The sequence below is a fragment of the Sciurus vulgaris genome (genome assembly GCF_902686455.1).
Source record: "Sciurus vulgaris genome assembly, chromosome: 11".
NCBI lineage: Eukaryota > Metazoa > Chordata > Mammalia > Rodentia > Sciuridae > Sciurus > Sciurus vulgaris.
The window spans coordinates 64500969-64744761 of record NC_136472.1 but is presented as its reverse complement, the minus strand read 5'-3'; the positions used below and the strand labels follow the sequence as shown (position 1 = coordinate 64744761).

Sequence of the window (243793 nt, the reverse complement as noted above, 5' to 3'; positions counted from 1 at the left end):
GCAAGTTTGTGATGTCTATTCCATATCCAAATGCAAAAGTCCAGCAGGCAAGTGGAAAGAGGGTTTGGACCTCAAGACCTGTGTAGGTCTGGAATTGTAAATCATCAGCATATCACCCAGGAATTCCCTTATCAACTTACATCTGACCAAGAACACCCTACACACCCCAGTGGAACTTCCGGATTTTGTCCCTACAGGCCTTCTTTAGCTTATATCAGTTGATTCTGTGTTCCAAAACAAAGTTCCAAAGTGACTTAAACAAGAGACATTTATTTTCTCGCAATTGTAAAGGTTGCAAGTCCAAGATCAAAGTGTCAACAGATGTGGTTTCCTTTGAGGCCTCTTTCCTTAGCTTGTCAATGGCTGCTTCCTCACTGTGTCCTCTTGTGGTCTTTTCTATGTGCATGTACCTCCCCTGTGTGTCCAAATTTCCTCTTTTGTTACAGAGATATCCGTCAGATTGGTTTAGGATCTACCCTAAGGGCCTCATTTTTACTTAATGACCTCTTTAAAGGCTCTGCCTCAAAATACAGTCAGATTCTAGATTATGGGGATTAGGGCTCCACCATAGGAATTTGGCAGGGGGACACAGTTCAGTCCATAACAGTGTTGTTTCTTCTCTTTCTCTTTTCACACCCAAAGGCTGCAAGCCCATACCTCTCCACTGGAGTGCCAATGTCCAGATTGTCCTTCCCTCAAATTGCCACAATTCCAATTTCAACATGTATGGAAACAGACAAGAGAGGGGGTATTCTGCCTGGGGTGGGGTTAGAGGAAGATCTGAGGGGTGAGTAAGAATTCACTGGTTACAAAGGGAGAGGTGTTCTAGGTTGTAGGACCTTCGAAAGCAAAAATATCAAAAGGTTAAAAAAGCTCATGAAAGTTTGGGGACAATTAGATGTAGCTCTTGGTGAGGAGGAATGTGGGCAATGGTAAGAGTTGTAGGAAGGTTAGCAGAGGTCACATTGTATAGAGTTTTCATCAAAACCAGTCAGTGCTTTATCTAGAGATGAACACAGGGAATTCGAGGCTCCTACAACCACTCATGCAGGAAATAATGCCATGACTTGTAAAAGGTTGAAAGATTTGAGGATGACATTAAGGACAATAACTATGAGGAGGGGCAGGAGTGGCAAATAAAAGATACAGGGACAAAGGTGGGGAGAAAGTAAGAAGAGAACAGGTGAGAAGAAAAGGAGGAGACAGTCTATTCACATATAAATGATGAATCGTGTTATTCCAGGTGGGATTCTGTTGGACTGGACTCTGACTCCTTGACAAGGAAGAATCTCCTCCTCACAGATTTTCTCAAACCTGATCAGCATCTCCTAGTCAAGTGGAGGATAAATCAGGTGGTCAGTTAATATGGGGATGCAGTAGCAGAAGAAGCCACCAGCAAAGAGAGTGGCAAAGAATCCCAGGATGAACTTAAGATCTGGATGAGATCAACCTCAGGGGATGGTTCCAAGGGGAAGACAGTAAGCTTGCAGATCTAGAGCTAGTGAATCCAGCGAGGCACAGTGGTGCATGCCTATAATTCCTGAGGCTCAGGAGGCTGAGGCTGGAGGATCGCAAGTTCAAATCCAGCCTCAGCAATTTAGCAAGGCCCTAAGCAACTTAGTGAGACCCTGTATCAAAATAAAAAATGAAAAAGGGCTGGGGATGTGGCTCAGTTGTTAAATACCCCTGGGTTTAATCCTTGGAGCAAAAAAAAACAAAACAAACAACAACAACAACAACAAAAAAAATAGTGATGGGTACCACCAGGCTAAAGTTTCCCCTCTCAGGATACTGGGGCAGAAGAACAGAAGGATCAGACACTTGCAGAGAAGAAAAGTTTGGGGGGAGAATCACTTGTTGACCACTGTCCTCACTAGTGATCTTAGAGTACTGATCAAGGTCAAATTTGTTGGGCTGTTAAGGAAAACAAGAGAGCAAAGTGATTGATTTTACCCCAACTTCAGGCTAAAAGGCAGCAACCATCTTTTTCATGCCTTCCAACATAGCACCCAATGAGTAGGGCTACTCAGAATAAGATGGCCATGGCTGGCCAGTTTGCGTCAGTCAAAGCTGGAAAAGTCTCACTAAATTGAAACTCTGTCTCTAAATAAAATATAAAAAAAGGATTGGGGGTGTGGCTTAGTGGTTAAGTGCCCCTGGGTTCAACCCCTGGTACCAAAAATAAATACATACATACATATAGAAAGTAAAACTCTCCAATTAAGACCAGGTGTGGTCAGTCAAAGGCCTGGCTTATTCCTGTGAAGCTTATGACCATAGAGAGCATGGGGGGGAGGCGCTAAATCACAGCAGGGAGAGAGAGGAGTCCCTGCCAGAACTGGACCAACCTCTTTAGAGCTCATCCCTGAGACACAGGGGCAGCAGCAGCCCTGGAAGCAGCCTGAAGACTTGTGCTGTGACTACAACCCCTAAGGCATTCCTTCCTCATGGACTGTCCAGTAATTCTTTAGGTTTCATTAGTATTGGATATGTATTTCATTATAGAAATAATGTAAGCATACTATGGAGAGCCAAGGAATGGATTAGCCACAATGAGAGTATCCAAATATTAATTTCCATCTTAGTTTACAGTCTCAATGTTAGGTCTTGAAGCATTCATGGTAGAAAATCACCAAAGCACCTTTTGTATAAGACTATTCAAAATACCAAGGATGAGAAGTTTTGCAGAGAGCATTCTCACTTGGAGAAGGAGCCTGAGTCAGTCAGGATTTTTAAAATAAAGATTCAGCTTAAGAGATCAGCTAAAGTTCAACTAGTTTCAGGAACAGTTCAAGTTCAAATAAGGTTCTCAGAAATAGGAGATATTGTTTTTAAGAATGAGGAGCTATTGTTTGGGACTTTATAAAAAGGATAGGGCAGAAATAGGAGCAAAGGTCATATGAAAGAAGGATGGGGAGGAACATATCCTGGGGACAAGGACATTCAAGGGCCACCAGTAGAAATTTCTCAGATTTCCCAGTGTCTGTTGCAGGGAAAAACGTGAAGGTCTTCTGATTATTGGCCAGAGGTCTTTCCATATCTCATGGATGCCCAACCTTCCCCACCTTGGCAGGTGATTGATAAAGAACCCTGGGAAGTCCTGAACACACTCATGAAGGAGTGGTTGAGATAGGTAGAAGCCTGAAAAGCAAATGTAAAGTTAGAATATTTTACCACTTGGCTCCAGGGATGTGATTTATCTTCAACTCTACTGGAAACTGTGGGAATTGAGTACTATATATTTCTAGCCTGTAGTTATCTAAAAGGAATTCTGACATTTGTGGCTGAGAAAACTCTAGAACTTCCTTACAAAGGAATTGCACTTTGGCTTGGCTCTGGAAGCATCATTATATTAATAATTGTTGTTCATCTTAAGAAAATTCTTTTCGGCTCAACCCAGGGAAGCCAGGCCTGTAGCTCATTGTGCTTCTCTGCTCACTGAGAAATGCAGCCCTGTGCACTAGTTTTTTAGAGATAGTGGTCGTTCTGTGATCGTTTCTCCTTGCTGTGCCTTTAAGAGCTGCAGGAATGTGAAGTAAGTTTGGAAGAGAGGTGGTTCTCCCAACAAAACTTCTGGGAAAAGGATCCTGGGAATGTATGCCAGAAACTCAACTGAGATTCCAACTCCAGAAGTCGGGGGTGGTTTGTGTTGGGTCAGGCCTCTGATTGGACTACAGAGTCTATTAGGGAGGAGGAAAGCAAAGTAAAAAGGAAACAGCTGGGGGAGGGGAGCAGGGGAAAGGCCTCCTCACCCCCATACACACATCGTAGGCCTGAAAGCAGTGCACAGCCACTTGTCTGGGGAGGGTCTGTGCATGCCAAGGGTGAGGGCAGCAGATGCTAAACCCAGGAAGCTCTCTGCACCAAGTGAGCCCTCTGCACCAAGTGAGCCTGCAAGGACTCCAGGGACTGACTTGCCAACAGCTGGACTTGATCACCAGCTCACAAACTGAGATCATGCATTGGGTGGAATAATAAGCGGACTTTGCTCTCCGGCTGTGCAAAACATTGTTTTTCAAAGCTTTCCTCCACAGCAGCCGGTAGACAACAGGAGACCACCACCTGGACCCTTGAGTCTTCTCTAAGAACCACTTTAAGATTCCACTCTCAGCGGAGTTTGCAGGACCATGGTGGCCCTTTGGGGAGCTTCTGCTCTGCTGGTTCTGTTCCTTGCAGCATTTCTGCCCCCACCACAGTATGCCCAGGATCCAGCCATGGTGCATTATATCTACCAGCGCTTTCAAGTCTTAGAGGTAGGTGCACAGGGAACATGCCTCCTGGAAGTCACCTTGCTCTACTATCTATTGGAATGTATGTTTTCCAGAAAGGAAGTGATAAATCCATTGCTAAAATGACACTGACAAATGTGTATAGTCTAGCAGTTTAGGGCACCAATTCTAGAGTCCATTCTGCTGCATTCCCAGACCTTGAACGTGACCTCACTCTGTTCTCTGATCTGGCAGTTTTTCTCATCTATAAAATGGAAATAATAATATAAATTACTTTTTAAGGTTATTCTGAAGATTTGACAAAAAGATTCCAGCCCTGAGGAGTTGGGGATGGTTTGTGTTGGGTCATTAACCCATACTTAGAACATTGCCTAGCATGTTAGGTAAATGTCCAAAATGTTGGATATTTAGAATTTAATAATTAATTTTTTAAAATATAAAAATTAGATTTTGGTCAGCTTTTTCTTCATGTTTTACTATATCAGGATGATAACAGATTTTAGTTTTTTGTCTTTTTGTGATAAACCAGTAGGTCCCTGTAAAAAGTCACAGAGTGTACTGACAGTCTGTCTTAGTCTTTTTTTTTTTTAATTGTCAAACAGGACTTGGATTAATAAATAAGCAGATATCAGCTATGTTAGAAAACATTTAGGTATCACTTCATTGAAATGTACAAAACCCAACATTTTTGTAAATCAAACAGGTTCTCATGAACAAATGTAATCCTCCGCCCTTGTCTTTACCACACCCCAGCATCCATATCCACTATTTTATACTTAGTTTTGCTTTTGTAATTTAAATAAATGGTGTATTATTTATCTTTCAAATACATTCTGATCTCCAACATTTATTTTCTGTATTTTTCTGAAAAACCTTCAAGTCCAAATGATTTGGATCATCTAGCTATAGTCAGTAAAATGACTCAAGGCAGCCAGAATGCATTTCTTAACATTGTCCAGTCACCAGGCAAGGCCTGAAGACTGTGGGTGCAATGTTCCAGGTCAGTGGCCTCTTGTTGCTGCTTCACTTGTTCCCGCCCCACAAACCTCACTACTTAAAAATTCCAGAGTTATGCTCAGCCTTTAGCACCAACTTGCCCCGGGATTAGAGCTACTAATAACCTGCAAGCTGTCCTTCAATACTTTAAGAGATTGTGTGCAGACGAAGGTATAATGTACAGATGGATACTTTCATAGCTCTGAATGTGGATTTTAAAAACAAGGATGTGACTTGTATAATCTTCCCACCTGGTCCTGACCTGGAGGTGAAGCCAAGTTCCAGGTGGCAGGCACTGTTGGTCAATACAGACACTTAACAGCCAAATAATACAGTTTCCACCATGAGAGGGACATCTCAGAGGGATAAGAAAAAAGAGGATATTGATTTAGGGAATTGCTTTCAAACTTCCTGTCTCTCATTCCTGTCTCTTTGTCTCTGTCTCTATTTCTTTACCTTCAAAATGAAGTGTCTTACATATTGATGTTTAGAATATACATTTTTACATTTGTGAAGAGATTTTCATTAAACTGTGCCAAATGAACTTTAAGTACACATACTCTTTGGCCAAATATTTGTTGAATACTACTCTATGGTAGGCCCAGCGTCAGGTGTTAGAGATGGAGCTTACTTCTGGAACTTTATCCTAAGAAAATCAGTTAAGCACATGAAAATGTAAACATGGGTTTTTCTTCTCAGCATTGTTTGACAAAAAATGGAAAGCTACATAAATATCCACTTAAGAAAGAATAAATTAAAAAAAATTTTAATGGGGGATTTTCATAGCAAGACTCAGTGACTCTCACATGTAATTCCAGTGACAAAGGTAGCCGAGGCAGGAGGATCACAGGTTTGAGATCAATCTCAGCAACTTAGCAAGACCCTGTCTCAAAATAATAATAATAAAAAAGGCTGGGGATGAAGCTCACAGGTAAAGTGGGGTGGGGTGAGAGTTTCATGAAAATAAAAGGGAGACCAGTAGCATAGAGGATAGGGATCAGGGGGAGGAGGAAGAGAGGGAAAGCAGGACCAATGAAATTGACCAGATTGTGGGCACATGTGAATAAATCACAAAGAATTCCATTATTTGGAATAATTATAATGCACCAATAAGGAAAAAAAATGCTTTGACAAAAGGAATACAATTAAAGTATATAGAAAGGTATTAAGGGAAAAACAAGATTACCTCCTTCGTTGTATTTTCTCTACTCAAAGGTAAAATTACAGTTTCTTGAGTATTTTTGAAAAAGAAGGCAGGTGTACATATAAAAAAATCAGGCATCATATTTATGAGAATGCAGAATTTTATTTTCCAAGTATAAGTAATTGTGATTTTGTTTTCAAATGATTCCTTATACATACTAATATTTGAGTATGATATGTTTTTGAAGATTGGTGCTGCTTAAAATATATGGGGGAAAGTTTTTGTCTTGGCTTTCTGTGGAGATTTTGGGGAAAAAAATTATAAAAGTAAAGACGATATGCTATTTTAAAAAAGAGAGAGAGAGATAGAGTATGACAGTTGGGTGTGGTGGTGCATGCCTGTAATCTCAGTGACTTGGGAGGCTGAGGCAGGAAGCTCGCCAGTTAGAGACCAACCTTGGCAACTTAGAAGACCCTGTCTCAAAATAACAAATAAAAAGGACCGAGGATGTAGCTAAGTGGTAAAGCACCCTGGGTTCAATCCCTGGTACCAATAAATAAATGAACAAATAAATATTACAGAATAAATAATGGGATACCAATCAATGAAATGGTATATCTCATTGATTAGGTTATAGGTGGATAAAGAAAATGTATATACACCAAATGGAATAATACAATTTTTCCTTCAAAGGAAGTCATTTGCAACACCATAAATGAACTTGGAGGACATTATGCCAAGTGACATAAGCCAACCACAGAAAGACAAACCGTGAATGAGTTCATTGATATGAGGAATCTAAAAAAAGCTGAACTCATAGAAACAGAGTAGAGTGGTAGTCATAAGAGGCTGAGAGGCAGGAGCCATGGGGAGATCTTGGTCAAAGGATGCAAAATTTCAATTAGAAGGAACAGGTTTAAGAGATCTATCCTACACCATGGTGACTATAGTTAAAAACTATATTGCATACCTGAAAATCGCCAAGCAAGCAGGTTTTTTAAAAAAATATTTGTACATGTAGATGGACACAATACCTTCATTTTATTTATTCATTTTTATGTAATGCTGAGGATTGAACCCAGTGCCTCACAGGTGCTAGGCAAATGCTCTACCACTGAGCTACATCCTCAGCTCCAGATGAGCAGGTTTTTAATGTTCTCATCACAAAAAAAGAGTGTGGGGTTAATGCATATATAATTGGTCTTATTTAGCCCTTTCACAATGTATACATGTATTAAAACATCATTGTAATACCATAAACACATAGAACTTTTATTTGTTAATTTAAAAAGGCACAAAAGTATTTGGTAAAGATATATATTAATTGATATTAAAATGTTAAGCAAGTTAAAAATGTTACAAAACATACACAAAGTCATTGTACTCATAAATATGAGTACAATGGTGCACACCTATAATACCATCTATTCAAGAAGCTGAGGCAGGAGGATCATAAGTTTGAGGCTGGCCTGAAAAATTTAGTAAGATCCTGTCTCAAAATAAAAATCTTTTTTAAAAGGACTGGGGATATGGCTCAGTGGTAGAGAACTTGCCTAGCATGTGCAAGGCCCTGAGTTCAATCCCTTGTATCACACACACACACACACACACACACACACACACACATTATACACACAAACACACAGCATAAATATGTGTATCACCAAAAACATAAGATCTTTTAAAATTGATATATTAATTATCAATAATACCTTTGAATTTAGGATTATGGGTGATATTTCTTCCTCAGATTTTTGTATTTTTCTAATAATCCTTTTCTATGAATGATAGCTATTTTTATTACTTGGGTAATTTGAATAACTAGCAATAATTTGGTAATTTATTTTCTGACTGAAGCAAGGGCTGGAAAAATGTACCCAAGCAACAAGGGCATATATTCAAGACTTCCGAGAATTCTCAAAAAACATATCAGTTATGCTGGGAAGATGTCAGACCTACACCAGTGAGTATAAGAGTGCAGTGAATAACCTGGCACTCAGAGTGGAACGTGCTCAGCGGGAGATTGACTACCTGGAATACCTTCGAGAAGCTGACATATGTGTAGAATCAGAGGACAAGTCACTGGCAGAAAAGTTACTTCAAGAAGCTGAAGAGGTGAAAAAGATCCAAACTCTGCTGAATGCAAGTAAGAACTGAATCTTTTACTACCCTTCCTAGGAACTATCATACTCAGAAAGGTGCAGACCTGGTATAGTTAGGGAGTGTGATCAAGTAATACACAAGAAGTAGATGTGTACATCTGCTGGCAGAGCAATCTGTGCAGGGAACAGGTGTCCAAAGGAAAAATACCTTCTGGGGAAGTAGCTTTTCCTTTCACAGGGAGTTCCTAAATTCCCCATGGAAGGTCAGGGCTGTAGTGTCAGAGGTTAACCTAGGAGTTTGCTTCCTGATAGACCTTGGTTTGGTGGTGGCATGTGGTTCCAGATCTTTCCAGGGAGAGTGGCAGTTTAGTGGATACTACATCCAGTGTCCTGGAAATAGGGAGCAGCTGTCAACATGCCAAACTGACACTCTGAAACTGGAAATGCAACAGCCAACCATCAGGGCTGGAAATTGCAGTGGATTATTACTATGCCTGCTGTCTGGGATGTGATATCCAGGGAATTTGCCTCCAATTTTGTGATCCATCAAAACCACTTAGAGACCATTAAGAATAATGTCTAGTAGCCCAAACTATTATCAAAAATATCATGTAATAAACACACAAATTAGAAGGAAAAGTTTCTGTGCATGAGTCCATTTCATTGTAACAACAAGGGAGACAAGTCTCCCACCTCAGAGTCTGCATTTGGAAATAGGAAAACTTTATTTACATTGCTAATTATGCCTGCCCCCAGTTCAAGAAACTCCATCAGGGAAATAAGACAGAAGCTGAGTGCCATCTCTGGTCCTAAAGATTTCACATATCTTCTCACTGTAGTCTTTTATAAGAACTCCACAGGTTGTTGTAAGAAGAAGGATCTTCCTAAATGAAGTAACACTTGATCTGAGTTTTGAAAGAATTCAGAGAATATTGATCAGAGGGCATTTCAAGTGAGGACAGGACATATAAAGGCATGGACAAGGGTATGTGGTACCTCGATATGCAGATCTGTAAATAGGGCTGAGTGAAAGCTGTGTAGGGCAGGTGGGTGTAGGAAAACTAAGTTGAGGAGCTCAGGAGGCCCCAGATGATGAAAGACCTTGCACACTATGCTGAGGAAGTTGAACTTTACTGGAGGAACTATAGAGAACCATTGAATTACTCTAAGAGGGGCATGATGTGAAGGAAGATGGCAAGACCAGAGAGATGAGAACTGTCAGGGGAATACTATGGTGATTTGGGCAACTAACAGGGTTGGCATTAGGACAGAGAAGAGCAGGTGGAATTGAGAGCATTTGAGAGTTGAATTCCACTTAGTTTCATAACTTGTAATTGAAAGTAAAGAACAAATGATAGGGATGAGTCCAGGATGCTTCCTGGAGTTTGGGTTTAGGTCATTGAATGGTATGAAATATACTGGGCTAGAAAACCCAAGAGGAGTTTGGAAGTACTTATTATTCAACTATCTTTTCACTATGTCTTAGTCCATTTTCATCTGGTCTAACTGAGTGCCACAGACTAAATAATTTTTAAGGAATAGAGATTTATTTAGTTCATAGTTCTAGAGGCTGGAAAGTTCAAGAGGATGATGTTGGGCAACTACTTGGCGTCTGGCAAGGGCCATCTTGTTGCATTATAACATGATAAAAGGCACCAAATAATGTGACAGAACAAGTGTGCTAGCTTTTTTCTTCTTATAAAGTCACTAATGCAATCATGGAGGATCTCCTCTCATGATCTCTCTAATCCTAATTACATCCCAAAGGACCTGCTTCCAAATACTATTAACATAGGACTTTGAGGATTTAGTTTTCAACACATGAACTTTTGAGAGAGACAGTCAAACCATAGTGCTTAGAACTCTGAAATTATAGTTCATTTATTTGCTCACTTCTTATTTTCCAATTCTCCAGCTATAATGTTCATTCTTTGAGAGTTTGGACACTGTTTCATGTCCAATATTGTCTCCAGTATCTAGAACAGTATCTATGTTCAAATAAATAATTGTCAGGGAGTAACTAAGTGAACAGAAAAAAGAATGAATGAAGGGTAGTCAACATAGGCAGAAGGATCAGTTAGGATTTGATTAAAAAAAAAAAGAACATTTTAACCCTGAGTCAGAATAAAAAGAAGAGGGTGCTTTATCTATAATAAGAAGCAGTTGATCAAATTGGTCAAGGCAGTGATCCCTTTTGGCCCTGCCATTGTCCTGATATGAACTATCTTCTGAGAGAGAGCAGGGAGGAGATAAGGATGGAGCACAGGAAGGGAAGGAAGAAAGGACAAAGAGAGGTCATCCAAGGATGAACAGAAGCTGCCTAGAAAGCTGGTGTGTGTGTGTGTGTGTGTGTTTCTCAGCAGTAGAGTGCTTGCTTAGCATGCTAGAGGCCATGAGTCTGACTTGCCAGTACCATTAAAAAAAAAAAAAAAAAAAAGATGATGAGATAGATTAGGTGCCCATGTGGCCCAAGTCTGAAGGGTGGTGCTAAACCAGATTCTTGAGCTGCTCCTATTCCCTGGACACCTCAGTTCCTCAGGCTTTGAGGTTACCCTTTTCCACTTCCAGCTGGAGCTCAGCAGTGGTCCTGACACTGGACTTGATACTTTTTAAATTCTCACTCCATCCCTCACACATTGGAGCTCAGATATTTTCTCTCCCAACTCTCTGGTAAATGAAAACTTCTTTCTCAACCTCTCAGAGACTGTTGCTTCTGTGTCTGTTGGCTCTGGAACTCTGGTTTGAGGATGTGTCTGTTTAAGACTCAGCCAACATTTCTTGCCATCCTCTATTGGATGAGACGCGCTGCACGGCAGGGACCGAGGAGTGAGAGGGACTCGTCTGCATCCTGTGCTACTTCCGTATGGCTTCTCTTGCCTCCTACAATCCATCTGCTATGGGTAGACCGCTCCACAACACAACGTGGATCATATCACTCCTCTGTGTAGGTTTTTTTGTTTGGTTGTTTCACCACTAATTGTCAATAACAAAAAAATCCTTTCTGTTCTCTGAGCCTTTTATATAATGGCCCAAGCTGATCTCAGCTGCTGCTTCTGTATGTGTGTGTAACATACTCATACATGTGTGTACACACACACACACACACACACACACACACACACAAAGCATTTAGCATCCTCAATTTGTGTATATTTGATTCCTCAACCCAAGCCATGAGCATGTTGATATCTTCCTTTCTGTATTCACAGAGTCTAGGGCAGAGCCTCACATGAAGGAGGCCACAGGAATTGTTTCTAGAAGAGATACTGATGGTGGAGGCCAAGCAGAGATTGGTCTAAAGAAAGGCAAAGAATTACAACCTTGTGATTAGTGCTCCTCTGACCTATTATTTTCAAAGTTTCTCTGTCCAAGTTTAGACTTCAGAATGCCAATTTATTCCCCCACTCTGTGTTGTTCTGTATTTTATGTACTGGCCCTCCTCTGCTTGTTTTTTCTCCTTTGCCAGTTTTGTTAGTAACTACACCGGTATCCATCTTCTAATATTATACAACACATTACCATAGATTTAGCAGCTTAAAACCATACGGACTTTTTATCGCAGTTTCCAGGAGTCAGGAGTCCAGGCACAGCTTAACTGAGTCTGCTGCCTGTAGTTACAGGACTGAGGCTTCTGGCTTCCAGACTCTTCCCTCTCCATAGGTTGTTTACAGCATGTCTGTTGCTCCTTCAAGGCCAAAAAACAGACGGCTTCCCTTCAGGAAGTACACAGTGCCTCTTTTAAGTGTTTTTATCTGTTTATGGCAGGACTTCTCTTTGGTTTTTTTGTTTGTTTGTTTTTGTTTTGTTGTTGTTTGGTACCAGGGATTGAACCCAGGGATGCTTAACTACTGAGCCATATCCCCAGCCCTTTTTATTTTTTATTTTGAGATAGGGTCTCAACTAATTTGCTGAAACTGGCTTTGAACTTATAATCCTTCTGCCTGTCTCCTGTGCCATCATCTTTGTTTATTGATTAATTTAAAATCAAATAATTTGGAGCCTTATTTCTATCTGTAAAATCCCATCACCTTTGTTCTATAATGTAACACAATCACAGAGCACTGTCCTTTCATATGCCCCAGGAGGGGATTATTAGGTCATGCACTGGTTGTGGTGGGGATCTTGGGGGCTATTTAGCATTCTCCTACCACAGTGCCTCAAATACCTGAATTCACCTTCTTCCTGGAAGATTCTAACTTTCTTAGCTTCTATCCTTGGCTTATCAGAACTGTGCTAGTTATAGAACTTGTATTAAAACCCTAGACTCAAAACAGCTTCCTTGCATAGACAAACATCTTGGGGGTGTGGGCAGGGAAGGTTTCCCAGAAGCCAGATCATAGGGTTTCATTCACATATACTTGATGTGTTAGAACATTTCTTAGAAAAACCTCCAGGGAGTGGATGAGGCAGATTCTTTGGAAAATTCAACCTTTTTATCTTAAGAGACTTCCAGGAAATTCTAATACATATTAGTCTAAGTGGTTCTCACTTCTGCTAAGACTATTTCTATGGCAATTACTAAGGGCCAGATATTGGGGATATTAAACAAGAGAAGATGGCACTATAATGAGGCCATTCCCTATACAGCTATTAAGACTTCAGAATTTATCTTGAGATGATCCCCCAAATGATGTCCACAAGAGAACCTTAATCCTCTGGGATTTTTAGGGTTAAATAAAATTATTAGAATCTTAAATTTCTCCTTCTCTCCTCCTCTCCCTCCCTCCATCCCCACCTATTTCACACACATACTTAATTTAGAATGCAAGTGAGTGAATGTTACTTGAATGTAATCTAACTTATATTTTAAAAACATTCCAAGTCCTTAGTACAAAAATTGTTACTGCTAAAATAAGATTTTGTAATGTACTTGAGCCAATTTATGGCAAGGCACTGTGGCCTCAGACAGATAGGCTGAGAATTATCCAACTAAAGTCTTTGGAAGATTCCACAGGCTGCATTCTTGACTAGATAAAGGTATTATTAACCTCTTTGTAACTTGTAAATAGCTTTTGAAGAAAACAAGAAAGTTTTTTTTTAAAAAAGCCATTATAGTGAATTTTATTTTACTTTCTGTTTTAGTCCAGCTCCTTTTATTGCAAAGGGTGCACACAAGTCACCTCAAGTACCCCTCACCCTGCTGGATTAAATAACTCACATCTTTTGTTAGATCATGTTTCAAAGAAGAAACTCTATTGCTGCATATCTAAATACCTCTGGGATCCATGCAGGTAGATAAATTGTTCATGCCCCATATTTGAATTCTGTTTAAGGAAAAAAAAAAAAAAAAGAAAATAAAAAACAAAACAACTAAACAAATAGTCCTCTAGAAGTCAAATAAAACATTTTCTGTGAGCTAGCTTGCAAAGTCAGTTAGTTTGTGGAATAAAACATTTTAAAGAAGTATACGTAATTTGCAATAGATATATTTACCACAAAGGAGGGGACTAAAGGTATATAAGCAGGTGTAAGTACAGAAGAGCACGAAGGTGCTCATGTGTGCGTTGCACATAGAAGTTGCTGAATTCACAAGGCCAGCAACACTGGCAGTGTGTGTACAGTTCAGCTTATCCTGGGCATCCTCCTGGAGAGCTCAGGCCCAAGGATCCGGAAAGGACTATATACATAACATTTCTTTTGTTTATCCATCTGGAAGCCCTATTATCTATAAGGATACCTCTAGAAATTAATGAAAGAAACCATATCACATCAGCTGGTAACATTCAGCTTCAGATAGTATGAACATCCATTCATTCTCTCTCACTCATTTGTTCATTGATTCAACAAATGTCTAACTGAATTTTAGATATATGCTGGCATTGTGCCAGGCATTAGAGATGGAATGTTGGAGAGGATAACATCCTTTTCCTCAAAAAACTTGCAGCCAAGTGGAGAAGCCACCTACACAAACCACAATAACAGCCCAGAGTGGTAACTGCTCTGATGGAGGGGTATACAGCGTGTCACAGAAGCGCAGGGAGAGACATTAAATAGATAGGGTCAGGGTTGCCATGGAGATGGGGTACTGTAGAATCTGGAAAGTAATCCTCAGACTGAATTCCAATCATGGAAAAGATCCAACAGCCTATGGCAGCACAAAGGTACATAGGGTTCAGTGTGTTTATGCAGCAGGTTGTTCAATAGAGCTTAGGTAGAGGAGAATGTTGTGCAGAGGAGACGAAAGAGCCAGAGAAGGGCTGAGTTCCTTTGTGCTAAACTAGCTCACACTTGTAAACTATGGGGAATGAGAATAATAGCAGCCAATATTTGTTGAGTGCTTATTACATACTGGGTGATCTTTAAGCATTTTATGTATCTTATTGATTATTATAATGTAATGCTGACAACAACTGTATAAGATAGGTATCATTATTTGCCATTTTATAGACAAGGAAACTAAGACACTAAGAGGATAAGTAATTTCTCTGAAATGCACAGCTAAGAGATGGCAGAACTGAGATTCAGACCAAGGTGGGCTCCTACACATGCCAGCCTCACCCATTGTGCTGTTCTGCTGAACAGCAGGAGGGTGTCAGGGTCAGATGGAGGTTTTAGAAATTCATTCTAGCCAAAGGGTACTGAATGAACTGGCAGTAGGGAAGGTTGAGTGGACACAGGAGGGGAGACTGAAGCCAGCAAAGCCATCTCCAGGGCTGCCACAGAGGCATGGAAAATGGAAGCCCTCTGTTCTGAGGTAGATGCCTGATCTTATTATTTGTGGCAGTATGAAGACCATGACAATTCTCTTGGTTTCAATTTGAGGATGATTCCTTCTCATAAAAAGACTGACTTAAATCATTCTTTAAAGCCCTGCCCAAAAAGGATCAATTTTCTTCCCCTACCCTTGTTTTTAGTTCCCTGCCTTTTCTTCATTGACTTTTATTAAACAATGAAATCCTTCTGCTTCCCCCATCCCATTCACTACCTCTGGTTCTCATCTGACTAGCCACCCTATCCAATAGATTCTTCTGAATATCTTGTAAATGTGTTCTTTTCAACCGCGTTGATATCTGATCAGATCCAGTCTTTTTTTTTTTTTTTTGGGGGGGGGTGACTACCAGGGATTGAACTCAGGGCATTCAACCACTGAGCCACATCCCCAGCCCTCTTTTGTATTTTACTTAGAGACGGGGTCTCACTGAGTCACTTAGTGCCTCACTTTTGCTGAGGCTGACTTTTTGTGATCCTCTTGTCTTAGTCTCCCCAGTTGCTGGTATTACAGGTGTGTGCCACCACACCTGGCTCATATTCAGTCTTGATTACTGTGAGAGGTTCCTCACTGACTTTGTTGCTTCCCATCTGTCCCTGTTTTCCGTGCTTCCTCCTCTGTGGCCACCAGGGTTATCTTGCTAGTCAACACCTCATGACCTTAGTCCCTTTGATGGAAATCACTACCTACAAGGTCAAGCGAACTCCATAAAACATATCAAGTAAGACTTTACAACCTGAAACCAGTTTATATTTCTTTCAATAATTTATTTATAACAGGAGTATCTGATAATTAAATAAAACTGTGAATACTGTATTCACTGTATTTATTGTATTTATTTTATTATAAAAGTAGGTAAGAAGCCAACAAGCAAACACAACAACTTTAAAATTTCTCAGCTTCAGCTGTGCTATTCCTTCTTATCCCTGACGCTCTATGCTATTTGACCTGCTAGCCTGAAAACATAAATATACTACATGCATGCCTCAAATATTCATGCTGTTTCCCAGGGCTATCACAGTGCCTGGAACAGGGTAGGATATCCATGTGTTCTAATCCAAAGTAGTTTGTTAGAGAATGGAGGCAACTATTGGCCTGGTATTCAACAAAGCTCTTTTATCTGCCATCTTGTCTAATGTCCATGAAAACTGTATTAGACAACCCGGACTTTCAGATGTAGAAGCTGCAGCTCAGAAAGTTTCACACAGCCCATCTCCCTGACCCTGCATTCCTGCTACATCCAGGAGTACACACTGCCCTGGACAAGCTAGCTACACCTCTGCATCTCTGCATCCTTGTCTGTTCACTAGTCTTCATTTCTACCCACCCCATATAAGTTGTCTGTTGCTACAATGATGTCACATAACAAACCACTTCAAAACTTGGTTAAAACAGCAGCCATTAATTATTTCCCATAGGTTCATAGGGGTGGCTGGGGCAGTTCTGTTGACCTGGGCCAGGCATGGCTTGCTTGTGTATCTGCAACCACAGCACATTTCCTGGGGATGGCTAGTTGGGGAGAGGCTCATCTGGGATGACTTGTTTCTCCTTCATTTGGTCTCTGATCCTCCAGGAGGCTGACCTGAACTCATTCTTATGATGGAGGCAGATGTCTGAGAGAGAGGACAGAAGCACCCAAGGCTCTTAGGTAACTTAGCCTGGCCATTTTTACTATATTCATTTGACTAAAGCAAATTCCCACCCCAGCTCCAGAGCCCATCCTTCTACTATAACTTCTAATTGCATCCACATCAGGCTTTTGGTTTCAAAGATCATGGAAACGGGTAGCAATCAAGAACAGTTTTTAATATGCAAATGTCTGTATGAAAATAGGGAACCAGGCATGTGTGTGATTGGTGGTTTTGAGAAAAAACACAAGAACCTATGAGCAGGTTACTGCAAAGTGCAAGTTCAGGCAAACAGGCCCTAGACCATCACATTTTGAGAAAGAATGGAGAGGACAGGATGAAGTGAGATTTAGTTCATAGAAAGAATCCTCTGGAAAATATCAAAATGACCCTGTTTTCTAGCCAGGAAAAAAGGAGAAATTGAGAACATTTCCATATTTTTTTTAAATTGGTAAGAATCTTATTTAAAAACAATAACAACAAAACATTATGCAAAAAAAAAGCAGCTCAGTCTTTAAATGAGAAATAGATGAAAACAAGAAGTTCATAATTATAACCTTGGAATCCTTAGATATGTTGCAACAGTCAGATAATTGATGCAAAGTTCATGCTATTTGATCAGAAATTCCCTAGAGGACTGGCCATTTCCATGTTTTATTTCACATGAGTATTGACCAGTTTGGATGTTCTGGGAAAGCAGTGCTCAAATTTTCAGTCTCAGGAACTTCTTACAGTCTTAATAGTTATTCAGGACCCCACTGAGGTTTGGTTGAGGTTGGTTATAAATATTGATATTTGCTACATTTGTAATTAAAATAGAGAAATTATACTATGTACCAGATACTATTCCAGGACAGAACATGCAGCAGTGAATAAGATGGATAAGACAAAGCCCTGGATCTCACGGAGCTTACATTCTATTGGGGGGAGTCAAACAATGAATATGTTAACAGATAAGTGTATAGTGTCAGAAATAATATAATAGGCACTATAGAAAAAAAAAGAATTATAGTAAGTAGGTTATAGGAAGCTGGCCCAAGGGAGGCATTGGAAGAGTTGTCCATGCTGGGCTCCAGCTATCAGGACCCCTTGGTGGAAGCAGGCCAGACCCACACTCCAAGATAGTACATATCCTCGCAGCTTTCAGACATTCCCCTGATGTACTCAGATTGATGGCATTGGCAACCCACAGCCATACAAAGGAAAGGGCATGGATTAAGTCTGTTATCTTTCTCATAATCTGTTGTTAATCACCAATAAAGCTGACAGAACTTGGTATTAGAAAATTTGGGACCTAGGAAAACCTATAATATGGATTTACTGAAACCAAGACCAACATATAGAACACGTTTATTATACACCAGACTGTTTCAGCCCTACCCTGAATTCATAACTCTCCAGTAATGCCAAATCATACTATGGCTCACTGAGTACATTTCATACAAGACTTCCTGTTTCTCTGAAGCATGCAGACAGTGAAATAGCACCGGCTGATCTATTTGATTTCAAAATTCATATAGTACAAGCTGAAATAGCAAGTTTGAACAGACAAATACTATATTATTTGAACCTACCTTGAGTATAGAGTGTTAGCAGTAAGAGTTTGAATAGCGGGGGTGATTTGTATTGTACCCCAGATCAGGCACTAAACAACTCCTGTCTAAAGTTCTTGCAAGGAAACAAAATGAATACACAGTTCTAATTCTGCAATTGGAGCTGTCCTGGAAGAGAGCTACATAGAAAACTTTGGGCACTTAAGGAGCAGCTAACTGCTCTGCAAGAGTCAGAAAATTTTGTTTTGAAAGATGAGTAGATGTGTCCCAATTTAGCAAAAGTAAACTAAGGAAAAGTATGGGCAAAGTCTAAAACTTGTGGAGGGCCAGGGCAGATTTGGTGTCTAGAGACCAATCCAGTTTGGTAGGGAAATGAGAAGAGACAAAGAACTAAGGACCTCGTGTGCTATGCTGAGATATCTGAAATGTGTTCTATGGAGAAAAAAGCAAATGGCCCAAATCTCTAGAATAATTAAGTCTGCACAATTTATAATAGCATGAAATTTTATAATTGACCACTAGTCTAACACTGGGATCTTTATCATCCCAGTGCCTAATATTCTTCCTATCACTTGATAAGTACTGAGAAATGTCCATGAATATAGTTTAGGTAGTTGAAAAAGTCGTTTATAATAGAATTTCAAAAAGTAGTACAAATGATCATCATTTTAGAGGAATTCTTTCTCTTCCTCCTCCTCCTCCTCCAACTCCTCCTCCTCCAACTCCTCTTTTTTCTATGAATTCATCACTTTCCATGAAAACCTGTTTTTCCTTCTCTGTTGCTGCCTCAGCATCCTGTTATCTGGCTCTCTCAATCTAATCAGTTAAGGAAGACTTAACCTCTCTCTTTCTGTTTCTTGAATCCATGCCAATTTTCCATGTCCCTCACTATCTGGATATCTCTCATCTGGAATAAACTTACAAACTCTTAGCCTGTTTCCTTGTATCTATCCCCCCGTACCCATCCCCCAAATTATTGTCAGCCAGACCATTATTTCTAATACTCAGGCTGAGTCTCTCTTTTAAAGAGGGATAAGAATCTCCAGGTCTGGAGACTATTATTATTAAAAAAAGGGGAAAATATTTTAAAAGATTCAAATAAGTGATATTTGCGTATGAATTCATTGTGAAGCCTTGGGCCAAATTTGACTCTAATTGCTTGTCTGCGATTCTGCCTAAGGGGAGAAACAGATTTTCTTTCTCTGGTGAGCAGGTGAAACCTTGAATGCCATTGTCTCTGTTAAATAATTTGCATCTTGACTGGACTCAAAGATTTTAAATTTATTATTTCCAATCCTTCCTCAACTTTTTCCTTCTGATAATTAGCTCCTCTCAAGATAAGCACAACAGGAAATTTTAACTTACTCTTTTACTGAAACACTGAAAATGTACTCTCCTTACATTTTAAAAGAAGAATTACTTATAATATTTATAGATGATCACCACTGAAGAAAATATGGAGAGCATTTAGCCTAAAACCTTTCATGGTAGACCCAAGACTGGATTGACAAAGGGACATTTAGGGGATACAGTGCTCCGGACTCAGGTCTCTGACTCCTGGTCCTGGCTTCCATCTACAAAAGAAGATGCAGGAAAAGCAGAGGGAGGACATGGGAGAAGTTCTTTTTCTTTTTCCCTAGAACTGCGTTTCTCTGATCAAAACCATATATCAGCACTGTCTTGTTATTTCTCCAAGGGTTTTGCATTAAATGAAAGGAGGCACAGAAGGAAAAGGAAGAGAGTGTGTGTTTGTTTCTTCTGTATTTTAAGTGAATGTTTTCTTTGGGCGAGACATTCATGTGCCTTTTTCTTAGACACAGTCCTTCCATTGCTAGGCTGTAAGCCTGCTGGCCTTCTTCCCAGATAGGAGGATGGGTAGGCTGGGGGCCACCTAGTCAAGACAGATATCCTGACATCCTCAGAAGTCATTGCCCTCACACCAGGACACACCAGGACTTACCACTCTCCTTCTCTTCCCACCACACACATACATACTCACCAACATGCCCCTGAGGCTGGATGCAGGCATCCTAGCTCCTGCCTCTCAGCTCAGACTGAGCTTAGAGGACTCCTTCCCCATAGCTGAGTGACCTTTCCAAGTAACTTGTACAAGCCTTAATTTTTCTTCATTTGGAAAATGGAGATTAAAATATCTACCACTGAAATTCATAAGAATTACATAATTGATATAAAGAGCCCAGATCATTACCAAATGTATTTTATATATTTGTCAGACGTTTATTAACTTCTCCAGCCCTTGTGCTCATTCCTTAATAAGGAATAGCTTTTAGGCTTCTCTAATAATCCATGGACCCCCACAGCCCCCATAAAAATCCTTACAGACTTACAGCCTCATTCATTCATCCTCTATGATCAGCATAGGATTTGGGAAGGGCAGAGGCTTCCCATTAGACAAGCTGAGCTTGTGGAACTGGAAAAGGTCTCCTGGGCTCAAGCAGAGAAGTGGTCCTTAAACAGCACAGCTCATTTCCTCTTTCACAAAAATTCTATAGCAACTAGTAGTTAAGTGTACTAGAGAGTCTGTCTGCTAGCTGCTCCTGCAGTGCATAAGGTTCCTATGTGCCTTCCCAGGGCTCTGGCTTCCTATAGGCCAGGCCACCTAGGACAGTGTTGACCTAGAGGCTATAGGAAAGCAATCCCTCAGGTTAGTGAAGCCTGTGAGCAAGGGGACATGGTGACTGCTGATGGCTGAGAGATTTCTGCAGTTTACTCCCAAGACTTGTCCTGCCATAGCGTGGGCCAGACAAGTCTCTGTGTCTCTTGGAGTAGCCAGTAGTGACATGACCATGGAAAGGATTGACTGGGACTCAGTTCTTCCCAGCTAAGCTTGCTCCCACCCCTATGCCTACCATGTGTTCCCTTCACGAGTACCTTAGGTCAGGCATTTTTTAATGAAATAATGGATTTGAAAGTATCTTAAAAGCTTCGAAGTACTTTGCAAATGATTGTTTACTTAAGAGGGGCCTGTGGTCAGAACTCAGGATATGCAGTGCTATTTAGATCCTAGGAAAAATATCTGCTTAAATGAAGCTATTTTCTGTATTAATTCATTAGACACTTACAGAACCTTCAAACACTGAGTTAGTCATGAGGGCACAATACTAAACATAAAGACAAAGGCCTTGTTCTTGTGGGGTCTAGTTGGGGAAATGGACAATGAGTTTGTAAATAAAACAGATAAAATAATTATTAGTGTAATAAATGATCTCAAAGAAATAACAAAGGTGCTCTAGGAGATAATTTTAAGATGGACATATTTAGAATGGTCACAAGCCTCTTAAGAAACTGATATTAAAAGAGTTTTATCTAGAAGGGAGTCCAATAGAATAGAGGAAGGGAATTGAGAGGGAGGGAGAAGGGGAGGGCATGGGGAAATACTGGGGAGTGAAATCTATAGGGAACTAATTAAAATACTGATACTACTAATAATAGAAGGGAGATCAGCAGACAAGAGGATCAGGGGAGGGAGGAGGGGAAGGTACAGGGAAATAAGAATGATCAAATATGTATATGTATGAATATGGCATAATGAATCCCACTATTATACATAATTATAATGCACCAAGAAAAACTGTGTTCCATGAGAAAATGAATAAAAGATATTTATCAATCCCCAGCACTTCAAATAAACAAGGAGTGAGAAATGGAAAGGGTAAGATACTGTCGGAAAGGTGGGATATTACAGTTGGGATATTACAGTTCTCATATACAACAGTTCTGGAGGTTGAGGGATTCAAAACATGCCTATTGTAGGGGTTTGCTAAAGTAGTTTAAAAGGAAGTTTCCATGGAGTTGGAGAAGTACTCCATGCATAGGGCATAATGTCCTGGAGAATAGTCAGTGATTAGGTTAAGAGGACTTGACAGGATGAAACACAAAGTATGAGATACAAAGAAGAGGCCAGACATGGTGACTCAAACCTGAAATCTCAGTAACTCAGGAAGCTGAGGCAGGAGGATCACAAGTTCAAGGACAGCCTCAGCAACTTAGAGAGGCCCTGTTTCTAAGTGCCCCTGAGTTTAACCCTTAGTAAGAAACACTCACAAGAAAGAAAAAAAAAAGAAAGAAAGAGAAGAAAAGAATACAAAGAAGGAAGAGTTTATGCATGAAGGTGGAAGAATAATAGTCTGAAATGGCAGTAAAGAGCTAGAAAATTATAAACCCTTCTTTTTACTTCATCTTCTTCCACCTAGTTTAGACCCTTTATCATCCTATTTGTACTACAGAAATAACCTCCTAATTGGTCTCCCTGATTTTGTCTCTCTCTCATGAGTCTATCATACATAGGCTGCCAGCTTAACCTCAGGACAGCCTTGACAGCCTTTTCCTTCCCAAAATCCTCAGTGGTTCCATCCCTGCCTATAGAATAAAGCCCAAATTATTTAGCTTCACCTTCAAGGTTCCAGGCAATAGAGCTGGCTCCAATCTACTCATTGGTATTTACATCTAGTTGAGGCAATTTCAGGTATTTAGGTTGTAATGGTTTAAACTTATTAGATATTGCTTTACCTACTCTCTCCACCCCCCCCCCCCCACCTTTCTCAGTGCTGAGGATTGAACCAAGGACTTCACACATGCTTGGCAAGCACCCTATCACTGAGTTATACCCCCAGTCCACTTCCTAATCTTGGAGGACTTTCCTGAAAGTGGTTTTGTTAACTCTCTGGAATGTTTATGTATTTTTCCACTTCTCTATAGTGTTCTATTCAATTCATCCTTCAAGAGCCAACTCAAATGCAGATTCTTCCCTGTCTCAAATGTTATCTCCCTTATGTTCTTTCGCCAACAAAACAAAACAAAAACAAAAGAATAACAAAATAATCCAAACAAAAAAACTTCAAGTCCTGTGTTCTAGCTAATCATGTACATAATAAGAAAGAACCATGCCTAATTTATTTTTGCATCCCTACCTCACCTCACCTCATAACATCTAGCCCAGTATCATACTTTTTGTAGATTTTCAATGTCTACTGACTAAATACATTCATAAATTCACAAATGAATGAATTGAATTCTTACAATAATGTAGCAATGTTAAGAATTTTTCAGAATTCTAGAATCTTTCATTAAAAGATATCTCCTCGTGGTTTAGGATATATATATATATATATATATATATATATAAATAGATTTATTTTATTTATTTATGTGCTGCTGAGGATCGAACCCAGTGCCTCACACATGCAAGGCAAGTGCTCTACCACTGATCCACAACCCCAGCCCTCAATATATATATATTTTTAATCCTCAATTCTTAGCACTCTCTTGGGAAATTTGTAAGCTAAGTATGCAGTAGATATCCAGTAAAATCTTGGTAAATAGAATGGAATTATGTGTCTTCACACCTATGTCAGTCTCACTGTGCCAATTTTATGTGATCTTGAAGTGATCAGGGTCTCTAACACTGCATGTGGCTGCTTATATCCTGAAGTGAATAAAATGCTAACTCTTGAAAATAGACAGCAACTCTCTTACCAAACACCCATTCTTCATCTTGTCTTTGATTCATTGAATCATATCATAACTTGTGATTGATCTATGTATAATAATTTTATTCTGAACAGTATGGGGAAAATCTGTGAAAATAAGGAGATGAAAGAATGAGCTGGGCTTATTGCTGGGATTTAAATGACCTTTATCTGAAAAACATGAAACGCATCAGTGTTCCATTTTTGCCCTAGGATTTTCTGAGGGGAACTTTTCTTTTAAGGACCATAATTTCATAGGAGAATTGAGAATATTCCCTATCACTGTTAGAACTGAAAGAAAGGAAACAGGATATTCCAGGGATGGTAAGTCTTCCAGAAAGTAGACATCTCATGTTAAATAATCTCTCCTTTTTCTACTGTTTGGCCAGGCTGTGACAACATGCTGATGGGTATAAAGTCTCTAAAAATAGTGAAGAAGACTATTGACACAGATGGCTCTTGGATGAAAGATGCTGGCAGTGACTCTCCAAAAGTATATTTCTTAATTGGATCCAGAAACAACACTGTTTGGGAATTTGCAAACATGCGGGCATTCATGGAGGATAGCACCAAACCCGCTCCCCGGAAGCTAAACCTACCACTTTCCTGGCAGGGATCAGGCCAGGTGATCTACAGAGGTTTTCTATTTTTTCACAACCAAGGGACTTCAAATGAGATAATCAAATATAATCTGCAGAAGAGGACTGTGGAAGATCGAATGCTGCTCCCAGGAGGGGCAGGCCGGGCACTGGTCTACCAACACTCCCCTTTCACTTACATTGACCTGGCTGTGGATGAGCATGGGCTGTGGGCCATTCACTCAGGGCCAGGCATCCAAGGCCATTTGGTACTCACAAAAATTGAGCCTGGCACACTGGGAGTGGAGCACTCATGGGATACTCCCTGCAGAAGCCAGGATGCTGAAGCCTCGTTCCTTGTGTGTGGGGTTCTTTATGTAGTCTATAGTTCTGGTGGCCAGGGCCCTCATCGCATCACCTGCGTTTATGATCCACTGGACACTATCAGGGAGGAGAATCTGCCCAACTTGTTCTTCCCCAGGCGGCCAAGAAGTCATTCCATGATCCATTATAACCCCAGAGATAAGCAGCTTTATGCTTGGAATGAAGGAAACCAGATCATTTACAAACTCCAGATAAAGAGAAAGCTGCCTCTATAGTAACACGCTGCAGGTGGGAGGGAGGGAGAGTAACATGGCTTTGGCAGCTACTCTCTGGGACCCTGAGACTACAACCCCTTTGCAATGTAGTATCCCTCTGGTCATAAACAGGAGTAGATTGTAGAAATGGTGATACATATGCACCTTTTCCCAGGTGGCACTGCATTAGGAATCTTCTAAGAGCTTAGATGAGAGTCCATCATTGGAGAATTTTCAACAAAGTCCATTACTCATCCAAAAGTCCTGGCCCTCATGACCTCCCATATTCTGATCATGCTGACTTCTAGCTTTTTCTTTTTTGCTCTCCAGCATTTGCTCTAACTCTATCTTTCTCCCTTAATGGTTAGAATCACATGTCCCCACAGATACTCAGGCTCCTCTTCCACCTTTCTCAAATGCCCATAAATATTTTTTCATTTTTCTTTTTCCAACTAAAGTACTATTTCTTATTGATGTTTAATCTTTATTTCCCCTAGCCTTGTCCTTCTACCAAGTGAGGTAGATTATTATAATAGAGTAAGAATATTAACATTTGAATACCACTTTTTAGTTACAAAGTATTTGCATGTTTTTTTAATTCTCTTGTGAGATATGTACAAGTTTTTATGATTGCCATTCTAGAGATAAGAAAGTGTCTAGGTGAGCTATTCAAAGTAGCACAACCACAAGATGAAAGAGCCAGAAACTGCTAAAAATCTCATAGTCTTTCCATTGCTCAAGGAAGCATCAAATATTTATTTTTGTTCACCCAGCCATTTATAATCAATGTGTTCCTAGTTCAGTCAAAAAGTAATAATTCTCCCTCTTTAGTCACTTTTCATGTCTGCACAAGACCTTCCCATAGGTATTTCAAAAGTTACTTCCTTCAGAAAACCAGCTTAAGGGTGAAGACCCCACCTCTACCCCCATCTTGCCTTACTGCCATTTGCTTCTCTCTTTTTGCTTTAAATGCAATAAAAGTGAAACTAAGCAAATAACCTCATCAGGTTATATTTACCTACATACCCTCAGCATAAAAGCTTTTAGGGAGTGCTGCCTGTGTTGAGTTTACTATGAACAATCCCCAACACACAGAGGATCTTGGTAAATATTCTGGAATCTGGATAGAAGCCAGGTAACAGGCAAGCAAACTATCTGCCACAGCCGGCATGCCGTGTGGCGCAGAGGGCAGCATGCCTCTTGGGAGAGGCTTCAAAGTGTTTCCCATGCATATGTCTAATTCAGCTGAGTTTGGGTCACAAGTGAAGGCTGTGGTGCCAGTTTGTGTCATGTGCTGAGGCTCCTGTTTTTCCAGGTTGGTCACATGAGAGGAGTTGCTTTGTGTGCTTGCAGCTGTTCCCTGGTCTTTGCCAAGTCCAGGCCGGGACCAGGGGCAGTGAAAAGAGGTTTTTTTCCCCTGTAGGATTTGAGTAGATCTGTAGCAGAATAGAAGGACCCAACCTCTGGATACAGTGTAATTACCCACAGTTCTAACAGAACTGTGTACAGAGAGCCCAAATCCATTGTGAAATGAGGCAGGTATGAATAAATAAATGTGGTGTTATTACCCACTCCATGGGCCTGGGGCCATTACCTGCCTATGGGTAAGTAACATTACCTATCTCACAGATATAATGCCTTGCATTGGAGAATGGAGTGGAATTATCAACAGGAGGGAATCCTTGCATGAAAACAGACCTAGAAACATCTTCCTGGGTTTCTCTCAGGTGACCTTTTCATCTCTGAGGTTTCTTGTTGGATTTATGTGAGAACGGATATCCTGGTGACCTACACCAATGATTATTAAACTTTGTTGCCTGTAAGAATCACTTGGGGAGCTTTAAGATTCTTAATATCCAGGCTGCAGACCCAGATCATCTAGGGGTGGGATACAGACATCATTATTTTTTAAGCCCCTTCCCTGCAAGGTGGTTCTGAAGTGCAAGTTAGCCAGCCAGTTACTCATGACATTTCTAAAAGCGATTGTTGGGCTGGGAGTGTAGCATAGAGATAGACTGCTTGCCTTGTGGGTATGAGGTTCTGGGTTCCACCCCAGAACCAAAAAAAAAAAAAAAAAAAAAAAAAAAAGAAAAAGAAAAAAGAGGAAAAAAAAAAAAAAAACTAACAAAGTAATTGTATAGTTCTAAGAACAGGCTAGCATTTTCTGGGGGCTGGGGCAGGGGCAGTGGGTTCCCTGGGGCAATATATGTGGGGTTTGGAAACACCCATGAACTTGAGTGAACTGTGGCAGGCACCATTTATCAAAGTCTCTGCTGCTATTTTAAGGAAGTAAAATAGAACTGAAGTGTGTCTTGCTGTAACACAACTCTTGTGGGCCCCAGCCTTCCTCTGCTGGCTTTGCCCTTGGTCTGCTGCTGGCTAGGTTCCTGCAGTGACCACACGTCTCCTATTTGCCAGTGTGGCTTATGGTCTATTCACGTGTACAAGTCTCTGAGCACACTGTTAATATCAGACCACAAGGGTAAATTTGATTTGAAAAAAGATGTGTCCCATGGAGTCTGCCAACTCTCCAGCCTGTAAAGAACTGAAGGCCAGGGCTGTAAGTGACTCCTGCCAAAGCTGGGGACTATGCCAGAGTTCCTGGTGTCGCTGCCATCTGAGGCTCACGGGGGATTGTAATCGGCTGAATTGAGCAGCCTGTCCGTGTAAACCCAGGCAGGGCAACCAACTAGTGGTGCGACTTCAGGCCGCACACTGGGGGTCGGTGCTGGAATCGGTCTCCAGGGCTCAGAACTCTCGATTCAAGAAATCATTTTTTTGTGGTTAGGCATCGCCAAAGCTTTTCTTGGACTTATGGTACCTGACCTTGGTGCTGGGCACAGGAAGTTTTCCTTGTCCTCAGCTATTCGCAAGATCTGGCACAGAGCTATCGTTCGCCACCAACCACTAGAGGGACCTCCATCCCAGGTCGCGGGGTTCGAGCACGGCCGGACGTGAGCTTACCAATGTGGGGATGGGATGGGATGGGGGCGGATCATAAACAAGTAAAGAGGTTCCCCTCAGGTCAACCTCAATTTCCATGGCATCCCTCACAGGGTGAGGAACTCCAGACGTCCCAAGGGTTGCTGTGCAGGGTGTGCTCCTAATAAGGGTTTTCAGTGTTTCCCTCCCTGCAATTCTCGGCACAAGTGTCTTCCTGCTTCTTGGGTTTTATTCGCTGCGTGCTGAGGGGATGCAGAAACCCAGGGGGCCAGGAGCACCAATGCTGAGATCTACCCGGAGGCTTCCCGGCAGCTGGAAGGGTCCGGGAGGAGGGGGTGGAGCGAACTGGGCGGGGCTCGGGAGGGGCGTGGCCCTCAGGGAGAGGCGGGGCTTGGAGCCGGCACGCGGAGCGCGGCCCAGGGGGCGGGGCCGGTGAGGCAAGTCCCTGGGGAACAGGAACAGCGGCCGGTCGGGTCCCAGAGACTGGCTGTGGTGCCCGAGAGGGAGGCTGAGCGACACAGTGGCGGAGTGACAGAGTGGCGGCCCCAGGAGGAGGTTCCAGGGGTGGGAGAGGGACGCTCAGGGACGAGCCTCCGGCGGGGCCCCCGCCTCCGTCACGTGGGTGCGGGACCCAGCGGCTGCCGGTCGGGCTGCTGGTTGGTCGAACACTTGGTCGGTGGGACGGTGGCCTGTGACTGGGTCCTACGCTCTCATGTTCGGAGGTGGGAGGGGCACAGGAGCGGCCAGCACACCTGATCCTCCCGGAGAGAAGCGGCGGCCCCGCATCCAGGTTAGTGGGCTTCCCCCATGCCCCGGGGTTCGCCGCTATCCGAACAGGGATCCCCCACGGGCGCATTGCGGGGGGAACCAGATCCCCTAGGTCCAAAAACCTCACGGGGCGTGGGGTCAGTGCCTCTTTGGTCCGGGGAGGTGTCCCAAGTGAGAGGACGGGAACCCTCCCCCCTTCTCTGGCCGGGAGACGGGGAGGAGGGTATAACTCCTGTGCATTTGCTTGGGATCTCCACCCTACTTTGCTCCAATCCGCAGACAGCCCGCGCTCCCACAGGTGCCAGGATAGCCCTGGAGATGCCGGAGTTGGCGGTTACCTCAGCATGCAGTGTAAACTAGCGCCCAAGTTGGTATGACGGCTTTAATACTGTTCACCCAGGCAAATCTTTGTTTGAAAGAGTGTGTGTTTAGATGCAATGCTCAGACTAAGACCAATGCTATATTGTAATTTCAAAAAGGCAGCATGCTTTTCAAAAGACCAAGCTGCTGATTCCCGATAGACTGCGAGATGGGGATGGTCCTACTTAAAAGTGTACCCTCCTCCCTCCTTGACAGGCCAACTCCAGACTGGTAGTTTTCCCTCAGAAGAAAATAAGATTATATATTTAAAGACCAGAGCTTCCAAGATTTGGGAAGGATCAAAACAGGCATTCTAGTCAGTGAAAATCTGATTATATTTTATCTTTTATGGCAGCTGGATATTTGGTAGAGATCTGTCTCCATTTCCATATTTTGGTTTGTTGGTCCACTTCCTCTCTTTATATTAATCTAGCCTACCTCTACCCTTGTTTATAAAACAAAACCGTCATGCTTAAAAATTTTATGGTGTTTTGTGAAGTCCAGTGCACAACTACAGAAAGGTAGTTGACCGCAGGCATAATTCATCTTCACTCTTTTTATTAGTGGTATAGTCATATATTCACATATTAGTATATTCGTATGAATACATTTATATCAGTATAGTCATAGACAATTTGTTTTAAATGTCATCTGATGTAGAAATTATTTCTCTCTTCGGTTTAAAAGAGGCAGCCCATTTGTATTTTGCTTAAGTTTATATATAAGTGATTTTGAAGTGAGAGACAAGGGCAATTGATGAGTCTGTCATTATTTCATTATTGTATTCATTCTGTATTTTTTTTTTTTTTTTTTTTTTTTTGTTGGTGTTGCTAGGGCTCAACCTAGGGCCTTGCACATATTAGGCAAGTGTGCTTTACCACTGAACTAAACCCCCATCCCTCATATAACATTACTTTGAGATTTGGTGATGTGCCAGTTATTAGCTTGTTGCTACTAGGAAAACAAGCTGAGTATCATGGTCTCTTTACTGAAGCAGCTAACATGGATGGGTTCTGTCTGTAAGACTAAGTGGAATAAGATAAATTACATGAAGGAGGTAGGAACAAAGTTGTGGAAATTCCCATCTTTCATCTGAGCATGAAGAATCTGGGATAGTTTTAGGAAGGGATGGTATAAGTGATGAACCTCAAGGGATTTCTCTGGGGTTTCTGCAGGCAGAGGTGAGTGAGTAGGAGTGACTTGGGCTGTGAAAGTGGTACAGGCAGGCAAGCTCAGACTAGTGATAAGTGGCCAGCAGTCCAGCCTGGCCCTATGGTGGGTGGTAGACAATAAAGCTGATAACAAGATGGAACATGGTCCCAGCTGGCCAGAAACACCAGGTGCAGAAGTTCAGACTTTGTCTGAAAGCATGGGAGTCAATACATGATTTTAAGCAGCGGATTGACTTATGGTTCTGTGAGCATTTCAAAGTCGAGACTTTGACCCTTGACCCTACTTCCACCTGATACTGAAGATCCAGTCAGCGTTTTGTGTAGTGAATGGTCAGACAACACTTTAGAGCAGTGTTTCTCAAACTTTAACAAGCCTAAGAATCACTGAAAATCTCCTTCAAATGCAGATTTTGATTGAGTAGTCAGGGGTAGGTCCTGGTATTCTCCATTTCTAACTTGTTCAGGGGAGGGTGCCTATCACTTCATTATCTGTAGCAAGAATTTATAGTCGTAGTTTGCAAACTGACTATGCCTCTGAATTGCCTGGGGAGCTTTACAAACCATTCAGATTAAGTAGGTTTGGGATATTGTTACAAAGTTCCCCCAGGTGATTCTGACAAATGCCTGGTAGGAATGGCTGTAGTGGACTCTGGCAGTGTTTGGGAAGCAATGACAGGAGACTGGCAGACTAATTCAGGGTAGAAGTAATGAACCCTTATTTGGGGCTTGAGAGAGTGATGAAGTTGGGACAGAAGAGACCCTGTAAATATAGAACCTGTAGGACAGGAGACTAAGGAGTGGGAGGTGTCTGTCAGTACACGAAGAGGGAGGAACAATTCTGGGAGAGTTCAACTTTGGACTTGAGGAATGGTGTGCCCTTTTTACTATTTGGAAGTTGTGTTTCACTTGACCATAAGATATTTTTTCCTGAAATACAAATCTGTTCATGATGCCCTTCTGCTTAAAATCCTCTGGTGGATCCGCTAGTGCAAAATATGAGAAGGTAGAGTTATACGAGCACAAGAGACAAGGTATATAAAAATGTTTTAAGTTGTGTAGATTGTACATCTCCATTCAAGATGTGACACTCAGTCACCATTTGGTGTGGGTACAACTAGGCCAAAACACTTGGTAGCTTTGTTTTTTTCCTGAGTCACTATTTTTTCTGCTTCCTCTTTCCTCAGGGGAGTTCCATTTCCCTTGGACTTTTGTTTTCTAGCATCATGTTTTCATTTTAGTGCTTGATGGCACCTATGTGTTCCTATTTTCAAGAATATAGGAAAGGTGAACTGTAGCCGGTATAGTCTTTTTTTGGTGGGGGGTGGCAGGTACTGGGGATTGAACTCAGAGGTGTTTTATTTCTGAGCCACATCCCCAATCCTTTATAATTTTTATTTTGAGACAGGGTCTCACTAAGTTGTTAGGGACTTGCTAAGTTACTGAGGCTAGCTTTCAACTCGTGATCCTCCTGCGTCAGCCTCCGAGTTGCTGGAATTATAGACTCCTGCCACCCACCTGCCTATATGATCTCTTAAAGCCAGCTCTATTGGACCTTGTGGATCTCCTCAAGGCCTTTTCTTATCTCCCACATATCTGGTAAATAGTCTTCTAAGAAGTGATACCCTAGAGCTATCTGCTGAGCTTTAGGCCCAGACCTCCTTATTCTCTCAAAATTCCGGAGGGCTGCTCACTCTTCAAATTTATGATTTTTTTTTTTTTTGGCCTTAAGGTCATGGGTTTAATACTCTTTGGTAATCCTTGCTTTCATTTCCTGTGTCTCTGTCACATTCATACATACACATGTATGTACACTGAGAGCTGAGCATTCATTGTGCACAGGCTTTTAATCACCCCATTCCATGTTGTGTAGTAATCTTGGCCTCTGAAACACATCTGTAGACACAGATGGGGTGAGATTGCCTCTCTGATAGGATAAAGTATAACATTCTTGTATGACATTCAAGGCAGTGTAGAGGCTGGTCCTAATTTAACTCTCCAACTGTATCTTCAGTGTTCCCCAAACCCAAGAGCTCAATTATTTCTGTTTTCATGTGTCTCTCTGCCTTTGCACATAGTTTCCTCTCCCTGTAAATACCTGTTGTCTCTGCTCTGCAAGGTGGATGAACTGTTCAGGATGCTGATCAAACTTCTTTTTTAAAAAAAAATTTTTTTAGTTGTAATGGACACAATACCTTTATTTTATTTATTTTTATGTGGTGTTGAGGATCAAACTCAGTGCCTCACACATTTAAGACAAGCTCCCTACTACTGAACCACAGCCCCAGCCCCTGAATCAAACTCTTGAAACCTCTTTACCCTCTTCATTTTTACTCTTTGCTTCTAATATATATATATTGCAACAAATTCATATCTCTGCTATGCTACTTAAGTCACTTGTGTGCAGGTCTTTCTGTGCTCTGAGTTGCTTCAGCTCTTGTGCATGGCTCAGCACCTGGTAGATGTTCAGGAAGAGTTTGCAGTAGATGTGGACCCTGAACTGGCTGGCTTTGCAGTGTTTTCTTCAATAAAGAAGCAAAGGAGCTATTCATTTTGTGCGAAAGATTAGGGAAAAGGAGCAGAAGATGAATGATTGGAAGGAAGGACAGGCCCAAGGAGTAGGGGGCCCATATGAGTCTTGGGGTGGGATAAGGACATTAACAAAGGGAAAGCCTGGGATCTCAGGCTGGGGAGAGATCATGAAAAACCTTGAAAACTGGTGCTAAATAATTCAAATTTTATGATATTGGTGACAGGAATTTTGAGAATGGAGAAGACCTGGTGAAAGCTGTGTTTTCAGAGAATTCTGAGCTACAAAGTACAGATTAGAGAGATAGGGAGGAACTTCTTGTGAGGACCAACTATTGGATAACCCATGGAGGTAGCTTAGGTCTTGAGTCAAGGCAATGGTAGTAGCAATAGAGAGGAGGGAATGGAAGCAAGTGAGCTTGCCAACAAATCCAGTAGGATTTGGTGAGTACTTGGATTTGAGGGAGAGAGAAAGGAGTCAAATTGGACACTGACATTTTGTTGTAGTTTGTTGGGAGAAGAATAAGGCAATTGTTAGCAGCATGAGAGCATGGAAGAACTTCTTGGAAGGGGGAAGGGAAATGATGGTGATTGGTTTCTTTTGGAATCAGAAGGGAATCTTGAGTGTATTCTTGCTTTCCCTTTATATTTTTTACCAATGAGGATGTTGAAGCCCAAAACAACCTACCCAAGGACACCCAACCCTTGGTGGCAGAACCCAGGCCTCCTAGCCCTCAGGTTGGGACTTTATCATCTGTAGCACAGTGTTTGGTCAGAGGAATGCTGCCAGAAGGTCCAGATGGAGATTCTATTAGGCAGTGAAAAATGGGAATGAGACCAGATTGGGGTGAAATCAGTCTGCAGAAGAGCTAAGGCTGGAGGCATATAGGTTTTTGACCTGTATGTCTGTTGACAGCCAATGCCAATGGGGGCCAAAAGGCTCATGAGGGCTCCTGTTTGTCCTGTGGCCTCCCTGCATGTGGGTCTAATGTGGTAGGGAGTGCTTTTATGGTGTCAGAACTCTTCTACTTGTTATGCTCATTGTGGGTACATATAAACTAATTGTGTTTTTCTGTGAATGCAGCCACTCATCAGTTTATGATTTCCATGAAAAGACGTAGTCTAAGAATAAAATATCCTTAATCCCATATAGACTTTAGGGACACATTTGGCTAGTTCATGAGAACTTGCCTGTACAGTGATAGAATGGGTGTAGGAACAGGAGGTAAGAGTGACAGCTAGCTGGGGGAGGCAACCAGTCGTGAGGACTTCCTCCAACTAGGGGTCTATGTAGGTCAGGGGTCAGAAAACCAGCTGATTGAGTTAAGGCCACACCTGTCAGATGATGAGAGAGAACCTTATCTAGAATCTTCACTGCTGCCAAGAGACTTGGTGGAATTTCCCTCTCCTTCTCACCCCTCCCTTCCACACCTCCCTGCCCAGCCAGGCTCTTCAGCCTTCAGCCTCCTAGTACAGTGTCTTGCCTTTACCATGTGCCCTGGCACAGTGGTCACTTCAGTTTACTAAGGCAGAACAGGGTTAATGCATGTGAAACATTTGTCATCTGACATGTGGTTGCCAAACAAAAACAAAAGATACAAGAAATACTGGAGTCCACTTTGAGGGAAAACTTACAAGCCTTCTTGGCTTTTTCAAGCTATATAGCTGGGCCATTCCTTTTGCTACTTTATCTTGTTCTGAGGTTGTTATATGTGTGTAGAAATAAACACACACACACACACATACACCTCTTACCCCAGTCTGTCCCCACTGCCACCACATTGAAACCAAAGCGTGTGCATGAGTCTGCTCACCCATTGTAAAGTAACAGGGACAGCCATAGATTGCAAACTTGGGTTGCCCAAGGCTTAGGAATAATTTATCATGGTAGGTAAGTGGAAGACCCATTAACAAATCTCTAGTAAGAGATGCTTAGATCCTGCTATAGGGAATAGATCCTACATGGCCTCTCCCTTGGCCTGCAGCTACTGAGGCATTCCCAGGGAGCTCTGCTTTACATATAGCTATTTCTTCCTGGGAGTGAGGATAGTATAGCAGGCAATCCTAATCCGAGGGTTTCTCTGCCTGCTTAGGGATAGCCAAAGCTTGGTGAATGTGGAGGGGTTTTCAGTGGGGTCAGTCAGAACTGCTGCCTCAACTCTCCAGGGTAAAGATGTGATTCTACAGCAACTTTTGTACATGGTTGGAATGTACCCATCACATACAGCTGAGCCTTTCAGGCTGGACAGGGACTGCTGTGAGCCAGAGGGCCACTCCTGTGATGGCACTAGGTGTCCCAAGAAGTCCTAGAAAATTTCTGCAACTTTTCCCTTGCAGAAAGACCTAGAAGCTCTGACAGAAGGAACTCAATATATGACAGGTGTGTGTGAGAGTGTGTGTGTGTGTGAGAGAGCGAGAGAGAGAGAGAGATAGACAGAGACAGAGACAGTTCTATAGAACTGTCTCTACTGTTGTAGAGACTAAAAGAACAGAAAAGGTCAGAGCCACAACTCAAACTAAGAAGACCTTGCTTATGTACAGGACAGCTCTCAGGGACAATAAGTTTTTTCTTCCAACACAAGTCCTTGTTGCCCCTGAATCAAAGAGTTTTTTGTATGAATGGCTAGCTCCTGCTGAACTACTTCATGAAGGTATCAGAGGTAAAGGAGGGACTCACAGAAGGGAGGAGAGAGTAGAACTTCTAGCTGTGGTAACTTTGACAAAGGGCTTGTCTCATGAGGTAGGAGTAGTGTTATTACCATTTTATGGGAATGAAACAGATTGTGTGTGTGTGTGTGTGTGTGTGTGTGTGTGTGTGTGTGCACGCGTGTGCACTGGGAATCAAACCTAGGGCCTTGTGCATGCTAGGCACTTTACTACTGAACTCTACCCCCAATTTTGGGAAACAGATTTCTGAAGGTTCCGGAATATTTGACTTAATTTTATTTATTGGTCCATATGGGTGTGCTTGGGTGGGGGGAGGGCGAAAGGAGGTACATAAATGCTAAACTATATGGACTTGGAATGACAGGACTATTTTCACACTGGGATGTGTGGCATCAAGCTTAGTGTTCAAAACTTCAAATTTTTTTGAGAAACAGACAGGCAAGGAAGGGAGGGTAAGGGAGAGTGGATTGGCATGGAAAGAGAAGTTAGAATGCGATTTTGGGTGGGACTTGCAAGTTCCTATCATTCAACATTTTGCCAGAGTCAAGGAATAGTTCTTGGCTCTGATACCTGACCTTGACTGGATGTCATGAAAAAGTTTTATTACATAAGCTCTTCCTGCAACCAGCCAAGACATCTGGTTCTTCAATGAATACTGCTCACCTGGTAATAGCAACAACAGCCCTGTGTATCTGTCTAGGGTTTCACTGCTCAGGCTCACTAGTGCTGCATAATGCCCCAGGCAGGGATTATTGTCCTGCTACTGGAAATAAGGAAACTGACTCCTGCCCACCCCGCCCCCCTCATTCCTTCATGATAGGCAGCAAGTTCTCTCCATCATGGGGTCTTGGCCTCCCTGACCCTTAGGACCCTGGTAACTCTAGAATGGGTGCTTTGAATCAGACAGTTCTCATTCAAACTCCAACTCTACACAGGTTTGCTGTTGCTAATTTGAGCAAGTCTCTACCTCTCTGAGTCTTAAGTTCCTCCTCTGTTTAATGGGTTAAGATAATAGGCCTACCTTTGTTGTGAAGATTTAATGAGATGATGCAATCAGTGTTGACTATAGTTCTTGGCACATTACAGACATTCAAATGGTATTATTGTCATTATTTTTCTCTTTTCAGGAAGCCGAAGAAAAATACTTTGTCAAAAGGAGTGGTTTGCATCATCCAGAGGGCTTATGCTGATATTTCAGGGGACTAGTATTCTCTAGGTCTCTAGGTGTGACACAGAAAGGGCAGTCCTGGTGGGAGTGAACAGAAAGTCCAGGAGGCATAAGTGCATGGCAAGGTAGGTAGGTCTGGTTTCAGATAGCTGGTAACCAATCTACAGGACAAGGACAGCACACACAGTTTAGATCCCAAACCAGCTCAATGAGATGTGGCAGGGTAAGTGCAAAGTCCTGCCCTTAGGCTCCCAAAATCAATTTGTGTGTCTTACTTGTTTATGTGGAAAAGCTCACATGAATTGGCTTAGCCTGGCTACATTAGTAGAAATCCTGAGTTCAGAGCTGGGTAATGGACCTTCATCCCTGCATTGGCCAAGACTGGCCACACCTGGAGACATGTGGATGGGGTCCCCAAAAGCTGCAAAGCCAGGGTCCTTGTCCTGCAAGCTTTGGGAGAACCTCAGTTAGATAGGAAGACACAGGGATGTGATTACTCTTTTTGGATGGGTAAGGGAGCTACTACTATGTTCCACAATTCTCAGAATGCAGACTTGAGGGGCCGTGGTAGTGATGGTAGAGGGAGGTAAAGAGGAGGCAGATAACCAGGACTGGTGTGCACATTCATAATCCCAGCTATTCTGGAGGCTGAGGCAGAAGGATTGCAAGTTCAAGACCAGCCTGGGCAACTTAATGAGACCCTGTCTTAAAATAAAATAAAATGAGCTGAGGATGCAGCTCAGTGGTAGTGTGCCCCTGGGTTCAATCTCCAGTACCATACACACACACACACACACACACACACACACACAGAGGAGGCAGATATTTGATTGAAATTGTGTAAGAAACTCAAACTTATCTCTAAGACCAAGCATCTCTCTTAGAGCATGTATTGGAGTCCATCTGAAAAAGGGTATTTATTGTCCAAGTGGTATTGAATAGAGAGGAGTTCATGAAATGAAATAAAAGAGAGGCAGGTTGTGCTGAAAGGTCACAGGACTAACTAAAAGGACTGCAATATTTGATAGTAGGTTTTGTGGATCAACTAACTGGGACTGAGTCCTAAGGAGTTAGAACCAGAGAACCGAAGATATACCTGTTAGGGCAGGTAGGGGTTTTTGTGTGAAGGAAGATGAGAATATGTAAGGATCCCTCCCTGGTCAATGAAATATTTTGAGTTAAGGACATAGAAGCCTCTTATATAAATGAACAAATGGATAAAGATATAATGGATATCAGCTTAGCTAGATTTTTCCCAGTTGTTAAAAGTTGAACAAAGAAGTTGGAACTGAGGCAACAGGATGGCAGGGGGGTCTTTAATGCTAAACTAAGAAGCTGGACTTTATGCTGTTGATGGTGGGGAGTAGTTGGTGGCTTCTGAGCAGAGATGACTTTCAGCACATGTAGGAGTGAGGGTGAGAGGCTAGGGAAGGGCAACCTTAAAGCTGTGCAGAAGCTTCTCTATCCCAGCTTGTAGGAGGAACATCCCACTTAATAACAGGGGTAGGGGAAGAGGAAAGGCTTCAAGGACCTGCCTTTGTGAACTGAAATTCTGAGGCTGTAATCCACAGGAAGTGATGTACAACATATATTCTCTATTGGTGCCTCTCTTGTCATAACTACCTGACTAGAAGATGAAGGCTTTTTCTTTCTCATGGGTCATTCTGTGATGACTGTGAGAACACAGCATCCTGGGACCCAGAGAACCAGGGCATGTGGTCTCAGGTACTGAGCTTCCAGCATCCAAGAGGGTATGCCAGGTGTAGAAGGGAAAGGAGTCTGTGTGATTTGAGGCACTGGGCTCCCAGCATCTAATAGTAAACGGTGGGTATAGAAAAGAGTGATCCAGGAGGACATTGACCACAATACTGGGAAGTTTGTCTACAACATGGACCACAGAATAAGTTCCAGCCCTAAGAGAAGGCAGGGGAGTCTGTGGGCACCAGGGCTTTATTCTAGTGGGATGAGGTTTTGGGTGGGGTTTGGTAGATGGGAAGGTGGAGAATGCTGTGGTTAAGTAACATGGGTGCCTGAGTGCCATGATATCCTGGTTTGGGTGCATATCATGGCTGGACAAAATGGTAGGGAGGAGATGGCAGCCCCAGAGTCAGAACTAACCCCCTGGGTTTGGGAAAACTACACCCTGTTAGAAACATAGGCAGAGCATAATTCCTAAGTACTTTGGAATCAGTAGGCTCATGTCCTCACTATTTCAGTCACTAAATAATTTTCAAACCCTCCTCTGAGAACTGTGGTAGTGGCAACATGAGATGAGTAAAAGATGACCCCTGCCTGAATGGAACCTAAGGACTGTATCCCTCACTCAATCAAGCCATAATAAACACTAAGAATAAAAAGAGTATTTAGAAAAAAGAGGTTGGTGAACAGGTGGTGGTTGAGATGTATCTTGAAAGACAGACAGGAACTCTGTGGAGGTGAAGGGAATTCTTGGCAGAGGGAACAGAAATGTGCAAAGGCTTGGGGACTGGAAATTAAGGGGCATGTGTGAAAAACAGTCAGTGGTTAGGTTGGCTAGAACTAGGAGTGAGTGAGGTTTAGTAGGGCACCAGAGATTGACCATTATCATTTATTATAGAATCCTCACCATGCCTCAGACTTTGAGTAGAGTCTGTGCTTCCATCTCCTAGCAGCCTTTCAGGACTTAGCACAGGAGGCTCCATGAGGATGCGGGAGTTTCCCAAGCTTTCCTAGCTGGTAAGTGACTTAGTCTACTTGACCTCAAACCTGTGTTCTTTCTGCCTGTAGTTTCATCACATTCAGAGTCCAGATTATACACAGTCTGTTACATGAAAAACTTATTTTTATCATGATGAGAAAGGAGATGGTCAGTGAACATGCATTAGACTACATTAACCTTTGAGAAACACTTAGTGGATGTGACCAGATTGTCACAGAGCACATCCTATCCCCAGTTAATATATATGTGGACATATAGATTTTTTAGGTAAATCTCTAAAACAGTAGGAAGTTGCATAGATTTTCATGGGATCTAGAAACTATTAATACCTGACTGCTATAGGCAATTTCTGAATTCTGAGCTAAATTCCTCTGTTTTTTTTTTTTTCCCACTCTAAAAGTATATTAAAATGGGACAAGACAACCCCAGTTTTCTCTAATTTATACAAAAATTTCCTCAGCTTTAGCTACTTTATCTTTAGTAACAAATCATAACCAATCTCACCTGTTCATAACCCCAAGCTGTCATCCCTAAAGGATGTTTGGCAAAAGTGGTACTCGAGAATGGGTTGGAAGGGTTGGGTGAAGGATGAGAATCAAAGAAATCTGGGCAGTAAATAACCCAGGTGGGGATGTGGGGGTGGAGAGGAGGGATTGATATGGTTCAGTAAGCATTTGCTGTGAGCCTGCCCATGCAGGGGTGTGGAGTAGGTGCTGGGACATCTGTATGAAAGGACAGCATTGTTTCCATGGTAGGCATGTTCAGACTTTGAGCAGGTGGGTGTTGGTGGGGCCTGTCTGCTTAAGGCATCCTGTATCCTGTAGGGCCAGCCAATCCTTATTGCTTGATCAGGTACCCTGGACCTTGTCCTCTGTACAGCTTGTCTCTCCTCCTGGAACTCAAAACCCAGACCTGGCCCTGGTAGCTTCACCTATCTTCTGTCCTCAGAGTGGTCCTAAATCCTTTAGGCTTTCTAATGGGAAGTTTTTCCTTGGCTCAGAAAGTTTGAGAGATTCGCCTGGGGAGGCAGTAATAACCATGGAGAAAATACAGTGATGATTGAGAGAGAAGATTAGGTGATTTCTGGGCTCTTATGACTTGAGATCTCATGTTAATAGGGGACATCAGAGGACAGAAAGCTGTACTCTGTGATTAGCTGCTAATAAAGAACACTTTAAAAACTGTTAAGGGCTTCCCTGGTGTCACAAATCCTGTCCTCAAATGTCATGATTACTTATATTTAAAAGAGAATTTTAACTCAAGTGACAATTGAATAAGGAATGGTATTCATGAGAAGTACATGAGAACTGCATATCATTACATCACTGTTACACACTGTGTATGGAAACTTTCCCTAAGTAACTCCTAGAGAGATTGATTGGTTATAGGTGTCCCTCTAAGAGTATGGTGTACACTAAGTGCAATGGGAGGCCTCTCTGTGACACTGGTGCAACTCAGCCATCCTCTTAAGGCCTGGACTTGCTACTACTAGGCTGAAACCAGCCATGAATGTGGTCAAGACTTGGCAATTTGCCTTCCTGAACTCATAAAGACCAGCTTTGGTTTTAATTTCCATGTTGGGGGCCTCCCAGATCTATTTCCCCAGCAATGACTTCTCTGTCAGGTGCCTGCCTCCAGATGGCCCCAAGCATCATCATCTTGGCCTACTCACTGTCCCTAAGCAGTGCCACCTGGTAAGACTCTGGAGAAATGGCTGAGGAAGGTGCCAAGAGGTTGTTAAGAGTGGCATGTGATCTGTAGGAAACTTGCAGCTCTTGAAGGCCCTGACCTGTCTTTCTGTCAGGTACTGCTAGAGAGACCTGCGACTGCTGGAGAAAACCTGGAACATGTGTACCATGTTTGAGCTTCTGTACCAAAAGGTCTGCCTATGTTCAGCCCTGGGTATGGGAGGTATAATCTCCATTATATAAGAATTCAAGAAATCAATGTATATTACCCAAAGAAAAAAACTATCTCATAAATAGTACAGGTTTTAAATCCATGCTGTCCATCTTAGCTATGATCTGAGTGTTTATGTCTTCCCCCATTCATATGTTGAAATCCTAACACCCGAAGTGGTGGTGTTATGATGTGGGGCTTTAGAGAAGTGATTAGGTCATGAGAGTAGAGCTATCATGAATGGATTAGTCCTTTCATTAGCCTGAAGATCTAACTAGTCTCTTCTACCATGGGAGGACACAGGTAGAAGGTGCCATCTATGTATCAGGAATTAGGCCCTTACCAGACACTGATTCTGCCAGAACTATTATCTTGGACTTTCCAACCTCCAGAACTGTGAGAAATAAATTTTGGTTGTTAAGCTACCTAACAGTTTATGGTAATTTAGTTTAGCAGCCTGAATGTACCAAGACATTTTTGCTGCATCCCACTCCTGTCCTTCTTCAGGGGAAGAAGTCCCCACCCAGTTTGACAAAAAAGGAGCCTCAGAAGGTTTGGGACAGGACAGGGCTGGAATGTAGAAGTCACATAGACTTCTACACCTTTCACTTCTTACTTTGAGTCTGAGGAACTATTTGGATATCTTCTATGGGAGAATAACAGTCCTGATTGATGGAAAAGAAGAGGTAAACAATGGAGAGACCCATAGGAGACTTAGATTTTTCTACTCCTGTAGGTTCTAGCTGTCAGACTTCCAGGAGCAAGACCGCTTGGTCCTCCAAGGAGGAGATACCTAGTGTGGTGTGCTTCTGCAGGCTTGTCTTTGGTCTGTAGCACCATTTATGGAAATGGGGGATTCCTGCATCACTTTTCTTGGGAAAGTCCCTAAACTATCTTTGAACTCCTCTCAGGGAGGGAAGCGATCTAAGTGACAAGTGTCTTGTGACTTGCAAGTAAGGTTAGGGAACTGGCTCTGTCCTGCTCCTCCCTGCCCACATCTTACGCTGGAGCTATTGAATTAGGTTGAAGAAAAAGAGCTGGGCCCAGTGCTTTTGGCTGTTTCTGGTGCTCTTTTTTTTTTTTTTTTTTTTTTTTTTAATTGCTGGGTTCAAACTAGGGTCTCATGCACACTAAGTCAAGTCTTCTACCACCAAGCTATTCCCCCACTCTGCTTTTGGTTCTCTGAATGTAACAGGACAACTGGTCTATCCATGAGGTCCTAGGTTTCCTCCTCATAGCATCCTGGGCTTGGTCCTCAGGCATGATTCAATTGAGAGCTGACTTACAAAGACTATAGATGTTGTTTGAGAATTAATCAAAGTCTTCCCTGTAAGGGAGGGTGACACCAGTGGATCAGGACAAGATCAAATAGCTCTGGAAAGAAGGCTGTCTTCTGTCTGTAGGTTTGCTCAGCTGTGTCCAAGATCAAATGAGGGTCAGATGAGGGCCAAAACAATGTACTGCGACTAGTGGACTCAAATGGCAGACATTTATTTTCTCACAGTTAAGGAGGCCAGAAGTTTGAGATCAGAGTGTCGACAGCATTTGTTTCTTCTGAGGCCTCTCTCCATGACTTGCAGATGGCCATCTCCCTGTGTCTTCACATGTTCTTCCCTCTGTATCCACCTGTGTCCTAATAACCTCATCTTAGAAGAACACCAGTTATATTGGATTACTGCCCACCCTAATTTAATTATCTCTTTAAAGACCTGTTTCCAAATATGGTCACATACTAAGGTACTGGACGTTAGGACTTCAACATACAAATTTTAAGGGGACACAATTGTGCCCATAAGAAGGTGTTGTTAAAATCCTCAGTGAACAAGGCTCGGTTTCATGGTGAAATACAGAGAGGCGCTCACTGCTGGTCCTGCCAAACAGGATCATCAAAGGACAGTAGACATAGTCTAGCCAGTAGAGGAAGATTGACTGATTTTATGCAAAGACAGCCCAGAAAAGCTTGGACCTGAGCTGTTTACTTGCAGTCTGGGTTCTCTGACCTCAGTGGGTTCTGTACACTGTCTTCATCTGCTTCCATTATGGCTCTTTGTTCTCCATTGAAGGCAGAATTGATAATATTTTCCAGCACAGACCTTTAAGGGAAGCCTCTCCTCATCTGGCAGAGGCAGAAGCCAGGGTGTTGACAGTGCACACAGGATGGTCTTTAAGGAAATTCTTTGGTCCCTTTCTGGCATTTTAAAAATTCTTTTAGATGAGGTCTTGCTATGTTGCCCAGGCTCGTCTTGAACTCCTGGGCTCAAGTGAGCCTCTCATCTCAACCTCCAGAGTAGCTAGGATTATAGGCATGTACCACTGTGCCCAGCTTTGGTTTTTTTGTTTTCTTTTATCAATGCAAAAGCAAAAACATTGCAGTGAATCAAAATTAAACTATTCAACCAATGTTGAAATGAAGGTTCAAAATACAGATTAAATTTATATTAATTCAATTAGTACTTATCTAGAGCCTGCCAAATCCTGGGTCCTGATCCTCTGCGGGCAGCTAGAGAAGCTCAGAGAAGGTAGCTGGCTGTGGACTAAATTTATGCATGAGATCTCAAACACTCTAATAGCAAAAACTTGCCAATTCAGACTTTTTTTTTTTCTTGTTGCTTAGCATTCTAAATTAATGGAATGAGGAGAAAGGCCTGGTTTTATCATGTGTCAGGGGAAGTTACAGTCTCTGCTATCATTGGTCCTTTACAAGTATAATTGAGTTCATCATTTGTCTCTTGCTCATGCCAGGCCCAGTCATGGCCTAGTTCCCCTTATGGTAGGGCTTCCTTTGCCTCTGAATATCAGGCTGCAAAAGAGAGGGACCTCAAAGTTATATGGGGAGGCTGTCATAGGCAACCTCCAGCCCTTATCAGAATGCTGGTCAAGGTCATGTGCCCCTTCTCTCTTCACTCTTCACTAAGAAACACAAACATTTACTAAGTGTCTATGTCTGTCAGATTCTTTGTTGACCTCTGAGAACAAAGAGGCAAATAGGATATATTTCTTGCTCTCTAGTCACTCAATTTAGAAGGAGGGATAGACACACTGAGAAATAATATAAATTACTATCCTTATAAATGATACAAATAGTTCTGATGATCAAGGTGGGTATCAGGTAAGATAGGAACCGAGAATGGAGAGATCTAGCATCTTTGGGAATTTGAGGTAGCAGTGTCAGGAAAGTTCTCCTAGATATGGAACATTTGGACAAGGCCTCAGAATGGGTGGGATTTGAAAGTATAGATGGAAAAAAGCATCCCAAGTAAAGAAAATGAAAAACAAAAAACAAAAACAAAACCAAAACCAAAACCAAAGAAAACAGAAAACCTTTCTATATTGGGGGTGGAAGGTAGTCTGGTGTAGCTGGGACTCAACTTGGTAAGAAGGTGGGTGGTATTAGAAGACTTGAGCCAAACTTCAAAATATGTCAGTCATGGAAGGTTTGGGAGCAGCGGAGTGATGTCATGAGCTATGGAATATGTCCTGCCACACTGGGAAGGATGGATTGAAGAAGAGTCAAAGGAAGCAGCTTTTTTTAATGATGAGGGCCCAACCTGTGGGGAGATAAGACATGAAGAGAGCTTAATTGGATGTTAGAAAATATTCAGGGAATCTGGATGGCATTGTAGAAATAGCACCATATTAGTCATCAGGGATTTAAGGTCAGATTTCAGTTCTGTTAGAATGGAAGGTGGTATCCTGCATCCCCCTAACCCCCCCCCCCCCCCCAAAAAAAGGATTAGGTCCCTAGGTGGTAGGTTTTTCTATTTAACCTTTAGTTATTTTAAAAAGTCCAATACACAGAAGTAGAAGGAATAGTATAATGAATCCTCTTAACCTGTCATCCAGCTTCAACAATAACATCTTGCTGGTATTGATTTTTGGGATGAGGCTTTTGTTAAGTATTCAATTTGATGTTGCTTTTGAAGCATTTCTCTGAATCTGCCTGTGTTCAGTTTGAGGCAGTGAAATGACGTAGGTTCCATTTGTTCCTCCCTGGAGGTAAATTGAATGTGTATGTGCACACGTAGTGTGTGTTCATTGCTGGGAGAATGAAAATGAGGGTTGCTGCCTTCGAAGGCTGAATTCTGGGACTAAAGAGACACACTGCCAGCAGGGGCCTTGTCAGTGGGATAAGGGCCTGTTTATTATGGAGGCAGGTGTGGAGAGGGGAGAGAATGAAAGGAAGAACTGCTGAGAGGGAGGTTTGTAGGGTCAGAGACATTCATTGGAATGTGTGTCTTGCTCAGGGCCTGATTCACACTGACCAATGACCAACCTGATGGCTTGTCTATGAGCCAGATGCCGGTGAACTAATTCACTTTGGCAGGCATTGTCCAGTGGCCACAACATAAACGCCTATCTTCCCAAACCACCTTCTTGGCATTGCCCTATGTGGAAAAATGAATTACAGCATCATCTCAGGTTGCTGGGGAGCTGAGCTCCCAGACAGAGGACACCATATGGAAAACAGGCATGTGAACCCTGGCCGTGCTGGTGCCTCCTAGCTAGCGATTATGTTCCTACCATCAGAGATGGTCTTTTAGTCACCGTATGCTATGCATACCAACAGTTTTATGGGCATTGTTGCTTTGTCCTTCACTTAGAGTAGACTGGCTTGGTTTGGGGCACAGTAGTTGTTCATACTACTTCAATGACTTCCAAGTTTTGAATTTTGCAATTATTGAAAAATAGGACCGGGAGTCAGAGGAAGATCAAGATATAGGTTTATATCTAATAAAGTTGTTTAGAGAATATGACTCATTGAGTCCCCAGTGCAGTCCCCACCTGCAGTAGGGACCTAGGTGAATGCAAGTGTCCTCCTGGGGCAGGCCATCTCCCTTATCGAGGAGGCTTAGGGAGAGAAGGAAGGATGGGGCTGAGTTGCACGTGCTTGGTTGTTTCTCTCATTCTCACCAATCAGATACTTGTTTGGTCCTAGGGAAGTTCTGGAAAGAGAGGGTTACAGTGTCCTCTCACTGGACATCTTATTGGAATATGACGCAGAACAGAATAAAGGTGTGAGCACGTGGTTCAGCAGAGGTTCATTTGGATAGGCAGAGGTGGGGATGCTGTTATAGAGGACAGAATTGTCTGGGCATTGAAAAATAAGTGTTGATGGACAGAGACTAGAGAGGGGTCTTTTGGCTGAGGGACAGCATGAGAAAGGTACAGTGACATAATGCTCTCCTATGACCGGAATATCAGGGACTCAGACTGTGGCAGGAGGTAGCTGGACTTGGTGAGGAAGTGCTACATAACCTTAGAGTCAGACTGCCTGAGTTCAGATCCTATCTCTGCTGCTGGATATGTGATTTGGCCAAGTTGACCTACTCTCCAAGCTTCAATTTTCTCATCTGTGAAGTTTGGATATAACAGTTATGAATATTGAGATATGAGTTACATATAAACATTTAGCTCAGTGTAGAGAAAATGCTTCATAAGTGTCAGCCACTATTAATACTCTCACAAGTCCAGAACAGTGAGAGGTTGGCTCTGATTTGGATGCACCTTATGAGTTTGGACTGCTCTAGGGGAGGCCAGATATGGTCAGGGGAGAGAGACCCTGCAATGCCCAGGTTCTGAATATCTGAATATAGGCTGAGCAGAGGAGTAGAAAGAATTCAGTGGAGAAGACCATCTCTGCAGAGAGACCCATGGAGACTGGATGCTGTTTGAGGGTGAAGAAGGGGCAGAGGAAGGGTCACACATAACTGCAGGCTGTATAATTCAAGGAGGAACTCAGAGAGTGCTTTGTTCCAGTTGGCAAATGAGGAACTGTCTCACTGATGAGATGCCAAGAAAAGCAATCCAGTCAACATGGATACACTGCTACCTAAATGATTTACTTTCTTAACTTATCTAACTGTCTCAACCATCTTTTTGGATAGGTACTATTCCCATCTCATACAGAAGAAGCTTGAGATACAAGGTTATGCATCTTGCCCAGGACACACAGTGTTAGAATCAGGATCCTCACCCAGGCAGTCTAACTCCAGTTTGTACTTTTAACTCCAACTAGACTGCCTGTCTAGGAAATAAGAACAGGAACAGCTCCATAGATGACAGGGCAGCTTTAGTCAGTGAAAATCTCGCGACAGTAGGAGTTAGAAGGAATGGAAGGTGAACAGCTGGGTCCTGAAGCCAAGGAGAAACGTGGCAGAGTAGCTGGGGGTTTAGGATGATAGGGAGCAGAGGCTTTAATATTAGTATGGATTGAGAGAAAGGAGTGGAACAGGGCAAGAAATGCAGATTTAACTTAGAGGGCATAATCGAGGTGGACTCATTGATGATAGATCAGTGGGTCAAAGGGAGGAGCTTTTTCACAGGATGGAGGAGAGGATTGAAGTGGAGAAAAGGGGAACTAAGGGGTTCCATTTATCATCAAAGAAAGATACATGCCAGTATGCGGAGAGGGAGTCCAACAGGAAGGAGATGAAAGGTCTTGGCATGTAAATGTCTGAGAGCAGAAGAAGAGATGTGGGAATCTGGCTCCCCAGGCAGAGGGACAGTGAGAGTAAGTTGTGACCAGAGAAGCAGAATGCACCAAGGAACATGTTCAGTGTAATCTGGTAGTAGCTAGAGAGAGGCTAGTAGTAGAGTTTGGGGCGAGCATGCTGACTGCTGACATGCTGTTGGGGATAGGGCTACAGGGGCCTCCTTATGATCCAGAATAAGGGAATGGAGGAAGGGAAAGTGGAGTCAGAGAGAAGCATGGGGAAGTGTAGGCAGGGACCTGAGGTGGGCAGCAGGGAAAGTGGCTGCCATAGCCTGTTTCTGTTTGGGAGGGGGCATCAAGAGAGCTCTGTGCACTCTGCTGGGAAGGGTCCTTCCCTGACTCCTTGCATCCTTCCATGATATTTCTGGGAAGAGTAGGTGGCTTCTGGGTGCTCCCTTCAGTGTGTCATTGTCTGGTGGACACAAGCCAAGTTCTCTGGGTGAGTGGAGGTGAATGACTGCCCAAGCTGGTCCCAAATTTACCTGCTGTCACTTTCCCTGTTCCCTGGCCAGAGGGCTATATCTTTGAAAGACAGAACTGATAATTATACTATATCCCTCAAATGAGATAATAAGGATGAAGTCTTTTCATAGGGACTGCTACTGCCTATTTTTTTTTTTTTTTTTTTTTTTGGTACTGGGGATTGAATCTAGGGGTGCTTCACCACTGAGCCACAATCCCAGCCCTTTTTCTTTTTCTTTTTTATTTTGAGACAGGGTCTTGCTAAGTTGCTTAGGGCCTCACTAAATTGTGGTGATTGGCCTGGAACTTGTGATCCTTCTGCCTCAGGCTCTTGAGTCACTGGGATTATAGGTGGGCACCACCATGCCTGGCAGGACTGTTGCCTCTTGTAGGAGGCAGGAAACCTGCTGTGAACTTCAGAGCAAGCAGTGTTTACAGGCAAGTAGAAATTGCCCCATCATGAGGTAATTTGCCATCATTTTGATGCATTGTGAACAGCCATGAAGCTAGGAACAGGCAGCTAGTGGAGCAGGTAACTTGTTAGTTCTGTCCTGATCCTTCACATCTCGGCCTCAGAGTCACAATCTCATTTACATTGACTGCCCAGATGCACTCCTTCTAAGGCCCACAGAAGGAAGGAAAAGAACCTTCCATCCCAAATTCTCTAAGTGGCTATGGTGGGCCCCGCCCTGGTGAGGACACATGCAGATAAATTTGTCTTACAGTATGAAGGGCAGACTGATGGGGGCCTTGGTGATATTCTGCTCCCTGGACACTGCCTGGCTCCCCATCTTACTTGTTCCAAAGACACCCATCCTGGCCTTGCCACCTCCCCACCTCCCCCCATACACACACACCAAATCCCTCTCCTTTTGGAGTGCTTATATTATCTATCTGTCCTCTGATATCTACCCAAACCATCCTGGGAGAAGATCTACAGGCCCTGGGGTAAGGCTCATGGCCTTGGCCACAGGGATAGTTGTGTCCTCTTTTCCACAATTAGCCCTTGAGTTGGGGAAAAGAATCAGGTTGGGGAATGGGGGCAGGGTAGAATATCAAAAGCAGAAATAGGTTCGAACAGTCAGAGGTGAAGCAGACATTTCAAAGTGTGAAGCAGAGACAGTAGAAGAAATAATGTCAGCTTCTCACTGCTCCTCTAGCCCAGAGGTCTGATGTTTATGGGTGTGAGCCATCAGAGCCTCACACTTGCCGGCTTCCTGGCCGGACCCTGCTCCTCCTGTTGGGCTGAGCTTGGCTCGGGTGTCTCATGCTCGTGGCTTTGGGGTGGTGTTTTTCTTAAGCAGCTTGCTATTTCAGGTAGGAGGGAGACACTTTTCCTGTTTCTAGGACTATGGAATTATGAGACTGGAAGTTTGGCCTCGTGGCACCTGGAGGTGAGGTCCCAGAGTCCTGGGTGGTTCTTTGTGGTCTTTAGAGGAGGCTGTTCAGCTTTGTGTCTGAGTGCCCTGCTGTTGCTATGTGTTGTTGAAAAAGCTGTTCAGGACCGTGGAGCCTTGTTTAAAGGGCTGTGGTTTGGTGAGAAGGGCTTGAGCATTTTGGCTAAATGTTTAAGTGGAAGCATCTGGGTTGGGCTGGGCCAATGGAGGTTGGTGGTGGGGCAGGATCATGTGATGAGAGTTGGGCTGGGTTTTAAATGGAAGATCCAGAAAGCCAAAGGAATCCTTCCAGAGTGTTTGGTAGAGCTGGACTGCAGCACAAATGTTCTTAGGGATCTTTTGGAACTCCCCCAGCAGGGAGTGGCTGGGAATGCCTAGTTCATACAACTCACTAACCTGGTACAGCGGGAAAAAGATGCTAAGCAAGAAATACTGCTTTAGACCCTGACACTACCTAGCCCTGCCATCCTGCGTTCAGGTTTATGGCCCTTTCAGCAATTCTGACAGATCTTGGCCTCCCCCAGTCAGTTAACTGACTCACTAATCAGACTAGCCTGATGTGGGATATTTAGGTAGGAATATGAAGTTGTTTATGTGAAAAATGTATTTTGATACTGTAAAGCCTTAAACAATATTTGTTTTTAGGTGTCACTGATATTGTGATTAGGTGGGGACAAGTGAAACAAGCTTGTTCACCTTCAATGGCATTCTTTAATTTTCTCCTGTTAGCTTTTCTTAGACTAATTAAGCTGCTGCTATTCACTGACAAAAGAAATCAAAACTTCACCTCTTAATTTTGATTGTACTTGGATATTCACTGAAAGCATTCAGCAGTTCTGAGAGTAACTTTCTCAGCATCTCTTTGTCCTGCCTTGACTCTTCTGTCATGACAGGATATCTTGCTATGCCTGGCTCCCTCTGTCCTGAAGGAAAGGTAAATCTGTGGCCTTGTCTTTGGGTCATGATACAAAGTCAATGGCTCTGCCTTGTTCTGAGTGGCTCTCAGGCCCAGTGTGTGTGCTCCTCCTTTCTGTAAGGCCATATCCGGGCTGGCTGGACATGACTTCTGGATTGTGCCAAATTTTGCCCAGGCCTCAGGGCCCCTGTTTTAGACCGTAGTCCTTGGCAAAACGTGGATGACTTGGCCTGATACCCTTGGGATTCTCTCCAGTGCAGCCCAGGGCTTTTCTTCCTTTTATTCCTCCCTTTTGGAATGGGGAAGTCTATCCTACACCCATTTCATAACTGAATTTGGGAAGCAAATGACTTATTTCACAGGGTCGTAGATGGAGAGAATTTTGTCCCTGATGAGCTTCCAGTTGTCCCCGCTGCCTCAGGCAGTGTTACTTCTGTTCACTCCTTTAGCATAGGTGAGCTGAACTCTGGGGTCAGAGACATGACCTTGCCCTTGAGAATCTCACCACTGAGACAAAGGAGTCTCACACATGATATGGTCAGTGCTGTGGAGTAGTCTGTTGTGGGAATGGGAGAGAGTTCCTGGAGAGGATGATATTGGAATTGAGCCTCAAAAGAGGAATACGAGCTGAGCAGGGGAAAGGAGGGTCTTGGCTAGAACATTACCTACCAAGGAATCCTGAGAGCAGGGACAGGGTAACAGTCGCTTGGCTATTGCTCAGGGTGGAGCCAGGTACAGCCAGGAGAATCATAACTGCTGTGACTGTGATCCACCACAAACCCACAATGTGTATGCCCTCCCTTGCACCTTACAAGTAGGAAAATGAGGCTCACTGATGTTAAGGAACTTGTCAAGGGCACAACTAGTCAAAGGCAGAATGTGATTCAAATGTGGTCTGACTACAGAGCCACACTCATCACCAGCCCATGGCTCTTAACTTCCTCTGTGGATACCTAGACACCTCTCCCCTCCCTCCCTCCCTTCCTTCCCTCCTTCTTCCTTCTCCCCCAAGTCCTGGGTGAAAGGAAGCTGGTGAAGTGTTGTGAAAGCCTTGGTGAGATTCATGAAATAGACCCATTCTCCTGGCAGCGGGGACCACCATGAGGGGGCTGCTCGTGAAATGCTGGAGGCAGAAAGTCCAGTTAGGAAGTCAGTGAAGTCATTCTGATGAGAAATGACTGCAGGGCAGGTGAGAAAAAGGGGACACATCTGAGAGGGAGTGAGGAAAGAGACTTTACTAGCCTTGGTGACCCACTGGATATGGGTAAGAGAAGGGGAGACCTAGGGCTCCCAGGTTTCTGACTTGGTGACCATGTTCATCACTAAGATGGATTGGAGAGTATTTGGGGGAGATGATCTGTTGGTAAGGGAAGGATGTGTGAGGGGTACCTGTTGCCACCTCCCTCCAGCCCCCACTGTCTATCTTCTAGGATTTAGTTCACACTGACAATAAATCAGTTTATCTTTAAATCTATAAACATTTCTCCAGGACTTACAGGATGGGGGGGATCCTCAGAGATCCTGGCATCTGGCAGGGCTGCAGGGGAGGTGGCTGTGCACAGTTGCTATCATCTCTTTCCTGCAGGATGAAAGAGATGGGGAGATCACATTTAGGTGGGAAGAATAGAACTTGTTTTCCTGGAATTGGCTTAATGGAAAGATGGGAGTTTAGCAGGGAAAGCTGCTGGCATGGACATAAAAGCAGGAAAGTCAATTAACTAACAATTAGGGTCAGTTCATTAATGACAAGACATTTGATTGGGATGAGGAGAATTTTGCCAAGAGATATAATAGAAGCTAAATTTGCAACCAAATGATGAAAATCCATAAATTCAACTCTGGTGGCCAGCCTGGACACTTTCTAAGCAGAAGAGTGCCTGGTGCAGGGTTCAACTTTTGTTGGTATCAGAGTTACCTGAATTATCAGTGAACTACAAAGGCCAGGCCCTCTCCTAACTTATTCTGTGCTTCATTAGGTCTCCTGGTGATTCTGATAAACAACCTAAGTTTTTTTTTCCCAGTTTATTTTTTTCTGTTTTTTATTAGTGCATTATAATTGTACATAATGGTGGGATTTGTTTTTGACATATTCATACATGCACATAATATAACAATAAAATTTGGCCATTATCATTTCCCAGTATTTTCCTCTTTCCTACCCCAAACAACCTAAGTTTGAGGATCACTGAAATGTGTGAGTCTTAGTGCAAGTTGAGTGGAGAAGGCTACTTGGAGGGAGGCCACCAATCAGGTGGCTATTGCAGTCCTCTGGATTGAGGTAATGCAGGGACAGGTGAGGTTGTGGGAACCAGTGAGATCCCACTAGCAATGGTCTGGAGAGCTGTTCTCCAGTCTTACCCAGCAGCACCTCATCAGGCACCCCTAACTACATCCTCTGTCTGGAACCCTTCATTTGGTTCGGGCACCTTTCACTTTTCTGTGCTGTTCCTCCTCAGTGTCCTTGGTAAGTAAGATCCTATTCTTTCTGATAGCTGCATACTGGAGTGTTCCTGAGAGTCCTGGGAATTCCTCTCTTTTTCAATCTGTACACTTCTTAAGTCACTTCATGAAATTGCTTTAAATACCATCTTTATTCAGTTGGCTCCCAAATTGATATCTCCAACACAGACTTCTCTTTGAGTCTCAGAATAATATATTTCCAAATGGCACTCAGTGTATCTTTTCCAGGTGTCCTTAAGCATCTTAAGTTGGGCACTTTGAAACCAATGTGCTACTTTGCCCTGACATGCTCCACCTTGTCACTCTTGATCTCTCAGGTACGCAGAGCAAAAACTTTGTAATCGTGCTCAACTTCTCTCTCACATGCCTGTATTCAGTCTATCAGTGAATCTGATTTCTTTGCCTACCAATAGATCAGGTATTAGAACATCTATTATGATCATTTTGGCCTAAGCTACTTTCTTCTCTTGCTTGGCTTTCTTGTGTTCACAGCTGTGTCCCTGCAGTCTGTTTCCCAAAGCAACCCTTTAAAAAGGTAAGTTAGATCATGTCACAGTGTGCTTAAAACCCTTCAATGGGTTCCTGTCTCAGCAAAGTGGAAGAAAGGGAAGAAGGGTATGTGTTCTTCAGTAAGTTGCCTAATTAGTTTTCTCATCTGTAATGGAGAATAATCTTATCTTTACAATGATATGTAACTGGCATGTGAGAATTAAGTGAGAGAATGTTGAATAAGCCCTTAGCAAGTAGCTAGCAAAAACCTGCCCGATGTAAGGTAAAGAGGAGGAATGAGTACACCTTAATTAAATATTGGTACTATGCCACACCACGCATGTTATCTCCTGATGTTTTTAATTCTTTTGTTTGATTTTATTTTATTTTAGTATTAGAGATAAAATACAGGGCCTTGAGCAGGTTAGACAAGTATTCTACCACTGAGCTATATCACTAGCCCTGATAGTTTTAATTTTGACCACTGGCACATAGCCACACGATTTAAGGAGTTGATGATTATAAATTATTTGATAACACAGCTATCTCTCCACCTATGCACCCCACTGTCTTCCTCAGTTGTAGCACTGAAAATTCAATATTTTTATATGTATCTCTTAAAATGTTTGTTCTGCTTCTTTCTTTCGTTTGTTTGTTTTTGGTTGTCATTATCCAAAGACTTATGAGTTCCCTGTAAGTCCAGAAGGTGAGAATTCAACTCAGAAGAGCTCGGAAATCCAGTTTTTCCCTCTCACCCACAGGCACTTTTCCATCTATTCCATCTGCCAGTGCAATTTCAGTGAGATCAGTATGTGGTATTTATCATAAGGATATGATTACTCTTGGTTTCTGTGGAGTTCTTTTGTTGTTTGTGTGGTTTGTTTTCTTATCATTGAATCAAACAATTCTTCACCAATTATACAGACCTTGCAGATATTCAGATACACCAGAAGTTCTGCCAGTTTCATTTATTGAAGAAACCTCTTTCTGAGCTTCAGGACTGGCTGTCCTTTTATGCTTATTGTATCACAGTTACCCTGGCATCTCCCTTGTGTCTCCTTTCTTATGCTCTGTGTCCTTGTGGTTTAGGGTTTTCAAAATAAACTCTTCTATAGTTGTTTGAGTGGGTAGCTAAATTAGATGTTTGGGTTCTATCTGCTATATTTACATGAGGTCTTCTTGACTTTTGCCTATAACAGTAAGATTTGTTTTAACTGATTTTATAGATGACATGTTGACATTCAGAGAAGTTAAATAAGTTGTGTAAGGACTCACAGCATTATGTGGCAGAGCCCAGATTTTAACTAAATTCTGGCTATACAACCTATGTTCTTGGTTGTTATAAGTCAGTATGGAATGTGATTAAGAATTCAGACATTGCCAGCAATTTCCTTCATTTTTCTCCTCTTCCTTAACACTCAAATGGCTTCTTGTTCTTATTATCTAAAAGAGAGACATCTCATATTCTTTTTATTTTTGGTACCAGGAATTGAACCCAAGGGTGCTTAACCACTGAGCCCCATCCCCAGTCCTCCCTTTTTAAATTTTATTTTGAGAGAGGGTCTCACTCTGTTGCATAGGACCTTGCTAAGTTGTTGAGGCTGGCCTCAAACTTGAGATCCTCCTGTTTCAGCCTCCTGAGTCACTGAGATTACAGGGGTGAGCCACCATGCCCGGCTCTTGTATACTTTTTAGAGGTTATCTCCTAAGCTTAGGGATAACAAAAGATGTTTCTTAAAATAACCATTGAAAAGTAGCTGTGGTTTATGGGAGGCTTTTAAATTATGGAGGACTTTAGTTTCTTGTGATATGCTGCCACTTCTTTATCATCTATTGGCCATTTGGGGGAGGGAGAGGTATGAGATGAAGCTAAGTTCTGTGGCGGTGGTGGTGGGCCCTTGATTGAGGGTCTTTCCCTACACCTTGCCTTCAGTGCAGGGTTGCTGGATGCAGCTGCTCAGGAGTGAGGTTCAAGCTCTGTTTCCATGTATGGGATCTTCAGGGACTCCCAGCTCTATTCCACACAGGATGTGTGAACCTAACCCAAACAACAATTCTAATTCCAATCACTTTATTGAGAGAAAAAAATTAGAAAATAGAATGGAAGTTTGTGACTCAGTGTGGTGGGATAAGTAAGGTTTACTTGACCCAGGCATATGTTGCCCAGTTATTCCTATTTCTGGTTCCTTTTGCTAAATGTGAAAGCAGTTAATATAGTATATGAATCACTGTTTGCATCAGAGCATGTCAGATGATGGATGGCAAATTGTGACTCTCTGAATTTTAGGACGTACATTGATCCTGCACCCCAATCATCTTAAGGTGCTAAATTGGCCTTTGTGAGGTGCAATTCATGTGGCCATGAGATCCATCATCACATATTGCAGTTCTAAAACATGACTGTTCAGTTGGCTGGTTTTACAGCCAGAGAGGCATTTTCTCCCTGTCTGGCAGTAAAGAGGAGGGTAGTTTTGTCTTACTGGAGCTGTAGCCTTAGTCACTCACAGGCAGGAAGATGACAGCATCCATAGAGGCCTGAGAATGAAGGGAGGGATGCATGATGAATGGACCACACTTTTGCTTTAACGGCATACCTTTCCTTATCTTTGTGGCCAGGGATGAGCCCATTTCTTGGTATCAGCACACCCGCTCATTAGGGACAAATGCTGGGCTGTGTTAAGTGTTCAGAGAGGTGATAACTGCTTTCTTATAACATAACAGATTTCACTGTACAAGCATGTTAAGAGCAACGTGCTTCTCTATCCTGCTCCTCTCCTTCCTGGGCTGATTGGTATCCCTCTTTAAGTCCCTATGACATACTGTCAATTATTTTGTTATCTGTGCTATGTCAGGCCTTGGATGGCTGCTAAAACTGTCCTTTCATTGGTAGGAAAAATGAGTTAAGTTCCACTTACCACTGTCAACTTTGACATCACCTTGAATTTCACTTGTCTCTAGATTTTGATGTGAATTCTGGCTCTTTCTTAGCCCCTTTGGATTGGTGGCTCTTTTGGATGCTGTCTCTGACTTCTTCACCTTCCTCCCTCTAGGAGACCTCCTGGCATATGATACATTTGCCTCTGAGACTTATAATAGTGTGTTCTAATAAGAAATAAAATATTTGATCTTTTTCCTGGCTCCTAACATAGAGCTCCTAAAACCCGTGAATGGGGTTGAGAGAGCAACTTTTGTTATTCATATAAGCCCCTTTCAACCATACCTGAGTTTATGGTAATGAGGTGACACCTAAAGGATAAGGACTGAGTCTCAAAGGACCTATCCATGTGATTAGAGGGTTAGAACTTTCAGCCCTAGCTCTAACCCTTCACTCTCCACCTTGGCATTGAGGGGCGTAGTTGGAAATTGAGTTCAATCACCAGTGATTGAATGAACAGTGATTTAATCAATCATGCCTGTGTAATGAACCTTCCATAAAAAATCCTGAAACGGTTTGGAGAACCTGGAGGGTGGTGAACCCTTGAAAGTGCTGTGAGGCGCCTCTAGAGAAGGCACATAAGCTTTGCCTGTCCTCTATTCCCCTATACCTTGCCCAGTGTATCTCTTCCTTTCGAGTAGCGTTCCTTACAATAAACATAAATAAAATGTTTCCCTGAGTTCTGTGAGCCATTCTAACAAATTATCCAATCTGAGGAAGGGGTTTAGGAATCCCTGATTTATAGCTAGTCAGTCAGAAGGGAAGCCTGGAGTTTTGATTGGCATCTCTAGTAGGGACAGTCTTGTGGGATTGAGCCCTCAACTTGTGGGATTTATACTAACTCCAGGTAGTGTCAGAATTGAATTGAATTGTAGGACCCAGTTGGAGTCCTTCAGACAATTTAAAAATTGCTTGGTGTAGAACAAAAACCCACACACGTTTGGTGTCAGTAGTATTGTAAGAATACAACACTATTATTGTGTTGTTTTTCAATTTTTTCTTAAACTCTTTTCTTGAGGGAAGGGATTGACCCACCACGTGTTTTTTGCTGATGGGAACTCTAACCTAGACAGCAGGGAAGAAAACTACTGTTAGCTGCCAGTGTGGGAAGGGCTCGTGAGATCATGGCTTCCCTGATCCAGTAAGATTGTGTTCACAGATGAGAGCAGGAGGCCTTACCACCCATGGTACATTCAGCTCTTCCATATCTGATACCACTGATGCCTACAACAGGGCTGGCAGAGACACCTTCTTACCCAGGTTTCCTACTGTCACCTCAGACCCAGCAGGTTGAGAACTGAGCTCATCAGCTCTGCCCTGAGCAGGTTCCCCACTCTCACTGGCCCAGCTCCTGAGTTGTGACTAGGATATACCTTTGACTCATGCTTCACTTCAGGCCAGCTCCCACGAGTCCACCCAGTTTTGTTTGCCAGGTATAAATTCATCACTGGGCAGAGGGCCCATGTTCTTTTGAGGCTCCTCTGTTGCAGGGCTCATGTTGTGGGCCCTTAGGGATTGGCACCTCCTAACTGCCCTCTCAACTTTCACCCTGGTACTGAGGCCCTAAGTGGGCCAGCCATAGTTCATCAGTGGGCCCAGTCTGCTGAAATAGGAGATCTCTCTTTAAAAATCTTTGTAGAACTTCCATCTGAGATTGCTTGATTTGTTACGCACTGGTATTCAGACCCCTGAAGTAGTGGGCGTGATTCCCAAGCTCCTTTTATTATTGCCCTTGTCCTGCTTATGTGAAACCTGTGGAAGGTTTTGACTCATCTTGAGCAGCTGCATGGTCCTGTGTAATCTCAACCATTTTGACCTTAGCCAGCTCCATCCTGCCCTTACATGCTTCCCTGTCTTTCATGCACCACCCTACCTAGAATAACATTCTCCTTATCTTCTGAGAAAACTCCTACTTACCCTTCAAGATTCAGGGAAACTGCATAGCTACCTCTAAAAGCACACCTAAAAGTGTGTCGTAATTATTTGTTCATATTTCTGTCTTGTCTGTTAGACTGTGTGGTCCATGGTCTATGGAAGCAGGCACAAGATCTGATTTATCAACATTCCCCCAGTGACCAGTACACCAAGAGTTCAGGGGATGTTGGCTGCATGGATTCATCCATTTATTCACAAGTATTCATAAACTTCCTTGTGCCGGTCACCTTGCTAGATACTGAGAACAGTGAAAATAAGGCAGACAGGGTCCCCCTACCTCCAAGTGGAAGCAAAAAAAGATAAGATAATTTGGAATTATTGTGCTTCAAAAGGGCTGCTTTAGATTAGGAGCCTCTGGGAGGCCTCTCAGAAAATACTTTGGAGTGAGACCTGAAGGATAAGATTTGTCAGCCCTAGCCCTACAGAGAGCAGGGCAGTGAGTTCAGGGCAGAGGGGCTGGCAGACATCCAGTAACAGGAAAGGAAATTATCTTGGTGTATTTGTGAGCAGTCAGGAGACAATGCTGCCGGAGTGTGAGGATCCTGGGAACATGTGAGGTTGGCCTGCCAGACTCTGTAGTGAATTTTTGGTAGATCACAGTAAGAATTTTGGATTTTTTTTTTTTTTTTTCCCACAAGAGCAGTGGGGAATTTTTGGAGGGAAGTATTTCAAACTTTTAATGTTATGGCTGAACAAGGGGGAATCCGTTGTTTTTGCCATTTCTGCTACCCCTCCTTTCCCTTCAGCCTCTTCTTATATCCCAACTCAAGCTTGCTCCCTTCTCATCCCAGATTTCTATACTGTGTTTACTCTGTAGCAGTCAGAGCTGCTCTTCTCACTTCACAGCAGTTCTGGTCTTTCTTTCAGTCTTATCTGGCTCCTTCCAGGAACCTGAGGTGCCCTTGGAGCTCCCAACCCCTGTGGGAGCTCCCATTATCATTCCCTTAAACTAACTGTGTACTAGTTCTGTCCCTAGGCTGAATGCCTGTTATTTTTGATCCTTCCTTGGCCTTTATCCTGTGAATCACTGCCCTGCTCCTCCACATACAGAATGGCTGTCTTCATTGCCATGCTCAAGCAAACCAGACTCTTGAGCTTATCAGGGTTCAAGATGACACATATATGAGCTTCACAGGTTCCAATGGGTTCTCTCTCCCTGGGCCCACCCCACTTTAGTTAAAGTCTCATCTTGTGAGCTGTGTTGCCAAAAATATGCCCTGAATTTCTCTCCTTGCTTAAAAAAACAAAGAATAAAAATAGGTAACTTATATTGTGTGCAAAGGAATGTGCTTAGTGCTCACTATGAAGACTTAATGATTAATTAATTCATGACATCAATCCTGTAAATCAGGTATTGTTATCCCCATTTTACAGATGAGGAAATTGAGGCTCAGAGACTACACAGTAAATGACAGAGCAGGGTCTGGACTTGGACCATAATTCTAGTGCCTGTGAACTTAACTGCTACTGTCTGGTACAGTCCAGCATGGTTATATGTGGTCCAGAAATCCTTATCTATACCATCTCCAGAGCCACTCCTATGGAGTACCCACTTTCTTCTCTTCACTCCAAAGGTCCAACTTTATAGGGAAAACCAGCAGAGATGCTCAGAACCATCCATTTCCTGGCCTCTGTTCTCCAAAGCACTGATGCCATTAGGCATACTCATGGGTTTTGCTGAATGAGCAAAGACTCCAGCTCCCAGTTTACAGACATGAGTTAAGGCTCTTAGAATTACAAATACTGTTATAAGACCTTCCCCGATACTCAGGAAGCAAGAAAAATGAGACAAGGCTTCAAGAAGACATTTGAACTTTAAGAGGCGGAGTTGTCCAGAGATGGAAGCAGGTGCCTCTGGGTGGGATGGGCAGTTCCCAGTCATTACTTACTGGACCTTTAGAGGGGAAATTCAGCATCCAAAAGTGACTGTTCTGTGTATCCTGGGAGAGTTCCTTAGCCCCAACAGGGTGAGATTCTGAACCTTGAGTGGTGCTGGGTAGAGTGCATCTAAGGTGGTCAGACACTGTTCCTGGGACAGTATTCTCTTATATCATTGTGCCTGTGGCCTTCCTAGGCAGGACATGCTGGCCCATTTGGAGAAGGGAAAGTGGTAGTTGAGACCTCTCACCAGAATCACACCTATCCAAGGAAAGCATTGCAGGTGTGAGGCAAATGCATTTGTAAGACAGTGGAGCCTTCCCCAAAGGTGGTTAGAGCTTCTGCAGCTTGGAACTCTCAGGGGGGAGATAACAACTGTGTCTTGCTGCTTCAAGTGACTTTGGAGAGCCCTAGTGACTTTTCATTATAGAAGTAAATGGGATCATGGACTGAAGATTCGTGGAAAAAGAGCACTTGTGCCAGGAGGGGAAGACCATAGAGATGTCAGAAACTATACTTCAGCTACTGGAATTCTTAATGGAAACACATGGTGTGATGATGGATTTAAAGCATTTTGTGCTCTTCTGTGCAAAATGTGGAACTTCTGTAACTTTTTCTTTGTTCTATATTTGAACTCTCAGTAACAGGAAGAAGAGACTAAGCAGACAGAAAGAGTCATGGCGTCTGATGCTAGTCACGCCTTGGAAGCTGCCTTGGAGCAGATGGATGGGATCATTGCAGGTACATTCAGGGGATCCCAGTGACGAATCTTTAGTCTTCTACATCTCAGAAAAGGTTTTCTTATATTTGTTTCTTTTCCTTCCTTCTTCCCTTCCTCTTCCCTCTTTCCCTCCCTCCCTCTTGCATAGAGAGAAACCCTTTGTTAGATTTATTTTTAAATAGGTTTATGTATATGCCATCTCTCTCCTTTTTAATGTATAAACTTGGAGAACTCTTGCATATCTCATAGGAGTCTGTGATACATTGTGAATGTACCACATGCACATATATAACTCTGTCACTGTTGGGATCATGACTGCAAGACAGTTTTGGTGCAATGAGATTGATTCTATTTAAAAATTTTCAGAGCACACCATGACTTATTACAGTTGAGCTGAAATTCAAAACCGAGCAGACTTTGCCACCTAGTCAGTACTCACTTCCCCAGCTGTTCTCCAGTGTGTTTAGAAGATGGAGGCAGTTTTGTACTGATTCATCTAATAATGAATGTTCTATATGCCATATTGATTTTTATACATCTCAAGTATTCGGTTTTAATGTTTTAATTAGCCAGTAGGGGACTTCCTCTAGAAGGGATTCAGCAAAATTGTGGGTAATTTGAAAATATTACCCATGGGGTGTGCTGACTGGTTAATTCCTTGAAGGGAGCAACCAGAAAGTTATATTGGTTATAACAAAATCTTTCCAAAAGGCTCCAGATCATCTTTCTGACCTTACATGGTATAATTTAATAGTCTTTTTTGCAGAAAGGTTATGCTTCTTTGGGACTTAACTCCATTCTGTGAGCAGTGGTTGGAGGAAATGAGGAAAGAAGGTATGGGGCTGAGTGTAGCTTGACCCCAGGAAGTGCTCAGGATACCTGACACTTCCCCTTTTCAGGCATTTGCTTTCTTCATATTGCAGAAATACATCTGACTCACAGAGGGCTCTGGGTGCTGGAGCCTGGGGTGAGGGAGGTTGTCTGCGTCTCACAGCTTCATAATGTTATGGGTGGCTCTGCAACATGGTCTGCCTGTCTTCTGTCAGGCTCTTAATTTCTCTGTGAACAAATGGGCCCTTGGGAGGCCATGAATAAATGTCCTGATTTTCAGTCTCCATAGATTATGATGTCTTGTTCTAGGTTAGGATATCTGATGATTTACTGAGAAGAAACCACCAAGAGAATGAATTTCCTAGCCACACTTTTAGAAAGCCTGATTTGGAAGCTTCCAGAGGCCTACATGCATTGAGATAAGAACCATAGGATCAGACTCTCAGACTGGCTGAAGTGGTCAGAACTTCTAATCCCCTTGCTGAGGAGTAAGCCCTTGGCAGAGCTTTTGGATGGTATGAGGGATGAATGAGAAGACTTGTCCTTTTCCCATTGTATTGCCTTTCTTCCTCTGGCAAAAATCAGTTGACTGTGCTTATATGGAACTATTTCTGAGCTATCTATTCCATTCCACTGATCTATTTGTCTTTATTTATTTATGCTACTGTCACACTATCACAGTGTGTTGATTACTGTAGGTTTATAGTTTGTCTTAAAATCAGATCATGTCAGTCCTCCAACTTGGTTGTTCTTCAATATTGTGTTGGCCAGTCTGGGTCTTTCCCCCTTCTCCTCCATAAAAGCTTTAGAATCAATTTGTCGATAGCCATAACATAACTTGACAGAATTTGATTGGAATCACACTGAATCTATAGATCATGTTGGGAAGAACTGATATCTTGACAGTATTGAATTTTGTAGGAATTAATGAGACACTTCCTAAAGAATGTAGCCTTTCATGGCATTGGTGCCTTTTCCTGTCTCTTAATTTCTCCATGCAGGCATTCCTAAAGTAAGGTAGCCTGTGGAAAACCCCTTTATTTCTCTGAGAGAAGATTATGTGACTGGATCATAGAGGCCTGGCCTTGGCCCAGGATCTTCAACTGAGAATCTGAGAAGGGTGTGGAGGGAAGGGCCTTAGGTATAGGTTGTATGGAACCTAGGAGACTTAACCTACTGACCTTTTAGAACAAAGTGCTCCTTCATCTTCCCATTTCCTTACTCCTCCATTCTGAATTCCCTTTGGACGGGCTCTCTGGACTTCTCTATCTAGAACAGGGCATTCTTTGGAGATTGGTACTTTGCAAATTGGTAGGGAGGAATACTGGTAAGTAGACAACAGGTGTTGGTTCCAATACTAGCTCTACAACAAGTTGTTCCCGTGGTTTCTGCCTCAGTTTCCTCATATTTAAATGGGAATAATAATAGTACCCAAATTAGTGGGTTATTGTGTTGATCCATGCAAGGTTCTTGGTGAGCACCATAAAGTGTTAGTTCTTGATACACTAATGAAGGACAGGACTTCTTTATCATGTTAAGTCTTCCTTCTCTACAACATGGTAGACGTCTCACATATTGAAGCACTTATGTCACCCATCTGCATTTTGTGGTTTTCATTGTATGAGGCTTGCATGTTCATCAGTGGACTTGCTCAGGGCCTACAAGATTGATATATAGTTTTCTGAACTATAAATTAAACATTTCTGAAAATATAAATTAAATCACATCTCTCCAAAACTCTTTAATGGCTAAAGTCCTTACCATGGCCAGCAAGGTCATAATGTGATTTGGCCTTTGCTGGTTTTATGGCTACATCTCTTCGACTTCGCCCTGGCTTGTCTCACTTTTGCCACTTGTACTGTCTGCCTTGGGGCCCTGGTGCTTGCTGTCCTCTTTCCTAGAAAACTGCCCTCCAAATCCACTCAGATTTCTGCTGAAATGTCACCATATGAGAAGGCCTTCCCTGACTCTACCTAATATAGCATCCCTGCATTACTCTGTGACCTCATAACCTGTTTATATGTTTCTATAGCATTTATCATCACCTTATCTATTATATTCATGTTAATCTCTTTGTTTATTGTCTGCTTCCTATGACAGAATTTAAATTCTATGAGGATAGAGGATCTCCCACTATCTCTGCAGTGCTTAGATTGTCCAAAGCACACAATAGGTATCTAATAAATATTTATCACCTGTATATTTTATCTACTTTTGTGAATAGGATGTCCTTTTCATTGGGCAGGAGACCGATATTAGTTTCTGTGCCTGTCTTCTATTGGCTGTATAGTGAACTTTGTTGTTCAGAGTTAGACTATTGGGGTTTGAATCCCAGCTTAGCCACTTATTGCTGGCTGTGAGATCTTTGTACAAATTATTTAATTCTTCAGAGCCTCAGTTTCCTTATAGATAAAATAATAGTAATATATAATTGTGAGAATTAAAATAGTGCACACTTAGAATAGTGTGTCTGACAGTAAGTGCTCATTTGGTCTAAGTTATTACTTGTTTAATTGATATTGTATTAAATTATTTTTATCACCCTATGAAATGATGTGATATACTGTGTTTTTATATAGTGCTGGTAAATAGCAATACTAAAATTTTCCTTTCATTCCTGGGTTGGTCTTATGTTGATGTGTGGGGCTGTTTATAGGAGAAAAGAGTTAAGAAGGAGTTGGATGATGTTTTGCTTTTGGTCATAATCCCTTTAGCTGCTGGTTTTTATTCTTATTACACATTGTCCTTTCTAAGTAACAGTCCCTTTGCTCAAAGATAGCACAGCTAAAATAAAGTTTGAAACCCTGCCACATATTATGAGATCACACATTCTGCAGAAATTATATTTTTGTGTGAAGATTTAATCTTCCTTATATTAATTTGAGATTGAATGACATCAGGCAGTGCCACCACCACTACCAAAACACAATTGCTTTTGCATCTGTCAAAGTACTCAAGTACCTATGGACTGTATTTTCTCCTATTTTGAAAAAGCAATTTTCACTTATTTCAATGGAAGAAATGTTTATGGGCTCCTGTACCACCCCCCCCCCCATTAGTAGCCATTTAAAGAGAAAAAACAACAAAAATTCCCACTAAAATGGATATGATTTCCTCAATAGTGATTATTAATAATCATAACACTAGATAACAAGGAATTTCCCTTATTAATTTATATTATACTAGGTTGCTGTTCATTTTCTAAAACTCTTTCCAAGAAAACTGCATTTTGAGTATGTGAGATCAATATTTATGTAGTTAACTTTTAATCCAAAAAGTCTATTCCCCTCCCCCAATTCATGGGAACAATGCAGATGATTATCACTCCTATGAATAATTAGGCCATGCATACTCTGAGAGTATGTCTTAATGACAAATATGCCCCTCCAGAGCTACAGTGTGATGACTCTTCTCTCAAGGTGGCCAGTGACTTGGGATGTGGTGAGGGATAGAAATCAATTCTTTTAAATTCCAGAAGAAATGTCTTATAAGCATAAGTAGGAATATTAAATGACACTCCTTGTAAATTTGAATTCTTGAATTCTGAGTGGGTGTATGTTAGGCATGAATACTTGATTGGAACCCCAGGGTTTCATATCTGAATGTTGGGAAGAGATGATTATTAAAACCCCAAGGACCAGTGTCAATAATGATTTATTTCTAATATAAAAGACCATTGTTGATAGCTTCCCATAGAATGTTAACCTTTGATCTAATCTTTCTCCTCATTAGTCCTGTGATTCTGTCTGCAAATAACATGATAATTGAATTACACTGTTGACAGTTGATGCTGAACTATATATTGCCTAATTACATCCCTCTGGATGGCACAGAGCAACAACCACAAACATTAATTTTACATAGGCCTTAATTTGTGGACTAATAGATTCAATGGCTACTCCATCATACTACTCCTGGCATAGATCCAGAGAGCCACGTAGTCAGGACAGAGGGCCACTTATTTCTCTTTGCTGTGGCAGGAGGTTACTCATGCAGTTATCTAAAACCTGTGCTTACTGAAGAGGAATAGTTAAAAGGAATCTGTTTTATGACAGTTAAAGAGGTTGCCCTGTGTAACCTTTCTGCCAACTCTGAGTGGTGTCTGGATTATAAAAAAGAAAGGGGAAAAAAGATTTTGTGGATTTAGAAAAACGTTCTGGTGTGAAGATTGAGAGTGATCACCTTGGCCCATAAATGATGTCAACTGTGTTGTTGATGGCCAGTGGTGAGTCCCTGCTCTGAACAGTCCATCATCTTGTTCACCACTTCTCTCAGGAGGATCAACATAGAGCAGTTTTTAGAAACAGTTGTGGAATGTACACTTGCCCGTTTCCATTCAGAATTTAGTTGAGAGAGCCCTGCCATGACTGTTCAGAAGAGTGTTGAAGTGGAGGATACAGGTGTGTAGGGGACTGAGAGGTCAAAGACTGCCATTTGTATAAATAGGGGAGAATGGCACACCGTTTGGCACCCAAAATTCCATTTTCTCCTTTGTTGGCAGAGCCTGCCTGCCCACTCTCACTCTTGGATATAACTGTGGCCTCATTTTCTATTGTCTGAGAGAGTTTGGATAACACTGGAATTATTTATTCCTTAAATACTTGTTATAGTTACAGGTATAGGAATTGACATGCAAAATCATATGGACCTACTGTTTCTCATTGGAGAGTTGTCTTTTTTCATGGTTTTTTTAATTGGTGCATTAGTACATACTGATGGGATTTGTTATTACATATTTGTGTCTGCACATAGTACATAATATTTGTCCAGTATTACTCCCAGCACTTCCCCCTTCTCTACCAATCTTCCACCCCTTGGACCTTTTCCTCTACTGATCTCCCATGGCAATAGGAAGACATGAAAAGCTTATTTCATTTTGTGCTACTAAACAGAACACCTGAGAGTGGGTGACGTACAAAGAAAAGAAATTCTCACAGTTTTGAGAATTCCAATATTAAGGTGCTGGCATCTGACAAGGCCTTCTTGCTGTCATTCCATGGCAGAAGGCAGGAAGGCAAGAGAGCATGCATGAAGAGAGAAGGGATGGGGGCACAACTAGAAATGCACTTCCATGATAAAGGCATTAATCCATGATGGCACAGCCCTTAGGACCTAGTTACTCCTTAAAAGTGTCATCTCTCAATACTGTTATATGGGGATTAAGTTTCCAACACACAAACTTTGGAGGGCACATTAAAATCATAGCAACCACCTAATTGCTCTTGATTTTTGTTGGGACTTCTTTTAAGGACTGATATGTGGTCAGTTTTGGGAAAATGCTTTATATGCGCTTTAACAAAATGTGCTCTTTAGTATTTTATGGAGGGGAGCATTATTCTCATATATTATCGCTTCATTTTTATCTTCTGTTTAGGTCTGCTGGATCTATTATTTCCCAAGAGAGATGATTATGATATTCTGCCTTTTTTTACACTTTGTGGGATTTGGCTTTGTTAATATTTGTTTAGGATTAAAGTTCATCAGTGAGACAGCCTGCACTTTTCTTTTGTGGTACTCAGGATAGTTAAATTGTACAGTTTGGGGGAGGGACCGACCATTCTGATCTGAAAGTTGTTCTGACAGACTTTCCTCATAAAGTGAGCTGGGAAGCCAGCCCTCTTTTTCTATACTAAACAACGGAGTTTGTTGCATTAGAATTATTCAGGTTTTGAATTTTTGATAGAATTAACTTGTAAAAGCATTTTACCTAATATTTTCTCTGTTAAAACAATTTAAAACTATTCAATTTCTTGCTTTCTTACTGGGGATTGAAACCAGGGGTGCGTTACCAGTGAGCTACAGCCTCAGTCGTTTTTATTTTTTATTTTGAGATAGAGTCTCAAAAAGTTGCTGAGGATCTCAGCAAGTTGCCCAGGCTGGCCACAGACTTGTAGTCTTTAAAGAATAATATTTTCTTCCTTTTTAATAATATCTGACTCCTAAAGAATGTTTTAATTCCTATCATTGACATATCTTTACATAATTTTTGATAGGATTCTAGTATAATCATAATTTATATTCCTTAAATTATTGGATTTTTTAAAAACTAACAACATCCATTTTGTTTAACCGACAATTTTAATAAGTTCTCTGATCATAGTTGATTCTTCATCCCATTCCTTTTGCTTTATGGCATTTCCTCTTTCCCTTAAAATTCTTTCAGTATGCTTGTCAGTAATAAATTATTAATCATTCTCTGAGATATGTCTCTAAATGTTTTTAATCTTGAATTGTAGATTAACTTGTATAGGCTAGTGGGTTGGTAGCCACTTGTAGTTATTATTTTATGGTCATTGGGATTTATTGCTAGTGAAAAGTCTGTTGACTGTCTGACTAGGTCTTTCCTCTGCTTCTGGTTCCTGTGAAGTTTCTTCTTTATCTCTGGTATTCTTCCATTTCACTGTGTTGTTTCTAGGGTGAATTCATTTTGATGTATCTTTTTGGGGACTCATTGTGTATCTTTAAACTGAGAGGACTCAGATTTTCCATTCTGAAAAATCCATAGCCATTTTCTCCAACTCTGTTGGCTCTGTGTCATCCTGTGAATTCTTCTGGAATTCCTAAAGAATTGTGTTGGATAACATCATACTGTCTCTCACGTCTCCTAACCCTGCTTCCTACTTTCCACTTGCATCTCTCTCTGCAGAACTCTGGGTGAATTCTTCAGGTCTACCATCTTCTCCAGTAACTCTCTCTGCTATTTAACCTATCCACTTAATACTTAATTTAAATGGCTGCATTTTTTATTTTGGTTTGTGTTTGGTTCTTTTCAAATTTCCACATTCTTTTCTCACACTTCCCTTTTCTTTCATTAAGGTTTCTGTTCCTTTTCTTTCCCCTTTAATTATGTAAAAAAAATCCCATAGGTCCCAATATATTCCCAAATAGACAAATACATACTCAGAATATTAATGTGTTGACTTAGTTACATGTATACACTTTATCTCTAACAAACTATTTGTCATTATGAGAGTTATTTTAAAAATAACAGCAACATTTTAAATGGCAAGGCTTAAGAGAACATTGTCCTCATTTTTAAGTTGTTTTAAATGCAGCACTTTTAAAATTCACATGTGATACCATCAGCAGATATTTCCTTTGAGACCAAGATCCCCATTTACATGATTGTTTAAAAGTTTATGTTATATGGGGCTGGGGATGTAGCTCAGTTGGTAGAGTGCTTGCCTCACAAGCACAAGGCCCTGGGTTCAATCCCCTGTACTGCAAAAAAAAAAAAAAAAAAAAAAAAAGTTTCTATGTCTGTATTTCTGAGTTGTACAAGATATATGCCTTCCATAAGTGAAGTAGACAAAGTTATGCTACAAAAATAAATAGTCCTAAAATGTCAGTACTTTGAAACTACTTCTTGCACACACTACAAGTTCCCTCCAGATCTGTGGAAAGTTCTGGTCCATGTCATATCTACTCTGAGACATGGGCTGACTCAATCTTCACCATTGCTAGCAGCCAGGATATTGGGAATTGCAGAGTGGCTCTTAGGCTTTCTCCCAGAAGTGACACGTTTCTTCTGTTTATTGGCCAAAGTAATCATATGGCTCTGAATAACTTCAAGGGGCAGAACTATGAGCTCAAGTGGAGGAAAACCAAAATATTTCTGTATAATCCTATGGTCTACCACATATATACTTCTTTGCTTTTGAAAGTGATAATTAAAAGACTTTCAATAAAATTCTATACTTGTATTTTATGTGGTCCTATCCTCAAAATAATTACTAAATCTATTTTAAATTTTGGCTTTTGTGCTTTAAAATAAAAATTCTCAGGTGACTCTATGCACATCAAAAACTAGCATTGATTGAGGTGATCTTCTAGTGCAATGGTTTCAACTTAGGCTTCATTTTAGAATCATCTGGGAAATGATGATCAAGGTCACTGTTTTTAGACCAAATAAATTAATATCACTGGAGGTAGTAGGACCCAGACATCTGTAGTTTGTAAAACTAACTCCCTAGGTGATTTCAATATGCATCCAATGTTAAAAATCTTTGTGTTAATCTGTCTTAAATAGACTCCAATGTCATGTATAACTTTAAAAGAATAAAAATTTAAGCAAAAGAAAATATAATGATCAATGTTGTTCAAAATAATAAAATACCTCAGAAGCATTTTTGGGATTTGAATGAAGGTTGAACCACCATTTTCTGAGAAATAATTTTGGGGAAAAATAACCTTGTCTGATAAACAGACATAACCAATATTAATCTATTGTCTTGTTTATATTGTTCTGTTAATCCCAGGATTAGGGCCCATGTTTTCTTATTTGTTGTATATGGTTACCTTGTTTTGACTTATCTCCCCCTGTGGTTGTAAACTTTCATAGGAGCCAGTTGTCTACAGGGAATGTGTGTGGAGAGTGGAATTGACACCTTCTGGGAGATTCTACCTTTGTTAATTCTGAGCCTTAGGAGTCCCACCATTCTGGACCATTGTGTGTCTGGGCCTTACTCTCAGATTACTGCTCTCAGGTGGGCCACGGAAGCCTCACACTTCAACATTATCTGGGTCTTTGGCCCTGGGCTACTCCAAAGTCAGCTTGACCTTATTTCACCATTGAGTTTGTTCTTTGTTTTTAGAAACCAAGGTTTTCATTTTTTTCTTAAACTTGGCTCTACAGTAGAAAAAAAAAAAAAAATGTTATCTTTTTCTTTTTCAGTTTGTCTATTTGTTTATTGTGTGTGAAGGAGACTTCTGGTGGCTGGGTATGCTCTGTTGCCAGAAGTTTCCCCTTCAGCAGTGCCTGCTTTCTTCCAGTAAATCATGTGGCCTGCCTGGCCTGAGATTTTCTAAAATGATTGTTTAAACAGAAGTTATTTAAACATTCACCTATTCAGAGATATTTCTCCCCAACTTTTTCACAATTAAGACACTGCTTAGATTGTTCTTTTATATTAATCTTTGACAACATGTTTGATTGTGTTTCCTTAGGTTAGGTTTCTAAAATTGGAATTACTAGGTCAAAAGGTATGAATATTTTTACTGTCTCTTGCCAAATTGCTTTTTAGAAAGAGTAGGCCAATTTTTTGTGTCTACTGATAGGATATAGGGATATCCTTCTTACTGCATGCTTACCAACATTGATCATTATATTTTCTTTTTCTTAAATTTTTATTCTTTTTAGTTATACATGACATTAGAGTCTATTTTGACATATTTGTACAAACATGGAGTATATCTTATTCTAGTTAGGATGATCACTATATTTTCAACTTTAATAATTTCATAAGAGTAAAACAATGTAATTTTATATGTTCTATTTACTAGCTAGAAAACATTTTCTTTGTGTATTATAATTTTCTCTTTGTTATTTTTCCAGAGTTGCTTATATAAAAACCTTATAACTATTTTGTATGTGAGAGGTAGATTGGACATTTTCTTATTGATATATAAGGTCTCTTTTTACATGAAGGATATATTGATCTTTTGTTATGATTGTTAAAAGTAGAATTTTCAGGTTATAATTGTCTTAACTTTTACTTGTTTTTAATGTTCTAGTAGTTAATTCTATGTAGTCAAATGTAATGTTCTGTTTTGCTTAATTACTGTTTTTTCTGTAAAAATCTTTCTCTAATCCCATTTTGATCTATATTCTTTTTTGAATTTTAATTTTTATATATAATCCTTATTTCAATTTTATTTTTGTATGTGTTATACAATAAAGATCTTATTTGGGGGACTGGGGATGTAGCTCAGCCATGGAGTGCTTGCCTAACATGTGCAAAGCCCTGGGTTTGATCCTCAGCACCTCAAAAAACAAACAAACAAAAAAAAACTTACTTTTCTGTAAGAATTTTAGCAACATATTTTAGTAGTACATGGGCAAGTTCCCCTTGATTTTGCTCCTAGGAATGTTTTTAACTATTTGTATTGGTTATTTTACTATGTAACGAATTGCCTGAAAACATAGCATCTTAAAATGACAAAACATTTATTATCTCTCAGTTTCTGTGGACCAGGAATGCAGGAGTGGCTTAGTGGGTATTTCTGGCTTAAGGTCTTTCATGAAGTTATAGTTAAGACATTGGACAGAGCCACAGTCATCTGGAGGCTTGAAGGAAGCTGGAGGCCTGGCATTCAGGACTGTTTACTCACATGGCTATTGGTACAAGGGCTCAGTTCCAAGGGGTTGTTAGTAGGTGGTAGTAGTTCCTCAACTCATGGACTTTTTCTTAGGAATGAGTGTCCTTAGAACTGCTAGTAGGCTTCTCCCAGAGCAAGTGAACCTAGAGAGAGAAGAAGGCAGACGACACTGTGTCTTTTAGAACTTATCATTTGAAGTGGTATTTCTTCTCTTCTTCAGGTCTTTACTGATCACACAGAGCACCATATAATGTGGAGGGAACTACATGAAGTGTATGAGTAGATCACTTGGTCCTTTTGGAAACCTGTTATCATACTTTTCTTCTAGTAAGGAAATTTAGAATCATTATATCTCCTGTTGAATAGATTCCTTCTCATTCAGTATCATCTTCTCATTTACATCCTCATTCCCTTAGAATGAGGGAATTCTATTCTTTCCTTAGTTTTCTATCCAATGACTATATCTGATTCTTAGATTTAAAATCAAGTGGATCTTATTATCTGAGGCTTTGCTGTTAATTATCATTACAACTAGCTAAGGGACAAATTATCTCTTAAATATTGTTATCTTTTCATTTTTCCCATCTAGCATTTATTGGCTGTTGATTTTGATAAAATATTAAAAGAAATATAAATTGCAAAAAAATCAAACTTTTATGCATATATCTATAAAAATAGACAACACATATGTACTCATACACATGCACACATACTATCTAAATAATAGAAAGGAATTCCAAAGCTTTAGGGCACAAGAGTCTTAGAAAAAGGAAAGAACTTATTCAAGGCCACACAGCGATAGAAAGTTAATGAAAACCTCTGTCTTTCCACCTACCTTCTTCCTGACCATCTAACATAGGTGTTTGAAATTAGAGTATGTTCAGAATGGAGACATGTTGTTCAGATTTGTAGATTGGAGGTCTTCTGTCCATTTTTTCCCCTGAGGTTTGGCTGTGGTAATTCCAGTCAACTCTAAATTGGATTTGTAGGAGCCAAAAAGTGCTGAGCACACACCAGAGTGTGGATAATTGGGCAATTTCTTAGCTCCCCAGTGCCACTGACTTGTTTGTGGATTGTGATCCATGATTCCCTCTACCAGACATTTTCAGAAGGCAAACTTGCAATCAAATACTGTAGTAATTGTTTCCTTCTGTGTGGCTTTCTCATTTCCAAACTGCCTGGCAAGTGGGAAGTTGGCTTCTAGAGGAGTAAAGGGACTGAGAATTAGATATCAGGCCTGTAGAATACCCGTGGATGTGGCTGTAAGCAGTTCACATTTTCCAGCAGAGTCCTTATTTCAAATATTTTATCCGTTGGCCTAATCAACAATCTAAAAGCCCTAGAAATTCCGCCATCTACGTTGCATTTTCTACGGGGTTTCTTATTGATGAAAGAAGTAGAGAAATTCTCTGTTAGACCATGTCACCCTAGTTTTGATTTGAAAAATATATCGTGGTACTTAGTGAAAGAAGACTTTTTGGTTTTGTTCTTGTTAAATAACGGGGTTTAGAAAGGCAGAAGCAGTCCTATTTGGGAACTATCAAATTAGAAAGTGCCAACCTCATATCCCAGATCTCTGAGGAAAACTAAGCATTCTTGTTTTCTAGCTATTTTCTCAAGGATTTGTATATGTATTTGCTCAGATTCCACTTCAACATCCAGTGGGAAGAGCATGATGTTGGGAGCTCAGCAAAGTGGGCTTGGATTCTGTTCTCAGAGACATCATAGTTCATATAGGAAATGAGGTATGGACATACATAATAATTAATACAAGTTGGGAAATGTAATGATCTACCAAATGGAGAACAACAGGAAGGATTTCAATTCACTAAGCCATCTCCAAATGAGTACGCTAATTCTTGTCTATTTCTGTGAAATAAAATAACCCAAGTATAGTGACTTAAATCAACTACCACCATTTGTTTCTTTCTAATTCTGTGATTTTGGTAGTACTTGGCAGGTTTGGCTCATATGGTGTTCAGCTGGGGTGGCTTATCTGGAACTGAAGGATCCAAAATGACTTACTCACATGTCTGTCACTATGACTGGAATGACTGGGACAGTTGGGACTGTCTTTCTAGAAGGGTAACTGGTCTTTGCTACATAGTGGTTTAGGGTCAGAGAAGAAGAGTAGACAATGTCAGACCTCTTAAGGCCCAGGCTTAGTGCTGGCATGGTCATTTCCACTGCATTCTAGTGATAAGGACAAATCACTAGACCAGCCCAGGGTACAGATCTCTCTCTCTCTTATTTGATGCATATAAATCATACAGAATAATGGGTTTCATTGTAGCATATTCATACACGCACATAATATAATTTTATCAGTTTCATTCCCTAATACCTCCCCTTGTCCTTTACTCCACCCTCCCTCAATACCCTTCCTGTATGGTCTCCCTTTTTCATGGGATCTCTTTTTCTCCTCTTACTTTCACTTGTTTTCACATATGAGGGAAAACATACAACACTTGTCTTTCTGATTCTGGTTTATTTTGCTTAACATAATTTCTGAGGAGTGGAATGCATGTACAGGAATGGGAGGAGTTTTCAGTGGCCATCTGTGCAATATGCATATTGACGTATAACTTACGTATTAATCTAAAAGCTGAAGAGTGAGATCTCATTGTCTTAACTAGCATGTTTTTGGACTCTGGCGAGGGCTGACTGTTTTTTCCAGTTGCCTAAGTACATAAGCTTCATAGGTCAGTCTCAGTGGGCCTTTACCACCTCTGATATGCTTCTTCCTACCATACCCAGTCCAGATTACACCAGGATGTTTTTGCAAAATTTATATTGTAAGTCATTTTGCTGAGGCAAAAGTTATCTTCCAGGCTCTTTATTCAGCCCTTTCCCCTCTCCTTTTACTGCCTTTGCTCTTGACCAGTTCACTGACCGTGGCTTCCACACTTCTTACCCAGGCTTCTGCCTTTTTCTCTTGTTTCAGGCACTAAAACAGGGGCAGATATTAGTGATGGTACCTGTGAGCCTGGACTGTCTTCCCCAGCCTCTTACATGAACCCCCTCCATCTCATCGAGGACTTGAGACTGGCCCTGGAGATGTTGGAACTTCCTCAGGAGAGAGAAGCCCTTCTGAGCCAGATCCCTGGCCCAACCGCTACCTATATAAAAGAGTGGTTTGAGGAGAGTTTGGTGAGTAGGTCCATTTCTCGATTGGGGAAACACTACTGAGAAACATCATACAGCCTATGGAATGCCACCACTGACCAGTTTGACTCACCTGTACATCCTCTAGCCTCTTCTTGCTTCCCATCCAGCTTTGACCAGTCCCTGCTGTGTGATCCTTCCCAGAAGGAGTTTAGAACCTAGTCAAGTAGCTTAAGCTATACATTCTGCCATCCTGTGGTCTATATCAGTCTCTTCTGAGAAGAGGAAACCCAGGGCCAGAGAAGGGCAAACATGGAAGTTTTCCTACTCCTAGGATTATTCATACTAATTACTGAGTTATAATCCTAGTGTGGGGTTTCTGCCCTCAACTGGATCCCATTACTCCTTGTTTCTTTCCATAATCTAGTACTTGCTTCCTTCATTCATTTCTTTACTTCTGCCCCTACGCCTTACCCTGTAACTACTTCCTGTTCTGAGAATGTAATGTAGATTTGTTAACTATCTCCTATTCACTCTACATCAGGTTCACAGACCTGCTCAGTCTAGGGGAAGGAGATGGGTAACCAAAGTTATAACAGATTTATACCTTTGTTACCCATCTGCTTCCCCAAGGAGACCAGCAGGTTAACCTTAAGAGATTAGTAATATCTAGGAATGAGTAATGTGAGGAACTAGCCCCTTGAGAAGGTAATCTAGAATGCAACCATTGGAGGCCTAGAATAAGGACTGAATGATGGGAAACCAGAGGAAGAAAGTGTGTGATTACCTAAACTGAGTTTAAGAATGAAGGCTGAAAGAGGAGACAAGATGGTGGATTAGTGAGAAGTGACTTTTCTCACAGCTCCATGACTCAGGACTGTGGAATGGAATGAAACTAGAATTCAACAATAAAATAGAAAATAGAAGCTAACCTAACACCTGGAGACTAAATAATACACTGTTGAATGACCAGTGGATATCTGAAGAAATCAGGGATGAAATAAAAAAATACTTAGAAGTAAAGAAGAATAGCAACACAGCATATCAAAACTGGGACACTATGAAGGCAGTTCTAAGAGGAAAGTTCATTGCATTGAACTCATTCATTAAAAGAATAGAAAGTCACCAAATAAATAACCTAACTTTATATCTCAAAGTCCTAGAAAGAGAAGAAATAATCAACAACAAAACCAGTAGAAGACAGGAAATAATTAAAAGTAGAGCTGAAATTAATGAAATTGAAAGAAAAAAATTTTAAAAATTGATGAAACAAAAATTTGGTTTTTTGAAAAAAAAATTGATAAACCCTTAAGCAAGATAAAAAGAAAAAGAGAAAACTCAAATTTATACAATTCACACTGAAAAGGAATATCACAATGAACACTACTGAAATGTAGATAGTTATCAGAAAACTATTTTGAAAATTTACTGTAATATAAAAATCTTAAAGACATCAACAAATTTCTAGAGACACATGACCTACGCAAATTGAATCAGGAGGACATAGAAAATTTAAATAGGTCAATTTCAAGCAATGAAATTAAAGACACTATCGAAAGCCTACCAAGAAAGATGGGCCTAAGACTAGATGGATTCTCAACCAGCCCTTCAAAGAAGAACTAACACCAATCCTCCTAAAAGTATTCCATGAAATAGAAAAGGAGGGAATCCTTCCAAACTCATTCTAAGAAGCTAGTATCACCTGATACCAAAACCAGACAAAGACACATCAAGGAAAGAAAACTTCAGACCAATATCCCTGATGAACATAGATGCAAAAATTCTTAATAAAATCCTGGCAAATTGCATACAAAAACATATTAAAAAGAGTGCACCATGATCAAGTGGGGTTCATCCCAGGGATGCAAGGTTGGTTCAATATATGGAAATTCATAAATGTAATTTATCCCATCAATAGATTTAAAGACAAGAATTACATGATTATATCAATAGGTGCAGAAAAAAGCATTTAACAAAATTCAGCATCCATTCATGCTCAAAACACTAGAAAAAACGTCGTAAAAGCTATTTATGCTAAGCCCAAGGCCAACATTCTGAATGGAGAAAAATTAAAGCATTCCCTCTAAATGTGGAATAAGACAGGGGTGCCCTCTTTCATCACTCCTTTACAACATAGTCCTTGAAACCCTAGCCAGAGCAATTAGAGAAAAGAAATAAATTAATTATGAATAAAAAAGGAGAGCTCAAATCACCCCTGTTTGCCAACAACATGATTCTATATTTAGAAGATAAAAAAAAAAAAAAAACTGAAGCAGAAAGCTTCTAGAACTCACAGATGAATTAAGCAAAGTAGCAGGATAATTAAAACGCATAAATCAATTGCATTCCTATACACCAATGGTGAATCAGCTGAAAGAGAAATCAGGAAGACTGTCCCACTCACAGTGACCTCACAAAACAAAACAAAACAAAACAAAAAAACTTGGGTATCAGTCTAACAAAAGAGGTGAAAGACCTCTATAATGAAACTACAGAAAACTAAAGAAAGAAATTGTAGAAGACCTCAGAGAATGGAAAGTGGAAAGATCTCCTATGTTCTTGTATAGACAGAATTAATATCGTCAAAATGGCCGTAGTACCAGAAGTGCTATAGATATTTAATGCAATTCTTTTTAAAATTCCAATGACATTCTTCATAGAAATAGAAAAAGCAGTCATGAAATTCATTTGGGAAAATAAGAGGCCCAGAATAGCCAAAACAATCCTTGTGAGAAAATTGATGCAGGAGGCATCAGGATACTAGACCTTTAATTTTGCTACAGAGCTATGGTAACAAAAACAGCATGAGATTTGCTACAGAGCTATGGTAACAAAAACAGCATGAGATTAGTATTCAGACATGAATACTAATGGAACACAAGACACAGAGACAAAACCATATAAATACAGTTATCTCATACTAGACAAGCTGACCATAAATATACTTGGTGGAAAGATAGCCTCTTCCAACAAATGGTGCTGAGAAAAATAGAAATCTATATGTAGCAGAATGAAATTGAACTCCTTCCTCTCATCCTGCACAAAAATCAATTCAGAGTCCATCAAGGACCAAGGCATTAGACAAGAGACCCTACACCTACTAGAAGTAAATGTAAGCCCAACTCTCCATCATTTCAGCCTAGAACTGACTTCCCCAATAAGATTCCTAAAGCAAAAGAAGCAAAATCAAGAATCAACAAATTGGATGGTAATTAAAAAGCCTCTTCATATCATAAAAAACAATCAAGAATGTGAAGAGAGCCTATATAGTGGGAGAAAATCTTTACCACCTGTACCTCAGAGCATTGATCTCTAGGATATACAAAGAACTCAAAAAACTTGACACCAAGAAACCAAATAATCCAATCAATAAATGGGCAAAGGAACTGAACAGACACCTCACAGAAGAAATATAATCCATCAACAAATGAAAAAATGTGCAACATCTCTAGCAATTAGAGAAATGCAAATCAAAACTACACTAAGATTTCATTTTACTCCAGTTAAAATGGCAACAATCAAGAATACAAGCAACAATAAGTGTTGGCCAGGTTGTGGGAAAAAAGGCACACTCATACATTGCTTGTGGAGCTGAAAATTTGTATAACCACTATGGAAAACAGTATGGAAATTCCTCAGAAAACAGAATGGAACCACCATTTGACCCACTTATCCAACTCCTTGGTTTATACCCAAAGGACTTAAAATAAGCATACTACAGTGGTACAGCCACTTCAATGTTTATAGCAGCTCAATTCACAGTAGCCAAGCTATGGAACCAAACTAGGTTCCCTTCAAAAGATGAATATGTAAAGAAACTGTGGTGTGTATATATATATATATATATATATATATATATATATACAATGGAATATTACTTAGCCATAAAGAAGAATGAAATTATGGTGTTTGCCAGTAAATGGATGGAACTAGAGACTATCATGCTAAGTGAAATAAGTCAATCAAAACAAACCAAAGGCTGGATACTAACACACAATAAGGGGAGAAGAATGAAATTCATTGGATTAGACAGGGGAATGAAGGGAAGGGAGGGAGGAATGGGATTAGGAAAGACAGTAGAATAAATCAAACATAACTTTCCTATGTTCGTATGTGAATGCACGACCAGTGAAACTCCACATCATGTACAGCCACAAAAATGGGATCCTAATTAGAATAAGTTATAACATGTATGTATAATATGTCAAAGTAACACTCTATTGTCATGTATATCTAAAACCAAAATTTTTAAAAGTAAAAAAAAATAGACACACACACACACAAGAATGAAGGCTGAGATGCAGTCTTCTAATGCTAGTGTCAGCACACCTGATTCAAAATTGGAAAGTATGCATAGAGGTGGAAGGGCAGGAGCAGGAGCATTAAATTGGGAGGTAGTGGTTGATATTAGAGAGCACAAGATAAGGAAGTTGAGATACCCTTATCCAGAGGCCATGTCATTTGTGATTAAATACACTATATTCCAGATGCCATGCCAACTTTTTGTTCTAGAGGTCTCTGTCAGTATGGTCTCATTTCCATGCCTTCCTCTGAACATCGAACAGTTCTTTATTATATTCATTATATGTGTTATTCAATATTTTCATTACATAAACTATCTGCCTGTGTTCGGTGTAATATCCCTATACTAATGTGGTAGACAGAATAATGGCCCCCCAAATGCGCCTGTATACTAATGACCAGAACCTGTGATCATATTATCTTTCACAGTGAAGGGGAAGTTTGTAGATGGAAACAAGGTTTCAAATTAGCTGACCTTAAAATAGGGATAGGAGCCTGGATTATACAGGCGGACCCAGTGTAATCATAAGAGTCCTCATAAGAGACTTCTCTTCTATTTCATTAGACTCCAGAAATTTATTTTATTTTCTACCACTCAGCTCTACCCAGAACTTTACCAACTTATAACCAAGAGGTTAACTGAAGTGTCCTTCTGACCAAAAGCCCAGGCTACCCATAGTATAGCAATATTCCTCACTGTACAGCTTAAAATGAGTATGGATGTTTCTCAGTCATCTTGTATGGGTATATCTTAATTTATGTGACAGTTTCTCTAATACTCATATTTAGATTATTTTTAATCTTTCACTAATATGTGGTATTGTTTCAGTGAATATCTTTGTCCAGAAATATTTGTACTTATCTCTAGATATTTCCTAGAAGTATAATTGCAAAGTTCAAGTAGGTTACCAGATAAAATATGGGATAGTTTAAGTCTGATTAAAATTAAAATTTGATTTTAGATAATCAATGAATAATTTTTTACTAAGTATGCCCTGTATGGTTTGCTAAATCTGGCAACTTTAAACCAAAAGTATTAGTATCTTTAAATCTTTTGGCACATTTTTCCCAAATCAATTTTCAGAAGAATATAATCATTTATATTTTCATTGGCAGGGTTTGAGGTGAGTCTATCACACAGCATCCTGATCAGCAATAATCACTAAGATTAAAAGGAGCTTTTCAAAGGGGAATATATTTCCCTGTTATTTTTGCATTTTGCATTTATCTGTTTAATGAGCAGGCTAAACATTTTAAAATTATTTTATTAGTATTTATTCTTTTGCATGTTCTCTAAGTTTTTAATCTTACACCCCCCAAAGTTATTCTCCATATATGCATGTTCATATACTCAGTATTTTAATATTATATTTAAATTATTAAAGTATCCCCAAATGAGAATTTTTTAGAGGTAGGTCAAAAAATAGTTCTAATATTTTCTTCCTTCATATCTAGAGATTGCCCTTGAGCCGTCTGGGTGAGCCTGTCCCACTCTATTCTGTTCATATTCTCTGCTCTTGCTTTCTTTTGAGATTTTAGTGCTTATGTATATATTTGAACAATTTCTTTTTACTTGTCCTTTGTTTTATTTGTGGCGTGTATTCTGTTTATTTTTAAATGCTGTTTATGGTGCTGTTTGAGACATAGAATTTTAAAAGGTTATAATTAGCTCCATCATTCTTCTAGTTTGGATTTCTTCTTTCCTTTTAGTCCTAAAAAGGCCTTTTGTAACCTTAGATCTAATAAGCATTTGCCTGTATCTTCAGTAGGTTTATGATTTGATTTTTATCTTCTGGTTAACTCTAATTTACCAGTATTTTTTAGTGTGTGGAATGAAAACTGGATTTTAATTTTTAAAATTTTTCCTTGGAAATTTATAAAAAATATTTTTGATCCAAAGGCAGTGAATGTGGTTGTTATTTTTGCAGATTCACTGCACAAAACAGCTTGTATTCATGTTTGCAGATTTGTTTGGGAGTTATTTACAATGGTTTGGTGAATGTTTCTTTTGGTGAGAAGATTTCCCTAAAATTTATTGCATTCATAAATCTTTTAGAATAATTAAGGCCATCAGCAACCTATGAATGGTATACTTTTAGGAGGTCAGAAGTTCATATAAACATTCCAAGAAATCAGAGCTGGATGTTAAGATTTTGACTCTGAACAGAGTTAGCCTGTCAGTATTTCAGGTCTTGCAGACCTCAAGTCAGTTTACACTCTGAGCATATACACAATCTGCACTAGTTCTTATCTGTATGGAAGTAGAATTCAGAGCAATGAATGAATTCACTGGGCATTTTAGATTTGTCCTTTTGGTTAGAAGACTTTGCTACACACATTTTGATCTAAGGCCCAGCAGCTTGTGGGTACCCACAGATATCTTGTGAAAAAATACAGAATATGTATCTAGGTGATACATAGGCAAATTAAAGTGTAAGAAGCATTGTTTTAATCATAGAGACTCACAGATATCCATAAGAATCACCTGTGGATTAGGATTGGAACCTGAACTAGTGAGAAAGTTTGGGGGATTAGGAAGAATTGACCAATGCCTTCTCATTCATGATGTCTATGCATCCCTTGCGTGCTTTCTCCATTCTCCTTCATAGACACACATATCTCAGAGTTACTGATTTGTCATAATATTGGCCTGACATGGTCCACCTCTGTCTCCTGGTATCTCTATCATTACTCCCTCCTGTAATGGGGTGCAAGTAAAAAGGAGGCTTATATATCTCTAACAAGATGTCTAGATGATAGGTAACCGCAGGTTAAATCAGTGGTTCTGGATGACCTTAAAGTCTCTGGCTCTTCCCATCTTTCTGCCCCTCTATCTTTAGGGGTTGGTTTTCTTCAGGCATGTCCCCTAATGGTTGCAAGATGGCTGATGGAATTGTAGGCAACATGTCCTCACACAGATGGAACTACACAGCCATGTCCAGCAGTAGGGAACAGTTCCTTTACTATGTCTTTTTTGTTTGTTTCTTTTTCTTTTTTAACCAAGTGGGAAAGTTTCTCTGAAGCTTTCCAACAGATTCACTATTGGTCCCAGGATTTATTCGCATTTGCATACACTAGCTGGAAGGGTGACTGGGGAAGCAAGTACAGGTTGAGCATCCCTAATCTAAAAGTTTGGGATTTTGAGGCATTTTGGACTTCAGATTTTGGGATTAGGGATGCTTATCTGGTAAAGTCTACAAATATTCCAAACTTTTAAAAAATTCAAAATTTAAAACACTGCTGATCCCAAGCATTTCATACAAGGTTCTTAACCTGTATTTGCATTTCCATTTCCCACAGTAGGAGGTAGCTTCTGTAAGAAAAGAATTATGGAGTTAGGGAACATGAGTGTCCCTTAGGAAGACAGCTTAGAGTGACTGCCACATCTTTTAAGTTTGAGTTTATTCTTCTACTTGGCTGACAAATTCTTTTCACATTTCCTCCATTTTTAAAACTCAAATTCCTGAGGAAAAGAATCTTATTGACCTAGCTAATAATTTGGGAGCTAAATTCTCCAGACCCATAAAAATATATTAAGTTCAAATGAAATAGAAATTTTAAAACTTTTAATTAAAGCACTAACCAAGGACCAGTCAACTGGCCAGAAGGAAAAGTAGTGGTAGGAAATGTGGTTTCTTACTGTTGCTGTTCATGGGGGACTGTTCATGGATCTCCAGGCCCATGGTATCTGAGGTCCATTTAAAAAAAAAAAAAAAAAAAAAAAAATACAGCTCCTGGAGAGTCAATAGAGGAAGTCAGGAAGTTGTTGGTGGTTAGAATAGGACAAATAGCAGACTAATCCTGGGCCTGCCTTTTGTGTCTTAAATGAAGAGAGAGCTCCTGATCCTGGTGCATCATACTAGGCAGCAGTGTTTCTTTGGAGTGGAGCTAGTTTCTTTTCTGCTTGGTCTTGGCAGGGCTGAGACACAGCTGGACCAATGTGGTCAACAGGAGCCCTGTTGGCCAGGACTTTCTACCTGTAGATGGGTATAAACTGGTCAGACAATCTTAAAGTCCATTTAGTGCAGACCCACCCATGTTCAGTAATGCAAGGTTGTGAGTTTCCAGGGCTCTGGGGCCTGAACCCATGTCCTGCTCCTTGTGGAATCCTCCCAGTGGGAACCTAGGCTTTCCTTGGTAAGGTTACAGGTGTCCTGGTCAGTATGCCTGCGCAGGTAGAAGCAAGCTGAACCAAAATCAGGGAGTAGGGAAGGAAGCAAGGAGTTCAAAGGCCAGAGTTCTAACCTGGCTCTGCCACTCCTTTGTGACTTTGGCCAATCCTCTCTTCTCTCCTCAGTAAGTATGTTGAGAAGATGTGGGTTCCAGGCCTAAAAGGACGTATGTGGGACTCATTGAGGGAAAGACAAAAAGGTTTGTGTTCCCTTGGCATAGGAACAGAATCTGTGTCTGAATTCTGAGCCTGTCTCTGCAAAGTTAGTGGATGAGACTCTTGTATTGGGAATTACTTGGAGTTAGGCAAGCTGGGGTCTGGCCTGCAGAGAGGCATCAGTGACGCTGTAGTTCAGCAGAAGTATGACTCAGGAGATGGGCAAGTGGTCTTTATGTTTGACAGACAGGGCCAAGCTTAGGGTCAGTGCTTACAGAGGATAAAGTAAAGGCCTTGCTGACTGATGCATCTCTGTTGTGATGGGAAGGGAGCCAAGTTCCAGACAGGGACATCCTATTCTTCTCTGTTTGCTATGGTGAAGCATGGGATGGTACCCTCAGGAGCAATTGGCTATTTCAGGTCAAGGTTCCTGAACCTCACTGGTACTCCTGAAGTCCAGGAAGAGGAAAGTGCTCCTCAGTGGCCCTGATACGTGCCACAGGCAAGAAGCCATTGTGACTACTTCCAGGATTAGGGTTGGACCTTGAGTGTACTTTCTTATGACCTGGAAGGGGTGCAGTGGTTGAGCCCCACAAAGAGGTTAGCCAGCCAGATCCAAATGGTCTCTACAGCCTTGGGACAACCAATCTACTGAATCAGTAGACACAGTACTGGGGTACAGAGTGCAGATTAGTGTCCCAGGATTTGGGGTGATGCCCCAAAAATACCAGAGCCAGCAGTGTCCAGAAGCCAGGTGCTTCTCTAACATTCTGATACACACACCCCTATCTCCAACCATCAGCCATTCCACCTGCCATTTAAGACTGTGGACATGAGCCAAGGAGGTCCTTGGTAAAGGTTCAAGATAAAGTTAGAGAATGGGCAGGCAAATTCAGCAGCAGCAGAGTGAGGGCAAGTCAGGGCCATGTTTAGGTTCCAGGGAGGGGGCAGTGATTGGCAAAGAGCCTGTAGGGGACTGTCCTCTGGGCTCTCTTTGAAACTGGAGTACAATTAGCAGGTTTGCCTACCCATTTTTGGCCAACCTTTACAGGGTTGCAGTTCTTGGGCAGTGTGCTTAGGTAGGTAGAAGCAAGCTGAACACAAAGTGAAGGAGTAGGGGAGCCAGGAAGAATTTAAAAGGCCAGTGTTCAACTCTGGTTCTATCTCTCACTTGTGTTTGACTTTAGCTAAACCTCTTCTTCTCCCCTCTGGGACTCAGTTTCTATACTGGAAATTATCGCAGATTTGGTCTGTGTCTGCAAGATCTGGTCAAGCATCTATTCTGTGGTTTGTTCTAAGGGCTTATAAGCTGTACAAGCTCTTTGTAAGCACTAGTCTTGGCCTAGCAGAGACAAGTGGGTAGCCTCAAGATGTGACCGCCCCTATGTCAGGATTCAGCAGAGGCCCACATCTCAAGAGCAGTGAAGAGGGCTGTCCTGCATGGGTGACCTCTGCTGGGCCCACTGGGCTGGGGAAGAAGGCCCCATCTAGGGTATATGCTCACCTTTGACATCCCACCAGTCAGGGAAGGCAACAACCTCAGTTATCTTTTCAACTAGTTTCTCTTGGAACAAAGACCCAGGCTCAGGAGAGGGCAGAGCCATCTCCCCACCCCTGCACTTGTCAGCTCCCAATCACCTTGTCACATATGGCAGCTTCTTCAGCTCCCAGCTTCTCAAACAAAGCCAATGCATTCCTGCCAGATTCAGCTGGTGATCTTTCATTCTGGCCAAAGAGGCAAATCTGTTTACCATATTGAAATATTGAAAAGGCAGAGGAGTTGTAAAAATGATGGGCAGAAAAAGCTGTTTTATGAATCATAAAATGTGAGCCTGAGTTTCTCTTCCTATGCGATTCACTTCTGCATTCCCATTCTCCAGTAAGGGCAGGGAACAAAGACAGGTCTGGACATATTTGCCTTGAAATTTTAATTTTGAAAAGTTCAAGACAGGAGTTTTGTGGGAAAATTTTTCCTCTGAACTTTAAAAGAGAGAAGGGGAGATTTGGTGTTTATTTTTCAAGGGGAAAAAAGTAAACCCTGTGCCAGTCAATTTCTAATGTTTGTTTTTTACTGCCCCTATGACAGGTGTGAAGTCAAGTGAGAGCTTGAGAAAGGGCTGAGTGTCTAGTGCTTGCTTTCCTGTGCTTATTCCCAAGGGACTCCTGTCCTAGGCAGGGTACCTACCATGCTGTTGGTGGTTCTTTGTCCTTGTGCAGTACTTAAAGAGGCCACTAGGTGGGAGTCGGGGACAAATACTGGGAAGTTAAATCCCAAGGAATAGGAATAGGAAAACAATAGGAGCATTTTATGAGTGGAATTGATACAAATATATATATGTGTATATATATACACACATGTACATATATATACACACATGTACATATATATGCATACATTATAGTATATATGTATGTTATCTTTGGATTAGAAAGATGACATAAGCACCTCTTGTTGATGAAGCTGCTTGACAGTATACCTTGGACATCTGGAAAAGAGTTTGTTCTCCTTTTCCTTTGAAATCAGTAGGCAAAGAGTAGGTAGGAGAGGCCTCCACTGTGGAAGTGTGGGGAAGAGACAGGGAGGCTAAGAGTCCTGGGAGCATAGACTTGACCTTCCATTGCTGATGGTAAGAAAGCCTCTCTGAACTCCTTGACTCAAGTGCCTTTTGATGGGGTGCTGGTAGTTTAACTCTCCACATTCCAGGACGCATTTCCTGGCTCATGTGTCTGCCAGCCTGCCCTAGAGAAGCTTCCTGTGCCCTCAAGGATTTTCAATGCATTTTTCCTGGCAGAGCACCCCACAGTGGGGGGCTTTCCGCTACTGCAAATTAGCAGTTTTACCTTTCCTAGATTTTTAATACTCTGTCCCCAAGTAAATTGTATTCTACTAAATTCTAGTAATCTGGATCCTTTCAGACCTGACCAAAAGAGACTATTTCAGTCCTCAAAAACCAATGTTTATAAATGACCAAGAATGTGCAAACACTGGGGAAAGAGCAAATAAATCTTTCCTTACTAAATTTCCTGCTTCAGGCCCAGGGGACGTGGTGGGTGATGTTGCCAGGTTAGCATAACTTGAGGTCTGAGCATGTAGACACCCACTCACCCTCCACCCTCAAAGAAGGCCTGTCAGAGCCACACCACAGAGTGCCTTCTGCTCCTTTAGGACCTGCTAGTGGGCAGGCTCACTGGAATTCATGCTTCTATTGCCCTACATTTCAAGAAACTTCTGGAAGTTAATTTCAACCTCTGCTCCTCCAGGTGTGGTCCTGGGGCAGCTGTTTGAGCCTCTCCTGGGAGCTTGTTAGCAATGTACAGTTTCAGACTCCATTCCCAACCTGCTGGATCAGAAGCTCCACTTGTGCTAGAGCCCCCTTCAGCCCTGTCAATTCATTATAGATGGGGGAGCTTTGTTCTAAACCAGGGGTTAGTGAACTATGGGCTACATTTGTTCCACACCCCACCAGCTGAGGATGATTTTCACATTTTTCAATGATTGAAGAAAACTCACAAGAATATTCTGTGGTGTGAAAATGATATAAAATTCGAATTTCAGTGTACATAAAAAAAGTTTTGCTAGAGCACAGCCACACTCATTTGTCTACATATTGGCTGTGGCTATTTTCACTCTACTAGTAGTAGAAATTGTGTATCATCTGGCCCTAATACTGACCCATTTTGGAGTTGTGTTCTCAATACTTGTGCACTGGTTGTGACGAGGATGCAACTTTGTGCTCAGGACCTCCTGGGCTGAGCTCCTCCCTCTCAGGAATGGCAAGCCACTATGCAGCATATCTGCTAAAGGACACAGCCTGTATCCTAGTAATGAGGGGGTGTCCTGGAAGCTAGCCCCATGGTCCAGAGGCCAAGGCTCAGGAGTGAGCAGAACCCAGGACACAGGTGATGGGTCAACAGAATGGCATGTGACTCATATGTCCACAATTCTTCCCCATAGGATGCTGCTGACTCCTGGTAGTTGGTAGGAGGAAGACCTCAGGGATCTTCCTCAGCCATTTGCTGGGGTCTCTAATCTAGACCCCCAGATGAGGATGGAGGGCAAGCTGCAGTGTGTTCCTCTGTCCAAACCTGACCACTCTGGCCTCAGTAGGGCTCACAGATCTGTCAGTCCCATATTCTCCTGTTCTTTGTCCCCAGCTGGTTGCCTCATGTTCCAGACAGTCATGAGTTGAGTCTGGTTGTAGGTGAGTGGAATGCTTCTGGGAATCCCTGAGGGCTCTCAGGGTCAGTGTAATGACCCCAGTTTTGTGGTTTACAAGATTCCACCTCACAAGAACAGTATAATGGAAGCAGGAACCCCAGTCCCCCCACTCCCATCCCAATAATACGGGCAGCCTAAACCCTTGGGAGTAATTGCTTACTTAGACTTAAACCCAGGTTTCCAACATGATGGGCATCAGACCATTTTTATAACCTCATGAAAACTGTGTTTTCAGAGAATAGAGATTTATATATATGAATAGTACTTTGTATTTATCTTATGATTATATATGGGGACTTACCTGATACCCTGAAGCCCATCTGAGGCCCACCATGGACCCCTCGCCAGGATGGCCTTCTGGGTGAGTGTGGCATTGTCATGGTTCACCTTGCTGGCAAGGTGTGATAAGGGAGCCCTGAAAGGGCTCACCACCAGGAATTAGTAAGCACGTGCCTATAACTCCTGCATTCTCTGTGTCTTGCTCATCCCCATCCCTTTCTCTCCTTCCAGCCACATACAAGTGCCCTGCTCCTAGATCTTTTGGAGTGTTTCTTTGTGGGTTTTTGAATTGAATGATAATATAACTAAAATGTACTTTGGTGGTTTTTTTTTTGTTTGTTTGTTTGTTTTTTTTAAACAAGGTAAAAATTGCTACTTGAGGCTACATAAAAATATGTTAAGAATTTGGCTCAGCCTGTCTGGATTTCTCCCTCCAACCCCCTTCTCTTTACCCTTTCTCCTCCCCTACTCTTCCTTTCCTCCCCAACCCCTGACTTCCCTGCTTTGTTTATCACAGGTGTGAAATGAGCTAAGGTGAAATTGGCACTGCCTTTTCCTGAGTCAAGCAACATTACACTAAGGAAACAGACTTTAAAATCTCTTTTCTCCAAGTCAATTTTTTGTCTTCCTTTGCTGCTCTCACCATTTGAGCCTCACTCTTTCACTCTTTCTACTGTGTACCAGGAATTGTGGGAGGCATGGAAGTGAGAGGAGTGAGTCAGAAATCAGGTGTACTTCCTGTGGCTGCTGTAGTAGAGAGGCCTGTCAACTGTCAGCTGTGGTTCAGAGAACTAGAGAAGAGAATGGGTGTTCCGGACAGAGTAGGGGAGGGGAAGCTTCCTGCAGGGCTGCATCTGAACACCTCTGCAAGGAGGTTAGCAGGGCTGATGAGAAGCAGCCATGCTGCCACTTTGTCACCTGTCTCCTCTGCTACACTATAACTTGTAGAAGGGGATTGGATTATTCCAAAGAGAGTGAGCCACTCTGTCCCACCTTTCTTTCTCCAGCTCCCAAATCAATTTCCTAGCCTCCTCCCTGGAGCCCCAGTTTCACCTTTATTACATATCATCTAGCGAATTCTTTATCTAGGGTAGAAAATCAGTGTCATTTGCTTTGGGTGTTGGGCAAGTGTGTGTAGACCTATTGAATTTATTCATTTGACTTTCTCAGGCTTTTAGACAGGAAAAAGAAAAGAAAAACACCGCCCCTGTACTCTTAAAGACGTTCTTCATTAGTACATTCTATCATAGTCTGGGCCATACTCTGGAACTGGGCCAGAGGCCCAAAAAGGGGTCTAGAGCTCAGAGCAGGGCAGTACAACCTGCTTTTCCTTCTGGTCTCTGATCTGGGTGTGTCTCCAGGAATGTATTCCTCCCCCATGCCAGCTGCTGGCTAGTGCTGTTCTCCCTGCACCCCCAGGCCAGGCCAGCCTGCCTAAGCTGTGCAACCAGACCTGGTCTTTTGGGCCATACTTCTGGGCCTTGGTGAACACTGATGCCATGCTGAGGGACCTGCTGACACCCAGTAAGGCCTTCTCTTTAGGTTTGGACTTCCAGGGAACCCCCTGGTGCCCACCACAGGCATGGGAAGGTCCCCTGCAGTCACAAGAATTGAGCCTGCAAGTCATTTATGCCAGTAGAGTGCACAGTCCTTGCATGTAACCGCTGTTCCCACTACACCACATCAAAGATCACTTGCATAATCAGTCATAGCCAAAGGCCACACATTAAGGGCTGGGCAAGGGAGAAAAGCAGTTTTTAGGGGGAGCTCTCAAAGGAGCTGGAGTGAGCAGGAGGTAGGGGTGGCATCTGGGGAGTTCTGAGTAGGCCACCCTGGACAGCCAGCATGTGACTGGCCCATAGGAAAGCACACTGCTCCCTGTCTCCTCTAGCCTCTCTAAGGCTTCTGCCTCCCAGAGCTGTTCCCGGGTCTCATGGAAACACATGAAGTGGTCTCACCCTTACCACCTCCCCAGTTTGTAAAGCAGGTCCTAGAGTGTGGGGGATAGTCAGGGAGGAGTCTGGGACTTGATAGAAGCCATACCTCCTGATTTGGAATGTGGCCTCCAGGAGCCTGGTGTGGTGGCTGTCAGCCCAGAGCCATAGTCCCCAGAGAGAGTGAGTGGCAAAGGTCTCCAGTTTGTAGCAGTTGGTCTCTGGTGAATAGTGGCAGCAGCGCCAAAGACAGAAAACTCCCTGCCCAGAGCCTGGCACGCCACAGGCCCAGCACCAGAACTGGAGCTGGTTCTGAATCTGTTCTTTTTTGGAAACAGATTTTCCTCAGGGTTCTGCCCGTGGTCCGACTGTAAAAGGGGTAGGCGTGAGCTTTGGGGGCGGGGGTCAGACTGTGTGTGGGAACCAGCAACCTCCTCCAAGAGCAGCACTTATTTTTAGTCGTCTCCCCAGTCCCAAATAAACTGAGAGCAGCTGGGAGCCCGTGGGTAAATGCAGAGTGAAGCACAGACAGGAAATCGGGGGCTCTCCGTAATGAGTTCCAGCCACTCCAGAAGGGGGAAGCCAGACAAGGAATTTTCTTCAGGACTGTTTCTCTCTGGCAGGCTCTGGTATTATCACTGAAGAGAATGTTCCTATGCGGGCGGGCGTGCGTGTGCGTGTGTGTGTGTGTGTGTGTGTGTGTGTTTATAACCCTGTTGAAGTCTTTGTTTTTCCTCCTTACCTGATTGTGAGGTTTGCTCTACAGGGCTGAGTCCCAGCTCCCGTGTGTGTGTGTGTGTGTGTGTGTGTGTGTGTGTGTGTGTACACGCCTGACTGTGGGGGAGGACACTGGAGCAGCACTGTCTGGTCTAAGTTGTGTATCTAAAACTGTTTAGGGAAAGGCTGAAGGACACAGGCCAGGGAAGTGGGGAAATTTGAACACAGCTTGGCGTTCCTGAATGGGAGGGGGCAGAGGCAAGGAAGAGGAGAGGACTTGATCTCCAGCCAGAAAAAGGGCTTTTTCAACCCAGGACTCTAACTGCTGACATGGGTGCCCAGCATGGATGGGGACATTGATGTTTACAAGCATTTCTCGTGGCTGAAGAGGGTAAGTGACTGGTGCTTTGTCTGGGTCTCCGTGGAGATGAGTGAGGACAGACACTTTGGGTATTTGAACTGTGTGTGCGTGTGTGTCAAAGGGGGAGGTATTTGTCCGGCAGAGCCTGTTGTGGCCAAGTTCTTCATGAGAATCTAATTATAGGCACCAGGGTACAAACAGTCAGCTGTCTTTGTTTCTGGCTCTGACATTCTGGTGAATGAGCCTCTGTACAGAAAGGCAAGAATGAAGTGAGAAAGTTAGTTATTTTAACTTTGACTCTTATTAAACAGTCAGAGGCCCTAAACACCATGACCAGAAAAAAATGTGTCTACTGCTTTTGGTTTGAGGACACAGAGAAAGCTGTTGCCTTTTTAAATGCTCTGAATTTGGAACTCATTTAACTCATTCTCAGCTTGGATGTTATCTGGCTGCATGAAGGGTACATCTGCCAGCAGAATGAGCTTCTGCATTTCTGGAGGGAGGCTCTAGGGGAGGTGTCTTTTGAAAGCTCTGAAGTCTGCAGTCCAGGGTTTGAGTTACAAGTTGTCCGTGCCCTCTCTTTAGGGGTTAAATGTTTGTGTGTGTTGAGTGAGGAATGAATGAACGCTGGGGGCTGGAGTTCCTTATACTTACAGAACTGAGGTGCTCTTTGCTTTCGTGGCTAACTTTAATGGCTAAAGATACATATGCCTTTATCTTCATATTGAGAATTTTAGACTGGATATTTTTCAGAGGCAGGAAGGGCAAGAACAGCTGCAGATAAGAGATTTGACATTGTAACTGCAGTAGACAGGAGGGTCAGAAGTGTCCAGCTGGAAGGCACAGACAGGTCCCTGCTGCTCAAATCTCAAACACTTGATTGGTTGACTTTTTTGTGTGCCTGTGCAGCACCCCTCAGAAAATAATGAGTTCCTGGTACTGGGTGTATAGTGGTGAGCAAGATCCAATCTCCTGTAGACCTTCCACCTGATGTGGGAGATGGAGGTTACACACCACCGGGAAGTAAACCTCAGATTACAGACTGATAAGTGCAGTGAAGAAGAGTAACAGAAGGTTTAGGACAGCTATTGATGATTGAGAAGGAGAGTCAGGAAGCCCTCTTTGAGGAAATAACACTTCACTGAAACCTGAAAGAGCAGTAGGAATGAGCCAGGTGATAAATGGGACTGGGGAAAACATTCCAGGCAAAGCAAATGGTATGTGTAAAGGTCCTAAGGCAAGAGGGAGTCAGACAAGTTTCAAGACTGAGAGAAAGTCAGTGTGGCTGAGCTCCGTGATGGTGGGTAGAGGCAGGTGGATGCCAGGTACACAGGACAGTGAAGGTGGCAGTAAGGGTGGTGGGTGATGGTGGTTTGAATGATGGGGACTTGTAAAAAGGAAGTGACATGGGATTCACTGTGGGGTCCAATTTTATATTTTAAGAAAATTATGCTAGCTGTGATGTGGTCTGTGAAAAGCTGTGCTGGGAAAACTCAGGCAGCTGAACACAATTATGAAGCTGAACTGCTTGTAGGAATCAACTAGTACAACCCTATCATTTAGCAAAACCCAAGAAAAGGTCTAAGAATTCTATGGTTATTAGTGTCTTAGCTGTCTGTGGTTCAACTTGGTCTTGAACCCTGTTCTGTCTCCCAGTCCAATATTTTCATCATCCCTTTTGCCACCAAATATGTAGGAAATTATTGGTTTAGAAGCCAGTAGAAATCCCAGTTGTGCTCAGTCCTTGATTAGCTAGGGAAGGGAACATCACAACCATCAGAGAGCTATGCTGAGATGACTGGATATTTTGTTAAAATCATCCTAAGATTAAAAAAAAAAAAAATCTCACTGGGGGAATAGGTAAGAAACACTCTTCCCATTACTTAGTGTTTATTTCCTTGTTTCCAATTTAATGAAACTTTTAACTGAGAGGTCCTTCCAGCTAAGGTGTGCCTGGGTTGCAGGAGCCATGTCCCAGTCCTGGGCAGATGCTGTAACTCTGTACCTTGTGCAGGAGTTCTGCCTGTGGAGGAACTAATTCTGCACGTGATGCAATGGAAGATGGCTTAGTCTGTTCTGACTCCTAGCATGTGAACTCTGGCTCCAGTGCACAGTTGGAAGTTTGCTTAGGGAAACTCTAAGCCAGGAGACTTCTGAACCCCCAGATGGCTCATAGCAAAACATATTTTTCTTCTACTTGTGGAATTTTAAGGATCACTTAAAAAAAGTAAAAAAGTAAAACACAAAATTTTAGATGTGTAATAAACAGTGTTATCACAATATGTTCTTTGTTTTTTACCCTAAAGACTACAATGGAATTTTAAAATCTCCCTTTAAAATTTTCCCCTTTCATCCTGTGATCCTGATCAGGACTCACCCTTAGTCTGAAGAAGAAAGCTCAAGCTCCTCAGCTTGCTTGGACTTTGAGAGTTTTTCCAACCTAGCCTCAACTTACTTTTTTAGCTTTATCTTTTATGTCTACCTTGATGAACTCCCAAGTATACTCCCTGTATCTTCTGAACTTTTTCCTCAATTTTTATCCTCCTCCCCTCTAATTCCCACCCTTTTTATCTGACCCCATCAGGCGCCTTCTTTCCCACAATTCTTTTGTTAATCCCATTGCTGCAGCACTTCCCATCTGCCTGGATCACCTACCCCTTTCCATTGGCCTCCTTATGGAGAGCAGGTTTCTCTAAACCCATGTTTTTGAAGGTAGAAACACTTTCCCCTTCTTACTTTCACACAGAGGAGGTGGGTTCTAGAAGAAGAGCTGTCTGGATATGTGTGACCTGGTGCCCTTTGACTAGTACAAGAGAGAATGTCTCAGGGAAAGGGGGGTAACACTTTTGGGGGCACTTGAGGGATTTGATAGGGTATAATATAATAGCAAAAAACCTAAGTTTGGAGTGAGGCCTGGATTAGAATCCCATTGTACTAGGTATGTGATCTTAGGTAGACTATCTCAAAAGCCTGGATTTCTTAACTTAAAAAAAGAAGGAAGATAATAGTACCTTTCACATATAGGTTTTATAAGGATCAAGTAGGAGTATTGCATGTAAAATTCTTCGAACAGTTCCATGCATGTAGGAAACTCAATAACATGTTTGCTGTTAACTGCTATTGGCTATTACCATGAAGAGGAAATTGAAAGAGGAACATATGAGAACGATTAGGTCTTTCCTAGCAGGGCATCTGTCTCTCAGCTCTAGGCTCTTTCCCATGTTCCAGGTCAGGATCTCAAACCAAGCAAACTAAGGACCTAGAAGAGGTAACTGCAACCTGGCATACTGTAGGTAACCAGAGGCCCCATTGGTTGCTGGTTCTGGCCAGTTTGGCTCTGGTTGCTGAATGAATGCTGACCAGGGCTGATCCTACAATTCCTTCTCTTAACAGACAAAGCCTACACACAAGGTAATTCCTGCCACAAATACCCAGAGGACCTCAGCCCCCTTGGCTATTTGAATTCTGACTCACCTATAGCTCACACCTGTCCTGTGTTGAGGTTAGTGGATCCAACCCACACAGCCAAGAAATATAGCTCCCAGCAGGGTCTGCAAGGTCTACCCACTGCTTTCTGAGCAGGAGTTCATTTTCCCAGGGAAAAAAAAATCTCAGCACTGTCAGCATTTTCACACCAGTCCCTGACTTCCAGCACTTCCAGTATTTAAGCCAAATTCCAAGCCAGTGTCACAAAGAAAATGGAATCACTGTTAGTGTGCCATACATTTGGCTTGGGTTCTGCAGTAGGCTGTGGAATGAACTAAAGCTGCTGATGTGAGACTTTATTCCATGTCCTCTGATACTCTGACCCAGTTGGGCCAGAAGAGCTACAAAGACAAATAGAGGATTCTGACTTGCCTCACACTCATGTGGGGCTGCAGTGGGCCCAACATGATTTTACCCAATTAAGAGCACAGATCAGATCATGAATCCATCCTTGCAGATTCCAATTTCATCTCTTTGTGACCTTGAATGATTTGTTTAACCTTTCTGGGATTCAGTTACTTTTACTGTAAAACATGGATAAATAATTCAACATATATAAAGTACTTATACATTGTAAGTGTCAGTTATGGGGATGGTGATCACAACTGACAGTCTGTGGTTACTCCAGAACCATTTTTCCAACCTTGATTCTGAACAGACAAGTTTTCCAACCCCATAGGGAAAGTAAAAATGAGTATGGTTCCTCAAGAGCTCCAGTGGTCCACAATTTCCTACAAGTACCCCCCCCAGTCCCTAGCCAGCACACCCAACGTGCTTGTCCATCATGTTCCTTAGTACAATTTAGGAGCTAGAATTCTACCATCTCTAACTATCCCACCTCTGTACATGTGACTCATGTCTGCCAGCTCCTTGAAGAGAGGCTCGACTTCTTTTACCTGGTGGGATTTAATGAAGTGGCATCATACCAGAGTCATTTCCTGCATAGCTCGGGGGTGTTCCAGAGCAGCACAGCCATAGGTAGTTTTGTAGGCTGGCAACAGTGCTTGGAGATCCTTTGACTCATCCCCTGCATTCCTCTCTCCTACCCTTTGTAGCATTCTTTCATCCTTTCCCATGCCTCCAAGCTTATGTACACCCTTACCTGATGTCATTACCTCCATGAAACAAAAAAAATATAAATAGCCAAATTCAGATAAATTTTCATCCTCCCTCCCCTTCATCACAAAATGCAACTATGTTCACAGCTATCATTTTTCAACTTCCTTCTATTTCGTGGGGGCTAGATTCCCCTCTCTTGGTGAATGTTATCCCATTGTCCTGTTCTCTTGAACCAGTCTGGTTACAAATCCTCCTGTTCCTCTAATTGTTTCTTCTCTCAGCTGCTCCCTGCCTACTTGTCCCTTGTTCTTAGAGAAAAATATTCCTCCTCAGTTTTTAGGGGAGAAAACTAAAACTACATTTGGCCTTGGGCTTATCTCATGATGCTGCCTTATAACTCACCTTCCTTTCACCATTAGGAACGAGCAGCTAGAACCTCACCATTTCTATTCCTTTCCCGCCACTCCCAAACCCACCCCACACTGGCTTTGTCCCTGCAGTCATCTTTCAGACTTCTTCATATAATGCTAGCTCCCAAATAACCTTCCCCATCTTTCCCCCCAGAATTAACTCCCATTTGGGAATCCTATAAGATTACTGGGATTCTTGTGACCCAAGAATAGCTCCTCACTTTGTCCTTCCCTTAATTCCATATTCTCCAGCTATGGATCTTTCTGCCTGTTTGATTGTTGCCTCATGTGGAAGGTCTAGGCAGTCTCAGAGGCACAAACAAATTAGCTCAAACGGCCCTCAGTGACTTAAAACAGTCACAATGCCCACTCCGTCCCCAGCTCCAACACTGTTTTGTCTCTGATTTAAATGCTATCCCTTTACAGGACATCCTCACACATACAGACACCACTTATATAACCTGGTGCTATAAATTCCTTATGTATCCAGCCACTTGATAAAAAGCAGGAATCAAACTTAGCCAAAGCTATTATTTTGGGAAAAAAAAAAATCTTAGTAAATCAAATGATTCCTCTCATTCCAAATTTCCCAGGAGGATCAGTTAGGAGCCTCACACCAACCCCTTGGTTGGACCAGAATATCTGAAAGGTGGTAATTTTCATAGTTTAATGGATAACCCATTCATATTGGGAAGACTTGTGTTCAAAGGGCTGTTCTCTCTCATTCTCCTAGGAAAATTCTTTTATAGTCTTCAGATTCAACCACTATAAAGCCTCTTCTCTCTTTCAAAGGTAGTATTTATTCATCTTTGCCCTATGCCCCTGTGGTTGGTATACATACAACTCTCCCTCTCATGGTACTTAATTACATCTAGTAGGTGCTCAGTAATAGTCAAGTCATTGAATACATGCACAATGAAGCATGATGACATGGACATTGGTTGACCAAGAAGCTATTTAATTCACTACTTATGAACTAAAGGTGGACATTTAGATCACTGGGGTAATGATGACCCCACCAGCAATACATAGCCTCTCCTTATATATAATTGAAACCATGAGGAAGACAGAAGGGTCAAGGTCAGGATAGAATCTCTCTTGTTGGACTCCTGGTAGGTAAACAGGTGATTGTACTCTACTCGCACTGCATTTGGAGGAAGCTTCTTTAACTCTGTGCCAAAGATTAGTAGATTGGTTTGACTATATCCTCTGTGATCTACTTTCTTTTACTTATTTATTTAAGTCCCCTTATTTTAAAGTCTTTATTTCCAAGTTTCTAAAAGGCTTGCATGTGAGTGGTGCTTTTGAGCTTGAGATCTAGCCTTGGTGACTCTGACATTACCCCCCAAAACCTTGTGCCTGTTAGGCATGGCTTACTTTCATTTGGTTTTCTGGATTTGATAAGAACCCTGGACTATGGAATTACTACACATTTCCTTTTGTTTTCTTATTCCCTGAAAACCACATAGGCTAAAGAAAACAAAACAAAACAAAACAAAAAACCAAAAAAACAAAAAAAAACAAAAAAACTTTCCAAGACTTATCTAGAGCCAAGGCTTACCTAGTGTGTTGTAATAAAAATTTAAGCATAGTTACAGACAAAGAGCTATCATATAGTTGAGTGTGCTCTGACCAGTTGGAACAGTGTGTTTACCATGGCAAAGATCCTGAAGGGATCATTCATAGATTAAAGGAGGCACTGAAGGAAATGTGAATCTCTACCTGGCCAAGACTACAGACTGGATATCTAAAAAGGTGGACCTTCGATGCAGGAGCTCTGAAAAGCAACTGTTGGCTCTGAAAACCAACATGATGGCTACAGCTGTTACTCTGGGGATTTTTACTATCTTCAGATTTTTTTCACACTCTTTACTTGCATATCAGTGGCACCCTCTTTGTGATCTTCTTCTCCCTTGCCCTATCTGACTGCTCTGGAACCAATCTGGGCTAAGTTCAGTCAAGTGCATGTACTGACAGAAGTTTTTCTGGGGTGTGTCAGCCAGAAAAGGAAGTAGACATGCCCTCACCCAGCATCCCTGAGGTTTCTACCAGAGCATATGTGAAGGATGGGTTCTCCTTGTAGATGCCAGACAAGGTATAAAGAAGTCATGCTCCTGGGCTTCTACACAGCCTCAGTCATGGCTTCAAGTACTCATACCCAATTCCAGAATTCCGTGGAGAGCCTAACATGCCTATCACTTGGCCAGACTATCAGTCATGGGATCAGAGCAGAGCAAGCAACATCATGGAATCTGATCAGCTGCTAGGGTGATGACTTTGAGGAGGACAATGGGGTTAACTTAGCTGGAAAGCTGAACTTAAATTTGACCTAACTTCTAAATTGGAACAAAAGTAAAAATTCAAGTTTTTTGTTTGTGATTGTTCACTACTCCTATTGAAATTCTTAATGTATTAATTATAAACATGTATGTAGCACATAGAGCTTATAGTGCATAATAAAATGCTTATAAAGAGGAAAAAAATTATGGCCAAAGAAGATATGACTCAAAACACAGACACCTTTTCAGAAACAATGGAAAAGAACACATCATTAGCTTTGTGTGCCAAAGGCATTATTCCAGAGCTATTGGCTAACAGTGGGTTCTGTGTTGTCACTCAGGCTTTTAAAATTTTCCTTTCCAACCTGAAAGTATTTTGGCTATTGTTCCCATAGGTTGTTTGTACATATTTCATAGCTATTTCTTAGATATTCTGATCAGAAATATTACCTCTCTTGTTCTGTTGCACAAAATGAATGCGTTAATTAAAACACTCACTAGAAGGAATGAACTGCTTCTAATTGAACCTTAGTCTTTGAGCTTAGACAAAACCACTTAAATGATTTCCATTTTTACCATAATTCAAAAAATGGTTTATAACACAGAGAAATTATTAGAACATCCTGCTATAAAAAACGTTCTGTGCTTTTATTATGTGGGCATAAAAAGTACATTTGCACATATGTAGACCTAACCGACCCTCTCTGTTGCTCTCTGAGGTATAATTGTTTCTGTTGCAAGAGTTGGAAGCCTGAGATGAGGTGACCTACCTGAAATTACACATTGTGAGGTACAGCCCTGGCCTCCTAAGCCAGGCCTCTGATTGCCGAGACCATACCTTGTGGAGAAGGGTGCCCTAAGAATTTTCTAAGTGAATGTGGAAGCACCTAACAGTGACCCACAGGACACCTACAGCTTTCAGTCTCCCAGCTCCATTACAGTTTATATGACATGTAATTCTTTCAGTGTAGCTTCTTAAATAGTTGTTAGGTGTGTTTATATTCTTATGTGCTCTTCATTTATTCACTTTCCCTTTCACCTTTGTATCTTTTAGACTTTAGCTCCTGTTTTACTTCGTTTACCGTATCTGTTTATTTTCTTTACCTTATTTTCCTTATTATACATCTTTTCCCACCCCACCCTAGTTGATGCCCATAGGCCTGGACCTCTTGCATCTTGTATTCATTCCCTGTCTTAAACTTCATGTTCTATGTGGGAAATAAGAATGGAGGCAAACAGGTGGTGGATAGAAAGCCATCCATCGCACACACAAAGAGACTGGGTGCCCTTTTTATCCCAGTACATTCCACAAAGACACACTCTGAACCATAAGGTAGATTGCTATTAGCCCCTTGATGATGATCCTATTTCTAACTATAGTTAGCTTAGAATTCACAACCCTGTATTAAAAATTGCCAGCTCAAGCAAATCAAGTGAAGATAGGTAGTACTCCTTTGTAATATAGTACTGTGTCCAAATAGCAAGAATTCTTTTCTGCAAGTCTCTTTTCAAAGTAGTAAATTTCAGCCAGGTGATCACCCTTTTAGATAAATGCATTATCCAGCACTTTTGGTTACAAATAACAGAAACTAAGTTTGAACTAGTCCAAGCCCAGAGGGGACCAACAGGAAGAGTCAGTATTTATCTCTGCCTTAAGACAGACAGCATAAACCAGGGATGAGAATGCCACCTATTTTTTTTTTTTTTTTTTTTTAGCTTTATTTGCTTTTCTGTGAAAGTTGGCTTCTTAGTCACTTCTGCTGCAAACCAGATTCTTCTATGTGGAGGAGGACATAGCCACTGGCAACCTCAGAACCTCCTAGCACAACTGTTACCATGCTCTGTTCTCAAGATTAAAGTTCAGAGAGGGGTAGGAGATGTAACTCACTTGCCTAGCTTGTGCTGTGCCCTGGGCTCAAGCCCCAGCACTGAAGAATGAATGAATGAATAAATATTCAGAGGAAGAATTCCTGTAACCAAACCTGGATCAGGACAGGGACATGAAGCCATCTCTGAGAAGATGGCTGCCCTCGCTCATGCCACATAATTATAATAGCAGTGATTATCCTGGACTACTCTATACAAACAATATATTCCATTAAAGAAGAGTCCAGAAGAATTACCTGCCCAGAGTAATGCACGTTTTCATCATTCCTTTTTCTTAGCAGAAGAACAAAAGGAACTCAACTAGTCTGGGGTTTTCCACAACTTATAGGATTTCTTTTTGGGTCCTTAAATATTCCTTGATTTTATCCCTAATTAAAATGCAGTGTGCCCCAAGTTGTGGAAACCTACTTTATTTCTTGAGCCTAACAGCATCCAGCTCTCTGTGCATAAGGAACTTATCAAAGTGAACTCCTTATTCATGACCCAGTGGAGAGATGGGAGAGGTGGGAATGGTACTCTATTTAGGTTGGTGTCCTTACACAGACTGAACTGCACTTTATGTAGAAACTGCCCTTGCTGGGATCTCATTAGTCACCCTTTCCCTGCTGGCTGCACACAGCCCTGTCTCTATTTTCTGACTGCTCTGCTAATTACTAAGACCGAATATCATGATCAATTCCATAATGCCCAACTATGGAGCAACCTGCATTACTGCTACACTTACCTGAAGCCTTTTTCACTTAGGGATGGCTTAGAAAACCATCAGTTAAGAGGCAAAATGTATGCCATAGAATTCATATCATATGCTCGAAATGTATCAAAAATCTAGATTCACTCCTTAGACCTTTCATTGCTCGAGCTATGTGTTAGGCCTGCACAGCCCCAGCAGAGATAGTAATTAAGGCCTAAAAAGACCTGTAAGATGGCCTGTAAGAGTTAAGGAACTGTATTGTCATTGTTCCTGTGGACACTGGGGAACATCATCCTCAAGGTTTAGACCTTGATATGACAATTCTAGTCTCTGTTTCATGTTTGCCTGCAGGAGATCTGGGTTTTAGAGGATGGGTTCCTTGTGTCCCAGGCTCTTGAGAGTCAAGCTTTGAAAGAGACAGAAGTTATATTTGGTTTCAATAATCTTAGTTAAAGTTTCTAAATTCATGTTAGTGTACATTCAAGAACTTCTTGTCCTGATTCAGTTTTGTGATACAAGAGTGTTTCCCTGTGGCATTCTTCAATCAAAAGTCAAGAGAATATGGAAACATCTGCTAAGGAAGTTTCACCTCCATAGGGCACACAGATCACATGGCTTCACAATATTTTTAAGGAACTAACCTGAATTATAGTATCAGAAATACTTCTCACCATGAACAGTCTTGTGAGAAGATTGAATTTTCCCTCTGTTGCTTTTGTAGTAATAGCAGTATGCACAAAATAGAAAATTTGATCAAATGCATGTGTAACACAGTTTCATACATCAGTCATCCATTGCACAGGTATAGCCTGGGTACTAAAATCATTGAGTAAAAATTACCTTTTTCTTGTGTGTATTCATCTGTGGTGTGAACATCTTAACAGGGTAGGAGAGGTAAAATTCTAATTCACTTGCCATCCCATAGTGGGGAGAAATAGAATTGGCTTATAGCATTCTTCAGAATTCTATTTGACTTTCTTCTTCTAAGGGGAATGTGGGCAGTGGTTCTCTCAATCTGACTTCATGCATGAGGAACTAGGTTATTGCTCTATTACTGAGTTACCTAATAGTTACAAGACTTTTCTGAAACTCCCCAAACCTGGAATCACTCAGGAACCTAGATATGTGATCTCAGTGTTGATCCAAGACTTCCACTGTAATTCCACTATTTGAATTACGAGAGCAGATGTACCTTCTGACAAAGTAGAGCAAAACAGAGCTGTGTCTGAACTCTGTCTCTTAAAATGTCTCCCAATAAATTGGAATCACATTTTGATAACTACGTGGCTTTATGCTCTGATAATGCAGCTATTTTATAATGCGAGATGACATCAGAAAGCGATCGAACGTGTTGACTATTTAGGCTAAGGAGTATAAATGTGTTTACCCAAACTCAAATTCTCACCTTTAGCTAAAGAATATTGGCATTCAAGAATATCATTCTTAAAATTCTCTTCTTGGCCCTGTTCTCAAGTGCTTTCCAAGTTCTTCTCCAGGTGTAGAAGGCATTTTATCCTGACCTGTTCTCTTCTGAAAGTCTGAAGTTTTCTTAAGATGTTAAGTCCTATCTGGACAGTGAAAACATGGCTCTGCACCTCACCAAAACCCAAGGATGGTGAATGACACTGTAGACTTCTGTCTAAAATACCATCTCCATTTCACTGCTGTTTATTTAATACCTAATAGAAGCTTGATGGATAACAAGTTTTGTGAGAGTAGGGTGCTGTTTCCCTAGGACAGTGAATTAGGAGAGAAGGATCCTCTGCCATGAGTACCACTACCCAATGGACCAGTGTGATCAACCCCTGAGTCTGTTGGGAGAGGAAAATACAGGAATCACTGTTCTAAGTCCTTAAACAGTGCTTCTAGATTTTAAAATGTATCTTAAATACTCAAGAAAAAATACTTTTGTAAGAAACTCAAATACTATGGTTAAGGTAATGTTCCCCTTAACCATACTCCCAATTCCACATTCTATAGCCCAGACTCTTCCCCAGAAGATGGCACTATTAAAAGACCACCAGGTAACATTTTGGACATTTTTTCTATTTATTTTCATAGATATGCAAATAACTGTGAAGTTAATATTTTCTGGTATGATGCCATATGATTCTTTTACATCTTTTATATTACTCATTATCTTATATTTCTATGATGTCTTTAAGTACCTATCTCATGTTTTAAAATACTATATATTGTTCATATTATAAATGAAACATTGTTTAGCCACTCCCCCATTAAAGACATTTCCCACCTTAAGTGAGTAATCCTATAGTTCCAATATGTAAAACAAAATTTATACTTTATCTGCCCCTCAATTAAACTGTAACAAAAGAAAGAATACTAATTTGCTGTATAGCTACCTGGGCAAATTATCCACTTGTGTCTTATTAAAATACTTTGTGTCTTAGTTCCTTTATTCATAAAATAGGAATAAAAATGGCATCTACCTCATGAAGTCATGAGAAGGATTAAGTGAGTTAATGCATATAAAGTGTTCTCAAAATTGCCTGACAAGTGTTGAGTGCTTTGTAAGTTCTTGCTGTGAATTGACAGCACTGTGCTTGGATGATATCATATGGGTTTCTTAGAATTACTTTGGCCCCTTTTATCCATTAGCCTTTGACATATATCGTAAGCATCACACAAAAGTAATGCTTTTACTAGGCTCTGTTACTTTAAAGGTGTTCTTATGGGTTTTGTCAATCCAGTTTGTTTGAAAGCAAAAGCAGGTTCTCTCTTGCCCAGGAATAGTTGTCTCTCCTAGGTAGTCAGATCTATTTTCCCTTAATGATCCAGGCATCTTTTTTTTATACATTGTATTTTTTTTATTGTAAACAAATGGGATACATGTTGTTTCTCTGTTTCTACATGGAGTAAAGGCATACCATTTGTGTAATCATAAATTTACATAGGGTAATGTGGTTTGATTCATTCTGTTATTTTTTCCCTTCCCCCCACCCTCACACCCCTCTTTTCCCTTTATACAGTCCTTCCTTCCTCCATTATTGCCCCCCTTCCAAACCCTAACCCTAAACCTAACCCTAACCCTAACACCTCCCACCCCGCATTATGTGTCATCATCTGCTTATCAGTGAGATCATATGTCCTTTGGTTTTTTGAGATTGACTTATCTCACTTAGCATGATATTCTCCAGTTTCATTCATTTGCGTGCAAATGCCATAATTTTATCATTCTTTATGGCTGAGTAATATTCCATTGTATATATACACCACAGTTTCTTTATCCATTCATCAATTGAAGGACATCTAGGTTGGTTCCACAATCTGGCTATAGTGAATTGAGCAGCTATGAACATTGATGTGGCTATATCTCTGTAGGATGCTGATTTTAAGTCCTTTGGGTATAGGCCAAGGAGTGGGATAGCTGGGTCAAATGGTGGTTCCATTCCAAGCTCTCTGAGGAATCTCCATACTGCTTTCCAGAGTGGCTGCACTAATTTGCAACCCCACCAGCAAAGTATGATTGTACCTTTTCCCCCACCTCCTCACCAACACCTGTTGTTGCTTGTGTTCTTGATAATCACCATTCTAATTGGGGTGAGATGGAATCTTAGGGTAATTTTGATTTGCATTTCTCTTATTATTAGAGATGTGGAACATTTTTTCTTATATCTGTTGATTGCTTTTAGAACTTCTTCTGTGAAGTGTCTATTCATTTCCTTAGCCCATTTGTCGACTGGATTATTTGTATTCTTGGTGTAGAGTTTTTTGAGTTCTTTATAGATTCTGGAAATTAGTGCTCTATCTGAAGTATGAGTGGCAAAGATTTTCTCCCACTCTGTAGGCTCTCTCTTCACATTACTGATAGTATCCTTTGCTGAGAGAAAGCTTTTGAGTTTGAATCTATCCAAGTCGTTGATTCTTGCTTTTATTTCTTGTGCTATGGGAGTCCTGTGAAGGAAGTCTGATCCTAAGCCGACATGTTGAAGATTTGGACCTACTTTTTCTTCTATAAGATGCAGGGTCTCTGGTCTGATTCCGAGGCCCTCGATCCATTGTGAGTTGAGTTTTGTGCAGGGTGAGAGATAGGGGTTTAATTTCATTCTGTTGCATATGGATTTCCAGTTTTTCCAGCATCATTTGTTGAAGAGGCTATCTTTTCTCCATTGCATATTTTTGGCCCCTTTGTCTAGTATGAGAAAATTGTATTTATTTGGGTTTTTGTCCATATCCTCTATTCTGTACCATTGATCTACCTTTCTATTTTGGTACCAATACCATGCCATTTTTGTTACTGTTGCTTTGTAGTAGAGTTGAAGATCTGGTATTGCGATACCCCCTGCTTCACTCTTTCTGCTAAGGATTGCTTCAGCTATTCTGGGTTTCTTATTCTTCCAGATGAATTTCATAATTGCTTGCTCTATTTCTGTAAGGTACGTCATTGGGATTTTAATTGGAATTGCATTGAATCTGTATAGCTCTTTGGGTACTATGGCCATCTTGACAATATTAATTCTGCCTATCCAAGAACATGGGAGATCTTTCCATCTTCTAAGATTTTCTTTAATTTCTTTCCTTAGTGTTCTGTAGTTCTCATTGTAGAGGTCTTTCACCTCTTTTGTTAGATTGATTCCCAAGTATTTTATTTTTTTCGAGGCTATTGTGAATGGGGTAGTTTTCCTAATTATTCTTTCCAAAGATTCATCAGTTATGTATAAAAATGCATTGGATTTATGAGCATTGATCTTGTAACCTGCTACTGTCCTGAATTCACATATGAGTTCTAAAAGTTTTCTGGTGGAATTTCCAGGTTCCTCTAAATATATAATCATGTCATCAGTGAATAGGGATAGTTTGAGTTCTTTTCCTATTCGTATCCCTTTAATTTCTTTGGTTTGTCTAATTGCTCTGGCTAGCGTTTCAAGGACGATGTTGAATAGAAGTGGTGAAAGAGGGCATCCCTGCCTTGTTCCAGTTTTTAGGGGGAATGCTTTCAGTTTTTCACCATTTAGAATGATATTTGCCATGGGCTTAGCGTAGATGGCCTTTACAAGGTTAAGGGATGTTCCCACTGTCCCAATTTTTTCTAGTGTTTTGAGCATGAAGGGATGCTGTACTTTATCGAATGCTTTTTCTGCATCTATGAAATAATCATGTAATTCTTAACTTTAAGTCTGTTGATGTGGCGGATGACATTTATTGATTTCTGGATGTTGAACTAATCTTGCATCCCTGGGATAAAACCCATTTGATGGTGCTACACTATCTTTTTAATGTATTTTTATATGCGATTTGCTAAAATTTCGTTCAGAATTTTTGCGTCGATATTCATTAAGGAAATTGGTCTGAAATTTTCTTTCCTCAATGTGTCTCTGTCTGGCTTAGGTATCAGGGTGATATTGGCTTCACAGAATGAGTTTGGGAGGGTTCCCTCCTCTTCTATTTCATGGTATACTTTGAGGAGTATTGGAATGAGCTCTTCTTTAAAGGTTTTGTAGAACTCGGCTGAGAACCCCTCTGGCCCCGGACTTTTCTTTGTTGGTAGGCTTTTGATGACCTCTTCTATTTCACTGCTTGAAATTGATTTATTTAAGTTGTGGATGTCCTCCTCCTTCAGTTTAGGTAATTCATATGTTTCTAGAAACTTGTTGATGTCTTCGAGGTTTTCTGTTTTGTTGGAGTATAGATTTTCAAAATAGCTTCTAATTATGTTTTGTATTTCACTCGTGTCTGTTGTGATATTTCCTTGTTCATTCTGAATTTTAGTAATTTGAGTTTTCTCCCTCTTTCTCTTTGTTAGTGTGGCTAAGGGTTTATCAATTTTGTTCATTTTTTCAAAGAACGAACTCTTTATTTCGTTAGTTTTTCCAATTGTTTCTTTTGTTTCAATTTTGTTGATTTCAGCTCTGATTTTAACTATTTCCTGTCTTCTACTACTTTTGGTGTTAGTCTGCTCTTCTTTTTCTAGGGTTTTGAGCTGTAGTGTTTTTGTTTATTTGTTGATTTCTACTTCTTTTGTTGAATGCGCCCCATGAAATAAATCTTCCTCTAAGTACTGCTTTCATAGTGTCCCAGAGATTTTGATATGATGTGTCTTTGTTCTCGTTTACTTCTAAGAATTTTTTTATTTCCCTCCTGATGGCTTCTGTTATCCATTCATCATATAATAGTGTATTATTTAATCTCCAGGTATTGGAGAAGTTTCTGTTTTTTATTGTCATTTATTTCTAATTTTAATCCATTATGATCTGATACAGTACAAGGTAGTATCTCTATCTTCTTGTGTTTGCTAACAGTAGCTTTGTGGCATAAAATATGGTCTATTTTAGAGAATGATCCATGTGCTGCTGAGAAGAAAGTGTATTCGTTGTTTGTTGGATGGTATATTCTATATATGTCGGTTAAGTCTAAATTGTTGATTGTGTTATTGAGATCTATGGTTTCTTTATTCAATTTTTGTTTGGAAGATCTATCCAGTGGTGAGAGAGGTGTGTTAAAATCGCCTGGTATTATTGTGTTGTGGTTTATTTGATTTCTGGAATTGAGAAGGATTTGTTTGACGTACATGGATGAGCCAATGTTCGGGGCATAGATATTTATGATTGTTATGTCTTGCTGATTTATGCTTCCCTTAAGCAGTATGTAATGTCCTTCTTCATCCCTTCTGACTAGTTTTGGCTTGAAGTCCACCTTATCTGAAATGAGGATGGATACTCCAGCTTTTTTGCTGTGTCCATGTGCATGGTATGTTTTTTCCCATCCTTTTACCTTTAGTCTGTGGGTATCTCTTTCTATGAGATGAGTCTCTTGCAGGCAGCATATTGTTGGATTTTTCTTTTTAATCCAATCTGCCATTCTATGTCTTTTGATTGATGAGTTCAGGCCATTAACATTCAGGGTTATTATTGTGATATGATTTGTATTCCTAGTCATTTGACTCATTTTTGTTTTTTGACATGATTTGGTTTGTCCTTTATTTGGCTATTCTTTTAGGCTAGTTCTTCCCGTTGCTGATTTGCATTGTTTTTTTTCTCTCTTCCTCATGGACTATTTTGGTGAGAATGTTCTGTAATGCTGGCTTCCTTTTTGTAAAGCCTTTTAGCTTTTGTTTATCATGGAAGGATTTTATTTCGTCGTCAAATCTGAAAGTATGTTTTGCTGGGTATAAGATTTTGGTTGGCATCCGTTTTCTTTCAGGGCTTGGTAAATGTTGTTCCAGGCCCTTTTAGCTTGTAGGGTGTGTATTGAAAAATCTGCTGATGTTCTTATTGGTTTCCCCCTGAATGTAATTTGGTTCTTTTCTCTCACAGCCTTTAAAATTCTGTCTTTATTTTGTATGTTAGGTATTTTCATTATAATGTGCCTTGGTGTGGGTCTGTTGTAATTTTGTGTATTTGGAGTCCTGTAAGCCTCTTGAACTTGATTTTCCATTTCATTCTTCAGATTTGGGAAATTTTCTGATATTATTTCATTGAATAGATTGTTCATTCCTCTGGTTTGTTTCTCTAAGCCATCCTCAATCTCAATAATTCTTAAATTTGGCCTTTTCATGATATCCCATAATTCTTGTAGATTCTGTTCATGATTTCTTACCATCTTTTCTGTTTGGTCAACTTTGTTTTCAAGATTAAATATTTTGTCTTCAATGTCTGAGGTTCTGTCTTCTAGGTGTTCTATTCTATTCGTTATGCTTTCTATGGAGTTTTTAACTTGGTTTATTGTTTCCTTCATTTAAAGGATTTCTGTTTGTTTGTTTGTTTTTTTCAGTTTCTCTAACTCTTTATTGAAATGAAGTGATCTCTTGTTTCCCGTAGTTGCTCTTTTAACTGTTGATTGTTGCGATCATTTAATGTCTGCATTTGCTCTTTCATCTCCTTGTTTGCTTCCCTGATTGTTTTAATTATGTACATCTGAACTCCCTTTCTGACATTTCTTCTGCTGTGCTGTCATTGGGTTTTATTGATATAGTATCTTGGTTTGTTTGGACATTTTCTTCCCTTGTTTTTTCATATTAGTCAAATATCAGTGAGACTCTGAGATATTGCAGATTTCCTCTATTTCCTTATAGTGTCCCTGTAGATTTCCAGTATATCGCCTCCCAGCCTTCAGTAGCCTGAAGTCTTGGAGGAACTTGATAATGCAGTGCTTCTGAAGAAAGCTGCCCCTAGCCCGCTACTGGGTCCAGTGCTGGAGGCTGGTTCTGAGTGGAAATCCTCTCACTGAATGGGCCTGCTCCTAGAAGCGGGCTATAGACAGGGCCTGCCCCGCCTGAGGGAGACAGGCTGCTCGGGGAAATCCTCTCCGTGTCCTGCCTTGGTCCCCGAAGCCGCCGGCGGGCCAGGGCCACCACTGGGTTCTGGGCTTGGGGTTGGTTCTGTGCGGAAAAGCTCTTACTGGGCGGGCCTGCTCCAAGAAGCTGGCTGTGGACCCTGCCTGCCGCTGGAGAGAGCAGGGCTGCTTGGGGAAGACTCTCGCTGCGCTGCCCTGCTCTGAGAAGTTACCCCCTGTCTGGGCCTGCTGCCCGGGCCGAGCTTCACCCGGTAGGAGAGACTCACCCCATGGCTCTATGTTGGTCCGATTCTCTCAGTACCTCCCCTTCTTTAATCCTGAGTTCTGGAGCAAAGGGAGATGTGGTCACCCTCTAGTCCACCATCTTGGATCTCCATCCATGCATCATTTAATTGATCATATTCTCTTCCATTGGCACTAGAATGAATCTAGATTTTTGACCAATTTCTAGCATGATAGAATTCTTTGGCATACATTTTGCCTCTTTACTGATAACTCTGACTTACTTGCTTAACCTTATTTGGGAGTTGATTATTAAAAATGACTGACCTTCTGGGAACTTGTATGGGTCGACCTGTTATTATAATGAGGGACTGTTTTAAATGAGTTTTATTATGAATTCCAGTAGTAGCTACTGTCCCCAGCAGCCTCTACACACATGGAGGTCGAGGCAGCAAAGGCAGGGAAAGAGGGGGACTTGTGACCCCCTACTTTTATTGACCCCAGAGTGTTATCCAAACTGGTTTTGGGGAACTTTAACTGGTGGGTTTAAAGAAAACAGGCAATAGGTTCAAGAGGTGACTGAGAGGTGGTTACTTTAAGTTTACAGGCATATGTATGAATGGTCGGTTCCTTTAAAAGAAGGGACCATTCCTTCCAGCTTGCTAGGAAGAAGAACTGTTTCTGAGTTATCTCTGATCTCCAGCTGGAGCCATTCTTTTGAAATATAGTACTGGAAACTGGGTCAAGGGTGACTGAACTCTGCTTCTAGTATGAAATAGTTAAACATATATTTAAAAATAGATGCCAAGGCAATATAAAATTATAAACACTCACAACAGGGGCATATTGCAGGTCACTTGAATACAGGGCAGTGGTATAGTGGCTCGCTGGAGTTGTCTGGAGTCTACCCTTTTGCCTTCTCCCCACTTCCTGCTGGACAAGTTGCACCACCGGTGCTGAGTGGTCCCATGCACATGCTGACTTGGGCCCTAGGGTCTGATGTGCAGAATGTCAGTTAGAGGCCTTGGTCTTTTCTTTCTGCCCACTAAAAATCATCACTGTGAATTCTTTGACCTGCTGTTAAGAATTGTTTTCCTATTTTTCCTTGTCAGGTTCTGAGAAAATATAGGTTATGCTGTATCCTTGGATGCTAGTCAGAAAATTAGACCATGTTAGAGTTCCTGGAATATTAGTTAATGTCAAAACAATAAACTGCCCTCAGCAAAAAAGAAGTCATTTGTGATTGTTAAGGGCCTTTGTCTGGGGCATGAAAGAGCTTTTATAACAATGGACAAAACTCTGGCTTGAGCAAGGCTGGAGTAAAAGGCAGTGATGTGGCAGTAGGCGCCATGCACCATCTAGTCAGTGCCTGGCACAGCTGCCCTGGGAAGCACTCCTGGGCTCAGCCTCCCACAGTTTCTTCAACAGCCAGTGCTTCTCTCATTAGTGAGAGCCAGGACCTCAATGGGAAATGGATGGTCCTTCTTTCTGTTCTAGAACTGAGAATGACTCTGCCACCTTCTCTCACCTGGGTAGTACCTTGGGGAGGGGTGGGATGAGAGGAGGGAAGAGGGGCCTTTTCTCACGGAGAGAGGTTGGAGAGCCTACTTGCAATGTTGAAATGCAGAGAAATGAGCCAGAACAAGGTGGACCAACCCTGGGCCTCTCTAACCTGCTTATTTGCACAATAATGACTTTCCTTTGGGGTAGTAATCACCTGCTTCATAAATATTGGAGCATTGATATCACCAGGACCAGCCCAGGTTATCAGGATAATAACTTTCCCATTTAGCAATGACATCTACTTTTTCAGACTCCCAACCCATTAAATGACCTATTGTGGGCCACTGCTTTCATCCTGTCATTTGATATGGAGGAAGTGAGCATTGGTGGTATTGGGGCCAGCTCAATGCCATTAGCAGCTCCTTCTCTCTTCCCTGCCTATAACCAGGTCAGACACACCCTAGAAAGTGACAGCTCCTGTCTCTGCTCAGAACATTTTATAAGATTCTGTCTATATACTCTGCTGTTTTACATCCTCTCCCTTTCCTCTGTTTTCTGTAGTTGCTGGCTATTTGTATTCTCTATGTTTTCCCTCAGCTTAACTCTTTGAGATCCTCTATCTGTTTTTTAGGTTCTACTCAAGATGTTCTATGTAGCTTGCTTCTCTGAGCTGTAGCACTATAGAAATATGGTATGTCAACCTGGCTGCCAGAGTCTTCATCAGGGTAGAATTGTGGTGGGAAGGGATGTGTGTGTAGAATGATGTTCAGGATGGACTTCCATGCTGCAAGATGTGCCTTGGCTCTGGAGAACCCTGGCATGAAAGTTCTCAAGATCCATGCAGTAGTTGTTCCCACATAATTCCTTAATGAATAGTACCAGCTCCCTGGTTTCAAAGAACAGACCCTTACTGGATGCAGTGGTGACTCCTGTAATCCCAGCCACTCTGAAGACTGAGGCAGAAGGATCACAAGTCTAAGGCCAACCTTGGCAAATTAGCAAAAACCTTAAGCAACTTAGTGGAAACCCTGTATCAAAAAATAAGAGGGATGGGATGTAGCTCAGTGGTTAAAGCACTCCTGGGTTCAATCGACAGTGCCAAACTGAAAAAGTGTAGACCCTCACTGTTGCTCTGACTCTGGCAGGCTGTGCCTCTAGCTGAACCAGACCCAGCACGTCCAGTCAAGTCAAGCACTGCTGGCCTGGAGCTTCGTGGAGGCCTCCAGGCCAAGGGGTGAGGTCATCAGGGTGGTTGCACCACTTCCAAGGAACACACCTTTCAGTGGCATGTGGTCTGATCCTCCTTGTAGTAGTTTTGTAATCTGTGGCTTCCTGTTTTGGTAGATGGTTTTGCTCATATAATCAATGAAACTGTCCTCACAAATTGCATACATTGCACACTCCATTTGGAAGCAGGTAATGATTTTCTAACTTTGTAATTGTATTCTTCTCCCATCTTTAGTCCCAGGCAAATCACCACGGTGCTGCTAGCAATGAAACCTACCAGGAACGCCTGGCACGTCTAGAAGGAGATAAGGAGTCCCTCATATTACAGGTGGGTGCTTTTGGATGGAAACAGTATACCTGTTATCTGTAGCTCTTTATCTTCCCCAAGTGATAGGGGCTTTCTCTGTTGGAGTACTCCTGCTCTCAGAGTATGTTTTTCAACACTTTTCTTTAAAAGTAGAAAGTAACTGTGGGCATAATTTAGCTGACTTGTGGGGGACTGTGAATTCATTCATTTATATCATTCATCACTGAGCACCTGCCTCTACACACTCGAAGCCCTGTGGCCAGGTTGATTACCTGGTGCTAAGAATGAACAAAACGGGTCCTGTCCTCAGGATCACAGTCTTGTAAGGGAGATGAGTTACATCCTCATGTCACTAATAAAATGTCTGAGAGTGATGCAGGCCTCAGGGTAATCAAGTCTTAAGTGTCTGAAGCTAAATCTAGACTGATCACATTGATGCCAAATGCCCTGGAGCTGGTAACATGGGCTAAGCCTTTGATGGCTCTCTTGTTCCTCAAACAGAGGAACTCCTAAACTTCTCACAGAGAAAGCAAGCCAAAGAAACTTTCTTACTTCTGAAAGCCTGTGTTCCTTGGTACTATATGAAGTTAGGCATTCTTACAGGAAGGCTACTACTGAAGGAGGAGCTCTGCTGTGTTAGCCTCAAATACATAAATCAATTTAGCAAGCTTTGAGGTCTGTTATGTATCAGACATTAATTGACAGTTTGAGAAAATAAAGATTAATATCTTAATCGCAGCTCCTTAAAAAACTTCAAGGGTAATGAATAAGACTGGGGTGGAATGGAGGGGATTTGCACCTTAGTTTTGTTCTTTTCATTTCAGTGATTTTAAAATAACTCATTCATTATAAAATAATTGAGTATCTACAACTTATCTTGTCAGACAAGTTTTAGGTGCTGGATATACAAGTGAACAAAACAGATCAAGTCCCTGTTCTTGTAGAGAGAGAAAGAGAGGCAGAGGGTGGGATGGGGTAGGGAGAGGATAACAATAAACAAACCAATACATAAAATATTTATGGTGGTGTTAGGTATTTGGGAGAGAAGTAAAGCCAGATAAGGAAGTCAGGGAAGACCTCCCTGGCAGGAGAACACTAAGAGGCAAGTTGTGCTGATACCTGGAGAAATACATTCCTGTGGAGGCAAGGGTCAGTCCAGCCCACACACTGAGACAGGAGCACACTTAGTGTGCAGGAAGAACAGCAAGGGCCATCGTGTATACAGTCCCCACTATGAAGAAAGGGGGTTGGGAGCCACCTTCAGAGAGCAGGGCTGGATTTTACAGCCCAGATGTTTTGAAGCATGTGTAATTTGAAACTCCATCCTAATGACATGATTAATGAAAAAGTATCCAATTTAGAATTTTGTAGTAAACAGTATGAAATTGCAAACTTTTGAACTGGGACCCTTTGTGATTGAAATAACACATTTCTATTTAGAAAGGATTATAATTTAATAAAGAAGTCCTGTGTAATAATGCTATTACATCCATTTTTAAAATTTCTTGAATAATCTCTATTAAAATAATCTTAACACAGTTGGGAAGCTACTTACCAGGAAGCAGAAGATAACCCCCATGGTTTCTGGGCAAACTTGTGGACAGACTCTGAAAGAAGCTCTTATGTGTTACTCCTGTTCTGCTTCCTGGTAGCCTACTGGAGTTGGTTAGACAGATCCTCAGTTGGGTACAGCCTCTTGCTTAATTCCCACAGCAGTTTAGCCAGACTGAATTGATTGGAGTCCTTGGTCCAGGATGTGTTCCTGTTTACTTTTCTATTTGTAGAACACAGGACAAACACACATAACAAAATATTTTGCTTCTAGGATTAATTAAAAGCAAAATAAAAATCTTTATCTAAATTATAGTGTAATTCCTTTAAGGCAAAGATTTCATTCCTTTCCCCCCTACTTTTATATCTCCCTTACCTAATATTATGCGTAGTATGTAGAAGAGGCTCAAAATATATTTCTCTGTATTGAATGAAGGTCACATTCTAGGATTGTTATGTTTTGTGCCAATTTTCTACACTTCACCATTCCATTACTTAGTGTAGTGGTCTCAAGATCCCTTTAGTCTATGTGCAGCTGCGCTATGAGCTATAGAATTCTGGAGACTATATATTATTCCTCAGGGTACCACAGCACATGGCCCCGAGGCTTGGAGTAGCCTCATAATGGGATTAACCATAAAATATACTTTCCAAACAGGACTCTGATTCCAGAGAGCAGAACCTATCCCTCAGAATCCTACTCTTTTGAAAGTGGAGTTAGTAGTTGAAATGTCAAACAAGAATAAAAAACAGACAAGCAACAAAAACACAAAAAGGCTTATTGTTTTTAAGATGGGCCTGTTGACAGAGGAGCCCAATTTTTTAATTAAAGTTGAAATGTTAGCATGCTATGCATCACATCAGAACTATGTTTCAATTAATTCATTCATTATTGGGAGCATAGAAATGGAAGGATTAAGACCTATTAATTTAGATTCATTTCTTTTAAATGAAACTTTCTAATTCATAAAGTTTATTTAAACACTCATAAATGAACTCACATTATCTCTTTCATGCGCCATCTATCATTCGATTATAGATTGAGAAATAATTTAGAATAATCTATTTGTGAACAACAATGACTCCACCCCAAAAGTATTACCTACTATTGATTGCTTTGCTTTTGGGAGGCCACTCATTCTCTCTCTTCCTCTTCCTGATTTGAGCTATCTCTTAATGAAAGAAAAGAAAAAAGAGAAGAAAGGGGGAGAAGCAGAAAAGAAAAGAAAGACAGGGAGTACTCTGGGATAGTCCTGCAAATAGAGAAGGCTATGAAACCTCACAGTATGTATTTAGGGCATAATTAATTTAAGTGACTTATTATAAGTGGGTTTTTATTATGTTTCCAACAAAGAATCTCAGGGTCCTCAGAAAAATGACTCTTTTCTGCTGTGTATGTGCAATGTGGCTTCTGTATATGTATGACTTAGAGTCATGTTTTGGCCTGTGAAGCACAAAAACCTTTCTGGAGCCAAGTTTTGTCAGTGCTAATACATGCCCTTTGTGTCCCACATTCCTTAATTACTTCAAAACAGTTGCCTGATAGGTGAGCAGTCCTCACACCCTTAAGAGAGAGCTTAGGTCATTGGTTGGTTTCCACAGAGGTTTGGATTGCTCTTCCACATGAGGTGGCAGAAGCCCTGGCAAGCCAGCTGAGATATGCCTTGAGGTCGCACTGCCCTATTAGAGGAATCAGGAGCAGGAGTCCAGCCCAGAGGCAGCTCTGCTGGCTGTTGGGTGCTTTTCTCTGAAGTCTGTCAAGAGCAGGAATGTGATCAACATCATATAGTCATTGACTGAGACTCCCTGGTAAGGTAAGAATCCAGCTAGTGTTGCCTTCCCCCAGCTTCCACTCATCTAAAAGAAAACTCTCCCTCCCTTGCTCATGAGTCAGTGTTGCACTTTCACTGCGCACACACAGTGGGGAAACTTTGCTTCCATACAATCCCTGCTACTCTACTGTTGCTTTATTTCCTGGAACAGGTGAGTGTTCTCACAGACCAAGTGGAAGCTCAAGGAGAGAAGATTCGGGACCTAGAAGTGTGTCTGGAAGGACACCAGGTGAAACTCAATGCTGCTGAAGAAATGCTTCAACAGGTAAGGTCAGGTGGGATGAAAGGGCCCTGGGCTTGAATCAGCTCATGGGTTAAAGCCCAGAAGTCCTCTGCTTATTTTCCCATCCTGCCTGGAGGTGGGTCTGGCTGCTCAGTGTGCAGTGTTTAGACAGCAGGTGAAACCAGCCTGAGAGTGAGGGTGGGGAAGGGCTGGCCTGGGTGGAATAACCTGCTGAGCTGGTTAGACGGATTCCCAGGCCACACTTTCTCCAGGCCTGGTACTGTGAGCTTCACTGGCTCCGCCACCCTCATCTTATCACAGGAACCACAGTTCGACTGCTAGTGGCATCTGGGGTTTTAGAATGTCAATTTGTCAGCTTATTTTCTGCTCTTTTGCCACTCTTATTTTACTCTCTCATTCTGTAGTTTTCTTTGATACAAATTATTACATAAATAGCATCTTAATATAACTTAATAGGCATCAAACTGAAAAAAATTAGCTGCTTCCCTAATGTTCACATAATGTCCTCTTCTTTCCTTTTGGTTGTGTTTATATGTGCTCACAATCATTTACAAAACTGTGGTCACACACAGATACAATGTGCTTTCAGGTTTTGTGGGATTAATAGCACATAGTGATTTATTTCCATTTTAAAAATTTTGCTGTATAGTCATCCTTACTGTCATTTACAGTAGTTTTTTTTTTCAGTCAATTGACTTAACCATTCTTTTCCTGAATAGTTTTACTGTATTGTAAAATGAGCTGAAGTCATTACAAAAGGATGCTGAATTTTTATCGTCTTTTCAGATTCTATTGAGATGCTTATTAGATTTTTAAATTAAATCTATTAAGTTTTATTTAAATTAAATCATTCTTTGAATTTTCAGTTATTTTTAAAATTAAACCATTCCTGAAGTTTATGTGTATATGCTTTGTAACTCCCAATATGGTACTTGGCATATTAAAGGCATTCACCATTTCTTTAAAAAACAAAAATCATTTCTTTAGAGTGGGTGGATTCAATTGGATAACTGCTTATAAACTTTTCCCTCAAGCGCCAGCTTTTAAGATCAGCCTAAAATTAAAATGTTTCTTGACAATATAGTAATAAACACGGTTGGATTTTACCTTTTGTCTTAAAATAAAACATCTTAGTTCTAGTGTTTCATTTGAAGAACTTAAAGGGGAAAAAAAAAAAACAAGGGAAGTCAGTATTTGTATGCATATGTCTTCATAAAAGCTAGTTTCAACAATTGCTAGCTTATCTTTTCATAACCAATTAATAAGTTAACCTATTCTTGGCTCCATTTGGTTTTCTTTTTAGATTCATATTCCATTTCTTTTGCTTACAATATTCCCTGAAAATCTGAGTAGCAAAAGGAGTCAATTCTTTTGTTGTTGTCATTGCTGAATATTTCTTTTGAAGACTCAGGAAAGAAAATAATGGGAAAAATAGATGTTAAAAAATCTCAAATGAGAGGGGAGCATTTTCATGAAGAATGCATAAAATATCTCTCTAGATTGTATTTTCAAGTCTGCACAAGTGTGGTTTTGAGGTGGGGAGGATAAGGGAGGAAGATGAGGGAGTGTTGTGAACAATCCAAAAAGAAACCACAAAAATTTGAATGCAGAAAGGAACACGTGAGAAAAATGTCAGAAGGTTGATATTTCAGGAACGTGGTGTCTGGTGAGTAACCACATAATCAGAGGTCAGAGAATGACTGCATTGTAGTGCCTGAGTTATCTGCCTGGCTGCCCTGGATTCTCTTCTGGACTGCTGTGCATCTCTCTTTGGCAGTGTTTCTACTCCATCCTCAGAGTCTCTGTGTTAGTAGTCTCATGTAGGTGCCCAGCACCACATGGAGAGTGGTTGGAATTACCCCATGGATGGCATTTTAGACTTTTTAAAACATCTTAAGATCAATTACCCTTTGTATCTGTTTTTTTTCTAGATTTTCTTTCTTGTGTGCAATGAGTGAGGTATCAGCATTTATTTGACTGTGCCTTAGAAGTGAATGTTGTGACCTGATATATTTGGGAATATGATACCTCTTTATTTACTACTTTTGGGTTGTAAAGATTTTCCTGAGCTCGACTGAGTTACTTTTGTGCTCATAAGCTTTCATTGTGTTCTCTCAATCTTTCAAAGGTAAAATTTGTTGACACATTGTGAGTTTAAGTCATGGGACACATTTGAGTGTCTCAAGTTTTTTGCACATGCTATTGTCTTCTTGAAATCTGTTTGATGCTGTTTGTAAAGATTCTTGATTCTTGCACCACAATGTTAATGCAATGCCATCTGTAGCCTAGAGTATGTACATGTACTCTGAACTGGGGGCAGGCAGAGACCTGTCCAAATTGGCTGAGATATACTGAGCTGTAGGGCTCTTGGCTTCTGGTGGTAGGAGCAAGAATGACTCTTAGCCTAGGGGCAGAGAATGGAGGCAAATAATTGCCTCATTCTGCGAGCCTCAGATCATTTCTGTCCTGAGCCAAGCCTGGCCTATCACTCTGAATGAGGTCCTTTTCCTGTCTCCAATGGGTCCTTCTGACTGCCTGCAGACATAGTGCATCCCTAGGGATGCTGCTTCTGATATCCTGCACATTGAATGCATCCTAATGGTGGCAGCTACTATTCAACTCTAGTTAACTGCCTGTATAGGCCATATAATCCTTGGTAGTCCTATTTTCCACAAAAAGCTCAGAGTCCGGAATTAAAGATTTAAAGGTGTCTATTTTTATATATTGACAACTAAAAATGCTATGCGAATCAGAGTACACATCTGTGGGTCAAGACTAGCATGCAAGCCTCCAATCTGAAATCTACTCTAGACTTTACTGCCTTTGCTGACTGAAATATCATTGGGGGACTTAAGGAACCTCAAATGAGCATAGCCTAAACCCTGTACTCATACAGGTTCCAGCAGGCCCATCACATAGCTGCTCTCATCCCCAGTGTCAACCTCTTCAGGAGCCCAAAAGGAAGAGTTAGTCTCCCACCCAACTCATGAGCCTAGTCCCTGCTCATTGCTTATCTCCCAGCTTCCAGCCATTTTCATCTTCATTTGAACTCATTCACCCTCCAGAAGGAGAGAGCATGAAATCCCCTTTTGAGGTTAGACAGGCATACCAGAAACAAAGAGTCAGCACAAGGGCAGATACACACGAGCAGCGCATAGACTGGGGACACAGTTGAGGGTGAAATGTCTTGTCTGCAATCCTTCTCTGGGTTCAGTGTGGGAAGCTCTGAGTATGCCTGAGAACTGTCTGCAGAAGTATCTTCTTAGATTATGGTCTCAGACTCATTGAGCATGTCTGGCTTTCCCAGGAAACCTTCCCCATTAAGAGAAGACATTTCTCAGGAAATGTATACATGGGTCTTTAAGTGGGGGACAACCTGAGTCAGCTTCATTGGTCTAGGACTATCTGGGCCTGGATATAGAGCTCTTGGGGTGGGGGCATTGATGGGGACTGTCTCTGGTCCTTGAGAGTGTCTGCACATTGCCCAGCTACACAATGAAGCCAGGGCCCAGAATTGCACCCCAGGAATATAAGCCGATTCAGTGACTTTCTCATGATTTGCTCAGACTGTGCTAGTGACAAAATCTCTGTATCTGGAAAGGCTCACCTGGATCTGTTGGTATATTTCAGGTCCCTGGTGGCTTTTTCTAAAGTGGCCTTTGTGAGTTTTCTGAGGTCCAGTTTGTTCCTGCAGTGAGTTCCTCTGCCTTGATCACTGACCCTTCTCCAGAGGAGATGATCTCAGGGAAGAATCTCATGGCACCTGGTGGATCAGAGGTTTTACAAAGGGCTGTCAGCAACATGGAACATTTTCCCCAGTAACTGGCTATTTACAGATATAGTTAACATCAAGAACAGAAATGATATTCAGTGCCAAAAGGAAAACCTCCCTTTCTTTGTGAGGATACTACCCAATTGCTGTGGGAAACTTTGGGTGACACCAGCCTCTGTTTTCAGGTCTCCCATTGACCTAGAGTGTCTGGTTTTAGTCAGCTTCATTGCTCTGGATGCCTTTAGGTGAAGTGCGCAGAATGACAAGTGTAGGAGATTGGGTCAGTGGACATGAGCTTCCAAAACTGATTACTCGCAGTTGATCTGGAAAGGTCAATGGACATGTTTTTCTTAATTGTAGATACAAGGGTACAATGTGGACTTTACATCACCCAACTCGATTACCACCTAGAATTGTAGAATTATTCTTGTATTTTAAAAATACACTATCATGCAAATGACGTGTACAAATCAAGACATTGAGCAGGGGATTATGGGACCTAGGACACTTGCTCAGTGCCTGGCTAGTAAAGAGGTGTTTCTCAGAGAGAATATTAAACAGATCCATGTACATGATCTAGAAGAAGCACAGATCTGTCCAAGGAGGTAAGACACTGAGTCATGTGTGAAGAAAATAGGCATTTCCCAAATATTCCCTAAAACTCCCTCTGGGAGATTTATGAGGCACAAATAACAAGTTTTATTTTTTTTTTCATGTTTATCTTATTTGATATTGGGTCTCTAAACCACAGCAAGACAAATAAGTTTTTTTCATGTTTATCTTATTTGATATTGGGTCTCTAAACCACAGCAAGGTGGTTTACAGGTGAGACTGAGGTTCAGAAAGATGGTTTAGTTAGTGGAGATTGAATCTGAACTCAAACTTTCGTTAACTGTAAGCACTGCTTCTCTGCACAGTGTTACTCATGATTCAGACTTCCCGGCAAGACTCAGGCCTTTTGCATCAAAGGGCAAAGGAACATATTTTTTCTTTCATGTCTTTCCATGGCCCATTATTTCATTCTAGTTTCAGATTGCCAGTCTGGTCACAGTGCTCTGTCATTGGTCAGTAATTCCCTGGGTCATATTCCACACTTAAAGATGGAGGTAATTGCTTCAACATGTGGCCTTTTAAAGAGAGAATAAGTTGAAAGGCAAATTCTTTTTATCAGCTCTAGTCAGAACCTGAGCTTGGGCAAAAGGAAATGATGAGTTGCTCTAAGATGTAAACTAACTTTCATCTCTGAGAAAGGAGATGTATTTGTCCTTCTGGAACAGATTAGTAGTAGTGGGGAAGTGAGAGAAGTGAGTGATAATTTTGTCCACTGTTTTTCCTGAGGCATCATTAGCCAGTTTCATGATCCTTCATAGTAAGTGAAACAAACCTACCATACCCCTCCCTCCTCATCCCTACAGGAAACCTTGAAACAATTAGGAGCAAGCAGAATGCTGTTTATGAAACCTTTGCCCCTTATCCTCAGCCCCCTGCCACCCCACACCTCCCCTCCCCACACATCATGGTAGCTGCAGGACTCCTGGAGATTCCCAGCAGGATTACACCCTGAAAATCAGGATGCTGACTGTGGGGCAAACCTTGCTTGGGGAGGATGTCAGTGCTCCAGAAAAGTAGACTGGATCCAGATCTGAGCCAGTCCTGAGGATGAGAACTAGAGAGTCATGAATGTTTTCTTTAAAGTATAGCAGAAGAGACGGAGAGGAAAAAAGAAAGGCCAGGAAAACCTGGAAGAGGGAAGATGGGATGGCAAGGAGTATCTTATACCAGTTGATGAAGTGGAATCTGTTAAGAGCCAAAAAGCATAAGTCAGTTTGCCTGCACTTTACCACTACCACTAACCTCTTCCGGAAGGACAAATACATCGCCTTTCTCAGAAAGGAAAGAGAATTTAATGTCAGAGCAACCTGTCATTTTCATTGTTGCTTCTGATAATTTAGATATTGGTTCCCAGAACCAGAACTATTTCTTGTACCCTGCTTGTGAAGGCAGAAACCAGATTTCAGGCAGGCTATCTTGTTGAGAAGATGAGGCAGCAGAGGTAGATTATTTTAAGAACTTGGTTATGAAGAGGGGTTGGAAAGGGTAGAAAAACATAGCACTTACACACACAGCATGTACTTACCCAGGGAGAGGACATGGGAGTTGATGGTGGTAACTTGAGGGGCATTCAGGGTCAAGAAGGGAGTTTCTTAAGAATGTCAGAAATTTGATCATGTTTATAGCCTGAGGAATGGGAGCTGATGGTGAGGAGAGATTAGATGCCTGTCAGAGTGGATGATTGATGGTCCTACCCTAGACTAGTACAGAGCTTACTGAGCACTCCTCAAAGGCAGCACAGAGGTGAAGGAGGCTGGGGCTATGTGAATGGGAGTCATTCTTAGTGACCAGCTAGAGAGAGAAGCAGTTCCATAAGCCAGGAGACAAAGTCAAAGATAACTTTAAGTTCTGTCAGGTCGTGTGATGATGCCTGAAGAATCTGGAGACTGAGAAATGGCAAGAGACAGGAAGGTCAGTGAGAGGGGACAATTCAGGAGGAAATTCTGGAGGCATTGTATTCTTTGATATATACTTTTTCTGTGCAATCTGGAAACTTTTTGGGCTAGGGAACAGTTCTAAAAAGTGAAAGAACCTGACATACAGAATGGTCATGTGCTGTTGTGCTACACTAACCTTGGAAAGGAGCTGTGTGCTTGCTACCTCTAAGACAGGGATTTAGAAGATAAGAATGAGATGATTCTGGAAAAAATTCAATGAATGATCTGTTGGTTTTCATCTTTTCAGTAAACATGAGGAGAAATCATTTGAAGAGAAGAGGGGTAATCTTGTGGGTTTAGGACTTGAGAATGGAAAATATTTGAAAGGAATCAACTAGAGATGAACATAATATTTTCCAGGTAGTATTGAAAGATAGACTGTAATTAGCATGAATATTGAAACCATTTGGCATCATTAAATGACTTTCACTAGCAATTATCAGGCCATGGAGAATGGAAACAAGCAAAAGAGTCTGAGACTTGGTTGAACTGGGCTCTAATGAACCAATGCACATCAGGTCTGGGGGCAGGGTAAGCTGGGTGAAGGAATTTTTGGTGTAAATATGAGTACAATTGAAATGACTAACCTTACGGTATTTTGTGGATAGGGAGACAAATACTGCTTAAAGGAAGTTGATAAACCAGGAAAACAGTGAGTTACTGAGTAACTAGTGGTCACAGAAGAAGAAAGTAGAGGTTGAGTGAGCAAGTAGGGCAGTTGAAAGGTCAGAAGATTGTAGCCAGTGGAGAGAATTTCAGGTTAAGGATTTGAGAAGTAGAGCAAACACATTCCGGGTAAAAATGAGAAGCAGGCTCTGCCCATGCTGCTGAGAAGCCGAGAACTAGAAACAAAGCCTGTGGGAGCAGAAATTCATTGTGAAGCTGAACAGAAGGTCAAGGTGTGGATACTGAGCAGAAAAGTCATTAACGACAATGTTGAAGCTACTGAGGAGACACAAAGTACCCAAAGTAGGTAGAAAAGCTATTGATATTAAGCTCTCATGGGAAATAAGAGAATGTCTTGGTTCTGGATATTTGTGGAGAATGCGATATAACTGAATGGTGCTGCCTGAGTAGAGGAGGGTTGATGTAGATGATCGGTGGAGACAAAGAGTGGTCTGGAAGCAGTCTCGGAACCAGAGAAGAAGGTATTCAACAAGTTGGGTTGGTGGGAGCACAGTGTTCTCCACTTGAAATGAGTGGGAAGAGCATGGCCACACTGTGCAAAAATGCACTGTTTTGTTTATTTTTGAAGTAGAAGGCGTAATTGAGAATGTAGGTTAGTCCATATTAAGTTATACATTTTAGAGATTCCAGTACATGGTAGTGGTAAGGGGCCTTGCTGGATCTGGAGATGGGGAAGTAGAACTGGTTTGTGACAAACTGTTTTGAATTCATGTACTAGAACAGTACATGACAAGGACAAGGGGAAGATGATCATGAAAGGTAGACTTATATGCTGACAGTTATAAGCTAGGAGACAGCATTTCAAAGCTTTATTATTAGTGAATCATAATAAATAAATAAATTAATTAGCAACCCCAGGTTTCTAATTAGCAGTAGTATGTCCAACTGGAATGTCCACTTGCAATGTGAGCATGACCAATTCAAAAACTGGCATGGCTAATTGGAATGGATATTGGTACCAATTACAATGTTATTCTCATCAACTAGAACATTGATATGACCAATTACAACCTGGTAGTTAAAACAGCTAGAGAGATTTTGTCAGTAGCGGAAGTAGACTCTTAACTTTCATGGGAGACACATTCTGAAGCTTTTTTGAATTCCTCCAGGCAGTATCTCAAATGCTTATCAGTAGAAAAATTGCATGAATATCATCTTACAGCACTTAAGTAGTCAACAGGGGTTGTGTTTTTAACATGATGTACCTAGGTGTTGGCTTCTGGTAAGTATTTAAAAACATGAATGAATGAAGTCTCCTAGAGAGCATTTCTTCTTAGATATCTGAAGTAATTGTTCTTGTAAACCTTAATTTGTGTAGTTATTCCTTTTCTCTTTTGCATTTGCAGTGAGAAAGCTTGCATATGCATTTTAGTCCATTCCTAGTTGTTCACAGGACTTTATAGCATGAGTTTTCTACAAACTGTAATTCTGAGTTCAACTTGTATTTCTATCTGCTTTAATTTTAGGATTTATTTTTTTACCTGGAAATATCTATTTTGTAAACTGCCTCAAATCATTTTTTAAATAAGGCAGGTAGATGAAAGAATGGAAAGACGTAGAGAATGAGATGGTAGAAAGCAGGGTCAGGGGGAGATAAAAGAAGGGTAGTGGGTTAAGAGAATAAGTGGTATGGGTGATATTTATTACTTCTTAAGAAATTCTCATACTCAAGACCAAGAAAACTCATAATTTCTGTGTGCTGTCCATCCAGGGAAGAACTGCTTTAGGCCCTTTTCGGCCTGCCTTATCTCAGCTCAGACCCTGGTAGATAGTTTGTGCTCAATGAAATCTTGTCAATCTGGGAGAATATTTCCTAGGCTCAGTGAATATTTGCTTATTACTTTTTTTTAATATATATATTATTTTCCTCAAAATTATTGTACTTTTTCTCTGTTTGGGAAATGGTGTGATACCTCAGACAGAAATGAATTCTGGAATCAAACAGATCTGGGTTTGAAAACTAATGTTGCTACTGATTAGCTTGTGTCCTTGGCCAAAAGATTTACTTACCCTTTGTGGGCCTGTTTCCTCATTGATAGAACTGGGATACTAATATTTACTGCCAGATTTCTAGGAGGATTTATTAAGAAGACGTATGTGAAAGCACCCAGCAGCATCTGGCACAGAGGAGGCACTGAACAAATCCAAATTCTCCATTGTGTTGGACACACTCATCTGCCTGACTCCTTGTGGCCAAGTAACCCAGTTCTGACTCTGCAGAGCTGCTGCCTCTGCCCTGTCAGTGAGCTTCCAGTATGACCAGCCCAGGAACTAACGTGCTGAGTTGCCAGACTTCTAGATTTTCATCCCTTTAGATTAGCAGATGGGCAGTTTGTTCCAGGCACTGGCAGTCTTTGGCCTGTGGAATTATGTAATGCAAGTCAAACTGTGTCCTCTGTGGTTTGATTCACGATCTGAGGACAGTTTTAAATCTATGAAATCAAAGCTGTTGGGTCAAAATGTTGAGATCGCCATTGTTGTACTAGGGTTGAGATGCCCAAGATGATACAAAATGTGTAGTCCAATGCAGGATATTATGTCCTTTGTGGGGTTGGGGAGGATACCGGGTATTGAATTCAGGGACACTCAACCACTAAGCCACATTCCCACCCCTACTTTGTATTTTATTTAGAGACAACATCTCACTGAGTTGCTTAGCACCTTGCTTTTGCTGAGGCTGGCTTTGAACTCTCAATCCTCCTGCCTCAACCTCCTGAGCTGCTTGGATTACAGGCGTGAACCACTGCACCCAGCAGGATATTGTGTCTTTGCTGTCTAATCCTTTGATCTATTGCTCTCCTGGTTGCCAGGTACATTCTCCTTGCCAGGAACTACAGTGTGCCAGGATTTTGACCATGACAGGACATTGCCATTTGTCAATGGAAATATCTATTTTCCTGAACTTTGGGAAATGCTTCTGGTTTTTGAGGTCCTTTATAATTTCTAGTAACCCTCAGCAGGCTTCTTGCCTATCTCCTTTGTTTTATAGTAAGTGTTTTTAATAAGTGTATGTACTATGACAGATTTGTTTTTAAGGATCTGAGGTGTCTGGTGGTAATCAGTTACCGTTCTAGCACTGGCAGGACTAGTAATAACTTTCTTGGTCTCTCCTCACAATCAGGAAAGAACAGTCTTCTTGTTTATATCCCACAGTGTCCAAATTGTAATTATGATACTTCTCAGAAAAGATCCATCTCATATAATAACATTCCTATATAATCATCCAATAAATACTCATTGAACATCCACTTTCTATTCTAACTCCCATCTGGGTTCATTGGTTGGAGACTGTGCTGAGTATTGATTGTGCCCAGGAGGTGATTTTAAAACTTTGGTTTTAAAAAAATACATTGTTAACATGAGTTTTTGTCTGGTACAGAAGAACTACTGATTTGCCTTAAAAATAGAGATGGAGAAAGTTGGTTCTTTGAGAGCACCCATTTAGTTTTCTGTTTGAAAATAATTAACACAAATTTTCTGGGAGAAAAACATGTGTTTTAATAAATGTCATTTAAATTGCCTTTCAAAAATCACAGTGGGTGATATCAGGGGCTGTGCTATCCCTGAGTGACCCAGTGTCAGCCCTGGCCCATCTCTAATAGACCTGCAGGTCATATGCAGCAGTCTCAATTCTATAGTGTGCAGTATACAGCTTATATATTGCCTTACATGCTATAAATGGAGCTAGAGCTGTCCTTATTGCAATGTGGGTTTATGATTTTGAGATCTGACTTTCTTGCAGGAGTTGCTAAGTCGCACATCTCTTGAGACCCAGAAGCTTGATCTGCTGACTGAAGTGTCTGAGCTGAAGCTCAAGCTGGTTGGCATGGAGAAGGAGCAAAGAGAGCAAGAGGAAAAACAGAGAAAAGCAGAGGTGGGTATGATACACCAAATTCTGGAAGGTCCTACAACTGTCCCAAGTTCAGACCTGGGGGAGAGGGGAGTGGGGAGGGACTATCCTAATAGGGACTCAGGCCATCTATTCAACCTCATTTGTGGCAGCCACTGGGTGCCAGAAATATCTATGCACTAGAGACACAATGATTTGTTAATATCAAGTTATCAGGTTTTGCTGTGGCTGCAAATTTCAGTAATACCCAAACCACCCAGTTTTGGCTTGAGGGCTTTGTCCTCCCTCAGACTGCTGACAAGGATGGAAAAGCATGCAGTAGTGAGGGAAGGATCAGACGAATGTGGAGGGACACAAAATGTCTTCTGTAAAGAACCAAGATAGTGATGATGTACTGGGATGAAGTCAGCTTCCCAAAAGGCCACTGTTACTATATCCAAGGAGTCTGGAGACATTTTTTGACATGCATTTCACTGACCCAGATGGAGCCTCAGTTTGTGTGATTTTTTTCCTCCTGATGGGTCATATGGTTGTGCCCATGTACATGCCTTCTGTAAAGGAATGTTTTCTTACTTTTGTTTTATTTTTGAGGCCCCTTTTGCAATTAGTTAGAGCATACCAGACTCCTTTTTGGATACATGTTTAGAGAATTTTAGGCTCCATAGATCCTTTACTTGAGAGAAGGCAGCCTGATTGAACCTTGGATAACCACCTTCATGTGCCTTTACCTTCAAGTATTTATAGTCACACCCAGCATTGTGAGATATGAAAGAAGATAGATTTTAGTTTCAGAAAAACCTAAGCAGATTTACTGACCTATCTATTCAGTAGCTCTATGAACTTCAACAAGTTACTTAATCTCTCTAAACTTCAATTTCTTTATCTATAAAATGAATAACTGTGTGACAAATAAACTCACAAAAGTTAAGTGCCATCATAGTATTTGGCAATTTATATGTACTTGGTTTACCTTTGTCTCCTTCTAATTCGGCTTCTTGAAACTCTAAAGATGCTTTATTGTTCCTTTCTGATAGGCATCAACATTATTTGCACTGACCCCGGTCATATCTCTGTTGACTGGGTACATCCTGGCAGTTGGGGCACTTCCAATGTGTAGGCAAAACCTTTACATTGCTTTTGAAAACACATTCCTTATCCTTAGTAAGAAGTATAATTTCTAAAGGAGGATATCTCCAGTAAGCTGAGGATAGTAGTTTCTAGTGATTAAGAGTGCAGGCTATGGGGCTGGGGAGATAGCTCAGCTGGTAGGGTGCTTGCCTCACAAGCACAAGACCCTGAGTTCGATCCCCAGTACTGCAAAAAAAAAAAGAAGAGTGCAGGCTGTGGAATCAGAGCTCCTGCTTTGACCCATGCTCAGCTACTCAGAAGTTTTATGATCTTGGCCAAGTACTTTCACCCCCAAATCCCTGTTTCTTCTCCTTTAAGATGATGGAGATAGTAATATTTGCTGTATCTTTGGTTGTTCTGAGCAGTGAGTGAGATCATGTACAGGCAGTCCTAAACTCGGTGCAGGACACATAGTAATAACCAGATTTTATTGATCACTGACTAATAGTATTGTTAGAATGTTAGAAATGAAAATGTAGACTTGGATGCATACTTACATGCTACAAAGATCTCAGATACAGAAAACCAATCTGTAGGAAGTATTTATTAATCAAATGGACTGTGTATTAAATGTTCATAGAAAAGCAATTGGGTTTTCTCCTGGTTTCATCATTTTACCAATGCTTCAATATACGTGATTACATGTGAATATATGTTAGGGCTTTGGAGCCAGAATTCAGTAAGCTTAGTGAGAAGGCTTAGCAGAGAGGCAACTCAAAGACACTTAAGAAAAAAGGGAGAAGAAAGATTGTTAGGTCACAGAGCTTGAAAAGTCTGGAATTTGAAAAGTCTGATATGATTAGATCAGGGTATTCTCACAGTGTCACTAAAAATCACATTTACTGTATCACTTGGTTCTGTTTTAGTCTTACTCTAACGAAGACTCTCCGATCTGGTAACAAAGATAGCTAGCGGCCCTGGTGGACATTCTGGTTTTTTAAGATTCCAGCAAAAGTCCCAGGATTGCATCTCCTTGGGCCAATTTAGGTCATGTGCCTGGTTGTACACCAGTCAGTATAGGATCACGTGCGTGGGATGTATAAGTGGGAGTCAGTCCACCTGTGGAAGAATGCAGTTAATGTGGAGGCTGCTCAGTCCCTTTGTAGGAAAGTCAGAAAGGAAGGTAAGCTCCCACTTCTGGGGTATGTGTTGCTAAAGCAGTCATTTTACTGTTTGCTTTCTTTCTTTCTTTCTTTTCTAAAGCATTGTTTTAAAATCTGAAGGGTTTTCTTGTTGTTGTTTTCCATCAGGCAGTTTTAGCATGAGGCAACATAGACTCTGAACTTTGAGCCCCTCTTCTACAAGATCACAGTCCTTCCCCATTGCTAGTACAAATCTTAGGTTTCCATGTGGAGGAATTCTGTAGACTGTTCAAACCTGTGATAAACAGTGAGCAGACACATGCCCTGAAATAAATTCCTTTCTTGTAACAGAGCATGTTCTTTGCTGGTACACTCAGGACCTCTGCCTCTCTGTAGCTATCTGCAGCATAAGGGACTTAAAATCATGAGCGTTGCTGAAGCTGCACCATGTTCATGTGATGGGGATGTTTATTTTCAGTGAGACATTTTTCTAGCTCAGGTCACCAGAGGTTGTAATTGTGTGAATAAAGGGAATGCTGCTTCCCTTCCTATATTGCTGCTGTTTTTTTCCAGTGAATGTATTTAGCCTAAGGGCTGATTGCCTGTGGTTTGGAAAACACAGGACTTTTTTTTTTTTTTAAAGTAGCCAGAACTGAAATAAACTTCCTCAGGATAACTCAGGCTTTATCCTCAAATTCCATTTTATGTTTCAATAAAAAAAAAGAAGCTGCCGTTAACAAGAGTATTTGCAGACTGTTCCTTCTGCTCTGGTTCTGATCAAACCCTTAAGCCAGGGTTCATAAGTCTGCTCTGAGTTGTGGAAATGATTTCTGGTGGCTATTCAGTAAGACCTGAGGACTTGGAGGCCCGGGTTTCTTGATAGCCAGTCTTGCTTAGGAGTAGCTAGGTCACTCACAGGAGTTAAGGGTGAATATTGGGTTTCCTGTTTATTTTACCTTTTCTCTCCAGCCTTTTGCAGTGGTTCTGAGCTATATCAGGGTATCCAAGATTGAATTAATTAGATTTACTCCTGAAAAGCAAGACTGCAGAAGATGGAAAGTACCAGAATTAGGATGTAGAACATGAAAGAACCAGAGGCAAATGAAACCTCTGTATGGTACCCCGGATCAAAGGCATTTCAGAAGCATGTTAATCAGAAGGGTATTGGAGAAGGGGTTTGGGGGGACCTGCAGTTGAATCCCACTGTGGGACCCAGTGAGTTCTGAGCATATTTGCCAGAACTGCCTGTAAGAGGGGAGCAGTGATCCAGGATGTGCTGACTAATGGAGTTGTCCCAATTGATCAGATGTGAACAAGAAGAGAACTGGAAAGAATCTTCAGGCTTTCCTGACTGAACATGGAATGTCCTATAACCCAGGTGGTGGTGCTGTTATCGCTCCTTCTTCCTATGGTCAGGACCTTAGAAGGGAGGGATTACACTTTCTCAGTAGGAACAACCAGAATGATGGATTTTGACCACACAGCGAGAACTGGGAACATTGTGTATACTCAGACATGGACTGACCTGAGAAGAAGAGTTTTCTTATTCTTGCTTTATTAATGTACTTTTTAAATTAGTATAAGAAACACTCTCCAATCATTCAAAATTCAAGAGTTCAAAAGAATATATTGCAAAAGGTTTCCTTCTACACCTGTCCAATAGCCAGCAGTCAGGTCAATGTTATCAGTTTGTTGTTTAGTATCTTTGCAGAATTATTCTGAGCATGGAATACACACACACAGTATAAATGTTCACACTAATATAAACCTTTCTTTTCAAAATGTAACCAGTCTTGGAGTTCTTTTCATACTAAGTATAATAAACAACAACAAAAACTTCCTCATATATACTTATGTCTGCATATTTTCTACTATCTGACTATGCCCTAATGTATTTAACCAGTTCTCATTGGTACATATTTATTTCCAAGTTTTTGTGGTTAAACATAATGCTTTTTTTTTTTAATTTAAACAAATGGGATACATGTTGTTTCTCTATTTTTACATGGAGTCAAGGCATACCATTTGTGTAATCATAAATTTACATAGGGCAATGTTGTTTGATTCATTCTGTTATTTTTTCCCTTCCCCCCCACCCCTCCCACCCCTCTTTTCCCTCTATACAGTCCTTCCTTCCTCCATTATTACCACCCTCCCAATCCCTAACCCTAACCCTAACAGTAACCCCTCCTACCCCCCATTATATGTCCTCATCCGCTTATCAGTGAGATCATTCGTCCATTACTTAGCATGATATTCTCCAATTTCATCCATTTGCCTGCAAATGCCATAATTTTATCATTCTTCATGGCGGAGTAATATTCCATTGTATATATATGCCACAGTTTCTTTATCCATTCATCAACTGAAGGGCATTTAGGTTGGTTCCACAATCTGGCTATGGTGAATTGAACAGCTATGAACATTGATGTGGCTGTATCTCTGTAGTATGCTGATTTTAAGTAGTTTGGGTATAGGCCAAGGAGTGGGGTAGCTGGGTCAAATGGTGGTTCCATTCCAAGCTCTCTGAGGAATCTCCATACTGCTTTCCAGAGTGGCTGCACTAATTTGCAACCCCACCAGCAATGTATCAGTGTACCTTTTTCCCCACATCCTCGCCAACACCTATTGTTGCTTGTGTTCTTGATAATCACCGTTCTAATTGGGGTGAGATGGAATCTTGGGGTAGTTTTGATTTGCATTTCTCTTATTACTAGAGATGTGGAACATTTTTTCATATATCTGTTGATTGCTTGTACATCTTCAGTGAAGTGTCTGTTCATTTCCTTAGCCCATTTTTTGATTGGATTATTTGTATTTTTGGTATAGAGGTTTTTGAGTTCTTTATAGATTCTGGAAATTAGCCCTCTATCTGAAGTATGAGTGGCAATGATTTTCTCCCACTCTGTAGGCTCTCTCTTCACATTACTGATAGTTTCCTTTGCTGAGAAAGCTTTTTAGTTTGAATCTATCCCAGTTGTTGATTCTTGCTTTTATTTCTTGTGCTATGGGAGTCCTGTGAAGGAAGTCTGATCCTAAGCCAACAAGTTGAAGGTTTGGACCTACTTTTTCTTCTATAAGATGCAGGGTCTCTGGTCTGATTCCGAGGTCCTTGATCCATTGTGATTTGAGTTTTGTGCAGGGTGAGAGATAGGGGTTTAATTTCATTCTGTTGCATATGGATTTCCAGTTTTCCCAGCACCATTTGTTGAAGAGGCTATCTTTTCTCCATTGCATATTTTTGGCCCCTTTGTTTAATATGAGAAAATTGTATTTATTTGGGTTTGTGTCCATATTCTCTATTCTGTACCATTGAGCTACCTTTCTATTTTGGTACCAATACCATGCCGTTTTTGTTACTATTGCTTTGTAATAGAGTTGAAGATCTGGAATTGCGATACCCCCTGCTTCGCTCTTTCTACTGAGGATTGCTTTAGCTATTCTGGGTTTCTTATTCTTCTAAATGAATTTCATAATTGCTTGCTCTATTTCTGTAAGGTACATCATTGGGATTTTAATTGGAATTGCGTTGAATCTGTATAGCACTTTAGGTAGTATGGCCATCTTGACAATATTAATTCTGCCTATCTAAGAACATGGGAGATCTTTCCACCTTCTAAGGTTTTCTTTAATTTCTTTCTTTAGTGTTCTATAGTTCTCATTGTAGAGGTCTTTCACCTCTATTGTGAGATTGATTCCCAAGTATTTTATTTTTTTCGAGGCTATTGTGAATGGGGTAGTTTTCCTAATTTCTCTTTCTGAAGATTCATCAGTTATGTATAAAAATGCATTGGATTTATGAGCATTGATCTTGTAACCTGCTACTGTCCTGAATTCACATATGAGTTCTAAAAGTTTTCTGGTGGAATTTCCAGGTTCCTCTAACTATATAATCATGTCATCAGCGAACAGGGATAGTTTGAGTTCTTCTTTTCCAATTCGTATCCCTTTAATTTCTTTGGTTTGTCTAATTGCTCTGGCTAGAGTTTCAAGGACGATGTTGAATAGAAGTGGTAAAAGAGTTCATCCCTGCCTCGTTCCAGTTTTTAAGGGGAATGCTTTCAGTTTTTCACCATTTACAATGATATTGGCCATGGGCTTCGTGTAGATGGCCTTTACAATATTAAGGAACGTTCCCACTACCCCGATTTTTTCGGGGTAGTTTTTGAGCATGAATGGATGCTGTATTTTATCAAATGCTTTTTCTGCATCTATTGAAATAATCATGACTTAACTTTAAGTCTGTTGATATGGCGAATGACATTTATTGATTTCTGGATGTTGAACCAACCTTGCATCCCTGGGATAAAACCCATTTGATGGTGGTGCACTATTTTTTAATATATTTTTGCATGCGATTTGCTATAATTTTGTTGAGACTTTTTGTGTTGATGTTCATTAAGAATATTGGTCTGAAATTTTCTTTCCTCAATGTGTCTCTGTCTGGTTTAGGTATCAGGGTGATATTGGCTTCATAGAATGAGTTTGGGAGGGTTCCCACCTCTTCTATTTCATGGAATACTTTGAGGAGTATTGGAATGAGCTCTTCTTTAAAGGTTTTGTAGAATTCAGCTGAGAACCCATCTGGTCCCGGACTTTTCTTTGTTGGTAGGCTTTTGATGACCTCTTCTATTTCACTGCTTGAAATTGATTTATTTAAGTTGTGTATGTCCTCCTCCTTCAGTTTAGGTAATTCATACGTCTCTAGAAACTTGTTGATGTCTTCGAGGTTTTCTGTTCTGTTGGAGTATAGATTTTCAAAATAGCTTCTAATTATGTTTTGTATTTCACTCGTGTCTGTTGTGATATTTCCTTGTTCATTCCGAATTTTAGTAATTTGAGTTTTCTCCCTCTTTCTCTTTGTTAGTGTGGCTAAGGGTTTATCAATTTTGTTTATTTTTTCAAAGAACCAACTCTTTATTTTGTTAATTTTTCCAATTGTTTCTTTTGTTTCAATTTCATTGATTTCGGCTCTGAGTTTAACTATTTCCTGTCTTCTACTACTTTTGGTGCTGTTCTGTTCTTCTTTTTCTAGGGCTTTGAGCTGTAGTGTTAAGTCGTTTATTTGTTGATTTCTACTTCTTTTGTTGAATGCGCCCCATGAAATAAATCTTCCTCTAAGTACTGCTTTCATAGTGTCCCAGAGATTTTGATATGATGTGTCTTTGTTCTCGTTTACTTCTAAGAATTTTTTTATTTCCCTCCTGATGTCTTCTGTTATCCATTCATCATATAATAGTGTATTATTTAATCTCCAGGTATTGGAGAAGTTTCTGTTTTTTATTGTCGTTTATTTCTAATTTTAATCCATTATGATCTGATACAGTACAAGGTAGTATCTCTATCTTCTTGTGTTTGCTAACAGTAGCTTTGTGGCATAAAATATGGTCTATTTTAGAGAATGATCCATGTGCTGCTGAGAAGAAAGTGTATTCGTTGTTTGTTGGATGGTATATTCTATATATGTCGGTTAAGTCTAAATTGTTGATTGTGTTATTGAGATCTATGGTTTCTTTATTCAATTTTTGTTTGGAAGATCTATCCAGTGGTGAGAGAGGTGTGTTAAAATCGCCTGGTATTATTGTGTTGTGGTTTATTTGATTTCTGGAATTGAGAAGGATTTGTTTGACGTACATGGATGAGCCAATGTTCGGGGCATAGATGTTTATGATTGTTATATAATGCTCATTTATGCTTCCCTTAAGCAGTATGAAATGACCTTCTTTATCCCTTCTGACTAACTTTGGCTTGAAGTCCACCTTATCTGAAATGAGGATGGATACTCCAGCTTTTTTGCTGAGTCCATGTGCATGGTATGTTTTTCCCCATCCTTTCACCTTTAGTCTATGGGTATCTTTTTCTATGAGGTGAGTCTCTTGTAGGCAACATATTGTTGGATCTTTCTTTTTAACCCAATCTGCCAGTCTATGTCTTTTGATTGATGAGTTCAGGCCATTAACATTCAGGGTTATTATTGTGATATGATTTGTATTCCCATTCATTTTACTTATTTTTGTTTTTTGACGTGATTTGGTTTCTCCTTTATTTGGCTATTCCTTTAGGCTAGTTCCTCCTGTTGCTGATTTGCATCGGTGTGTTTCATCTCTTCCTTATGGAATATTTTCCTGAGAATGTTCTGTAATGCCAGCTTCCTTTTTGTAAAGCCTTTTAGCTTTTGTTTATCATGGAAGGATTTTATTTCGTCATCAAATCTGAAAGTATGTTTTGCTGGGTATAAGATTTTGGTTGGCATCCGTTTTCTTTCAGGGCTTGGTAAATGTTGTTCCAGGCCCTTTTAGCTTGTTGGGTGTGTATTGAAAAATCTGCTGATGTTCTTATTGGTTTCCCCCTGAATGTAATATGATTCTTTTCTCTCGCGGCCTTTAAAATTCTGTCTTTATTTTGTATGTTAGGTATTTTCATAATAATGTGCCTTGGTGTGTGTCTGTTGTAATTTTGTATATTTGGAGTCCAATAAGCCTCTTGTACTTGGTTTTCCATTTAATTTTTCAGATTTGGGATATTTTCTGATATTATTTCATTGAATAAATTGTTCATTCCTTTGGTTTTTTTTCCTCTAAGCCTTCCTCAATCCCAATAACTCTTAAATTTGGCCTTTTCACGATATCCCATAATTCTTGTAGATTCTGTTCATGATTTCTTACCATCTTCTATGGTCAATTTTGTTTTCAAGATTAAATATTTTGTCTTCAATTTCTGAGGTTCTGTCTTCCAGGTGTTCTATCCTATTGGTTATGCTTTCTATGGAGTTTTTAACTTGGTTTATTGTTTCCTTCATTTCAAGGATTTCTGTTTGTTTTTTTTCAGTGTCTCTAACTCTTTATTGAAATCATCTCTTGCTTCCCGTATTTGCTCTTTTAACTCTTGATTGGTGTGATCATTTAATGCCTGCATTTGCTCTTTCATCTCCTCGTTTGTGTCCCTGATTGTCTTAATTATGTACATTCTGAACTCCCTTTCTGCCATTTCTTCTGCTATGCTATCATTGGGTTTTATCTAGGTTTGTTTGGGACATATTCTTCCTTCCCTTGTTTTCTCATATTGGTCAGATGTCAGTGGGACTCTGAGATATTGCAGATTTCCTCTATTGGCTTATAGTGTCCCTGTAGATTTCCAGTATATCACCTCCCAGCCTTCAGTAGCCTGAAGTCTTGGAGTAACTTGGTAAAGTAGTGCTTCTGAAGAAGCTGCCCCTAGCCCACTGCTGGTTCCTGGGCTTGGGGCTGGCTCTGTGTGGAAAGGTTCACACTGGGGGCCCTGCTCCGAGAAGCTGGCAGTGTGGGAGGAGCCACCGCGCAGGGGTGCCTGGGGAAGACTCTTGCTGCCCTGCCGTACTCTGATAAGCCGCCCCTATCCGGGCCTGTCGCCCAGGCTGAGCTTCACCCGGTGGGGGAGACTCACCCCGTTTCTCTATTTTAGTCTGAGTCTCTCAATGCCTCCCCTTCTTGAATCCTGGGTTCTGGAGGGACTGGAAATGCAGTTACCCTCTAGTCCACCATCTTGGATCGCCCTGTGGAAAAGCCACACATAATGTTTTAGTGAATGTTCTCAAACATGTGTGAGCTCTTGAAGTGAAAATGATGGGTCAAGGGTACATGCACTTGGAATTTTGATGTATTTCCAAATTGCTGTCTTGTAGAGGTTAGGAGTTATTATTACTAAATGTAATAGTGCTACAAAAGAGCCTGCACTTTGGGAGGGAAGCAGATCTGGTAAGGGAGGAGGTGGGCCAGTCCTGAAGGTAAAGAATTAGAAAGCTAAATTTAAATGTCACATGTGACAATACACACATGCCAGGAATCAATAACAACATGTGGTTAGGGAGAACTAAGGGATGTGGCTAGGCAGTGTTGGGTGCACCACCTGGTCACACAGAGCAGAGAAAGAAAAATAGATACATTTCTGTTATACATCCCCAAACTGATCAGATACAGACAGACAAGGGGCAATAATTGAGGGAGAGGGGCAACAATTATTTGGATACTTCCTAAAATCTCCAGTTGAATACTGAAGTATTTGAAAGGTTTTTCACTTACCAGAGTCTACCTAGAAGGTAGAATACAAAACTGGGAAAGCTGCCCTTCTAGCTACAACATGGAAGCAAAGGGAGAAAGTAAAATGAAGTAAAATTGGTAGGTGTGTTGAGAGTGAGTAGTCATTATTATCTGAAAATTCATGAAATTGAGCAAGGCATAGACAGACATATACTTTGAAAGTTTAGAAATAAAGTCTGGGGAACTCGAGAAGATGACAAAGTAATATTGAGCCTCTGAAAAAATAATATAGTTCTTACTGTGCCATCTCACAAATAATACCAATACAAAGGAAGGACTTAGTAGTACCTCAAGAGAAACTAGGTTTCAAAGGGACCTATACAAAAGATAGAAAGGAAATTTGCTAGACAAATAAAAGTGCACCTGCACGACCAGTATCAGAAAGTGAAAACTCCAAACAAAGGACGGTGCTGAAGACAACAGAAGCCTTTTTAAAGGTGTGTTTTAATAAGATCAAAGGAAGAATGGGCTTGATCCTTTTTGTTTTGTTTTGTTTTGTTTTGGTACCAGGGATTGAACTCAGGGACACTAGACCACTGAACCACATCCCCAGCCCTACTTTATATCTTATTCAGAGACAGGGTCTCACTGAGTTGCTTAGTACCTCGCTTTGGCTGAGGCTGGCTTTGAACTCATGATCCCAGCCGCTGGGATTGCAGGCATGTGCCACTGTGCCTGGCAGGCTTGGTCCTTCTAATGTCTCTGACAGGTGCAAAGAACTTAGGACAGCAGTCCCAAAGCTGCTTTCTGCAAGTGACTTTTGAAGGAGTTTAGGAAAATCCAGTGAGTTGTTGGGAAACTGGAAGTGAACCCTTTTTGATTTTCAAAATGGTAAAAATAAAAAGTTAGATAGGTTCTATAAAACTTGCTTTATTGAATTTAGAGTCAACCCTCTGATGGTTTATGGGAAGCTATAAGAAAAAGTAAGAATCCATGTCCACTAAGAGTGAGTCGCTTCAAACTGACCTCATTGGTTTGGCTGGGAATATGTCTTATAGTGGTAGATCAGGTAGTTCCATACTTCAGTGAGGCATTGCAAAAACACTGCTTGGGATGGTCTTTGGGACAAGACAGAGGAATATAGGGTAGCTGTTAAAATAGGTCTCTTGGCACCTGAATGAGTGTAGGGCTGGGGACACATCATGTATGGGTCATGTGTGCTATGTAGGTCACTTGTACATGGCTGTTGACATGTTTGGGTGTGTGCATGGGGGAGTTAGCATGTGTAGCCTGGACACGTGTGTGAAAGGGATGTGTCTTTGTGTGCTTCTATTTTGTGCCCGTCTTTGCTGTTGCTTCTGCTTAGATAAAGCAATCTCTGAAACCGTTTGTCTCAGATGTTGACATAGAAGGATGGCCATCCAGTATGGCACAAAGGAGCTGTCAAGGGTTTGCTTAAACTTGAAGAAAGGCCATGGATGGAGCAAGTCTTAGGAAAAATGCCACATCTTTTAGTTCCTGAGAAAAGAGTGGTGGGCCATGAACAGTGACTGTTGGGAGCACCTGCTACTTACCTTCTGGGTACTTCCTTCCTTCCATGTTGCTCACCAGAGGAACTCTGCCTCTGTTCAGAGACTGACCTTGAGTGCTTTTCTGTCCTTTCTCTTCCTTCCCACAGTCGGTTCTGAATGTGATCAGTGAGCTGCAGGAGCAAATGTGTAGGCTGCAGATGGACATCCACAGGCAGATCCAAGAGCGCCTCTTACTCAGTAGGGACCACCCTGAGGAGGTGGCGGCCAGCAGCTGTGTGGCTGAGCCCCAGCCTTGCAGCCAGAACTGTGCCCCTTGGGAGGGTTCACCTGTAGGAACTACACTTAAGTATATCAGTGCATGCATGCGTGGGGCATTTCACTACTGGAGGGCGGGGGTTTCTCTCCTAACCAGCACAGAGTGCAGTGGCTTAGCATGGATCTGGTATTAACCTCAGAGCAGAGCTTGGACTGCTCAGTACTCTTGTAATATGAGGTGAGCTCTTAGAACCTTACTGAGCATGGTCTGAGCAAGTGAGTCCAGCCCTCCAACAGGAATGAAGTGTGTCAGATGCTCTGAGTAATTGGACATCAATGCCAAGAGAAATCTCAGGAGACTCCTCCTTGGATATATGATTCAATCACCCATTCTTCCTCCCGCACTGGAAGATTAAATGGAACTGTATTTCATATGATTTTTTAAGGAAAAACATTAGTATCATGAAAAAGAATCAAGTTTATGTTTAAAGAGGTTTATCCCCAGTGGGAAAATACAACACAAATTGCTATTTATCAATTAAATTGTCATCTGAATTTCCAGGAGAAAAGATCCCTCACATAATCCCATTAGAGTGATTTCATGACCTCTGGGCACATGCCAAAGAAGTCACAAGAGCCTAGAGAGCATAACCTCTGCATCCCTATGGTGGCAGCTCCCAGGCAGCAATAACCTCAACTTTTCCTATTCTGCTCTCTGTGACACCCACTCAGGACAAAATGAGTAGCCCAGTTAAGTAAGCAGCAGAATAACCCCCAGCTTCTAGGTATTGGAACTCCACAGACAGGACCAACAGTGTTCCTAGAAAATTATTCTGAATCTGCTGCAAGTTGAAACAGGTAACTGAGGCCTTGTGTCTAATGATGTGGATCATGGACAAAATAACATTAGTTTACAAGACTTTCTTTTTTTAAACAGGTGTTAACAATGTTTACCTCAGCTATAAGGCAATCTTAAAAAGTTCCCCTACAAAATTCAAGTGTAAGCAATGTCACTTTGCAGCAGATTGTTTCAGAATGCAAAGAACTCAAGTGTTCATTCATTGCCTACTATGGACCGGGACCTGATGAATGATCAGAGGTTACCAAACACCTTTACAGTATAGGAGAACTAGCTAGTAATAATCACGTGGAGAAAGAGGTCAGGAAGGGAACGGTGGGCAGGCCAGGCTGACCTAGTCACGCATTAGTTTATGAGCTTTGAGAAGCAGGGGAGTGCTATGAACAGATTTTTGTTGTAATCATATTGTTCCCTTGGATGCTACAGAGGTCAATGAATTTGAGAGGAGCAAGGCATCAGAGGAGCTATCAATGAAGAGACTGTCAGACAACCAACATTCATTGCTAGACCAGAGTCATGGAGGAAGAGTAGGAGAGAAATGAGACATTCCAGTTATTTTCTTGGAGGTGGAACTGATAAAGGCCTGGAAATAAATTACATACATAAGGGAAGAGGGAGAAAGAGATGCCAATTGCTCAGGCAAGTAGATGGATGGATATTTTATTTAGTGAGACAGAAATGACTAAGATGGGGAATTAAGAATTCCATTTGGGACATGATGGTTCTGAGATGCCTGTGTGACATCTGCATTATCTTAGTTTAAGACTACAATGCTTAGTGGTTTCTTCTTAAGCAAGGGTGCTAAAGTCAGAAGATAAGGGCTTGAATTCCAGCTCCACCACTTGCTAGCTGTACAAACACAGCAGGTTGTTTATATATCCTTCCCCCACTCAGCAACCTTCAGGAGCTCCCTAACATTTAAAGAATGACATCAGAATTCCTTATAGTTCCTCTGAAAGCCTTTACAATAAAGCCACACCTTAGCTTCCCAACCTCATCTCCCTCTGTATGCTGGCACCCATCCTCTCTCCAGCCCAACACAACAGTTATCTCCCTTTCTGCCTTCTGCCTTTACCCCAAACCCCCACATATCTTCCCACTTTCTCCTTTTTTCAAACTAACCTCCTCCTCTGAATTAAAGCTTCATACTGGGTGTCTACATTTGGCACCTAGCATTTGTTCTCTTGATGTGTCATTTCTGTCCTGCTTTCACTTCCTCTGTGAAACCTGCAAGGATCACTGACCCCTGTACCACACCACTGTTCCTCCAACTTCAGCACAGAGAGATGCTCTCATTTAGCCTGCTTCCTGCTCCTTTGCCTAAATTGCAAGGGGAGAAAACCCACCTCTGTTCAGCATCTCTGGTCTTCTCATGCTAATTCTTACTTTCCAGGCTTCCTACACACCTGTATATGAATTAGGCGTACCCCACAGAGGACACAAATGTCAGAGAAAAGGGCAGGCAGAGCAGGTTCAAAAAATAAGAGGACAGTTTTCTTTCTTGTACCTGGAACTCCCTGGCTTTCCTTTTAACACAGCCACAAAGCTTTGCCTGAAACATGAACTGTGTTTAAAAATTGAAACTGCAGTGTGGAGCTTGATGTGGTTACTGCTGCCCCTGGCCTTGTCTTCGCATGAGCTTAACCAGGTTTTGAGACCTAGGGTCTGCCTTTAACCATTTTGTCTTTCCCCCCATTTCCCTCTAGGAATTACTACAAGAGCTCAAGCACCTCAAAATCAAGGTGGAAGAGTTGGAAAATGAACGGAATCAATATGAGTGGAAGCTGAAGGCCACTAAGGTAAAAGGCAGATGCGATGCTCACAGGGAGGGCCCAGAGGTTCTTGGTGAGGATCTAGGTTCACACCCACAGTTTCAGGCTGGGTTAAGTACTTGCCTAACATGACTGATGCCCTGGGTTCAATCCCTAATATCTCAAAACCTCAGGGTTTCCAGCAGCCTAAGTTTGAAAATGCAAATCAACCCCCCTAGCTTGTGCAGCAGACAGATTGGATCTAGGGTGGCTGGTTGTGGAAAGCCTGGGAGATGATGAGCTGCTAAAATGTAGTAATGACTTTACTTCCTCTTACCCCTTCCAATAGTCCCTAGCTGACATTTATCAAGAAGGGACTGTGGGGGAGTGAGAAGCTGAGTGAGCCAGTGAGCTAACAAGTGAGGGTCACCAGAGAATGATTAGTCATAAAGTACATGAGCATCAAAGTTATGTTGTGTGCAGTGTTGTTTTAAATTTAGCAGCCCCCTTTTATAATTAAATTTTCAAAAAGTCGCATGCATTATTCTTAGGAATGAATTTATTCCTGAAATGATATAAACTTTGAATTATTTTTTCCATGAAATCATTTCTGTTTGCTATGTAGAGGACACCAAGAATAAGTTCTTTTGTGAAATAAATATATTCCCTCCTTTTATTTCTTTCTGTTTGCAGTGTGGAGATTAAAACTAGTTGAATTTAGCCCACAATTTTTTTGCCTTGTATATTGTATTTTAAAATGCCAAAATAGTTGTCATTTAAACATCAGGAAATTTCATGTTAAAATACAGCAAGGCTGTTTTTAGTTCTTAAAGGAAGTTATTATGTACTACCATCTGTAATATATTTCAAAAAACTAGAGGAGTACAAAGTTTCCCAGCACAAAATGATTAACATTTGAGATGAAAGTTCTTATTACCTTGATTTAATCATTACACATTCTGTACACATATCAGAGTACCATACTTAATCAGGCTATACCCTATCAAGATGTACAAATATGAGGTTTCAGTTAAAAAAAAAATTAAGTTGGGCTTTTTGAGGGGCTGAGGAGGTAGAGGAAGCTCTTAACAATCCTGGAAAACTTTCCTGCTGGGCGGAGCCTGGCAGTCTTCCCTCTTGGGTAGATGACACACCTGCCTTTCCGTAAGGTTCCTGCAGTGCCACCCATAGGTGTGACAAGATGAGATGGTCCCTATAGGCATTTTAATTTTCACTTATTAGAGTTTTAAAAGTATTTCTTAGTGTTTTCTTAAATTCTAGTTTGTATTTTTATTTTTCTACAAGTTAATTGCTGATAATACTCTCACAGAGAGTTTTCACACCAAAAAATTTTAAAGGAATAGGCCTGTCATGGTGGCACATGCCTGTAATCCCAGAGGGTTAGGGGGCTGAGGTAAGAGGATTACATGTTCAAAACCAGCCTCAGCAAATTAGTGAGGCCCTAAGCAATTTAGTGAGACCCTGTCTCAAAATAAAAAAATAAGAAAGGGCTGGGGATGTGCTCAGTGTAAGCTCCCCTAGGTTTAATACTCAATACCAAAAAATATAAAATAAAGAAATAAAAAGTATTCAGACACCCCGCCTCCAACAAGAGCTACCCTTGTTAATATTCCCTTCCAGATATTTTTTTCTTTCTTTTGGGTCTTCCTTCCCTGTCTGTTTTTCTCTCTCAGTTTCTGGTGTTGATAATTGGTATATACATCTTGTTTTTCATTTAAAATTTTGTGATTCCCTATATATTGAAAGAAAATGCTGAACATGATGTTACTATCTCCATACTATTCTAACATATAAATGTAAAACAGTTTGCTTAACCATTTTACAGATGATAAAACGGAGGCACAGAGAGATAAGTAACTCTCCCAAGATCTTCTAGTTAGTCAGGACCAGCCTGGGTGATGTGGTCTCTCTGCCCACTGGCCTATTGGTATCTGACCTTGGCTGAGCTGTGCTTCACAGTTGCCAGTCCTAGGAGCATTGTTTGTCCAGTAGCTCAAAACCTTCCAGCACAGTGCTCCACTCAAGCAAGTCCTGTCTTGGTGAAACCTTTGAAGTTGTACATACCACCTTGTTGTAATCCAAGTGGCTCTTTTCTTCTTAAATTACCCAAGCTCTTTGCCTTGACTTGAAGACCTTTAAGATGCTCAAGGCTATTTCATAACTGCCAGGTGTGGAGTTCCAACTGTGTGCCAGAGTGCACTGATCCCTTTTAACACTTTTTCTCATTTAATTAAAAAAATAACCCAGTGGGGGTATATTTTGTTATTCTGATTTGGCTGGTAAGGAAAGAATGGCTCAGCTTGGCCAAGGTGAGGTTCCCTACTCTCTTTTCCTGCATCAGTCTGAATCCCCACAGTGAAATCCTGACTGGTTTTGGAAGATTCTCAGTTTTCTGCTTAAACTTTCTCAGTTCCTAAAAGCAGATTATATTAGTTCTCTTTAGGGACTGCCTTTAAAGTAGAATATGGCCCCTAAGTTTAGTGAGGCCTGGCACTTCAGGGGCCCAGAATACCCATCCCTCCCTGCCTTCCGGTCTGCCTGGCTATCTCAGGCCTCTTGCCACACAGTTCTGGCTTCTGTGGTTGAGGCTGCATACTTTGTCCTCAGGGAGAGAGCTTCTGGGCTGTTGTTGACCTTCCCACCTGTGGGCATAGGTACCACTCTCAGGGTAACAGAGTGCCTGTGATTTCTGGTCTGTTCTGTGGACATTGACCCAAGGGAAGTTTGGCTAAGACTCTTGTCTATAGGGCTCATAGTATATACATAAGTATGTACTTATATATATAAGTACATACATAAATATATACCCAGAAGCAGGCCTCAGAAGGAAGACATCTCAGAGTACCAGGTGGTGGGTTCTGTCTCAATAGGCCCACATCTCTGAAATCCACTTGTAGGCCTAGCAGATAAGCATCAGGGATACAGATTCCTAACAGAGACCAACAACTACTCTGTTCACAAAGGAAGGGAAAAAATGGCAAGGAGCTGTTCAAGAAAGGGCAAGAGACTGTCTTCTAAGAATAGGCTGCCTTTGTAGAAATGAGAGGCATTTGGGTTGAGAGTCCCAAGGCTAAAGTTTTCAGAAGCCACTGTCACCATTATCTATAAACCCATGGGCACCTAGGCCCTGAGTGAGCTAAGAAAACCTACTTCGTGGCTGTTCATTTCAGCAAGCAGCTTGGTGTAGCCATACTTGGCTTTCTGCCTCTGTGGGAAAAGAAGATCAGAGCAGAGAGATGAAGCTCCATAGTGAATTTTGTAACAAGTAAACCCTACCATTCATGATCTCTTCATCCTCTACATGGTCATACTGTCCCATTTGGGGGAGGTGAGGGAAAATTTATTCAGAAACCCTCAAGATGAGCTCAAAGGCCCCAAACCTCATAAGAGTGACCCTCATCTACCCTTTGAACTAAGAAGAAGGCAGTCTGGGGGTTGCATCCTGGTCTGTTCTCTGAGTGACTCTGACTTCTCCACTGAATCCTGACTGTGTTTCTCCTAGTGAAATGGGATATTGAATATTGTGGGGTTGTTGATATAAGAAGGTAGCAGGAACTAATGCAGGGTGTGTGCTCAATCAGTGTGCCTGAACACAAGGCAGAGGAGCCACCCAAAAGACTGGTGCTCATTTGGTTACTTGGGGTTGTTCAAAGATTAGCTTGTGGCTGTGGGAAAGGACAGCCAATACTAGGCCTTGAGTACATGGGACATAATTAGGCTGCCACATGAGGAGAAGTATAAGTCTAATGGGTCAGTGTAGTCCTCCGGGTGTTCCATTGTCCAATGAAGTCCTCCAGGTGTTCCATTGTTCAAGGGTCAGTTCTAACTCTTTTTAAATGTGTTTTGATATTCATAGAACTGAGCTGATTATCTATAAGGGAAAGAATAGGATGAGAGAAGGAACAGTGGTCACATGTTTTGAACACTTAACATGCACAAAGCATTGGACTGAATTGTTCATAACCATTATATTAGTTAATCCTCACTGGAGTCCCATAAGGTATGTGCTATTTTTCCTATTTTATAGATGAGCTTCAGCTCAGAAAGATTGAATTACTTGTCCTATGTTATCCAACTAGGACATGAGAGAATCCAAATCTGTTGGACTCCAAAGTGAAGGTGCCTCTCGTGATGGGACAAACAACTTTAATCGTATAATGAGTATGAGAAAGTATGGACAACCACATCTAGTGTATGAAATTTAACCTACTATGGACCATCCAGTGCAGCTGTCTATTAGTGACCCTGTGTTCATACATATGAATGCACACACTGTGTGCTGTGCTTACATGATTTTGTTTTTGCAAAGGTTTATGCTAAACGCACCAAAATGCTTGTATGTGTGTATATTTGGGCAAGTGTGCAGATGTACCTACAGGTTGGGCAGGGCATTAACTGTGCACAAGAGGGTAAAAGTGTCCAGGGAGTGAGCCCTTGGCTCAAGCTTTCTCCACCAGTGGTATGTTGATTTCCACTCTATTTCCTGCATGGGGAGTGGGGAAATGAAGCTGCATGCACTTGTTTCAACAGCATATCTAAATGCTGTGGCTTGAGTATCTAGGGAGAAGACTACATTCAAAATGAGAATATAAAACTCTGCTTCAAGGACTGAGCCCTCACATTCACACAATTGCAGCTCATTTGGTCTCAGTGGTACCTGGGCCTCAGAGCAGAGGAGAGAAAGAGCTTGGTCAAGCAGTAGAATGCAGGAAAGAAACAGATTGATTACCAGGAATAGTTAGTTCCTTCAGCAGAGTTCTGCCCTGTGGGGAGGGCAGTGAGCCTTCTCACTTCTATTGCCTTGCTCCCTAACTCATATCCTAGGGCCCATTGGGCTCTGGACTCAACATGAGACACTTCATCATGGTTTGGAAGTTGTTCTGACTTGCTGGGTATTCTCTGTTGCTTTTCCAGGCTGAGGTAGCCCAGCTGCAAGAGCAAGTGGCTCTGAAAGATGCAGAAATTGAGCGTCTACATAGCCAACTCTCGAGGACCACAGCTCTTCACAGTGACCATGCAGAAAGAGGTGACTGGATTGACTGTGACAGAATGCAGTTGTCCTGGACCCATTCTTATAAATGGGCATATGTATCTGTGAAGGAGTGTGCATATGCTTGTGTATGTAGGCACGCCCTTGTTCACATTCATGCATGTATGTGTTGAGCATGCCCAAGTGAATGGATGCATGTACATGTGCATGTGTGGGAGCCTGGAAGGCATAGCTCTGTTATGGAAGCATATCGTGGACTCTTCCCGTATCAGCTCTGAATGTTTTTCTCAGGTACACAGTGTTAACTGAAGCTCTGCGCAGCCCTCTGAAGCTTTTACTGAGAATGTAGCAAATAGCTATCTCTTCCTTTGATTTAAAGGCCTTGTTTCTGTGTAATCACCAAAGAGGAGGCTTAGAAATTCATCCTGCCTGACAGTTATACAAGGCCCTGAGGTTACAGGAGCAAATCAATTCTTTCTTATCCTTTAGCTCTCAAATGTCATTTCTCAAAAAGATCTTTCCTGGCTGCCCAACTGCAAGAAGATGCCCTAGTCCTTCTTATTCTCTGAGCGTTCTTCATGTTTACTTCACAGTACTTATGTTTGAGGAGGTTTTGTGGTGATCCTCACTCTGAGATGACAAGGACTGTATCTTTCTTGTTTGGGAACATATCCACAGAGCCCAGCACAGTATTCAGTCCATGGTAACCTCTGAAGTAAAGTTATTAAATAAGGATGTTGATGGTTCCTGAGGGATTTAAGTCTTCCTGATTGAAAATAGAGGATAAATCCTCAAATACTCCTATTAACATATTTTACCTTTATTGTTATTTGCTAGTTATACAGAATGATCACACACCTTTTAACTTCTCCAGTTTCTGCCAGGCTGTAGAGCAATGCTGGAGGAGATCATATTGTCCTGTGGATTGGTGCCAGTGTAGAGTCTCAGCTTGGCCTCAACACTGCTTAACTTGAATTCCCAACTAATAGGGAAGCCATGCAGCCATGCAACAATTGTTTAGGCTTAAAAAAGAAATTAGTGATCAATATGTTCATCCTTACTCCTGCTTTTCGTCAGTGTCCTCCCATTGGGTGTCACCTACCTGCCAAGGCATACCTGTGGAGACTGGGATATCATGAACTCTGATATGGCAAACCTGAGCAGAGAGTTCCTGGTGCCATGACTTCTAGGCCAGGCAGGCAACCTTCCCTCTCTACCCCATGCTTCCCTGCAGTCCAGGCCTTCTAGGACCTTCCCCAGTCAATTATCAGGTACCTCCTGGAGATGGTCCTTTGGTCATTTGCTGCTCAGGTTAGGTTCTGGCCAACAAATCCAAGTTTGACAATCTTTATCTGTAATTTACCTCTCACCCCTACCTCCTACTCCTGGAAAATTAAGCTATAGATTTGATATCAGCAGCCAGAAGCCTAAGATAATGAGTAAGTACTTTCCACTTCACTCTGAATATGAACCCCCACAACTATTCACAAAAAGTCCATACATCTATTGTTGCTACTCTCATTGAATATAAAGCATCCCAAAGAAAATAGGATGTCTATACTTCTGTTCCCTTGTCTCCCTGCTTTTCTTATACAGACATCCCTAATTCCTTTTTAGTACCCAACTTACAAATAGGTATAGGTTCTTGTTCAGAAAATCCAGGTATATATCAATTCCTAGACTTCTAAGTATTTGGCAAATGACCTCCAGCTTCTTCAAACATTGGCCTTGAACATGGCTACTTAGACAAGTTTGGGAAGAATTCAAGTGAGTCCCTCTTGGGTCTAAAGTGAGGGGGAAAAAAATGGGTTTTCTACCACAGACCAACACAGAGTCCTCAGCCCATAGGGAAATTCTGTAGGTTTATAATGAAACAAGATTATTTTCCCTTAATGGTAGAGTTTGTTTAATATATTTATTTATATATCTACACATTTAAAAATTCTGACTGTACCATTTTAAACTAAATCAACTACCACAAACTCTTACATAATCATTTTTCCTTAGTATCCATTTAGTTGTAGATTTTTCTTTTTCTTATTTTAAATTCTCCTCTGCTTATAGTCCATTTCCTAAAATAAGAAAAAGAAAAACCAGCAACTTAGGCACATGCTTACTAGAGCAAGAATGTATGCCTTCTTGGGAGAGGTTGATTTGAAAGAGTTTTGGTTCTTCTGTGTCACCTTTGAGTAAATGGCATTTTTATTTTTCCCATGAATGTCTATAAAGAGAAGACAAATACCAAGTTCATTCACTTAGTAGTCCAACAAATATTTAATGAGACTAACTCTGTACCAGATACCACCCCAGGCTCTTTAAAGAAATCCAAGTTCATATAGCAAGTATGAACTTGAATGGCACCTTAACATATTTTGATAGTTTGTATTTATACAAATAATTCTTTCTTTGCCTAAATTCTTTAAGATCAAGAAATTCAACGTCTGAAAATGGGGATGGAAACATTGCTTGTTGCCAATGAAGATAAGGTAAGATAGCCTTTGGGCAGCCCTGTCCTTTCCCTGATAACCCCTGTAGCTCTATTTGGTTCCTTTTGGTCTCTGGTATTGGACAGAGTCAGCTCCATTGGGCCATTAACACAGGAAGAGGCCAGGAAGACAGCTTCTGCCCTCTAAAGACTCAGCCTCAGCACCTGTTTTGGAACTTTGCCTAAATGGAATCTTCCAAAGGCAGATTAGAGCCCTGCCTATTCATGCTAGTCTGGGGAAAAAATACTACTATGGTTACTCCCAATATCATAGCTCCTGCTTTGATGCCTAGAAAAACTCAGGAACAGTCCACCAATCTCCCATGTACACAATTTATCTCTATACAAGTATCATAGAGACATTAGGCAGCATGCAACACCTTAGTTTACCCTGCCATCTTATATTCTTCACATCTAATTCTTGCATAATCATAAAAACACACCTATAAATAAAAAGCACCTAGCTAATGTAAACTCCATCTCTAAGAATCCCTTCCCTGCATTTTTACAGGTGAAGAAACAATCAAAGGGCATAAATAGTTTCACCCAGGGTCAGGTAACTAGTAGATAGCAGAACCAGGGTTCACACCCAGTGGTGTCTGACTCCCAAGATCTTTGTGGCCTCCCAAGTCCTTAGACCCTTGCTTGAAAGAACCTATCCCCTCTGAGAATTTCATCTATTATGTGAGTATCTTAGACTCCTAAGGAAGAGGTAAGAAAATCAGGATAAATAAGACAACTTTTTTTTTTTTAGTCTTTTTTTTTTGTATGTGCAACTTCAGAGGGCAATACTGGAACAGGAGACAGACTTCATGGGTGGTTTCTTTAGAGATGGTAGGGAGCAGAGAGTTTCATACTTCTGAAATGTTTAAGCCCCTTGAAGGGTATGTCAGTGATTGTTGGCTCACAACCTTCAGGTAGAGTCATAAGTGTCAGACCTCTGGGACCCTGCTCCATGGGATGGACCCCAACTCTTTCCCTTTGGGATGCTCCAGAAGTTCCATGAGGGCTTTCTTCTTGATGTGCACAGAATATAACTGGGCCCCCAAATGAAATCACCTGAGGTACCAGTGGTGGTTCTAATCTAAATCTTTTGCCTGATGGCAGGACCGTCGGATAGAGGAGCTCACGGGGCTCTTGAATCAGTACCGAAGGGTGAAGGAGATCGTGATGGCAACTCAAGGTAAGAACAAGAGCAAGTCTTCCATTTTCCCTGAACGATATTTTATCTGCTATGTCAAATTCAGGGGTAAATCTGCCAGATGATTCTTTACCTCCAATTGGAGAAGATCTACTGGAGAACAAAGCTTTTTGGACTTTCTTGGATGGTGGGAAAGTGGCAGATGTTGATTTCCAAAAAATGTTATTAAATAATGGTCAGCTCATAATTTCCAGGGACTATGCAGATCATCAAGAAAATAAAGCCTTCAACTTTTTTACTTGGGAATTTACCCTTAGACTATGTTCCATGCATCATGTCAGAATACCCCTTAGAAGGGAGAAAAACCTGGATCAGAAATCAGTATTCCCATTGGAGATTAGAGTTTGTCTTCCTGTTAGAGAACCTAGAGCTAGTTCCTCAGAGGGCAGCTTGGAGTCTTCCATGCATCACCAGGTGCCTGGGTGCCACAGAAAATTACTGGAGAGCTGTGTGTTTCATATTTGCCACCAAGACTGCTATGATGTGCAGACATATTTGTGTTCTTACAGGTACAGTGTAGCATACACTAGGCTGACTGCCTTGTCACTCATGCCATTGACCTGGGCCCCCATCACAGATCCTGCAAAAGCAACTGTTTCACAAGAAAGGGTTGTTTTGAAAGACATTCAGGAATTTCTGCTTCTGTCTCTTCTTGAGAAGAAACCACACCTCTGCCAGGATTGTGGCTAACTAGTAACTGTAAGGGCATCTTCCAGCCCCCACACAAATGTTACAGACTTCTCTTCTCTAATCCTTTGGGATCTTAGTCCAACTCACCCTCAGGACCTGATTGCCCCAGGTGAAAAATAAGAAAGCTAGAGACAGGGATGTTTTACCTTTGTTCTGGGAGTGAACTTTGACCTTGAAATGACCCTCACAACAGCCTTTGCTCAGATACTCTGAAAAATCTTCCAAATAACACTCATAATGTCCCTTTTATTTTATTACTTTTACTTAACGAAGGCAAAATGATGTTGGGGTTTTGTGGTACAATTATAAGCTTCTGAACAATTCATACAGTAGTAGTCTACCTTAATACTTCCTGCCTTAATGCTTCCAGGGCCTTCAGAGAGAACTCTCTCCATCAATGAAGAAGAACTGGAGGGAAGTTTCAGAAAGTGGAACACTGCAAATAAAAGCCCTGAAGAAATATTTAAACAAGAGGTACCATGTTTCCATCTGTGATGTGGGGTTTTAGCAGCCCTAGGAGCTTGCCCTTAGCTTGGAGGAGGATCTGGTCAGGTACCTGTCCAGTGTACATCTTAACCGGTGACTAACTAAATCAATGGAATAGGCCTCAGGCCTTAGGGAGAGGTTGAAGGGGAGCAAGGGCCAAGGCTCTGGCCCGTGTTCTCATTGTGGGTAGCATAGTGGGTGCTGGAATTTTTAAGGATGAGAATTTTCCTTTTTAATTGGGTTCCTTGTTTGCTTTTGTCTTTCCTCTCTAGAATGTAAGCATAGACCAAAAGTGATGTTTTATTTACTACTGTTTCTCTAGGATCTGCGATAATGTCTGATACCTAGTAGAATTCAACGAATATGTTGAATGAATGAATGCATCTTGCTCATTTAGAGAGATAACTGCAACTTGTAAAGTGGAAAATTCCTGCTGCACAGATAGCCCCTTCAGTACCTATAACATCCACACAGATTTTTCTTCTCTTTGGTTTGAAATTTGGCTCTATTGTATGAATCCCCCTGAACCTAGGCTAAATATATATAAACAAATAAACTCATGCATATTCATCTCAGGTGGAGAAAGGACTTCAGCTTAAGGGCCACAAGTTTCATGAACTTCCAGAATGGTCAAACTGAAAAAAGATTTTAGCAGTCCAGATCAATCTTTTTAATTAAGGGAAGATCAAATTGTGATCCAATAACCCCATCATTGAGCCAAGGAAGCACCCCCACATTGGCAGTAATTAAAAACAGCAGTAATCAAGCCTTGATTAATATCTCTGTGTAGTCACTGTATATTTCTCACTTTATTTCCTCCTCATGATACTCCAGTGGTATCCTTATTTTATTGTGATAAAGCTGTGGATCAGAGAGGTCAATAATATACTCCAGGGCATGCTGCAAGTATATGGCAGAACCTGGACTTGAACCCAGGTCTATCTGACTACAAAACTCAGACTTTTAACAACTATGCTATAATATCAGGGTTCTTCCTGTAGTAGACTAAAATGACCCTGTGCTCTAGGGAAGAGGTGGTCTTTATGGTTAGCTCAATACTGAAGACACAGGAATGTGTTCTTGTACCACCATTAGTTCACATTGATCCCCCCGAGATGCCTTTTCTGGGTACATGCATCCTTCTGTTGTCAGGGGACTCCAACCAGACTTACCTCTCTTGATCACAGAGGGGCTTCCCTTCCCATGGCTGAGAGAACCCATTCTCACATCTCAAGATCTGCCTCAAGTGTTCTCCTTTCTGAAGCCCTCTCAACATTTCTACCAGCCAGAGGGAGCCCCACCATGTCCTCTGTTCCCCATTGTATGTTTTCAGGGTCAGTGCCATAAGGATGGGTGGCATTGCTTTTATCCTCGTTTATTTACTACGTAGCTCTCAGATCTGGAACATGCTTACCCCATACATAGGGCCATCAGTGTTGCCAGTGTTTGCAGTGTGACCGTATCATTAGGGTTCTCTCATTGGGGGCAGAATTTGACTCTGGCTAACCTCAGCTGAAATGGAATGTTTTTGAAAGTATGTGTAGTGACTTACCAAATGAAAAGAGAGCTGAAGAGCCAACCTTAGAAAGGACTGGAGTAGCATAGCCCAGGGACTCAGGTCCAAGGACTCTACTGCTAGAATGTGAACTTTATCTAAGACCTGGGGTTTAGAGTGGAAAAGCACTGACCAGGATGGATTGACATGCCTGCCTTCATGGTATATTGAAAGAACAAGGCATCCATCTTGCTATATCCACCATGGCTATACCCAGTGATGGAAATGTCACTCCCCAAAGGTATCCTCAAATAAGGAGAAAAGATAATCCTCAAATAGTAACTCAGCTCTATGGTAACCCTGTTTTGATGCAGATGCCTCCAAGATGCAGCTCTCCCACAGTGGGGCCACCTCCTTTGCCACAGAAATCACTGGAAACCAGGTAGGAAGCTTGAACATCTTTCTGGAGCCCTGCTCTCAGCCCTTCTTGGCAGTCCTCAAGTGGAGGATAACTGGCCATGTGTGGTGATCATAGCCACAATTCTGGGCACATGCATCCTTCAGTTGTCAGGGGGCACCAACCAGGGCTGCCTCTCCTGGTCACAGAGGGGCTTCCCTTCCCATGGCTGAGAGTCTAGATCATTGCCACTGAGAGAAGAGCAGGCCAGGGGTTGGATCCTCAGTGGAGAGGTGACTACTACTCACCCATGCTCTCCAGTGGCTCCTTGGAGCTGAGTGTGTCCCATGATATGTGTCTGTCATTTCCATCATCCCCTTTGACATGTCCTTAGCATTCGTGGGGTGAATCTAGTCCTTTGACCACCAGGCACTATGAGGGGGTACATTTCTCCCCACAGGCAAGTTGGTCCAATTACTTTGGTGATAAAGTACTTATAAACTACACTATAGGGTCATTGGCTACCACCTGACTGGCTTCTTCTGAAATTAACCCATTTCTGTATCCCCATTTCAGTTCTTTAGAACATGTTTCTGAGCTTAGTCTCTGTGAGGTATGGAGGTTTCACCACCATGAATAGGCTCTTTCAGCCAACATGTCTGGGGAAAACCATAAGCATCAAAGGATTTCCCAGAATAGTGCTGAGCCTCCAGATTCCAGTCTTTATTCTCAGAGTCCAACTTGTAGAGAATCTGAAGCATTAGCCCCAGAGCAAAATAGCAATATCAGAGAGTGTGATTGGCCCAGTCCTAAGTTTTATAGAATTAGAGATTTAGTTTATGAGAGTTCACTCATAACAATGAGGAACTCACACTGACTGGACTTACAAGACACAATGTATAAAGAAAAATTGACATATCTATTAACTGAGAAATATAACTGCCAAGAAGACTTGGCACATGGTTACCTTTGTGATCACTGGTGGCATTGACTCTTTTTCTAACCATTTGGTGCCCTTCTCTGCAGAGTAGCCTCTATGAAAACAACATTCCTCTGAACAGACTGCTTAGGATATAGAGGGCCAGAGCAGAGTGTTGGAGGATCTTAGCAGGTAGTGGTTTGGAGCAATTGTCTCTATTCTAAGGAGGAACCAACTTCTTCCTCCCTGGATTACTCTTAGACTCACAAACAAGTCAGCATTAGTACTTTTCCTGTGTGTTGACTCTGCAGACATTAGTCTTCTTTATGAACACAGAATAGTTACACAGATAACACAGTAGTTACTTCCCATGGATGCAGTAGAGTTAAGTGTCTTCTAACTGAGCAACATGAAGGACTTTTTATTGGGACTTAGTGGTGCTGTCATGTCCCTCACCAACAGGCTGTCTCCCAAGGTGGCCAGTCTCATCTTACATGTTGGCTGTTGTGAAAGGCGGTTCTTCTTCCTGCCCTTTACTTTGAGCCCAAGAGAGAATACTAGTTAAGCATTTAGAATGCCTTCTGTATGAATGACACCATGTTTCTCTTTCTCTTGTAACTATTTTGTTCATTTTGTGTTTTTCCAAGGGCTCAGAAAAAGCTCTCCTGTAGTCTGGAAGATTTGAGAAGTGAATCTGTGGATAAGGTCAGCTCATCAATCTATTCATAAAGATTACCAAGTTACTTTGGGCCTAGCACAGAGCTGGGATATGCAGGCGGGTCCTGGTCCCTACCTTGGAGAGGCTTTTGCTGGGGAAGCAGAATTACAAGAACATTTGAGAAAATCTGTCAGGTGTAGCCCAAGCCATCCTAGAGATAAGTCAGGGAAGGCTAGCTAGAGTGGGTAAAAGAACAGTGGGCAAAGGCTGGGTTAGAGGCTGATGGGTGCACAGGCAGGCTTTGGGGAATGGTGGGGAATAGGAGGAAGTAAGGTCAGAGCCAAGAATCAGATCAAGCCAGAGAAGATCTTGAATACAGGTTCTATCTCCCAGGACTCGGGATCATTGCATAAATTTTGAATCAAGTAATATGGATAAAGGAAATGATCCTCAGAGTAAAGTTTGGGATTATTAAAAGATTCAAGAAGCAACTTTTTAAAAAAATCTAGAAAAATAAGGAGGGCTTTATGGCCCCCTACTTGAGGGTAGCTTTTGACCTTGTGGGTGACACCTGTGCTGGAAGATCACAGCCTCTTTCACTTAGTCATTACAGAACAAGGAATCATGCCCTGATTGAGCCTCCAGCGAGCCCATGCTGCACGTTCTCTCCTGGCTCCAGCAGTGTCAGCCTCCCGGGTGACACAATGGAGACCCATAAAAGCTGGAGTTGGCAGGAGCTATGGGCTCTTCTAGTGGCTTTGCTCCCATGGCCATATGCCTCTCAATTCCCTGATCAGATTGCTAGCAGTGTCCCAGGTGTCTGTCCACAGGGTTGGACAGGGACCTCATTTCCTGGCAGAGATGGTGATTACCTGGCATGAAGATGGGGGAGGGGAAGAGCCTTCCAGATATAAGCAGGTGGATAGGCCTCACTTTTTTGTGACTAACACAGATTTGTTTTTCTCCATATAATTGAAATCCATTTTGTTACTCCATAGTGTGTCAATGGGAAGCAGCTCTCCCTGGCAGTAGAACCCAAGGTACATTAACTTCATGTTACTATCACCTTTTTGTTGTTGAACTGTTTGCAGAGTGTTGTAACAAGTTATGGTTTTTGTAACCTTAAAATATGTTACCATAGGGGTAAGAGGACTACAAGAAAGACAAAACTTCCTCCTCCCAATTTACTTTTATGTGCACCCAGGTGTATGATGAGATTTCACCAGTATTATCTGTGAATAGAAGTTATTATCACCTCCATTTTATAGACTCTATTTTATAGAAACTAGTCTTTTATAGAAAGATAGAAAACTAACCATTTTATAGAAACTAATGTTCATTGGCATTCTAGACTTAGTCACTGGGCAGGGAATGCTGTGATCTTAATACACAGAAGAGCATGACAACTCTCGTCCTTTATGTGCTGATATGTCATGGTTGAAAAACTCAAGAGTAGAGCTGGGCATCAGCTCAGTGGTGAGCATTTGGCTAGTACATTGAGGCCCTGGGTTTGTTTCCAGTGCAGCAAAACAAAACAAAACAAAAAACAATGAAGTACACTTAGCTTCCCTTTAATGAATGCATCACATTTAAAAATTTCATTGGAATTTATTTCCTCCTAAGAAACCTGTTTTGAAAGATGATTATGTTTCCAGGTTGGTACACACAAGTATTGGGCCCTTGATGAAGTGAAGCTTCATATAATTAGCATGATTTCATCCACCCCCACCCATTATTTATAACATCATATGGGAGAATGTATTGTACATTACTCTCCTTTGCCTTTCATATGAGACATGGGGCCTTACTGCACATGTACTTCAACCTGAAAGGGTCATTTTATATTTTCCTACCAGTGTGATAGAATGGAATATCTCTGTTCTCTTAACTCAGTGTAAGAGGAAGATCTTTCTACACTTCTTTTTGTCTAGATGAGAGGCTTCTCTCTACTTTCGTATTTCTATCAGTCAGTGCTACAATTTGGCAGCCATTTCTTGGGCCATCTGAACCATAGAGCAGAAGTTTTCTACCTGCTTCCTTGTCTCAGCCTTGTGCCCAGGCTTTGTATAGTCCCTTGACAAATTGAAAGCCTTCCTTTAGAGACTACTGTATGGTACTTTTCACCCAGCAGTCCCCCTTGCCTCTTCAGCTTCATGGAGGTCATTCACAGATGTTTCTAAAGGACATGTGTAAGTAATCACCTGCACCTTTGGAAATAGAGCTGGGTTGCCAGCTCAAACTTTAAGACACTGATTTAATAACTGAGAAATATGTGTGATGGGGGATTGCTTATGAAGAGAGCATACTCCAGATTAAAAGTTTGATTCTTATATGACTTTGACCATAACTGCAATCTTGTGTTGTCTCAATTAGTTCAACATGGACACCTTTTTACACACACACACACACACACACACACCCCATATCCTCCCCAGGACTGTTCCACAGGTGCAGTAATCTTTCTACAGCATCCCCTACCCTTGGTGCCAGACCCTTGCTTTCTGTGACTGAGAGGTCATTAAATCATGACACTTCTTATATTCTTTTCAAGCTCTGTTAGATATGCCTGCTGAGCTTCACCAGAATGTGCATCCCCTGATCTGACTCTCCAGTGGGATGATTCAGTCTCTGCTACTACTCATAGTTCTAAAATTAAGTCCCTCAGTCCCCTTATGTTCTGTTCTCAGGGCTGAACGTCCTCTTCCCATGTGTATGGATCACCAGCCTTAAAGCGTTAGTTTCTCAGTGGATTCTTTAAATTGTGTCCTGGGTCAGACTTGAGCTTGATATTCTAGATGTCGTCTGACCTGTGCCTTCCTTGATCTAGGGTCTGCTCTTCTCAACTGCTGTCCCCCTAGGACTCAGTATGTATATTTCAGCACTTCTGCTTATGTTGTGCTCTGTGCACTAAACACTGTGCATGTGTCATTTCACAGCAGACTAGAGGAAGGAATTGGTGTTCCCTATTTAGAAATGACAGAACAGAGGTTCTGAGAGGTTAAAGAGAAAGAACTTTGCCTGAGTCAGCCTGACTCAATACTGTGGGCTCTCTCACCTCTGGCAGGCTGCTTTTCTGTTCTAATCAAAGCAGCTGGGTAATAGGTTCTGTGCTGCTCTTCTTCTGGGGTTTCCATTTCATGGTAGCCAGGGTTATTCTTCTTGGAGACAGGAGAACAGAACTGGGCTCAAGCAGTCCTGTCTTCTCTGCGTCCTATGTTGACATTGCATGGCTTTTCCCAGCAACTAATGGTTCTTGGCAGTTTTTCTTCTTAGCCTGAACAGAGCTCAGAGAGCCCTTTCCATTGTCCTTGGTTCCTTGTACTGTCTTTCTTACAGGTCTGGAGCCCTATCCTAGGATCAGGTGCATGTTCTCTTTGCATCTCAGCTCCTCAGGAAATTCTACTGGTGGCCCACATCAGAGTTCTTGTGCTTGGCCATCTCTGCCCTGTCTTGGGGGAGCTTGTGTGATGAGACTGACAAAAATCTGTTAGAGAACCCTTCCCCCTCCTTTACTCCCTGTGTAATATGGAACTTGGAGTCAGGTCCTTCAGTTTTCTGAACTCTGAAAACGACCTTCCCACGGTCAGAAGTTCTAGTATCTGACTGTGTAGCAGAATGATCTGAGACGCTTGTTAAAAATACAGACTCCTGGGGTGTGCTCCAAAGGGTCTGATTCACATGGGCAGAGAGGAACCTGGAAATTCTTGTTGTTTTTGCAAGAGTGAAGTAGCCTGTGCTTGAACTAGCACTGGGAAACTGTTGCTCTTGTCCACATGTCTGATCATGTCAAACTTCCACCTCCTGGGTCATGAGGAGTTTGAAAACCTCATGGTCTTCATCTCTTGAAGTTCTAATTACTTCTACTCACTAACCAGTTCTTTCAGAATTCTTTAACAATTTAGTCTCCACCTCTCCCTTTCTGAACTTAATTATAGGAAGTTATTTTCTATATTCAATAAATGAACTGCATTTCTAGGATATGCATTTATAAACAAACTGAATTCAGAAATATATCGAACACTTGACTTGTAGCTGAATGAAATCGCAAAGAGGTCTCAGTCACAGTGGTCTCCCATTATTGTCCTGACTTGCCAGTTTCACAATCCGTCTTGTCTTTCCTGTAACTTTTCTTCTTGGTCCAATCAAGTGATCTACTGTTGTTTCTCTCAACAACATTGCTGTTATTTCTCTTCTCTTTTATTCTTGCTCTTGAAATGCATTTACTGTTTCCTCCAAGTTTGCAGATTTAAGGGCCATTATATATTTCTTGGTCAAATTAATGCTATTCTTCCTCTTTAATCAACTTGCTTCTTTGGGTCTTTTTATATGGCCAGGGTTCAAGCACAGGGTCCATTGCACCAAAGCCATGCCTCAGACAATGTACCTTAGACAATAATCCTAAATTTCCAAGGGAACTCTGTGTTGGCATATAGTCGTCTGGCCCATTTCCTGTTGTCATCTCCCTGAGTATGTGCATACCTCCTTAATTTGCCTTAGCATGATGTTTTCCAAAAGAACTATTATTGCAAAACAGACATTTTTCTTCTGCTTCAAATTTAAATTCTAAAATTCCTGCTACAGCATAGCTTTCTTTAAGCCATGATCCACATAACTTAAGCACTTGGCTAAACCCCTGAAGAAATTTGCCCTGACCTGGTCTGAATGAGGGTCCTACTCAGGAAAAGCACATCTTTACTGCCTGCAGGAAAGCAGGTCTGGGGAGAATAGGTAAACCCAGACCATATATATATACATATATACATATCAAATATATATGTGTGTATGTATATATATAGAGAGAAAGATTTTTATGTGTACACATAACACACACATACATATTTGTGTGTGTGTATGAGATAAGTATATATGATATATACCTCATATCTATGTATGAGATAACATACTAGGTAGAGAATTCTGGCTTGTGTATTTGAAGAACTCAAAGACTAATTCATGGCTATTAATTCATTAAACTTAGAAACACTAGGCCAAGTGGCAAAGTCTCCCTTCATAAGACATGTCTACTTTTTGCTCGTAGGCAATAGTAGTCATTCCTGAATTGGACTTGACTCTAGTCCTGTCTCACTGTGTGGGCAGATTTTTCCCTTTCTCAGAACTCTAGTCCCCTTTCCTACCTAGGCTAACTAGGCTAAATGATCTTTGAGGGTTTTTTGTTTTGTTTTGTTTTGTTTTGTTTTTAAATCAAGTTCAATGAACTCTTGGAGAACAGAATTGTTTGGGTATCCAAGGATTTCCTAACTGGGTTTTAGTTTGAGTCTCAGGACTAATTAAACATCTCTCCTTCTCTCTTTCCCTCCAATAGGACAGCTCTTTCCTGGTGGAACAGAAATACCCTACGTTACCTGGGAAACTTTCAGGATCCACGCCCAATGGTGAAGTAGCTAAATCTACTCCTGCCACCTCCCAGCCTGACACTGCAGGAAGCAACCTGCTAAGGCTGAGTGAGTGTCCAGCCCTTGGTCTAGTAGATGCTAGAGCAATGTCTTTGGCACTTCCAATAATTGTACAAGATCCCTGTGTCTGCCATTGCAGCCCATGGTTGAGAATGTTGGGGGTGGGTGCTGGTGCACATTGTACCTCACAATAATCCCATTTTTGTAGCTCCCTGCTTGGGCAAGCTTTTTCTTCAGGTAAAAACCAGCATCCAAGGAAACCCAACCAGTATATGTACTCTGTTCTTTCTAATTATAATTACCCCATTTTCCTGTATTCTTCTGTTCCTCCTCTCTTTATTCCCTGCCTGTCCTTCCCATGATTCCTCCTTTCCCATCCTCTTAGATACCCTTTCACCCTTCCTGCCCGTCAACCCTTCCTTCCTCTGATCTCCTGGTCTTTCTCTCCTTTCTCTGCCTTATCTGTAGCCTCCCAGCAGGATTATAGTATACACTCTTCCAAGTGAGAGCATTTCTTTAGGCAAATGAAGTCAGGGGTCACTGGGCAAAGATGTCATCCCACAGGTATCCTTTTGGAGGTTAGGTTCTTACATCATGAGGTCTTCACTACTTTTTATCCAAAATAGGTCATCTTCCCCCAATAGCACCAGCAGATTTCATGGAACCAGGAGGGAATATTCTAGTCCTAATAGAGTTTTCCCTTCCTCTGACTCCTCTGCTCAACTGTTCTCTAAGCCAGCCTGTGTGCTGGGTCATGAAGGCCAGTTCTGCTGTGGGCAACAGGAGCTCTAGATAAACCTTTAAATGAGTGTGTCCAGTGACATTCAGACTGGACTCACAGTAGCTTCAGAACATTCTAGTCTGACTGAGTGACCTTTGACACCTGTGTAAGAGCTTCATGTGACCCAGGTTATTTAGTCACTACTGTTCTCTCTCCCTTTCTCCACATGTAGATAAACACCTCAGACTGCTAAGAAATGGTACCTGGCATTTGGCCCCTCATTTGACGCCTTCTTTCAGTGTACTGACCCTGTAGGCTAAGCTCAGTCACCACTGACCCCATTCTTCTTCATGGGATTATTTTTCTTTTTGAGTTTTTCTCTCTTGCTTGATTACACTCGTTTATTTCTTTGCTTCCCTATAACTCTGTTGGGTTGGACTTTGGCCTCTCTTTGTTTCTTCATGTGGCTTCTCTGCTTCTTGGTTGGCTGGAGATCGTGGCCGGAGTGTCAGTGCCCCTGTATTAGGTACTGTACCTGTACCAGGTGAGATGAAGAGTGAGAATGCTTTTGCTTCCCATTTACCAATCCTACTACCACCACCCCAAATGTTTAGCCATGGCCCCTCCTGCCTGCATGCCTGCATTTCCCTCTGAAAAGAAAACATGGTCCTTGTTGAATAATCCACAAAAACTTGGGCCCAACCTTTAAAATTTGATGACATTAGCTCACTCAGATTTGAAACATTGAGCTCACTAATCCTTAATGGGAAAGTCTGGAGTGTGCCTGAGCCCTACTGGCCTCTGGGATGCTGGTGCAGAGCTCTGCAGAGCTGGGTAGCCTTATGGACTCCAAATAGGATGCCCAGGCTTGGGGAAGAGGGATCCAAAGATCATTCCTCTATCTGATTCACATATCATTCCATCTTTTCAACCTCAGGAGACACAGAAAGCAGTTGGGAAAATCCTGCCATAGCCAACGAACTCTCCTCCACCTCATCGGGTACTGAGTCAAGCCCCCAGTCCCCCCTGACACCAGATGGTAAACGGAGCCCCAAAGGAATCAAGAAATTCTGGGGAAAGTAAGTTGGTGTTGATGATTATAATCATATTGCTTGAAATTAATTTTCTTCTTGACTCAATAAACAGTCTACCTAAGTACCTGGTCCATCAGACACTGAAACAGCAGTTAAAATGGAGCAGTCATGTACAGAGAGGATTGGAGTTATTTTTTCAGGGCCCAGAGAAGGGGAGATATACATGAAAGGTATCCATTAAATATAGCCAGTGTCCTTACACATGTCATTCATTCTGGGCATCTGTCCATCACACACATCCTAATGATATTCTTTTCAACTTATCCTGCATGGACTTTGGGAGAGGCACAGATGGGACTGGGGTCTTCCTTCTTTGGGAAGAATCTTTGAAGACAGAAAGCTGAGTTCTTGCTGGCCCAAGTGACATAGTCTATGAAATGAGACTGAAGTCTCCTACCAGGCAGCAACCTATAATTTGACACCCATGGGAAGTGGCCCATCCCAGGCTTAGAAGTGAGATGCAAGCCCAGTGAAGGAACTGTCATAGGTCATTATCTTTGATTTCTGGGGAGGCAGGAGGAGATAGCACTGCCCTGAGTCTGGACTACATGGCCCTACCTGCAAAGGAGCAGTTATACTGCCTTTATGTGCTCAGGTTATCCCTAACAATCTCCATGGATTCCTCTCCATGTAGAATCCGAAGAACTCAGTCGGGAAATTTCAACACTGATGCACCAAGTATGGCAGAGTTTCGACGAGGTGGGCTCCGGGCAACTGCAGGGCCAAGACTCTCTAGAACCAGAGATTCTAAGGGACAGAAAAGGTAAGGATCCTTCTAGTCTATCTATAAAGAGCTACATGAAATTCTTCCCAGGTTGGAGTGGGACAAGGGACTGGATGTCCCAGAGCCTCCAGAGATGGATGGCAAGAACCCTTCATGCAGAGCTTCTCAGCTTGCCCCTTTGACACTTGTCAACATTGCTCATGCTGATAGATACCTTAAGAAACTGAGGAAAAGTCAAGAGCCTCTCTGTGATTGGTAGTGGCTGGGGTAGGAGGGCCCTCAACAGCTCGGCATATCTATAACCCATTACCAGCAATGCCTTTGCACACTGAATTGAGAAGCTTAGTTGCAGCCATTAAGAGCACAGATTCTAGAATCCCAGACATGAGTTGGAATCTCTGCTCAACCACTTCCTAAGTTGTATAAACTCTCTATTCTTCCATTTTCTGGTTTGGAAAATGGGGATTAAATTTGAGTATTTTATTAAGAAATTCTTATGAGGACTACATGAGCTACTGCACATCTAACCCAAGCACCAGTTGTCTACCACTCAAAAGTCAACGTCCTCTAATCTATTTGGAAAAGAGAACATCCTCTTATTGCCTCTGGGCCAGCCCTCTCCTTCCTTCATAGGAGGGTGTTAGTGGAGCAGATTGCATGATCTCAGTGTGCCACGTTTTACTGAGGGATGGTAACTGCTAAAGCATGAGTGGCACTGGAATCAAAATGGTAAGTTTTACATCATGCCATAATTTTTTTAAAAAAGTATAAAGAAACCTTAAGCTTTTCCAGAGGCGTCCTTTGTGGACACTTTCCAGTTACTATCTTTACCCCGTTTCCTTAGCTTTCCTGCTCTGAGAAAGTGTCTCCCTTTAAACCTAAACAGGTTAATCTTTACTCTTGCTTTGGGGAAGCTCCTTTTTCTATCAGGCAGTTCTCATACCTCACACCAGCAGAATATCTCCTTAGGTCTGCATTGCAGAGTCTAGGTCAGTTCTTCTGGGGCCTTCTGCAGGATTGTATTGTACCATTTAAAATCTAACCAAAAGGTGAAAAGTTGGGCTAACTCTCTTAAGTTTAGTGACCTTGAGATTGCCATCTACTGGTGTGAACTCCAGGTAATTACTGGATAAAGTGCACATAACTCAAATATTAGTTCTTTGAAATAATGCAGTCTGGATTCCAACTTCAGGGAAGAACATTTCCCTAAATACATCCTATTATTCACAGTCCTGCATCCCCTGTGGAAGGGAACCATAGTTTATTTTGCATGTGAATGAGATACTCCCTTCCATAGCTTGCCATGGGCAGGTTTCCATACTTTGCCAGATCTTCCTGGTGTTTGAGACACAGGACCTTTCCCATCTACCTCTTATTTAATGAGTATCCCCAGACCTCGGTTGTATTCCAGGTACCTGGAAAAGAAACATGAGAGTGTAGAGACTTCCTGTGTCTGCTCTCCCTAGGATCAAGGAGGGTAGTGTTGATGCTTCTAGTCAAAAATGTAAATACTCAGTAAATATCAGCTTTTAGAGGCCAGGGAATCTAAGGACATGGTCTGAGAAGTCAAAGACCAATTCAGAGCCAAAGAAAACTTACCTATATATTCCATAATTAGATATTCTAATTTAGTTAGCAATTTTCCTAATTTAGGCATTACTATTATCTTTGGTTTTTCTGAAATGGAAAAATAAAGCTGTAGTAAACTTGAATGATTCATCTTTGCTCCAACTCTGGCAGTTTCTTTTATTGTCTTTAATATATTTATGTATTTTTCTTTGTTGGTTCTTTTTAGTTATACATAACAATAGAATTTATTTTGACATAAGTATAAAAGCATGGAATATAATTTATTCTAATTCAGTCCCCAGAACTTCCCTTTCCCCTTCCTCCTCCCTGTTCTCTTCCTTCTACTTTACGGCTTTTTCTGCTCTTTACTTACAGTTTTTTGTTTTGTTTTTTAATTGGTGTCTTGTATATGTCCATGATGGTGAGACTCTGGCTATTTCTTTAAGGACCAATTCTAGAAGGGGAATCACTGGGTCAGTGTTTAGGGACCTAGAAGACCCCCCAGGTATATTTCGCAGAGTGGGGCTGCATGGTGGGGGAATCCTTTGCATTCTGCTAGTCACTTTAGAGTGAGGGATAACCAGTGTCAGAAACCTCTGCCAAAGGAAATAACTTATTCCAGCCACAGAACTGCTTTGTTGTAATGATGTCTTTGTGCTTTGTTAATCATAGACAATGGTTGATAAAGGGAACAAGAGTGAAGAGTCCTGATGAGATTGCTGTGTTTGTCTTAACAGTGCTTATGATAGCAAAGATGAATTTGCTGGTGGAAAAAAAAAAGGCCTTTATTACCCTGAATCAAATTTGATATAATGGGAGTGGAGAGGGTGGGGGGTGAGAGAAGAATGGAGGAACTTTAGATTATAAAGAAGGAAATGAGGGGAGGCAGGTATGAAAAATGGTAGAATGAGACAGACATCATTACCCTATGTACATGTATAATTACACGAATGGTATGAATCTACATCACCTACAACCATAGAAACGAAATGATGTACCCCATTTGTGTAAAATAGATCAAAATGCAGTCTGTAAAAAATTAAAAATATAAATAAACAAATTTTAAAAAATAAAAAAAGAAATTTGATGGATTATATGCTAATGTCCTCCATTATTTGTAGATATCAAGGCAGAACCTTTAAAAAAATGTTGTCACTAATATTCTTGTAGAAGTACTTTATTACTAATAGCCTCCAACCCCAATTCTTCTTTTTCTGATGACAAATTATCTTTTAAATAGATAGTTGTAACATTTTGTAGGAGCACTCTCTGATTATAGAAGAGCAAATCTAACTTCTTTTTTCCGCATGTGCAGTTTTATGATTTTACATCTAGATAGCACTGCTGTGAATGAAGAGCCTATCACCCACACATCCTAGTCAGTCATAAAAATTTCAAATTTTTCTTTGTTTAACTTTCTCTTTTACAGACCTCAAAAATGCATTTTTATTGTTAATTTAGTTTTTATTTTAATTCCTCTTGTGAATTATCACATTTTTCCAATTTTATTTAGTCATCAATGTCTTTATTATAGATTTCTGTCTGCTCTCCAAATGTGAAGATATTAAGCCCATGTCTAAAAATTGTGGCAAAGTATTTTTAGACTTGTAGCAGAATTTTATTTTTGTTTGTGATATTTTACGTATAATGAGATTCATAAACTTTTTCTCTGTGGTTTCTTTCATTATTTTGCTTTAAATTTTTTCTATGATTTTTAGAAAACTTTGTTTAAATAATCCATTTGGGAATTTATCTTAATAAGTAAGTTTAGCATAAGGATTTTTTTTGTTTTTTTGTGCCCCAGGAAAAAGCCATTAAAGTGTAATGATTAATGCAGACAGACTCTAAAGCTACAGACTGGATCCCTTCTTTATGGAGGAGTTCTCTGAGCTGATATACCCTTCAAGATTCCCAGGTTTGTGAAAAGTTTCCAATCAGATCACTTCCCTACCAACAGCCTTTTTTTTTTTTTTTTTTTTTTCTTTTTACTTTTTCACAAACTCATGATCAGAGTCATATGTATATCATGATTGTAAGGAGGCTTTCAGGGCCCCTACTTGTATAGGCCCATTCCAGGGTCCAGAGAAGATCAATCAGTATATTGACAGGGCTAAGTGTTTGGAAATTTTTGCCTACATAAGGTATTTTAAACAGTTTTTAGTCTGATGAGTCCTTTTATTCCAGTATTGCCTTCATCTACACTTTCCCTTTTATCAGATGATGATGGAATAGTAGACTTGGGGCTCTTTGGGAACTAACTGGTTGAGGTGAAATTGAGTTGGGGATCCAGTTAGTTGAGGTTAAGTAGGATATAACCTGCCACGACTTCATATTTTGTTTGGTTGGTGTTTTAGTCAGCTTTTTCACTGCTGTGACTAAATGATCTGACCAGCACAATAGAGGAAGAAAGGTTCATTTGAGCACTCATGCTTTCAGAGGTCTTAGTCTATAGAAGCCTGGCTCCATTCCTGTCGGGGGAGGGGTTCAAGGTGAAGCAGAACACATCATGGCGGAAGAGCATGGCAGAGGGAAGCAGCTTGCATCACCAGGAAGCAGAGAGAGACTCCACTCTCCAGATACAAAATATATACCCAATAGCCATGCCCCAATTCCAGTATCCTCCAGTCACACCCTACCACTTCAATTAATCCCATCAGGGATTAATTCACTGATTGAGTTAAGACGCTCACAACCCAGTCATTTCTCCTCTGAACCTTCCTGCACTGTCTCACATGCGAGCTTTCGGGGGAACACCTAACATCTAAACCATAACAGTTGGATTTAGTTAACTAGCTATCCTCACATAAAAACACCTTCAGTACTCACCCCTACTTCTCATTTTGCTCATTGCCCAGCACTAGAAATGCACATCAGAGGTCATGTTCCATAATGAATGTGTCCTCTAACTTTCCATGCCAGAAGTATGGGACAGTGGAGACAAAATCGTATTTGAGATGTATAAAACAGAACCTAGTCTGTGGAAATTCTTTCCAGTCATCAGATCTGCAAACTCTTAAGCAGGAGATTTGGTTCTCTTGAATGCTTAGTCAAAACAGAAATTCTCTCCTGTCAGGAATGTACTTGCTAATGAAGTGTATGCAATCATGAATGTGCCATGTGCTCTTCCCTACCACAGGAGTGGCATGATTGGTAATCTCAATATATTTTAACAGCAATTTGGAAAGATGTTTTGGAACATGTCAATAAAACAAGTAGTTTGCCTGTGTATAAGAAGCTCTTTCTCTGTCATCTCTAAATGATTTCCTTGCATGTTCAGCCATACCTCTGGCAGAGAGAATGGGGGATTGAGCTCTAAAAGAAGCTCAGGAGGTTCTGGATCTGATATTGTAGGAACAACACAAGGCAAGTGGGGAGGGTATATAGAACAATAAATGAGAAGACTACAAAGATAAGGGCCAGAGCTCTGGGTTGGTTGAAATATCCAAAGGACAGAAGTTTTTACATTATGATCTCAAAAATTCTTATTTCCCCCTTCAAAACTGAAATGCTCTTCTAATATATACAATCTCTGTTTCCCCTCCCCCAATTTCCAGAAATGAGAGGATGAATGAAATAAAAACCTAACAACATGTGAAATAAAAGTGATAAAATGAGCATTGGAACAGATAAATTGTTCTCATATTAAGAAACAAATTATAGCTGGGTGCAGTGGTGCACACCTGTAATCCCAGCGGCCTTGGAGGCAGGAAGACCACAAGTTCAAAGCCCACCTTAGCAAAAATGAGGTGCTAAGCAACTCAGTGAGACTCTGTCTCTAGATAAAATGCAAAATAGTGATGGGGATGTGGCTCAGTGGTCAAGTGCCCCTGAGTTTTAACCCTGGTACCCATCCACCCCAAAATTAAAAATTAAAATTTTTTTAAAAGAAACAAATTTTAAACAACAACAAAAAATGGTAGACCATATCAAAAGTAGTAAATGCAAGAGATAAATTTCAAATAAAGAGAAATCTTTATTTTTATTTTTTTTAATGTGGTGCTGAGGATTGAACCCAGTGCCTCAAGTGTGAGACAAGTGCTCTCGACCACTGAGCTACAGTCCCAGCCCAGATTTCAAATAGAGGTAGTAAATAAATTCTCAAGTATTAATCATATAAAACAAGTCATATAAACACAAGTAAAAAGACTGAAATTTCTTGCTGATTTTACATGATATGCTACATCAGTAATGATAACATGAAACTCATGCATGCTACTATCACAAGAGCGTGGATAACACATCAATTAATAAATATTGTCAATTCAAAGAATATTTAAGATTAACCATAGCACTAGAAAACTTGAAATGCTATATGGTTTTAACACTCACATGTAAAAGATACTTGATAGACATTTTCCTAAATTTAATCCATGATTCTAAAAACATACATGACAATACAAATTATAAAAATTGTAAAGCTGAAACTTTTTAAACTCTCATAATAAAAGTAAACATAAATAGTCATACTAGAAGAAAGACTAAATCAACTTCCGTCCTACCCTAGAGCAAACATCATCTCCAGTGTTCTAGAATGGTGCTTTATTGCCATTCTGGCCCTTTAAGAAATCCCTTCCCTTTAAGAACAGTTCATCCAGGTATTCAAAAAATGTTTTCCTGCATGTTAGGGGTGCAGTCAGCTCTCTGTATTCAGTGGTTCTGCATCTGCACATTAAACCAACTGACTGCTAAGGATGTAGTTAGGCTTACAACGGTTTGCACTGAATATGCACACACTTTTTCTAGCCATTATTTCCTAACAGTGCAGTATAACAAGTATTTACATGGTGTTTGCATTGTATTAGGTGTTATAAGTAAGCTCGATGTGATTTAAAGTATATGGGAGGATATGTGTAGATTGTATGTAAGTACTACTCCATATCATATAAGGGACTTGAGCACCCTCAGAATCTGCTATCTGCGGGGTCCTAGAACCAATTTCCTGTGGATACCAAGAGACAACTGTACTTTCCTGGAAAGAAGTCTTTCTGAATATTTAGTCTTCTATATTCCATAGTCCCCATTTATTTTTAGAAATGAATATAAAATTGCTTTGTCCACCCCCTGCCCCAAAGTCTCTTTTGGGACTTTAATGTGCCATTATATTCACACTTGAAATGAAAAACTGATGTCTTTAAGAATGGTTGTTTTTAATACCTAGTCATACTGTCTAGGAAGATGATCCAGCTCTTCGTTTATTCATGTCTTTTTTTGATGTTGCTCAGTTGAGTATTATGGCTACTACAGCACCCCACTTTACCACCTTCTGATCCCCATCCCCATCACAATCACATACACAGGTACACAGGTCCACACATTCCTTGTTAAGGCAATTTCTAGGCAATTTATAATTTTGGTTAGTATGAGTGAGAATTTTTATTGTTTTAATAAATACTTTTGTAGCTGTGCATGGATATGGTGTAGAAAATATTGATTTTGCATGTAATATACATATTACATACATATATACGTATATGTATGTGCGTTTTATTACTAGCCACCTTACTGAACTCTCTTTAGCTTGCTAAGTACTCAGCCCTAATTGGAAAGAGCTACTTTCTTTTATTTCTATCTTTCTAATAGCTAGACTTCTTACTTTTATTTATTCTAATAAATATTATAATATTCTGGGTATAATCCTCAGGGTACTGTTATTAATAAGTTTGGATAAAAATATATTGTCTTTTTTATTGATTTTAATGTGAAAGTTCCTAGTATTTTGTTAATATTAGCTATCATTGAGTGGATGGCTGTTTTTTTTTGTTTTGTTTTGTTTTTTTTAATGTTAGAGAATTGATTGTCTTTTTCCAGCTTTCTAAGTGTTTTCCTTAAAAAGAGTGTTGAATCTTATGGATAAAATGAGTTAGCTGTGGGTATTCTTCCTAATAGGACCATGCTCTGGGGTTGTGGCATGTTGAGGTATATGTGGACCTATTGACTGCAGTCTCTTGAGGATTATGTTGGCTGTCCCATGTTCTAAGTAGCTGGATTTGAATCTCACTTGTAATTGAGGGACTTGAGTGTACCTCATGTGAGTGTGTTGTGGAGTTTCCTTCAGCTGTAGCCCATGGTTGGGTTGTTTGTTAAAAGATTGTTCCCTTTTGGTGAGGCTTTATTATATGCAGAACCTCAGGCTTTCCACTTACAAGAGCATATTGCTTTCCTGCTTCCCAGTGACACCAATGCCCCTTTTGCCCAGTGGAGCACAGAGCGTGTATGTTCATGGCTTGAGGACTTCGGCCTGGCTCAGTATGTGATCTTTGCCAGGCAGTGGGTGACGTCTGGCCACACTTTACTGACAGCTACCCCCCAGGACATGGAAAAGGTAAGGGCTGAGCACAGGAAGAGGAGGCTCCCATTTCTCTCCAGACCAGTGCATGGGAAGGTGAAGGGACCCCACCCATACACACACAGGAAGATGGACAGGAAGACTGGGATTTCCTTGGTAAATGCAGGTTGACATCCCAGGGGCCCATGCAGAGATCCCCTGCCACACTCTTAGAGCATCTCCACCCTGACACAACATCCTCTGAAGACCAAAATGTCTGCCAGATTTTACATCTGTTCTTCATCTTTCAATTTCAGGAACTAGGAATAAAGCACCCTCTTCACAGAAAGAAACTTGTTTTAGCAGTGAAAGCCATCAACACCAAGCAAGAAGAGAAGTCTGCACTGCTGGACCACATTTGGGTGACACGTAAGGACAAGCATAAATGTATTAAGTATATATCCGACTGTTCCTAAGGATAGAAAGAATTTCCCTGTTGAATGTGGCCTCAAAGACAGCTGTGTCCTTGTGAAAGGCAGATGGATTACTAAACCTTCTGAATAAAACTGGAACCTCAAAATGATAATTGTTGCTTCTATTCTCAAGAATCCTAACACATCTGTTTTTTCTGTATTCATAGGGTGGCTTGATGACATTGGCTTACCCCAATACAAAGACCAGTTTCATGAATCCAGAGTTGATGGACGAATGCTCCAATACCTAACTGTGGTAACGACTTTTCCTTTAAATATTTCAGTTGTTTCTGTGAGTGTTTGGTTCAGATGTGTCCATGATTCTTATGTTAAGCTTGATTCCATCTTTTCCCTCATACTTTGAAGTCCTTGAAGTGGTATTGATTGTTCCATAAGAGGTGCCCAGCAGCAGAGTATAAACTATCGTGATAAAAGAAGCTTATCACGATATCCATATGTACCTTCCTGAATGTGGAAGACTTGTTTGTTTGGTCTGGGAAGGACCTTTGGGGTCTTTTGTCACTTTGGAAATTGGCTCATCAACCAAAACTTTTCTTTTCCAGAATGATTTACTCTTCTTAAAAGTCACCAGCCAGCTACATCATCTCAGCATCAAATGTGCCATTCATGTGCTGCATGTCAACAAGTTCAACCCCCACTGCCTGCATCGGCGCCCAGCTGATGAGGTGAGGGCAGGACAGTAGCTATTCAGGAAGCCCTGAGCCAGGACACCTGAAATGTCATGTGTGAAAGAATAAGAATGATATTATCACAAAGTGGATACATTTTGAATTGTGCTGCTTGGTATTCTGGCACCTAAAACACCCATGTTCCTTACTTTGTGTCCCATAATGGCCACTACACCTCCAAATCTTCCACTCTCCCTTAGAGAGACAAATGTAGTGTCTATGACAGCTTTTTCAGTCATCATAATGATTACAGGAGATGAGGAGATGATGCAAAGAAGAGAGAAAGGGGAAGACAAAATGGAAATATGAGTGTCAAAGTAGAGGACCCAGAGGAGGGACAAGGAACCCTACAAAATCAGACTTTTCAGAATACTTTTCCCTACTTGTATATACAAAATTAAACAACATTCAGGCCCAGATACACAGAATCCATGAGCAAGTCTTACTAGAAAAGAAAGAGTATAGATAAACACAGCAGCCCAAATCCTGATGATATATCTGATATTGTTCCATGAACCTCAGGGTTCTCGGTGGGCCCCAGACTGAAGGGTTGTCAGTTACATCCCACCTCCTGTTCCTGGAAACTGTGTCTACCTCTGCCTCCTGGGGTATTAATGACTCCTACCTCTGTTCTCTCTGTGTCTGCTTCTGTTTTCTCACTATTCAACAAATATATTTGCATGCCTTCTAAATGTCAGGCACAGTGCTGGGCATTTTAAAGATCATGTAAGAGCACTTAGGCATAAGTATTTTGATGTGTGCTCCCTGTTTTAGTCAGCTTTTTTGCTGCTGTGACTAAAAGACCTGATGAGTAATTTTAGAGGAGGAAAAGTTTATTTAGGGGCTCACAGTTTCAGAGGTCTCAAAGGTCTCAATTCCTTGGGGCTTGAGGTGAGGCAGGACATCATGACGGAAAAGTGTGGCAGAGGAAAGCAGCTCACATGATGCTCAGGAAGCAGAGAGATTCCACTTGCCAGATACAAAGTATATACCCCAAAGGCATGCCCCCAATGACCCACCGCCCCTAGCCACACACTACCTACCTTCAGTTTCCACTTGTTAATCTCATCAGGGGATTAATTCACTATTTGGGTTAAGGCTCTCCTAACCCAATTATTTGTCCTCTAAACCTTCTTGCATTGTCTCACACATGAGCTTTTTGGGGACACCTCACATCCAAACCATAACACTCCCCTAAACATTTGTCCACAAGAAGATCTTGTGGACAAAATCTTCTATAAAAGAAGTCTATAAAACACTGTGCTTATACTTATAAGCAAATCTTTAAAATTCTGTTGAATAACTGAATGAAGAACTACCTGCCTTCATTTCTTTTTCCCAAAGTTAGCCAGAAAATTAGGGACTAACAGGATTCTGAATATTTCAGAATATTCAGGTATAACAGGATTCATATATCTCAGTGTAGAAGATCATGAAAGATCCAGTAAGAGCTATTTCTCTGAACTGAGAAGGCTCTCAGGAAGGTGGTCTGGCTGCCCTGGGTTGCTGAGCACAGGGGTCTTTTGGTGAGGCATCTGGGGCAGAGTCATTCACAGTGGATGACCCCACAGGGGGCTGTGGTAGGACCAATTAAGTCTAATGTCTTCACTCTCTTTCCTCTCACAGAGTAACCTTTCTCCTTCAGAAGTTGTGCAGTGGTCCAATCACAGGGTGATGGAATGGTTGCGATCTGTGGACCTGGCCGAGTATGCACCCAACCTTCGAGGGAGTGGTGTCCATGGAGGTCTCATTGTGAGTTGCACTCTGGCCTAGCCCAGGTGCCTTGGTGTAGACTGGGGTATTCAGAAACTAACTTCCTAGGACCAAACATATATCCTAATAAAAAAATAGATATTTCACCTGAACCCTTTATAGAATCAGAAGTCTCAAAGTATTTGATAATTTGTGGGTGAGAATTAATATACCCCATGGAAATAAGATAGCTTCTGAAAGGGCTTCCTCCACTACAGACCAAGAGATCCCAGGTTAGTGGAAATGCATGAGAATCGGCCCTGCACAAGTCAACTCCACCTGCTCCTAGAGGACAGGGGGCTGGGGAAGTAAGAGGGAGGCCATCAAATGTAATTTCTTGCTCACCATAATATGATCCTTATCAGCACTCAGATCTGTCAGGTGGCAAAGCCAGAGAGGAAATATGGAGATGGTGGTATAGATGTATGGAGGTGGTGGTTTGAACAAATAAGGGGGGGCTTATATGTCCAGAAGAGACTGGGAGACATCCTAAGGAGGTCCCCATTCTCAATTGGTCTGTGAAAATGAGATGGTCACTCAACAAATATACTAGCCCATATCTGCCCATAGCCAAGCCTTGTGCAGGGCAGAGAGAGGGCAGTAGGACACAGAACAAGTGTATGAGCTTCAGCCCTCCTCTGGAGGCACCCCAGGGCCCTAAGGGTTGATTTCTCCCTGTCACCTACTAGGGATCATCTGTGGTTGTCACTGACTAGGCTTGTCTGTGGTTTCTTCTTAGATCCTGGAGCCACGCTTCACTGGGGACACCCTGGCTATGCTTCTCAATATCCCACCACAGAAGACACTCCTCAGGCGCCACCTGAACACCAAATTCAGTGCCCTGATTGGTCCTGAGGCGGAACAGGAAAAGCGAGATAAAATGGCCTCACCAGCTTACACACCACTGACTACCACGGCCAAAGTCCGCGTGAGTTGTTACACCTTTCTGGGTTGCCCCAGGGACTTGCTTCTGGCCCTCGTGCCATATAGCCTCTGGCTCAATACCTGGAGCCAGATCAATGTGTACAGTGAGAACCAGAAGCAGCACTCAGCTTCTGCTGAAGGAGTTCGGTCTGTCTTCATTAGGCCTCCTCGGTCTGTCTTCATTAGGCCTATTGCCTACTTGTCTTAAGTCCGAGAAAGAGAGCACAGATTTCTTTACACAGAAGCCATGTTCAGGAATCATCTATTTTCAGGTAGCTGGGAGCTTGTCCTCTACCCAATGCTGCTGTTACTCATCTTGCAGAACAGATGAGTTCCTGGTCTGGATTCACTTCCATCAGGCCCATCTGTCTGCCACAGTGCAGGGGGTCTCCGTCAAAGCTATCCTGTCAGCGTGGGGAGTGCTCCTGTTGCAGCTGGTTCCACTTGTCCTGTTCTGTGATGTGGCTGCACACATCTGTCCCATATCCCTGGTGTGAAGTCATCCAAGTACCAACACCAAGCATCCATGGTCTCCCTAAATCTCACAAAGCCCTGCCTGAGCCACAGTATCCTCACCATGTCCTTCCCAGATCATAGGCTCGCAGACAGACTCTCTGGAAGCCAGGTTGGCCTCTGCTCATCAAACATGATGGTACCTCACAGCCACAGCTCACAGCTTGACCTCCTTTTCTGATGGAGCACTACAGCAACTTCCTGAGGGGAAGTCCAGTGCTGGGTGAAGCAGAGCAAGGAGGAAGACCAACCCAGGGCATCTGGTGTGGCTCTCAAGGCACTAGGTGCTACTCCCTGGTGTGGTGCCATCAGATGTGGGAGGAAGTCCTCCATGCTTGGGTCAAGTGCAAACTGGCATTCAGTAGGAACTCCCAGTCCATCTGGGAAAATAGGAAAGTCCCTGGGAAAATAGGGCAATGGGAATGAGTTTCCCCACAGTCTTGGAGGAACAGCTCTTCGTGTCCAGGGTTATTTGTCTGTTGACCTTTCCTTAGCATAGAAATTGCCTATAGGACCTGTTTGGTCCAGTTTTTCAAGATGCACTTTGCCTTGGTCCTTTCCTCCTAGGCCTGTTCTTAAATGCATTTTCAGTTATGTCTGCATACTGATGTATTAATGTTTTGTAATCTTGTATTTGCTGTGTTTTAGCCAAGGAAACTAGGATTTTCACATTTTGGAAACATAAGAAAAAAGAAGTTTGATGAATCCACAGACTACATTTGCCCAATGGAGTCTAATGATGCTATCAGTGACAGTCACAGGGTCTACAGTGGCTGCCGAGGCCTCAGCCCCCTTGATGCTCCTGAACTAGATGGGCTGGACCAGGTGGGACAGGTTAGCTGATGCTTGTTACCTGCCCTCTCTGTGCATCTGAAAACACAATAACACCACGTGTGCCATCGTAACTGCACCTCTCCCCCTGCTCATATGCATGGCTCGCAGAGAACATTCCAGCAATCGTGTAACCCCAGGCCAATCTCTCTTCATACTTTGAAGGGGCCAGGCTTTGAGGACTGTTGCCAAAGGTGGACTCTGGAGGAAAGACACTTAAAGATGCTTTTACATGTTCTAGTAATTTTAAACAGCCAACTTCAGCACCAGCGAATGCACAAGAACTTGGACACAGGTCCAGTCTGTGACCAATCCCCAAAGGCTCAACTCTTGGGCATTTTCCCTGTGCTCCAGTTGAGAGAAAAGTTCAAGTGCCTTACACCCATGAGCTGGAGAGTCTTGGCTGAGATCAAAGGGACAAATGACAGGGACATCTGCTGTGGTGACAGTGTAACTGCATTGTGCCTTTCTACAAGGTGGTTGTTTCTTTTTGGTAATAAAAACAATATTTATGTAGGAAGTAAATAGTGCAACATATTTTTAATTTTGTTGGGGGCAGAAAGGTGGGCATGGCTGAAATGGAACCCTACTTATTGCCCTGCTTAATAGCTTATGTCACTGAGCTCAATTCAGGTACACACTCAGGATTCATCAAGGGGGAGAGAGCAGAGAGGGGGACCCCCTTTTTCTCTCTGTATCCTTCAGCGGAGGACTGCCTCAGGCCCCACCTCCCTCAGTGAAGCAGAGGGGAAACTTGGTCTCATGTATATTTTGGCTGTAGGTCACATCTGCCATGCAGACCCCAAGTTGGTTTCCAGTTCACTAAAGCAGGGTGGGGGTGACAAGCAGAGCCGCCTTGCTGGCAACACTCTGTTCCCTCATGTGTTCTGCCAGCTTCTCATAACTGTTGTGGGGGATGGTTTGCCTGTGCTGGCAGGGCTGGAGCAGATCTGGCCTCTTGATGTAGAGGCTTACTAGCTGATAATGGGCCCTCCAGATGGGCTGTGTCTGGCCAGAGACAGAGACGTGCCGTGCCAGGCTGAGCTCCTGCTCATGAGATTCCAGTTCACCCCAGGCCAATGTTTGGCTCCACTGGGTCCCTCAGGCCTCATCTATGGAAGAATAACAGCAGTGTCATAACCATCTGACAGTGAGGCTGGGCCAGTGATTCCACTGTGGCACTCTGACTCTGTCCCAGATGGAGAGGCTGCTAAAATTTGCTTCATATACTACCAGCAGCCTCAGGCATGGCCTCTTCCCTCAGACCACCACCTTCAATGAAGTCCACCTGGTGAGAAATGTGGGCACAAGCTTGTCAACTCTGGAACACTGGAGTTTGGTCCTGATACTCAGGGCAACTGAATGGCACGTGTTCCTCCAGGGTGATCCCTGGCCATTGTAGTTATGCAGCCAGTCAGGCCAGCTTTATCCCTTATTTCTTATGATTTCCTGGTGAGAGACTTTGCATGTGCCTATTTTCAAACCCTGCATGGAACTGTTTTGCCACCAATTCTCTGTGCAACCTCATGGAAGTCCTCCTATTCCCTTTGTGTGCCTCAGTTTTTCCACCTGTAAAACAAGGGTTACACTTGATGTCCTATGAATCTATAGAGAATGCTTTCAAACCTACAATGTCTAAATCACCATAGGGAAGGAGCAGTCCAGCATTACCCAAGGAGGAGGGCAGGGGAGGGAGGATCAAAAGGAAGGAGGCGGCAGCTTCCTGAAGATGCCCACCTATACTGGGGCATCAGTATCTGGGGTCCTTTTGGTGCCTGAGAATTGTCATTTTATCCAGCATCTTGAAGGTCTGCTATTCTTTTCTGGAAATAATGAACATGTGCTGCACAGCTGCTTCTCACAGACCATACCCGTGCCCTGTTTCTCTGTACCCTAAATGCTGATGTTGAGTGTGGCCTCAGGAGTGTGTGTGCATGCAGCGTGGGACACTGGACCCTTTCCTCAGGAACAGAAGTAGCACTTACCCCAGCACCTGTCACTTCTCAAGGCTTGGCACACTCCTTGCCCATCCCTCCAGGGAAGCATGCTCTGGAGAAGCTAGGCTTGAGCAGGATGGACATTGCATGCCATCTCTGCAAGTCACTAGCTGCATCTGTGTGTGCTGACCAGGCTGCTGCCCATTTTACAGATGGCGCCTTCTGAAGGCACTGTGACGCAGATAGGGCTTCTCTCCCAAGACATTCATCGCCTTACGGTAGGACTCAGACCCTCACCCCCACCACCCAGCACAACATAGTAGAGCTGGTGCCTGAGAAGACCCAGTGAGCTTGGTGGGGTGGTGTTCAAGGACGAGGGAGAGTAAAGGATTGTTCTGGGCCCTGAGGCCACAGCCTAAGCCTCAATAAGCCCAGAAAGGCAGAAAGCAACCCAAAGGCCTCCTGCATTGACTTGTTGCTGGGTCTCAAGTCACTAATGGGCATCTAAAAGCGCACAGACCTTTAGCCATAGCCAGGTAAAGCATGCTTAGTCTAGGGTTCTCTTCCCCATCTCAGAGCTGGTGAAGAAACTTAGATGTTCAGCAGCCCTAAACCACCTGTGTAGTCAACCCAGAGCCTAGCCCCTCACTTCTGGCTTAGTGGACACAGTTCTTTCCTCTCTGGACATGAGACACATGCATTTCTCATGATACCTGGACATCATGGACATCATAGGCAAGCTGGCATATCCTGCCATACCCAAGAAAAAAAATCAGATCAGACCAAGGCAGCTCAATCTCAGGGGAAGAGAAGCAGCTTTGGAGTAAGGCAGACCTGGTTCAAGTCCCCAATCTGCCCTTTACTAGCTCTGGGACCTTAGCTGTTTCATTCCCTATCTGACCCTTGGCTTAGTTATCTGTAATGTCCACTTTGCAAGGCTTATAGGCAGACTAGAGTTGGCAGTAAAAGTCCAGTTAAAGAGCACAGATTGTCTTTGAGGCCCCATGCCTCCCAGGGTCCTTTACTTCTAGACATCCCATCCCTGAGCCTGGTAGCTATAGTCTCTGTCAACACTGAGGCCCTTGTCACTATACTTTGCTTGATGATCTACTGAGGCATATAGAAGGCTGTGTCTAAGGGCAAGGCAGGAGTCTTGGATCCAAGCAGGTCTCTTCTCTTCTTGGCTCACACATCAAAATGGATCTATCCAACTTTGCCCTATGATCTCTAATAGGCCTTTGGTAGCCTTGAAATGGCAAGTTTACTTCTAAGATGAGCAGTTTATTTTATCTTAATAGTACTGTCTATTCTGACCAAATGTTCAGGGTCCCCAGGATACCATGAACTTACAGGGCATCTGTCAGACACAGACCCCTTCCAGTGCCCCTCTGCTTCCTTCCTATGTAGTAGCTATTGTAGGGCAGCCTTGGCCAAAACTGTTAAACTGCCCCTTTGGCTGTGTCATTTCAGACTCTGTTGAGCCAGGACCACCTGCTGAATGACTCTCGCCTGGCTGCTCCCAACAACTCTGATGACTGGAGATGACATTCTTCATGGCTGAGAGCCCAGAGAGGCACATGTGGGGCCCTGAGTCTTTGCCTCAATGGGGAGCTGGCACACAGCCATCTGTAGTATGCAGATGGGGTGGTGGGGCATCTCAGATGTGGACGCTGACAAGCAAAGCAGAACGGTGGGACAGCTGTCCAGGAGGTGGCCCTCATGTCCCTATGTGTTTTCAACTGTGCTGTGTTCTTTACCGAAGCTTTTCTACCTTTTGTACTTTTATATGTGGACTGCAGACCACTTTGTGGGGAGTGCAGTGAGATATCAACACACAGACTCGATGGTTCATGCTGTTCCTGGTGACAGCTGGGCGGCTCTTACACCAAAGGGGAAGAGCTGTTAGTTCATAAATCCTCCTCTGGAAAAAAGAAAAGTTAGGAAAAACCGTTCGAGTGTTCTGTAGTGATTGAGTGGGGCAAAAGGACCATTGGGAGCTCACTCTGGGCTGCTTCACAGGAGCATCTTTTCCATTCACAGAAATCTGATTGGGGAGGGTATTCAGGGCAAGAGCAATGGGCCTCCTGCTGCCCTGGCTGCCCTCCATCCTCACCCATCTGCAGTGGGGATTTGCTGGGCCTCCCAGTATCTGCCCAGAGGAGTTCCCAACACACACACCCCCCTCCCTCCTCTCGTGACCCAGGATCAGAGGTTGGATCTCACCTACCTCTGAGGCCTTTCCCTCATTGTCCTCAAGTGTAATGTGTGCTTCAACAGCTCCCTCCAGTGGAAGGCCGCTGGACACCCTAAACTCATTTCTACTGCAACTCACTATCTTCCCAAGCAAGCTTGTTCCCTTCCTAATGTCTCTCACTTCAGAGAGCTGCCACTGAGCCCCAGTCAGCGTCCCTTCCCAACCAGCCCCTTCCTCCCTCCCACCTCCACACTCTAGTTCCAGCTTCATCTCTCATCTGATTGTTGCAGCTGGTCTTCTTAGTCCCTCATCATCCCAGTTGGTCCCCTCCAGACATTTCTCTACCCCGTCCCCTTGATGACCTTCCCAAAACACTGTTGTAATCCCGTCATTTCTCAGAATTCCTCAGTTAAATTACCACCGATGGGCATCCCAGTCCCTTCCCCATCATCAGCCTTTCTGGCCCAATATTGAGTCTTCCTCCCTCCAGGCCTTTGCAACACAGATACTGCCTCTTCTACGTCTCTCAGGAAGCCTTCGCTCCTATTCCAGTTAGAGGTCAACTCTGTGCCACAGTGCTGTTTGTCCTTGAATCTGAACACTTCACAACTTGCCTTGAAGCTATGTGTTGTCCATAACCTACCCCAATTCCAAGCCCACTGAGCACCTGCTATGGCCTGCAGCCTGTACAGATATGGGTAAGCCCAGTCCTAGTCCTCAAACTGCTTCTTGATCAGGTTCCTGCTGACCAGCATCCTCGGTCTCTACACTAGATGCCAGTAGCACCTTTCTTCTAGTTGTGACAACCAGAACATCTCCAGACTTTGTCAAATGTTCCCACAGGGGAGAGGGGACAAAACTATCCCCAACTAAGAATCACTGGGCTAGAGAATGAATCAGAGAAGGGAGGCCCAGGGAAGAAAAAAAATCAAATGAGGTCAGCAGGAGCCCACTCAAGAAAGATCTTGCAAACTAGGCCCCTGGAATATGTCCTAGAGACAGAGGAGTGGCCAGGATGGGTACTAGAGTGAAAGCAGAGCAGGGTTTAAAGTAGGCGACAAGCATGGTCAGATTTGCAGTTAAGAGCAAAACCTGAGGTCAGGATCTTATCATAAAGTGCCCAGCAGAGTGTTGTTCCCTGAGCTGGAGATTCCCTGCAGACATGCTGAACTGGTAGGTAGATGAACTCTGGCCAGCCTTTCCCTCCAGCCCCCAAAAGACCTTCTGTAAGACCATCCCAGTGTTGGCCACCTGTGGGCAAAACAGCTGTACTGCAGAGAGTTCCTAGAGCTGAATTCATCTTCTCCTGTCCTCCTTCCTCCCCTTCTACTGTCCTGCATACACGTATAGAGTGGGTAAAAAATCCAGTGGTAGCAAGGTCAATACTGCTGCTATTATGCCAGTTTTTGTGAAAGGAGGAACAACTTGAATAAATATCTGGATTAAGAGGTCCTACCCACTCAGATAACAGAGCAGCAACGTGTCATCCTGGCAATAATGGTCCTTTGTATCACTTGGGGTTAGTGACAGGATTTAAGGCAGAGCTTCTGGAACCTGCACGCAAGTTGAGAAGCTTCTGTTACATATGTAACCACCCCTACCCTTGCCTGATGCCAGGAAAGAGCCTGACACCTAGAGGATTCTTAAAAAATAATGCACTCCATGCCACCATCTGTTTGCCCAAAGCAGGGAGTCTGGAAGGAGTTCCCAGAGCCCACCTACCCTGGGGATTTATTTCCTTGATGTGTGTGCCTTTAATCCCATTCCCACTTCAAGGCGTCACAGGAGAAAAGAGGAGTGCATTATAGAGGGTGCCTGAAACCTCTTGTAGGCCTGACCTTAAAAGCAGAACACTCCGAAGAAAGGTTCAAGAGAGATTAGTGGGAGTTGCTGTGATCCTACCTGGATTCTGCTAGAATTCTGTTCTGGCACTACCGCAATTCTGACCCTGCTGGGGACACACAGAAGAGAACTCTTAAGCAGGGCAGACAAGGCCCAGTGGGTCCCTCACAGAGCCACACTTCATGTGCTATCTGCTGAGTACTTAAGTTTATTTTACTAAACTATGGAGAAAGATACTATAACAGAGCTCTTTCCAGCCTTCAAGACAGGCCTCAAAAGTCACTTTGTCTCCAGCCTCTTGAGCACTTCTTCTTAGGCCCACACTCAAAAGGGGAGTGCCAGTGCGTGGGCCCAAGGGTGCACAGAGAGGCACCTTTGAAAACATCCCAATTTAACATGGAGAAGCTGAATTCACTCTAAAACAGAGGAAAGGGACCCAGGAAAATTTCTAGGAATACAGGAAATATTAGTAGGTGAAAATCATGTCCTTGGTATAACCCAGCTGCTCCAGGTTGGGGTGAGCTGCTTTCTGGATCAGGGGTGGTGGGCCACACACCAGGATGAGTGTGGTTTTCCCAGGGGGTGGGAGATGCTCCTTGATCATGTCAGCAGTCACAAAGCCCGAGCTGTACTTCCAGCCTGAAATGAAGAACAGCAGGAAAGAGTCACGGGGTGGCAGGCTAAGGCCCCCATGCCAGGCTCCTGCTCACCCTCCCTTCAGCCAAGGAGACAGGCTTAGTAGTCTGTACTGCTTCTCCCTGCAATAAGCCCAAGAAGAAGATGAGGGTCTCAGATGACTTTCTGTAGAATTTTCCCCATAGTCCAGGCATGGCTGGGACTCAGAGGCCCCTGCTGGTGTCTGCCTGCTGTCAACAGTGAGGAGGGTGGAGGATTCCATGGTGAGGTGTACTAGACTAGTGTGAGTCAGGGCAGTGAGCTGCAGCTATCCAGGGCGTGGTATGGTATAATGTGGGATTTGTGGAGTTGGGCAGCGCCCTCTGCTGGGTAGTGAGTCAGATGACCAGACAGGTACAGATAGGTACAGTGTGGAAGACACGCCAGACAGGGTACTGGGGTGTTGATGAGGCTCAGCATATGACAACTGCTGTTCAGATGAGGTGGATGGGGAGGGAGGGATGCAGTGGCCATGAACATGACATGACTGGTGAAAAGGCTGCAGTGTGTGTGATGGCTGTGGTGTTGAGAGCAGCCCTGGGGCTCAGTGTTCCTCTTCATGTTCAGTACAATGTGTGGAATGCTCCTGAGATATTGGACACCTGCCTTTCATCACCATTACAAGCAGGCCATCCAAATCTCATCTTCTTCAACACTTTCATTTCCCCTATGGACCCAGAGCCCACAGCCAAACACTCAAACTCAGTCCTCAAAAACAAAATAAGAGGCCAGTCCTTGAGGTGGACCAAAGCCTTGAGCTGACCCAAAGTGAGGGAGGCAACAGGGCTTGTACCAAGGGGAGGCCTGTCCAGGGTGTACCACAGTGTGAACTGGTCTAGGTGAGTCCTGGCAATTTCTTCAAGCTCCTTTCTCATCAAGATATCCTCCTCTGTCTAGAAAAGAAGCAACATTAGAAAAGACCCTCCAGGGACAAGCCCGTATGTCCTCCAGACTGAGCACACATTCCTGCCCAAGCTGCCACCACCTTGCTTACACGCAGGGCAAAACAGGGTTCTGCTGCTCCTGCAGAGCAAACCCACTCTCTCACAGAGGGAGCTGCTGGGGTGGTGACATTTCCTACAAAGCAGCAGTAACTGCTCTGCTACTGAAAGATTGTGGCTGCACAGGCTGGGTGGCTTCGCTTGGAAGTCCCCACCCCCCCTCCTGTATCCACACTAGGCACTAGGAATGGCAGAACTAACTGGAACAAGCTCAGTGCAGGCCCAGGTCTTCTGCAAGGAAGTAAGGGCTACGAAGTCATACAGGAGACCACCACCAAAGAACTCAAGAAGAAGAAGACAGTCTGGAGCCTCAAGTGGGAAAAGGGAGCCAAAGTCACTGGTCACAGGCTCAGAGTGCACAGAAGGCCTGGATCACAAAACACTTCAAGACTCTTGTCTCAGTAATTCCACTTCTGGGGCTCAATTTAAGAAAATAATCTAGAGGTCATTAGGCCTGGGCACAATTATTCATAATTATATCATTTATCATTCATAACTGAAAACTGAAAAAAGTATTGAGTTAGTAAATTAGAGTAAAATGTGACACAGACTACGATGAAAATATAGAATTTTTTTCTTTCCATTTTTTTCCTTTTTTGGGGGGTGGAGTGTACTGGGGATCTAACCCAGGCTTTTCCCCTAAGCCGCATTCCTATCTCTTTAAAATTTTTTCCTTTTTAATTTTTAATTTTGAGGCAGGGTCTCACTAAGTTGTTTAGGGCCTGGTTAAATTGCTGACACTGGCCTGGAACTTGCAATCCTCCTGCCTCAGCTTCCTGAGTCACTGGGATCCCAGGCATGCACCACTGTGCCCAGCTTATAAAGAGTTTTAAGGGGAACAAAATGCCTATGTGGTAATGCTAAGTGAAAACAATACACACGCGCACACACACACACACACACACACACACGTAATATACAGCACATAAAAAATAAGTAAAAATATATTTGAGAGCATCTCAATTTTCACTAAGAGCATCTATGATTTTATACTCAGAAAAACAGAACTATGTATCAAGGAGATATGTATGCTACAGGGTTGGCAGGGTGATGGAAAAGTTAAACAAAAACAAGCAATAAAATGGGTCTGGATGCAGCTTCTCCAGCTGCCCACTAAGCCCTCCCACAGCCACAGGCACCCAAGCAGCACGCGCTTGGTCAGTGGGGGAGGAATGAATGCAGAGCCCCAGCTCAGCGAACATTCCATTCTCCCGCTGCAAGCTCAGGGCTGACTCTGCAGAACTGACCTGGTTGGCAAAGATGAGGGACATCCTGGTCTTGTCACTGGGGTTCTTGGTGATGTGGCGAATGAGCTGCAGCATGGGCGTAATGCCTGGAACACAGTTAGTGGGCAGGCAGGCCAGCTTCTCCCGTCTTCTGGCCTATAGCAGCTTAGCAGTTTCTCTTAGCCCTGATCCCCTTTTACTTGTCCCCAAATTCAAAGTGGGGAACAGTCCTTCATTTTGTTGTCCCTTTCAAATGCAACAGTAAATCAAAAGCCCTTTTTCAGTTTCATGTGGAAAGATGGAAAGAGCATTCTGAGCTCTTAAGTATACTCAATTGCAAAACAGAATTAATAGCAAGTAAATGTGATGCTTTTTAAAGTGCCTATGATGATGCCTGGCACATTGTATGTCTCAAGTTTTGTTCTCTTCTGTCAGGTATTCATTCCCAAGGAATGGGAAGAATTGGGCTTGAACTGGATCTAGGAACAGTTAGGAACCAGAGGCAGTCCAGTCTGCCCCACCAGGCCATATAGCCTCCTTGTGGCCCTGGATCCCCGTGTCAGACTCCCTGTGGCCCTGGACAGCCTCCACAGAGGAGCAGGGCACACAGGACCAGGTTCAAGACCTATCTAATTCCACATTTCCAGCACTACAGCTACAGGAGGAATCTCTTGTGTCATGCCTTTTCCAATAACTTTAAGTCAAAGTCAGAACAATCTTAGGGCTCACCTTCTGGATGAAGTCCCCAGAAACCTCTTACCTGTGCCCCCAGCAATCATTCCCAGGTTACAGACCATTTTTTTCTCAGGCTTGCTCGTTTTGTATGCTCTGATTGCAAGGTCCCCTGGAAACATAGAGGATGCTTCTAACTTCTGAAGCTCTTGTCTGGGAGCCTGCAAAAGACTACTGACTTTCCTTAGGACTCCCAGGAAACAAGTCCATCTAAGGGATGGGTTGCACCATTATAAGCCAGAGAAGCAGGCCCACAAGGTGGGAAGAGCTTGAGCCTCCTCAGGGAACCTCTGGGCCTTTTCTTCTGAGGTAAGAGGCAAGCTGAAGCTAATATGGAGCCTCACAAAGCACTCTCACTCAGTGCAGCAAATCCAAGAGAAAAAATCAACGTGGACTCTACCCATCATTTAGTGTTAAATCTCCGGCACTGAGTTGGAGATGAAGTGATGAGGACACACCAAATGAAGCTTAGGATCTTGTGAAGCCAGTATATGGATGGCAATAAAACCAGTGCAGGAATCTCCTTTCTCTTAGCCGGAGATTCAGTGTGAATGCCCCAGTACCTGGCCCTTGGTAAAAGAGACGCCCAGTTGGTCCTCGAAAAAGGATAGTGTCCCCAATTTTCATGTTCTCCAAGTACTGAGTCATCTTCCCCCCTTCAGGATAAGAAGGGTGTACATTTTTGAAGTAGATCTGAAAAACAAGGCAACTGGATTTTCACATCCTCAGATCTATGGCCATAGCTGCACACAACTAGAAAATGCATCTGCTCCCACAATTGCTATAAGGAATACCTAAAGACGACTGACTTTCCTTAGGACTCCAGGAAACAAGTCCATCTAAGGGATGGGTTGCACCATTATAAGCCAGAGAAGCAGGCCCACAAGGTGGGAAGAGCTGCACAAGCTTAGCTGTAGCTCCACTGTTAAGTGGCACTACTGGAAATCCCTGCTTGAGGCATGAGTACCCTCACAGAAAAATGACTACCCTCCACCCCAACACCCTCAACAAACAGCTACACATGGTGGGCATCATTTACCTTTATAATTAAGTCCACAAAACCTCGGTCATCATCACTCGAGACAGGTGTGTATGCCCTGATCACTAAATCATCATTAATTCTGGCCAAGAGATGGACATAGTTACCTACAGAAGAGGCATCAAAATGTTAGTCTGAGCACTGGCTGTAAGTAGCCAGTAGCCTAAATAGGACCCAGGAATCCCAGAAAGGTCTATACTTCACTGAAGGAGCAACTGCTGCAGCAGGATATAAAGAGGGGACAAGTGGGCAAGGAGCTCAAACCCAGGATTCCTGGATCCTAGGCCTGCCCTGGGCAGGCCACTTTACCTCTCTGGATTTTAGTCTCTTCATTTGTAAAACGGGGATGATGGGTTTGAGGTTGTGACTGAGTGCTAAAATACTTGCCTAGCATGTACAAGGCTCTGGGTTTGAATCCATTAACACACACACACACACAAGCAATGGGGATGATATACCTGTTCAGATGTGATCATAATTTAAGTAATTTGCAGAGCAAGAGAAGCTAACTCAAGTTGGAGGGTGAATATTAAAAATAACACAAAGGGGTATTTTATGTTTAAATAAAAATGTTATCTTTACAAACTCATTTCTTCCTAAACTGGATTACCACTGGGGTCTGTGAATGAGTCACAGCTACCCAATCTGCATCCTAGTGCCTGGAATAGAGCAGGCCTGAGCTCATAGACACTGCAGGGCCCCAGTATCTGGACACCTATGGACCAAATAAAGCAACACTACTGTGTCTTCCTGACCTGTGGCTCTGCTGAGTGGCAGCAGTGAAATTCTGAACCCTGAAATTCTGCCTCCCCAGAGAGTGGAATTCAGCACACTTGTATGACATTGTGACTAAGCCCAGTATCAGATGGTATGCTCGGCTGCTCAGACTTCTTTTGAATCTACACTGGAAACTCCAGTGACCAAGGCATTTAGTGCTGAGGGTAAGAATTGCTACTAAGAGGCACTAACACTAGAGACAGGAAAAGAATATATGCCAGTTTCGGAGGGAGTAGAAACTAGTTTCTCCAAGAAGTCAGTCAACACACTATGGATCTGCACAGAGAAAAGGAGACTTGAGTAGAGACAGAGGAAGAAGGGGGAACGGAGGTAGGGAAGGAGGAAAAGTGGTGGAATGGGGCAGTCGAGAAGCCAGACCTTGGTGAAATTGTTTCTGGAGCACAAGCCAGAGTCTTCGAGGAGACCCTGAAGCCTGAAGTGTAAGCACACTGGACGACTGATCCTGGCACGGCTGGGTACCAGGGATACTCAGGAACACAGGCCTGCAGCAGCCTCTTCCTGAGAGCTCATTTGATATGGGAGCCTGGAAAAGCTCTTTCAGATGCAGCTAACCTGGCCCTGGTGCATCAGCATCCCCAGACAACATGGGGCTGTCGCACTGGTCCCTTGGGCCCTATCTCTAACTAGCTTCATGAGAAGCATCAGCAATCTTCTGTGTCCTCATATCAACTCTCCAGAACTCACTAAATTACCTTGATCCCACTAACTCTGCACAGCTTTCACCAGGACTGAGGAGAGAGTAGATCAAGGCAGTTTCTAAGAAATTTTATTTCTCAAGGTTTTTCATTCTTTTACTCTTCCTGCCAACAAGACTGGTGACAGGCCAGACAGAGGGCTGTAAGGCATCAGGACATTGCACTCCCATGCAGAGAAGGAACTAGGGAACAGCAAGGAGGTTCAGGGGCCCAGCTGGCTGCCTAGTATGTAATTTCATCCCCTACAGAATTGAGGTCAAGGTTTTGTCTTGTTCATATAAGACAAGTAGGCTGTGGATTAGGATATCTATCAGAAAGCAAGCAGCACCAGCTTATACAAAGCCTCTCTGGATCCGTAGGCCCTGAGGTTTTTCACCCTACAAAGACTGATTCAGCTGTCTAGAGGTGTTACAGATTGGATATAGAGTAACTCAGAACTCTAGGACTGCTAGGACTGATATCCACAATGGTTCCTCCTTGTGTGAATCTGGGGACTCTGCAGAAAATCCACAGGCAGGGAAAGCATTTGCCTCCTCACCCATTCCTGGCTTTCTCCTGACTTCAGAAGTACATCAGTTCCTCCCACCAGTGCACAGTGCTTTGCAGTTTCTGAATTTTCACATCCATCCATTACATTACCCTCACAATAACCCAACAGGGAGGCAGGCAGGCAGGGTCTGGAAAATCCCAATTCATAGACTGAAGATCAGAGAGATTGAGAAACTTGTTTAACAATGTCCATCAAGGAGCCTTCCAATGAGCCTTCAATGAGATCTTAGATCTTCTGACTCTAGCATCATCTCTTTTCAATGCTTATTAAGATGCCATTTTTTGGTCAACCCAAATGGAACAATGAAGAATGACCTCAAGTCCATCTCCTCCCTGAGCCCATATGGTTCAGGAAGAATATCAGGGCAACCTCATACCTCAGGAGGTTGGAAACCTGTGCTTCTGATAAGAACAGAGTGCCTAGCCCCCAAAGGCCCAGCCCTGGAGATGACACCAAACCCCACTCACCTACAGGGAGCCCTAAGATGTGCTCTGGAGAGGGCAATCCAAAGCGGAACCTCCGGGTGTTGTGGTTGATTTGCTAGTAAAACAAAACAGAGGCAGGCTGTATGGGCTTTCTAGAGCTCTTGCTGGGAAGCTCAGATTCCTGCTAAAAGAGCTCCACTGGGCCATGATATGACTGTCTACCCCACTCTCCCATCCAGCATTCCCCACCACTTCAAGTCTCCTGTCTTTCACCCAACCAAGGGGAGGGGCTGGGCTGACCCAGTACCTCTTTCTCAATCAAGGGCAAGGGATACTTGGCATCAGGGTCCTGTAAGGTGATAAGATCTCTTCTCCTGGAGTTCATGTTCTTCAGGGCAAACAGAAGCACTGTGACCCCAATGACTGCGAGGGCCAGCAGCAGGGAAGGGTCCTAGCAGACACAATGTGAGCAGTGCCTCTCAGGTCTTACCAGCCCTGAGCAGCACAGGCTCAGACACAGCATCCTCCCCACCACAGCATCCTCCCCACCGGGAGGAAGCAGGCATACTAACAGAAGGCAGGCCGGGCTTCTGTGGACCAGAGGGTAAGGAGGGGTCGGTAGCGGGCCACACACTAGCTGGAGAATGCTACCGTCTCCAGGCCCCTCCTGCCCATCTGCCTCATCCTGGCTACAGCCAAGAGTGCAAACTCTGGGAGTCTCTTCCTCCACATGGGGTGGTTATGACATTACTTGTAACTTGCAATATGAAATGAAGGCCCAAGTCCCCCGGACAGAAGCAGAGAGAGGGGAGGCCGTCTCCCCAGATGGTAACAGCTGAGAGCAGGGCACTCCTCTAGCCCACTTTTGGTCTGGGGAGGGCGGTGTAGGAGTGAAATAGTTCTACTTAGGGGATGCTCCACGACTTTGGGCACCCTCCAGGACAGGCAAAGGAGGCCTGGGCACTCACCTGCCAGAGGCTTGGCCGGCCTCCCCGCAACCGCCCTCAACTCTGCCACCGCGCCCGGCACGCAAAACCAGATTGTTCATTTCTCCACCCAAGCCTGGCCCGATCCATTCGGGAAAGGTCGTTCGGCCCTCTTCTCCCACCCGATGCCCCGCCCGCACCCCGCCTTCTGGGAATCCGCTGCCAGCCCAGCTCAGCGCGCCCGCCCGCCCGGCGCGGTGCGGCCCGCGGCCAACGCCGGTCCGGGTCCCGCCTCCCGCCCCCGCTGGGGTAGGTCGGACGTCCAGGCCCGCAGCCCTCCGCACCTCCCGCCCCGCGGAACCCACCCGGAGTGAGACGCCCAACATGTTGTCGAACTGGGGCTCCCCGCGGAGCTCCGCCTGGCGGACAAGATCGGGGCTGAGCCGGCAGCGGACAGCGGCAGGCAGGGGACCGCCAGCGGCCCGGCCTCGGCGGCGGCTGACTCCCTCCCCAGGGGCCCAGTCGAGGGTTCTTTCTCGCGTGACGCTGGCCCTGGCCCAGCCCTGCCCCCAGGGCCGCGCGGAAAACTGAGACTTCTGGGCTTGCGGGCAGGGAGCCGGGGCTTCCTTGTTTCTAGATTCCTTATTTGATCCATGACCCCCTCTGCACCCTGGCCTCCTTGCACACTGGAAGCAGCCATGACTGAGAACTCAGTCCCCCAGCTTGTCTAAGTTGTGGCTTGGGTGGAGAAAGGGGCATCCGAATGACTAAAGGAAGGGGATGCGGCAAAGGAAATGGGAATTCGGGCCAAAAGAGTAATCATTGCACATATTCATTCAACATACCCCGTGTCCTTTTCTTCTGAGCCTTGTCCAGAGCCATGTGTTTGCAGGGTGTGGCCGATGCAGAAGGTATCATTGAATTGAAGACAATTTACTCAAAGGTGTTCACTCGTTCGTTCCTTCATCCATCCATCCATCCACTACTTGAAGAGAGAGATGGCAAGAATCCGCCCTCATGGAATGGGAGCCAGAGTGAGAGACCCTGATGGTTGTGGTTATGGGTGTTCTTCACAGTGCCTTTCAGAACCTTGGTCTCCCACGCTGAGCCCACCCTGTGCTAGTGGCAAAGGTAAATCCCTGCCTCCTGGACCTGAGTGAGATAAGCCAAGAACAAGTCCCCACCTTTTTTAGTTTGCTAGGGCTGGTGCCAGATACTGGGATCTTTTGAACTGGTAAAGATGGCAACAAAATCTGGTCACATGTGGACATACAGGCATGCCTTTTCCTGGGGCTTTCATTTAGGAGGAGAAACAGCTCGAACAAGATGTCAGACTGTGTCCTGGACAGAAAAAGGGGGCTCATTTTGTTGGCTACTTGCAGGAGTGGGAATGTGAATTAGCTTCAGGTGTACTCAACTCAAGCATTTGTCCTGTGCTCAAGATAATTTAGTCCAGTTGTTGAAAACATGCAGAGCACCCACTTTAGGTAGCAGTTAGACATAAGCAGCAGGGCAGGAGTTTAAGAAAATACTTGGTATAGGACAAATTGATTAATCAACAGCCCTGTCTCCTGTAACACTTCAAGCTCTGAAAAGATAGCTATTTCAGGACCTTTGTCTGATCTCAGTCTTATAAGCTATTCCTCTTACAACTGGAGAAAGAGATAAATTCAGGGGAGGGCAAAGATAGATTTGCTCAGAAGGACCTAATTGCTGAGGCATCTTAAGCAAAACTACACAAACAACACAGACCAGAGATTCTCAGACTCTGGAAAACAGGATGATTGAGACTGGAGCCCACTGCCCATAAATTCTGTTAAACAGAGTTCTTTTTAGGACCTATCAGCCAAGCCAAGATGACCAAGAGTTGCCCTTAAGGTTGTTAACTAATGTAGTCTGTCAATCTAGAGCCAAAAGTGATACTTGGGTGGGGTCTTCCAAGTTCTCTCTCCTGTAAGAACCCAGAAAACCACGCCGGACATGGGAATTGACACAAGAGGGTTTAATTAAGCAAACAGAGTGTCTCCCTGCAGGGTAAGAGAGAAAATGAGAGGAAAAGAGAAAGGGTGTGCACAAGAGAGAGTGAAAAGGAGGAGGAGAGAGAAAGAAAGTGAGTAGGAGAGAGAAAGCATGAGAAAAGATGGCGGGAAGCTATCCTTAGGCAGTTGAATTCCGCTGGGCTAACAGGGGACCGATAACGGAGAAGGATACTGCAAGCTGACTGATGAACCAATAGCTAGCTAGGATGTTCACAGACTGACAAGTAGTTGGGAGGCAGGGAAATGACTGCAGCGGAAAGGGCGGGGAGCAGCTTTATTACACCTCCTATCCCCCAAAAAGCTGAGGCACAAAGAAGTGAGTTGTTACTGTCTCTCTGAGAGGAACCACTCTCCCCCTTGAGAGTACTTCCCCCTTCTCATAAACTTTGCTATACTTTTACTAAGTCTTATATCTTGCTCAAAATCTTCTCATGAAGAAGAACTGAAAACATAATGCAGTCTTCAGTAAGATCTGATCTCAGATGTGATCACATTTCTGTTATCCCCTGACCTCAAGTATGCAAAGCCAACACTGGTTGAGGCCCATACTGTGCCTCCTAGAGTTTGCTGTCAGGCCATGAGCCAAGACCCAGCACCAGCAGTGTTTGCCCTTTGTCTGTTTCAGGGCTACTGTAACAAGGAACTGCAGATTTGTGGCTTATCCAACAAAAATTTACTGTCTCATAGTTCTAGGGACTAGAAATTCAAACTTGAGATGTGGACAGGGTTGCTTCCTTGTTGGGGCTGTGAGGGAAGGATCTGTACTATGCCCTTTGGTCATTTGGTGTCCACCCAAATGACCTCAATTTAACTTGATACCTCTTGATACCTATATCTAAATTAAGTTACATTCTTTGATACTGCAGGTTTAGATTTCAACATATAAATGTAACACCACACCAACTCCCACCCGAAACACACATCACCATATGCACCTGTAGTGGGCCCTTCCCAAAATGCCTGCAGGTGCCACAGTATTATTGTGAGTCATCTTAATTTTTTACAACTTAAGTTGTCAAAATGCATTACTAGCGAATTTGAATATCTTTCATATGTTTATTTCCAGTCAAGTTTCCTTTTCACAAAAATATGCCTTCTTGTGATTTTCACCCATTTTTTTCCTTTGAGTTGTCTATTTTAGATACCTCTCCTTTGCCAGTTATATGAGTTCACACATTTTCTTCCAATTTGTAACTTTTTCTCTTTTCCTTGTTTTATCTTCTCACTCTCTCCTTTCTATCTCTCTCAATGAAATTTGCAATTGCAATGTTGTCAAATGTATCAGTCATTGGTCTTTCCACTTAGTGCTTTTTGTAACTTATCTCTTCCTTCTCAAGCTTATATTTTCTGTGACACATTTTCTCTGGCAAGATTTAACATTGGTTCTTTCATATTTAAGTTATTTAAGTTTATCGACCACTTGAAATGTATTTCTTTGTATGATATGAGGCAAGGATCCAGTTTAATTTTTTCCATGCGACTAGTGTATTATCTCTATAATATTTATTGAATTGCTCATACCTGGTCACAGACCTGCAATGCTACTCCTGTCACATATCAGTTTTCAGGTATATGTGAGTAGTTCTGTCTTCCCTGAAGTGATCTGAATGCCCAACCCTGTGGCAATGCCACACTCTTGTAGTCGTGATAGTCAATAGCAGTAGAATTTATATCTTTCGTTGTTACTCAGAGTCAAGGTGAATTAGAGAATGTCCAACTGGTGTTCATTGGAGAATTTTTTGAGAAATCCCCACACACCTGGGGGCACCGAAGTGTTGGTTGTTGAGTGAGAGAATAGGAAAAACACTTGGCTTTTTTCTGTATCTCTAGCAGTGATTAAGTGAATGATCTTGAGACAAAGAGACTCTTCTGGTTGTCTGGGTGAGTCTGACTTGATCATTCTATAGAAGACAGACTCGGGAGAAGACAAAGAACAAGGTCATGCACTGACAGCAGCAGAGACTGGAGTGATGTACTTTGAAGACAAAGAAGGAACTGCAAGACGAGATAAATGCAGCCACTAAAAGCTGAGAGGCAAGAAAATGGACTTTTCCCTTGGAGCCTTCAGAATGAATAAGCTTCTAGACACCTTGATTTTAGCCTGTGAAGCAGATTTCATGCTCCTGGTTTCCAGAAATTACTCCCAATTTAGTGATTTAAAACAACACAAATGTATTTTTTCGTGAAGCAATAGGAAATTAATACGCTAAATATTCTATTGGTTTTATCTCTTTTATTTATTTAAACTTGGATTTAAAAAGAAATTTGCTGAGATTTTGTTTAGAAGCGCCAAGCGCCCCACACCCCTCCTGGTTCTGATGCCCTCATTGCTTTAATTGTGAGTCTCTTTTCCAAAGTACTTACTCCTATCTGGTCACAAATGCATTTCCATACCTCTGCCAGGCCACACGAGCAGCCTACCCACTCCATCCCTCCCTCTTCACCCTGGCTCTGGACCATTCTTTGTGCATTTTGCTAAAATGTCATCCTGAACCAAGTTCAGCAGCTAAGTCTTCACGAGCGACCATTGGTAGAGCACCCAGCCCTCTCCAAGCACCCAGCACAGACCTACGCGGACCAATGCAGAATGCTTCTTGAATTGGAGTTTCCTAGGTTTTCCTCTTCAAGACTTTGAAATTAAGTATATTGATGCTGCCTGAGCAGAGTTTCCCACTAAGTGCTGAAGGTGGGCACAAAGAAATGGCAACACTTTACTCTGAAAATACTTTCGACCTAGACTGGTTCAACAGAAATGTGACGGTGGAAAATCTGGTCCAGCCCCGTGGGCTGTCAATGCTCTTGGAGTCCTAAACCAGAGGCCTGACATGGAGGGTATCAGGTCTGACCACCGGCCACCTCCAGGAGGGGTCCAATTAATAAAGAGGGAAAAGTGGTGACACAGGAAAGGAGTTTATTTTTGATTTGGCCAAACCATGAAGACAGTCCAGAGAACCATCTTCCCCCTTCAACAACAGCTCCTATATTATGTAAGGAAAGGACAAAAGCAGGGAGCCCAGAGGTACATACACACAGCAGTTTCATCCAGGCTGTGGGGACCTGTAAGCACATGTATGTTGTATGTTCTGGTTCTGTGAGTCCTGCTGAGACCAGGGTTTGGGGGACAGTTTCCACTCCCAACCCAAGATAAAGCTGGGAAAGGAAAAAAAAAAAAAAAAAAAAAAAAAACTTAAAAAGAACAGTTTAGAGCGACAAAATGGAGTCATTTGGGACAATGACTAGGCGCCTCTTTAAATCCCCCAATCTTAAAGGAGGCTGTCTGTCACATTGGGGGCTTTCTGGAGCAATACTGTATATGGGCAAGATGCCTGAGACACCTGGAATGATGGCGTTTGCTAGAAACTGTGATTGGGAAGAGTCGAAAGAACAGCTTGCAGAATCCTATTCCTGTCGTCCTTCCCACACCCTGGGGAGATTCTTCCCGAGCAGATACGTCTGCAGAGCTATGCCAGTGATGCCGTCAAGTTCTCCACCAATATTTACAGCAGTTGCTTCAACTCTTCCCAAACAGCATCTGTTTGGCAGAGGCTGTGTTAGAGGCTCCAGAAGGTTACCGATTGTGAGTTCACAGCTTGGAGACAACAGGGAGAAATGGGAAAGCAAATGCCTTCTGCAGGGAAGAGCTCCACCTGCACAGAGAGTGTGGCTGCCAGTCTGGGGCTGGGACCCTCCCACCCAGGGGAGAAAAGCAGGCCTGGGGGGGCGGGGAGCAGGTCCGAAGGAGACACAAGGGGAGCATTCCTATGGGTAACCAGGGTGCATGTAGAAAAGTTTACAATTTTCTCTCTTCCCTCTGATTTTATTAATTTTAGTCTATGAAATGAGTGACCATAAGACAGATTAACAGGAGAAAAAGCACATGAATTTGTTAACATGCAAGAGTGCAGAAGCCAGAAAAAAGTATGAATCTCAAGGAAAGCACCAGATGGTTGACATTTATATAATATCTGTATTATACAAAGAAATGGGGGGTTGGGGTTCCCAGACACAGGAAAGAGGCAAAGTGAGAGGTCCAGGAAAGGAATGACCTGAGGATCAAAGGCTGTCTATTATACAAAGTTTCCTGGGTAGCAAAATCCTCAAAAGACCACCTGTGGCAATCTCTGGTCATGCATCAAACCCCTAATCTCTTCTTGCAAAAAGCTCTTTCCTAGGCAGATATAGAGGTCTCAGAAAGCCTTCGCCTTCATCCTTTGCTCACTTGACTAAAATAGTTATAAATTTTGTTTTCAAAAGAACAGATTTTCAAAGCCATTTCTGTCTGCAGTTTCTTTGAATAACCATCATGAAACATACCAAGGAAATCAATTTGGACTGGGATATTTGACTACTTCACACTTGGATTATTCACAACTTGCTCTGGCCCCTACTTCCTTATCTCTTTTCTTTTTTCTTTTATTAGGGCATTATATTTATTAATAATAACTGGGTTCATTTTTGACAAATCATATATGTATGGAATATAATTTACTCCATTTCAGTCCCTGGTGTCCCTGCCTTGCCTCCCCTCCTCCCCCTTCTATTCTTTTTTCTCTACTCTGCTGGTCTTCCTTTTACTCATTTATATTTATTTACTTTTGATTGGTGCTATATATATATGTATATAAATATATATGTGTATACACATACACACACACACACACACACACACACACACACACACATATATAGAGGGGGGGGATTCACTGTGGTACTTGCGCATAGCTTAATTTTGTCAAATTCATTCTGCGTTTCCTCTTTTCCCATCCTTCCTCCCTCTCTCTCCATCTCCTACTTCTACTCCACTGATCTCCATATCTTTATGATATCCGACTCCCCTACTGTCCCTTATTTTGTTCTAGTTTTCACGTATGAGAGAAAGCATTTGACCCTTGACTTTCTGAGTCTGGCTTATATCACTTGGCATAATGTTCTCTAGTTCCCTCCATTTACTGCCAAATGCCCTAATTTCATTCTTCTTTATGGCTGAGTAACACCTTTTCTTTATTCAATCATCTGTTGATGGGCATCTGGTTGGTTCCATAACTAGGCTATTGTGAATTGTGCTGCTATAAACGCTGATGTGGCTACAGCACCATAATACGATGATTTTAAATCTTTTGACTCTATACCAAGGCGTGGGTTATATGGTAGTACCAGTCCTAGTTTTTTAAGAAATCTCCATACTGCTTACCAGAGTGGTTGTACTAAGTTTTAGTCTCACCAACAATGGATGAGTGTACTTCCCCCCCCCCACATCATTGCCAGTATTCATTATTATTTATATTCTTGATAATGGTTATTCTTACTGGAGTGAGATGAAATCCTAATGTAGTTATATATATAAATTTGTTCTCTAATTAGTTATACATGGCAGTAGAATGCATCTTGACATATCGTACATAAATGGAGTATAACTTCTCATTCGTCTGGTTGTACATGACATAGAGTTCACAGGTCATGTAATCATGTATGCACATAGGGTAATAATGTCTGATTCACTCTACTCTCATTCCTACTCCCATGTCCCCTCCTCTCCCTTCGCTCCCCTTTAGTGTAGTTTGGTGTGCATCTTCCTGATTCCTAGAGGTATTGAACATTTTTTCACATATTTGTTGGCCATTGCGTTTCTTTTTTCTATACTTTTTATTGGTGCTTGATAGTTGTACACAGTGTTGGGATTTGTTGTTACTTGGTCATACATGCACACAATATAACAATATAATTTGGCCAATAGCATTCCTCAGTGTGTTTTCTCTTTTGAAAAAAAAGTACAGTTAGGTTTTTTGCCCATTTATTGACTGGGTTATTTGGGTTTTGTTTTGTTTTGTTTTGTGTTGTTGGTCTTAACCTTTTTGAATTTTTTTTTATGTCTTAAGAGGACAAAAGCAGGAGATTTTCAGAAAAGAGTTGTTTGTGAGGACAATATATGATTTTAAAACATTTTTAAATGCAAGAACAAGTGAAGATAGAACAAAATGGACTGAAGTCTCCATTCTAAGAGTAATTCTAAAACCTTCATTTTCATAAAGCGGTAGACTTACAAAGCATGTCTCACAGTGAAACATATCTCTCTGAAATTGTTATAATCTTTCTACCACCATGTTGATTTGGAAAAACATCTCAGAGAGATTCCAAGACTTCTCCAAGACCAGGCTTGGAAATAGCAAAGCTGTGGTGTAAGCCCATACTTCAGGATCCAGCTTAATGTTCTCCCCTAAACCACTACAAACTCTAGGCAGTAACCCATAAAGGTCATTTATCTTTGATACAATACAAACTTAACTAGATTCTGGACTTCAAATTAAAAGGAAGCTCTCTACTTTTCACCCGACAAAGCTGAGGCCCAGAGATGGATATTAAATGATGCAAAAGGAAGAGGACCATGATTGGGTCATTTGTACTGAGATGTCAGCTTTGAGCAGCTTGCACATGGATTAAAAACAAGAGGTGGAAGAGAATTCAGAAAGTACAGAAAGCACACCCATTGCCTCCACCTTTCCTCCTGTTACGGTGTCACCTGCCCCGTTACCAAATGAGCCCCTTGCGTGTGCTACTTCTTTTCTCATCTGCTTAAGAACATTGTCCCAGAAACCTTTTTATCAGTTTCTTCTCTCTACTCGATTCCTCCAGTGCACATACATGCCATGATTTCTGCCATGTTGAAAGAGGCAATGTGCCTTCTCTTATCTTCCACCTCGCCATCTAGGTGCTGATTAATTTCATGTTCTCAGCTAATAAGATCCCCTGAAAGGACTGTCTGTATTTGCTGTCTCCAATTCTTTCATCACATTCTCTTTTAAATCTACTCAAAACAAAACAAAGTAAAACAACTTTTGCCCTCACCACTCCTTTAAGACAATCCTTAATTTTTCTTTTTCTTTTTTATTTGTTCTTTTTAGATATACATGACAGTAGAGTGTATTTTGACATATTATATATCTGTAAAGTGTAACATTCTAATTAGGTTTCAATTCTTGATGTTGTACATGATGGGGAGTTTCACTGGTTGTGTATTCATATATGAACATAGGGAAGTTATGTTCGATTCACTCCACTGTCTTTCCTAATCCTATCTCCCTCCCTTTCCTTCATTCCCCTTTGTCTAATCCACTGAACTTCTATTCCCTGCCCCTTGTTGTGTGCTAGTATCTGAATATCAGAGAGAACGTCAGGCCTTTGGATTTGGGGGATTGGCTGATTTCTTTTACCATGATAGTCTCCAGTTCCATTTATTTACAAGTAAAGTCATAAAGTCATTTTTTATTTTGTAACTGAGTGATATTCCATTGATATTCCATATTCCATTGTCTTTATCCATTCTTCTGTTGAAGGGCACTTAGGTTGTTGTTCCCATAGCTTAGCTACTATGAGCTGAGCTGCTCTAAACATTGATGTGGCTGCATCACTGTAGTGTGCTGTTTTTAAGTCCTTTGGGTATAAACTGAGGAGTGGTATAGCTGGGTCAAAGGGTGGGTCCATTCCAAGTTTTCTGAGGAATCTCTATACTGCTGTCCAGAACAGTTGTGCCAATTTTCAGTTCCATCAGCAGTGTATGAGTGTACCTTTATCTCCACATCCACACCAACATTTATTGTTACTTGTATTCTTAATAATCACCATTCTGACTGGAGCAAGATGGAATCTCAATGTAGTTTTAATTTGCATTTCTCTAATTGCTAGAGGTGTTGAACATTTTTTCATATATTTGTTGACCGATCATATTTCTTCTTCTGTGAAGTATCTCTTCCATTCCTTTGCCTGCTTATTGATTGGGTTATTGGGTTATTTGGTTTCTTTCTTTCTTTCTTTCTTTCTTTTTATTTTTTTGGTGCTAAGTTTTTTGAGTTCTTTGTACATCCTAGAGATTAGTGCTTTATCTGAGGTGCAGATGGCAAAGGTTTTCTCCCATTCCGTAGGCTCTCTCTTGATGGTTTCCTGTGAAGAAGCTATTTAATTTGATACCATTCAATTTATTGATTTTTATTTTTTTATTTCTTGTGCTTTAGGAGGCTTGCTGAGGAAGTTCATAAACCTACATGATGAAAAGTTGGGCCTACATTTTCTTCTAGTAGGTATAGGATCTCTTGTCTAATGTCTAGCTCCTTCATGTACTTTGAGTTGAATTTTTGAGATAGGGGTTCAATTTCATTCTGCTACATATGGATTTCCAGTTTTCCATGCATCATTTGTTGAAGACAAAACTGCCCCTGTTGAGATCATTAAAACCACCCCTTACACCACTCCCATTGCTAAATATAATGGTCAGTTCTTGGTCATTTGCACTCATTTCTACCACCTGGAAATTTTGGAGTTTCACAGGATTGAACTCTCACTCTTCTTTGGTGACCTTGCCCTGCGTCATGGGTTTAAATATCAATCATGGGGTAACAGTCTGAAGTTTACGTGTCCAGACTGGATCATTTTCCTGAACTCCACATTCATACATCCACCTGCCCACTTGACATCTCCTGAATGGTCACAGGCAATTTGAACTTGACCAAATACAAACTCCTGATCTCTGCAGCTCCCTCACCTAATTCTATTTTTTTTTGGGGGGGGGGTGCTGTAGAACTTATTTCTCTGGGTTGTACATGAAGTAGAGTCATACCATTTGTGTAATCATACATGTACATAGGGTGATGTTTGTCTCAATCCATTATTTTTTCCCTTTGCCCCAACCCTCCCACCCCCCACTCCTCTATACAATCCATCCTTTCTCCATTCTTGCATCCCTCCCTACCCCCATTATGTATCATCACCTGCTTATCAAAGAGATCATTCTGCCTTTGGGTTTTTGGGATTGGCTTATCTCACTTAGCATGTTTTTCTCCAACTTCATCAATTTGCCTGCAAATGTCATAATTTTATTCTTGTTTATGGCTGAGTAATATTCCATTGTGTATATATACCACATTGTCTTTATGCATTCATCAATTGAAGGGCATCTAGGTTGGTTCCACAATCTAGCTATTGTGAATTGAGCAGCTATGAACATTGATGTGGCTGCATCACTGTAGAATGCTGATTTTAAGTCTTTTGGGTATAGGCCAAGGAGTGGGATAGCTCGGTCAAATGGTGGTTCCATTCCAAGCTTTCTAAGGAATCTTCACACTGCTTTCCAGAGTGGCTGCACTAATCTTCAACCCCACCAGCAATGTATGAGTGTACCATTTTCCCCACATCCTCTCCAACACCTATTGTTGCTTGTATTCTTGATAATCGCCATTCTAATTGGGGTGAGATGGAATCTTAGGGTAGTTTTGATTTGCATTTCTCTAATTACTAGAGATGTTGAACATTTTTTCATATATCTGTTGATTGCTTGTAGATCTTCTTCTGTGAAGTGTGTCCATTTCCTTAGCCCATTTGTTGATTGGGTTATTTGTATTCTTGGGTTAGAGTTTTTTGAGTTCTTTATAGATTCTGGAGATTAGTGCTTTATCTGAAGTATGAGTGGCAAAGATTTTCTCCCACTCTGTAGGCTCTCTCTTCATATTGCTGATAGTTTCCTTTGCTGAGGAAAAGCTTTTTAGTTTGAATCTATCCCAATTATTGATTCCTGCTTTTTACTTTAGTTGTTTATGCTTACCGTTGTTCAAACCAAAAGCCTTGGGGTTACTTGATTTCTCTCACACATCATATTCACTCCAATAGGAAATCCTGTTTGCTCTTACTTTAAAATAGGCCCAGAGTCTGACTTCTCACCACTTCCCCTGCTACCATTTGGATCTCAGTTTTCCATCTTGATTATTGCAATAGTCTCTCAGTGATCTGCATGCTCCCACTTTAGGGCTTAAAAATGTTTTTTCTTCACTGACATAATCATACATAATAGAATGATTCATTATGACATATTTATTCATGCACATAACAATTTGATCGATTGCATTCCCCAGTACCTCACCTCTTCCTTCTCCCGGTTCCCTTCCTCAGTTCCACTGATCTCCTTCTATTGAGGAAGTTGCAGCCTGCACCTGTTCATTGGAAGCTTTGATCCTGTTTCCTTTTAGCAGTTGCAGGATTTCTGGTCTAATTCCTAGGTCTTTATTTCATTTTGAGTTAACTTTTGCTCAGGATGTGAGATGGGTATTGTGATGGTTAATTTGAATTGTCAACTTGATCAAATTAAGAGATGCAAGTTTGCTTTTTTTTGAATGGTTGCTGCTGTGATCGCCTGAGGATATCAGACTTTTGCTCCTTTACTCTTCCAAAGCAGACCCTGCCAGTGATTCTCCAGGGAGTTTCCAGAAGCCCTCAGTCATAGACTGGGGTAGAACCATCCATCCCTCTTATTCAGAGGCTTTAGCCTCTTGGACTGCACAGCTACTGGTGCTCCAGCTCTCCAGCCTGCAGACAGCCACTGTGGACTGCCCAGCTTCTGGTCGTATAAGCCAGTCTAATAAATACCCTTTTTATAATCATACTTCCTATTGATTCTATTCCTCTAGAGAACCCTGACTAATATAGGGATCTAGTCTCATATTTCCATATATGGATATCCATTTTTGCAGCACCATTTGTTAAAAAGGTTATCTTTTTTCCACTGTGTTTTTGGCACCTTTGTCATGGACTAGATGACTATATCTGTATGGGTTTGTCTCTGTGTCTTCTATACTATTCCATTGGTCTATGTGTTTGTTTTTATGTCAGTACTATGCTGTTTTTATTACTATAGTTCTGTAATATACCTTAAAATCAGGCATCGTGATGCTTCTAGCATTGCTCATTTTACTTTAGAATTGCTTGAGCTATTTTCTTCCATACGAATTAAGGACTATTTTTTCTAGTTCTCTGTAGAGTGCCATTGGTATTTTGATGGAATCTGTAGATTGCTCTTGGTAATATGCTCATTTTAACAATGTTAATTCTGCTTATCCATGAACATGGGAAAGCTTTCCATCTTCTAGTGTTTTCAGCATTCTACGGTTTTTATTAGAGTTTTTTCGCCTCCTTGGTTAGATTTATTCCTAGTTTTTTTTTGTGGGTGGGGACTATTGTGAATGGAATTGGTTTCTTGATTTGTTTTATGGAATATTCATTATTGGTGTATAGAAAAGTCATTGAATTTTATTTGCTGATTTTGTACCCCACTATTTTGCTGAATTTGCTTATTAGCTCTCGAAGTCCTCTAGTGGAACTCTTTGGATCTCCTAAGTATAGGATCATAACAGCTGCAGTGATAATTTGACTTCTTCCTTTCCTATTTGTATCCCTTTTTTTTCCTTGTCTTCCCTAAATACTCTGGGCAAAATTTCCAGTACTATATTGAATAAGAATGATGAGAACGGACATCCTTGTCTTGTTGCTCATTTTAGAGGAAATGTTTTCAGTTTTTCCCTATTTGCCTTGATGTTGGTTTTGGGTTTGTTGTATATAGCCTTTATGATGCTGAGGGAAGTTTCTTCCATTCCTAGTTAATTCAGAGTTTTTAATCATGAATGGGTGTTGAGCACTAAGCTGGGACCAAGTCTTTAATACATGGGACTTTGAGGAATAATCCAGATCCAAACTATAGTGATTAGTGTTAACTATTATTTAATCTTATGAAGTTTTGAGGAAAAATGAATGTGAAGTACACATAGTAATAATATCTACTTAATAGATTTTAGTTTCCATTCCCTTATAATGAAGAAGTAAATACTAATATGCCTTTTTATTATTAAAACATCAGGGGCTGAAGATACAGGTCAATGGTAGAGTGCTTGCCTGGCATATATAAGGTTCCAGGTTTGGTCCCTAGTAATTCAAATAAATAAAAAATAAAAATAAAATGATCGATGCATCAGAGGAAAAAAACCACTCTTATTTCCACAAATAAATTTATCTATATTGGTAATGATCTTAGTCTTCAAGGTATTATACATACTCACTAGAATCTGCTTCCCTCTAGAAGGAATGAGTTCCTCCTTCCCTCTAGAAGGAAGTCTGTAAGACTTCTCTTGGGACCTGTGGGGATAAAGGCCAATGCAGACTTTGTGAAGAACATGATGGAGAAGGTGGTTCATTGACTCAGAAAACATTCCTTTGAAGTCTCCCTGACATGTAGGTTCAGACCAAACAAATCTACAAGAGCACTGATGCTTATGGATACATCTGGGAGTGATCAGTCTACAACCCAGACCCTAGATGATGATCCCAAAGATTGTGTAGTATCCAGAATCTTCCAGGAGACAGACCAAGGGGCCCCTGGAGTCATCTAGAAGAACCTAAAAGGTCTAAGCCAAGCAGCTGTTCTAGGTGCTTGCCACGGTGAAATGCACAAGCTGTACTCAGATGTGGATTATTCCACAGGGGCTGAGGGAGAAAAGCAGGGCCAATGGTGATGAACAAGAAAAGAAAGAGAAAGAAGTGCTGGGAAATGCAGGAGAATATTTCTGCAAGATTTAGGGGGTTGGGCACTTGAAACAAATGGATATGCCAGAGTCCGGTCTCTGCAAACTGGCAAGCGACCCTGATAGAAGCTGGGGATTCATAGATTAGCAGTCTGATACATAGATCTAGTCTCGATATATTTTGTCTGCCAATTTACCTTTTTTATCTGTATGTTAATAATAACTGGTGAGAATTGAGGAAGAACAAAGAATACAAGATTTGTTGACTATGATTATTTTCCTAAATAGGGTGAAATAGCCTTTAGAAGCCAGGGGACTTTTCCATGCCACAACCAACAGTTCTCTGGAAGTAAGAGGAAAGGAAACCAAACCCCTGAAAATATGAACTTTCAGACTCTTTTCCTCACTTCCTATTGGGAGTAGAATGTATCTGAAACTTGACAGGAGCTGTTTTTAATTCTCAAAAGACAGGTTTTAAAAATTGTCCAGAGTGTGTCCCTGAGGATCTTGAAGACGAGAGATTGTCACAGCAGTTCAACCCAGAAGCTGTTGTGTCATACCACTGAGATAGGTATTTGGGGTACAGAAAAGGAATGAAAGACAAACTCTCAGAAGCAATGAAAGGCAGGAAACGCCTGTGAATCTTTGAAATGCAAAGTAAGCATTTGTGAGCAACCCAACCCATGGCTCAGCCTGCGCTTAGTTCAGCCCTTGACATGGCCCTTGACTGCAAAAAGTAGCATGAGGGCAAAACACAAGTCCTGGAAAACTGGTGCCAGATTGTAGGACTCTACTTCTTGTCCAGCCCCTACCAACGATCCCTCTATAGATATTAATGCCCCACACCAAGGTGTCTCCCTCTGGAAATGACCCACATTTTCCCTAGGATGTGTTTCTCCTTTCCTAAATAAGTCTTTGAGTCTCTGACTGGTGTGTGCTGAAATCCTTTTCTGTCATGTATACCAATGACCCCGTTTAGCCTGAGTTGAAGTCCTCCTTCCTGGGAACTCTTCAGGCCTCCGATGATACAACCTGGTGATGTTCCTCAGCCCCTAGGAGCACTGTGGGAAAGCAGAAACATGACCTGTGGACGACTTACCTGGCAGGAATCCTTGCCTCCCTCAGCGGGGAAGTCAGCACCTACCGCTCTCCATAGCACCCATGGAGAGCGGGACACACGATACTCCCAGTGTGCTTTGGAGGGAAGGATAGGAATTTACAGCTTGTTGGACTTATCCCCACCTTAAAGGCAAGAAATCTCTGTTGTTAAAGTCAGAAAGGTCCAGAGGAAAAGCGCAACATGTTTTCAGGAGATATTTGGTAGTGTTATCCATACAGACAAATGGAAAGGGGATTTGAAATATGTGGTTTAAAACGTATATGATCTTTCTGGGCAAGTTGTCAAAGAAGATTTTATTACCCAAAGCATTTGTAACAAGTGATGTCTGTAAGAACAAGAAAAGGAGTCTAGGATATGACTTTGAGAAAACATAGTCTGTTGGAAAACTAAGGCCAAGAATTAAATTATTACTGGGACTGTGGTACTATATAGCTTGCATCCATGACTCCTGATGCCTGAGAGCATCAGAGTCAGAAGGTTGGAGGAGCTTTAGGCATGAAAGTAAAATCTATTTCTATTGTGTCTCTTTCTCACCTCCTGCTCACTCTTCAACTTTACCAATCAGACATGGAATCTGGCCCGTTGAGGTTAACCTCCCAATGGGCAAATCCAAAGGCCTCTTTCTTATTCTTAAATATCTAGACTTTGTCCCACACTTTACATTGTTGACATCCCTCTCCCCTGTCTAATCTCTGGATGTGACAGTAAATATACTATAGACTATGTGACTGAAACAACAAATATTTATTCCTCCTAGTTCTGAAGCCTGGGAAGTCTAAGATCAAAGCAGAATCAGTGCCTGGAGAGGGCCCTCTTCCTGGTTTGTAGAAGTCTGTGTTATCCTCACATGGAGAAGAGCAGAGCGTGAGGAAGCAAGCTTTTACTCTCCTCTACTTTTAAGGACACTACTTCCATTCATGGGGCTCCACTGCTTACTATGATTTGAATAAGTGTCCCCCAAAGGCCCATGTGTTAAAGGATAGGTCGCTGGCCCATGGTGCTACTGGGAGATACTTGAACCTTAAAAAGGTGGAGCATACACTGCATGCAGTGGCGTACACCTGTAAGTGCAGTGGCTTGGGAGGCTGAGGCAGGAGGATTGCAAGCCTCAGCAAAAGTGAGGCGCTAGGCTTGCATCCATGTCACTAAATAAAATACAAAATAGGGCTGGGGATATGACTCAGTGGTTGAGTGCCCCTGAGCTCAACCCCCAGTACCACCCCTACCCAAAAAAGGGTGGGGCCTAGAACTTGTGCTCTCTAGTTGATGGTGGGGACAGTCGGTGCTGCCATTGCTCTCACGATGGCTTGGTCTGGACTGCGTCACAGGCTTTTGGAAGACATGGGTCCTTGGATCCTCTTTGGTGCCTAAGTTTGGGCTGCAGGCAACTTGGAGGCAGCAGGGGAACAGACTCTCTGAATGGACTCTTCCCGGGAAGCTTTGCTGATTTACAATACCTGAACACTGCTCCTTACTCACACTTGTCTGGAAGCAGAGTTGCAACATCATTTCGCTGAGGTGGCAGGGACTCAGCTCCAAACTACATATAAAAAAACACCTGGATCCCAGTCTTTCAGTGACTTCAAGACAACCAGAAGTGCCTGTTCTTGGGTCTAGTGGGCCTCTAGGCAAGATGTCCTTGTCCATTGGGATATGCCACCGGGCATTCAGTTATGATGATGCCCTTGAGGACCCTACACCCGTAACTCCTCCTCCATCAAACATGGGAAGCATCCCCTGGGAGCCAGTGATTCCAGAGTGTAAGTATCAGCACCTTGCCAAGGAGGAGGAAGGAGAGGCCAGGGTATTCACCCCCCACCATGACTCTTTCAATGGTCACTTGACAGTATAGAAGACAAGGTCTCCCTGGTGAAGGCTAAAGCCACCCATGTTACCATGAATTCTCTGATTACAAAACAGAGCCATGAGAGCATTCAGTATTTTGAGCAACAGGTAAGTCTGAGAGATACTGCTATATACCCCACAAGGACTTTACCACCGAGGACCTCCAAATGTCAGACACTCCATAAACTAAAGCTGCAGAGCAGAGAGATGACAAAAGAAGGGAAGCAGCCTGGGTCAGCCCAGCCCACCCCACGCATCACCCCTTGCTCTTTCCCTACATAGAGGCCCAGGGGCTGGTTTACTTCTGGTTCCTCTACAGCTTTACCTTGTCCAAATCCTAGCACCATGGAAGCAGGGAAACTTGTTAGATAAACGGAGCCCTTTTAGACCAAGACCCTTTCACAAGTCTAATTCTGGAGGTTTTGCTACCCAGGCCTATAAAGGAGTCCAGAAACCCTCTCCCAGGGAGCAGATCCATGCCCAGGTCACCCAAGTGACTGAAGGTCAGGCAACATTTGAGCCATCCAGAATGGCTGTGCAGTGATAGAAGGGAAGGAACAACAGCCACGGACCCATGGTCTCAAACTGACTAGACTGTACTCACACCCACTGGCTTCTAGAGAGCTTTCCGTCCCAGGGACTGGGGATAGAGGGGTTTTTGTCTGTTTGTTTGCTTTCTTGCTTTCCCTTGATCCCCTTTTATCTTGGCTCTGACATAGGAATGGTATATTGAAAAACAATACTCTTAAACTGAGGCTAGAGCAGGAGACGTAATTGATTCTGAGAAGCAGCAATGCGAGGCTTGTCCTTGTGTGGAAGAAACCGTTCCGCACTGTTGTAAAGTTAGATTCAGAAATCTCAACAGCAATGTTTGGGGGACTTCATTGCCTTTTTTTGTATCGTTTACCCCAGACCAGGACTTTGATCATTGCTTACTTGAAAAATAATGTTACACTATTCTAAAACCTAGGCTTCTTTTTACCACTAGCAGCATGAGTGTTGACACATTATGCTGCAGAGTGCCCACTGACAATTTTGGGCAATTTGGCCTTCTTGCCCCTGCTAGTGCAGTGCTCCAGCCTTGTTAGTTAGGGGACCTAAGACCTGTTTAATGTTTATGTACAGTTAACAGCCAGACCTGGGAGGGACCCCTCTTCTAGGCTGAACCTGGAGCTTCCCTGCTTTTTGGTCAACCTAAAGGATTCCTTTGTCCTGCAGCCACTTGTTCATGCCTCTTGGTACCTCTTGGGCCACTGCAGTTGGGGATGCTTCTCTTTTACATGTCAGAGAACAAGCACTAGTCTTGCATATCCTTTATTGTGCTCCAAAGTGAAATTAGTTTAACTCCAATGTGGTTGGAAACTTCCTAATGAGAGAAAATTAAGTCTATTGATTTGATATTGATAAATGGATGTTATGGTGTTTTGTTTTGTTTTCATGATGCTGGGACTTGAACCCAGGACCTTGCACATGCCAGGCAAGTGTTCTACCATCCATCTACCTGGATGTTAAACTTTTTTAAAGTAAAGAAGATAGTAAAGTACGGTTAGATTATACACTTGAAGTCCATGTGAAATTAGAGTCAACTCATTTCTATTTCTTTATTCAGGTCAGGGCTTAAACTTTTTTGGAGAGGAGGTGAATGAATTCAAAATAACAAAAACATTTTTCACCAAAAGGAGTCTCATACCTTTATGCAATACGTATCTTAGAAGTTGCTTTTGTACTTCTCTTCACTGTGTGCATGCTGTCTTGAATACTGTCTCAGGTTCATGCTCATTTTGTTTTGGAAAAGCTTTTTGTGGTTGGTTCTGGAGAGGCTTTTTGTTTACATTAGGAGCTGACCTCATAGAGAAGCCATGAAGTCTTAACTTGTCAGAATGACTAATTTATTTGTGTTCTGTTAAGATCTATTGTTTGGACAATAAAAATCCTTACTACTTTCTCAAAAAGTAACAATAAAATAAAATAAAAGGTGGGGCCTGGTGGGAGGTCCTCAGGTCGCGGGGGGGGGCATGTCCTCAGTAGGGGCTGTGAACTCTGACCCTTCTTCTTTCTGTTCGCTCCCTGGCTCTTGATGAGGGAGGCAGTTCTGCTCTGCTGTGCACTTCCGCCCGCATCTGCTACCTCACGAAGGTCCAAAGCAGCAGGGTCAATGGATCATGAACTGAAATGTCCAAAACTGAACCAAAATAAACTTTCTCTCCGTGTAAGTTAATGATTGAGGTATTTGGAATAGTAACATATCTCCCAAAGGCCCTATCTTCAAATACCATTGCACTGGGGATTAAACTTTGCAAATTTTGAGGGGACACATTTAATCCATCGCAAAACCTAAACACTCCTTCCCCAGCTTCCATGCTCTGCACTGGTCCACCCCCTCACATTTTGCTTGCTCCTTTCAGCCTCCTATAGGTTCTCCCCACTTTCTTTTTCTACTTTTCTCTCTCTCTTTTTTTTCCTCAACAGCAGTAGTGGCAAGAGAGCACAGTGGTTAGGAGCACCAGTTTGTTTTGGCTTCAGAGTAGACCTGGACTTGAATCCTAGTTAGAGCAGTCATTTGAACGTGATCTTGTTGACCTTCAGTTTCTTCATCTGTAAAATGAGGACAATAATAGTATCTCTATCTCAGGTTTACAGAGAGGATGCTATGATAATATATGTAATAATCAGAGTAAGTAACGAATGTTAACAGTTATTAGTTCCCATCCATGGAATCACTTGGGTTAGGTACCTGTGAATCTTTTTTTTTTTTTTCTTTTTCTTTCTTCCACTCTCAAACCTAATTGGTTTGAAATCTCTGTTTCTGTAAAAGAAATGTTTCTTGAAACTACTCCCTCCTTGTCACTCTGGTAGTCCTCATGGAATTTCATCTAGACTCTTATCTATCCATCTGCTCAGTTGTTCCTGCCTTTTTTTTTTTTTTTTTTTTTTTTTTGTACTGGGAATTGAATCCATGGATGCTTTACCACTGAGCCACACCCTAGTCCTTTTTATTTTGAGACAGGTCTTGCTAAGTTGCTGAGGCTGGCCTTGAACTCAATCCTCCTGCCTCCGTCTCTGGAGTTGCTGGGATTGCAGGTGTAATCCAACATGCCTGGCTTCCGCCTGTATCTTTCCATCTGTCTATATGCTTGACTTCAACCAGATTGTTTTCTTTAGTACAGGTCTCATTTTTATTTTCTCCTCTATACTCACACTGCAATATTCCCTGTTGTTTGATTAGATGGTAGAGTCCACTGTTATTAGCACCAAAATAAAATCCTTCAAAATGGGGCCCAGGATGCATTCTAAAATAGTCTCCCCTCAAATCCTCCTGTTAATGAACCAGACAGAACTGCCCCCTCTGCGTGAACATCCCTCTATTTAATTTCCCATTCTTAGCTCATGCCAGTTCCTTTGTGGGTCCTTTCTTCTTTGCTAAAAAAATTCTGGTATTATTTTGGCATGAGTGAGTGTGTGTGTGTGTGTGTGTGTGTGTGTGTGTGTGTGTGTTTAAGTCACAGCATAAGTCTAATCTTTAGTGAAATATTTCCTGATGTTCCTAGGTAAGTTATCTCCTCAGGATTACCCCTAAATTTAGTGCTCATGTCAACTACAGTATTTATCACTCACCTTGGCCTGGGGAGGTACTTGCACTCAGTTCTCTAGTGTTAGAAATTAGAGATTTTTTTTTTAACTTTTGTGTACCCAGGCTTAATAGAAAGTCTGTCAAGGAAACAGTGCTTAGTGAAGATTTGCTCATTACTGTATAAAAGAATGAACGAACCATGTGATTAATGGTTGATATGCAGCTAGGGTAACAAAAGGCAATAGGGCACCAGCACTGTGTGTAATTAGTGGCTCATTCTCTAAGACAAGGAAGGGGTGCTGTGGAAAGGTCTTTGTGCTTAAGCTAAATCCAGGGCAAGCTGTCTCACTTAGCAACCATGTGACTCTGGGCCCCTTAGAGCTTATAAGCCCCAATTTCTTTCTTTTTTCTTTCATTTAATTTTTTTTAAACATGGGAATAAATATCCTCCCCACTTTCTCACCAGTGAAAGAAGTGTGAGAAGGAACCAAGACAGTAAGACACAGGAGCCTGTGAAGTGCTGCCGGGTAAGGCACTAAGGACATCTTGGGGGGGCTGGTCACAGACCTGGAAGACAGCCCATCCTGTAACCCTGCACAACCTGGAAGCAGGCAGCCCTTGGCCTCTTGGCAGACAGGCTGGCTGAGTGTGCTTGGCACCAGCTGCAATGGTGCCAGGTCAGTTCTCAGCGATGCTGTCAGAGGCAAGGTGAGAATTATGTGCTGATAGACTTTTTCTGGTAAGACAAAGAAGCACTTAAATATCCCCACTGAAGAGGGGAGGTGCGTGGAGCTCGGGCTGCTCACATTCCCTTAAGGCAGGAAGTAATTCCCGGTGCGGATACCTGGTGCCACCTGTTGCAAGTGCCCAGCTAGCTTCAGGTGAGGGCGGGCCTCAGAGAGGGCTTCTTAAGTGACTGTTGCTAGTTTTGTAGGAATGTGGAGACTGAAAACTAGGCAAAGCTGGCTGCAGGTGAATCTTCACTGACAGGTGTCAGAAAGAAGAGGGTCCCTGGTGTGCAGCATAGACCAACTGATAAACTTGGCATTGGCTCTTGAATACTTCTCTACTTTCGAAAAGGGAAAGAACATTCAGTCTCAGTTCTGTACTTCACCCTGAAACATCTGTGGCCCTGTCCTGGTCAGCACTGGAGCCACACATGCTAGTGGGGCTGTGGCAGTCACAGGGAAGTGCTATGGTCAGCATGGCTGGCAAGAAAGGAAGCTCTGCGGCTTCGGACCTGAGAGCACTTTAGCCAAATCATGAATCCTGGATTCACCAGCCAGGCAAATGCATTCAGTTCCCAAGAAAGTGAGAGGAAGAGAAATTTCAGTTATGATCTCCTTGAAATATGTGGAGAAAGAAAGTGACTGTCTCAGAAACTCTGGGGTCAGGGCCAAGCAAGGCTGCTAGTTGACCCTCATAATGAAAGCAGCGCCATTCCATCTAGCGGTCAGGTAGGTTCCAGGCAATGTTCTGCTGTTTTGTCTTCTGTGCGTGTCTTGGTTTTTGTTTTCTCTCTCTCTCTCTCTCTCTCTCTCTCTCTCTCTCTCTCTCTCTCTCTCTCTCTCTCTCTCTCTCTCTCTCTCTCTCTCTCCTTTCTTCAGTACTAGGGATTGAACCCAGGGCCTCATATGTGCTCTATCATTGAAGCACGTCCCAAGCCACTTCAGTCTGTTTTCTACCGCTCTGACAGAGTTTCTAAGGTTGGTATTCTGGTGACGTAAAAAGCAGAATTCATTTGGCTCATGGTTCTGGGCAGAACACATAGAAACTCTTCACTAAACCACTCCCACTCAGGAGAGCAGAGCCTCCAACCCGAACACCTCTGAAAGTCCTCGCCTCTTCACACTTACAGCAGTAGCTAAATTTCAACATGAGTTTTGGAGGGGACAATCAAGGCACAGGGTTGTGCAAGGAAGATACTTGACTCAGAAACATGGAGCCATCTGTCTGACATCATATGGATAGTTAAGATCTCGAATGGAAACAGTCAATTCTTGAAGCTTCTTTCTCACACTAACTGTGCCCATCTATCAGTCCTATGCAGGAAATAGCTGAGCCACAGGGTCCACCCTTGTTCAGCCAACCTGATCAGATCAGCTGAAACTACTCAGTAGCACACTCAGAGGAAATAGGTTCACTAAAAAATGTAGCTATTTTTTTCTTTTTCTTTTCTTTTTTGGTACTGGGATTGAACCCAAGGGCACTTAACTACTGAGCCACATCCCCAGTCCATTTTTTAAAAATATTTTATTTAGAGACAGGGTCTTGTTGAGTTGCTTAGGGCCTTGCTAAGTTGCTGAGGTTGGCTTTGAACTCACAGTCCTCCTGCCTCAGACTCCCAAACCACTGAATTACAGGTGTGTGCCACCGTGCCCAGCCAAAATGTAACTGTTTTCTAAGGACAAAAAATGTCTATAAAAGGACAAAACACTACCTAGTGTAATTTTTTAAAAAAATATTTCAAAAAAGTACAAAATCATGAACAAAGTAGAAAGTTATCTCCAAAACAAAAAGGATTAATCATCAGGGAATGTTTTGTTCAACTCAAGGCAATGAGTGGGAAAATATGAATGGTATAACTATTACTAGGAGATTCTGTTATGTAAATTGTCTGAAGAAGAAAAATTTAGACCTAAAAATCAATCACTGTGAAGGAAATTGAGAAAGTTTATCTTCAAGACTTCAAGGAAAAGATGTTTAGCATGTTTACTTACATGACATCATTATTTATTATTCTTTAAATATTGTATATTATTCTTATATATCCCAATAATACAAGATATTATTCATAATTCTTGTCTTATAAATTGTATGCAAAGTATAGAACAATCTCCAGTTCTTTTCAAAAAACTGACAACAGTTTCAGAGAAATGCAGAAGCTAATAAGAAAACTAGAAGTCAGCAACTCTAAAACATTTTGGTCTTAGGTCACCTTTATACTTCAAAAAAATTATTGAGTGTCCTAAAGAGCTTTGTTTATGTGAGCACTATTTGTCAATATTTATCACTTTAGAAATTTAGGTAAACATTTGATAATTCACTTGTTAATTTATTTGGACAATTATAGAAAAAACATTAGGTATTCACTGTGATGTTCAAGCAAATAACATTTCCAAAACAAAAAAAATTAATAAAACTGGCCTTGTTTTACATTTTTATAAAACTATATTAGTGTCTGGCTAAATAAAGCATAGGTGGATTTTCTTATCTGCCTTTTACATTCAATCCATTGAGACAGCATATGTTATGTAGCCTCTGGAAAACCCTATCATACACCCATACAGGAGGAGAATTAAAAGGGATAACAATACCTTAGTTTTAGTAGGAAGGTAGTTTTGACCTTGCAGATCCTGTAAAAGGATCTTATAGATCCCCAAGTGTCTCCAGACCATACTTAGGAATCTCTGTTATAACTAAATTTAAATTATACATGTGAATACTAAAATTTCAGAGAAATATTAGTAAATAGAACCTAGAAGTACACTGAAAGATGAGTTACCATATCCAAGTGGAATTCATTTCAGGAGCAAATGAATATTAGGAAATCTGTTTAGTATGGATTTAATATGTTGATCATTCAATCATTTTAATACCTGCTAAAAAGTATTTCACAAAATTCAATATTAATTTTTGATTTAAAAATCCTAGGAAAGAAAATGGATAAAACAAGTATCTGTATTCAACAGTCCATCTCACACTTAATTAGAATATGCTAAAACACAATGTAACATGGCAGAGCTTTCTGGAGATGGTAATGAAAAGGGGAGCCATAGCTCCCCTGGTAACTCACAGCAGACCTTGATGGGTATCAGAGATGGTAGTTGAAGGGTTAGTGATCAAACATTTAAACCATCATCCCTCACCACTTTCCACTGCCCAGATGTACTTTCTTACTGGTTAAGCGGTGAGTGGTGGTCTTTTGAATAATAGTGCCTCTACAGAGATAACTCAGTGGCAATCTGCAGGCAGGCCAGCCATGGCCAGGAGCTGGCTATGGCCTTCTTGCTTCTCATAATCCAGAAAGAAATTGGCAGAAGGGTGAAGCTGAATGGAGAGGAAGGAAGGATTCTGCAGAGGCCCTGAGTTGGGGCCAAGGAGATGCATATGTATTACCAATGGAGAGACACTGGAAAATAATGATGAGAAATATTTGTTCTGTTCTAGAGAGATAAAGAGCATACATTATCTGAAGTAAATATCTCACCCAGGAGCACAATATCAAGCTCAGCTTTGACCCCCCTCTGTGCTCTATCCTGTCTTCAAACATTTTAGATCCAATATCCACAATATATCTTACATTAATCTTCTACCCTTTAGAAGGTATTGTATCTTAGGGTTTGGGTCCTCTGGGTAGGTGTGATATTTAAAATAAGGCACATGTAAACTCACTTGTTCTTAAGTTTTTGTGGTCTCACATAAAGGAAGAAAGTTGTAAAGAATGTTTGAGTTCAGTGAGAGAAAATTAGGACGCTGTCCTTCAGGAGATATTGTGAATTACTTAATTTTATTCACCAAATATTTATTCAGCACCTACTTTGTTCTGGGCATTGCAGTAGGTGCTGGGAATAAAAATCGTGGAGTGTTGTAACCAAACTCCTTGGAAAACACTGGTTTAGGCCAGTGAAAGAAAACGACTGTGCTGAATGTGTCCCCTGGTGGTAAAGACCAGGAACTACTGCAGCCACACTTCACCGGGGACCTCTGTGCATGATGAAGTCCTTGTCAAGGAAGCCAGAATGAAAAGATTCAGGTTGCTCCCATCCCTTCTCATGACAAGCAAAATTCACTCTCCACTCCACTCTATGTGTTCTATGTGTTAGAAAATTTGTAAAAATAGAAATAAGTAAAAAATAATGTGCTTGACTTTTCTCTTGACAAGCTATTAAAATGCCAAAGTATGAAAGTTTCCCACTTCCATCCTCTGCCTGGTCCCCTCACCACCGTGTCATCTATATGGAACAGGATATCACATGTCTATGTCAGTGGATGTCATGGAGAAAACAAGGAAATGGGAAAGCCCAGCTCTTTTCAGAATTCATCGGGGTTAAAACAGCGGGATCCTTGTTATTCAGTGAAGGATCTTGTGAGTCAGACCACAAGTTGGCACATAATTGAGTCATCCCCACCAAATGAGTCATTTAAGAAGGGAATTTTTATTCTTGAACTGGAAATATTTCCGTGTTGTTGGAGCTGAAAGGACAGTGACCTTTTTGATGTGTCAACTTGGTTGGACTTGCGCCTATAGTTACTCAGTCGAACACTGTGCTGTTGTGAAGGGGTTTTGGAGATGCAACTAATATCCCTCCTTAATCCATTGCCTGTGGGTAAAGAAAATCATCCTGGACAATCTGGGTGGGACTGGCTTGACGAGTTGGAAGGTCTTAAGAGCAGGACTGAAGCTTCCTGAGAAAAGAGATGCTACCTACAGAGAACAACTTCAGTTCCTGTATTCTAGTGATTTTCCCTTTCTGACTGTCCACCTTAAGGATGTACTTGCTTGGTCAGCTCTTACAAATTGTGCAAGCAAATTCTGATGCACTCATTTGCTGGGCTGCTATAACAAAGTACCACAAACAAGGTGGCTTGGAATGACAGGAATTTATTGTCTCACAGTTCTAGAGGTCTGGATCAATGAGTCAGCAGGATTTTTTCTTTCTGAGGACTGGGATGGAAGATCCGTTCCACGGCTCCCCCTAGCTTCTGGTGGTTCACTGGCAACTCTTGGTGTTCCTTGGTATTATGACTTGGGCATGAGGTGTCTCCCGAAAGTTTCTGTGTTAATGCAGGAATATTCAGAGGTTAAATGATTAGATTGTGAAAGCTATAACCTAGTCAGTTCATCCTAGTTTGAATGGATAGACTGGGTGGTAACTGTAGAGGAGGTGGGTCACTGGAGGTGAACCTCAGAAAAGTGCATCTTTCCTTTGACCCCTTTCTCTTTCCCTCTCTCTGCTTTCTGACCCCATGAGGTGAGCTGTTTTTGTCCACTGTGTCCCTCCGCCATGATATCCTGCCTCACCTTGGACCTAGAGCAATGGACTCAGGTATCTATGGACTGAGAAATTCTGAAACCATGAGCCCCAAATAGATTTTCCCTTCTCTAAGCTGTTCTTGTCAGGTGTTTTGGTCACAGTGATGCAAAGCTGACAAAAACCCTTGGCTTGTAGATGGCACGTCACTGGATTTCTGCCTTCCTCTTCCTATCACGTTCTTCCTCTGTATGTGTATCTCTCTGCATCCAAATTTCCCCTATTAAGAATACTATTCATATAGGATTAGGGCCTACTCCAATGACCTCATTTTGACTCAATTATCTCTGTAAAGACTCTATTTCCAAATCATGTCACATTCTGGGGTACTGAAGGATTCCAACACATTGTTTGGGGAAAGCATATTCAATCCATCATATCTGCTTCTCTGACTAAATGCTGGATAATATGTTCTGTATACATATATATATGTATATTTATGTGTGTATATGTACACACACACACACACACACACACACACACACACACACACACACAAACACACTGAGTAGTCACATTCCCCAAACAGCTTACCAGAAGCATTAATTTCTTCAGGTGGCACATTCCATGTCTCCAGAAACACTGGTTCATCCTCTAATACTGAGCTATTTAAATCTGGGTATAAACATAATATAACTACTTAGTTCACACAAAAAAGGGTTGGGGAGATCAGAAAATGATTTATGAGATAATGTTAGAATTCTGGGGCACCTCAGCTGCATTCTGAGTATTTTCACTGAGAAGTGAAGTATTGCAACTATAAACTGACTTTTTCCCAACAGCAGTTTCTTAACAAGAATGAACAACTTGGGAAGCAGATAATTGCTTTGTGGGATCTCCCATAAGGAAGAGGGATCAGGGTGAAGACTTGGAAGAAAGGTGTGTAGTGCAAGTCTCTAGGGCCTGGGATTGGTGGAGATACTTCAAGGTCTGTTTCTCTGTTATATGAGCCCTTGCTTATGGCCAAGGGGATCTTATCTGATTTAATCCTCACTCCATTCCTTCCTAGACATGATTATTCTCCCATTGTAAGGTTGAAAACGATGACACTGAGATGACTCTTTCTTAAGATCACACATCTGGTAAGGATAGGCCAAGATCAGACATACCATCTATTTTTTATGGATTCCATATATGTGAATATACTTACTCACTAAAATATATTTGCAATCTCAAAAGCAATATTTATGGTGCTTTCACAAACATTCGACACTCAGGTTCCCAGCTGAAGTGAAATAAGTCAATTCCCTGCCTTCTTGTTTCAGCTCTCATTCTATAAACAAATGTCCTTTTTGTGGTACATTTAGTACCACATTTGTGTGTGTGCCTTTTGTTCATGATTTCTATTTAGTATGGTTTCCAAGCTTAATGCTGAAGTGCCCTCTAGTGTTCCTAAGTGCAAGAAGACTGCGCTGTACCTTACAGAGAAAATACGTGTATTAGGAAAGTTTTGTTCAGATATGAGCTGCAGTGCTATTTGCTCTGAATTTAATGCTAATAAATCAGTAACACATATGAAATAATGTGTCTTTAAGCAGAAGCATTTAAAACAAGTTTATGTCGTGATCAGTTGATAAAAAAAATGCATGGTGCTCACAGGAAAATAATTTTGTATTTTTTTAAGAGCAATGGTTCCCTATCCATTTATTCAGTGTTCATAGTGACTTCATAGGCTATAATTACCACAAATAATGAAAATCTCTTGGCTCTATGTTGGACTCTAAAGTCTTCCTTTTATTACCACTCTACGAGGATTAAAATCCGAAACTGAAGGGTCATTGCCTCCATCTTCTTACCTGCTATGGGAATGAAGGAGACTGCAGCCTGGAAGCCCCTGAAGGTCCCGTTTTCATCCGACTGGAAGTTGATGAGCATGACAGTGGAGGAGCTCAGCACAGGGGCAGGCACATCATAGCCACACAAGCGAGCTGGTTGAAGACCAACCCGGACAAGGCATTGTCAAGTGCCAGGCAGATAAACACAGCATGGATAGGAGAAAATAATGTGCCCTTTAGGTAATTTTTGAGAAGGAAGCTTTTCAGACAAATGTCACATTGCATTTTCAAAATAAAAAGGCAGTTTGCTTTTTTAAATAGGCATTTAACCCCATCAGTGCTCCAATTCTTTTCATCTGCCAGACACTCCCACTAAAATGCTGCCAAGGGACTTGGTTGCAGCCACAGGGCTTATATCGATGGTACTTGACCCATCTGGCTCCTACTTCATTGTGGGCCTTTTGCATTTCCTGTTCAAATGGTTCTTTGGTCCTGTCTCTCTCCTCCTGCCCTTGATATAGAAGAAGGAGTGGTGGTGCAGGGGTATTAAGGAAAACTGAGATATATCCTTCTTAATTCCACCTCAAGATCGGGTCCACACGCAAACCAGGAGAAGCTGAGTCTTTGAGGAACACCAACCTATTTCCTTCTTCCTTTCTACGTCACCGTGCACTGTCACATAGTCAGAAGTGCAGTCTCCACTTTCTTCTATTTCCAGACTCTGAAATGACAGCTGAGAATATGGATGAATAACCTTATTTTTTTTTTAATGACCTTATTTTGATTAAGCAAAGAAATCTAGATTGCCCAACTTGCTCTGGAGTAAGACTTTAGAAGAGAAGGTTTTCAACTAGATTTCCTCTTCTTACTCCTCCTAAAAGTATTTTTATATTTAAATTCTTACCTTTCATTGTGAACAAAAAGTCTTTCCTTAATTATGCTGAAAACTTTGCCTTGACTCTGTTTGGGTTTCAAAAACCTTTAGATAAATAAGATCTATACTCATCTCCTCTGAACTCTCTTCTCTCACTATTCATAAAACTTACGTGATCTTGTTTCTGCTCCTAATTTCTGACTTACCTTTCAGATACTGCCAGTTCCAACTTTTTTCAACTATTCAATTGTCCAATTCAATTATTCTGCCTTATTGAGGGGTGTGTGTGGGGTCTGAACAATTAATCTTTAATTCTTATTCTCTTTAAACTCTATGTTATAAGCCCAAACAATCGACCACATATTTTTGTTCATTTGCCTTGTATTATGTTTTAAATGAAAGGATCCATTCTCTGGGGAGACTTCACCAATTCAGTTTACCTTCTGCATCTCAGATCTCTTTTCTCCACAAATATGGTCATGCACAGTAAAACAATGTTTTGGTCAACAATGGACAGTGGTCTCACAAGATTGTATCATCTGGTGACATTGGAACTGTCTTGGTTTGTGTGAGAACACTCTGTAACAGTCACACAATGATAAAACACCTAACGACCATCCTATTCTCAGGATGTGAACCCATTGTTAAGAAATATACTCCCATAAGGAAGAACCTTGAGGTCTTGTCTGCCCTTACTTCTCTGCTTTTATTCATATATCCCCTGCTTTTAATTATTATTTTAAAAGAAATACTTGTAAATAAATGCCGTGGTCCAATCTCATCCTGACTGTAACCTGACCTTCAGCTACCTAGTGACATCGCTCTGCAGAGGGTCCACTAGTGTTTAATGGGAAAACAAACTAATGAATAGCCACTAATACTAATAGACAAATGTGGAATAAACTCCATATCCTGATATTCAAGGGTCTCTATATTTTGGTCTCAGTCTCACCTCCCACCAGACCCTCCAAGTATACCTTGTGACTCTCTTAAGCTAGCCATCCCTGTACCTGTTCTGCACTATTTCTACTTTTCTCTCTCTCCTCTGCTTGGAAGGCTTAATGATTTTGGCCTGCTTGTTATTGACTTCTACCTTGCCATTTTGTACACAGTGTTTTGTCAGAAGTTGAATTATAAGGAAGAAATGTTTGTTTCTTAGAAGGAACTAGAGACTGATAAAAGTCACCAGGTACAAAGGTTAAGACAACACTGTCTTTTGGGTTTGGTTTGGTTTTTAACAAAAATTGGAGTGCAAGTGCTATCTAGTGGTAAAAGTGGGTAGTTAGTTGCAGGGAAAACTGAACTGGCTCGTTATTCAATTCGAGCCTGATGTATTGTATAGCAGGTACTGAGGAATAAAATATAGCAATGAATAACTCAGATAAAAACCTCTGCAGCATGGTGCATCTAATAGCTGTTCTGTGGATATACCATGGTTAAGTAAGAGTAAGCCAAGTCAATACCTTAATTATGTGATGTTTGGGGGCTTGAAAAATCCAGTTGCAGTTGGCCATGTCACTGTAGTCTTCTGGATAGTGAAGACTCTGTATGATGCCTTCTTTAAAAAGGACAGTTAAGGAATTGCAACCTGAATCTGAAATACATAAAGAAACTCTTTATGGAAAGCTCAAATGGAAGAAACTCAAATGGAAGCACCTCAGAAAGAGGCATTCTCATTGTTCTCCCTCCCATCTCTCACAGGTGATGCAGGAACCGAATCTTTAGACTAAGCCAACGAGAAGGAAGAGGCCTGTGCACAGATCTTACAGAACTCCCAGGCCTTCTCAGCTTACTTGGGTGGGTGATAAATATGAGTCATGAAGGCCGTGAAGGGAGAGACTACACCCTGCTCTCAAGCTGGCCAAGTGGTCCACTCCACTGTGGAACTAGTGGGCCTTGCCAGGAGGTTAATGCCTATTATGCCCAAACTTCTTCAAAGGGTCTGGACAGTATCTGATAAATGTAAATTGTTTTACCAGGAAAGTAGTTTGGTTTAACAGCTTTATAGGTGAGATTAAACCCAGTGGCAAGATCTGTGGCATCAGAGATGAACTTCAGCTTTACAGAATTGGAGCCGACAAGAACGGATGAAGGGAGATTTTCTCCACAGAATTTTTCTGTAAGGAGAAAGAAGATTCTTGGCTCAGAATCTAGAAAACAACATCCTTTAAGTGACTTAGAGAGAACCGAACTTGCCATGATATTTCTAAAACAGGCTATCTCAATCTCAGCTTTTGGGGTGTCTTATGCCTTTTATAACAAGTTTAATAGCATACTGGCTTCCACCAGAAAAACTCCCTCCAGTTGTGACAACCTAACTGGATCTTAGTAATACTCTCTCCAGTTGTAACATCCCACAAAGTCTCTAAGACATTGCCAAACATTTCCTGAGGGGCTAAAACATGTCCAGTTTAGGGATCAACTCCATTCCTGTTTCTTTTTTCTTTCTTCTTCTTTTTTTTTTTTTTTTTTTTTTTTTTTGGTACCCGGGATTGAACCAGGGGCACTCAACCACTGAGCCACATCCCAGCCCTATTTTGTATTTTATTTAGAGACAGGGTCTCACTGAGTTGCTTAGTGCCTCACCGTTACTGAGGCTGCCTTTGAATTCATGATTCTCCTGCCTTAGCCTCCCAAGAGGCTGGGATTACAGGCATGTGCCACCATGCCTCACTCCATTCCTGTTTCTTACGTAACTATTATCTCCTTTTCATGGTTTCCTATGGTTATCTTTCTTCTTATCTTGATGAAGCAAGTAAAGATCATTTTCAATCCTAAGAAAGCAGCTTTCTGCCCTGAGGGGCCCTGCAACATGTCTAGAGTTTACTCTTAATGGTTTCCAGATCCAGGAGGCCTAGTCTGATGAGAGCAAGTGAAAATGATGTGGAAGTGTAATGCCCTGTGACCCTGCAGACTCAGGTTCTGTTTCTCCCCACTCCTAATCCAAGTCTTAAAATGGGAGACAGGAAATGTGGCATTTACAGATGACTCAACACCAAACATACTGTAATTAGGCCTCTTTAAGCCACTTAGCACTGCTTTCCACTTGACAGTGTGAAAATCCACTCACCAAAAAGTCTGTCTTCTAAAGAATACATTGCCAGGTAATTGTGGTGACAAGACTCTGCATCCATGTGGGAAAAACTGAGCAACACATCCATTCCCTCTGGTACCAACAGGGTCCAGACACACTTTCTGCAGACAGACACACGGAGAGGATGTTATTTCTAGGCAGAAAGTGACAATCACAGTCCAGTTAATGGGTGTAGTCAGACTGGAGGTGGGAGTTCCAGGGAGGGTGACAGAGGGGGCTACTCACTGCTCACTGTCAGAGTACAGCTGGAGGCTTGCTGGGAAGTGCAGCTCCCCATCAGACCCGCTGACTATGCCATCCTGCTCACTGCATGATGCTGGGAGGGAAAGCCAGGGAATCAGGGTCGATAATGATGGCTGGCTATAATAGCCCTTCCTTCCAGAAACTGAGGACTCTGGAGCCTCCTGGTTCTTCTTTATGTTCTCTTCACTCTTCATGAAATATTTTCCTGTCTGGGCTTCCGAGGTGCCATATTCTTTTTTGTTCCTTTTAGATCCTGCTTTGCCTTGGGATTCTATGATTTGTTTTTCTCCTTAACTCTTTCTCTGACCCCATAACTTCATTCTATGGATACAGATGTTTCCCAGGTTTTATCTCAGCATTCATCTTCTCTCTCTATAGCAGCCCTCTGACCAGTCTCAGTTATAGTCTCAGTTTCACTTAGTATCTCTGCTTTTCTGAACTTCAGAACAGATTTTGCTATCGCCCCTGAAACTCAGCATGCTGCTGATGGAATCCCTCTGGGTCAGCAAATCTGCACCTACCTCTGACTTTATTAGAAAGTTTCAAGTATCCTTAGTCTTTAATGCTCAAAACTATCAAAGAATCAAATTTGATTATTTCCTCTCCCTTGCTACTCTTTTCTATTTCATCCTTTTCTTTTCTTGGCCATCGTTTTACTTCAAGCTTTTATTTCTTATCTCTTAAACTAATACATAATCTCATTAATCCACCTTACATTATTCTCCCCATAATCCTTCACCTACATGCCATTCCTTTATCAGAAAAGTCTAGTTCTAATCTACTTATCTAATTCATCATATTCTTATTGTTCAATAAATTCCAAACTTTTTTGATTGACGTTGGATATTTTCATAATTTGATATCAAGTTTTCCTTCTTTTCTCTCATGAAACCCCATTACACATCCTCAATTTAAACTGCTTGGCTGACTTACTGGTCTCTTATACTCTACATTTTCCTACCTCCATCCTTCAATCTCCAGCCTTGGATAAAGATGATTCCTGGAACTAGAATATTTTTCTTTATCATATCCCACTTCATCATTCAAGTTTCAGCTTTAAAGATGTCTGTGCTACAAAGTCCTTATTTATTTATTGTTTGTTTGTTTATTTGTTTCCAGCTAGAAGCAGCCTCTCACTCCTCTGAGCTCTGAGGGTGCTACTTTTCCATATTGCATTTTGTAGGTAGTTCTAGGGTTCAAAGAACTATTGACAATCCGAGATACAGTGACCATCTGGTTCAACCTCTATTCTTTATGGATGAAATAACTGATGTCCAGAGATAGAAAAGAGCTTGCACAAAATCACAAGGTGAATTAATTGAAGAGTTACAATGTAATACAGGGATGACAATAAATAGGGACACTTTCAGGGAGGTGTGTGTAGCTTATTGACCACATCTGTACCACCTCTTCTCTTTCCTGAGACTCTGATTCAAAGATAGGGTTTGTCAAATGTTTGCTGAATTAGATGGAGCACTGGATAGATAAGGAAAGAAATGAGAAGGAATCCTGGGCTCCTGTGAGCATGCGATTGCCCAGACCAGCGGGGCTGCAGGTGTACTTGGTAGTTTTATACCTAGCAAACATGGAAACTCTTGCTGAGGGGAAATTTTGATTACAGAAGAAACTGATATTCAGGAATGCTAAATGTTATTCATGCTCCTGGTGGAGCAGACAGCAAGGAATACCCACCTCTGGAGCTCTTTCTTTGAAGCCCTGGGAAAGAAAAAGAAAAATTCAACTCAAAGCTTGTGATAGCACAAACAATTTTTCAAGAAGTTGACTCAAAAGTGTAGAGATTTTTAAGTCAATATACTAGTATGAAAATCTACTCTGTGGAAAGAACAGAAGGGATAAATGGCAAAGTATGAAAGGGCTCCTCATGTTGTAGGGAAATGATTTTACTTAGTTTATTGAGTAGCCTAATTAAGAAACAGTGATTAACCGGTGATTAACATGGCATTTATACAGAGCAAAAATGGAGGCTAGAGATGGAAATAAACTTCTTACATGCACAAAAGAGTTTTTAGAATATCTACAACTTGAACTGAGGGCTCAGATATCTGATGTGGTGCCATATGCTTGACAGCAAGTAGTTTTCTGTTGAACTAATTTGAATGAACTGCTTCAGGAAAGGACGGAAACCCCTTTGAGGCTGTTAGAAACAAGTTAAGAAAACAACTCAGTTGAGTTTGGAGGTAGAAATGAGGCTGCAATTCACCCCCTGTGTATGTAGACCCTGGCCTTTTCTGACTTACTGAACTTGGTTCTGTGCCAGGGCTTCTCTACCTTTGCGCTACTAACATCTGGGGTGGGACTCTTCTTCATTGTGGGGCACTATGCTGTGCACTGTAGTATACTTATCAGCATCCATCGCCCTTACCCAATAAGTGCCAGTGCCTCCTCTCTAATTGTGACAACACAAATATCTCCAAAAATAGATCCCTGGGTGGTAAAATTACTACTGTTTGTACTATAACTTGCTGAGTCTTGCTAGAAGTTGAGAAATAAGGGGGGGGGGGGGGATATATCTTCAATCTGAGAGAGTTTCAATTAAAGGCAAACTTGACAAAATCTAAAACAGATGAATTCATATTTCATTGAACATTTTCTACTGTATTACATACCATATTCGGCTTTTGTTTTTGACAGTTAATTTCAGTCTTTCTTTGAGAACAGAAGTAGACCTCTTTATGCTGTGGTCCTGACTTGGCTAGACAGCTGATGCTCTCTCTGCCCTAGCAGAACACCAACTTCTCAACCTCGCATAATGGCTTTATTACCAGTTTGGATGTGTGCATGGATCCAGGGAAGCACTTTGCTAAGATCTGTGAAGATCCCAGGGGACCCTTGCTCATTCCTCTGCCCGTTGTTTCTCCAGCCTCGACCACAGCCCAAACCCCAGGAAGTCACACCAGCCAGAGTCCAGGCTCCTTTCTTATTCCGGCACATGAGTGAACCTCCTGAATCTCCCTGAAGAAGAAAGAAGCTTCTTTTACAATCGTTGTGTCTATACCCTACAGTGCCCATTTTTTACCTACAAGGATGCTTAATGATTTAGACTCAGAGCCTTGGGAGACAAGCCAAGCACAATTTCCACATGATCCTCAAATATCATTAAAGCCCATCAAATTCTACCTCCTTCTCCCCATTCTAGGCTTTCATCAAGGCAGCAGACCTTCTTCCCTCTCCTGTTTCATGCTATAAACTCAGAGAAGTCTTGCTTAGTGATAAGTAATTGACCTCAGCTCTTGATCAACAGGAGAAAGAAGAAAAGTAAATTTCCACACATCTACAAATTGGAAAGCTCCAAATAAGAAAGAACCAGCCATCCTGCAGGGATGAACCCTGAGCTTATTCTTGGCACCATTTCTATTATTTGGTCTTTTTGGAAAAAGCAGATAACCTCCTCTGAATACCCCTGCTCAAAACAGAATGTTTAAACTTTCCATTTATGTAGATGACTTCATCTTTCCTTTTTTACTTCTGGCTCTTCTTTCCAGATTCCAGTTTTAGCTAGAATCAGCCTTCCTGCAGTCCCTCACCTGCTAAAAAAGCTGAGCGGAGACCTACCTGGGTGGAGCCTGTTAGCCCAGCCACTGCCACTCACCTGACATGCATCTCTCCCTCCATCAGGGGAGCCTGTGCAGAGAAAGGTCTTCCCATTGAAGGGCTTCTTTAGGGTTAACAGAGCTGCCACACACTCCTTCTGGGATAAAATAGGCAGGTTCACCTCCTGCAAGACTTGTGAGAGGATGCCATCTGTAACACAGGACAGGAATCCCAGCAAGGCACACTGACGCTTCCTGAGTTGAAGATACCCCATTCACCTCATCAACTGGATTCAGGTTTGTGTCCTTTGGAAAAATCTAAATTTCTAAGTACAATGTGACATTTAATCTTTCAAAATGTTTACACAACTCTTTTGAAAAAAATAAATTTCTATTTTCTGATTGCCCACCAGAAAGTTCTAACTTTTGATTAAGAAGAGTGGCATAGGGATTCTTACCTTCAGTCAAGCGGCCCCAGCCTGCAGTTGTACAAATAAATCCAGCCTCAAATCGCTCCCCTGGTTCTGGAAGACACACAGGTCCCACCGACTGGCCTAAAAAAAAAAAGATCAAGCAACACTCATTTCATTCACAGAGGAGAGGACACCATTAGCCACTCACCTTTGCACCTAGGTAGTCCCCAAAGACCTTGGCGAGAGTTGTGATATCTCTGCCTGGCACCTACTAGAGTCAAAGATCCTCTCCTCTCCTGACTCCATATAATCCTATATCCAGAACTACTAGCAAAGAGTTTCAGGTAGCGAACCCTCCAGCCTAAATCCCTATCTCAAAGCACATGACTCAAAACAGTTGGACATATGCTACATAACATGAACTGCAGGGGATATACGATGAGTCAGGTCATGGGGACATAGAGCATGCAGATCAGGTTGCACCTCAAATATTTACCAAATTGGAAGGTCCCAGCCATCCTCAAAATGGCGATATCATAGTCCATTGGTTTCTTGATGGAGAATCGTGGGTGTACAATGATGGTTTCAATGGTGAGGGTTTGCTCTCCTGGCTCTTCCTGGCTCAAGTCATATTCTCCAGCAGTAACATTCAAATTTGATGCAAAGTTTCTATGAAGAGAGAGCAGTAAAACAGTAGATTTCAATGAAATTCACAGTACAGCTGTTGACAAACTGGTCTCTTCAAAATTTTAAGGAAAGATAATGTGGGTGGTGGGGCTGCTGAGCAAATGAGAATGATTCCAATGCTATTAGAAAAAAACATGCAGAGATCCCCAGTGTCAGTGCAGAACTAGTAAAGACTGGTCTCATATGGAGCCAAAACATGATAAACTTAACATTTTGCAATGCTAATTATCTAGAGATGCATATATATTGTAATTCAGCCCTCTAAAATCTAGGAAACTTTATTCAGTTATCCTAGGATATTGATCCAACCTTAATACCAGTGAAATCCATTGAGAATGATTTGGGATTTCCAGTAAGTATGTTGCTTCAATGTCAAAGATCTCATGCAGAGTGTATAGTATGAAGAATGACATCATAACTCTAATGTCCCAGAGAGCACACACACTCAGGGATTTAGAACTAATTACAACAATGGAAAGTTGGAATCTTCTTGCCTTCCTTATATTTGTGATTTAAAGACCTCACATGACATGACTATCCATCTTCCTGGATAATCACAAAGGAGCTTGGTAGGATTGTTGAGATAGATTAAGAGCTTTGAGCTTACCACCTTTTGGAATCCTTCATCTCCAGGATTGATACTTTTTTTTTTACAAAATTGGAAAGGGCATCATTTTCTCTTGATATACTCTTCTGAATTTTGACTATATTGAATACATAACCTAACATAGAGCATCTCACTAGCCTACCACCTGCAAAGAAATTATCATTTGACTATTCTTTAGCCTATTAACTCTCTAGGGGTAGAGATTGTGTCTCAGTCATTTTTGTATTTGGCATTCCCTGGTGTCTAGCACCAAGTGAGCATCCAGGGAAATTTTACAGACTTGAAATGAAAGAGGACCAAAATGGAGACAAGATCTTGATTACAGGGTAGAACCAAGAGCACTGAGAATAATGAAACCTTTGCATCACACAAAAAGTAAATAAAGAATGGATGTTGTTAGGTTGAGACTTGGAAGACATAGAACCAACAGGAAGGAAGACTTGGAGTCTACTTTAGGTTTTGCTGGTCTCCTTTTGTTTTCTTTTATCCATTTCTCAAGATGTAAAATGCACTGGAAATTTTTCTTTTCACTGAAACTTCCACAAATCAATTTTAGTTTTTTTTTTTTTCTCACTAGGGTATTATTCTTTATTAACTCCATTTTAAGTAAATGAAGTATTTTCCCTCTGTGAAGAATGTGTATTTTCAACCTAGTTGAGTAGCATCTGACAAGGTCACCAAGCCCCATTTGTGTTATGGAGTTGGGGTTTCCCCCCATATTTTAATAGAGTCCTCACAGCTGATTCCAAGGAGAAGAAGAGGGCAATCTGATCTTCCTTGAGTGAGTCCATCCCTACCTGTTTGCCACACAGTGAGCAGCTGTGATCACCCATTGTGGAGAGATGATGGTTCCTCCACAGATATGCTTCTGCCTTTGTTTCAGAGATACCTGAAGAGCAAAGACCTTAAATGGGTACAAGTTCATGCCCTGGGATTCCCCAATTCCCCAAATCTGACAGCTAAACATAGTCTAAAAAATAGACCCAGATATCTTGCTCATAATTTCTTAAGGGGTAAAGTGCATACACTGCAGTTATGAAAGAAGGGAAGTGCTGAAACCAGAACATTCCCAACCTTGGTCTAGATAAGAAGTAGTTAACTGGAGATGATCAACTATAAGGGTTTTAGTGGAGTTGGCAGTTAGAAATATTACTATTTGTTTATTTATTTTTATAATACTGTTGACCCAGATCTGTGGCTCTGACAATATGAAAGGTATCTGTGAAAGAAGAAAAAGGAATAGAAAATATAGCAGAGTGCAGCTGAAGAGCTTTGGGAAAAAGGCAGTTGCAGACTAGGGAGCCTTTCAACATGCTCCAGTTCCCCCAAGCCTCTTAGAGAAATAGTTTGGACCTGTAATTTTCTCATAATTTTTTGTTGTTGTTGTTGCAGTGCTGGGAATTGAACCCAGGGCCTTGTGCTTACAAGGCAAGCCCTCTCCCGAGTTATATCCCCTGCCCAATTCTCTCACACTTTTAATGAACTCTTTGAACCCTTTATCTTTTACAAGGTCATTCTGATTCTGACTCTCAAGCATACTTTCTATCTTTGGCTTATCCTATTCATGATATTTTATTTGATTCTAAAATGATTTACAAAGTACAAGTAAGTACATTTTTAGAATTAGAAGAAAAGCAATTTATTAGAATTTTCCACTTTTGAGCAATCAAAGGAAAAGCAACGCAGAGGGGGCAGGGTAGAGCTCAGGCATGCTTACCATTGGTGAAGTCCTGGGTTTGATCCCCAGCATGAGAGAGAGAGAGAGAGAGAGAGAGAGAGAGAGAGAGAGACAGAAAGAGACACAGAGAGAGGTAATACACAGAAGAGGCCAAAAATAGAACAAAGATGAAGTAAGTAAAAGTCGGTGAATCACTCTTATTAGGATTTGAACATGGACTCCTAAATTGACTAGAAAAACACCTGACCATGTAACTAACTGATCAATCTAACTATTCTATCAAGTATTTAACCAGTTAATTAAATGACAATGATTTAATTATTCAGTCAACCCACTGAACACAAACTCAGTCAACCAACCATTAATATTTGTTCATTGGCCTAAAAGTTTATGACTGACTCATGAGAAGTGAAAATAAAGAAGGATTCTCTAGATGGAAATTTAAGAAGCAAGAAGATCACATGACCCTGAGGGTAAGGAAAATTGGGAGAGTTTCAAAGACAATAAATGCAAACCCCATGGAGTGGGGCAAAAGCATAAATCCATTTTCATGTCTTAGGACGATCAAGAAATTAAACAGAGGTAGAATTCCTATGACATTAGCTACTAAGGAGGCGGTATTCTTACCTATTCTCTGAAGGGTCCCATGATATAGGTGAAAACTTTACAACCCAAACACACAGTGAATTCTCTGGTCTTTAACAAGTCAAGTATATTTTAAAATATACTTGTTGAATCAATACTTATTTAAAATATACTTGTTTTTTAAAATAGCAAATTCAAAATTTTTTTAGCTTCTTGAAATGGGATTTTTGTCTTAGGGGCTGAAAGTTTTGGGTTGCATTACTTTTAATAGTTTGTGACTGAAGTCAATAGTGCATGTAACTGTTCCGAACAAACTTTTTCTGGAACTCAATTGATGTACATCATGAGGGACTTGGATTTTTGTGTGCACTTGTAAGATTATTAGTTAAGAACTAGACAGGACAGAGCATTGATGACCCAATTACTCAGGGAGATCCAGTTCTGAGACATCTCACAGCCCACATACCAGAGACTGCTCCTTGAGACTCACCTGCCAGGGATAAGAACCCTTTTTCGCTTGACTTCCCCCAACAATGCGACTGAAAATGTTAAAGTAATTCCAAGGCCCTACCTTAGTCAGATTCTGCCCACATTTGTTAGCTGGGAAAAAAAGATAAGACAAATATTGAGTGATTAAATAGTTTCTAGTACTGAGCAACATAGAAAAGTCTTTTTTTTTTTTTTTTTTCCGAAAAAGTCTTCTGAGTCAGAAAAATCTGCCAGACAGGGAGCATGCAGAAAGATCACGAAGTGCTTCTAAGTTAGTTTCTGGGATTTGCCGTAATTAGCAGTAAGTTGCTCAGTTTTTGTACATACCTGTATATACCTGCTCAGTTTTGATAGACATGTAGGGCAGGTATATCATAAAGGGATCTACTTTTCTGATGTATGGGTTAAGGCCTCAGGAGGAGATCTCCAGTGGGTTATTAGGAATGCAGATCTCTTTTGATTCTGAGCTCTCTAGCCCCTGAGAGGTATCTCACAGCACTCTGTGTTCTCCTATGACATCTATCATGCACCATTAGAGACATTATTCTGTCTTTCAACCCAACTATACTGTGGGATCCTCAAATAGAGGAACTTAAGTCTGAGAAATACATCCACAACATCTATCACAGTTCCTGAAGAATAAATTGCTCAACTAATTGTCAACGATATTATCATCTGCTTTATATTTCAGTTGTGTGCATACTTCTCCTCTGCTCTACCCATGAGACTGAGTCTGAGACCATAGTCTGTGCTGCCAGTCTCACAGTCAGATATTAATAAATCTTACTGGATTTATTTCTCTGCTGGGATGGAAAGTGACAGGTTGTTCAAGGAGTGTGGAGTGAAGACAGTGTCTTGATTCACATAACAGTGTTTAGGATAGGAGTTTACCAGGTAATAAAAGAAATCTTCCCTCTTTGTGGAAAAGACTTTGCCCCTAAAAATTTGCATTATTTGCTCTCAATGGGCTTTTTGACTCCTCAGATAAAAGACAGGTTAAAGATACTGACCTCCACCAGGTAATTCAGGGATGGCATATCACATGTGCTTCCTGCAGGTCATTCTTTCCACATGTTTTTAGGATGGTTTATAAAGCACTGCCTCATAATCTACCCAATTCTTCATCTAGATAAATCCTCTCATCTTTACTTCTGAGCTTGGAAATCACCTTGGGGTGAAAAGTCTTCCTTGATTTCCTCAAACTGGGTCAAGGGTCTCTCCCCTGGGTTATGTGGCACCCTTTCTCCCCTAGCCCATCCCTTAATAGTTCTTGCTGTGCTATAATTGTCTCGTTTGCTCCACCACCAGACCATGAACTATTTAGGAAAAGACCTATGTCTTATTCATCTCTGTATACCTTTAGCATAATTCACAGCATACAGTAGGCACTTGGAAGTTAAGCAAGTGATCAAAATGGTTTCTCTTTAGAATATATCTCTAACAGCACAGATATTTAGATCAATAGGCTAAAATATAAAAACCTCTTTCATGTGACTTCCTGTTTAATCCCCATTCCATGCCTATGGATCAAGCACTGTTATCCATGCATTACAGATGAAGAAATAAAGAATCAAAGAGCTCAGCTAAATAATGGCAGTGCATGAATATAACACTCTTTTTTATTCTGAAGCCAGTGGGAGTATGATGTTGGATCAAAAGTTTATTTTCTAACTGCAGCAGCTAAATGAGTCATAAATACTTTAGACACAAAATTTATTATTTCCTGAACTTACTGAAGCAAGGACAGAAATTCATTGTTTCCTGAACTCACTGAAGCAAAGACAGAAAACATGGTGGTTCTCTGGGCTGGCACAACTCTGACCACAAAGAAGCCTGCCAAGAACTATTTTCAGATTATGCTAATCACAGGGAAAAGACTATTTTCAATATACTACAATGGACATGCTTCATATTTCCCCACCAGATAATTTTCCAAAAGATTACAAATGCTTCCAGACCTGTGCTGATGTACAGAATTTGCCCCATGAGAGATGGTACTGTGAAACATGTTCAAATAAATAAATAATCTCAGTTCACTTAGTACACCTAAGTGAAAAAATTTAGTTGCATTCCATAAGCATTTCACCCTATTTCATATGCTGATTGTAGGAGCAAAATCTAAAATAATTTGTTGAAGAAACAATTAGATCTAAAATATATTTGCCTTTTCTATTTCCCAAAGGAATATGGAGTGCAGTTGTGATGCCCATTGCCAGCAAAGGTGGTTCCTTCAGACAAAGGAGGTTATAGAGCTTATTTGGAACTTACCTTTGGGAAGAGGAAGAGATGCAGATGTTCCTTGTTCCAAACAGACCATTCCTAGTAGCAAAATCATCTGGTTCCTGCTTATAGGCATTTTGAAACTCAAATGCCCCTGAAATTTTAGAAACACTAAGAGAACAAAAGTAGAAAGTCTTGGGAGACCAGAAATAAACCAATTTAAAACAAGTTTATTCATTAACCAAAACTTGAGGCATTCAACCATGTTGTTTCTCAATGTGGTTTCTTGCAAGATGTAGAGAATTAACCACAGATGCAGTCTTGATCAAGCTCTATTACGCATCCATTACACCTACATCAATTAGTTGCTTCCCCCAGAAATGTTTCTGACGAACCAAGTGGCTGGTGTCTAAAGTCTTCATTTACAAATACTTCGTGCTCCTTTGTATAGGTTACTGCTTTCTACAAGAGGATTGAATATCAAAATTGTCCTTGTTTGTGAGAGTAGATTTCCATACCTGTTAGCAAACAAGCGTCAGAATGTATTAGAACATTTTTTTCCTTTCTTTTGTTTCCCAATTGTAACTAGATGGCTACTATTGCCATGTGTTTGAGAAGGAGAAGAGAGGAAAGAGAATTGGGTAGCACACTCAGGAAGTGATGCTACTAGACAATTGGTTGGGATACTGTCCATCAGAGTATTAGTGAATCTGCATTCTCCCACTATTTTTTGTATTTCTAGAAGGTAAACACTAAATTTTCACTTTCACAACTAGTAGGTGTTTAGGCACAGGAAAGGAGCTAAGATTACTTGTAAGTCTTCCTCTTTCCTGGCTAAGAGTTTAGCACATCATTATTGTGCAAGAGATGCATATGAATTGAAAAATGCCATCTATGACCACATAAGGATATGATATTTTTCTGTCAACTTTTTAGAAATTACCTTCTCAAAATGGTAAATGTCAAACTAAATGTCCCTAACTTTTTTGTGGCAACATTTCCACTTGAAAAAATAAATATATATAAAGAAAAGATATACAAATAATGTAAATGCAAAACAAACATTTAAAACCTAAAATTTGTGAATGCTGCATATTTAGGAACCATGGAAAGAAAGAAAATCAAATCCACCATTGAGGCATTATCCTCAACTTATCCTTCTTAATCCTGAAACCAAAATTTGGGGCTGTTAATTTGGGGATTGTACCAATTGTAAGAGGTACATAATCATCAATGCTCAGCCATAATCAAAATTCAATCTTTCTTTGACAAATGCTTTTAAAGATTCGATTACATTCTATCAACCACTTTCCAGAATAACTTCAATAGGACTATGACTGTTCTGACTCCAAAATTCACTGTATCTTGTCTAGATTTTGTCTACTACTAATGTCAGAAGTTCAGACATGGGCCTGGGATGCACCAATGTTTCTGGATCTAAAGGGGACTGTTAAGGTTTAGATTTGAGGGGTCCCCCAAAGCTCATGTGTGGAACAATGCAAGAAAGCTTAGAGGTGAAATGATCAGGTTATGAGAGCCTTATAACTCAAGCACCGCATCAATCCACTCTAATGAATTAACTGGGTGGTAACTGTGGGCAGGTAGGGTGTGGCTGGAGGAGGTGGGTCATTGGACACTTACCTTTGGGATATGTATTTTGTCCATGGTAAGGGGAGGTTCTCTCTCTCTCTTTTTCTCTCTCTCTCTCTCTCTTTCTCTTTCTGTGTGTGTGTGTGTGTGTGTGTGTGTGTGTGTGTGTGTGTGCGCGCGCATGCGTGTTTCCTGGTGCCATGCCCTGAGCTGCTCTCCTTCTTCATGACCTTCTGCCATGATGTTCTGCCTCCCCTTGGGCCCCAAAGAAGGGAGTCGACTTTCTATAGACTAAGACCTCTGACATTGTGAGAGCTGAATAAGCTTTTCCTTCTCTAAAATTGTTCTTGTCAGGTTTTCTTTTTAATCACAACAACAAAAAATCTGAATATAACATGGGCATATAGGCTCATTTAAAATATAAAGCCTTGTGAACTTTTGATGTACTGTGGTTTCTAGTAATGTAGGATACTGAAACTGAACTCCACGATGAAAAAAATGATGTATTTTCTCCTGTCATGTAAGAATGGGGTATTTTGATTAGTTGTCACAGAGTAATATGATGAGATCTTACTTTTTCCTTATTTCAGGATAAGGCATTTGCTTCAAGCTCTTTTGTCCATATGTTCAACACACAGCTTCACTATCAGTAGGTATTAATGCTCTTGTCACAACAGGAAGCTGGTCCTTAAAAGTTGGGTCTTCTCATCTCTTGAGGGGGCAAACTGGTCTTATTGCTATCAAAATCTTTTATCTTTGGGGAGAGTGTACTAGAGTCTGTGATACTGTGTCCATGAGGCCCAGAGTTCTAGGGACCATAGTAACTGTATTGTAGTTACTACAAGAAGGGATGCATTCATCCACAAAACTATTAAATATTTTGGAGGAAAAATTTTAAAGGGCAAAGTCTGCACCAAATATGGGTTTATGATTGAATCATACTGCCTTCCTGGACTGTAAATCTCCAACTTGAAAAATTAACATCAAGATTCATCCTGAGCCAATGATACACAAGGCAAATGGCAGAAGAAATTAACCAAGAGTATGTCATTAGATGTGTGAGACAGCAGACCTAACTCATTGAGAACTCCAAATAACAGAAAAGACTAATATACATTACGAAATAATTAATATTTTTAAAAAATTTAAGAAAGAAACTAAGAAAAATACACACCATGCAGATGTGAAGTAAAAGAAGAGATATTCTAGAAATAAAATTTATACTCTGGAAAAAAAAAACACTTAAAAAAAAGATTACACAGAATTGAAGATAGAGTTAATGAACTAGAAGACAGATCTTAGAAATTACCCAGAATGCCAGAGTGTGAGAGGCACAGAATGAAAAGAAATTCTGAGATTAGCAGAACAGAATGAGAGTCCACCATATGCCTAAAAGTATTGACAAAAGGAGATTGTAGGAAGAGAAAACATGCAATATGATGTAACAGTGGCCAACTTAAATTCCATATACAATACCAAAGCAGAGAGAAGAGTATAATGGACCTGCACGTATCCATCGCTCTGCTTCAATGGTTATCCACATTCCACCCGTCTTATTTCTTTTACAGTATCCTCATCACTCCATAACCCTTTTTGTAAACAAATCTTGGATATTATATTATTTAATCTATAAATAATTAAGAATATACCTCTTAAAGATGAGGACTCATGGAAACATTAGCACAACAGCATTATTAAATAAAAATTGATCATCCTTTAATATCAAATAGTCAGTGTTTGACTTTTCTGTCTTACAATTATCTTTATAATTGACTTGAGTTTAAAATATAAACAAAATCTGCCTGTTTTGTTCAGCTCCTGTATCTTGTCTTTATAAATCCATAATTTCCTTTTCTTTTTTATTTGGGTGTTTATATTTGTTGACAGAATTGATTATTTAGTGTTCTAGAAGTTTCTATTTCATTATTTTGCTGATTGTAGATCTGTGATCTTTAATGTGCTCCTATAACCCCTGTGTGACTATAAACTGATGGAGCTAGATGGATTCTTGATCAGATTCCAGTCAGATTTTTGGCAAGAAATTTTATAGCAGTTTTGTATACTTTCTATTGCATCACACTATGAGGTACATAATGTCTGTTTCTCCTTTCTAGAATTTAAAAATTAGTTCCTAAGTTGTCATCTTGATACATCTGGTATGAAGTCTTTCATATTTTTTTCACTTTGTGATTTTAAATAGCTCTTGATCATCATTCTCTAGATCAATTGCTTTATTAGAGTTTACAAAATCATGATATTCTCATTTTATCATTCCTTTTGCATTTATTAGCAGAATATTTTTAATAAAAATTCCCTTTCCTCAATTAAAGTGTCTATATTTAATGTAGGAAAAGTAAGATAAATGATTAAGTCTTTTTCTTTATCAATCTTTCTGAGGAATACTGTGATAGGTCCCTAGGATCCTCTGAAGATGATTAACTTTTCTAGTATCATTATGAACTCATGAAATGTATCAGTCTAAACAGTTCCCATGGGTATCATTCCAATGGATACGCAAGAATATCCCAATCCGCTGCTGTGCTTTTGTTACACATGTGGAATATAAGGATCAAATATCTTCATGGACTTGCCTGAGGCTACACAATTAGGTATAATCATGAGAAATTAAATAAATGTTAAATTTCAATTCCAATTCATATTTTTTGATTCCTGATCCCATACCTTTTATCTCACACTATTATGTTAACTAAGTCCTTGTCAGTGTCTCTGTGTGCCAGAAATTTTTGATCCACCTTATCTTTTCTTTTTTCAGGTCTGCAACCAGTCCTAGCTTCCAAACTGGCACAAAAGAAAGGTGCAGTTACATAATTTCTCTCAACTGCCCTCCTATCGATATGATATAGATTCTTCCCCATTTTCTGATTGCAAGACATTTTTCATGGTTCTAAACTATTTTTATTTAGGTTTTCTCACTTTCTTCTGTTTTCTGCTGTCTCCCTCTCTCTACCATGCCAAGAAAATTTGGTCTTCATAAACATTAGTACCTTGAAGCAGGCCTGCAGAGCCTGAAGCATAACATATATAAAGTGTTCATCTAGAACTTGGGGACTAGTTATGTCTCTCCCAACTTCCTTCCCCTACATTCTTCAGTCCTGTGTGGAATGCTTTGGCTTTGCAGGGTACTGACGGGCAAATACATACACCACTTCCCTTTTCTTCTTACATTCCCAACCAGTTCACTTTTGCTCAAGTTTCTCTACCATCCATCCCCTGTTCCTATTTATCGGAATACACTTCCCACTCTCCTTTTCCCCAATATTCCTGAAATTCCTGTGCACAACTAAACCTCTTCTCTTCCAGCAGCTCCTGCATTCCTGTTCCTAGTCTCCTTAAGGTGAGAAGGGAGAAGTGTTCCTTGTTTTTCATTTCCTTGTACTACATCTCTCCTTTCCAAATCATTTCTGCCTTTTTAGAATCTATTTTTTTAACAGCAACCTCATTGCTTTTGATTATCCACAAGACTTTTTCCGATGGCCCTTAATTATTTTAGAATTCAATTTGTAATCTCTGTCTTTCATGGCCTTCTTTAGTTGTCATCTTTTGTTGCAACAGGGATACACCAAGTACTTATAAAGGAGGACTCAGCGACTCCACGTAGGAATTTGATTAAACGGACTCTTGAGAACTATGACTTCCTGTTCCTGCTCCAGATCCATGAAAAGAAAGATGTATTAAGTAAATGAACACATAGCACTGCTGGAAAACCAGAAAGGGGAGGGAAAATTTAGTGACCCCCAAATTATGAATTTATTCTAGAAAGATAAAAAGCAGATGGGATCCCATAAAAGGAAGAACCACAGACTCACATGTCTGTTAGCAGAAAAACGTTGGCAAAGTTCCAGAGTGATAGAACTTGGGAGGCGGCAGCAAAAGGAGCAGGAGAAATCTTCAGAATGATACACAGGGTCATTGTTTGGGTGACCTCGTAGGTTTTAGATATATGAATTCTCCTCACTCCAACTCACTCCAAATGAGAATCACTTACAGTGTTTTCCCTGGGGAAGGATATGTGAGGGAATTTGTGGGACCGAGAGGCAAGGCAAGTCTCCAGGTGGTTGGCAACATCCAGGAAGAATGAGGAGCAGACAGGTTCAGAAGTCCAGCCCCTGAACTCCAGGACAGTACATCCTGTCCCTCTCTCAGGAGCACTGGAAGTGACTGTGGCAAATGTTTATGACATTCACATCAAAGCTTAAATATTTAATCAAAAGTACAGGGTTGAACAAATGTCAGGAAACAACTGATCACTGAGGGTAAACAAGATCATGGAGGAGAGACACCAAATGTGATCATTAGAAGATCCAATGTCCAAGGAAACAGAGTTTACAAAAAGTAATTGGAATAAAGTCTTAAGAATAAGTAGAATTAATTTACTCAAAGGGACATGAGAAAACATCACAAGCATATGAACCAATTTCAGGTGAGAAGATGATGCTCCTGGTCACACCACTTCCAGCGTACCTCACCCCCACCCAGCAGGCCGCTTTGGGCGGCGAACTGGTGCTCGCTAGGGTGGCACCGAGGCTGGCTGTGCTTTTGGTTCAGGGACGTCTCTGCCATTAGCAGAGGGCAAGTTCCCTGAACACCAGTAGCTGGGACCGCAGCAGCGTCAGCGTGTTGTGATGCCGTCTCCTACTAAACCGGCCACTGGAATCCCCAGGAGTAAAGTAAAATGCTCTGGGCTCTCCAGCACAGAGGATGGCGCCCTTGACCCTCAGTTTAAGAAAGCCCTTCCAAGATTCCTTATGAGGCCACTGCACTTGCCACTGTTGTTTTCGATTGGTGCCTTTCTCGTTACCATAGGCTCCCTCCTGCTGTCAGGCTACATCAGCTAAAGGTCAGCACACAAGGCCACCTGGTTCCCGTCCTGATCCTTGGCCTTCTGGTGTTCCTGGCAGGATTTTACCATTTGTGCATTGCCTACCATGCACCTAAAGGCTACCAGGTTTACTCCTTTGATGACATTCCAGGCTTTGATGACTAACACTCACCTCAGCCCTGAGAAAAGTCACAGTGGGACTGCACTCAAAATACTGAACAGAAACTACGGCTAAAGGCTGAGGAATTCTACAGTTTGCAGGTGTTTAACAAATCAATGACCAGAATGGGACCATCCAAAAGTGATCATTGAGCTTAATTAGCTACTTAGGATGCTCTGTTTTTCATCTGGCCCTGGCAAGAGTTCAACAATACTTTCTGTAGTGTGTTACCACCCCCTCGCTCTTTAGAACCAGCATGTATTTTGTTTTATTTTTTAATTTTTATTATTATTTTTGGGAGGTTCCAAAACTCAGGGGCACTCGACCACTGAGCCACATCCCCAGCCCTATTTTGTATTTTATTTAGAGGCAGGATCTCACTGAGTTGCTTCGCACCTTGCTTTTGCTCAGACTGGTTTTGAACTCTCGATCCTCCTGCCTCAGTCTCCAGAAGGATTACAGGCAGGTGCCACCATGCCCAGGCCAGCATTCCTTTTTTTTTTTTTTAGGTTAAAACTATTATAATCCAGTCATTTTGCCCCTGAATATTCTTGCATTGTCTGTCACATGAGTTTATCAGGAGACACCTTATATCCAAACCACGTCTGCAATATGCTAAAAAGGATGAATTTTCTCTGTGGTCATACTTCTAAACAATAATCCACCTAATGTTCAGAAAAACATCAGGCAAGTTCCACTTAAAGGGCATCCAAAGGACTGTTCAGTACTTCTCAAAACTGTCAAGGTCATTGAAAATAAGGAAAGTCTGAGAAAATTTCATAGCCAAGGGGAACCTAAGGAGATATGACACTAAATGCAATATGGTATCCTGGATGGGTTCTTGAAACAGGAAAAGAACATTAGACAAAAACTAGGAATATCTCAATAAAGGATGAACTTCAGTTTTTAAAATGTCTGAATAAACAAATTCTTCAGGAGAAATAAGATGATGACTATTATGTAACTGTAGCTAGATGTAAACTTTCATATTCTAATTGCAGATCTCACCAAATAATTTCTTTTCTTGTTACTGATTTCTTTTTTTTTTAATTAAAAATCATAAATTTACATGGGGCAATGTTGTTTCATTCAATTCTGTTATTTTTTTTCCCTTTCCCCCACCCCTCCCACCCCTCTTTTCCCTCTATACAATCCTTCCTTCCTCCATTCTTACCACCCTCCTTATCCCTAACACTGAACCTAACCCTACCCCTAACGCTAACCCCTCCTACCCCCCCCCCCATTACATGTCCTCAACCACTTATCAGTGAGATCATTCGTCCTTTAGTTTTTTGAGATTGGCTTATCTCACTTAGCATGATATCCTCCAATTTCATCCATTTGCCTGCAAATGCCATAATTTTATCATTCTTCATGGCTGAGTAATATTCCATTGTATATATATATGCCACAGTTTCTTTATCCATTCATCAACTGAAGGGCATCTAGGTTGGTTCCACAATCTGGCTATGGCGAATTGAACAGCTATGAACATTGATGTGGCTGTATCTCTGTAGTATGCTGATTTTAAGTCCTTTGGGTATAGGCCAAGGAGTGGGATAGCTGGGTCAAATGGTGGTTCCATTCCAAGCTTTCTGAGGAATCTCCATACTGCTTTCCAGAGTGGCTGCACTAATTTGCAACCCCAACAGCAATGTATGACTGTACCTTTTTCCCCACATCCTCACCAACACCTATTGTTGCTTGTGTTCTTGATAATCGCCATTCTAATTGGGGTGAGATGAAATCTTAGGGTAGTTTTGATTTGCATTTATCTTATTACTAGAGATGTTGAACATTTTTTCATGTATCTGTTGATTGCTTGTACATCTTCTTCTGTGAAGTGTCTGTTCATTTCCTTAGCCCATTTGTTGATTGGATTGTTTGTATTCTTGGTGTAGAGTTTTTTTAGTTCTTTATAGATTCTGGAAATTAGCGCTCTATCTGAAGTATGAGTGGCAAAGATATTCTCCCACTCTGTTGGCTCTCTCTTCACATTACTGATAGTTTCCTTTACTGAGAGAAAGCTTTTTAGTTTGAATCTATCCCAATGGTTGATTCTAGTTTTATTTCTTGTGCTATGGGAGTCCTGTTAAGGAAGTCTGATCCTAAGCCAACAAGTTGAAGGTTTGGACCTACTTTTTCTTCTATAAGATGCAGGGTCTCTGGTCTGATTCTGAGGTCCTTGATCCATTTTGAGTTGAGTTTTGTGCAGGGTGAGAGATAGGGATTTAGTTTCATTCTGTTGCATATGGTTTTCAAGTTTTCCAGCACCATTTGTTGAAGAGGCTATCTTTTCTCCGTTGCATATTTTTGGCCTCTTTGTCTAGTATGAGAAAATTGTATTTATTTGGGTTTGTGTCCATGTCCTCTATTCTGTACCATTGATCTACCTGTCTATTTTGGTACCAATACCATGCTGTTTTTGTTACTATTGCTTTGTACTAGAGTTGAAGATCTGGTATTGCGATACCCCCTGCTTTGCTCTTTCTACTGAGAATTGCTTTAGCTATTCTTGGTTTCTTATTCTTCCAGATGAATTTCATAATTGCTTGCTCTATTTCTGTAAGGTACACCATTGGGATTTTAATTGGAATTGCATTGAATCTGTATAGCACTTTTGGTAGTATGGCCATTTTGACAATATTAATTCTGCCTATCCAAGAACATGGGAGATCTTTCCATCTTCTAAGGTTTTCTTTAATTTCTTTCTTTAGTGTTCTGTAGTTCTCATTGTAGAGGTCTTTCACCTCTTTTGTGAGATTGATTCCCAAGTATTTTATTTTTTTCGATGCTATTGTGAATGGGGTAGTTTTCCTAATTTCTCTTTCTGAAGATTCATCACTTATGTATAAAAATGCATTGGATTTATGAGCATTGATCTTGTAACCTGCTACTTTACTGAATTCACTTATGAGTTCTAAGAGTTTTCTGGAGGAAATCCAGGTTTCTCTAAATATATAATCATGTAATCAGCGAACAGGAATAGTTTGAGTTCTTCTTTTCCAATTTGTATCCCTTTAATTTCTTTGGTTTGTCTAATTGCTCTGGCTAGAGTCTCAAGAACGATGTTGAATAGAAGTGGTGAAAGAGGGCATCCCTGCCTTGTTCCAGTTTTTAGGGGGAATGCTTTCAGTTTTTCACCATTTAGAATGATATTGGCCAAGGGCTTAGCGTAGAGGGCATTTACAATGTTAAGGAATGTTCCCACTATCCCGATTTTTTCTAGTGTTTTGAGCATGAAGGGATGCTGTATTTTATCAAATGTTTTTTCTGCATCTATTGAAATAATCATGTGATTCTTAACTTTTAGTCTGTTGATATGGTTAATGACATTTAAGGATTTCCAGATGTTGAACCAACCTTGCATCCCTGGGGTAAAACCCACTTAATCGTGGTGCACTATATTTTAAATATATTTTTGTATGTGATTTGCTAAAATTTTGTTGAGAATTTCTGCATCAATGTTCATTATGGGTATTGGTCTGAAATTTTCTTTCCTTGATGTGTCTCTGTCTGGTTTAGGTATCAATGTGATATTGGCTTCATAGAATGAGTTTGGGAGGGTTCCCTCCTCTTCTATTTCATGGAATACTTTGAGGAGTATTGGAATGAGCTGTTCTTTAAAGGTTTTGTAGAACATGGCTGAGAACCCCTCTGGCCCCGGACTTTTCTTTGTTGGTAGGCTTTTGATGACCTCTTCTATTTCACTGCTTGAAATTGATTTATTTAAGTTGTGGATGTCCTCCTCGTTCAGTTTAGGTAATTCATATGTTTCTAGAAACTTGTTGATGTCTTCGAGGTTTTCTGTTTTGTTGGAGTATAGATTTTCAAAATAGCTTCTAATTATGTTTTGTATTTCACTCGTGTCTGTTGTGATATTTCCTTGTTCATTCTGAATTTTAGTAATTTGAGTTTTCTCCCTCTTTCTCTTTGTTAGTGTGGCTAAGGGTTTATCAATTTTGTTCATTTTTTCAAAGAACGAACTCTTTATTTCGTTAGTTTTTCCAATTGTTTCTTTTGTTTCAATTTTGTTGATTTCAGCTCTGATTTTAACTATTTCCTGTCTTCTACTACTTTTGGTGTTAGTCTGCTCTTCTTTTTCTAGGGCTTTGAGCTGTAGTGTTTTCGTTTATTTGTTGATTTCTACTTCTTTTGTTGAATGCGCCCCATGAAATAAATCTTCCTCTAAGTTCT

At 41.6% G+C, this 243793-nt stretch overlaps 4 protein-coding genes, 1 long non-coding RNA gene and 2 pseudogenes across 31 annotated transcripts; 4 read left to right on the top strand and 3 right to left on the bottom strand.

Moving 5' to 3' along the window:
* The first annotated feature begins 3702 nt into the window (after nucleotides 1-3702).
* OLFML1 (olfactomedin like 1) lies at nucleotides 3703-26004 on the top strand. Its single transcript, XM_079105739.1, has 3 exons — nucleotides 3703-4253; nucleotides 8227-8515; nucleotides 24240-26004. The coding sequence occupies exons 1-3, from the start codon at nucleotides 4128-4130 to the stop codon at nucleotides 25025-25027; spliced, it is 1203 nt and encodes a 400-aa protein (XP_078961865.1). The 5' UTR covers nucleotides 3703-4127; the 3' UTR covers nucleotides 25028-26004.
* Nucleotides 26005-28405: 2401 nt separating this feature from the next.
* On the top strand, nucleotides 28406-181470 carry PPFIBP2 (PPFIA binding protein 2). 24 transcript variants are annotated; one of them, XM_079105721.1, is made up of 28 exons: nucleotides 28406-28739; nucleotides 60814-60913; nucleotides 74767-74972; nucleotides 112319-112411; nucleotides 115925-116038; nucleotides 126768-126899; nucleotides 138779-138961; nucleotides 141453-141545; nucleotides 146433-146544; nucleotides 148933-148994; nucleotides 150101-150176; nucleotides 151255-151358; nucleotides 153240-153307; nucleotides 154829-154886; nucleotides 155838-155879; nucleotides 160163-160301; nucleotides 161468-161500; nucleotides 161912-162053; nucleotides 162703-162831; nucleotides 170533-170683; nucleotides 170944-171055; nucleotides 171267-171355; nucleotides 171663-171785; nucleotides 173415-173540; nucleotides 174280-174468; nucleotides 175626-175802; nucleotides 177958-178023; nucleotides 179216-181470. In XM_079105721.1, exons 2-28 carry the CDS (start codon nucleotides 60850-60852, stop codon nucleotides 179288-179290), a joined length of 2958 nt encoding a protein of 985 aa, XP_078961847.1. In that variant the 5' UTR covers nucleotides 28406-28739; nucleotides 60814-60849; the 3' UTR covers nucleotides 179291-181470. The 24 variants fall into 24 exon arrangements, with proteins under 24 accessions (XP_078961847.1, XP_078961846.1, XP_078961840.1 ...); XM_079105720.1 differs by having other exon boundaries at nucleotides 175626-175811; XM_079105714.1 differs by having other exon boundaries at nucleotides 161468-161518.
* On the bottom strand, nucleotides 41819-115423 carry LOC306641002. The gene is made up of 5 exons (XR_013757984.1): nucleotides 113946-115423; nucleotides 71835-71965; nucleotides 50827-52054; nucleotides 45990-46150; nucleotides 41819-44755 (listed from the first exon to the last, which is right to left on the bottom strand). It is a non-coding gene; the product is annotated as an uncharacterized lncRNA (long non-coding RNA).
* A 140-nt stretch (nucleotides 181471-181610) lies between the features above and the next one.
* Nucleotides 181611-190369, bottom strand: CYB5R2 (cytochrome b5 reductase 2). 2 transcript variants are annotated; one of them, XM_079105761.1, is made up of 9 exons: nucleotides 190214-190369; nucleotides 189230-189373; nucleotides 188965-189037; nucleotides 186455-186561; nucleotides 185979-186108; nucleotides 185444-185527; nucleotides 184705-184790; nucleotides 183250-183349; nucleotides 181611-182420 (listed from the first exon to the last, which is right to left on the bottom strand). In XM_079105761.1, exons 1-9 carry the CDS (start codon nucleotides 190232-190234, stop codon nucleotides 182248-182250), a joined length of 918 nt encoding a protein of 305 aa, XP_078961887.1. In that variant the 5' UTR covers nucleotides 190235-190369; the 3' UTR covers nucleotides 181611-182247. The 2 variants fall into 2 exon arrangements, with proteins under 2 accessions (XP_078961887.1, XP_078961888.1); XM_079105762.1 differs by lacking the exon at nucleotides 190214-190369 and adding an exon at nucleotides 189891-190045.
* A 16544-nt stretch (nucleotides 190370-206913) lies between these two features.
* On the top strand, nucleotides 206914-207804 carry LOC306639590 (putative monooxygenase p33MONOX; annotated as a pseudogene). The gene has a single exon. The product of its transcript is annotated as a putative monooxygenase p33MONOX (transcript).
* A 10685-nt stretch (nucleotides 207805-218489) lies between these two features.
* OVCH2 (ovochymase 2) lies at nucleotides 218490-233400 on the bottom strand. The gene is made up of 13 exons (XM_079105331.1): nucleotides 233055-233400; nucleotides 230788-230897; nucleotides 228832-228923; nucleotides 227237-227409; nucleotides 226786-226881; nucleotides 226387-226538; nucleotides 225539-225749; nucleotides 222759-222849; nucleotides 222510-222634; nucleotides 221416-221556; nucleotides 220903-221033; nucleotides 219205-219298; nucleotides 218490-218718 (listed from the first exon to the last, which is right to left on the bottom strand). Exons 1-13 carry the CDS (start codon nucleotides 233269-233271, stop codon nucleotides 218528-218530), a joined length of 1824 nt encoding a protein of 607 aa, XP_078961457.1. The 5' UTR covers nucleotides 233272-233400; the 3' UTR covers nucleotides 218490-218527.
* A 5839-nt stretch (nucleotides 233401-239239) lies between these two features.
* On the top strand, nucleotides 239240-239601 carry LOC306639516 (transmembrane protein 230-like; annotated as a pseudogene). The gene has a single exon. The product of its transcript is annotated as a transmembrane protein 230-like (transcript).
* The last annotated feature ends 4192 nt before the right edge of the window (nucleotides 239602-243793 follow it).

Excerpts from the sequence above, each read along its gene's own strand:
- OLFML1 (XM_079105739.1), top strand. The coding sequence starts at position 4,128 with ATGGTGGCCCTTTGGGGAGCTTCTGCTCTGCTGGTTCTGTTCCTTGCA. Across the intron at positions 4,254-8,226 it reads AGCGCTTTCAAGTCTTAGAG|CAAGGGCTGGAAAAATGTAC; the intron begins GTAGGTGCACAG and ends TTCTGACTGAAG. Across the intron at positions 8,516-24,239 it reads CCAAACTCTGCTGAATGCAA|GCTGTGACAACATGCTGATG; the intron begins GTAAGAACTGAA and ends CTGTTTGGCCAG.
- PPFIBP2 (XM_079105703.1), top strand. The coding sequence starts at position 60,850 with ATGGCGTCTGATGCTAGTCACGCCTTGGAAGCTGCCTTGGAGCAGATG. Across the intron at positions 146,545-148,932 it reads CAGTGACCATGCAGAAAGAG|ATCAAGAAATTCAACGTCTG; the intron begins GTGACTGGATTG and ends AAATTCTTTAAG. Across the intron at positions 174,469-175,625 it reads CTACCACGGCCAAAGTCCGC|CCAAGGAAACTAGGATTTTC; the intron begins GTGAGTTGTTAC and ends GCTGTGTTTTAG.
- CYB5R2 (XM_079105761.1), bottom strand. The coding sequence starts at position 190,234 with ATGTTGGGCGTCTCACTCCGG. Across the intron at positions 189,374-190,213 it reads TGTTGGGCGTCTCACTCCGG|GACCCTTCCCTGCTGCTGGC; the intron begins GTGGGTTCCGCG and ends TGTGTCTGCTAG. Across the intron at positions 184,791-185,443 it reads AATGATTGCTGGGGGCACAG|GCATTACGCCCATGCTGCAG; the intron begins GTAAGAGGTTTC and ends ACTGTGTTCCAG.
- OVCH2 (XM_079105331.1), bottom strand. The coding sequence starts at position 233,271 with ATGGTTGAATGCCTCAAGTTTTGGTTAATGAATAAACTTGTTTTAAAT. Across the intron at positions 226,882-227,236 it reads GGCTGGGACCTTCCAATTTG|GCCAGTCGGTGGGACCTGTG; the intron begins GTAAATATTTGA and ends TTTTTTTTTTAG. Across the intron at positions 222,850-225,538 it reads TAATAAAGCCATTATGCGAG|CATCATGCAGTGAGCAGGAT; the intron begins GTTGAGAAGTTG and ends TTTCCCTCCCAG.